Raw genomic sequence first — 288,358 nt, 5'->3', positions numbered from 1 at the left:
TTCCTCTTGCTGATGACAATTGAGCTAGTAAAAGGGGGAAAAAATGTTGTAACCGTTTCCACATTTTAAGGCAAGTTTGGACTCTAGCAATGACTGTGCACTGCGTCAGGTGCAGCATTTTGCAACTTTCTCATATTTCTTCACAAGTTCTTTCACCCTTGAAGAAAGATACTTGATGACAAAAGCTGACTGCCATTTAGAAGTCACAAATCTCAGAGGGAAACTTCTTTCCAGCTAATACTAAATGCATGGATTTAATGTCTGTAGTTTTTATCACTGCAGTGCAGAATTGCACATGCCCTTCAGGACAGTTTTTCTCCAGGATATGGAACCCATTTTCTCACGAAGCTCACACTCATAGCTGTCTAGAACAGAACTGAGGTGCTATTTCCCTAAGCTACAACAATTATTATGTCTAAGTTGATTCTAACTCCACTGTTAATGTGATTTGTGCAGGGCCCTACAGTATTACAGTACCTTTATAACAGGGTAAATGGCTGTTTCCATGACAGCCGGAAGAGGTAGGGATAGAAAATGCCATTTGAGATAGCTCAGTAGAGCTCAATTGGTACAAGACATAAGGTCAGCTAATTTAAGGAGTAAACTCTTGTGCCACTCAGGCTGATTTTGTTAACAAAGTGGAGTTCACAAGTATCAGCATGTTATCTATTAATAGATTTTAATCAAAGTAGTTAAAAAGAGGCTCTTAATTTTACCTCAAGCAGTTCCAAAAACAGACAATTTGACCTCAGAGACTGATATATTCATCTCAATGGCTATTTGAAGTGGTTGCTCACACCTATAGTCAATTTTTCAGCATACCAAAGAGTGATGTATGAAGAAACTTATATATAAATACATCTATAACTGTTCCTTTACTTCAAACAGCTTTAACTACTGATTTTTCAGCTTTCATTTCTAACCTTATAGATTGTTATATTTATAAATGGAACACACACTGCTCTTTTCAAGATATGCCCAACAATCCATCATCGTCAAGTCACTTGATCTCATAGAACTAGAATTTCAAAAGTATTCTCAGAGTCTAAAACTATCTACAGATAAGAGCTGCAGTGTGCATGGAAATTTTCTCTATTATTCTATTAACACTAACCAGTAATCCTCTTGATTTAATGTGGTACATCCTAGAATACCTTGCATCCTCTGACTTACTTGAAGGAATAGGCATTTACTGTTTATTTCCCACAGGACAGTGAGTGAACAAAAGTCCAGATAGAGAACTTACATAAAAAGAGAAGGTATGGAGGAAAAAAATATATATATATATATATATTAAAAAAAATCCAAAATATATATCCAACAAGTTTATACAAACTACAGTAAAAATTACCAGATGAGAAAAAAAACAAAAAAAAAAAAAAAGAAAAGCTTCCTTTAAGCAAGTAGGCAAGCAGAACTTAGCATAACCAGAGAAAGGCATTATCCTCAGATATGTATAAAAAAATTAGGTGACTTAGTACTAATGACAGGCTCTCATGTGACTGACACAGTACATCTCAAACTGAAACATAGCTCAGAATCAGAATGAAAACTGCTCTCTTATCTTCCTTCAAATGATTCCCCTCCAGTGTTTCTGCTCAGGTAATAGCAGACAGGTCCCTTATGTCTAACACTTGGTCCCCTCACACAGTGAATCTTCATTTTTCTACTCTGATGACCTGGTTTCTCACAGGTCTTCTCCAGTGGGTTCTTCGGGCTCTTCTTAGAGCTGTAATGCCTCTAGTTTTCTTTTGTACAGACACTTTTTAAGAAAGGAAAGTTCAGGTTAAATGAGAGAGAGAGCGAGAGAAAAAAATTAAAATTGATATCAGTTCAGAAATCACTAGGTAAAACCTGTTTGCAAGCAGACTGGACACTTTTAGAGGTTGCAGATAGGATCTGCATGGCCCTAACCCCCTCTGGTTTGCACTGCTACCCATATTTCACTAGTGTTCAAGTTACTATCAACTATCCAGTACAAGCAAACATGCATATCTTTTATTTTGATTCAAACTTCTGAAATCCCTTGTCATAGGAAGAAAGGCAAGCATTTTGGTTAAGTACAAATCCAGAAGGCAGTAAACTCGTATTCCAGTCACATTTTTTGAGGTTATAAGTGTGTAATCTGAAAGCTACAAAGCCTTGTTTGTAGCTTAAAAATATGCTATAGCAGACACTTTTCTGGGAAAGAGGAAGAACATCACAAGTGAAATAAATATCTTTAAATCTGCTGAAATGCATATATTAGTTTGGACATGTCTTTTATTTCTTTCAGAGTGCAGCAGAAATTCATGTATATGTGTGCATGTGTATACCAATAAATAAATACTCAATATACATAGCCTATCCATATAGTAGATGCCTGTTTATAGCTTGAGCATATACCTTAAACTGGATAATCTGACTTCAGGAAAGAACACTGTGAAAACTGCTAAAATGGTAACAAACAAGATATTTCTTCACATATTTCCAAATCTTAAATTCTGTCCAAAAGAAAATAATATTATAGAAAGAATAAATATTCAGCTGTAACTGAAAAAAGTTCAGCTGTACAAATACCACTGATGTGAAACCCTTAGAATAAAGGTACCCTAACAAATCTGTCCCAGATGACAAGTGACTATTTAATTCAGCAGATTGTCCATGCTGAAGCAATACCCGTAAGCACTCACGTCTCAAACTCAGTAGTTTTGGCAGCATCAGCATCGTGTCCTTTTGAAACTCTTTCTGAGAAGTGGAAGAACACCAAGAAACATAAAATACTGCCCTGCAAGTTGAAACAGGAATGTAGATTTCCTACCTTATGTGGAGCAGAACAGGGTCTGGATTTGTGTCAACTCTGATCTCTGCCACCATGTACCCTCAGGGGCCACAACTGAATAGACTTCATTTGTGTGACAGGAAAGGACTTCATTTTGGAGACACCTTTCAAGGCTTCTCTCCAGGACAGTTATGAAAAAAAAAATAAAAATAAAATAAAGTTTTCAATTGTAATTGGCATTTTTTCTGATGTATCAGTAAATGAGTGGTATACGATTACGCCTCCCAAAGTGACTCATCCAAGTGCTGCTCCTCTTCTTCAATTTAACAATATCTCAATTTTTGTAGCCACAGTTAAAAACGCTGAGTGGGAAGTGCCCTTTTTTGAGTTTACAAGTATGAGCAGCCAAGAAAGACTTTCTGCAGGAAAAAAAAAAAATGTTTGTCAGTGTTTCTTAATCAGCAGAAAGGGAGCAGCTGTCAGCCTGCTGGAATTCAGAATTTAGATGAGCTGTGAGGCCACACTTCTGCTGCCCTGCATCTGGTTTGGAAACAAAGAACAACCTGTCTTTGGTTGCTCTCATCTTGTAAGTACAACTACTGCATAGGTAATTAAAACTCCATGATAAGGGCTTAATTTTGCATATCTTCTTTCTACTGACTCTTCCAAAGTGTAAGTCTTCTTCCCACATGTAATAATAAAAAAAAAATATTGTGCAGAAGTGAGGAAACATGAACTTATTCTAATACTGAGATGAAGTGAGATAAATTTTCTTTTTTGGTTCATTTCCTAGAGAATATGCTGTGGCTTGCAATACTTTTTTTTTTTTTTTTATGTTTTACTCTTAAAAGAGGAAAAGTGATCCTTCCCTTCCTCTTTACAATTGTTTCAAGACTCACTTTCTTTGTGAAGTACATGATTACTAATGGCAGTATTTTTAAGATGTCCTTCAAAAGAAGGGGTCTTGGAACATGTTGGTGCTATTTAATTAGAGTAGTATTAGCTTTGCTCTATCTTGTATGCACTATGAGTTCAATTGTATCGTCTATGAACTGATGAATAGAGAGTACCACAGAGATGTAACTACATGGGAGAATAAGAATTCTCCTGCTCTCTGCTCCACATTCCATCTACAATAAGATAATTCATCAGCATCTACATCCAGAGAAATCAGCGCAGACAAATGCTCTGTGACAGATACTCATATTCATGGGCAGCACAAAAATGGAAGGGACAGACTGATGTCCTCCTCTCTAGCCTGAACATCACATAAGATGAAAACAACCTGATCCTCTATAATTTCAGCCCATAAACCCATTCTGTGGACCACGGATTTTTGAAAGCTTGTAAAATCCAAAATTGCAGAAGGAAGGACATGTTAATATGACGCTGTACATAAGGTAAAGACAAAAATAATAATTAAAAAATATATATGAAAACAGTTTGTTCTTTATTTTAACACTCCTGAATGATTTTCTTCCTCTGTGGTTTTGGTGAGTGCCAAGTAAATAGACATCTTACTGTCCAGTAAAGTGCTTCTGTTAAGGAATTTGTTTATACATTTTCACACAAAAACACTTAAAGAAATGAATAAGCTTCCAAGTGACTTAGCTAACCAGTTTCCCAGTTGTGTCTTTGTTTTATTTCATTTTTAGTTTTTCACTTTTCTTTTATGCTTAACTGTCAAGTGAAAGATAAGCCTGTCATACTGCCTGAATAGCAAAAGAAATACAATTTTCGTACATTACATTGTGCTGGACTTGTGCCACTGTTAAAATTAAATTTGTCCAATACCAGTTAGCTGCAACAAACATTTTTACAGCAATAATTGGCAAAGAGAAGAGAGCTTTCTGTTTTGTTTTGTTTTGGCTGGTTTTGTTTGTTTGTTTTTTTGTTGGTTGGTGGTGTTGGGTTGGGTTTTTGTGGCTCCATTTCCCTGAAACAATGGAAAGAATTGACATTGCCTATTCGGGGTAGAAGATAGGCTGTCAAATAAAGCAAGACAAATGTGATGTCCTGACTGATTATTTCCTTAGATACTAAATCAATGAGCTTATTATCACAGCAATTACATTACTAACGTAAACAGATGCTATGTGTAGACAACTGGTTAACAATTAGGTAGGCAGTGTGCTATTTTTTTCTCTTACAAAAAAAAAAATAAATAAATAAAATAATAACCAGGAGCATGTTATATTACAAACAACATTTGATCTTTAGTTCATGTGCGTCAGTTAACTGAATACATGCTGTATAACATGATTTTACATGTACGAGAGATGTACTGTAAAGAAGTAGTAGTTTTCTTCATAATTAAAGTTAAATTTGTATTACCTTTATTACTGCCAGCATTAATTATCTTATTTATACCAAAAAATCTGTAATAAAGTTCAGGGATTCTGAAATAAATAAGCAACTCTAAAATTCTGCTCAAATCTGCCAGTTTAGTCTCAACATTTGTTATGCAGTTTATAATAAAATCAAAGAACAAAGCAATGTCCTGGACAATGGTTAAAATTATTTTCACATATCTTAACTTGAACTTACAGTTTATTCTTCTATTTCCTATATAGTATCCTCTACATTTCTAAACACTTCTTGGCTCTGGTCATTATATATGTGCTTTAGAGAAATCTGGTATGCCTAAAATAAATCCTTATAAATATAACAGCATTTGCTATATAGTAGAAGGTAGTTCCTTTTTATAAAACAATTCAAACAGCTCTTAAGCTTCTATGATCAACTGCATGTTCAGTTTATGTATGTTCAGCCAAAAGAGTAATGGGGAATCAGCATAAATTGGTATGTGAGTTCTGTAAGACAGGTCTGTTAACCAGTATTTGACCTGATAGAAGGATATTTCTACACTAAATTTAAAGGTCTTTGAATTCAAAGGAGACTAGCAAGTACTAATAATGAAGATATGGATTCAGTCCAGATATAACAGAGATCATGTCATAATACAATTTGTCAGATGTTGTTTCATCAAGTGCAAAACTTTCTATGGGATCACTGATAACTTCCTTGAGCCTTCGCCAAGGAAAGTTTTTGATCCAATGAATGCAGACAGTGAGAAACTTCAGCAATATTTTCTTCCCCAGATTGGATTAAAAACAAATGGCAAATAAAAAAATCCTGCAAGTTTTCTTTTCATCACTATTTTTGAACAGTGAAAGAAGAAGCTATATTTCTCCCTACTCTCCTATTGAAAGAATTTACATGGAAAGTCTCCTGCTCATCATCGTGTTAAAAACTTCAGCTATTTTCTAAGGCATTTTTGAAGCAGCAAGACCTTTTCTGAGCTATTTAGAAAAGCTCATTAGGAAAACTGCACTTTTTTATGTTCTCTGTGTTCTATAAATAGCTGAGTAGTAATTGAAAATGACCAAAGAAGAAATAATTTCCCAAAGGTCCAGATTAAGTACACTATGATTTTGAACAGCAAAGAATGAGACAAAAGTTCCTACTCCAAGTTTTAGCCACAGGACATTCCCCTCTGTGAGCATTTCAAGAGTTTATTTTCATGAGATATTACAATGTGCTAAACTGTTTGGAAGCAGATCACTTAAGATATTTGGATTCTGCAAATCCATTATATATGGATGTATGTACCAACAATATCAAAGTGCGTGTTGCTGGTCTGGTGCCTGATCTGTACCACTGGAAGGAGAAATAGCTGTCACTACTGCAGCACTGAAAAAAAAATGGGTACAGGATTAACCTCTTAGCAGCAACACACTTGGAAACTCATTCACAGGCAGTGTATGAGCTTTAGCCTTGTCACTTAAATGCCAAAATATATTTCCCCTGAAAAATATTCAAAACCATTTTTCCTTTGTGAGGACTTATTTCCATTACAGATTTCAGTCCCAGGTGTTTATTTTCCTATGTGTATTTTGTGGATAAAAGTTGGCATTTTTTATTCAGGAATATTCAAACCATTTTTGTTAAAGTTTAAAAAATCTTCCTGTAAAAATACATAGGGATCAAGTAGAAAAGTATTTCTGTTGCTATTCTTTTTAATATGCATTCGTTTTAATAATTGTACATAGCAGCATCTTTATAGTAAAAGCCTTAGAACAAAATCTTTTCTAAAAACACCATTTTTACACCTTGTAGGAAAATATACCATATTTTACAGACAACAGACACAGATGATTATTTTTTTCTTTAAGAAATGGCAGTAGTTATTTATTTCTTCTAGAAGTGAGTAATAAATAAGATAAAGGTTTTTAGTTCTGTGGGTTTAATTTCTTTTAAAATCATGTATTATTACATTGGAAGTAATAAATCAAATGGTTTGCTATCTCACCCACTATCCAAGCAGTTCTATTGATCAGTGATGAATGAGTCCCCAAATTGCCTACTGTGTGCTCTATTCATGCACACTGGAATGCTTGTTTTAGCTACGCTTATTGTGGAACTGGAAAAAAAAAAAAAAAAGACAACAAACCTGCAGGTGTGGGAAAATTAAGAAGCTTTGCCAAAGAAGGTCAGAACCTTGGATGTGCTGAACTCCTCCAAAATACTCTTATAGATAGACATAAGGTGCGAGACATCTGCCTTTCATTTTCTCGCTGTATCTTAACTCATACAATTGTGAATCAAAAACTAGAGGTCTTTTTAAAGTTAGATCACATACTGAAGAACAAAAGGAAATCTTAAATCTGGCTCAGGCATTAATGGTAAACATTTAAAATTGGAATATTCTTTCATTTCTTTCATTTCATCATACATATGCTACTCAATAATGTATTTATAAAAATAAGTAGAACTCCATTTCCGCAAGGCTATTTTTCTACTTAGTTCTCTCAAACTCTTCCAAATGGTTTTAGCTCATCACCACTCATGGCATTATAACTTCTGTGCAGCACTGAATGCTCTTTTTGTTCAGGGATGACATACCAGGTCTTGTAAATGAATCAAGCTGAGCAATGTTTCAATCACACATTTGCTTAAGTATATGCAAAGCAGACAAATGGCAGAGAAGCTGATTTTGAAGAAACACAGCTTCAAGAGAGCTAAAGTGCTTTTCACTTTGACATACAGGTAAATTCAATTTAAACTTTTAAAAGAAGAAAATGAAATAAAAATTTTAAAAAAAAAGCAGTGATTGCTCATCACTTTGAAAACTTAGCTGTTATTAAATTCTTAAAAAGGATTTTAGGACATAGATGCCAAGCTCTTCTCTCTCATAAGTCTTTTGCTTTACTCTGTTATTTACAGGGATGGGGGGGGGGGGGGGGGGGGGGGAGGTGACAATAAAGGAAAAGAGATCCTAGCTTTCATTTAGATGGCATTTGCATTTCTAAAATTTTCGAAATGACACAGTGTTCAGAAACTAATTTCAGTAATCCAAGTGTAACACAAGTCTGTTTTGATATTACAAGAATAGTAACAAAAATAATTTTAACATCACACATCATGTTTAACAAAATACGGAATGGAAGTCAGAATCCCCTGAGCTTTACATTTGCCACTGCACTTGTAACCTTTTCTAATGAAAATCTCTCCCACTCTCCTTGAAGCTTCAGGGCAGATTTTGATTCCTGTGTTTGCCTTCCACCCTTGCTCTAGTGGAAAACGTAGTCAAATAATCAGTAGGTGCTCATGGAGCCACAACCACAAAAAATGAAAGCCACTTAAAAAGAGAGTCATAATACAGTTTTTCCTAGTGTATTTGAGAATCTAGGTAATAAATAAAGTCCTAATTCAGAGAACAGTGTTTTATGTCTTTCAAAGTTTGGGCCTAGATTACCAACAAAGCCTTGGTGCACTTCCTACAACAACCAAAAGATGTTCACAGTCAACCTATTGACCATCTGATGTTAATCAATCCTAAAAGCAGGACTGACAACACAGATTTTTTTCTAGAATGGTTATTATTATGATTCTTGCTTTACATGACTTGCATTGGGTCACTGGTTTGGGTTAAATTGTTCTGGTAAATATCTAAGATTCTTAAATACATAGGTACGACATTCTACAGACAAGGTATTTTGGGCAACTACTTTCTACTGCTTTCTGAAGGAGACATTGAATCATAATTGGCTAAAATTCTTATATTTTTATGTTGTTGAGAAAATAATTCCATTATGCAACCTTTAACAGTTAAGTTTAATCATGCACAGATGCAGCAATTACTAAAACAAGGAGCAGAATTAATTCCAGATAGTCATTATGCTAGATCTTTGAAGGCTACAGAGGAAATGAGTGTAGTCTCTAATAAAGTGTTTACAAGCCAATTATGAATTTTGTGCATTTCTAGACTGGAAAGAATGGCTACTATACTAAGCCATTCAAACCAGCTAAACAGTATTATGAGTACATAAAAATAACATGAAATTGAAGTTTTCACCGCAGTACTGTATATTAGTGTTTTATATTTAACATAATAAAGTTGTACATATTTTGCTGTGTTTAGCAGGAAGAATTTTTTTGCCACTCACTGATGTATTATTTATTGATTGATCAGAAGAAGAGATACCTGAAACCGAGGCTTTCTTAAATTATCCATCTTTGCTACCACGGAGTGAGCAAAGAACAAATGATATTGCCCTATCTCAAATCAGCATATAGGACAATTCACTGGTAATTCTAAGAGATCTGTAGAAATGATCTTAAATTAAAATCTTTGCTCAATGTTCAGAGCACTCTGGAGAGGATTAACTGAAATTTGAAGCAGTGAATGCCAGTCACAATGCAATGTGCAGTCTACATTTCCTACCCATTTCCTTCAGAGAATGCTGAAACACAGAATATTAAATGCAACAAAAAAGTCATTACTAAAATGATTCTAGATTTCCATAGCATTTTTCTCCAGTTAGTACTAGTGAACCTCTGGACAAGTAAAAAGACCAGTAAGTAGCCTTGCTTACAATACCAATGAATTTGTTTTGCAGTTTCAGACAATTTTGATCTGCACATTGTGATTGATATTCATACTTTCACACAATTTTATGAAGATGACACAATAAAAGGTGCCAACCTGAGACAAAATTGTTGCCACTTTGCCAGCCTAGCAAACTTGTTCTGTGTTAATCTCATATCTTGAGTCAAAAGGAACAAATAAATATAAGGAGTTCTTATGTTATGTTCTTCAAGTACACTTAAACAATACACAATGGATTGCAAATTTCAATTACTAACAAATGCACAGGCTGGACTCACACATTTTATAACCCTCAAAACCCCTTAAAAAATAGATAAGTACTAAACAATTTCCTTAGCCTTAATACCCTTTATTGCCTTGATTCTTTCTCCTCTTCTTTTTAAAGCCAAAATCAAAATGTTTTGTTCTGCTGATCTTATTTTCATTGCAATTTACTTTCAAGCTGATTTTGAAAGCTGTTTTAAAGTTCTAACGTTAGTGAAAAGCAGCTACTGCACAATAAAATCCTTGGGAAGAAATGTGATTTATGCAGATGAGTTTGTTAACAAAATTTACACATAAATGAGAACATTTTTTTCCATTGCAGTTGCTATTACAAAGAAACATTGGGAAGTAAATTATCTGTAGAAGAGTACAAGATAAAAAATGTATTAAAAGCTGTAAGAATGAAATTGAAATGTCAAACATAGTTACTTATAAAAAACAGGTGATAGGCTCCTTGTAAGCTACCTATTAAAAAGAGTAATCAAAGTGAACAAAAATGACTTCAGTTCTCCTACTAAACTTTGGTCTCAAATTCTCCACAGTTTTATTGCCTGTTTGCAGGGTTTCATTCACTTTTAGGAAGTTGGTGCTTCCAGAAAGTTAAGGCTATATATGATACGACTCTTTATTACCCACATCCATAACACACAAACTCTGCTACAGGTTTTAGCAAAACCCAAATAAATTCTTCTCAGCACTAAGATTTTATGCATGCCATAACTGGGAACCCAGAACTGGAGGAAGAAATGCTTATTGACCAAGGCACTCCTGGACACAGGATGCTTCTTCCTCAGGACCCCCCTCCTATGAAACCAGACTGTTTCCCCCCACCCCATCCCACCAGCCCTGATAGCCTTCTGGTGGGGTGGTGACGCCTCCCACCCAGTCCCTGAAGCCTTGGGACAATGGGGTCGGGAGCGTAAAGCGTAGCGCTGTGACCAAAGCCTCCTGGCTGGCAGGCCTTTTCAAGCCGATGGGAAGCAGGCCACTTGAGCTGGACATGGCTGGCTTGTCAGTTCCTGACAACAAACTGTGTTTGGTACGTGGTGCATTCATGGGCAGTGTCATGCTTTTTTCCGGAGCTGTGCTGTCTTTCCCTAGGCCAGCTTCTGAGTGTTGTAACAGGGCAACTGTGTGGGGAAATCCACCCAAGCAGAAAGGGCCCCCCCGTCCAGTGATTTCTCACATTTAATTACTTGATTTTCCTTTCCTGCAGTCAGGAAGAAAATGGAATTACATCACACACCATGTAGCCTCAGAAAAGGACCGACTGTTTCTAATAGAGCCACTGGTGACAGGCACAATACATGCGCTCCTTGTTTCACATAGGATATTAGATCTTCCAAACAAGTCTGAGTGCTCCTGGTCGGAAGATCTTCAATAGGAAACAAAGGGGACCAGGTTTCTCCTGTGTCATTCCCAGCAACTCAAAAAAAAAGGAAATCTTCATTTAGGCACACTTCATCCTTTGTTATTCTTTTCAGGCATCTTCCAAGATTCAACAAATGGTTCTGAGACTACTGCTTTACCACATGGGATTTGTGAACTTTTACTTTAATCTGCCCATCAAAAATCAGTTAAATGCCTACCTCTACAATTTCACGAAACCACAGATATGCCCAGTTGTAAATTCATAGTCACTAAGAAGTATGTAGTGGGTCTGTGATACCTAGTTCTACAGCTGTACAGTAATGACAGTTTATTAAATTAGGTACGTTTCCCATAGGCAGACAGATTATGTTAAGTATCTTGTACAGATGCTCTAGTACTGTTGATATTATTGTAAGAAAAATGTAAAAATGACCGTGTTTGATCAGACCAATGGCACATCTTGCTCAGTGCTGAATGTCTAATGGCTGTGCATGGAGGACAGCCAGGGAGAGGTAATATCCTTCCAGAATACAGTATACATGTTGTAAAATACATAGTAGTGCTGCCCCTGAATACCTTCTCCACAGGCAGGGATTTGTCACCCAATGACTTTGTGAACCGGAGTATTTAATAGCCTTGGATGGACATTTCTCTTATCCTATCTGCCTTGGCATTACTGGCATGCTCAGGCCCTGTTGCAGCTGTTACATAAAATGCCTAAAAATGCTTTCTTCAAGATCTCCCTATCTCAGAGAAGATGCATGCCTGAGAATCACCTGGACACACCTTCCTTCCCAGAAGATATTCACTGTCATTATTGTGAAAACTGAAGTTCAATGCTTGTGCTTCTAAACATGTTTTTGAGGTCTGAGAAGGGATTTCTTCCAAATGCAGAAAAAATGAATACATACTAGTATAACAAGACTTTCCTCAGGTGAGAGGTCTGAAGGGAAAGATGAGAGGAGTGGCTGAGGCCCCTTGGTTTGTCCAGCCCAGACCAGTGGAGGCTGAGGGGAGGCCTCATCCTGGCCTGCAGCTTCCTCGCAAGGGGAGGGGAGGGGCAGGCACTGAGCTCTGCTCTCTGGGGACAGCGACAGAACCCGAGGGAGTGGCATGGAACTGGGGACAGGGGAGGGTCAGGCTGGGTGTTAGGAAAAGGGTCTGCACCCAGAGGGTGGTTGGGCACTGGGACAGGCTCCCCAGGGCAGTGGTCAAGGCACTGAGCCTGCCAGAGCCCAAGAAGCGTTTGGACAAGGCTCTCAGACACGTGGTCTGATTTTGGGGTGGTCCTGTGTGGAGTCAGCAGTTGGACTCAGTGATCCTTGTGAGTCCCTTCCAACTTGGGATATTCTATGATTCTATGAATTGCATCAGATGAGAATTGTTCATTCATGACATATGTGGACAGGAGGCCACAGAGCAACACTACATCAAAAAGCAGGACCAGAATGTAGTCACAATCAACAGCAGGGTACGCAGCAACACTTGGGGCAAGCAGACTTCAGACAGAGACCATAATCAAGATAGGATATAAAGAAGAGCAGATGGTATCAGCTGGTGATACATATGAAATAGAAATAACTGAACTACTGCTTCCCAGATGATCATGCAGGTGATTTTATCACAGAAACGCTTATTGCTCTTAATAATATTAACATATAAATACTATATTATTCCAGTTATTTGTTTCACATAAAAATAGGCCTCTAGGACTGACAATGTCTAAGGTATATGCGCTGTCTTCCTGCACTAAGAGACAGAGAAGTCTCTAAGGTTTTACTGACAACTTTTGGATTCAATATTAATGAACATCGCAGTAGGAGTCCATATGGCTGGTAAGGCCTGAGTTGGAATTCATAGGACATCAGTCAGTGTACTGGAGGAGTCAGTTCTTATATATATTTTAAAATAGAGTTTGTTTTAATGGTATATTAAGCCACTGATGTCACTAATGAAAGAGAAAGGAGAGATGTGCCTGATCAGATCAAATAAGCTTTTTTAATGTTTTTAAATTATTTGTTTGGTTGTAGACTTACATTACCTAACAAAAGAAAAGTATATTTGATTGTTATACATTCTAATTACTGCTTTTATCTCTTCTCTTCTAACTAAAAAATAATAGACAAAATAAGTCAAAAGTAGGGGTTTATCTTTCACACCTGTGTTTTGTTATATTTTTTAATGTTTTAATTCTGACCTGGAATGAAACAAGGAATTTTCCCATGTCAAAACCAGTGACTACTTTCATCACTGCAATAAAATCTCCATTTTATAAAAAAAAAAAAAATCCAAATTTTCAAAATAATAGTGCTCTCTAGAAGAACAGAATGCAGTGAAAAAAGCATATTAAAAGAGGTTCTGAGGTTTTAAAGGCATTTCTGAAAAAGTAGGCTTAACACAAAATGCACATTTGCCAAAACCAGCTGTTTTGCCTGGGGGAAAAAGAAATGAAGTAAGAAAAGAAAGAAAGAAAATAAATTTGTTTTCTGATATTTGTTTTCTGGCAATATTATCAGTCAGGAAAAGTGATTCTGACAGATAAAACATACAGCGCTGAACCCAGAAGACAGAAATGACTGTATTTCAATTTGAACCTCTACTTGAGGCTACCTACAATACAGTATTTTTAGGTCCATATACCAAAAACAAAAACAAAACAAAAGAAACAAGCAAAAATTAAAAAAACAAAACAAAACAAAACAAAACTGATTAGAGTTACTGATTAACTGAGCTGGAGAACTGCTTGTTAAAGCACTATCACTCTCCTGGCAGCTAAGAAGTTGACCAGTAGGTATCTATGTCACAAAACTGTGCCACAGCCATGCTGTGTCTAAAACTATAACACAGGTAAAGAACCTGGCTGAATATTACGTAAAAGTATTAAGTCCAAGCCATGTGTTTAACAGTATTAGTATACAACTTCTTCTGGTACAGATGGATGTTCAAATGAATTGTGCAGTGGCTTGATAACCCATAGTTTTTAAGCAGTTTAGAAGATGACACTTCACTACATCTTAAAGAAGGGGAAGTCTGTTGAATACAGTGAGCAAACCCTGTAAAAAAGAATAATGCTGACAAGCAAAAGTGATGAAAACACATTAATTACTGTGGAGAAAGGCTGGAGGTGGTGACTTTCCATAGAGTGGTGGAGGAAACACTAAATATCGTGTTCTCCCACAAGGGAGAATGACAGAATGAGCTGGAGAGTTGCTAGATGTGAGAATTCATTAAAACTTGTTTTAGCTGCTCTCCCTACAAGTCTGTGCAACTAGGATACAATTGTGTTTATCCTGTGAATGGGTTGTCTCAATAAACTCAAAACCAGTTACTGGTGTCTCTTGAAAAGCCATGATTTTGACAACTCCTTCAGCTCGCACTTTACCAAACAACCTCCAGTCATCATATTAAACATTAGATACAAGGCTAAGTTCATTCCTTAAGTGCATTTACTATGTTTAATTTGAATTGACTTTTGTAACAGTGGTCCATAGGGTAATGTGTTGAAATACCATTAATCTCCAAAAGCTGTACTAAAGAATCCAGTGTTGAGATAGTCACATAACTGGCAGCAACACCAGAGCTTCTGAAATATAGAAATACTTGGCTTTACATATGAAAAACTCACAGTATGACCCTAAACACCCATGAACTATTTTAACATGCATATTGCTATTGGATGGTTTAGGCAACTTTCTCAGCTCCCCTCAAGTAAATGTTATTGTCACAGTAATGCATGGCTTCAAAACAACATCAAAGGGCACAGTTTTTCCTGGCATTTAATGTAAAGCTGAAATTGATATGTTTGAAATGCCAGGAGTAAACGTAGATACTGGGCTTAACAAGTAATGAAGACCACACATCCCAAACTAACAAAGGTAGCATCAACTCAGTGCTTGAACTAGACACAAACTCAAACTCATGTTTCCTGGCTACTTGCTTTAGCCTTTAGACAACACTGTTTTCCCATGATCACAGAAGAACTCTGACTGTATTTTTATTCAGTATTCACATATAAAGACCATTTGTTAAGTGCGCATTTCAACACACAGTGAAATGGGTGAGTTCAACATGACTGAAGTCTTAAAGCTGGTTTAACACGTATCAAGTGGGTACATTAAAAAGGAAACTTCAAAATTGAGGGATTGTTTTAAGTAATTTAAAACTAACTCTAAGCCAACTTTGTTGCTAAAAAGCTGCAGAGGATTAAAATAAAAATAACACATTCTTAGCCAGTTTGCATTTCCTGTTCAAAGAGCTTGTTCATCTTTAATCTTAACTCTTTATCTCCAAAATCTTGAATGGGGAAAAAGGACAGAGACTATACCAGAATCCTTTGCTCTATCAACAAATACATGGGAATTAGAAAATAACCCTCTGCTCATTTGCCAATAGCCTTTGCAAGTCACCTAATTAGATGATTAAGTCATTAAAGGGATATGCACATCTGAAAAGCCCCTAGTCAGCCTCTGAAATCAGAGGAGATAAAGACAAGACTCTTATTTCTTTTTCTCTTACACTGAAAAGGTAATTAATCCATTTAACTCTGCCTAGCAGTGCTTTTCTATAGTAAAAAGGAGAGACTGAATCAGGATAGCTTTTCAGAAACACTCTTTGAAACACCAGACTGACAAATGCCTCTTTCTTTTGCATGCCACATGAAGAGGTTAGGCTTAGCTGCCAGTGTTCAAAATTATTTAGACCAGATCAGCAGCAGTGTGTGTAATGCTGTCTTTGGTATTTGGGATAGTGCTACCTGCTAATTTGAATTGTTGTAGCTCAGTGTAAAGTCACTCCAGATCAGCATTTAATACTGGTAAATTCTGGAGAGAAAATTGTTTAGCAGCGTTCAACTCCTTCACAAAATCAGTCTTGGGTGTCATGTGCAACATAGGGGATGGCTTCCAAATAGGAACAACAATGAATAGTGATTTTATGGCCTCTACTGTTAAACTGGAAGTGTTGTGTTAGAAATGACAGACAAATACATATGTTGCCCTGGCAAATAAAGAAAGCTACACATTTCAAGCTGCCAACTGCACTGTGTATAGACCAGTGCTCCCATATTCAGAATTGCTAAGATCTCCCTTTGTGTGAGGTTAGAGGTTTAATTTCTGTTAATACTTTCTGATATTTGCAATATAACAAAACAATAAAAAATGAAAGCTAAATGGCACTGCTAGATCTGCAAATAACCTTATCCAAAAATAACCTTATCCATTAAGCTGTTGTAGTGTGTCTTTGGAAGATACCCTACACTTGCAAGAGCTCAGCCTCATCACTTCTTCATCATGAGAGGGTTTGAACACAGGTGCGAGTGGACAGAGGTCTTGCACATGGCTTTGCAAATCACCTTTCCAGAATGAAAATTGGTGAATGAGGTAAGTTAAAAATTTAATATTTCTATGAGCTTAAAGTGAGACACCTTTTCTCCAGTTTCACCACTCTCAAATTTTCCCCAGGTCTGACTACAGAATAAACAGCATAAGGCAATGTCAAACATGGAAAGCATCTTTTTATTATTAACCGCCATTGTCATTCTAAAATCTGACATCTACATCAAAACAATTCGTATTTTTAAGCCATGTTTGGAGTAAAATCTGAAGTGGTTTCATGCAGTTTTTTAACTTACAGTGCTGTAAGTTAAATTAGAATATTATATGATATCTGTAACAATTTCTGTGAGAGAGTTCAGCATTGATCTATGATGTGGTATGCTACTGTGTATAACTCTGGTAGTGATTCAGTACTTTATCAAGCAAAACAAAAGACAGAGGAATCATTTTGAATGGTTTAGTACACATTTTAATGCACATTTTAGTAATATGTTCTGAATGAATTTTCCAGTGAAGTGTGACACAAAAGTCCTTATGTATGGACAGACAATACTTTCCAAGTTTTGTGACTAGAATATGATGGTGTGCCTGCATATAGGCACACTCTCTTAGGAGGGAAGATGCAGAAAAATGAATCAATAGATCCTTAAAAATCCATGAATTGTCGAAGAAGTCCAAATATTTCATTTAAGAGTCAATTGGCACCTTGATATCAAATAGATATACTGCCATGAGGCATGCCTTTAGGCAAAATGGTTATCAGTCATCCTCAGTTGACGGCAATTTAATAATAATATCAACATGAATTATTAATTTCTAACAACACTACAAATACATTGAAAATTTCTTGTCATCCATTGCCTAGAAGGCAATAAATGAAACTTCCCTCAAATAAGCAGAAATATATCTAAGACATTTTTTCTCTGAAAAATGCAAATGGATTAAACAGCATCAACTTAGCAAATGTTCTTTATTTTGTTCATTCTTTAATAGTTATTGTGTTCACTTAAATCCCTAAGAGAACCGACAATAGCTTAGGTTTTTTTTTTTCTTTGTGCTTTATAGCCTTTATGTTTAGTATCCTTAATTATGTTTAATAAATAAATAAACCCTATTTAATTGTCACCTTATGATTAGGCAACAGATTTTTTTTTCATTTCGCACTAATTGATGGGACTCACTGTACTTTAAAATCATTTCTTATTTTAAGTACAAAAAAAAAAAAAAAAAGAAGTGGTCAAGTGGCAAAGAAATATTTGTCTTGAAAATCTCCTAGAGTAATAACTTTACAGTTTCTTTAAAAAAAAAAATCTACAGGAATGGCCAGATCATGAATAAATCATAGAATCATAGAATCATAGAATATCCCAAGTTGAAAGGGACCCATAAGGATCATCAAGTCCAACTCCTGGCACTGCACAGGTCTGCCCAAAAGTTTAGACCATGTGACTAAGTGCACAGTCCAATCTCTTCTTGAATTCAGACAGGCTTGGTGCAGTGACTACTTCACTGGGGAGCGTGTTCCAGTGTGCGACCACCCTCTCGGTGAAGAACCTCTTCCTGATGTCCAGCCTAAACTTCCCCTGCCTCAGCTTCACACCATTCACACGGGTCCTACCACTGGTGATAAAGGAGAATAGGTCACCTGCCTCTCCACTCCCCCTCGCGAGGAAGTTGTAGACTGCGATGAGGTCCCCCTTCAGCCTCCTCTTCTCCAGGCTGAACAGGCCAAGTGACCTCAGCTGCTCCTCATATGTCTTCCCCTCTAGGCCCTTCACCATCTTCATCACCCTCCTCTGGATAATCTCCAACAGTTTAATGTCCTTTTTGTACTGTGGTGCCCAGAACTGCACGCAGTACTCGAGGTGAGGCCGCACCAGCACAGAGTAGAGCGGGACAATCACTTCCCTCGACTGACTAGCAATGCCGTGTTTGATGCACCCCAGGATACGGTTGGCCCTCCTGGCTGCCAGGGCACACTGCTGGCTCATATTCAACTTGCTGTCAACCATAACCCCCAGATCCCTCACTGTGGGGCTGCTCTCCAGCGTCTCATTGCCCAGTCTGTACGTATAGCCAGGGTTGCCCCGTCCCAGGTGCAAGACCCAGCACTTGCTTTTGTTAAGCTTCATGTGGTTGGTGATCGCCCAGCTCTCCAATCTGTCCAGATCTCTCCGCAAGGCCTTTCCACCCTCATCCAAGTCCACAACTCCTCCAAGTTTGGTGTCATCAGCAAATTTGCTCAGAACACCTTCTAGTCCTACATCCAAATCATTTATAAAAACATTGAAGAGGACTGGCCCTAAAATGGAGCCTTGAGGGACCCCACTCAAAAGGCACTGCATGTTATTTGAATGGTAAGAGCTTTAGTAGGCAAACACTAATCTATAGGTAAGTTCATTACAATATGAGAAATCAGAAGAAATAACATCAGTTATTTTTTGAGCTACCTGAACAATTCTTTTGAATCCTAATCTAATATATCAGAAATCATATTTCATCACCAGAGAAGAATAAAACAAACTATTTCAGATCTTAGAATATCCTACCTTTGTAGGGAAGGGGAGCAAAGCCAAAAAAAAAATAAAAATTTAAGGCTACAAACTTAGTCATTCATTGCTAAACGAAATGTAAGAATATGTAATAGAATGAAAGAAAATAACATAATTTAAACACAGAAAAAGTTTTAGTGACTGTTGTTGCAAACTAGTTACATAAAGAGAGACTATTGCTGTCAGTGATTAACAGTTAGGAATTTGGTCAATATTAGAAAAACAAGACCTGCAGGGCAGAAGAATTCTGAAAGCTAATTCACGAGTGAGGACTTCAGTAAGTATCTAACATATCTGTATAAAAGAGACAAAATATTTAGGACTCAAATAGAGACTTAATAACAGATAGTGCATGTATACATTCCATGCAAGGAATAAATGTAAGAGAGTTAACATCAAAATTCTCTGTCATCATTTCTTTTCTTTCTTTCTTTCTTTCTTTCTTTCTTTCTTTTTTTCTTTCTTTCCTTCTTTTCCTTCTTTCTTTCTTTCTTTCTTTCTTTTTCTTTCTCTTTCTTTCTTTCTTTTTCTTTCTTTCTTTCTTTTCTTTCTTTCTTTCTTTCTCTCTCTCTTTCTCTTTCTTTCTCTCTTTCTTTCTCTCTTTCTCTCTTTCTCCCTTTCTTTCTCCCTTTCTTTCTCCCTTTCTTTCTCTTTCTTTCCTTCCTTCGTTCCTTTCTTCCTTCCTTCCTTTTTTTTTTTTTTGCCAGCTGCTTCATTCATACCTCTTATACACTGAGGGCTCCCCCTACTCACAAATTGCCCATAATGCAGTCCAGTAGAGAAAAGACTATATGCAGGAGCTGAAAGAGGATTTGTCAGTCAATCTTAGGTATATAATATTTGTTGTATAAAGTTCTTTTTCCACTGGGAAAAAAAAAAAAGAAAAAAAAAAAACTGACAAAACTGTAACCTTGCTGGCTGGCACATAGAGCAAGTTTGATGCAAATGAGCTTTAAGAATCACAGACAGAGCTGAGCAGCACAGCTTAACAACATTTTCCAATCCAAAAATTATTGGTTGCATTTTGTTCCCACATGAACTTTTCCATACTCAGTACTAGACAATCTCAGGGTCATGATGTGCAGAAGCTTAAGGTGTTAGTACACTACTGGTCTGTTTCTTCCCCAGCAAAAAAGAAAAATCAGCAAAAGGGCAAAGCTGACCAAGTAAGAAGCTTGGCTGCTTAGCATCAGCCCACCACCACTGGTGGTGTAAACCCTGAGATTTCCTGATGATGCAGCTGAGGTGCAAACACATGTTCCAGGTTTGTAGAGGGGGCAGTAACCTTCCAGATGGAGAAATCAGCTAAGGACTCGAAATTGCTGCCTGCAAATTCATTACAGCTCTTCTTTTAACGCTGTAACAGAAACCCTCAGGTTAACAAAATAGTCTTGAGAAGAAGAAATTGTTGGACTGCACAGCATCCTACTAAAAAGCACATCTGCTGATTTTCATTATTTCACCACTTTGAAGTCAACTGGATGATTCTTACAAAAGGTTAAAAGCACAAATGTGGGACTTGCTACAGAAAAGTTAAGTATTTATTTTAGGTATTTATGCACTATGAAACAGAGTTACCATTACCTGCTTTCCAAGATATCATTACGTTCTTTAGATTGCACAGGATATAATAATGACAATTAAGGAAAAAAAGAAAAAAAAAAAAAGAAGAAAAAAAAAAGGTTGTTTCTAACCTAGGATTTATCCCGTTAAATTCAACCTTGTTTTGCTCTTCAGCCAAAGTGATAACTTGAAGAGAAATGACCAGAGCTTTTTAAAGCACAATAATGCCATCTCAAACAATCCTCTATCAGACCTTGGCATGCCCCCTATCCTGTATTCTCTCCTGAATTCAGCAGGAGACTTCCAGTATGACAACTGATCTACTAGACTTCCTACTGAACAAGCCAGAGTTTTATATTGGATAAGCCACTTTAAAGGTAGCTGTGAGGAGCCTGCCAGCCATGAGCTGCATGCAGATGAAAGTGAATAATGCAACATGCAGCATGCAGCAATATTCTGCCAGTACTGATTCCATCTTCACAACAAATACTCATCATGCGCACATAGACGGCAACTGAATCAATTATAATCTTTCAAGAAGCATAAAACAAAGACCTATGTTTTCAAAGCAAATGTCACCAAAACAGCTAAAAAGACAAAAGCCAGATAAAAAATATGAATAGAAAAGATCTCTTGATTATTCTTCTCATTGTAAACTGCATGGTGAGAGGTTTTTTTTCCTACTGTTTGAAGGGTCACAATAAAAAGTCTGAAGTGAAAAAACATGTTTAAGTTTTCGTCTTTGAAAGGATTTACTCTTGGTGAGAAAAAAAAAGAGCTGATAATATTTTAACATATAGGGATCAAACTAGCAGTGCCACTCACTATCAAAAGTAAAACACATTTGAAGCATGCCATTTTCAAACTTTTTTGCCCTAAAGAATAACAAGCTTTCTAGTGAATCTTCAGAAAGTAACTACCAACAAAAACAAAGAAATATCAGATGACTTGTACCTTCCTAGTGGGGAAAAACAATACACTAATCCACATTTACTCATTTTTCCATTTTTCTGAAAGACAAGTTACTTTGACATATAACGGCAGTACATTTCTACCACTTAAATGCATTTGATAATTGAGACAGAATACGTACAAAGTATGTTTAATCTACACTCTCAGGAGAAGCAGTCATAGATACAGAATGCACAATCAAACATCCAAGATCTGCCAAATGAAAACAGTGAGTTGAGTGACTTAACATACATGGTGAGTCCCACAATCTTATTGTCATGTTGTATATTAAGTGGTGTTACAAATTGCTTATATTAAAAAATAATAATAATAAAAATGTGCATGTTATCTTCAAGATTACACTCTTACTTACCTAGTTAGATTAAGACAAGCAAGCAGACATATATGCCAAAACACACAAATAATGAACTCAGGTCAAGCCTTCTACTCATACCCTGCTCCCAAAGCAGTTTTTTCCACTATCAATAGCACCCCCTTTGGCTTGTGGAAAGAATTAAGTAGGTACTCCTTCAGAAGGAACCAAGACCACATCCAGGTTAGTGGTTATCTGAAGGTCTTGTGCCCCACAGTGGTCATGTCCAACTTAGACCAGAAGTTTCTCTTAGTTTTTGAGAAAATGTAGAGTAGTCACATTTAAAAACCATTAGTTGCCAATTTTGCTCTGTCCGGAAGTGCACAGAAATAATCAAGCTGATATTTGAATGTACTATTTATAGGCTGTTAATCAGTTAGTAAACTGCTCTGCAATTATAATCAAAGTAAAAGCACAGTTTAGTTATTATCATAATCATGTATTAAGTTTATTAATGAAAGAGTTAAAGTATGAGTGCACTTTTCACAGTTTAGAGCAAAGCTAGCAAAGTCAATTTTTACCACTACACTTAGATATTGGTGTAAATATTGCATTGCTGGAAGAAAGAAAGAAACAGATACACACACCCCTACAAACAAATAAATAAATAAATAAGCAAGTCACCAAATGTCTGAACTTTTTTCCAGCTCTCCTTTGAGAAGACAATTATAAAGATGTCCAGATATGTCTAAAAAAAAATCATATAGTAAATTAAATGAGATATATTTGTTTTTCAGTTCTAATGAAATTTCTGGAGTCCAGCAAGCAGCATATGGCTATGCTGGACTGTTGCAACCTGAAAAATAAAAAGTCAATCACAAAGACTAGAACAGACACACATTTTGAAAAAAAACACTCATTATACATTTTTCCTCTGAACTGATATAATGAAGATCAGTTCAGAGGAAAAATGTATAATGAATATATTATACTATATTTGCCTACACCTTAACAAATGCCACAGAAATCTATAAATTACTATGAATTCATGATGAAAGAAGTAGAGGGAGATGAGTGAATTTAGCTGCTGCTGTTCACAACTGAGAAGAACAGCAGCCTTTCCCCCTGTTCAGTGCCTCTCTGGAATGGAAAAATCTGTCTCTAATTTTCCATTTACCTTGAGTGGTAGATTAGAAAACATTCCCAAGTGGAATTGTAAATCTTTGACCGCACTCCTTAAGAAAGCTAAACTAAGATTTTCTGTTTTTTTTTTAAATATGAGTTACCCAAGTTTATAGTGCAGAGAATTGATTTTGTCACATTCAAGTATGTGCTAATTAAAGGCTAATCTGAGGTATTTACAGATGGTGCAATAGGAATTAGCAAATTTCAAAATAATGATGACCCTGAGTTCCTAAATGAATCAAATTCTCAGCTTCATGAAATTATTTTATAGGCTATAGCTTGCTAGCACTGCCAAAGGCTGCTTCTTTTCTCAAAGGCATCACAAGCTCTCACATACTTGCTTTCCAGCAGAAAATTATAAGATTTGCTTGCACATAAGGAAGTGTCACTGTGCAATTTCCTTTTACTATAATTTGAAATCCCACAAATATAATTTCTCATCATACTCTGGGGAATATAACAATTTTGGCAAAGTCTAAAGAAAAGGTAGAGCTGAAAAAAAAATATATATATATATTAAAAAAAAAAGAGAACATAGTTCTGCAAAGCAGTTTTCTGTGTTTTCTCCTAAAAAGGCAGTAACTATAAGCAGACCAGTTTGAGATATTTGTTTTTAATGAAACAGAGTTATACAAATAAATACCCTGAGTACATTTTGTGTCTGAATATTTACTTGCCATTCTTCCCAAAGCCACAGATTTAATTTTAGAATCATACTCCCTAAGACATTAAAATTTCTTTTATTGTCTACTGTATTATAAGATTTCTGTAGTCATTCTAAAGCTCGCATTATCAATATGCAAAGAATTCTAATTCATAAACAGTTTTAGGTTATATTCACAAACTTACAAGGAAGCCTGTTCTCTATTTTTAAATGTGTGTCCTGAAAGACCAAGTTCAGTGTTTCAACAACACTTTACAAGCAAGCAAAAGTTAGTCATTCTAAATGAATTCCAAATAATTACTCAACATCCAGCTATTTATTCTAGGATAGGATGCTATGCCTCACTCTTTTTAGTGAGTATATCACAATAGTGACTACAATGATCAGAACTCACCTGGGCAAGAGGGCTACTCTGATTTGGTTATCTGCCAGAAACTACATTTTCATCAGATCTGAAAAGAGAGAAAAGAAATCCTGAAATACAACCAAGGATCATACTGGAGGATGGGGTGTTCATTTTGGATTTCTTGTTCTTTTTAAAAGACAAGGAAGATCATGTAGAAAAGTTTAAAGTTATTTGTGGATTAATACACATTGGGTATCTTATGTCTTCTGACTTCATAAGAATCACACACTTTAGAAAATGCTTGCACAGTTCTTACTGGTTAAGGCACAAATATGCTGTTGTCTGCTATTTTAGCATCCAAGCTTCTGAATGTCTTTTCTTAGAAGTCTCAGAAGACAGAAAAAAAAAAACAAAACATTTTGCATTTTTCCCCAATGTATACTACATACCACACAGAACAATGTGTTATGTGTCCAGTTGGTGGAGTGGGTGGACGTTAGGGTGTTCCCTCCTGTCCTGGTCCCTTCAGCAGTTAAAATGGAAACACACTGCAACTCCATTCCTACCTGCATGTGGATTTCCTCCTAAAAGGATCCAGACATGCAAGAAAACTGTTGCAAGGTTATGTCTCAATCCAAAGAAATGTACCAAAGCAAACAAACAAACAAACAAAAAACAAAAAAAAAAAAACACTTCACAGAACAGACTTCTCCAATACTATAATTGCAAGTGTCAGGTAATTCCTAGCTTGCTCACTTTAGGATTCTCTGAATCCATGCCTATTTTGAATACATTCCTAAAGTGAGAATGTTATTGGTTATATATTTATCTTTCCATTGCAATGCTGTTGGTGGCATAACAAACAATTAAATTCCCAGGTATATCTGCTGACTGTTGCTTAAAATAGGAGATGAAGTGGACTTTTGGCAAGTAGGCTGGGTAACCATTCTTGCCATTGTGAGACTTTTCAGGAAGTACATGTTTTTTTGTAGTTGCTTTTCATCATTGCTTATTACACATACAGTGCAAGAAAAGCACTAGGTAGATTTCAAACTATGCTATCCAGAATTATTCAAGTAATATTCCTCCAATGATGGAGAAGCCTTCATCGTTGGAGAAAGAGTGAATTGCTAATGACTCATATCAGCGTTACTGGTTCTTTAAGTCATGGTTCCGCTAAGTCTTCTGATTTGCTTTGTTGCATTTGCTACAAGGAATACTAGTTCATATTATGTCAGGATTGTCTTTGCTCAAGTTTGCACAGAAGTTTTAGTTGTTTTGTAACACTTAAGACTTTACTTACAATAAAAAATCTTTCCAGTACAACCCAAAACTTTGTAAAAATGTGCTTCAAAGCTGTAGTATGTCAGAACACAAACCACCATAAACCCATATGTGAGAAACCAACAATAATGACAAAGATCTTCACAGAAATATGATGCCAATATTTTTCTTGATGCAAAAACATCATAGCCTCCATATCACAGAATTATATTCCATTTCTGCTACTCCTGCTTTACATCTTTGTATGGGACAGTTAGTCAATGGCAGAGAAACAATTAAAATGAGGAATAGTCAAACATTCAGGAAATGGATGGTATCTAATGCTGCACAGTGAAGAACGACTGATCTTAGTTCAGTAGTTCCTAAGTCTTTGGACCTAATGGGGACTCTTGTATTGTTGAAGGTAGAGTATTCAAAGTTTAAACTTTGGCTTCCTTTTTGTGCCCTTTCTAGTTTTTCTACATTCCTTTTCAGGTGAAAACAGGGCACAAGGCACACTGCCTATATTATTTAAGACAAATTTGTCCCCACTGCACTTTGATCAACACAGTAATATTCTCTGCTTTTTTTTTTTTTTTTTTTCCTGAAAATTATGAGATCCTGTGTTGGTAGTGTTTTTCTGTTTGTTTGTTTGTTTGTTTGTTTTTGTGTTGGGGTGTTTGTCTTTGTTTTGTTTGTTTGTTTTTATGTGCATGAGCACATTTTATTTCAGGATGACAAAGCTTGTTTCACCTTGCCCATAAGTGCATTTTACAGAATACTGCAAAGCAGGAGACTGGGGACTGGGGTAGGGTGATATATGTTTCAGGATGGGCAGCTGTTTCATCTCCATGAAGAAGCCTGCTCTGAAGGGAGTAACTCTGCCTTCATTCTCTTGGCAATATAGAGAGGAAAACAGTGCCCATGCACAAATCACACCTCACTTGGAGGCCATTCTTCCCTCTAAATATTTTTTCTGCAATGTAATGTTTTTGACAATGGTCAAACTCTCTCCTTACCCACTCCAATGAAAATGTGGACCAACTCCACTGTTTACTTATGGGATGTTGTGGTTTTACATGATGCAGTCAGTTTTCAAAATTGCAAGATAAAATATTCAGAGCTTCCTTTTCATGTCTCCTTCCTTTGCAACACGTTCCCTTTAGCAGTAGGCAGAATACAGAAGGATAGCAGATCATATACAAGAGCCAGGTGATCCCCTGGCTGATAAGGGGTTTGTGTTGTCATTGCAGCCACCAGTGAATGGCTGAATGTCTGGCATTTCAGAAAGAAACCTGACTCTTATTTTCTCTCCTTGCATTTGAAGAAACTTCACAGTACCTGACAGGTCTTAAAACTGTGCATATCTACTGCCATGTAAGAAGCTTGCCTTTAATTTGGATAGATACAGTAGATAAATATTACCTCAGTAAGGTTTACTAAAAGTCTTTCTTAAATCAACAGCTATGCCGTGTAGTTAGAACTATATGCATGCAGAGCAATTTTAGGCTTTTTGACATCTTCACAAAGCCAGTTGTGAATACCCATTTTCAGACTTTGAGAATGATTACATGATATCTTGGCAGGCCAAGATGACAGTATGCAGCTGGTAAGCTGTTTCTAGCTGTCATAATAGGTAGTGTTTGAAAAGGAAAAAACAAAGGCTTGCTTTAATGAGGCCTACAGCAGCAGCAAACTGAAGCTATAAACACATTTGCTGCTATTTTGAAATTTTCAGTGAACTTTTTCTCTTACTTTACATTCCTTTTTTAAACACATTTTGCTGTCTGCCTTTTTAGCTGCAGCCACTGCTGTGTGCCGTCTTGTGTAAAACTTGATGGGAGAGATTTAAGGGTTATTTTTTGTTTGTTTGTTTTTGGGGTGTTCTTTTTTATCTTTATCCCATGTCTCCTTTGAATTTTTCCTTGAAGAAAGAAACTGTTTCCTCTAAATACAACCATTTGGTTGAGTGTAAAAGTGTTAATTGGGGCATTTATTTACTCTGCCGAATTAAATTCCACAGCAATTCTACACAGAGCTTCTGCAAATCCAGTATTTTTTCTTCTGAAAGCCTATGCAGGTGGCGTCAGTACTGGATATTCTGTTTACAAATCATTAATGAAGTGATTGTGGCTTTTTTCATTTGCTCACACTTTTGAACTGCTCAGAGCGACACATTCCTAAATAGGGAACACAAGAGTAGAGAGAAGCACACAATAGTCTTATTATGGGGGCCACACAAACACTGGTAGTGCTGAGGGTTTATATTAACCCCATCAATTAAAGATGTACGGAAAGAGTTCAGCTAGTAGGGGACTGGGAAAAAACGGTACACAGCAATGAGTTGCTAGGCATGCTAATCTGGACTCTGAAATTTTCGCTTAGTGCTATATCTGAGCTTTCTTCCTGCACAATAAAAGGTCTCTTTCAAAGCTGAGAGTCCTTAGCAGTGCAACCATTGGAAGTCACTGCATTCTCTGAATGAAATAAATGCCTTGCTTTAATTTCTATAAGGCGTGTGTAAATTTCCTTCAGTACTAAACCATTAAGGAAAAATGCATATATTAGGCTATACTGTATCCCTATTGTGCTCTAAACATCAACTCATGCTACTGATATGGAGTTTAAAAGCTTAAATAAAGTGTGGAGCTCCTGCTGGGCAAACAAGCTGAACTGTCCCAATGAAGTAACCTTTTTGTTAAGAATTCTCATTTGAATAAACAGCATGGTAGAACTGCTGAATGCAGATGGCTTAAGTGTTCAGGTTCTCTGGAAGAAAAAAATAGGTCTTAGTAGTTTTACTGTTTTATGAACAGAATCATATTTTATAAAGGACACACTCCCCAGTTTCTTACAGATTGTACAGTAGACATATAAAGAGCTAGAATTAACTGCCTCCTACAGAAGACTTAATCAAGGCAAAATAAATTTTACAGATTTTATTCTGTATTTCTCCTCTTGTATGCTTGTCTATGCAAACACATATGCACATGTACAGGCACATTAAAAGACATGGCTCTAAAAGCTAAAGTCTCCAAGGAGTAAATGAAAGATCTGTGCTTAGGGTTTGCATTATTTTTGTGTTCTGTACTCATTCTGTGATACTTCTTGAATTGAACGCAATACCATGAGCCTATCAAAAGCTATGGAAGATTTCGCATACCACATAGTCTGTCTTAGAATAGAGATTTGCTTCAACTTTTATTGCATTTCCTACAATTTGCTAGGTTGATATTTTTCTTCCTGTCAGTAGCATGCTAGTCCTGTTTCCCTCCTTCATTTCTGAAAGTGAGCAGGTGGTGGTAAACTCCACTGATCATGGAAAGAGCTTATAGTGCCACCTCAGATGGAATATAACAACTGAGAGATTCAAACATTAATTTGGAATACAGTTTAATGACATGCCATTGTGCAAGTTAAATTGAAAGTTGACTGTGCTCAGCTGTCCAATAGATATCACATTCTCTTCACCTTTTATAAGAGGTGAATAAGCTATTAATTGTTGTGTGAAGCATCAGCCAGCTTGTTCTACAGGCTTTTTCACCCTATGCTGTAAGAACTGCAAACATTTTAATTGTAACTGTTGGATACCTATTTTTCTTTAAGAGATTTGTCTCTGATCTGAGAAATTCCAAACAGAAGCTTGTGCAAGACAATGTTAAATATGTTGAGGGGATTCTTTAGCTCCATAAAGTGAGTAAATGTGAATGACTAGGGGTAGGGATGGGGGGGGCGAAAGGAAACAGTAAAAACATTTGTCAAAAAACTACCTTTGAAAGGGTCTGCTGAATACAAACAATGTATGTGCTAATTAACAGCAACAAAAAAAAGATGGCATATTTTCAAAAATTGTGGAGAACAGAAGGAATATTGTCAACAGGCAGTTAGGTAACCTGTTTACATCTATATCAGGAAATAATTTCTAATAATCATATAATTAACATCGCCTGTAAAACCAGACAACTGCTTGTTGGAAAAGAAGTATGAGAATTGTGCACCAAAACTCTTAAGATAGAACTTTTGTCTAGCCATTACATTGGTGTCTCGTCCCATAAAGCTGTGATAAATTTCTACTATGTTGTAAATAACATTAGTATTTATTGATGATTTTTCTTCTGATTTCATAAAACTTTAAATAGTTCTGTAAGTGTATGAACTATATATGAACTAATTAATTTCTCTCATTTTCCTGCAAAAATAAAAATAAATGCATAAACACTGATTGCAATGTAAATACAGTGAAGAAGAGAAGTTATGTTTCTGGCCACATGGGATACTCTGTGAACAGGGAAAGACCTCTGAGGCAAGAACAAAAAACTTCTGTCAGAAAAATAATCTTGATTTTTCTCATGACAATGTCTGTTTTCCTTCCCAATCTTTTTTATGGTGGATGCCTGGTGATCTTTTCCAGCTGAAGGCCACTATTGAAGGCCTCTGTGCACAGAGGGTAGAATAATGAATTCGTAACAGTCACCTCTACAAGTATATTTTCTAGTGAGTACACAAATTATATCTTTTTTTTTTTTAAATTTTAAAACATTCCTATTGTAAACCTGGAAGGATAAATGAATTCTATATAGGATTTTGTTGGGTCTTGTCATATTTCTACTTAGAAATAGCAAATGTAACAGGTTATTTATGGAGTTTTATTTTTATATAGATGTTAATGTACCTTACTTTGCAGCTTCTCTCAAGTTCATAATGTAAAAAAAAAAATCTAAAAATTGAAAAATGAGGAAAAATGAAAGATATCAAAATTGCTTAATTGAAGGTAGCTATCATTAAGTAGTCAGAACCCCACTGCAGCTTAAGTGGAAACTTGATGATTATCACAGCTAAAACGGTTATAGTTCAAATAAATGAGTTTAGCATCATCAAGAAGAAAAGTATTAATTCAAGATAATTAAATGGATCATATTACTGGATGACAGACATTTTTTAAAATAAAACTACATTGTCATGGAGTATTTTAAAGATAAGTTTCAGGGAAAACTCTTGGCTTTTTCTTTTAGTTTCATTTTTTTCATCTCAAGGTCAGTTTCCTAACTTTTTAAAATTATTGTTCTATTATGAATATTGGAAGAGCAAAAAACTTCAAATTAATAGTACAAATGCTTTTCTAAGCTAAGTATTTCAAATCTCCAGCGATTCCCCAGTAACAATCCATGGTACTTTAGACTTTTTTAGACTTTTCCTAGTCTATTTCAGTCAGAGTTACCCTGATTTACATCCAAATTTAGTCTCTGTACAAGAAAAGTACAGGAACAAACAACAAATCAAGAACTGAATAAACCTCACAGTGATGCTAGTCCAGTTTACTGAAAAAAATCTTTCTAGATGCTCTCCTGCCTGTCCTTCCTCTCCTGAACTGAAGGCAGCCCCACACTCCTTCAATACCCAACCTACGTTCATACTGGGAAAGCATGCTGTAATTTTTCTGTAATACTTCATATGAAAATCTGTGTTCTCCTGCCCCTCAGTATTTTAGTTTAACCTTTCAGTTAAACAGAACAGATCTTAATCCTCCTGTCTCTTCACCCGTGCCTAGAAGGGGAGTGGTGTTCTCTTCTCCCCCAAGATAGAGCAAACATTTTTCAAAATTTCTGCTCAGTTTGCAATTGCTTTAAAAGACACCAGTGATAACAGTCTACATAAGGACTGAAGTGTTCAGACCATTAAGTATTGTGGAACAGAATGTAGACTGTTGAGATTTCAAGTAATTCAAATAAAATTGAAAAATGGTTTAACTAAGGTCAAAATTTCTGATACTAAGCCTAACTGGACAAAGACTAGCTATTTAGTCTATCATTCATTTTTATACTCTTTGGTTTAATAAGCTTGTGAGAAGGAAGCAGAGTTTGATATTAAGAATCAAACTAGTGGTGCTCCCATATTTCTTGCCCTAAGAGATGCTTTGATTTGACTGAGCCAGCCAGAAGGTCCTACACCACAAGTCCTGGAGCTTTAAAATGCTAAACCTCTTCTTTCATGTGAGAATTATGTTTCTGCTGTCATCTTTTCTTCTATATATCATTTTCCTACTCCTCTTTCTGATTTTTTTCTTTTTCTTTTTTTTTTTTTTTTCCTTTTTGCTTTCTAAGTACATCCACACTACCAGAAAGACTCTGAAGTAAGTGTTCTGGCCATGCAAACAGAGAAGGAGGCTTTCAGATGTCAGTGTCTCAGGGAACGAGATATAAAATGCCACTGAAGAGACAGTCATCTTTTGGAAAATCTCCCATACTTATATATAACATTCATATATATAACATTCTAATGGAGATTAGGCGGAAACAGAGAGTGTTTCGCTACTGGAAGGAGGGCCAGGTGTCATGGAAAGAATACAGGGATGCTGTTCGTGTTTGTAGGCAGAAAATTCGTGTGGCCAAAGCACACCTAGAGTTGAAGCTGGCTGTGTCTGTGAGAGAAAATAAAAAGGGCTTTTTCAGATATGTGAATGGAAAAAGGAGAACTAAAGAATACATAGGGCCGCTCCTTGATAGGGAAGGTCTCCTCACAGACAATGACATAGGCAAAGCAGAGACGCTTAACGCCTTCTTTGCCTCTGTCTTCAATGCCGATGATGGGCTTCGGGACCCAGGGTGCCCTGAGCTGGAGGACCGGGACGGTGGGGATGACAAACTCCCAACCGACCCTGAACGTGTGCGGGATTTGCTACTCCACCTGGATCCCTACAAGTCCATGGGTCCGGATGGGATTCATCCCCGGGTGCTGAAAGAGCTGGCGGACGTCATCGCGGAACCTCTCTCAATTATTTTTCAACGATCCTGGGAATTTGGAGAGGTCCCGGTAAACTGGAAGCTGGCAAATGTTGTGCCGATTTACAAGAAGGGTCAGAAAGAAGACCCTAGCAATTACAGGCCTGTCAGTCTCACGTCAGTGCCTGGTAAAATCATGGAGAAGATGGTTCTCGAACTTATTGAGGCGCACCTGGGGGACAAAGCAGTCATTGGTCCCAGCCAGCATGGGTTTGTGAAGGGTAGGTCCTGCCTAACTAACCTGATTTCCTTTTATGATAAGATCACCCGTATGATGGACCAAGGGAAACCAGCTGATGTGATTTTTTTGGACTTCAGCAAGGCTTTTGACACAGTTTCCCATAGGATCCTACTGGACAAAATGTCCACCATACAGCTAAATAAAAACATCATACGATGGGTGAGCAATTGGCTAACGGGCAGGGCCCAAAGGGTTATGGTAAATGGGGCTGCGTCAGGCTGGCGGGCGGTCACCAGTGGGGTCCCTCAAGGCTCCATTTTAGGGCCGGTACTTTTCAATATTTTTATAAACGATCTGGATGTAGGAATAGAAGGCATTTTGAGCAAGTTTGCTGATGACACCAAACTTGGAGGAGTTGTGGACTCGAATGAGGGTGGAAAGGCCTTGCAGAGGGATCTGGATCGGTTGGAGAGCTGGGCGATCATCAACCGCATGAAGTTCAATAAGAGCAAGTGCCGGGTCCTGCACCTGGGACGGGGAAACCCTGGCTGCACGTACAGACTGGGCGATGAGACGCTGGAGAGCAGCCTAGAAGAGAGGGATCTGGGGGTTGTGGTAGACAGCAAGTTGAATATGAGCCAGCAGTGTGCCCTGGCGGCCAGGAGGGCCAACCGTGTCCTGGGGTGCATCAAGCACGGCATCGCTAGTAGGTCAAGGGAGGTGATTGTCCCCCTCTACTCTGCGCTGGTGCGGCCTCACCTCGAGTACTGTGTGCAGTTCTGGGCACCACAGTATAAAAAGGACATGAAACTGTTGGAGAGTGTACAGAGGAGGGCTACGAAGATGGTGAAAGGCCTGGAGGGGAAGACGTACGAGGAACGGCTGAGGTCACTGGGCCTGTTCAGCCTGGAGAAGAGGAGGCTGAGGGGAGACCTCATCACAGTCTACAACTTCCTCGTAAGGGGGTGTCGAGAGGCAGGAGACCTTTTCTCCATTAACACCAGTGACAGGACCCGCGGGAACGGGCTTAAGCTGAGGCAGGGGAAATTTAGGCTCGACATCAGGAGGGGGTTCTTCACAGAGAGGGTGGTTGCACACTGGAACAGGCTCCCCAGGGAAGTGGTCACTGCACCGAGCCTGTCTGAATTTAAGAAGAGATTGGACTGTGCACTTAGTCACATGGTCTGAACTTTTGGGTAGACCTGTGCGGTATCAAGAGTTGGACTTGATGATCCTTAAGGGTCCCTTCCAACTCAGGATATTCTATGATTCTATGATTCTATGATTCTATATACAGCCAGACAACTGTGTGACAGAAGTACTCGTAGGAAGGGCAAACACTTCTTCTGTCTAGTAAGAATTATTCATTGCTTATTGTATGTGTATAGAGGGATATTAATTCCTTGGTGTTGTGCACATGTATATATTTTTAACCATTCAAATATGCTTCACATTTCCAATTCTTTCCCTGTTGTTCTCTCAATTATGGGTGCTATGCCTTTCCATCAGGCTCTTCACTGATACACAATGCTAGAACATTTGATCTAAAATGAACAATATGCAAACAAGACTAAATTTATACAACTTCTTCAATGATAATAAAATTTACATAGCCCATTGGTATAGAGGCAAACTGTATTATTCAGCCTTTAAGCAGAGCAGAACCAGGGAAAAGCTGCGTATTATTAAAATGCTATTATTATTAAAGAGAAAGGAAAAAGATATAATCCTTACTAACATGCAAAAAAAAATGAAAAACTTTCCAGCAATGCCTTATCACTTACTAATTACTACAAATCAAACCATTCTGCAGTATAGGCTCACTTATAGACTTCCATGCCAGTTTAACCTGGAATAAATATAGGAAATGACAGCAAAATAATTATTAATCAATCTCGTCTGACAAGTGGTCAGAACCATTATGAGCAGTCAGATATCAAAGGGATAAATGAATCACTTCGCAAATCTGGCACTTTTGCAATTATATCTAATGAAGTCTCTCTAGAAAAAACACCCTCTTCTTTCAATCCAGAAAGAGTTTTAGCAGGAGAAAGAGCAGAAAATCTGCTTCACAACTGTGAAGACATTTTGCCGTATGATTTGCATTAGAATGTAGATACAAATCTTTAAAGCAGGCAAAACTTGGGTTCTATTACAGATTGAAAACTCTTATCTGTTCTTAAGCTTGTGCACAATTTGGGGAGATTCATATGACAAAGAAAGAGGATATATACCTTTCACCTATGAATGAAATGAAACACCTCCTGCAACACTGAAGTTAGCCCATAAGCAGGAAAACAGAGAACTTTTTGATAAATTAAAGACAGTTTGGAGATAAACAGGAAAATATGCAGAGACAAGAAAGACTTGTGGCTAGTAAGAAAACTTTTGGTGTTATGAAAAAATTCAGTTCAAAATGGTAAGTTAAAACTTCTTTGTTTAGATTTCAAATTCATAAAGTAATATCCAAATCACTGTTTTACTGAAAAAAAAATAATTCATTATTTTCAGTTGTGTTTAAGTCATTATTAAAACGTGTTGCGGCATAAAAGTGTAGATTTGTTTCCAACACAACAGAGAAATGTCTCAGAGATTTCAGAAGTAACTCTCCTTTCTCTGCTATCACAATGTGGGGCAGGAGCTTCATTGAACTTTCCCTTACGGTGAAGAGAGGAAAAGTAAACAAGTACAGAGGCAAGGAAAAAGTTCAGGAATGTGACAGTGACACTGAAAATGACAATTCATCTGGATACATACATTTGTCTGGAAAAAAAACATCTAGCAAAAAATTGCATTAATAATAAAATTATGTCAAGGACTTCTAAGGCAGAAGAACAATTAATTAGGTAAATAACATGCACCAAATCCTAACTTAACATTAATAAGAAATTGATTTTTTCTTTTAATAATCATGTTAATTCATGTTTTCTGATGAAGAAGAAATTCAAGAGGCCCTCAGAATTATTCATCAATGAGAAAACAGAAGACGTGTGAAGTTGGCAAAAAACCATTTCATGAAGTATTAAAGTGTAGCCGTTCTCCTAACCAACCTGGCAGAAAGCCCCATTACTTGATATACTTGCAGCTCAGCTTTCACAAAATTCCCAGACCTGATCTGAGAAGCAAAGCCATTAGACTTTCTGATGTGCCTCTCTGCCAGCATAAGGATTTACCTTTAAAAATTACTCATACATTTGGCCTTGCAACTTCTCAACTAAAAGTGAGGTGACCTGTAATATATAGTTTGTTCTGGCTGATGTTTTTTTACCTGATATGAAATTAAGGAGTTCACTTTCCAACATCTCTTTCATATTTCTGAAAACTCTATTGCTCGCTACCAAGCATCCCATAACTGTGTTTCTAACAAAGATTACACTGATCTTTCTGTCCAGCTACATGTCCTGCAGGGTTGTTCTGTGGTCTTCCGATCAGTAAAAATGTAATAACATTTTCACATAGTCAATATTTAATTCTGTAAATGCAACTGGTAGTTGTAATCTAGGTTATTAACCATACAGTGATTTATGATGGAGGGCAGAGAGTGGAGGGGTGCAGAGCACTAGGAAGGTCCTCTGGTGACAATAAAAATGTTATAAATTTCATAGCTCTGCCTGAGAAATGTATTTATATCCTATATTAAGAATAGCTTTTTATAAATTTTAATGATCCATGTTATTAATGGTGCTGTCATCATTACTGCCTGTGCAAGACTGCAGTCTTTTTTTTCCCCTCTTATACTTTTCCATCAGCTGAAGGTCTTATATTTTTAAAAAGCTCTTATTAGCAGTTTGCCAAAAAATCTTTAGGAGTTATAAGTCTATCTTTGTTTCATTGGACTGCAAAGACTGCAAGGAGTAGTCTGCATAAATTTTTATGGTCAAGGCAAAAGTTGGGCTAATTGGACAGAAAACAATTGCTTCCCTATCATGTTTACAAAGCCTAAGTCAATACATAGGAATAAAACTAGCACCATATCAAAAAGGAATTTATACATTAAAGTTGTTCTTAAATAGTGTAACATACAGCTTTGGGAAGCTAGAAGATAGACAGTTATATATCAAAGATCCAATATAAATATGTATGGTGCCATGGACTCCATATACAGTGAAAGAGTCAGCAGTCATGTTTACAAACAACAACAACAACAACAAACAAACAAAAACCACGTATTTTTATTTAGTTTACATTATTTTTAGGAAACCCTGTCACATTTGGCCTAGTTTGCCAAGGGAAGATAGTCTTTGCCACTCTGCTATTCGAACAACTTTCCTGTTTATCTGATGTTCACAAAAGAATATTAGAAATGCAAAAAGCAGTTTTGAAACTGATCAAAAGACAAAAGGAAGAGAAAACTGAAGGAGCACCATTTCAGCTCTGAGCATTCCTCACTAGTCACCTTTAAAAGCAGAAGCAAAATCCTGCAGCAGACACCTGTTTTATTTCTCTCAGGGATGGATACAGTTTTTTTAAGACTGTCAGAAGTCAGATGATAGCCAGTATCCCTCCCACTGGAGGAAAACAGCACAATAGAAATGGTACACAGGCATCTGATCTGTGGGCAAGGATGGAAGGGATGATGTTCTGGAAGATGTGTTCAGTAGGGAAGAAACACATTCGTACGGGATTGTGTATCAATGTCATGTATGCCCCCTTACTTACAAGCACAGGCATTTTTATCATAAAGATGTAAAAATAAACCAGGCATATAGGCTATCAGGCACTCTGATGCTTAGGTGATGGCAGCTGCACAGTTCAACTAGACATATTAAAGAAGATACATGAGTTGAAGCAAGGTCCCATGGAATCATATGCCTGCTATTTAGTTTTAAAATATTCAGCAAAATAAAACAATAATAAACACTATCACTTCTCAAGAAGGAAATTTAAAGATCTTATAAATCTCTAGGTAAATGTTATTTGCCCGCTATTTTATGGGTATTAATATCAATCATGATATTTTCAAGTATTAATATCGATCTTGCAAGTGAGACATTATTTTTCACAATTATTCTTCTTTGAAAAGGACTAATTTTCATTTTTGTGTCCTTTATTTTGGTTTCATGTCAATACAGAAAATGTGATTTTTCACTTTGTCTTTTATCTATTTATCTTATTTCTGGGATATAAAATATGAATATTTATATTGTTAGTTAGTAAAGAAAACATTACATTTCAAATAGCGCACGTCACATTTCCAGCTCAACTTGAACTTTTTTTTCACCTTTGTACATATGAGCTATAATTTCCATATATTCCTTTCTTACTGTATTTCTGTCTTATGTTGGCTTCAAGTCTTAGATGCTCAAAGTCTATCTTGAGATGTGCCCTGATCAGAAAATGTAAGTGGCATCAACACAAATTCAAAGGATGAGTAAAAAGTGGACATTTAGACAAAGTGATTTCAATGAAGAGAGAAAATAAATTATTGAATTTAAAGACCAGAATGGTAAAGCATCACTAGACTGATGCAAACAAAGTCCCATTATCCAGAATCCTAGGAGAGTATTAGAGTATTTGGCTTATTCCAAATTTGCTTTCATAAGAGAGGAATTTTCTGTTCCATTCCTAATCTGAGGAAAAACATCCTCTCTAGTGCTAAAAGAAAATTCCATCTTCCTGCAGCCTGGTTCTCTTCCCTTCTTAAGCAAACTATGCCATACTACATTCTTCTAAGCTCATAAGCAAATTATTTAAAATAAAAAATGCATTTTCATTCACCTGAAACTCCTCTTAATGAAATCAGCTATTAAGCCAAAAGAACAAAAAGGGTAATTAATTTTTAATATAGACTTCTCTAGGATTTTTTTTTTGTAGCAAATAGAACCTGGTCAATACTTAACATAACTCTTATCTCAGTTTTCAATAATCATTTTATAGCAATATAGTAGAAAAGTTGAACAGTATTTTGGGGACATTGAATAACACTGATAGTTAAGGACTGCTCAGCTTTTAGTATCTGTCTCAGGAAAATGAAGTAAGAGAGAGACACTAAGTCATTAAAGAATAAGACTATTGGAATACTATTCTAAATTAAACATTTTATTAAAAGTTTCCCTAAAACTCCATTACTGGGAAATTCATTGGTTCATAAGCAAAGCAAACAGAATTTGGCATCCGTCTGGCCTAAGAGGGAGAAAAAAAAAAAAAAAAGAAAAAAAAAATAAAAAAAAAGGTTTTGTTCATCATGATAAACTGCTTTTTTAACATAACAATATGTAATTTAAGAATCCTATGTAGTTTTTTTTTTTTTTTGATTCATGAATGAAAAAAAACTTTTATTCAAGGTGATTACAAAGTATTCTATTGATTTAAGTACTAGGTATTTACTTTAACTTTCCTTTAAATGACTACAAAACATGAGATTTCCCCTCAGCTAACAGCATGATTTAAAAATGTAAATGTACAGTTCCAGGACATTTGTACTTGCTCATAGAGGCTACTATCTTATTTTATGCGGGAAGCAGGCAGGGAACCAATATCATAGAGGAAAAAGTGATGTGCTAGTGGCATTTATCCTGAGATCAGAAAGCAAAGCAAGGAAGGAGCAATGATACAACAAAGCAAACATCTTGGCGGCAACAGTTTGTTCCACTTGATTTCTTGTATTTTAGTTAACTTAAAATATTACAGAAAATGTGATACTGATTGGTATACATTTGTATACTGGGGGAGGGGGAGTCAGATAGAAAGGTGGTTTTTCAGTAGTAACATCCAGTGAAAATATCCTAGAGAAAAAGCATGAAAATGTAGGGGGAAAAAAAAAAAAAAATGAAGCAAACATCATTGTAATTCCAGAAGCCCTCTTTGAAAGTTTCCAGCAGCATTTTACAAAATAAACCTAGATGCACTCGTCGCCTCATGAAGAGGCAGAAGGCTTCCTACTCAATAGATAGAGAAAGTTAAGAAGCAAAAACTGTCATCAGCAAAAGCTGGCTTGTTTACTGGGAACCTGGTGAAAGTGCATAGTGGGAAGAAGCATCAATGAGAGTGGGACATGAGCTCATTTAAGAAGGAGTTTTCTGGAAAATAGGTGACGCTGCTACTCAAAACCTTCTACTCCCAGCCAGCCCTTACTCACAAAGTGTAACTGTCGGAGGAGGTAGGTGCCACCCTCTCATGTAACAGCCTTTTGGTTACAATAGCAGTTCCAAAACACACAGGTCCACTGTAAACTGTGTTTCTAGGTGACCACTGCATTCCTTATCAAATCTGAATTTAAAAGGCTCTAACTGACTTGATACAGAGCCACACTGTGCTCTTGTAGTTGGCTAGTGACCAAAGATCCACATTTGAAGATCCTCTAGGAGAGAGTTCATGCAGGCAGTACCAAACTTCCAGTATATGGGAGGATTGAAATCTGCCCCTTCCCTCTCCCAGGGTGTTATTGTAACCACCAGGTGTCCTGGTTCCAGTTAGGACAGAGTTAATTTTCCTCCTAGTAGCTGGTAGGGTGCTGTGTTTTGGATTAGGATGAGAAGAGCGCTGATAACATGCTGATGTTTTAATTGTTGCAGAGCAGCGTTTACACCAGGCCAAGGACTTTTCGGCTTCTTGCTCTGTCCTGCCAGCGAGCAGGCTGGGGGTGCAGCAGGAGCTGGGAGGGGACAGACCCAGGACAGCTGACCCAAACTGGCCAAAGGGGTATTCCATACCATTTGACGTCATGCTAAACAATATATCGGGGTGGCTGGCCGGGGTGGGGGAGCTGGCTGCTCAGGGATAGTCTGGGCATCAGTCAGCGGGTGGTGAGCAATTGCATTGTGCATCATTTGTTTCATATACATTATTATTACTAATACTATTATCATTATCACTATTATTATTATTATTGTTGTTATTATATTCCTGTCTTAATAAACTGTCTTTATCTCAACTCACAGGCTTCACTTTCCCGTTTCTCTCCCCCATCCCAGAGAGGGAGGGGGGAGGGTGAGCGAACGGCTGTGTGGTGTTTAGTTGCCAGCCGGGTTAAACCACAACACCAGGTCATACCATATTCCTGGACACGGTATGGTATAGGGTTTCTCTGTATTCCGTATCCTATCGATTCTTCTTTTCCCAAAGAACATAAGATTTTCTGCCTCTTCTACTGATTCCAGAAAAATACTTTTTATTTCCTTACTTATTTATGTTTCTGTTCTACTACAGAACCTGAAACAGTGAGGAATAAGACTTCTTTTCTACTCTTGCAGCAGAATGCTGTCTAGCAGGTATTTTGGAGGCATTAAGGCAAAATGATTGATTTAAATCAGAAGTCTCAGTGAATTATTGCCATAGCTCTCACCCTTGCAGCCCTCCATGTCCTATCCTTCCCTGCCCTCCAGTATATTTTAAACTCTCTACCCTTCAGTCTTCTTTTCTTACTTTTTTTCTTCTTATTCCTCCTACTATTTCCCAGCACAGTAACTATCCTAACAGAAGTGGAAACAACAGGCTCTTCACATTTGTCAAATGACTCTATCTGCTTTGTCATTCTAGATAACAACTATTTGCAAATAATATGCCTATTTTTTGTTAAGAGAGCAGTTACCCTATTTGGGGTACTGCCACAAACAAAATCATTATCATCAACTTTTTGAAAGAATTGTATAGATATATATTTAAATATGTCCATGTACATACATATATTTTCAAGTCCCAAAGTCCCTTTCTATATTTATGTGAAAGAAAACCTGGGGTGACTTCCAGAAACTGCACAAGAAATAGATGAAGAAAGCCAGATCCCACACTGGCCAGTGAAAAAGAGCAGCCAAAAATCCTCATTCTCCCATTAGAATGATGGAGAAGTTTCAAGACAAACTAAAACTAGAATCATATACTCTTAGAATGACAGAATATCCAAGTTGGAAGGGACCCACAAGGATCATCGAGTTCAACTCCTGGGTTCCCAGAGGACCACCCAAAACCAAAAATAAATAAATAAAAATCAGCTCATGTGTCTGAGAGTGTTGTCCAAACACTTTTGGAACTCTGGCAGGCTCGGTGCCATAACCACTTCCCTGGTGAGCCTGTGTCAGTGCCCGACCACTCTCTGGGTGAAAAACCTTTTCCTGATATCCTGCCTGAACCTCCCCTGTCACAGCTTCAAGCCGTTACCTCGGGTCCTATCACTAGTCACCAGAGAGAAGAGATCAGTGCCTATCCCTCCGTTCCTCCCGTGATGAAGTTGTAGCCTGCAATGAGGTCTCCCTTCAGTCTCCTCTTCTCCAGGCTGAACAAACCAAGGGACTTCAGCTGCTCCTTATATGTCTCCCCCTTTACCATCTTTGTTGCCTTCCTTTGGACCCTCTGTAACAGTTTTATATCTTTCTTATACTGTGGTGCCCAGAACTATACATAGTACTCGAGGTGAGGCCACACCAGTGCAGAGTGGGACGATCACTTCCCTCAACTGACTGGAGATGCTGTGCTTAATGAACCCCAGGATACGGTTGGCCCTCCTGTCTGCTAAGGCACACTGCTGGCTCGTGTTCAGTTTGCTGTCAATCAGAACCCTCAGATCCTTTTCTGCAGAACTGCTCTCCAGCATCTCATCACCCAGTCTGTACATATAACCAGGGTTGCCCCTTCCCAGGTTCAGAATCTGGTACTTGCTATTGTTAAACTTCATATTGGTGATTACCCAGCTCTCTAATTTGTCCAGATCTCTCTGCAAGGCCTCGCTGCCCTCAACAGAGTCAACAGCTCCACCCAATTTGATATCATCCACAAACTTGTTCAAAAAACCTTCAAGTCCTTCATCCAAATTGTTTATGAAAACATTGAAGAGGACTGGTCCTAAAATGGAGTCCTGGGGAACCCCACTAATGACAGGTCACCAGCCTGATGTAGGCCTCTGGGTCTGACCCATCAGCCAATTTTTCACCCATTTTACTATGCTTTTATCTAACTATCTTCTGGTCATTTTGTCCAGAAGGATACTATGAGAGACAGTATCGAAAGCTTTACTGAAATCCAGAAAGATTACATTGACTGGCTTCTTTTTGTCAACTAGCTGGGTGATCTTGTAAAAGGAAATTAAATTTTTTAGACATGACCTTCCCCTAGTGAACCCATGTTGGCTCTGACCAATGACTGCACTGTCCTTTAGGTGTTTTTCAATAACCCCCAGCATAATCTTCTCCATAATTTTACCAGGTACTGAAGTAATACTGACAGGCCTGTAATTGCCAGGATATTCTTTTTAGCCCTTCTTGAAAACTGCGACCACATTTTCCAGCTTCCAGTCAGCTGGGACCCTTCTGGATTCCCAAGACCATTGAAAAATAATTGAGAAAGGTCCCACGATGACATCAGCCAGATCAGTCAATTACACTGAACTACTTACTCATACATGCTAAGGGCTGGAGTGAATAAGTACTTTTTATTGTTAATTTAATGGTTTGGAGGTTTTGTTTTCCTTTAAATAAGTAACTTGAAAGAATAGTGAAAATGACAAATAAGAGAAAGAACTGACTGTATTAAAGAAAGAAGAGAAAAAGTCAGCCTGACCACAAAAACCTTGTGGTCCAGAAGGACCCAATAGAATCCTGTGACACATCTCCCTTTCACTTTGGTGGAAACACTAGTAATATTACAAGCAACAAGAAAAGGAAACGTTTCTAAAACAACCAGTGGAAAAACAAGCACATCTTCTGTGTGTTCCACCTACAGTCATCTATCTCCTTCTCTGCATTCCTTACTGAAATCCTTTTAAGTTCCAATTCTGCAAATACATGTTTAACATTATACACCTACTGAGATCCTCTGGACTCTCAAATACTACATTTTCAGAGAAATTAAATTACTCATAGTAAAAGCAAGATCAGGACTTGCAACTACAAACTCTTCAAAGCAGAAATCTCTTTAATAGCATCCCAGCCCTTAAAAATTTGTACTGACTTGTAGAGCAAGAGTAGGATAACTCCCTTGAATTTCATTCCTACTTCGTACTTTGTCCTAAGATGTATTTTATATATAAAATAGCAATGACCAAAAAAAAAAAAAAAAAGAAAAAACAGACATTTTTGGAGTGCTTAGCATGTCTTCTCTAAATACCACTCTGTCAAGCTTCCGAGTGCATCATTTAAGACAAACTGACTATTTATGTACTGCTTCACACCCATGTCATGCCCAAGCAGTAGAGTTTGGAGACAGAATGACTGCTGTAGAGATGTGACAGGCAACCCTTCCTTCTAAAGCGACAGACCCAGAACAAATCAAAAAGTAATAGAGCACAATGACTAGTGTCATTTCATTTCTCTTGAATGTTCATCCAGAATTAAACAGTTACTGTATAGTTTTGTGTAGGAATTGATCAACACGTTGGCAATCCTGCAGTTCATCATTCAGTTGAGTATGCTACAGTTCAAGTGAAAAGTATCCCAGGAATTCCTGCATTAATTTTAATGGAAGAGCAGGAAAATGCAAAATACCCCCATTAAAAGTCAAAATGTCTGTTAAATCTGAGGTTCTTAATTATAACACAGTTTATTACATCTACAAATGAGAACTATAAGAGAATGTTTTTTTGTTATTTCAACATTTCCTATTCCATCTAGTGTGTTTTTTTTTCTTTTAAATATTACTTTACTTATCAAATTTGGAGATTTACAAGATACCTAATTGTGTGTTAAATTATATAAAAAATATTGACTAGTCAATACACCAGTTTCATACCTGGCAGTGACCTCATTTAAGTCAAGTCAAACACTGAAAACACACAAGATTACCAGGGCAGGTGTGCGTGAATTATCTATTGATTCTTAACTTTTTTTAGTGAAGAGACCTCATTGTGACTTATTTCAAAAAAAGAATGAACACAGCCTTGTTATAATCATAAAACAAGAACCTTCAATCTTTAAATAACCTCAGTTTTTCAGGAAACATAACAGATGTGCAAAAACAGATCTTAAAAACTGAGTTGTTTTTTTTCTTGATTAATTTTTCTCTTTATGACATAAATATACTATTGTCTTATCATTCAAAAGATATATGTTGTCTTTTTAAAGTCTAATCAACTTTCTTTTATTATTATATAGAGAACCTAAAGCTTAAAACAACACGCTTATTCTTGTATATAGAAAAAGAACTGGGCTTTGATTCTGCAAATCTGTAGGTAGTGCTACTGTGGAGGAATAAAATCACTAAAGGTAAAATCACCTAAAGGTGCACAAGTCCATGGGATCTGATGAGATACATCTACAGATATGAGGAAACTGGCAAATGTAGTTGCTAAGCAATCGTATTTGAGAAGTTGTGGCAGTCTGGTGAAGTTAACACTGACTGGAAGAGGGGAAATATAACCCCAATTTATAAGAAGAGAAAAAAGGAAGACCAGGGGAACTACAGGCCAGTCAGTCTCATCTCTGTGCCTGGCAAGATCATGGAGTAGATCCTTCTGGAAACTATGCTTAGGCTTATGGAAAATAAGGAGGTGATTGGTGACAGCCAACATGGTAAATCTGTTCTTCACTAAGGGCAGATCATGCCTGACAAATCTGGTGGCCTTCTCTGACGGGGTTACAGCATTGGTGGGTAGGGGAAGAGCATCATCTACCTTAACTTGTGCAAAGCATTTGACACTGTCCCCACTGATATCCTTGTCTCTAAATTGGAGAGACATGGATTTAATGAATGGATGACACAGTGGATAACAAATTGGCTAGATGGTCACACTTAAACAGTTGCAGTCAATGGCTCAGTGTCTAAGTGGAGATCATTAACGAGTGGTGATCTTCAGGGGTCAGTATTGAGACCAGCACTGTTTAACATCTTTGTCAGTGATATGGACAGTGAGATTGAGAGCACCTTCATCAAGTTTGCTGAAGACAACAAACTGTGTTGCGGTTGACAAGCTGGAAGGAAAAGATGCAATCCTGAGGGACCTGGACAAGCTTGAGAGGTGGACCCATGAGAACCTCATGAAGTTCAACAAGGCCACGTGCAAGGTTCTGCACCTGGGTTGGGTTAATCCCAAACACAAATAAAGGCTGGGTAGAGAATGGATTGAGAGCAGCCCTGAGGAGAATGACCTGGGGGGGTTGGTTGATGAGAAGCTCAATGTAAGCCAGCAATGTGTACTTGAAGCCCAGAAACGCAACTATATCCTGGGTTGCATCAAAAGAAGCGTGGCCAACAGTTCAAGGGAGGTGATTCTCCCTCTCTACTCTGCTCTCATGAGACCCCACCTGGAGTATTGTGTTCAGCTCTGGGGTGCCCAGCACAAGAAAGACATGGAAGTATTATCCAGAGGAAAGCCACAAAGATGATCATAGAGCTGGTGTACCTCTCCTATGAATACAGGCTGAGAGACCTGGGGTTGCTCATCTCGAAGAAAAGAAGGCTCCAGGGAGACCTTATAGTGGCCTTCCAGTACCCAAATGGGCCTAGAGGAAAGCTGGGGAGGGACCCTTTTTCAGAGAGTATAGGGGTAGAACAAAGAGTAATAGTTTTAAACTTAAAAAAAAATAAATAAATAAATAAGTAGAATTAGACTAGCTATAAGGAAGAAATTCTTTATTCAGAGGTAGGTGAGGCACTGGACCAGGTTGCCCAGAGAAGCTGTGGATGCCCCATCCCTGGAAGTGTTTAAGGCCAGGTTGAATGGGCCTTTGAACAACCTGGTCTAGTGGCTGGTGTCCCTGTCCATGGCAGGAAGATTGGAATTAGATAATCTTTAAGGTCCCTTCCAACCCATTTAGACTCAAGTGAAACTTGCATTGACCTTAAACTTTGCAGTAAGTAAATATGGAATCTGATTCAGCTCTCACAGCAGAGTAAGGTGGGATATATTCTTTAAAGTCAAGGGATTTGTGTGATTGGAATCTAACATAAAGGAGAAAAGAATCTGTAATGCAGAGTCTAAAATGAAATGCTTCATAAATTTCTGAGAATGGGCTCCAAGATGTATTCTTTTGACTATACTGAATACATAAAACAATAAACACATATACATATTGCTACATCATTCATCCAAATGTCAGCATCCTTACAGTGTTGTAGAAAAGCTTGGGGTTTCGTGGGACCATTGCAGGTTTACTTTCTGCTCTTCCTAGAAAGGCTCACCCAAACATGACCTCTGGAAACATACATTTGCATAGACGGTACAAAGCTCATGCACTCATCAGCTTATCCTCACTAAGCATCCTTCAGCTTCTCAAGATTCCTACACAGAAGTTTGAGCAAATATAATGCTTACAGAGCAATTATTCACATTTCATTTCAGACAAAAATGACAGTCTTGTGGGAGCAGAAGTTAGAAGGCACTCATACCTGGTCAAAGTAAGAAAGGTATGTGCACGGAGCACACAGAGAGAAGCATTGATCTGGGACTCCTGGCTCAGAGTTTGTTCATGGGTTAAGGGCTCAGACTGCAAGGCAAGATCAGGCTGTAAGCTAGCATTTTTATGTAGCAAGTGCCAAATAAAACTGCTTTTTGAAAGGGATACTGTTATTTTTTTTCACCTTCTTGTTGTCATTGTTGTTGAAAACAGACATTTTTAAGCCTCATTTGTGGGCAAACTATCCCTAGTTATATAGATCATATCTATTGCAAAATGAGTCAGACATAGACACATCAGCTTTGTTGATATGATTTTGCTATAAAATAGTTTCAGATCTCAGAGGCAGGTCTACAGTCAGAGTCAGTCAGTTCATGGGTAGAAGGACAGAGTTTCCTTCCCCAGGCGCAGAATGATGTGATAGTGGGATTTGGCAGTCCTTACCTGAATCACTACTAAACCAGTCTGCCAAGATACTTTTCAGGAAAGTTTCTCAGTATGCAGTATACATCATAGAACTTGTCTGGTTTTTACTTTTTTTGGTTATGGTTTTTATTTTTTTTTCTGTGATTTTTTTTTTTTTTACATGAACAGAAACATTCACCCTCATGTCCTGTACAAGTTTTCCATTGTCATGGATGTATTTTTTCTACCCAGTTTATATATATCCACAAGCAGTCATCTTGGAAGTGCTTAGCATCCATGGTTCCACTCTTTTAGACACGTATAGTGTGGATACCTCTCCTGTACTAACAGCCAGCACGTGTGCAGATCATGTCTTCACTTCTTTTGTCAGCCTCCCATAAGTGCAGTTACACACAGCCCCTCTGGAAAAGATTCATTGCATTCATTGCAGAACAGGTTTGCAACGCTATCCATGAGTTTTGTTTACACATAAGGAGGCACGCTCTTTACACAAACAGCAGAACTGTGAAGGATAATCAGCTCTGCCATATTAAGAGATTCCGAACTTATCTTGAAAGCCAAACTTATTTTTCTAGCTTGATATCTCAGTGTATGTTTTTTACAATGGAGCTTCTCCTGTAGAGTAACAACTCCTATTGCCATGGGAACCCAACAGCTTTTGAAAACCTTGTGCTAGATTGGCTACAACAGGGAAGCTATTGACTGCAAAAGCAGCTCTGCTTCAGAGCAAAGAATATGAATAAAATGTAGCAGTGATTTTTTTTTTTTCATTCTTTGTGCCTCTCTTTTAGACTTTACTTGTTTCTGCAACTGTTCTGTTACAGTAGTTGCAGGAATGCCTGAATGACAACTAGCGTATGAGCAGCAGGAAGACAAGTCATTATTTATGAACCCTGGGTTTATACCTGTCATTAGTAGAGTCCCTGGGTGATTATGTGAATGTTTTATAATATCCACAAAATGAGTGAGCCATTTATTATTATTATTTGCATGTATAATCAAACCAATAGTGAATACAACCAGGTAACATTTAAATAATAGGTCCTGCCTATTAAATAAGAAACAATGAGAATAATCAATATACTTGTTAGAAGATGCTGTCTAGACAATTATGGTATTTGCTCCCTGGCAGAGCAAGTCTAAGGGAAGCAAGTTTAAGGGAAGAGCAAATTTAAGGGAAAATAAATAAGTAAATAAATAAATAAGGTTTGGAAACTGCTGTCTTTTATGTTCTTTATAGGTGTGTCTAAAGCTTAGGGAATAATTTACCAGATCTCTGGCACTGCAAGTGCAATTCTTTACTTGCTTTTCCAGTACCACATCAACAATATAGTTCATCAAAGTATATGAGTAAACAAAGAAGCATATAACCTACCATCATTGCTAGGTTATATGACAGAAATCATCTTTATTGATTGGAAAGACCTGGCTAAAAAAGAAAGCTAAAAAAGGGTGACATTTCGAAGATAGGTTTAAACCAAGCTAACATCTCTGAAAAACACCAGAGCCTGACTCTGACACTCATACTAAATTCTTATTCTTATATAACATCTTAGCCACTTCTGACAAGAATTTAACAGAAGAATATAAAAACTGGTGTACTAGGTGGGACCACAGGGACAAATTGTATCCCATCTCCCATGAGGACAAGAAACAGATGCCTAAGTACAATAGAATGGCAACTGCACAGTGGTAATTCCCTCAAATACTCAGTGGTAATAATACTCAGTGGTAATAATACACAGTGTTAATTCCCTCAAATCCTAGCTTTGAACAGTTTGCTATGTAAGATCCTTCTGAGCCAGAGATAGTACCCCCGTACTTAGCAAACTTAATGGATTTATTTTTCATTTTCATTCTATTTTTCATTCTTTTTAGTTCACTCATCTATTTGCTTCTTGAATTCTTGTAAATATTTTATGACTAATAACATCCTCAGGTTCCTTGGATTAAATATATGTTGTGAAAATAACATGGACATTTGCATTTATTTTTATATATATATATATATATATATATTAAGTGGTCCCAAGCCATTTTAAACCAACTGCCCCTAGATCTAGTATTGGAAGAAAAATCAAACACCCAAAACTTATTCACCTACTTCAGGGTTTCATAGATGTCTGTTATATCCTCCTTCAGAGCTCCTTTTCTCTTTGCTGAAGATTCCTACCAAATAAAGATGCTCTGTTTGAAGAACCACTTAATGAATTTGATCAGCCTTGTCCTTTTCTCAACTTTTTTCCATATTATAATTTCTTATTTTTTTTATTATTTTTTTCTTAATGAAGAGGGGTGACACACATTGTTCACAGTGTTCAAGATGTAGGGCAGTACAGTATTTACAAAATGGTGTAATAATGTTTTGTGTTTTACCTTGTGCTCTCTTTCTGATAAGTCCCAACATTCGATAAGGACTCATTGCACTACTGAGCACTGAGCAGACATTTCACAGAGCTATGTCTTAAGTCCAAAATTTCCTGGAGTGGTAGTGATTAGCTCACAGCTGACTATTTACCAGTGTATTTACCATTAGGAATTTACATACCCATAAAACTTCCCTGAGAACGGAGCAAGGGTGATAACGTTATCACAAACCATTCTTTCTACATCACTTAGATTTTCCTGATGGTTTCTAGAGTATACCCACATTTATTTCATTCGTTCATATCATAAGCTTATCTTCAGAAATCTGCTCCATTTATCCCTAATGCATTTTGGAACTGTCTTTGGTTTGTAGGGGTGGGAGAGCTGTGTAGCTCATTATCACGGTTTTGACTGGAATAGAGTTAATTTCCTTTGTAGAGGCTCACACAATGCTGTGTTTTGGATTTTTGATGAACATAGTGGTGATAAGACTTGGTATGCCTCAAACAGGTGAGAGGGCCAGACTAAAATGCCAAGGAATACTTGGATACCCCTCTTAGTTCCTTTCCTCACCTCATCTGAACTAGGATCTTGATAATTTTTCTCTTGAAGGGAGTCTGTCTGGTGTCATCAGAACTAAGCAACATGCAAGTCTGTGGTAAGGACTTCCAAGAAGAGACCAGGAAGACAGACTTTTCAGGACCAGGAGGCTGGAGATGAAATTTAGAACTGAGAGATCCTTTCTAAAAGCACCAACCCCAAGATGCAAGATGCACATTATTTATCAACCCACATTATCAGGAACATCCTAATCCCGTTAGCTGTTGTCCATCATTTACCCTTTCATTCTTTACTTGCAGTGTCTGTAAACAAAGAAGAGACACTTCCAGCTCATCTCAAGACAATGCCACAGAAGTCCAGAACCACCCAGAAGCCAAACCTGCAACACCGCTATTCCCAAGTATCAAAGCTAGGCTGGAGAAGTGAACTGTGAGCATTTTTCCAATTATGTCCATGTACAGCCAGAAAGATACTAAGCAACCTGCGACTGTGTTAATAATGCCACCCTGTCAAGGCTATCATTGAGAAAGTCAGCAAAAAGGGCCCAACTGGTCCAGCTCCCTCATGCAGTGATGTTTATGGCATGGACAGAGACATTTTTAATGTCAGCCAAGTGCCAAGTTTGCTTCTGTGTCTTGGCCAGCTTCCTGAAAGACAATTTCTCAGACAAAACTTCTGACCTTGAGAAGCCAAGCTTACAACAAGAACACTAGATTGAACACCTAATTCTTCAAGGACAGTCAACTTTGCAATATCTGGGAGACATAGAGATTCCACAATCTTATACATCACAGGGATAGTTGTGGAGCCTAAGAATCCCTGATGCTATTTAAATTTTATATGTTTTTTGTTTGTTTTATTTTTGTTTGTTTGTTTTTGTTTTGTTTTTAAAATTCTTTTGCTGCTGATGGCATTTCTTCCAGTACAGATGCACATATGCAGTCAGGTCAGCATCTGTTTATACTGGGAAAGGAGAACCGTATATCTGAGTAGTCACCTCAAGACACCCTGTAGCGTAGATTACAGTGTGAATGAGAGGTACAGGTGAACATGCATTAGAAATGTTGACTGAGCCTCAGATAAGTGATTACCTATCTGCAATGACTAAGCAAATTTGAATTGTTTGGCAATATTAGTCATGGTGACCAGTGCTGGAGCAGGAACTTCAGTGGTGTAAGTACTTCGTATATGAGTGTAACTTTGGAAGAGGAGGGCAATGATGTAGAAGGACTGTTTCTTCCAGCAGCTTTTTGCTTCTCATGATGTGTGGCTGCAGTCCACATCTGCTTCAGCCAGCTGCATACAACTTTCCAAGCAAGAGTGTCCTAGGACCTCTTCATCGTACTTCTACTTTGCTGCTGTTGAGGCAGCCAAGTGATGTCCAAGAAGGTATGCATTCTTTTCTGGATCTAGAGAAGTGCAGTGAAAAGCATAATCTGAGCTTAATCCAACCTAAATCTCTATTTCCATGTCTGTCAGGAGATCTCATCTTTAAAATGGGTACTAAAAGACTTAAAATTATTCTGATCATGTCTCTGCTCCATAAAAACAAACAAACAAACAAACCATTCCCCACATGCATTTAAACAAGATGAGCTTTTCAGGTAGTGGGTAAAACCATGGCCTCCTGGAAATCAACAGTTGTCTTAATAAGCATTATAAGATTTCATCTCTGTAGTGTTCTGACAAGTGGAAAACAAACTCACTGAAATTCAGACTTTAAAAAACAGTTAGGGAAGTAGTAGCAGCCTACTGAAAGGAGAATAGTCTTCTCCATTGTCAAAAGGAGGGTTTTTAACCATTTTTGCATTAGTCCAGAAAGGTCTTCATGAAAAGAAATGAACTTAACTTTGAGTGAGAATGAAATATCCCTTAATCTTATTTAGTCTTATAGAAACTTCTACAATCATATCTTACATCAGACATTATAAAATTGTACACCATGGAGCAGAAGCACTCATCAGGAAACATCCCATGGTTTATGGAGAGGTGGTTCACCACCTACTGCTTCTTCTGCTTTAGAGCTGGTGAGGTGGATTTCAAGAAGCTGAGAAATAATGGGATGTTTTTCTTAATGTAAGAAAACTGTGAAAGAAATCTCTGAAAATTCTACAAAGGAGAAGTCTGTAAAACTAATTCTTGAGCAGCTAAAGTGATTTATAAAATAGTCTAAGAATACTTATAGAAAAAAATATATATTTTTTTAAAATGTAATACCTGTAAATGGCTTATTTCATTGCAGTAATGTCAAGGAGTCCTTTATATGACTTCATTACCACATAGTCAAGCTTTAAGAATAAATAAAACCTTACCCCATGCTACAATGTAGATATTATTATTTTTTTTTAATTTAATTCATACATTAAAAACATTTTGGCTGTCTTTTTGTCCTTTTCAATAAACAAACAATGCTTTTCTTTTTTAGACAAAAAAATGATTTGTATAAGTTATAAAAGTTATTTGTGTGCAATAATACATAAAGTTTGAAAATACATTATTTTGCCATATCCCTTAATAGTATATAAATGTAAAAATAATTATAAAATCACTATCTTCAGATCTCCTCTTTTTTCAGTTCAAAAAAAAAAAAAAAACTTTTTTTTAGTCACGATACAGAATGGTTTCTTTAGGGATCTAGGATTTTTTTTTTTTTTTAAATAAAATGTTTAGCACTAAATGTCACTTAATATTACATATTCAACAAACATTTATTGTTGTAGTGAAAATTGCAATTCTTTATATATTTTCTTTAATTATATCAACACATGTTATGTAGGTGTGCAGTTATTTGGTTCATTTTTAAACATGGGTATCTCTATTGCAGTACTTCTTTGTGCATAGACTGTACATGCTATTTCTTCCACACGTTTGCTCATTAATCATGGTGACAGCCAATACTTTTCTCACTGACATGAAGTATTCAATTTTTAAAAAAATTTGTTACAGTATCACAGATTTCTAGGTTGGAAGAGACCTCAAGATCATCGAGTCCAACCTCCGACCTAACACTAAGTACTCCACTAAACCATATCGCTAAGCTCTATCACAGTATCACAGATTTCTAGGTTGGAAGAGACCTCAAGATCATCGAGTCCAACCTCCGACCTAACACTAAGTACTCCACTAAACCATATCCCTAAGCTCTACATCTAAACGTCTTTTAAAGACCTCCAGGGATGGTGACTCCACCACCTCCCTGGGCAGCCTATTCCAATGCTTAATAACCCTTTCGGTAAAGAAGTACTTCCTAACATCCAACCTAAAACTCCCCTGTCGCAACTTTAGCCCATTCCCCCTCGTCCTGTTACCAGGCACGTAGGAGAATAGACCAACCCCCACCTCTTTACAGCCTCCTTTAAGGTAACTGTAGAGAGCGATAAGGTCGCCCCTGAGCCTCCTCTTCTCCAGGCTGAACAAGCCCAGCTCCCTCAGCCGCTCCTCGTAAGACTTGTACTCCAGACCCCTCACCAGCTTGGTCGCCCTTCTCTGGACTCGCTCGAGCACGTCCATGTCCTTCCTGTAGCGAGGGGCCCAAAACTGAACACAGTACTCGAGGTGCGGCCTCACCAGAGCCGAGTACAGGGGCACAATCACTTCCCTAGACCTGCTGGCCACACTGCTTCTTATGCAGGCCAGGATGCTGTTGGCCTTTTTGGCCACCTGGGCACACTGCTGGCTCATATTCAGCCGACTATCAACCAATACTCCCAGGTCCCTCTCGGCCAGGCAGCTTTCCAGCCACTCATCTCCCAGCCTGTAGCTCTGCTTGGGGTTGTTGCGCCCCAGGTGCAGGACCCGGCACTTGGCCTTGTTGAACTTCATGCAGTTGACCTCAGCCCATCGCTCCAGCCTATCCAGATCCTCCTGCAGAGCCTTCCTGCCCTCGAGCAGATCGACACACGCACTTAGCTTGGTGTCATCTGCAAACTTACTGAGGGTGCACTGGACGCCCTCATCCAGATCATTGATAAAGATATTAAAGAGGACCGGCCCCAGTACCGAGCCCTGGGGGACACCACTAGTGACCGGCCTCCAACCAGATTTGACTCCATTCACCACAACTCTCTGGGCCCGGCTATCCAGCCAGTTTCTAACCCAGCGAAGCGTATGCCAGTCCAAGCCCCGAGCAGCCAGTTTCTTGAGGAGAATGTTGTGGGGAACTGTGTCAAAAGCCTTACTGAGGTCAAGGTAAACCACATCCACAGCCTTTCCCTCATCCACCAAGCGCGTCACTTGGTCATAGAAGGAGATCAGGTTCGTCAAGCAGGACCTGCCTTTCATAAACCCATGCTGACTGGGCCTGATCGCCTGCTTGCCCTGCAAGTGCCGCATGATGACCCTCAAGATAATCTGCTCCATGAGCTTTCCTGGCGCTGAGGTCAAACTGACAGGCCTATAGTTCCCCGGGTCTGCCCTGCGGCCCTTCTTATAGATGGGCGTCACATTGGCTAGCCGCCAGTTGACTGGGACCTCCCCCGATAGCCAGGACTGCCGATAAATGATGGTAAGCGGCTCGGCCAGCTCCTCCGCCAGTTCTTTCAGTACCCTCGGGTGCATCCCATCCGGCCCCATCGACTTGCGCACATCCAAGCTCCGTAGCAGGTCGCCAACCATTTCCTCATGGATAGCGAAGGCCACGTCCTGTTCCCCATCCCCTTCCACCAGCTCAAGGCACTGGGTATCCAGAGAACAACCGGTATTGCCGCTAAAGACTGAGGCAAAGGCGGCATTAAGCACCTCAGCCTTTTCCTCATCCTTAGTAACTAGGTTTCCCCTCGCATCCAGTAAAGGATGGAGATTCTCCTTAGTCCTCCGTTTCGCGTTGATATATTTGTAAAAGGATTTTTTGTTGTCTTTAACGGCAGTAGCCAGGTTGAGCTCCAGATGAGCTTTGGCCTTTCTAATTTTCTCCCTGCACAGCCTCGCTACATCCTTGTAGTCCTCCTCAGTGGCCCGCCCTTTTTTCCAAAGATTATAAACCCTCTTTTTTCTGCTAAGCACAAGCCACAACTCTCTGTTGAGCCAGGCCGGTCTTCTTCCACGCCGGCTCGTCTTTGGACACGTGGGGACGGACCGCTCCTGTGCCATCACGATTTCCTTCTTGAGGAGCGCCCAGCCTTCCTGGACTCCTCTGCCCTTCAGAACCGCCTCCCAAGGGACTCGGCCAACCAGCGTCCTGAGCAGCTCAAAGTCAGCCCTCCGGAAGTCCAATACAGCAGTTTTACTGGTCCCCTTCCTGGCCTCGCCAAGAATAGAGAACTCTACCATTTCGTGGTCACTCCGCCCAAGACAGTTTCCGACCACCACATCTCCCACCAGTCCTTCTCTGTTTGTGAAGAGAAGGTCTAGCGGGGCACCACCCCTGGTAGGTTCGCTGACCAGCTGCGTCAGGAAGCTATCTCCCACGCTCTCCAGAAACCTCCTAGACTGCTTTCTCTGTGCCGTGTTGTGTTTCCAGGATATGTCCGGAAAGTTGAAGTCCCCCACGAGGACAAGCGCCGACGATTTTGCAACTTCTGTCAGTTGCCTATAAAACTCCTCATCTGTCTCCTCATCCTGGTTCGGCGGCCTATAACAGACCCCGACCAGGAAGTTAGCCTTGCCGGCCTTCCCGCAGATCCTAACCCACAGGGATTCAACCTTATCATTCCCAGCCTGGAGTTCCACAACATCAACATCAAAAGATTCTCTAATGTAGAGAGCCACGCCACCACCCCCTCTGTGCTGCCTGTCCCTCCTGAAGAGCCGATAGCCAGGCATTGCAGCACTCCAGTCGTGGGAGCGGTCCCACCACGTCTCTGTGATGGCAACCAAGTCGTAGCCTGCCTGCTGCACAATGGCTTCCAGCTCCTCCTGTTTGTTACCCATGCTGCGTGCATTAGTGTAGATGCACTTCAGCTGGGCCATCGCCTTCTTCCCCGGCCTAGTCATTGTTTCCCCCGGCACAGCTCCAACAAGCCTTGTTTGAGCCCTGTCCCCCTTCTTACCTAGTTTAAAGCACTCTCTATGAGTCCCGCCAGCTCCTGGCCTAGGATCCGTTTTCCCCTTGGAGATAGGGACCCGTCTGGGGCCATCAGGCCGGGTGCCGAGTAAAGCTCCCCATGGTGAAAAAACCCAAAATTTTTGTGCTGGCACCAGCCTCTGAGCCACCTATTAACCACGCGAGCTTTCCATGTCCTCTCCGTGCCTCTCCCTTCCCCCGTAGGGATGGACGAAAACACCACCTGCACTCCCGCTCCCTCCACCAATCGTCCCAGCCCCCTATAGTCCTGTTTGATAGCCTTGAGGCTTCTCTTTTCAACATCGTCACTGCCAGCCTGGACTATCAAAAGCGGGTAATAGTCAGAGGGGCGAACCAGGTTTGGAAGCTTCCTGGTAATGTCTCTGACCCTGGCCCCAGGGAGGCAGCAGACTTCCCTACGTGTGGGGTCAGGCCGACAAATAGGGCCCTCTGTTCCCCTGAGGAGGGAGTCGCCCACAACAATCACCCTTCTTTCTTTCTTGGTGGAGGCAGTCCTGAGGCGTGGAGTCAACTTCCTCACCTCAGGCATCCTCCTGGGTAGGCTTCCTACCTCATCCTCACCCGCCGGTCTCTCCAGCTCCAGGGCCTCAAACCTATTGTTCAAGGGCACCTGGGAAGGCGGCACCGGAAGGGGAGGGCATCTCCTGCGAGGTCGAGCAGGGACCTGTCTCCATTCCTCCTCAACTCGCAGGTCCCCTCCCTCTGCCCGATGCCGACAGGGTTTTTTAATTTTTCTTATTTTTTTTTTTGTATTACAAAAGCTTGTGTCGAGGGCTGACTCTCAATAGATCGCAGCGAGGGAGCTGCTCTGCTACGTACGAAACCCCGACCCAGAATCAGGTCGTCTACGAATGATTTAGCACCGGGTGCCCCACGAACGTGCGGTACGCGGCGGGGGGAGGAGGCGGCGCCGCGTCCGGCCGCGCTCCGGCTCCCGACCATGAGCGGCGCTCCGCACCGGCTGCGGCAGCGGCCGGCTATCGCGAGCCCACCGAGGTGCCTCGGCGCTGCGGTATCGCTCCGTTTAGGTGGGATTCTGACTTAGAAGCGTTCAGTCATAAGCCCACAGATGGTAGCCTCGCTCCAGTGGCTCCTCAGCCAAGCACATACACCAAATGTCTGAACCTGCGGTTCCTCTCATACTGAGCAGGATTACTAGCGCAACAACACATCATCAGTAGGGTAAAACTAACCTGTCTCACGACGGTCTAAACGTCTCTACATCTAAACGTCTTTTAAAGACCTCCAGGGATGGTGACTCCACCACCTCCCTGGGCAGCCCATTCCAATGCTTAATAACCCTTTCGGTAAAGAAGTACTTCCTAACATCCAACCTAAAACTCCCCTGTCGCAACTTTCGCCCATTCCCCCTCGTCCTGTCACCAGGCACGTAGGAGAACAGACCAACCCCCACCTCTTTACAGCCTCCTTTAAGGTAACTGTAGAGAGCGATAAGGTCGCCCCTGAGCCTCCTCTTCTCCAGGCTGAACAAGCCCAGCTCCCTCAGCCGCTCCTCGTAAGACTTGTTCTCCAGACCCCTCACCAGCTTGGTCGCCCTTCTCTGGACTCGCTCGAGCACGTCCATGTCCTTCCTGTAGCGAGGGGCCTGTTATACAGCTTAATATTGTCATTTATGATATGTGCAAAATAGAAAGAAACTTCACTGAAAAACTAATATGACAAATATTGATACCAATGGTAAACATTTTTCCTCTCACGACAAGTGAAGACCTCTTTGAAAAGTACTAAGGTGTTAAATGAAAAGACTACAGACTTTTTTAAATGTCTCATGGTACTCAGTTTAAGTGATTCTACTCATATATAATCTCCAAATCCTTTAAATGACAGTAGATATCTTAAAGAGTATGAAGAAGTACAAGTTCAGTTCTGAACAAGATAATATATTCACATAGAAAATGAAGAATTAATTTAATCAAATGTGCTATGTCTTACCAAAAAAAAAAAATAATAATTTGCAATCAAAGGATCAGTTGACATCTAATGAAAGGGGCGAGGCTGTAAACTGTGATCTAGTAAAGACATGCCATCCTTGTGGAACAGGATTGAAAATCATCTCTGAAGGCAGAGAAAATTCAGAGCACCCCAGCTGTACAGCAGGAAACAATCATACAGGATAAACTCTCAGATTAATCCAGTTTAAATTTCACTTTGACAGGATCCTTCATATTAAATGTGTTATGTAGTAGTGTTACATAAGAGGAATGATAAAACATTTGGAGGTAGTGACCTCCTCCAGGGACCTGAAGTGGATAAGAGGAAAAATATATATATATATATGAAAAAAAAACAGTTCAGTGAGTTTAAAACAGCAAAAGTAAACTGTCAAAGGAAGCCTCATGGTCAAACTGGAAAAAATCCTAGCTCCTGTATGGAAAGCAGAGAAAGCAAAAGTAGTGTCTTTTCTATTTCAGTCAAACTCTTTTCACACATATATATTTGACCACTTCAGAATTCAGAAAGAATTTTGCTTTCCCAGACTTTTTCTGTGCTAGTGAGACTAGTCAGAATAGTCAAAATAGATTTCCTTGGACACTATAACTAAATTCAAAATGTCATCATCTTTCCAGCTTGTATTTATTTTACAGATATCTTGATGTGTTTCTCTATGAGGACTATTAGAGATGCCTGGGAAATTTACAATCACTTTGCTTTGTACTCCTTTGTCTCTCTGTCTCACCAATAAATTTGCCCTGTTGGAGAAAAGATTACTTTAATGCATTATGACCAAACATGTGCATTGTTAAACAAGTAAAGAATACCACAATACATAGACAGCCTCAGAAAAATGACACACTGGCTTTAGTGACACACTGGCTTAATCATTATCAATTTCTTTTATTTAAGACTAGAGCAACTTATTTGCCTTTTGTGGATAACATGTTGGTTTTTTTGTTTGTTTTTTTCAAAGATTTATACATGTACAGTGAATTTCAATAAAACGCTTGAGAGAGACACAGGTTTCATGTATGTAAAAAAACATGTTATTTAAGTTGCTGAAAGACTTGGAGCAGAATTTTGTCCTTGAATATATAGGTCGCCACTGTTTACTTTAATGGGAGGTACATGCCATATTCCAGTGATCAACCTTGGCATTTGAAGAGAACTCCAGCTAGGAAACCAAATGCTTTTTTTTCTTAGATATACTGCAGTTATTATTGCTGGAAAGATGTAGACAACAGCAAACCATAGAATTAGAAGCTCCTTCAATTTTGTTTTTTTTAGAAGCATAGCTGTTCTATGGCAGGCTTGAAGAAGTCTTCTTAATTCTTCCTAGTGTCAGTCATGTATCAAACTGTCACAGCACCAACTCTTGCACCAAAACCTATCTAAATATCCTGTCTTCTTTTTTCATTCAGGATGATACATTGGCTTTCAGAACCCACCCTTACATTTCTGGGCAACATAGATGCACCATATTGCTCAAATATGAAAAAATAAAAATAAAAAATGAGGCATAAAGTTTATGAAAGTGTCTGAAGTGTAGTTCTGGCTTAATACTGTTTTGTGGTTGGTTTTGGTATAGTTTTGTTTTGTTTTTGTTCTTTGTTGGGGGGGGGTGTTATTTGGTTGTTTTGTTTTGTTTTTAGTGAAAGTCCAAGGTATCTTTCTATTGCTCTAGCCTGGTTGTTTTGCCATACAGGTTCTGGTTGCATTCTTCTCTCTTTATTTCATACTGGTTTAAAATGCCTGAAACCAAAGATTTTTGTTTGTTTGTTTATATCAAATTCCACAGTCCATCAAGTTAATATATTAATTTGTCATAGGTCACAGAATATGAATAGTTATGTAGGAGAGTACTAGCAATTCATTTTTGAAGGAGAAAGATTTAATTCCCTAGAGATGATATAGCAGGTGTTTTGCAAGTGAAGGAATACTATCACTTAAATCCTCAAATACTTTCGTCCATTGTTTTCAAAAGTAGAACATGCATTAGCCCATATTAATTCAACCTCTCTGTGACCCACAGCAACATATCACTGTCCTTAATCTTTATAAATGACTTTTGCACTCTTCACCATCAAAAACTTTCTTTTTGCTGATCAATACAAAATGTATTTGAAAAGAGCATTATCTGCCTTTGAAAAGGCCTTCTGGACAATCAATGGTCTTCAGAAGCAGATGCTGATCAAGCAAGCATAGGCAACGTTGTAGAAAGCTAGTAAATATTGATCTCAATTCAGAAAAGGAAATTGCCTTGTAGTTGCAGTGTCTGACTTCATTTAGGCTATAAGTTTACTAAACATCTGATTGGCTGGTGTGGCAAACACGATGGTGCATCATCACTGATTAGTGAGCTTGTATGAATAATATGCCTTAAAATTTTTATTTGGTCACAGCATGGCACTTAAACTAGAGTTAACCCAAACTCAAAGAATTTTCATTTAACTTGTAAAAAAAACACAAGTAATACTCACTGTCCACATGGTTTCACAGTAGACTGAGGCAAGTGAAAACAAAAGCTCTGGCACTGGCATTTTTTATGAATTTGGACTCCCTAATAAAAAGGAAAAAAAAATCTATTTAATCATTTATATACACCAGGCAACATCCCGAACTTAATTGGTTTGACAAAGTTACAGACTCTATTCATTTCTCTGTTTACCAAGATTTTATTGGTAGAACCTGTTATTTCTGATAGCAGAAACAGCATTTTACACTAGGCTTAGATCCAGCCAGTACAACTCCTCTAGTATGGATAGAAGGAAAGATGCAAAGAAACCTCAGCAGATAATCCAAACTTCCATGTAATGCATTATAATAAAACATGAATTATTCTAGATTTATGATGTTGTTTATGACAGAAATCTTGTTTGGTACTTCCAAATTATGAGTCACATAATTAGCTGTCAGAAAACTGCACTGACCATCATTCTGTAAAAGATATTTTAGCTTACAGTACCATATAAATCACCAAATGTCTATGGTCATATCCTGTGTCACCGAAGTCAATAGGACTAAATTGATATTCACCGGCCTGTCTGATCATTCCTTCAGACTGCTGTAGGAAAGGTTGTTCCTCACAAATGTAGGGCAAAAATACACTCATTTTAGGTCAAAGATTCAGAACTATCTACACTGCTAGAATTGCCTCAATCAGTCCCTTTCCTCTCCCCCCATCCCCACTCCCACTCCCCACCCCCTTCCATTAGTCTACTCACTCTAGAATAAAAACAAATCCCAAAATGTCAGCAGTCCCAGGATGGACCACTTACCTTTAAGCCAGCAAAATGCTAGGCAAAGTGTAAGAGGAGAATACCAGAACACAATAAGCATTTTGTTCCAAAGAGCTATTCTTCATCGTGGTTCCTTATGAGAAGAGTGGGATTGGACTGATACAGTCAGTCTGAACAAGACAGACACTTATAATTTTACTCCACAGAATAGGGATGAGAAAGTCTACAGCCATTCCTTTAGCTCACTCAAAGGCTAGGGAAATGTACTGGCCATCAGCTCTGTGCAAATCATCTTCATCAAAACAGAACAATTGGACTTTTCACAAAATGTGTTTTCTACTTAACAGGAAAAGACTACCTCCTCTGTCAGAGAAAATTTTAAAACTATCTTACTGATTTGTTGTTACAGATTTACAGACTTGTAAATAATTGCAAAAGACCTTCATTTGGACTCCCAAACTAACAAGGATATACCTTACTACATGGATAAAATTAAGATTTAAAATGTTTTTACAACGTGAGAAAGTTTTGAGTAAAATTCAATGCATTAAGAAGGACTTAGACCTCACATTTTAGACCTGAGCTGAAAAATACTAATAATTAAAAAATAAATAAAAATACAAATACAAAAAAAAAAAAAACAAGTTCTGAAACATTTTAAAGCCAAATTTTCTAGACTTAGCCTCTAATTTTGCAGACACAAATACAGTAATTGTGCATAAAATGCTCATGTACCATAAAGTTCTTACAGTGTGGTATTTGGGCTATATCAGGAGGTGAATCAGGGAGCTGCTGTGTGGTTTTACAGCCACTATATACTTTGAAGGGTGGGAAGAGTAGCTGGGGCTGTCTGGATTGTAGCTGAACAATGGATCTGAAATAGGGCTGTTTCTAGAATCTATGTGGAGAATAAAATATGACAGAACAATATTTCTTGCTGACAGTTTGTGGGCAGTTGAAGAGTGCTGGGTTTGGGTTGACAAGACATGTTATAAATGGTGCATAGTTTTGTGTGACTGTATTTCGCAGCAAGAGGTGAAGGCTTTGTCTTATTTTGGGAATGCACTGTAGTGTGATGACTGTGTTTGCAGAATGGTGGTCTGATGCCAACCACTATGCGAAGACTTGCTTGTGAAACTTCACATACGTGACACCATCACAACATTGACAATCACTTCTTAGCATTATTAGCATTGTTCTGCAATAATACTCTGAATCCCCGTTGGAATGTACGGCACACTGTCGACTGTTCTTGTATTGACCAAACACATAATGAAACAGAGTTCCTTACCAAGGGGGAATGGCTCTTGCTGTATCTCTGCTGCTGACTCAGTATTAAAAGTACATTAGCAGAGTTCCATGTAACTACACTTCCTAACTATACGCTAACACACATGGCTTAATGTATGTCTTCTTTGGCGCTGTTACTCATAATTTACACAAAACATGTGAAGGAGGCCCAACAGAGGGCTCTTAAATTATTTTAGAATATTAATCAGTTCCTACACACAACAGCTTTTATGCTGTTTTAAAGTAGGTTACAAAAGCAGAAGCAAGCAAGCAAGCTGCAAGTACAAACCTTGGTCAGGGTAACATCCCTCGGTCCCATACTGTTATCAACACCTAGCAAAGGCAATTCTAAGGGAATTACATGGTTGCTAATCATCAACTCCACGACTACATGAATCCTTAAAATTAATCAAAAACAGAATAATTCCTGTTGTGTATCACCTACTTTTTTTTTTTTTACTTTTTTATTTTATTTTTCCCTAGGAGAACCCATCTTTCAAATTAAGGAGCATTTCAGAGAACCTTCTGCTACTCAGGTCATTGGGCATCTCCACCACACCCTAGGCCCTGCCTGTGCTGGGGTGGAGGCATTGGGCCAGGATGGTGACTTCTTGGTCCTCTGAAAGTCAAAAGAATGAGTAACATCACTGGAAACAACTCTATAGGAACAACTAAGAAGAATACCATATCAAATCCTTGTATTGGGGTAGCATTTAAATGAGGAAAAAAAAAAAAATGTCATGATAGTGTAATGAAAACCTCCCAGACAAAAACAGTTGTTTACAATGAAAGGTCATTATTGTTTTATACAATGTAATATGCTGATTTTAAGGACATCATCATATCTACGAGCTCCTAATTAGTAGTACTGTTTCTTTGGACCTGAACATGATAAAAAGTGAAGCTCAGCACAGTAATTTTTTGCTTTAACCTGAGCAATGAGAGCCTGATCCCCTGATATACCCAACAAAATCCTCTTGGCTTTTGCAGCTTGGTGAATATAGCCAAATCTGCATTCAACGTGTTTTCCACATTTCCATCATTGTGCAGAATGAAGCCATGCAAAGCCCCAGGGACATGTGTTTAGCTGCCATTCTGCAGCACTTGTAGCATTTTAACTTGAAGCCTCTGGGAAAAAGCCACATACATATTACTATGGCTTTGGAGTTTAAATTGTTAGTTGATGTGTCCTGTTTATCAAATTTAGTTTGTGCCTGAAAAATAGACCTGGCCCTGCAAGCAGTGAGAGGTTTGGGTTATTTGTTTGTTTGTTTTAAATAAAAGCCTAAAGAAATGGCATTCACAAATAACTAATCAAGTATTTGTCCCTTGTCTGCCTCTGAGTTATTTTATACTTAAATTGACTCATTGCTGACATTGTAAGTTTTGCAAGGTGCTGTTCTCACCTATTTGACCTTCTTTATGAAATATGCTTATGTGAGTAAAAAGGAGACAGGCTGTCCCATTCTTCATTCAGTGGGGTTTGTTTTTGGTGTGGTTAGTCAGTGTAAAAAAAAAAAAAAAAGAGAAAACCTAAAAAACAATCTCATGTAAATCTCAGTATACATAATGAAACAGAAGCAGCATTTTGAAAGCAGTAAATCATTTCATTTCTCTTCAGCTGTTAACAAGGAAATATACTTATATATATATATACCTTATATATTTTTTCTTTGATATATTTTTGCAGGTAAGAGCATTTCTGTAGATTAGGACATTTGTGTTGTTGATTTCCATTAGTATATACTAATCGGCCATCCATTTATTGCATGAGTTGTAAATGAAACAATATCTGAGTTGCAGTGCGAAGACAGTCAATATTACTTTTTAAGCCTAAAGAAAGGCCTTCACAAGTGAAAGGATTAACTTTTTCAGTTTGTTTGGAACACCTCTTCTTAAAAAAAAAAAAAAATTATTGTTTTGAATGAGCTTATGTTGGCCAGCTAGTCTATTACCCAGGGAACAAATGTTTCCTTGTGAGCATGAGACAACTTGCAACTCTTATTACGGTATTTCGAATAATGGGAAGTAATGGTAAAATTGCTGCAATAAACTCAAACAAAATCGTAATAAGCAAGTCTGTTACACCACGTGCATTCCCCACATTGTTCCTTTACTGGTGCCAAAAGCATGTCACTCAGGTAATTTGTGTTAGACCTTTAACAAGACTTAGAAGCAATTATTATGAAACACTGACACAACAGTTCTCACCAACAATTGAAGTTTGACATCTTGTGAGAAAAGTCTCATGTTTATGTCATTGGAGAGGTGATCCCTGTATGACCTCCTTTTTCACTGCTGTGAATGATAAACTATCGTTCTCCAGTGGTACCTCACTACAGCTGAAGGCCCAAACATACTGTATTTGTAAAGGAAATTTTCATCTGGTTCTCCGAATCAAATAAAGCTGGAAACTCCTGTGGTTCCTTTGACTGATCTGGTTTTAGCTTTATGGTATGCTCCAACTGAATAGAGAGCTAAATGCCTAACAGATCTCCGCATTGTCTACTTTGTAAAGGTCTGTAGAAAAAAACAGATACATATGCAGAGTTACTTTCTGATTGAAAATAGCTTCATATTTGCTTGCAAAATGAAATAACCCGCATGTGGGGGGGAGAGAGAGAGAGGGAGAGAGGGAGAATGTTAGTATCTATTGCAATACATTCCCTTACCTTGTTTCAGAGTAGAGCTTGGAGGAATAATTTATTGCTTCCAGTCCTTTCAGCATCTGTAAGCACCCAAATCATCTACTTGTAATCCACATTTCAGAGACAAATGGAAGATGATGTAGTAGGCAGGACTGCACACTCACACTGCAAGAATTACTCCAAACCAGCTTGAGTTGATCAGAAATGCCATGGAGCACCAAAGAAAAAAGAATCTTCAGGCAGTGAATTTAAAGCTCCCTTTTCTTGAACATGGAAGCCATACAGAAGCCGTATCCATTTCCTGCTGTATGACTTGGCTCCATGACTTGGCTCCATGCTCATCTCACCCTGTGCCCAATTGGAACTTCATGAGAAATACTCTTCCATCTACTACAACATCACATATTGGCCAAACTGCAAGTCTTCCTAAAAGAAGATCACTTGGTATTGTTAAGCATATGCAAAATGGAAGAGTGTACTTTTTTGCTTAATTATTCTAATAAATATAAATAAATAAATAAATAAACAAACAGTAAGACATGCTAAGGGTTACAAAGTGGCCCACAAGGCATCAGATTAAAATACCTTTCTTTTCATTTGTGTACTCTGACTCTTCATTTGCATTGCTTGCATAATATCAGAAAAAACCTAGCCCTCAAAACTATTTTTGCTTCAATTAGTATATTATGCAGCTGATAATCTACCTTGGGTGTTACTTCACTTGTACTTTCACAACAATATCAATATAACCCATGTTAAGTGGTTTTAATGACTACCTCCTAATCAGATTTTAATGCCATCTCCTAACCAGAGAAGCCAGAGCTTTTACAGTTATATTCTCTCCCCACTTTCATTTAACTACAGATATGCAAAGCTTTGCTAATTTTAGCTGAGGTAAAAGGAAAAGTTTCAGTGTGAATGAAGGATATCTAACAAACTGCAAAGTAATTGTGTATGCCTGTTGCATTGGTATGTTTCCCAGACACAGACGAAAAAGTATCTGAGAGACAGCAAATTGGTGTGAAATACTACAAAGTACATTTTACACAAACACACCCTGTGGTACTTCAGTAACAGTCTGGCACTTTAGTGACACAAGGAAAACAAACAAACAAACAAACAAAAACTTGTGTCAGGAATTTGAATACATGGTCCTGTGATAATCTAAGATATTTAAAATGATGAAATTTGAGCAATGAATTACTTGTTGACTATGTAGCCTTCTGCTACCTTGGGCTCTTGGCTCTCTTACTACTATAGCTTATCCTCTCAAAGATCTTTAACAGAGGTCCTTCTTCAGTCTCTGAATAAAGTTGCAAAGCTTCAAACATAGCTGTTGGGATATCCCCAGTAATAACGGAGCACAGTTCCATTATTTTTTCACTGAATATGACTGAACATAACAATTCTTCTAGAAACTAGGAAGATAAAGCTCTACAAGTATATACAGGCATGACCTCTACATTATTGCTTGTGCTCCATGATGAATCTTTGACCAGTACACTTCCATGTATCTGCTCTCTCTCCCTTACTATTCTTTATTTTATTTACTGCCATTGAAACAGATTAGATGTCTCAAGGATATGAGTGATTTCACTCATTACTACAAAACAAATGTAGGTTTGTGTGAATCACCATCATTAACAGAAATGACAGTGCTCCTAATTGCAAATAATGAATCAACAAGTGTTGCTCTTCTGTAACAAATCTACAAACTGCTCACAGCGGAGCACCAGACAGCCCTGGAGAATTCACCATTTCCTATGCTATAATGGGGACTTTGCCACAAAATTTGGTGAGTTTAATCCAGTTAGTGAGTTTAATCCAGTTGTTTTTACATACTTATTCATGTCCCTAGTAAGACTACCCAAAAATGGCACAACTCACCAGATCTATTTGCATTCTTATCCAATGGACTGCAGTGTTTCGAAAAACAGCTGCCTTCTGCCTCCAGGTACCTCTCCAGAAGTAACATATCTAATAACATCTATTATAGCCATGCTGCCCTATGGACAGATAAAGCACCTTTGTCCTACAGGGATATTAAAAGTCAGAGCTTTTATTACTAACTGAACTTCAAACTAAACAAACCAACTTAATAGTCAACAAGAACAGAGAAGAGTGAAAGAAAAATCCTAACTTCGAAGTAACAGAAATGGCTTGGCACAAAAAAACAACACAACTGAAAGTATACTCACAGTTTAGGCTTCTGTGCCATTTGCAATTGCCTCCTTGATCCTTGGTACTTCATCACATCCGTAAAATTGATCATAGAGTAGTATCGCACCTGAAATGCAATAAATAAATAAATAATCCCTCCCTAAGGTTACAAGTCATAACTGCAGACTTTCAGCCTCAGGGTTAAGGCAAGAATTGTATTCTTCTTGTGCAGCACCTGAAACAGGTGCTGGACATGGCAGAACTTCTGACATTTAGGAGTTAATATAGCTAGTGTGTTTGTGTATGCACTAATTATGGATCACAGCATGCACTAGGATGCTAAGAAAGTTCAAAGAGAATATTAGATCCCTGACTCCAGCAGATGCACAGCTCTGGGGTATAAGAAAAAAAAAAGTGTAAGCAAATCACACAAGCTTCCTGAGCAGCTAGAAACAAACCTGGAATCCTGCAGGCTATTGTTGGATTTGTAAAATTGACAATAGCCTCTGCAACTTATAATTTAGTCTTGTTTTTCCTTACTATTAAGATTATTGTTTCGGCTTACTGAGCTCATGAAAATGTAAAAAGTAGAGAATGGAGGGATTCTCTGCCAGTACTTATGCTATAAAATATTAACCTGTTGACACCTCACATTAAAAATGGATTCATTGTTACATAGACCATAATAGTTCTACCATCTTTATATAAGCATCATACACTATTCTAACTAAAATGCTTTGAAACTGCTCCTTCAATCTGTACAACTAAGTTCAGTTTATACAATATTTAGAATACAGTTAACATTTTATATGTACAGCTTTTGTTGTTTGAAGACCACCAGATCAGGCCATAAATTTGGTTGTCTTACAGCTGTTTGGGCAGAGCAGCACAAGGTAGTTAAGGTTAAAAATACATAGTAAAGAACTCTCTAATGCAAACCATAGACTTTGAGGCCAAAAACAATTACTATGTTCCATCACCCAGCTCATCTTAAAAGAACTTCACATGGTCAGTAACAGGGCAGAGTGCTTCATTCCACTTCTGCGGTGGCATAGAGCTCATTTGGAAGGGCATCCATTATCAGTCAAGCAAAACTGACCTGCAAGCCTGCCTTTCATCTTGTTTTCACTGTATGCAGCGCAATATCTTGGAGTAACACATATTCCAAAAAGGACATCCACTTCTGAGCTGAAGACACCATGAGAAGGAAAAGACAATTTTACCCCAGTAATCTGTTTCAAGAGCTTCTCAGGCCTACTGTAAAAATGTGTGCTTGATGTCTCAGATGACTCTGCCTTGTCTCGGCCTCCAGACATTGGTTCTAATTATGCTGCTCTCTACTAGATTAAAGCGCCTTCAGTACCCCATATTCTCTCTCCTGACATTACTTTTACAGTGAGATAAAATCACCTCTGACATTCTTAATATGATAAACAGAATTATCTTTATGTTTCTTGCAGTAAAATGCCTTCTTCTGGGCCTCAAATAATTGCTGTAGGTCTTTGCTGCAATTTTAGGTAACCTTTAAAATGTGGATATTAAAACTAAGTGCATGTATATAACTACATATTTGTTAATTACTTCCCTGTTCTCATTTCCAAGGAGCATGGTCTCTTTTTTTTTTTTTTTTTTGCCTCAGCTTCACCATTCAAACACTACATTGTCAGGATCAATTGATTCTCAAGATGCAACTCTCCCTACTGTAGCTACACACAGTGCTCCTTGGTGCTTAATTCTGTGGTGTTTCTTCTTATGAATGCATCTTTTTCTCTAATGCATCTGGACTTGACCATCTAGCCCCCAGCACTGTTAATATCTCTGTCAATCCCCCAAGATTTTGTCAAATACAGTTCTGTACATATCTCCAAATTAACTTCTTGAATATTATTAGACCTGAAATCTTTTCTAGATACAACCTACTCGACAACAATCCTCCACTGACATTTTTTGAATTTTGAAATCTATTAAGTTATACCTATATAACACAAAGCTGGGAGGAGAAATGCCAAAACATGACACATACATACAATAAAGTGCAGTATCAAGCAGAAATCTGGTTATTGTACAGGTGTCCTGTTATGTTTCCTGGTCATCCCTTCCATGTAGAATAAATACTCTATTGCTTAGCACAGATATGTTCTTAGTTTATCTATGTAGCACTTCATTGATGCTACCTCTCAAGTGGGTGTTGCTAGCAACTCTCACAGCATCAAAAAATGATTAAGACCAGACAGGATCTCTGGAGATCACCTAGTTCAATCCCCTACACAAGGCAGGGTCAAGTACAACAGGCTGTTCAGGATACTGACCAGTTGCATTTTAAATAACTCCAAGGACAGAGACTCTGTGGCCACTCTGGGCAACCTGTTCCGGAGAACAATCTTAAAGCATTTTTTTCCTTATGTTTAAGTAGAATTTCCTGCATTTCATTTTATGCCTATTGCCTCTCAAATTTTTATCAGAAACCACTTAGAAGAGTCTGGCTCCATTTTCTTTACTCCATTCTATCACACTGCAGTAAGATTTGCCCCTGAGCCTTCCTTTCTCCTGCTTAAGTGATCCCAACTCTCTCAGCCTCTCCTTGTGGTGCCATTCAGGGAGACTTCGACAGGCTGGAAGGTTGGGTCAACAGGAACCTCATGAAGTTCAACAAGGGCAAGTGTAGGGTCCTGCACCTACAGAGGAATAACCCGAAGCACCAGTAAAGTGGGGGGGGGGGGGGGGGGGGGGGGGGGGGCAGACTGAGAGAACTGGGCCTGTTTAGCCTAGAAAAGAGAAGACTGAGGGGAGACCTCACTAATGTATTATAAATATCTGAGGGAAGGGTGTCGAGAGGATGGAGCCCGTCTTTTCAGTTGTGCCCAGTGATAGGACAAGAGGCAACGGGCACAAACTGAAGCATAGGAGGTTCTGGTTGAATACGAGGGGGCAATTCTTTACTGTGAGGGTGACAGAGCACTGGAACAGGTTTCCCAGAGAGGTTGTGGAGCCTTCTTCTCTGGAAATATTCAAAATCTGCCTGAATGCCATCTTGTGCAACGTGCTCTAGGTGGTCCTGCTTGGCAGGAGGGTTGGACTAGATGATCTTCAGAGGTTCCTTCCAAACTCAGCCATTCCGTGATTCTGAAAAGATACTGTCCCTTCAGCATCTTTGTGGCCTTTTACTGGCTTTGCCCCAGCTTGTCCATGTCTCTCTTGTACTGAGCAACCCAGATCTGGGCACACAACTCCAGAGAAAATCTCACCATGGCTGTGCAGAAATGAAGAATCACCACCCTCAACCCACTGGCGAAACTCTTTCAGATGCATCTTGAGTGCTGCTGGCCACTTTTGCTACAAGAGCATTTTTCTGGCTCATGTTTCATTTGGTGTTCACAACAATCTCCCTAGCCTTGTCTGTAAAGCTGCTTTCCAGTTAGTGAGGCCCCAGCCTGTATGGCATGGGTGCCTGGGGTTTCTTCATTTCCAGTGGCAGGACTTAATCCCCTTTACTCAGATTTAGAAGACTCTTGTTGGTCTAGTTCTATAATTTCTCTAGATCCCTCTTAATGAGAGTGCAGCCAACTGGTGCATCAATCACTCCTCATATGCAAACCTGCTGAGTACACTCTGTCCCATCATGAAAGTCACTAATGAAGATGTTAAAACATACCAGCTGTACTACCAACCCATGAAGTACAGCAATAGCAACTGACCTTCAGCTGGACTTCACGCCCTGGCCACAGTCCTTTAAGATCAGACTGCTCTCCATCCACTTCATTGTCCTTTCATCTAGCGGTGACTCATTAGGTTGTCAATAAGAAATTAATATGGGAACAGTGTTGAAAGTATTACTGAAGCCAAGATGACAGTCACCGCTCTCCCCTCACCCAAAACTGTCATCTCATCATAGAAGACTATCAGGCTGGCCAAGCATGGTTTCCCATTCTTAAACCCATCCTGACTACTTCCAACCACCTCTTGTCCTTCACATGTCCAAAAACATATTCCAGGATTCTTTGCTGCATCATATTGCACACAATCAGTGAGGCTGACTGGTCTGTAGTTCTCTGGATCCCCTTTCTTGCTTTTCTTGAAGATAGGGAAAACATTTGCATTCTCTGAGCCATCAGAAAACACTTCCAGCCACAATGACCTGTCAGAGATAGTCAAAAGTGGCCTCACAATGACATCAGACAGCTCCCTTGGCATTTGTGGGTGCCATAGAGGTTCAATTTATTTAAATGCTCCCTAATTTGATCCTCCTCTACCAAGGACAGAGTTTTATTTCTCCAGACTTCCACAGTGAAGCGAGACAGTTTCTAGCATGACTGGACTAATCTTCCCTGAATTTGTTCACTTTTTTTTTTTTTTAATTCTCTGGTTATAGAATCAATAGTATATTTTTTGTGTATGGGGTTTAAATCTGAGGGTTGCTTCCTCTTCAACCTTCTCCAAACTACTTACAATTTTAATACCTACTCTACTCCTTTTTTTTTTTTTTGCTATCTCTTTATCTCTTTTCAAAGTTGAAGGGAATATTGAATCTTTACTCACACACCAGTTGTTCCATTCCTTTGACTGTACTTGTTACCCTTTGCTGTTACTAAGACCAAAAACATGTCAAAATTCAAAGGAAGACATGTATGAACAAGATGCGCATCCTGACTTGTATTATGTAATCAGAGTGAAAGAGAATATCACATTTTTCAGCATGAACACAAGTTGCTCCCACTTTTTCCAATTGTTTCTTCTGTCTTTTTGTCCTTATTTATTCATTTTGCAAAGAAATTAATCCATTTGACTGTATCCCCCCAAATCCTGGTACATGTGTACAGCTGCCGGGAGAAGAGCATTGTTTTCTTTTTGCAAGTCCACCCCAAAGTGTAGCGTCTGGCTCTAATTCACTATTCTCCCATGAAGGCCATGGGGAGGATTACGTTTCTTTCTTGCCTATTCCCTCTTCTCTAGCTAACGTCTGCTGCTGTCACACACTGCTGATAGCAGCAGAGCGAGATGGGTAAACCAGATCAAAGAGAAATGTCAGCTCCAATTTTTGTCCATAGCACTGTAAAGTAACAAGGAGTTGAACAGAGTCATGCCATTTTTCAGCATTTACATTTCATAGCTGGCACTTCACCATGCATCTTGGTATTAATAGCTTCATAATAAGTAAAAGCCAAATTCCTTACCCTCCATAACCCCATCAAGTTCAAGAGGTCTGAAAAGAGGTAGCACAAGGCTGAATTGGGCTCTGTGATTCACAACTGACATCCTGGCGAAGCAGTCTGCAGCAGCACACATAGGAGAAATTTCCTTTCCACTACAGATTGCTATTGCAATTCTTGATTCAGCCTTTGTGCAGATTTATTCTGGAAGTCAAATAGGTATTTATTCTATGGAACAAATGCAGCATATGCAGTAGAGATTTTCAGTTTAGATAACTGAATATAATCAGAGAAGAGAGTTTTGCCTTTTTTAACAGACAAATCTGCATTCAGCAATAGAAAGGCTGTCTTAGCTGCAAAATACTTTGTTAAAAGCAGAACCTATCACTACTGCATTAAAAACGTTAGTTGGTATTCACATGGTGGATAAGTTCAAAAGGATCAGTAAAGGAAAATGAAAACAACCTCAGCACCTACAGTATTTAAGAGCACTGGAATTCAACCTATGGAATTTATTCTTCAGAGGCCTGTATAGAGCTTTTATCATGAGTCTGAGTGAGAAATCGTGTGACACGCTGGCTCAGTTCTGTTTCTTTTCAGCTATTCTGCAAACCTGTTGGATGATATCTTTTGCCATTTCCTTCCATTTACGTATGTAAAGTTTCTTTTTTTTCTTCTTGTAAAAACATACAATCTAATCAATTACTTTTCCCTAAGACACAAATTGCAGAGTGCCTTTGGATTTTCTTAACTGTTTTTCATGAATGTATTCATTTATATTTTTTAATAAAATTGTCACACACATTTCTGTATTTTTGACTTGTGTGCCTCTTTGTGATTTTAAATGGCACTTCAGTTGCTAAAGGTCGAGTGCCATTGCTCTAAGGGGCATATTTTCATTTTGGTGCACGAAAAGTTATGCACATCAATCTTTAATCAAGATGAAAAATCCTCTTAATGCTTTCTACTCACAAGCTCAGTGCATAGCAAAAGAAACTTAAAGTTGTGAGTTTCAAAAATTTATTTTGATGTTTTCATCTGGCAAGTCATTAATAATTTCATGACTCATTCTGAATGATTCTATTCTTTTAAAACTAATGCCACTGTTAACATTTGTGGCTCCTAGAGAAAAGCTTGTGCTGTCTTGTCAAAAAACAGTTATAAGAGGCGACTACTTTTAATAAATAAGATTATAATGTACTTTATGGCAGCTTCTGATGAAAACTTACATATGAAAATATGCAGATGGGGAACAATTCTAATTTCCAGGAAAATACAACAACACATGAAATTCTGGAACGTAATAAAACACATGCATTTGAAAGCAGCATTTCTTCCATGTAAAAAGAAAGAAAGGAGGAAAAAAGCACAACTCAAGATGAAAGGTATATATTCTTATGAAGAACATCACATAGAGCTGTCATAGGTAGCATGTACATGCAGAAACCCCAATCCATAATGCAGCAGAGTACTGTCGATGCAAACGGACATACCAAAGTCCATTCTTTTTACTTGTTTGGCCTCATGCTCATATCTATGAATGGATCCAGTTTCTTAACTAGCTATGAATAGAACATTTTCTGTAATGGATTCATAATCAAGAACAAAATTAGCATTTGAAATTCCAGTGGTGTTGCTTAGTTTAAAAAAAAAAATCAAAGAAATTGAGCACATATTGATAGTTTTATTTAAATGCCTAATTTGATATCTGTTCTTTACATGAATGATCACAGAAAATATATTTAAAATTTGCTTTGTAGTCCGTGAAAATATGACAGATTGAAATACGTTTTTTCAAGTATTCCTGAGAAGTTTCTGAAAAAAGAAAGAAAAATAAGGGAAAAATTGTGTTGAAGCACATTCCACTCTGAGGAAAGTAGGGGGAAAAATTATTGGAACAATTCACCTGGGTTTTTGTCTGATCAGTTTCTTTATGATTCCATTTTTAGTAGGAAAATAATACAGCTAATAAAGCAAAAATTTTGCCAGACCTTTTAAAACATCAGAGTAAAATCCTCCTGGTTTTGATCATGAAAACTGTTTTATTTTTTGGAATTCATTTCAACAGGCATTCTGGTAAAACTGAAGATGGTAGAAATTTGCAGAGATGATTCTACCATCATTGTCTACCTACAAAAAGCTAATTTCCATCAGGTTTGCTGAATTTGTAATTTTATTCTAGAATAAAGTTACTAACCACTATGAGGAGAAATTGACTTTTTTTTTTTCCTCTACACAGGCAGAGGGGAATGATACTCATCATAAAATTCACTTACTTCAGAGAATAAATTGCACTTTATATCATTGCAAAAATTAAAGTTAGCACAGTGCAAAAAAATCTTTTTTAGACTGGAAATATTTATGGAAGTTACTACAATATTCCCTCATAAGAGTATCAATTTTTTTAAACATGTTCAATTGAGGAAGTCTTGCTTACATGATGTTTGTTTTTTGTTAAAACATTCTTCCTATATATTTGATATATCATTGAATAAAAGTATTGAATTCATTTTCTCCCCTGATGCTTTTGCACTTCTGTGGGAACAAAATGATTTTTTCAAGTGCCTCACAGAGCTTCCGTTGGCTTTAGTTTCCTCTGAACGTTGCCAACTCAGGCTGCGCAGATTTGGATCCTTCTTTTGTACCTGTTATTTTGAGGCTTAACCCTAATTTCAGTGTTACAAAATTCAGAGCTATAAATAATCAGTTCATTCTTTAACTGCAGAGGAGCTCTGTTAATCCTTTAAGAGCAACATCTTTACAAGCCTGAACATGTTTTCAATACCTTATTTCCTGTTGTTGAGCTGTGATATCAAACACACAAAACATGCAAGCAAGAACAAGTGATAAATACCAGTTTGCTATAACTCTCCCTCTCTCTCTCTGTTGGGAAATGCATGAGTCCTGACTGGATGTACATGTGCTTTCCCATGTGAGATTCCTCTCTCTAACAGTAACCAATGCACGTTTGTCACTGTCACTGAACTGGCTAATCCAGACAGTATAGAAGACTATGCATCACAAAACAATGGGACTAATTTGAGTGACAATCACTTAAATGGAGCAGTCTCTTAAGTGGCATGCTGAAGCACCGAGTTCACAAGTGAAGCATACTACTGCTTAAAAATAAGTGAATAGTGATAATAATTCACACCACAAAGGAAATTGTAATAATAATGACACATCATTCATAGGTTTTCCCATACAAGGAAAAATAGTACTAGCTGGAATTATGATTCTAGGGAAAAGCCTCATCAACAGTTCTTTCACATTCTTTACTATATATATATTTTTTCCTATCTCTATACAGCTCACACACTGCATTTCTCCCTTGATTACATTTTCTTGGAGCAGAAACTAGTTTGGCATTCTCATCCAGGGTAAAGACCTCTTCCTGCGGCCAACAGAAACGATTCTGCCGATTTGGCATGCTGTATTCTTGGGGGGAGATTCACAGGATGAATACAAGCTTGCTCCCTTTTCTGAGATCTCACTTACAGCTTTGAGTTTAAGATTGCAGCTTACACTGTCAAAATGCATGCTGATTTGATCCCCTCTTACAGGGCTGGATTCATGGAGAAGCTGGGCTCTGTTGTGGTGATACAGGCCTATTCAATGTGGGGTCTGACCTGCGGAGACACTCAGCCCTGCAGGCTTCAATGGAGCTCTTGCACCCCCTGCAGCCCGAAAGCTAACAGCTCATTCGAAAGGATGGAGAAAGAAAATACAGTAAAAATAAAAAATAAAAAAAAAAGTAAAAATAATAAAAAAAACCAACAATACAAAGAAGGAGGAAAAAAAAAGCGCTCTTTAATGGCATTTCATTAAATGATTTCCGTCATCCAGATCAAGTATCATAACCTCATAATGTCGTTCTAAATTAACTACCTGATTGAAGGACACTCCTTGGCACCAGCTGAACTTCTCCCACGAGAAGCTCTGTGCTGTGGCTGTGTCCCCCGGGGAACACTGCCCTGGGACCCCCAGTGGCCCCGTGGGGTGGCTCAGGAGCACCCCACTCCTCTTCGTGCCCCCACACACGGTGGAGACTCCCCATCTACAATCCCTTCTCTCTGCAGTGCTGGAGTTCGCCAACAAGTCTGTGCTGACAAAAGCTGGGCAATATATATGCAGATTTATTAAATATTATATATATATATATATGCACATATATGCAACAACCTTTTTCTAAGCCAATATTAAAAACAAACACACATTTGTCTGCCTAATGCACAGCCTGTGCGGAGAAGAGAGAGAGAAAAAAAAAAAAACAGCACAAAGAGCCCGGATCCTTCAACAGACATCTTAACACAGCAAGTCACACAAAGGACAGCGGGATTGGTAAAAGCAACTCCTCCCAGCAGATATAAAGGCTTGAAGTATCTTGTCTGCAAGTGTGGTGGCTTTGCAAAGAAACTACCAAACCTGGTTCAGCCCAAACTTTTCATAAGCTGATGGTCATTCATTGAGATGTCTCATACAGGCAGACTACTCTGGCCATTGACACTTCACTTTCATTAGATACCAGTAAAGAAGTTTGCGACAGGAACTAAAGTTAACTAGAAAAAACGAACAGAGTCACCAGTTTTATTTCAATTCCAAATCAGCAGCCTCTCCCCAGGCGTTCTAAAGCCATTGCATGTATGTAAGAACTTTTTTGAACCATTTGGTAATCTCAGTTACACAACATAAATCTCATTTAACCCAGTTAGATACAGCCAAGTTACTAGATACTGTCATAGATTAAACTAAAGAGAGAATATTAAAATGGAGACAAAAGGAAGACCTCCAGGTGGAAAGTTCATTGTGAGAGCTGGGTGCCATTTATTATGAAAATTATATTAACTAATACTCACATATAGTATTGTCTTCCTGTTTGCTCTGGGCACCTCCTGTTTCTTACCTGAACAGTAAAGTCTTCCTATCTTTTGCATTATATGTTTGTCTCCCGCAGTCAGGGTTTCAGTTCAGACCAAAATCCTAACGTTACATAGCCAATTAACAAAACGTGCCTCTCTCTTGCAAGCTCAGAGCAAATCATTACTGTGGAATGACTAGCTTAATGATGACATAGGGAGACTGTGCCATCATCTGTAGAACTACCAGAACACATCTCCTTGTGAGGTAGCCATAGATGAGATCCACCATGTTACCCAAACCGAATTTGAGTGCTGTTGAACAACAAAAAACAGATGGCAGAAAATATCAGAGTAGTTCATCTTTTTACAGTCACAGAGATTAGATTTCACGCAATGATATGTGAAGTTTTCTCTATAGCTAAATGGTCCTGTGTGCTGGGGCTTTAGTGAAAACAATAAATACCATCAAACATTTCATTAAAATAACTCCGGGAGTGAAAACTACCATCTCTTACCCTCAGCTTACTGGTACAAAAAAAATGTATGAAGGATTCCTTCCCCTGAGTAGACCTCCTCAATATAACATTTCTTAATTAACACCTTAATTAGCACTAAGAGGGTATGGCCTGTAGTTTATTGGATCTATTTAACTCTCCAAGCAGCTGCATTGCTTTTAATCAGCAGCAATGTTTCTCAGAAAACAAAAACAACACTCCTGTTCTGAATATGCTGCAATATATTTAATCTTTTATTTCCCAGTCCAGCTTTGGAATCCTGCATAGAGACCTGCTTTACATCTAGGTTTTTTCTTTTCCATAAATAACGGGAGTTTATGCTTGTTATGACTGACCATAAGAAATTAATCTCAGCTATGAAGGCCTGGGAAAGTGAAAAGACTTGCCTAAGTTTCAGTGTCTATCCAGAGGATATAACCACTTAGGCCAATGTTCATATAGTGACAAGATCTTTACATGCCCAAATGAAGACAAGCTCTCCTCAGTGACCTGATTAAAACATGACTAAGTGGTACGTAAACTAATAGTGTAAAACAGCTTTTAATTTTTTGGTTATCTCCAAATCTAAAGGAAGACACAAAAACAATGTTTTATTGTTGACTATATAATCTGTTTTGCATTACAATAATAGCTGACCACCACAAAGAGCTGGGTGTTAGTGCTCTCAGCCAAGTGACTCCTACTCTGCTCTTGCAGAAGCAGTATTTGCCTCCTTGCTGCTAGCTATGAGAAGATATGCTAGTTCTTAAATTACAAATGAAGTAAGATGCTGTTGGCAGGGTGGCCATTTTTAGCAGAACAAATTACAACCTAGGACTGAAACAGCCCTTCTGAAATCAAGCAATTTCAATGGGAACAGAAGTGAACTGTATTCCTACTGACAGTCCAGTGTAACAGTAGTCCCTAATTTTCCCAACCACTAGAGCAGTAAGCATGTGCCTTGGTAATTGTCTATTCTTGTGGTCAAAAATCCCACAAACTCAGCACAAGATACACATACGACAGTATGCAAGAGGACAGAAAGAAGAGGAAACTGAGAAGTGCTGAAAACAGTAAGAGGCTAAAAACACTAAATGAATTTTAAAAATGTTCAACATACTATCTTTATCTGTGGTTTTCACAGACAAAAGAGCTCGTACTGCACTGATAATAAATCTCTGACAATAAAGGCTGAAGTGTTAAAATCTATCCAATCATTTTTGGAAAAAAAAGAAAAAGTTTAATTTATATTTTATACTGCATTTCAATATCATTCTTGTTTCACTTTGGTTTATGCCATTTTCATTCAGCTAGAAACTGTCCTGACCAAATCAGAGTAAATGACAGAAACCAGGTAACGTTTTATAAGGTTGGGTTACTAATCCCGTAGGAGTCTTACTTCAGCTGCCGTGCTGAGAAATTACCTCTCAATAGACCCACATCAGAAATACTGAAAATGTGATAGAAAACACCAAGTAAGAGGGCAGAAAAGAACATTTGAAAGGAACGTGTAATGCTAGGATTTCTGGAACTTTAATAGCTTTCCACCTCAATTTTGGCCATCGTGAACTCAAGCTAAGAGAAAAATATATATCTTTTTAATGAGTTTTACAACATGCAAGTTGCTTTATAACATATTACATAATGATGTAAGTGCCATAAAGAAGGCTGTGTGGTGCTCTGTAAAACGTATTAGATCATCAATATTTCTGGTTTCGTACTGAGGAATTAGAAATAATGATGAAGATTAGGGTTACAAGAATTAAAAAAATCCTTTGAATTGAACCATTCAGCTGTCCCCAGGGATATACTAAGGAATTTGTAGGCTGAGAAAATAGGTGAGTTTATAGGTTCTCCTTAGGTGAAAGAAGTCATGTTAACATCATAAGTTTTATACAAACTTTCCATATGCTGTAGTACCCTCTCTGCTTACCCCCAGCTTTCTTTCCCTTGCGCCCTTATTGTGTAGCCCAGTTGGAAACAGATTTATTAAAAATGATCCATCAACTTTTACACAGAAGGAGGTCAAACATCTTTCAGTAGCATGATTCAAAACAGGAATATCAATTTAATCCTCCTGCAAATGACAGGCTGGGAGAGTGCCTCAGCAAGCATAAAGACCAAGGAGAAGAGCAATCCTTTAGCTTAAGTCCATGTTTCCTCAGAGACACCGATGCTCCTTCCCATAGTCCACCTCTGTAAATGTTCTGTATTTCTGGAGAGGAATGAAGAGACCTTGAGACTTCCAAAATTTTTTTATTTTTTTTTCTTGTTCAGACATGTACTTTTGATTTTTGAAACATCTGTAAGACTACTATGTATGTTAGGCAATTAGCAAGCTAGAAATTAAATCTTGACTTGATGTGGCTAGGAATGGGACTTGTAGATGTTTTTATCTGTTTGATTAGAGTTCAGTATTTAGCTCCTTCTGAAAGGCCAACTTAGCACCTGACTACTAATACAATTAGTAGGTGACCAAATGCAATTTCAAATCTGGCAATGAGCAAGCTAAACCATGCTGGCTGTCAATAAGACAGATTTCTATGTTGTTCTATGGTTCTTTTCTTTTTTCTTTTCTTTCTTTTCTTTTCTTTTCTTTTCTTTTCTTTTCTTTTCTTTTCTTTTCTTTTCTTTTCTTTTCTTTTCTTTTCTTTTCTTTTCTTTTCTTTTCTTTTCTTTTCTTTTCTTTTCTTTTCTTTTCTTTTCTTTTCTTTTCTTTTCTTTTCTTCTCTTCTCTTCTCTTCTCTTCTCTTCTCTTCTCTTCTCTTCTCTTCTCTTCTCTTCTCTTCTCTTCTCTTCTCTTCTCTTCTCTTCTCTTCTCTTCTCTTCTCTTCTCTTTTCTCTTTTCTCTTCTCTTCTCTTCTCTTCTCTTCTCTTCTCTTCTCTTCTCTTCTCTTCTCTTCTCTTCTCTTTTCTCTTCTCTTCTCTTCTCTTCTCTTCTCTTCTCTTCTCCTTTCCTTTCCTTTCCTTTCCTTTCCTTTCCTTTCCTTTCCTTTCCTTTCCTTTCCTTTCCTTTCCTTTCCTTTCCTTTCCTTTCCTTTCCTTTCCTTTCCTTTCCTTTCCTTTCCTTTCCTTTCCTTTCCTTTCCTTTCCTTTCCTTTCCTTTCCTTTCCTTTCCTTTCCTTTCCTTTCCTTTCCTTTCCTTTCCTTTCCTTTCCTTTCCTTTCCTTTCCTTTCCTTTCCTTTCCTTTCCTTTTTATAGAACTTAGGTTATAATGGTACTGTCCAAAACCAAGGCTCAGTAATTCTAGAAGGATTAGAAGTGAAAAGAGGGATGAATTAGCTTGCTAAATGCAATGATTTTCCTCATATAAAACTCAATGTGTACTGACCACCAATTACCACTGTCAGCACACAAAATAAAATGTCTGTATCTCTCAAGAACCAATTGTCAAGAGCCATTGTACAACTTTATTAGAAACATTGCTTGCTTTTATAGTAAGATGCAGTATCTTCCATAAAGATATATGTTTGCTATGATATAGTGAACAGCAGCTTATGAAACCATGTGAGGTATTACGTAGCCTAGTGAAATTATGATTCAGTCTCTACTGTTGTTTTCATTTAAAAGATGTATGATTTCCAAATTCCCAACAATTAGTTTTGTTTAGAGTTAGAATGCAAATCAACATTAAATTCTTGAAAGTTTCTTAAAGCTCTCAGTGTCTATAAATGACCAAGTAACTTGATCAAGCCTAGTAAGTTTTCCTGTTTTCATAAGGGGCAAAAGTGTCTTTTTGCCATATTTGAAGCACTTTACATGTGAGTCTCTAATTTTTGTGATGAAAGATGTAAAGAAACTGCAGTAGGTAGAGAATTCTGACTGATGCTGCAGACTAGGCATATAAAATCATCAAGTTAAAGACCTGAAAACTAGAGAAAAAAAAATAAACATTAACTTAGGAATCACAGAAATAAATCTCTTTGCTTTCAGCAGGGAGTGCAGTCTCCAGGCTGGTATTAAGCTCAGGAAGATAAGGCTGCTAGGGATATATTCCTCATACATAAAAATTAAAGTAGAAAGGTACTAAAAGGGCTCTTTAATGTGTAGTGTGATTATAAACTTTGCACTTGACCTCACTATTTTTTTCTTCCATTTGTATTTTGCTAAATATAATGCAATATACTATAGTAGATTTTATTTTCTCATTTAAGGAGAGTGAAAAATGGTATCATATACAGTTTATTAAAGGAGTGAAAACCAATCAGATCACTAGACACTGTCAGTGATTCTCCAAAAAGATGATGTTCCATACCAATCTCACTGTTCCTCAAATCTCAACATAGAGAAAATACGAATAGGCTCTGGAATAATGCTAATGTTCAGGTACTAAACGTGATGCTAACTTCATTAACATTATCTTAGACTTGCTGATTTTGTTTCCTAATTAAAATTAAAATTGATATTCCCTAGCATAGTTTTTTTTTGCTACCAAGTCACTGATAAGAAATGTACGTCAAGAGCAATGCATTATTAAATTTGGCTGGCATGTCATTTCTCAACTGATGGTTGTAACCACTTTCATGGATATATTCTTGACCACTAAAATCACCCAGGTATTGAAGGCGTTGTGTTTACCATAGACCTACACTGAAGCTATTGTCAAATCAAGAGACTGCAACACGTTGAGAAAATTTTTTGAGCGAGCTGGGAAATTCTTGTTCCTAAGTTTATCCATAAGATGATATTAAATCAGTCAAGTCTTCCCTTCCATTTTTCACTGACTTTCAGAAATGCCTCAATATACCCATATGTGTCAGGATTTCATTTTTAAATATACCATACCAACTATTTAGTAGTAGGAAGAGACAGAGATTATTTAGGGTGAGCTTTCTCTGACTCCACTGGCTATGCTGGCTGGACTAGTGTGGGAGCTTCAAACACCTGCAGCACACCTAGACATCTTCACATGGATTTTCCTTCCTACACTTAAGAACCTCAACCCAGACTTGAATTGCACTAGAGGATTCCCAGAATAAACTCAATGGGCTAAAAATATTTGCTTATTTTCATAGTATGGAAACTACTGAAAAGACTCTGAGAAGAAAATTCACCAGATGATATTCATAAAACTCAGATATGATCCATGGAACAGCTCCATTTAGGGACTTTCCCCTTAATAGACTCTCATTGGACATATTGCATTAAAAAAGGTTAGTAGATGAAGGAGAGCCAGGAGATAAGATGTGACTCTGAGATTAGTGAATCCTGCAAGTTAAATGGTCTCTGCTGTAGACCAGTCACTTCCCAGGTTAACAATTTCTAACGTTACTAAAGCAAGTGCTGAAAGAGAAGAACATTTTCTTCTGATAATATATCCTCTACCAAAAGAGAAAAGAAACACAAAGCAGAAAATTCTGAAAACAACAAATTTCCAGTTATAACTTTAATAGCTAATCAATTAAGTAGAAAATGAAAAAGATTTTCTTTTTTAGAAAATTGTTTCACCCTTTTTGAGGAGATATCAGGCTGCTACATTTGGATGGTTTCCATCTCAGTAGAAGGAGAACCAAACTTCTTGGAGACAGGCTGACTAGACTAATTAGGAGGGCATCCAAAATTCAATGTATGTACTTGGTGTTTTAAAAGGACCATTTCACAAAGCTGAAAATAATTACAAGACATACCAGGACAGAGAAAGAAATCAAACAGAAAAATGTAAATGGCAATTTGGAACTGTTTAAGTATGTTTTACTAGATGTCTTAAAAGCCACAATCTCATAACTGACAGTATAGGCTACACAGATTTAAAAAAAAAAAAAACAGCTTGGTTTAGTGGAGAAGTAAAGGTAGCTATGAAGGAGGAGAAGTAGAGTGCAATGGTTATAAGCTAAAAAAATAATACAAATACAAATTTGCAAACACAAATACAAATACAAATACAAAAATAATGTAGAAAAAAGATAAAAGTAAAAAGGAGGAGAAGTAGAGTGCAATGGTTATAAACTAGGAACTGCACAAAACTGAGAGATGAAAAAGAATAAAAGGACAAGCTAAGGACAAGACAGAAGAGCTTGTCTGTAAATATTTTAGGAATAAAGAGTATCCCAGTAAAGGAACAGAGCCATCGTCAGATGGTAATGGGAGGTGTGTAAATATTACTACAGCAATGCTTTATATTGTGAGAAGAAACAGGATGAAGTATTAGTCATCTCATGATCATGATCATGACATATTTTTCATCCCCATAGTAATGAAAGAGACTACTAAGAGGTCTCTAAAGTTGAGCATTTTGAAATTGGTAGATCTAAATAATTTGCTTCCAAGAAATTGAAAGCATTAACTTTCTGTATTATTGCTGTTGCTTTTCAGTAATTCTTAAAATACTGAGAAATTTCCTGAAGGCTGGATGAAAGCCAATGAGGTACTGATATTTTAAAAAGGGAAAATGGGATGACGTCAGTAACTGCAGGCATGCTGTTATCATAACAACGCTGGAAAAAGATGATGGGATGGCTGATAAGAGACCTGATGTATAAAGAATCAAAAGAGTAAAATAACTGCTTTCAGTCAATACGGGTGTACCAGAAATAGATCTTATCAAGCTAACTTAATATATTTTTAATAAGATTACAAATTTGGTTGCTCAAGATAATCAAGCTGATATAGAGTACTGAGATTTCAGTGAGGCATTCCACTTATTACCACACAACACTTTGATTAAGAAATGAGAGCAATACAAAATCAACATGTAATATAATAAATGGATTAAAAACTGGCTAACAAGTAAGTCTCAAAAAGTAGTTCTAAGCAGAAATTATCATCAAATGGCTGTGCTTCTAAATGGGTTCTGAAAAAAAATAGTTTTACACTTTATTCTATTTATGTTTTTATCCAAGATACAGAAGACAACTTTAAATAGTTATTGATAAAGTTTGCAGATGGCACAAAGGCTTCAGGTACAGAACATGATAAAGAAGGCAAGTCACTGAGTCACTGCTGCAGATCTATCTAGATTGCTTGGCAAGCCAGGGTCATTTTAATGTAGCCAGTTGTAAAAACCTACGTGTACTCACAAAGAGTGAAGGGCATATTTACAGGATGGGGGACTGTACTGTATAAAATCAGAGATGATGAAAAGGACTCCTCGGGTGAAGGCAAGGTCAATGGGAGATAATCAGCTGAACAAGAGTTCCCAGTATGATGCTGTACTAAGACGAACAGAAATTTGATAACAGCTCTTTGATCTACCAGACAAAAGTATAATAAGATCAAATGGATAGAAGTTAAACCTTTAAAATTCAGAAGAAGAAGAAAAAAAAAAAAACACAATTTCAGTAGTGAATATATATGTATATGTATATAGAAAGTATATATATATATGTATATAGGAATGACTTGCTAAGGACTAATTCTGTAATATATGAGGTTTTAAAGCTCTGTTAGGTGTCTTGATTCTTCTTATTTTTTATTTATTTATTTATTTTTAATGAGAAAAAGCCAAAAGGTGGTTATTCAGGTGTGGTTTGTCACAGAAAAGACCAGACTAAAACATCTCACTGGGCCTTTCTGTTCTTACTATATCTGAACTCTACATACACTTGTCTAATGAATTTATTCATGCTCTTAATAATGATGAGGATAGTATTATTCAAGTCTGATTTACCTGTTTGAGAAGGATTTTGTGCTTGTTGTGTAACTGCAATTAACATTCTGAATAACCACACCAGTTAATCAAAAATATTGTAATTTCAAATCTATGTGGTGATTTGAAGTCAGTGCTGCTTCAGGTAGTATCATTCTAGCAGTTCATTGAAATATAAATTGAAAATAGACAAATATTGGAATTTATCAAAAATTATATGTACTTTTTATTCTAAAAGATTGGCAGTAGGACTGTGGGACTTGGTTGGCTTCTTTATCTATTTCCTGGGTTTATGTCTTTGCCCAAGTACTTGAAAAACTGTGTAGGACTCAAGCACAAGCCCCACAGTACAGTATTTGTCTATTTTAAATTGCTTTGCTCAGCTTGCAGCACACAAGCCTGTGCTCTTTGACAGCAGGAGACAACTCACTATCTTCCCCTTTAGCCAGGTGATTCTGAAGAGGTATGACCATGAGCAATTTTTCCCAAAAATAATCAGATCTTTCCACTCTCTCCCCAAGAGTAAGTGAGTCCCTGTTCCCGCTTAAACCTGGTCATTTACATTGCCAGCCCTATGTAAAAGACAGCAGCTCAAAACTTTTTAACAGGGCTTCATCTAAAAATTTTAATCAAGATCCAAATTAAGCTTTTCAAATAATGAATAATGTTTAAATCAGCCACAAGTACTTTAAGTGTTATTAAAACTCATGACCTATTTCTCTTATTAAAAACAAGAGGCTGAAAGCATTTCAAAGTCGTACTTAAGCCTCCTGCTGACATTGCTATACTGAAATATGATGGGGGCTTTATTATGTTACTTGGCTGTGTGTTAAGGGACATTACTGACGTTCTCCATAGTATATAAAATTGAGGAAACAACTAAAATATGTTTTGGTTACCACTCAGACTTGCAAAGAGAAAGTATTAAAAATGAATAATTTAAAAAGTAAAGTATTTTCTTAATGGAAACAAAATTAAAGTGTGCTAAGTCTGCTATTTCAGACTGCTATCTCAATACAGAGTGAGGGAAAATTAATTATATTTCTGATATCTGGAATAACTTTAAATAGGAAAAAAAAATCTAGAAGGAAAGAAGATATCCTGAAATGTCAGTTAGAAATCAGATGTGACGTAAACGCCAAACAACATTGGGGGGATCTAACGATACCATGCCTTCCTCTAATACAAATGAAAGGTAATCTACAATTATGGGCTCTAATTATTTAATAAAATGTTTATTTGTGTTTCTTACTCTCTGGTTGAAATTCAATCCCCTGCACTCACATGAAGCCAGAGTAATTGGGGTCTGTGCAATGGCTACGTAAAGGGACTGGTGAGGTAAAATTCATCCTTCCCAATCTGAGGCTCATGACTATTCCGTATTGCTCCAGTTCCCAAGTCAGCTGTTCTCATCTGTGCCTTTGCAATGCTTGGTTGGGAATGGCAGTTGCAATCTTTCCATGAAATTTATAAGGCTTGGCGATGGTTTTGGTGCCCTGTGAATGCAATTTATAACTTCTTTTGCCCTTCTAACCAGACAAAAAGATACTCTGTAATCCACAAGGCAGTTCAAAAATAATAAAAATGGAACACAATCTCCTGATAGTCCCACCTTAGGTGGCACAGATGTAGAAATGGCTTGGAACATCTCAGATTTCCAGTTTTTGGGCATAGGAGCAGAGATATTTTATATCCACTCACAAATGGAAGGGAGAAGAGAAATCTAAACCACGCCCCACAAAAAGCATCACAGTTATTTTTAATGTGAATTCCTTATATGTGAAAGATACAGTTAGTATTCTAGTATGTATATGTGTAAGTAAGTGTGTGTTTTTTATAAACATCTGTGAGAAAGAGAAACGGAAATGAAAAAAGGAAAGGGAAAGGGAAAGGGAAAGGGAAAGGGAAAGGGAAAGGGAAAGGGAAAGGGAAAGGGAAAGGGAAAGGGAAAGGGAAAGGGAAAGGGAAAGGGAAAGGGAAAGGGAAAGGGAAAGGGAAAGGGAAAGGGAAAGGGAAAGGGAAAGGGAAAGGGAAAGGAGCTTTGGAGATGGGCTGAATGATGAAACTGACAGTTTCCGAATGTCACAGCTTTTCCACTGGTGAAGCATTCACATTCTGAAGTTATCGGAGATTTGAATGGAAATCACACATTTTCACAAATAAAATTTTGATCCATTTTGCTGTAAAATGTGAAAGAGTCAAGGCAACATTTGGGGAGCTTCAGTAAAAGGATCGGCCTAAGGATTCAATCCTAGGCGGTCAAGTCCACAAGTTACAGGACTTTCTTGTTATCTTGCAAAACTGAGACTCCCAGGCCAGATATTATTTACAGAGACACTGAGCATTTCCTCCGTACAACAACAAATGAACAATGCTATAAAACTGAACAATATCTTGTTTCAGCCTATCTTGAAGAGTTCTAAACATGCACTATCAGTGTTCTTGCAAATCTCTGATAATGATCTATAAATTTATATTCTGCAATAAATAAAATACTTCTGTGAGCCAATCAGAATAAAACATTCAATTAACCCATTTCTTTTAAAGGACACTTAAAATTAAATCTCTTAACATGGATTTCCAAATCTTCAAAAAATCCTTCTCTTTTATTAGAAAAAGTGAAGGAAAAAAAAAAAAAAGTAACAATACTTTGAATGAAGACTTTGAGCAGGCCCTTCTTAGAGAAAGTTGTTTCTTACTGAAAGGCTTGGTGAGTGTCTAATTACTTCCTTTAGAGCCACTTTGAATTGAACCATAAGATTCCAATGTGTATTGAATTTAAATTCTACTTATGGGCTCTGCTTCCTTTGATTCTGCATTTCTAGCAAGGGGAGCTCCTTACACCACATTAATCATAATATGTGGAAGCGCTTCTGTGTTTGCTTCTGCAGTGCACTAAGTTGTCCCTGAAGATAAAAAAAATCCCCCTTGGAAGAAAAATCTCATTCTAAATGAAGATTTAAATTGAAATTATTGGAGAAGTTAAGAGGAAGAGATATGCCCAGTAAAATTAGAACAAGCATTTAAATGGAAGAGGGTATCTTTAATTATTTTCTTCCTTGGCATTGCAGAAAATCCCATGATATGATAACTAAGGATACTTTGGGGGGTTAAGAGCCCAACAGCAGAAAAGCTAATGGGATTTTTTTTTTTTTTTCAGTGAGAGGTTAAAGTGATGGTACTGTAAGTAGGCTGTCAAACTATCTCAGCTCACCATCTGCTACATATTAATTTAAAATAGAGAGATAGGTGAAGTGGGTGTTACTCTTCAGGAGCTATAAAAATGTGTAACTTTCTCAATTAGTATTCACTTCAAATGAAGAATAAAATCCCAGAAATCTCAGACCACAAGCTAGGCAGTATTATGTTTAAATGGTAATAATATATCTATAATATGCAGCTAGAGCTGCAGAGTATTGCCAGGAACAGAGTCCAAAAGGCTATGCTAAGCCATTTACCATTAACCTCCTGAGATTTCTTTGTTTTGGATAGGTAAGCAAAATGTAAAAGAATAGATGTGTGTTTCCAAAAGGCATATTATGTACATATAGAGAGAGATAGATGGAAATAAATGCTGCACTTTTAATAAATGTTGTGGGAATCTTTTCTCTAAAAGCATTAAGTCCCAGTTTCACCAAAACTCAAACCAAGAAAATGATAAAGCTACTTAAGAAAAACAATCACTACTTTCTCCCATTCCTATGTAAATCATTTGTTATTTGAAGAAAAATAGAGTACTATTATTTTTTGTGTGTAGGGAGACCAGCAGCTACTCATAAAAGAAGTGGGAACAGTATTATCTTTCTCACTGTAATGGCAACATGGAGCCCTACCACATCTCTTGGACAGATGTGGGACTTCCTGCCTCTAGGTTAATTCCCTACTTCTCTGAATCAGGCTGAAAATCCTGCTCTTGATCTCTAAGGAAACACAGCTCAAACACTGATATAAGCACACTGTGTGGAAATATGGACTGTATACAGTTTATAACTGTTGAAGATACCTGTTAAAACACGTAGACCTTCTTTGGTAATTAAAAAGTTGGTATGATATACAATGTAATCTGTCCCTTTAAATTCATAGATCTTATTTTCCCCGTGTCTCTTCAGCACTTACTGTAGCATGAAATATTGGTTAACAGTTAGCTGTGCTTTAGTGAAAATGCTGATGAGCCTTCAGATACCCGTGGCAGACCTGGCCTTGTTTTGTGACCTGTTATTTGAAAGAATGCTTTATCCCAAGTTGGAAGCACCTTTCTTTTCCTCCTTCACTTATTGTCCGATGGTATGGGATTTTCCACAACAATGGTCATTTCTGTCCCACAACTAGACATTTCCCTAGACTTCCTCTCACTTCCCCTTTGAAGGAGGAGCCCTAACTTCTAGAAAAAGCAGAGTTGTGCTCCCACTTTCTTTACGTTAAGAGCCATCATCCACTGAATATCTGCTGTACAAAAACAAGGTGGTAATGGCATGTCAACAATTGGAGAACACCAGACAAGGCTGTAACATGGTCTAGAGCAGGGACTGTCCTGTTACAGCCCTTCTGCAGATATCAGCTGTAGCAGTGTGATCCATCTCAGAGGCAAGTCCCTTTATAATGCACGGCTATCTCCTGCTAAACGTCCAGAGCAAAGGTGGTGTGCTCAGCTGTAATTTAAAGGACTGCGACGTGAAGGAAGGGTTATGATGTTTAACTTATAGGCCATCCAAATGTTAGAGACCCAAGCAAGTTCCTATTAGCAATAACTCAAGTCGGGCCAGGAGATTTGACATTCAAAACTGATGAGCACAAATCCCTCGAGCCTGCTCTGACCCAGCCACGCTCAGACCACTTGGTAACCCGAGTGACCCGGGAGTCAAACCGTGATAACCCTCTTCAATTTAAAGAGCTGCTTCTCCCCATCTGTCTGAGCTCTGACTCTGCACAATAAATTTCCCAAAGAGCATAAAGAGCCATCTAGTGTATATCAAATCAATATCATTGTGGCTTGCAGCGATATCTGAGGCTACAGTTCACAAAATAAACTAGGCCAGGGGCTGGATTTCTGCCCTTGGCAATCAATCAGACTCACTGGGTCATAGATTTTAGTGTAAATTAACACAGCAGAAACAATCATGCTCCCCAGATGATGATATAATACAGTATTTGCTTTTCTTTTTTTCCCCATTTCATTGCTCATGCTCAGCGGCCAAGCTGTACTGAACAAGAATAATAAAAAGCAATGATTAGAAAGGTGGTGGTAATCATAAAGCAGAACATTAATATTCTCCTGACAAATATATATAAAATGCACATAAAATATATAAACAATATTAAAGGAAAGAAGGAGAGGGGAAATGGCATTAAGTCACTGATGTTTTGGATACGTTATTTTTGCTAAAGAATTTTAGAAGTGACCTCATAAATCCTTGCAAGTGGTTATCATTGTCTTTACCAGATTTGAATGCAAAGATGTTAAATACTCCATTATTGTCTTCATATACCACATCCCCTACACTGTGTGGAGCACACTATCAACACCTTTCTCCACTTGTTATTCAGGCTTTCCCAATGTGTACCTGAGCGTTGCCAGCACTTCTCCCCAGAGGAGTTTTGATTTTTTTTCCTTTGGTATGTCATTGCTGTAGTTAAAGAGGCACCTAGCATAACAAGACACCCACCTTTACGCAAATCTCATCTTTTACAATTTTATCTGAATTTGCTCTTTGTGAAAGACTTCTGGGAATTATTGTAATCTCTAATTATTCAATTGATGTAAAACAGTTTATTGTATTTTCTGTCAGAACCTCTGGAAGAAATGTCAATATTTTCAGCATCAGCAGGACATTTTTTGAATTATAAACACCCATAATGTAATGTTATTTTATCTCATGCATCTTCTCAAAATATTTTACAGAAAGGAAATGTGATACATATAAAGGAGACTAAGAAGGGTTCTTTAATTTTTGCAAAGCCAGATGGATATTTAATTAATGTAACAGAAGTTTTCTGATAAGCAGCCATTTTATTCTTTAAGTATTCAGACCTTTACATTACTGTTCAGATAATGTAACTCCTGTCAGAATGTATTTATTTGCAAAATATCTAATTAAATTATACAAACAATATTTAGTTTAGATAAAATAAAATACTAATCTGTGTACAAAGTCTACATGGTATGGATTAGAACTGTGTGAGAATAATAACTACCATGCAGGAGTGGTTTCTGTTGAATAGTCAGAATAATAAGATTTATCAAATAACAGTTATAAGCAGGAATTCATTTATTAGATTAAAGTTATCCACTATTTTCTGCCAGGGGCATAAAGAAACAGAGGCTTCAAAGGTAGCTCTCTTCTGAGATGATTGAAAGCAAACTACGCCTCCTTTCGTGACAAATTTACTCTTCTGTTCTCTGACTAAACAAAGGAGCTGGATTAAGAGGTTGGGGAAGGGGAGCATCCCTTGTGTTCTCTGGTGTGTCCAACTCAGTAAAGCTCCTAAACAGTTGCTACAAAGCCAAGACACAGGATAAAACTGAGGGATCTGCCACCACAGAAATGTGGCAGATACCCCCTCCCCTGTGCAGCGGGGATGCCGGCTTGGCTAGCCAAATGCAGTCATTTCGAGGCTAGCTGCACAGTGTCCTTCCATGGTCATTGTAAAGGAACTCCCTTTCACATCATCTCAGTTCATTTTATTCAATGGGTACAACAGAATGTCATTTTGCAGAAAGAATTATCAAAATTTACAATATTTGTGGCAGGTAACCGAGTATTTTGCGTAAGGTAAAGCAACTTCCTCCACCACCACCACTAGCCCTCCACCCCCACCCCCTTACCTCTCCCCAAAAAAAGAAACAAAAAAAAAAATAAATCACCTGTCCATTAGGCTGAAGAAGCAGATTCCCCCTCTTCGTGATATTCCACACAGGAATAACTGAGTTACAAACTCTTGCAAATTATTATTTTTGGTCTTAGCTTTAGATTCCTAAGGAAAATTCTGTTTGTGTGCCACTGTATCAGCTGATATGTTCTGGGATGTGTAGCAGCTGCTAGGTTGCCTGTTCTTCTGAAAGCTGATACAAGGCAAGATTACCTTGAGGTAGCAACCATTCTCTGCATTTGTTTACCATAGTTTTACCTTTAGCTTAAGTCATAACTTTTTAAAATTTCTTTTTAATGTCTTGAATGTAGCAGTTAACTCTGTTGGTTCTATGTGGAAGTTTCTGTTACATATAGAAAGCTGATCTTTACCTCTCCTAAATAAATAAATAAATAAATAAAATATGTAAGTAATTATACCTAGAAAATTTTAGCTTAAAAGATTCTTAGAGCTCCACGCTCCATCTCAGAAGGGAGAACATAGAAAATGTATTAGCAAATTTAATTTGTCCCTTTGTGCATCTGTATTATGCTACAGACCTTTACTACATAGTGATAGGGCATTTTTTTCATCAGACTGCTTCATTCAGAGCACAGGTTGGATGCACACAGGAGCAGAACTAAGACCTCCCAGGGTACCATAAATGTCACCTCATTCAACGTGCTCCTTCTGGAGATTGCCACATAAGCATCATTCCTCTGTCCTATTTTCAATCCCTTTAAAATAATACTTTTGTTGCTTCCATGCCTTTTGCTGCATTTTACATACATAAAGCTAGTCTTCATTTAACGATATCTACTTGAAACAGCTCTGCATCTTTGGAGTGATACAGTGATAGTAATCACTAAATAGGAAGCAAATGGTGATATCTGTCAATACGCCACGCACAGTAGGCCATATGAGAGATCTGCATTACATCACTCATGGACTTTCCAGGGCTGTAATGTCCTTTCAGTGAACCTGAACTGAATGTTGAGCTTGTAAGGAAAACTGAAACCCAGGGAGTTACTTGTGGTTTAGGATTTTTTGCACAGCTTCAATATACACATACTGGGAGTCATTGCAATAGGCCAAAGACGGGTTTCAGCCACTTGTGAGGTAGTAATGTTAATAGGTAAAAAAAATGTTTCCTAACATAAAAATGCTTCATTTCTCCATTTTAGTGTTTGATGGGAAGGGCAGGGTGAGAGAGAGGGGGGTGTTTGTTTGTTTTGTTTTGAATGAACACAATACATTTCTACCAGGCATCTGTAAGACTCTTTGCAGTTCTTCAGTCAAAGAAAGTAGGCAAGTATTGCTGTAATTATACATATTGTTCTACAGATGTGTGAATATATGATCTGTGTATTTTTTTTTCTGTATGCCTGTATATAAAAATAATGAAATAATCACCGGGCTAGAAGAAAGAGAGGAAAATGACAAATAAATCCTACAGTCCAATGGTCAGGGTACTCCCCTGAGATGTGGGAGAATCCAGTCACTGTCCCTGCTGAGATGAATGCTAATTACACGCTGGAAGTAGAGCACTTCCAGCAGGAGAGAATAAGAGGTACCTACTCACTAGCCCAAGGATTAAGTCACCTTGTGGGAGATTTGTGTTCAGAAACAGTTGGGATTTGAACCTAATTCACGCAAAAGGTGAGCGCTCCATTCACTTGGCATCTCCATGGATGTTAAAGGGAAACCCTGCTCCTGGCCATTGGATAAGTTTTGACCTTCCAAGTGAGATGGGCAGGAGCACACCTTGCTTTTTAAGCTTGAGAGGTGTTGTGCATAAGACTAGCATTGCAGCTCAGTTCTAGCAAGACAGTGACAGCCCTTTCTATGAAATTCCTAGGTCTTGGGAATTTTCCTGTTAGAAATAGGCACATAAAGAAATACAGATACCTTCAACATTAAGGAAGGTGGTGGTGGGATAACACAGAGGAGGGAAGACGAGAATAGGAATCTGAGTGTTATAGTTGAGTCTCTTAAAGAAGTAGATGGTGTTTTCCATATTCCCCCCATGAAACTCTGGTAACATAGTGTCATTTTTTCCCTTTCATTTCCAGTGTACAATTCTGTTGTCTGGCACTGTCTTCTCATCCATTTTCCTTGCAACAAGCATGCCATGCCAGATTTTGGAAGTCAGTTGCTTTAAGGGACATTTTTATGGTGTTCCCTTTGTGACAATGCTACCCTGAAAGTCCTCCTGGTGTAAGGTGAGTCTGAGGTTTCAGTACACCTAAGAATCTGTCTTTGCTTTTTTTGGGAAAGTCAAATGTACACTGTGAGGGGTCCCACCATCATGAATCAGATGACAAGCTGGGGAAAAGAATGTATTGAGAAGCAATTATTCTTTCTCCCACAGAGATGAACAGTGGCTGCCATGTGTTGAGGTACTTTTTTTTCACTCTGAGTTCAGAAAACTTTATATTTTCTAAACTGTTTCTGTACTCTGTGGTCCATAAGCAATTGTTTAGATCTCTCCAAGCCCTTCCTACCCAACTTCCAAATACAGCTGAAGAGAAATTCCATCTAATGAAACACCTTGATAAATATGTTCAAATGGCAATCTTAAATACAATATGGCATTCAACTTATTTTCTTAGACTTTGGCATGCAGAGGAAAACCTCATAAACCCAGACTGAAGATCTGAATGTGAAATACAATTGAAGTCCATATATTTCTACCATACTACCCAGATATCTTTCCTCTGGGGATTTATTTTTAATTTCACTTCAGCATTTGAAATATTCAATTTATTAATGGAAAATAGATTGTTCAAATTATATCTTTAGTTTCCTTATAATCAGAATACAACTTAAATTAGAAGTGAAAACAGTTGCCATGCTGGTTAAAACATCAGGTAGTTCTTTAAATATTGAGAGAAACCTGGTCTTATCAGATTTTACTCCTACTTTATAAAATTTAGTTCTACTGAGATAATTCAGATAATCCTTGGGAAGAAAAACAAATGTTGTGTTCCTTACAAGTTCCAAATTTCCACTAATTTGCTTGGGACTGAGGTAATGAAAGCAATGCCAAACTGGGTTAATTTGGGGGTTGGCCCCAATAGCTAATTTGACAAACAGCACTGAAATTTAACTGGTATTTTTTCTATGTAAGCTATTTTTGTTTGGTGGCCATAACAGTTATTAGCATGGCTTATTTCCTTCATGTTACTGCTTTTCATAAAGTTAACTAGTAGAAATGGTGCCAAAAAAAAAATCAGTTAATGATTTAAAGTAATAAAATGATACTGTATTAAAATGGCAACAATCCTGCCCTTACAAAAGTGACTGGTGCAAAACTAGACTAGCTGGTTACAAACTGTATGGCAAAATATAAAGCAACAAAAAGAAAGGCATATTTGCCTATTGTTTTACTGAATGTCATAAACGACCACTAAAATTCTGGAAAGTAATGCTCTGCTTGTTTTTCTAAGTAAAATTAAAAAGCAGCTTAACTTAAATGGTTTACCATGAGAAAATCATTTCTAATTATTTTAAGTAATATTTAGATCAATTCATAGTAATCTTATTATCTTTCATGTTTATGTCAGTATTAGATTACTTTCATGTTTGTTTAAGCTCTTTTGCTTTTTAGAATGTCTGTTTCAAAGGCAAATTGAGCATAGTTAAAATAATCAATGTCCTTTGTGGTTTCAGCATATGCAAATAACAACAACAGTTGAAAGGAATCTAGTGCTTTCTTATACATACTATTAAGCTTTTACTGAAGAAAAACAGAATTATCTAGCTAATTATATCATTCATTATTACTACCTGCATATTAGTCTGTAACTTGCAGTCTATTAAAGAAAATATAATGAAAGAGATGCTGGGAGAAAGCACAGCAGCTGGACAGACTCAGTGCCAGCATTGCTCAAAAATGTTCTTTATTTGCTCATGGCAAAGAGAAGGAGGGAATAACTCTAGTGCCGCAAGGCCTGGATTTCACCTGGGAAGATATGCATTCACATTCGTACTCTGTCACATCCTTTCTGTGTGATCATTTCACTGTTTCTGAGGTCTGTCCTGGAGAAAAACAGTGCGGAGCTACTTCCTTCCTTCTCTCCTTTGCCTACAGCTGGACTGTGAGGAGCTCAGGGCAGGCGTTGTATTTGTGATGTGCTGGTGCAGCGCAGTCTGGCAGGGCCCTCGTCGTGGCTGCAGCCGCTCTCCCAAGCTGCGCGGTGAGTGATGATACCAATCCAACAGACCGTCTGTACATGAAAGCACTCATTAGCTTCACTAAGATTTCCACAGGAGCCATAATTGCAGCGGTGAAGTGCTGACAATTTCTCAGCATGGGTCACCTTCTGAAATGTTTAATGGGAGTGAAAAATACCTGAACTAATTGCTAGTGTCTTATTCTTGGTTGTTTTCTCTTCACTTCCTCCTTGCGTGCATTGTGCCTGACTGACATGAAAGGAAAGTGAATGTTTTGCTGGGACTCTGTCAGGACATACAGGGCTCCATTACAACAGAAGAAGCAATGGGTATAAAGGGGCAGCAGTGCTCAGCAGGGCTCTCCATACTCCCAGCCTCCAGATCATTCAACACAGAGAGAGGTTCCCAGGGTATGCTGTGGTTCCCTATGATTTATGCATCTCGGATTTTTTCAGGCAGAAGAAACCAAAGCATGGCAGGAGAGGGAAGAGTTACATGTCCAAAGCAAAGCTGAGCTTTCCCCAGATCCAGGAATTCAAAAAACACTATTGGGTCTACTGGCTGTAGTCTAATATTTTTAAAAGGCGTGCTTGCAGATTTTTGCTGCTTCACCAACTCAAATGGAAGCTATGTATGTCCATTAAAAGACACCACAACATAATAATATCACTCGGCTGCACACTGAGAGCATCTGTGAGATAACGCTGATTTAAAAAAAAAAAAAAATGATCTCCTTGATTTTAAAATTATTTTGTTTATTGATTTTTGCAAGGAGAATACCCATAAATTACTCTCTCCAAAAGAGGTAGTGGTAGATAGTGTTGGCTTTTCTTAGAACCCATCTTTCTAAACTGTCTTAAAATGAGCTGTTTTCACATAAATCAGTCAGACACTACGTTGATAAAAACATAAAGCCTTCTTCAATATCCGCAGGTCAGATTTGCTAAAAAACAAACAAACAAACAAACAAACAAACAACAACAACAAAAAGTTATGTTCTTCTCATTAATAAAATCCACCCATAATGTTCAGATATGGCAAATTTAACTGGTTATGTTCAATGGCAATACTGGTGTAGCATTGTTTAGTCAGACTAATGAATTTTATTTTAGCAAGTTTATCTCTCACAGTTGTAAATTCTGGGCACTAGTTCAGAACTGAAGATATTCCAGTAGCTGGAAGTAAGCACAATGGTTTCAGTATGTTTCAGAGAAGATAACTTTTGGGTTTGTATCCCATTTGCATAATTTTAATGAGCCCTTCAGTAAATTGATTTATAGAGTTCAATATTTTTAGAACTACATTTCACCTTGGAAGCTACGAGTAGGAGCCTGTTTCACTGGAACAGGCTGCCAAGGAGGTTGTGGAGTCTCCTTCTCTGGAGATATGCAAGACCCATGTGGACGCTTACCTGGACAACCTGCTCTAGGGAACCTGCTCTGGCAGGAGGGTTGGACCCGATGATCTCTTAAGATCCCTTCCAACCCCTACAATTCTGTGATTCTGTGAGTCATCTAACAGATCATTAGTCTTCTGTTTCTGATTCTTTTTCTGCTTAAGGGAACTTCTGGTTCTTTACCTTCAGGTTGACAAGTGAGTGTGATACTTCTGATCAAAATGTAAGAACTGTACAAAAACTTCATTTTTAAAAGGGGTGTTTGTTATTTTGTGCAAGAAGAACATTTGGTAACTAGCTGTGTTTAGCAAGAATGTCCAGATTTTGATGAAAATCATACTTTTCCAATATTCTTGTGTATTCAAAGCCATACCTATTCAGGCCATACACCACTGCGAAAGAAAAAAAAAAAAAAAAAAGGATGTGATGGAGATCTGGAAGGATTTCCTCCTTCTCACAGAATTTGAAATGGACAAGTCTGTTTCCTTAATATCTCCCCCTTGTGAATATCTCAGTCAGTTTGCAGGAGCAATGGTTGTGGAGCTGCTAACTTGTCTCTAAAGAAGTAGTCCTTTGTCTCAATGATAGCTTCTCTATTTTAATTGTAATCAGAATAAAGTCTACTCAGTGCTGTCATTTTTACTGTGTAGGATATTAAATCAGTCAATAAAGCTAGAAGCAGCATCTCAAATTGTTTTCCTAAGGGGAAACTGAAGGTTTGGGTAACAGTGTTGAGGTAGCCAAGATTTTCTGCCCCAGGAGGTCTTTGAATACAACTTTCCACCTTAAAACAAAGACATTCACTGTTTCTTATAAAATGACCACAAGTGAAACATTTAATGGTGATGATGTTTAAATAGTTCATTTGTAGTTCATTTTGACATCAACAAAAATGCCCATTTTCTGCCCAGTTTTCTGATTCATGTGGACTCAGGTAAATCTCACTTGAACACAAGAAAATCTGTTTGCACTTTCAATTCACAATCCTGTTTTTAAAACAAAAAGAGAAATTGTACAGACCTATTTGCATTCCAGAGATAGGTTCTAAAAATAAATAAATAAATAAATAAATAAATAAACTTGTAGTATCACAGAATGTACAGGCCTCCAAATATTATCTTTATTCTAATAACAAGTATTATTTAACTTAGATTTCAAGGCATACCACAAGGAAATTACTAAGCAAGGAACAAATAAAATAGATATTCTGCAATCTGATTGTTCTATATGATAAAAAGAGGTGTTCTTTAAAAAGGTGCAAAGTTAGCAAGCCTAAATAGTCAAAAGTCTCTAATCTAGCCTAAAAACTACAGACTGCAGCAGTGCATTTGAGTAACTGAGCTTTGCTGGGACAAGGAATTTATTTCATGTCCCAAGGAATACCAACCAGCAGTAAGATTCCTTAAAAAAATATATATTAACAGAAGAACAAAAGTTTTAAGTGTTGCCAGTTTGTGGCATAATTTGAAATACTGGTCATCCTTTTCAAAGAGTATATGACTGGAGTCAGACTTTTTCCTCAGACTCTTATCTGCAAGTAACAAAACAAACAAACAAAAGTTTCACACATCACAAGTATTTATTATTCTCCATAAGTTTTATTTTGTTTTATTTATTTATTTTAAATTCAGTTTCCTGAATTCTGCATGCTTGTATTTGGCAATGAGGGAAGAGAAAGAGTTCTATAAAAGGTTGTTTGAAAAATAGAAGACCAAGAAGGTAGTAATTAGTTAACATATGATTTAATCAGCCTTCATTCCAAAAAAAAAAAAGACTAATTATCTTGTAATAAAAGAATAAGGGAACGCTCGATTTCTTTGAAACACAAATTTTAAACTGGTGCAAGGATATAATTTACTGCATTTAAAATTAACTTGTGGGATTAATTATTGCAGTACATTTTTGTCCTAAATACCTCATTTATGCATCTAATTATTATATATAAAAGCATACATAGCCACAAAAGCATTATTTTCTAGATAATATTTTCTAGTGTTGCATGAACAAGCACAAAACTAGGAGGGTTAGTGATCTTTGTGTTTAGTAAGCTGCTGGCCCCACTGATCTCAGAGAGTATGAATTATTCTGTTGTGACAGAATTTGAGAGTTTTAGGTATCTTTTGTTGAAACAAACACTAGTCTTTTAAAATAGCTAATCAAGTTCTCAGCTGTATTCCTGCCTTCCTCAGCACCTTCAATACTCCAAGAAAAAAGATTAGCACCTCCAGCAGTGCTTCAGATCACAAATATGTTGACTTGTTCTGTAAAGGTACTTGTTTTTCTCCACTGCAGTGGGTCTAGCTTGCTAGCTTAGGAGGTTTGACTAGAGGACGTCTCAAGGTTCCTTTTTAACCTGACTTATCCTATGAATTATTCTATGATCTTTACTCAACTAAGAATCCAGAGGGTTTGTCCACATTAATGGTTTAGCTCAACTCCTGAATTTCATGTCCCATTTTTTTCCCCTGTTCCTGTATTCTAATTGGGACAGGAGACCCGGATGAAACTAAACTGATGCAACTGTATGCAACAAAAGATGCACTCTGGGAATGCATTTTACAGTACATAATGTAATATTACAGTAGCAAAAGGTCATTCACTCCTCTGGACCACACCAGAGCTAGTCCAAAGTGAAAAACACTGGGAATGTGTACAGTGGGGATACTGGTGCCGAACACCAACTGCTATGCTCTTCAGACCCACTCCTTTTGGTCTGTGTTGCTTGTTGATGTACGCATAGCAAGAGCTGGCTATGTTAAGACCACATGCTCAGTCTATGAAAGACCCGCAATATACAGACTAAGCATTGTTACAATATCATCTTAAATTGAATATCCAATGAGCTGATTTACTTCACTAGCATTTTAGAACTTCCTGTCTGTTTACACACAGAACTGTGCAAGCACCAAACTGCTCACTTCTTTAACAGAGTTCATACAAGACCACAGAAATAACTTGAAACAATTTTACTGCAGGTTATATAGCTTTCAAAAGATTAGTTTTCCTTTTTTATTTCTTTCTTTTGGAAATGTTACACAGGATCTGTACAACTATGTATAAATATTGTAAGTATCAAATTTGCTTAACCTTCTAAACCAGCCATTTTTTATTCACAGCATACCTATAATTATTGCAAAAAATAAAAAATAAAAATAAAATAAATCAAATACTGACAGCATTTGAAAAAAATCCTCATATTGCCAGCAAGACTGATTGCTACTTCTGATGAATCTCCTACTTTTAGAAATGGCCTGATCCACAAAAATAATTACTAAAAATCAAACACAGTAAACATGAGATCACATGCATTCAAGCTTCATCTGTAAAGGTCCATGCTTAGTGTTGCTTTTGAAAAAGAAGCAATAGTGCTGAACATCTTACTATTTCACCTCTAAAGTTACTGGAGCATGTCACAGTAAGAGCAATCAGTATTGGTTAATAGGCCAGATCTGTGTTATTAGTATTCTTTACAACCTTGACATACTTCATTTTATGTACAGATTGCCTATGAAAACTTGGGCTTATATCTTGTCTAGACAATGCCTTACATGGCCATTCAAATTAATAATGTGCCAGAATTATCCTATGTTTAATGCAGCTGTGCTCTGTATTGACTCTGAAAATTAAATTTACTTCATGGTACCTATTGACAGCTGGGTCTCAAGCATATTTAATGGATTTGAATGGAGTTTGGACTATAGCTTATGCCTCCAAGCAAAATGTTGATAGCTAATAATTTTCATTAAAAGTGAGAGTGTTTATCTATAAACATTGCATTTCTCAGTATATGAAGTCAGTGTAAAAAGAAGTTTAAGATCACCTTTCAGTCAGTTCACTCAAAACACTCAAAAGGAAATGAAGAGAAGAGAAAAGTAACCCGTTTGCTATCTTTAACTGCAATTCTTTGCCTTATTAACAATGCATTTGCAAATATGTAGTGAAGGAATCCTATTCATGTTGAGAAAAATATCTTTAGTTCCAAGAAGGCAGAGTCAATACCTCGAATTGCACCTGAACATAATGAAAAACCTCATACATAATATATTTATTGACAGTCCTGGAAACTGAACTTCTTTATTTATTGACAGCCTACATACAGTATAGACACTACAAGTTTCTTTCACTGCTGAGCCAACATGCTTCTTACTTGGCCAGAAGAAACTACTTTATCTGAAGGCAATACAATGCATTCACTATATCCACTAGTTCTTTGGGTTATTTGTGAAATGTCCAACCAAGCTGTCAGCCAGTACTAATTCTTCTGATTTCTTTTCTGCCCCAGAATATGTTCTTGAGAGATGCCTAACAGAAACAAATTTTGTTCGCTGCTAATATGAGACTGACTTCTGCCACTAAATCTACAGGTAAACAGTTACACCTCTAATTACCAGGAAAGCTAAAAGCCTCTTACGTAAATAGCCAAACAGCTTCCTTTTATAATTGATATCCAGACCAATTCTTCTGGTTCTAGCAGCCATCTGGTAAGTAGCTAAAACAGTCATTTTGCCATCTTTTTGGTGCTCTGTCTCCCCACCACCCATCAACTGAGAATTTGTTGCCAAATGTCCTTTCACTTACAGTGAAAATGTCACTGTATAAGGCATAAAGGCTGCATGGCATTTTTTATTCCTGGTCTCCAATTCTTAAGTCTTTGAAATTTGTACTTTGAGGGTAAAAAAGTGAACAGTTCTGCCTTTAATCACAAGAGGATTGAAAAAACATGCATTTTTAACTTTCAAGCAATAATAAACTTTACTGGACATTCTATGACAAAGACAATTATTAAAACTAAAAAGTTGAAATATAAGAGGGTAGACCTCCACAATGTCAGGCTACAGGTCTGCAGTACATTTTGCACAAGACTTTTTCCTAAGCTTAGAAGACAGATTGAGAAGGATTGTGCTGGGCTTTAGGAAATCAAAGCAGGTCTGCAATTCAGATGCAAGTGCCACATGCTCTAGCAGGCTTTGTGAAGTCCATTAGCAGATGCCCTGGCAGTTTACCTTATATGCAGCAAAATTGTTTCAATTTAATACCTTCCAAAATGTGTTCTGTGCAGTACAAACCACTGGGGAAAAAATAATAATCTGTTTTTGCTTGTTCCTTCTCTTTTTGCTACAGATTCTTAACATGTTCTATACAGAAGTTTATGATAACATTAAGAAGTCCAAGTGTATAAATTATGGATGCAATGTGCAACAGAGATGTTATACATACACATACGCATATATATACATAGGTAAATGCACATGTACCTGAATTAGCAGAATAATACCTAACTCAGAGCCGAGAGAAATAAAACAGGGAAATGCATTACATGTAGTAAACAAACATAACACCTAGTTCAATTTACTAGCAACCATCAGAAACAACTGCAGTCTCAATATCACAGAAAGGTTGAAATGATTACTTATTTATTTATTTTAAGATAGTATTTTGATGTGGAAAAATGATTAAAAGATTAATCACAGTTGCAAGGTAGAAAGTATATAAAGATTAAGGATGGACAGTAACATACAGGCCAACATGTTGCTGAAGTGCAATGAAAAAGAAAGCACAAATGCATGACGATACCAGTTGGTACTTCTTCCACAGAAGGAAAAATACAGTGTGATGTTCCATGGTCACAGATGAGATGTACTGTGAAGCAAATATATGAAAGCTTTGCAGAAAACCTGAATTTTCACATTTTCTTCTTTTGGATGGCTCATCTTATAGTTCAAGCATCTTAGGGCCTATTGATGCCCTTAATTGATTTTTATTTATTTATTTATTTATTTTTAAGAGAAATTCCTAGCTGATACTTCCTCTTGGACTTTGTGTTGAACTCATTCCTGAGGAAAAGAAAGGGTTTGTATCCTCACAGAAGAAAATTAATTTGTGCATCATGAGTATCTTACAGATACTCCAATATTTGGGAAATCTAGTTAGATATAAAAACCTTTTAAGACGAAATCCAGTGACTCCAGACCCACTTTCTGATGACACTAGCTGACTGCAATTGTCTTTTCTTCTACAACATTTTTCTGCCAGAAACTGCAAGAATAGTGTGCCTACCTCTGACAACAGAGCTTAGATACATCTTTTATCCTCTCTGACTTATTTTGATTGCTGGCAGGCCTGCTACACATTTTGCCTATCCAACAGTCTACACAAGACCCCTAGCTTTATCCATAATTCCAAAGAGGATAGTCCCATACCTCTTTTGTAGTGAGAAACATTATTTGTATCCTGAAACTTGTTTTGTTTTGTTTTCCTATAATAAACAAATCAGGAAACTATGCTGATTAATCTTACCAGAAAAGGAGCAACTTTCAACACATGAAGACAAAAGTGAATGTCTTTCAATACCGAAGTTGAAACACCATTTGGACAATGTATTCTCATTTTGATAAAATGTTAGTATTACGACTGATGCTTCTTGGTGCCAAAAGTTTCTCTTCCTGTGACTCTAGGCAAGCAAAAGAACAAAGACTGTTTCACTAACACTGTCAGAACTGTCCAAATTGTTCAGTTACGTTTTTTCATTCTTAAGATGAAACCCATGAAACTCAGCTAGTTTTCACAAACACAAAAGAAAGTCACCATTTTTTTCTTTTTATGCACTTAGTTTTAGAAATGCATCAGACCTTTCAAAACAACTCGCTCAAATCTTTGCCTAAACTAATGATGGACAAAGTACATCATGTAAAAGTGAAAATGTGTCCCAAAATAGTAGTTCAGTAGCAGATTTCCCCTCTCCCAAATGACAGTAGTTTTTTACTCCTTTCCTTTCTCATTCTTTCCCTTCTCTCTCCTTTCTTTTATTTCCATGGGAAATGAAAAGGTTCATTGTCTTTTGGAGCTTACCTTGTGATGGAGTGGTAAAGCAGGGATAGAATCTACAGATTCCAAACATTTTAAATGACAGGAATAGGGAGTCACATTTCAAGTCATAGAGGTAAGCTTGGTTTCTAAATTTTACATGGCAGCCATACTGTGTCAGAATGTGACTTGAAATTTCTATGACACATATACTTTTAAAGGAGAGACAACTAAGACATTCCTTTTATGCTATTTTGCTCTTCCATAGCTACAGAAAACAATTGTTATAAACTTTTAATTAATTTCTATAATACAGATCCTGATAACATCCTCTCATGGGCCATTTTTAATTTTGAAATAAAAGGAACTAAATAAAATAATTTCCTAATAGCTGTAATAGATTCTGGTTTGCTAGAATACATAATCTAATGAAATGCTGTCAGCACTGAAAATTTTACTAATTGTGAGGAGGCTTTTCTTCACACTCTATACTCCTAACACACCAGCTTCTCAGACAAACCAGCGTCTACATAATAAAGTAGTTGAGAGAACTGGTGCAAGCTATGGAGTATAAGCTGAGTGACAGACAACGCATCCTTATCTCCTCTTTGGATGCTGTAATCATTGCTTGTTCATCACCAGATCCCCACTGCATAGCTACATTTTCTATTTGAACCTTGAATGTAAAAGAAACTTATTCCATTCCTTCTCTACCTCACTTTTTCACAGGTTATCTCCTTTTCTGTTTGTATCCTATATTTGTTTAGAAGTACGATAAATACTTGCATAGTTTGTATTCCTATGTACAACTTCAGGAAAACCCTGAACCTCCATTGTTGCTTCAAAACTAGCATTGTTCTGGAGCAAAGTCTTTTCCAAAGATCTTATTCCAAGTCTTTTCCACAAAGTTCCAGAACTTGGCTTCAGTGAAAGTCTTCTAGAGTAGAAGACTGTTTATGTGTCACTTCACTACCAGACATGGGCAAAGAAGTATGAAATAATGATTTCTTTACAATTGTAATCATAAGAACAGAAAATAGACAAGTTGGAAACACTAACAGCAATTTTTCAGTATTCTGTTTATGTGTTTATGACTACTTAAAATAAAACAGCCAAGATATCATTAAAATATGGAAAAAAAATAAATACATAAATTGTATGCATATATGATGTTGGACATTTCAATATTTTGGGAAGGACTTCAAAGGAAGCTGATGCTATATGTAGCAACACTCCTGTAAAACAGTGACTAAGACATGTGTTGGTAGCTTGGAGTTTTTAATGAAGTTTTAATATCCCTTTAAATCCTCCTAAAAAAATAAGTATATTGTTTATAATTTTACCTGCATTACTTCCAATCTCCAGATGGATTTCATTTGCATAAGAGTTCCCAGGAGGGCTTTGCTACAAAGAAGCCTTGCTGAACAAATTACAGAACTAATCATTTCTTTAAACAGACATTTGAAAATAAAATAAAAGATCTATACAGTATGTCAGATGTGAAAGGTTAGCCACTGTGCACAATAACAAAATAATTTAATTTTAAATAAATGACTTTGCTTTAATTAATTAGGAGGTGAACTGAGCCTCAGCTCCCAACATAGTTAAGAGAGAATACTCATGCTTATGCCAAAAAGATGATTTAAAAGAGCTGAAAACTGCTTTCCCTTCACTAACTAGTGCTAGCATAAACTTTCTGCAAGCAGGAGAAGCTTTTATAGTCAACTCTCAAGGCTGCTTTTTATTACTACAGGTTAGGAAAGTGGCTCTAAAGACCATAAAATGGACACTTGTGTGCTTTACTTGACCTTTAGATATGGTTCCCCATCAGGAAGGAGAGCCTTCAAAGGTAGCAAGGTGATATAATCAACAGGATTGTATCTATAAATACTGACAAGCTTTAGAATGAAGTTCAACAACACATTTGAGATTCCCTTTTTATAATCTGTGTCAGGTACTCAGTGCATGTAATAATCTTCTCCTTTGACATTCATAACATGAAAAAAAATACTCTTCGAGATGTGATCTACTTTCCAAAACAAATAAAATTTAAGCTAATGTAATTGTAGTTTATGTATAAAGTCTATAAAAGTTAGTGGAGATATGCTCTTAAATGACTCCAGAGGATACGTTATTAAAGATATAACAGAATATTTTCAGAAACTGTTAACTCTACAAAAAAGTGTTGTTTTTTTTTTCTTTTATTATTGTCCTGTTAGATTATTGTGAATTTGTTGATTGATGCCAAACTTAAAAATAACAGTCCTCTGACTTCCACTAACTTCTTCTCTACATGACCACAGTGAATATCTCTTATTAGATCAAAACTGAGTTTGCTCACCACAGAAAAGGCATATAATGTGGTCATGATTTTTAAAATGTTAAAAATTTACATTTCAAAAATTAGAAAACAAGGGGGGAAAATATTTCTTTAAATAATAATATATTCTGTCTGTGCCTCCAACCTTATTTAATGAATTTTTAACCATCCATTTACACAGTTCATGGTGATGACTGGCTGAGCTGAAGACATGCAAGACATGGGTCACCAACAGTACCTGTAGCAGCCAGCAAGAGTATGAGTTTTAAACCCTAGTATTTAAATTACTACATTGGAACAAAATAACTTATAAAAATCCCCATGAGACATCTATCTTGATTATTTTCCACCATGAAATTTTTGGGGAATTATTATCATGACTATCATGTGGAACTGCAGATGGGTTCCTTTGTGAATGATGAAACCTCTAGGGTAGACCCTGTGAGCTGTTCAGAGAGGCAGAATTATCCATGTGCATAATTATCTGAGGGACAGATAATTATCTGATAGTAGTTTCTTTTAGTCTGAAGTTTTAAAACATTCATAAATGAATGGTAACGGTGTATTCCTTTTAGTGGAGTATTATTGCAATTGGTCTAATATATGTTTTTTATCTTTTATCTCCTGAGGCCTGAGGGAAGGAGGGAGGGAGGAAGGAGAGGGCAGAAAAACAGTAAACCGGTGACTGCTCTTATCTTTGACATGCTGTGAATAGACAGGATATTAGACTAATACCCACAAAATCATAGATAAATGATTATCTTGTCTTGATTACTACTGCCCTTTAACAGGATCCTCTTTTTAGCCAAAGACATTAGTTCTAATTTATTTGACACAAATTTCAAGGCCTTCTGCCAAGAGGAGAGCAAAAGCTTCATGAAAATGTTCTTAGCATAAATTCAGGACATCACTTGTAAAATGAGTCAATAAAAAGAAAGGTTTTCTACTGAAACCAGAAGATCTCCCATCTTAAAGCAGCTCTGGTTTCTATATTTTTCCATATATTTGTAATAAAGACTTAACTCACCTTTGATGTGAACTTCCCAGAAAAAGCTGAGGCTTAGAGATTGTCTATATTATAAGCACTTAATCATAAATTACAGGAGAGCACACTTCATACCTTCACTTGATTTATATCCTTACAAAATAACCTTTAGGAACAAGAAGTCTTTCATTATTTTACCGTTGTGTTTTGGTGCTAATTAATTTTGAGGAAAAGTCAACACTTTATTTTAGCTGCCAGGGAAATTATTTGCTTTGCTGTTGGAAAATGCATCATTGTGTTATGAAACACACTAGCTATTGGCTATATTCCTAACAGTCCGGGATGTTGGTGAATAATGTCAATGTTACTTTGCTATGCGTATTTTAAGAAACATTTCTTTTAAATTTTTGGATTCATTTCTGTTGAGTGACATGTGCTAGCATTCTCACACAGGTTTCATTTGGAGCAATTAATTTGGCTTGAGTTTTGGTTGGTTGTTTTTAACAATTACCTTACTGGTACCTCTAATGGAGAGTATGTTAGAATGCATTAAAAAGTATATTCTGTTCTTATTACCAAAGGCTGCTGGGTCAGGACAAAAGTGCATGCAGGGGGTTCTCCAGTCCAGTGGTAGCTTTGCCATTATTGCATTTACAGTTCCATTCTTTGTATTCTCTTGGCTTTTTTTTTTTTTTCCTGTCATTTCTAAGCTACTTTGTGCATAATGAAACTATTGCTCAATAAAAGGATGCTGTATTTTCTCTATTTCTGCAGTGGCTTGTTTGAGCCCTGGAACCTGTAGTTCTTGTATCCAACCTGCACTGCATTTCATTTTAGAATTATGGAATTATTTGTGTTGGAAGAGACACTCAGCTACTTCAGCCTCCTGCTCCATGCAGTGCTAACTTCAAGGTCAGATCATGCTGATCAGGGTCTTGTCCAGCTGAGTTTAGCTTTCTCAGTCTCTAGTTTTAGAAAATCAAAAATGGGAATTTGACCAAAAGTACAGCTTAAATACTTGGCTAGTTCAATATGACTAGTTCATTATAGAGTGACTTCTGCACCCATACAGTTTTGAGTAGGACCAAATCAATAAGGAGAACCACTTTAATTACTATTTAAGTATCTCACAAACACTTGAAACTTTCTAATGGTCTAAAAGGAAAAGAGTGAACATTATTAGTTTAGTGAATAGTTTCGAGTAGACTGCTTGTCATTTTGTAGGCCTTCATTCAAGGGAAGCACACATGCATATTGCCACCAAAACAATCTTTCTCCAGAAATAATAAAACGTATTTCTAGCCTTGATTCTGAAAATATTCAGATGTCTGAATACATTCAGGAATTGGGAGCAGTTCCACTGAAATAATCCAGTGGCTAAAGTTCTTCTGAAATGAAAAATGGACTAGCTTTAACTATAAAATTTCTTTTCTTTTTTTCATGGAAGGCAGGAGTGATCTGATTAGAAAATAACAGACATGAAAGATTAATTCTGATTTTCTAAGCTCTATGTCATTTTCTTTACATAGATGATGACTCTTTCTTCAGGCTTTTGATAGGAGAACAGATTTAGGTACCCAAAGACTTGGTATCACTTTTGGATAGAACCAAATCATCACTTGCTTACTCACAGAAATTCCTGTTCACCTATTTGGAAGCTCTCTGTGCTAAAGAACTAACTGAAAATTCATTTTGAGGAAAAACAAACAAACAAACAAAAAAACACTTTAATATTTAACTTGAGTATTTGAGTTAAATAGTTAAATTATAATAATAGTTTAATATAAAAATATAAAATAATATAAAATAATATTTTAACTTTATTTTTATTTTAAATATAATATTTTATAAACTATGAATCATATTTATTTATAAATATTTATAAATAATATATATTTAATTAAACATAAATATAATAGTTAAATATGAGTAAGAAAGGCAATTTACTAAAAATGTTAACAATAACATCTTAACATTGAGATTTGTCATAGTTAATGGCTGGAGTTTTCTAAGACAATTGTTTAAAAACCTTATGCAATAGGAAGCAAGTGGGTTTGGAATAATATTATTTATTTGGATTAAATACCACATGAGTTAAATTTGCCTGAAGTAAAATTACACTGAATAGAAAATAGGAGCTGAACTGATTGACTTCAATAATTCTAAAGGTTGAACAATTAAACCTAAACTGAAGAATACAGAGGAAACATTCATCCGGTTCTTTGTTAGAAAGTCTTTTTAGAAATATGCCAGAATGATCACAAAAAGAGGTGCAATTAAGCAATCGGCCTTTTCATAGTTATATCTGTAATAACTGCCAACGATGAAGTGTCTTATTGTGAATTATACTTCATGTAATTTAAGAAAAAACAAATGTAATTGTAAGTAAAGCTTATGGCATCATACTTCATGTTTACACAGGTGTGATATTATGACTTATCAGACTGAAAGCTTTCTTTAACATAAGAACAGCATAAAAATATCTTGCAACTTTGCCAAAAGTAATTGGATGGTTAACAAACAAGTGTATTCACCTGTTCAGAAACAGCTCTGCATTGTCTGCGTGTAACGTCTGCACACCATTTAAATCAAACTGCCTTAAGCATGGAGTTAGAGTTAAGAGTTACCTGAACTCATCTGGCTGGTCAGTTTTTTGTTATTGTCCTATCCATTGCCACTAGGTCCCAAACAAACACATGGCCCATGCAGCCTATGGTGGGAGCTGCCAGCTGGCCCTGTCTCCTTTTGTCAGTGTTTCTGGACATGAAGAAGGGACTGGTGCTGACCAGGTCCCAGCCAGCAGCTGAGCCGCCTCTGGCCTCACCAGATACCAGATTGGCCTCAGCCAACGCTATTTGGGATCTCCTGGCTGGGCCAGGCAGAAAGGGACTATTGCACTGCTGGGCAGAAGGGCAGCCAAGAGGTGACAGCAGCTCAGGAGGGCTTCTAAGCACTTCTAGCTCTAGTTTGTGCTCATCTGTCTGGGCTCAAACAGGTAAGAAGTTATTTCAGGGTGAGTACTTGGCCTCTATGCAACCACTCAGATCCCATTTCCCACGAGCAAACCGCACCCACTTAGTACTTTGTATTCCCTCCTTCCGCACATGGCATTGCTTGTTCATGGTACTGCTGATTTAAAGAAACTCTCACTGGCAGGCTTCCATCTTGTAATTGTGTGTGCCACCTCCACTCCATTAGTCATCACTGAATTCCCTGGGCAGCAACATCGGTGGAAAAGCGTTTGTGTATTTTTTCTGCCTCTGGGCCATGCTATGGAGCAGTTTTGAGCTTCCATTCTCATCTACAGTGGAAGAGCCTGGAGATATAAAAGGACATCTAGAAATATGACCTTTACCTATATATATTAGCAGCAAGGGAGCAGAGGACTATACTTTTGGAGTCAGTATTTAAGAGAACCTCATTCACCAGCCAATGCTGAAGAAACATGGCTTGTTTTTTATTCTCATTGACACACACCATCCTTTTTAAAGGTAAAGCACAGTAATGGTGACAATTGAACTTGCATTGGGAAATTGTTATTTTTGCAGGACGCTGGCCTTGTGATTGTTGGCAATCAGTCAAGTGCACCATAAAGATAAGATATCCTAACACAAGACATGTCCCTCTTCTCATTTCCAGGAATGCAATATGAAGCTTGATACTTGTAATATTTCCAGAAATAAATAAATAAATAAAAAAGAAAAAGAAAAGGGGGGGGGGGGTGGGGGCAGACACTGTAAAATATTAAATTAAGCAATCTGACATTACATGTCCTTGACTTCAGTGAAAAGTCATACCTGATCTATGGCACTAAACGTGTAAACTTAAAGCCAGATTCTCACCTACTATACATTAGAGAGTAGATCATTGACCATCCATACAGATTTACTGTTGATATCACGTTAGACTTGTGTCCATATTTAAAAATTTGTTATCAGCCTTTTGTTTTATTTTTTGTTTTTAAATGCAGGAAAGAATGGAGCTGACTTATGTGGAGAAAGAGTTGAAAACCAATCCAGTACTTCATTACTTGTCTCTGAAGCTCTTTTCTTCCATCTTTTTTTTTGTTTTTGTTCATATCGAAAGTATCATATTATCATTATGCAAATATTTATGAAGGTAAATAAATCCTGTGTACAAATACACACGTACACACATAAGTATTTGTAGCCTTCTGGTCGATCATCTCCCTGCCCTCTTTGCTGACTGACCACCACTGCACCCACCTTAGATTAATTCCAAGAGGTGCAAGCATAATGAGGAACAATGAAACATTTGGAAGCAGTAGGTTGTGTATTTAAGGGGACTCATTTTGTTTGTGGAACTGGACAACTGAACTGGTCGTGGAAAACTGTGAAGGGTTGTCTAGAGTGCTTAGCACTTTTCATTATAAAATCTTTCTCTATCAATATTTTATCTGAGAGTCCAAATTGCAGATTAAGAGCCAAATGGTTTACAAACATAGTATAACACTACGGTTTTTGCCACAAAATTTTACAAAGCAGATTTAAGTTACATTCCCCTTTCCAATGCAGAACTGACAGTTAAAACCTCAGGATAAAAAAACATTTCTGTTTTGATCTCCTCTGGACTGCCTTTGTGACAAACACATAGTATGTTCTTAGTGCTGGCCAAGAAATAAAGGAGATGAAATACATGACATTGCTTCCCTTTTAATATGTTTATTCTTCACTGTAAATATTTGCACGTTAAGGGCCTATTAAATCTGATAATAATCTCTCACCCCCTCCTGAAAACTCCTGGAACACCAACCTGTTATCACTGAAGATTTGAATCTACCATGCTGTAAGGGTAGCATTAACTCCTAATATTGAAGTGAGACAAGAAAGGGATCTAAGATTTCATTAGTTCAGCCCATTTTTTCCATGTTAAAGGAATTAAGGGTTAAAGGAATTCAGGGAAACTTAGTGGGGCCCTGAATCTAACATAAGGTCCGTATTCTTAAACGTGGAGAGTCTCTCTTGGTGGGAAAAGGAGGTGAGAAACTGGAAACTACCTACAAAAATGTTAATAAAAATGTGGAAAGAAATAATTTGTTGTGCATGTGTTGTTGTATGTTCTTTTAAAATATTTTAAGAACAACTAATTGGCCAGTTAAATTAATATGGGTATACAGAGCCAAAAAATTCCAGGCATGTGAAAATAAGTGGCTTAAGTACATCAGGCTGAAGTGAAGAAAGAGCAACTTGCTGCACACCATGAACTATGCAAACGCTAACAGTAACACAGAGTATGTATAAAGGGAACATGAATAAAGGATCATAAACAGTAATTTTAAAAAATGTATAGTCTACAGTGTTTTGTTTCAAGATTACATTAATTGAATGTGAAATGTTAGTTGAAGGGAAAAAAGTGATAGATTAAGATTCACAAATCCTAAAGATAAGCGAGTTAAGGAATAGTGGCATAACTGTAAAATAAATTTGACCCAAGAGCATGCAGATAATCATAAGCTCTTTTATCTTCTGTACCTTTGGGTTTAGTGCTTTGTTTTTTATTTTACTGCTTGAAAAATAGATTTTAAAGATTTACATATTTGCTACAGAATAATATCTTAAACATGTCTGGATAAAATTATGACTTAGAGGAATTCAGCCATGATAGGCCTTGTATTGAAAAACCTGCCATAACAAATTTTAATTCATAATTGTTATTGAATAGCAAAGACAGATTTAATTATCTCCATTATTGACCTGTTCTAAGCAAGTACTTTATGTTATAAATCCACACATTATTGCCAAAGAGCACACTGAATGCATAAATTCTCTGCCAGTTCTCTCAGTAGGTTCTTTATGCCATAGGAAAACTTCTAAAGGAATAAAATATGTCCAGCTTCCTCCAGCCCACCTAGCTATAATGAAGACACAGATTCATCAGGCTTGTAGGCCTACAACAAAATAAAATTATTATTTGGAGATTCACTAGAGTTAAATAAGTCAAAAACTGAAGCCTAATTAAAATTTTGATTGTGAAAAAGTGTTTTTCATTGGTTGTTGGACTGGACATCAATTACACAGAAATCCTTCAGCAGCTCTGCCATTTAAACCCATCTGTTTCACAGTCATCTAAAGGAATGATGACACTGTGTGAAAACAGGTAAAATGTGTGATTCCTTTTCTTTGCTGGAGAAAAGAAAAGGGGATATAATAGCAACGTTGACCTTGGTACAGGACATTTTCTGGGGAATTGATGACCGCCGTGGACCATCAACTCTCCCAGCTAGTCATTAATCCCCAGGAAATGCCCTGTGTCTGCCTTGTTATTGCTTAATTCAATTATTTGTGGTTGTGGCATTTATTCTGTGAATATTTTATTGCTCAATCTGCTCTGTGTCTTACCTCTGCACCTCTTAAAGTCCATCTCACTGGTACAGACTGGCTCAGCTCAAGAGCACCTCGCATTTACCAGAACAGACTGCAGTTTACACATTTCTATGTGGCTGCTATTTCATTAAGATATGATAGCTTGAATGGAGTAACAAAATTATTTTTCTATCTATCTTAGCAATTTCATAAATTGCAATTACCAATGGAGATGGAATAAGATTTTACTAAGCATATACATTGTATATATACAAGAACCGTAACGAAAAAGATTTATCCAGCTTCTTGAAATATTATCATTATACTGAGAGATTTTTTAGGTATATCAGAATAGTAGGATGCTATGAGAAAGGTAGGAAGTAGGATGGTGTGATTATTTTTTGTTAGTCTGTATTTCTCCTGCCTTGTATTTCTGTTGTTCTTATTTGCTATTCTGAGGATGTAACGTGAAGTGTTTGACAATCAGCCTTGTTGTTTCCCTTTCAGTACTGAGCCTCGATATTTATTACTTCCCTTACTTCTGGCAACAGGACTGTTCTGTGGAAAACTAGAAAGATAAGATAACTGGATTTTAAAAATCTACAGGGGAAAAAAAAAAAAAGGCTAATGTTAACCCCTGCAAACCAGTTCACTAAACAGCCATACAAATAGTTGTACAGGCAGGGAGGGACTTTGGAGGGACTTGTCTGGAGCCACTAAGGAGCGATGAGGGCCAGGCTGGGAATAAGAACGGCTTAGCCAGTCTGCCATGGGAAGAAATGCTCCTCTAATTAGTCTGAGAGTTTTATTCTCTTCTACATTGAAGGCCTCCACAGTACTTTGACTGTTTCAAGGAACCATTGAATAAGTTTAAATAAATATGTTTATGTTACTACTAACATGGAAGAAAGAGAACATTGCTGAAGCAGCTGAAAAACATAGGTATAAAAATGGAAATTACTAGAGAACATCTGATCATTCAATCACAACAAATGTACAGAAGTCCATGGGACCAAGAAGTTGAAGGAATCAGCAAATGTCATTGTGAAGCCACCGTGCCATCTTTGAGAGCTCAATGGTGATTGAGGAAGGTTAATAAGAATTTGAATATGAAAACTAGAACAACGCTAACAAGAACTTCTAGAAGTTCAACAGGAGTGAATGCAAAGCCTTGCGCCTGGTACAGAATAACCCCCACACACCAGTGTAGGATGGGAGCCAATTGTCTGGTAAATAGCTCTGCAGAAAAGGATCTGGAGGTCACAGTGGGCAGCAAATTGAACATAAATCAGCAGTACAGAAGCAAAGATGCAGCACAGAAGACCAGGTACATCCTGGGCTGTATTAGAAAGAGTGCAGCCAGCAGAATCAGAGAAGTGATCCTTCCCCATTATTTGATGTTTGTTAAGACTGCAACTAGAGTACTTTGCTGAGTTCTGGTCTCCCCAGTACAATAAAAATGTTAACTTACTGGAACCAGTCTGGTGGACTGCTAGAGCGTGGGACAGATTAGGAGAGGCTGAGAGAATTGTGTCTGCCCAGCCTGAAGAAGAGTATATAAAAGGGAGACTTTAGTGTAATCTGTAGCTATGTCAATCAGATGATACACAGAAAAGAGCAAAATTTCCTCAGAGGTACACCATGACAGTCCACAGGCCACAGACACAAGGTGATTAGATATAAGGAAAAAATATTTTATTCTTAGGGGGGTAAAATACTGGAACAGGATGCCAGGAGAAGCTGTGGAGTATCCATCCTTGTAGGTGTTCAAGACTCAACAGAATATGGTCCTGAGCAACCTATACCAAATTAGACCTGCTCTGAGCAGGCAGATGGATTAGGTAACCTCTGGAGGTCTGGAGGAAATTATTCTATGATTCTATACCTATATTTGAAATAACGAGGACAACATTTCAAGCACAGGTGCCCAAATTATATGGATATAACTAATAATACTTGGTCTACTATTTCTCTTTCCCTTAGTTCTCTAAAAGGCCATCCTCAGTGAGCAAAACCAGAATTATAACATGTCCATCTAGTTTTTTCTTATCAACAGTTAGAAGTTCATGCTAACATGGTTTAATAGCTTAAAGACAGATACTCTTTTGGAGCTACTAATTAAACATATTGCCTATAGTCGATTGGCATACTGGCATACCACATGCTGTAAGATGGAAAATGAGACTTCAGAATCATAAGATTAAAAACAAGATTTTTAGAAATGTGATGAGAATTGCTTTTGCTTTCTTCTTGATAACGTTATTGTTACATAAGAAAATGTGAGGGTTATTTGCTAGGAGGTAAGATTGCTTTGTATCACAATTGAATAGTATTAGAGCACCTAATTCCCTTGAGACCTTTTGAAAAGGTGCTTAGCCTCTTTTTTTTTTTTTCCTATTTTTTTTCCTGTATTCTATAGTTTTCTTGCTACAGGCAATGAAAATGATGGTCTCTACCCTTCCCACGCAAGGTTACATATTCAGAATCATCAATGAACTAGTTGCTACTCCCATCACAAATTTTCTAAACCCTTCATAGGTTTATAGATACAATCCCTATCCTTCTCATAACTTGATGATAGGTCCAAGGATGATTATCTGGCCCATTCCTTTTGATGAAATTAGAAAAATCTACACCACAGAGATATGTGACTGTGCTCATTCCTCTGAAATGTCAGTTTTCCCGTTAACTGTTCATAATCTTCATTCTGCTCATTTCATTTCAGTTTTACATTAATGTCACTGAAGAGGCCATGAATGTGAAGTATAGGATTGGAACTTAGAAAATATATACTCTGGTCCAGCTCTGTAACTGATTTGTCTGTGACTTCTTGCAACTCACAACACATTACTTGTTTGTCTAACCTGAAAAAAAAAAAAAATAGAAAAAAAATTTTTTTGCTCATCCACTTTTAAGCTATACATGATCTACTGGTGATTTTTTTCAAGTTTTTGAAATGTTTTTATTGTTTATAGACAACACGAAAAAGGATATACATGTGAAGATGCTATTGTCACAACCAGTCTGTGACTTTGCCACTCAAAATATTCAAAAATAAGTATAAAAGGCACGTGTAAGTCAAGATGAAGTTTTAGACACAAACATACACGACTGCCTATACACACACAAACGAAATAGTTCCTAGATTCTTAAATGCTGCACTCCTTTGATAGCATAACCATAGTTAATGTTGTGTCAGGCTTTCCACTATAAACCCTCTCTTTTATAACTAAGCAATAAAATTTTACCCCAGGCATGAAGTACCAGGTCTCAGCACAGCGGCTGACATTTTTATATGTATACATTTTCACACACTTAAAAAAAAAAAAAAAAAAAAAACAGTTTAGCTGCTTTAATACATACAGGTATAATGAGTATAAAAAAGTATAGAATTTTTCAGTTGAACATATATAATACACACACACATGCATGTTTACGCATATATAGCTCAAAACAGTTTCTCCTTGTAATTGAAAGGATAATGGAGAAACATAATAAAGACCCTTCAACTAGAAAACATGCATTCATGACTTATATCTAAAGAAATAATTGTATATGACCAGATATTTGATTGAAAGTCACTTCGTTCAAGGAAACACATGAGCCCTACCACATGGCTCTGCCTCCCACGCCACCAGCAGTCCCCTCACCCCCAACATGATACACTTCATTAAACACAGAAGTGCTTTGTTGCATTAGGGGCTTTAAGGGAAGTGGAAAGGTAGGCTCCTTGCACTTCCTATGAGAAATGAACATTGACTTCCTCTGAAGAAAATGTAAATGGATTTGCTTAATTGGACTTGGGGCACTGGAGCAATTAATAATAGATTGTGTCATAGTAAGGGCTTTGTTTATATTTAAAGCAATAAATTACAAGTATTAAGTTTATATTTATTCCAAGTTAAACTCATTTGTAATTGACATGTTACTTAGCCCAAGGCTTTTAAGATCTTTTAGTATAATTAAATTAATAGAGAGTTATAGATCACTGCATGATAAACAAACAGCACAGACTTTAATATGACAGATATACAGAGAACAGGCCATGTAAGTAGATCATTATTATCGGTTTTACCTTCAGCAAAAATACAACTGAAACTGCAGCAAAAGATTCAGTGCAAACAACGGTAAACACAAGGATGGTTTGTAATAAATCTTTTCCTTTCTTAACTTGATGGTTAACAAACACATTTACCTGTGGAAGGGAATTAGTCAGCAAAGGAAACTTCTGAAAACTGCATTGCTATCCCACCATTCCATCATCATTTTATTTCTCTTGCCCTCACACAAAATAATTGGGATTACATTTTCAAAGAGTTCACACCACACAAGAAGTCACTAAAACTTAGGACACTTGATTTAGGTAGGAATGTCTTCCTTAACCTGCACATCCAGAGCAAAGTTTTGCACATAACAATGTGTACATTTAAAAGCCTTTTCTACACATAACAGCTGATTTCTGTTTTTACATGCCTACAGAGGTTGCTTAAAAATGTGTTGAATTCATACAGCACAAATGTTGGATGTGCTGCTTTTGACTTTTTTGAATATCCCTCATTCTGAAATAAAACTCAGATGCTGTTTGTCTTTAGTAGTTTCCTGTCCTCCTCAAAGTGTACTCCATCTCAGGCCTGGCATATTTCTCAGCTGCTGCCACAAGGAGGGCTAGAATAGGAGCATGGCCAACTACTGTGCATAAGTAAAAGAAAATAGGAATACTGAGATCACACACAATCACAATTTTAAGTGAAAACACTTAATGGGTAAACATCACAATGTTAGCTATGCAGAATATTCATTAAGAGGTTTGCGGGGACAAAATGCACAAGACCATTAAACCAAGAATATTATGAAGGAACACGTGTGCATGACTAGTGAGGAAGAGTTGTAGTTTGGAGGAAGGGAACTTCCAGCGGGACTCCAGCAAGGCAGTGTGCCACCATGGTCTCCGTAGGGGTACTCATGCCATGCGCAGCACATCACTGATCATTCAAGCTAAATGTCCTGTGGGTGGGTCAACAGGCAGCCCTCAAATGCGTACTAACCACTCAATCTGAATCACAGAATTACTGGGTGGGAAAGGATCTCCAAGGCGTCTTCTGGTTCATCAGCACTCTGCATGATAAAGTTGAGTATATAATTCCCAACAGACCCTCAGACCCTCACTGAAACAGTTATGTTAGACTTTCTCTAATAACATCCACAGAGATCAATGATGAAGATCCCACAGGTTTGTTGGCAACTTATTTCAACATCTAATAATCTTTTTTTTTTTTCTTTTTTTTATATCTAACCAAAATTACTTGCTAAATAGAGTCTGTTTCTTCCTGCTTTGTTCACTGAGAATAAGGAGAACATACAATTCTGTTTCTCTTCCAACAGCCTGTTAAGGCTGCTATGACACAAAAGATCTCCCTATCCTTCTATTTTGTGAAAATACACAGAACAGCAGATTGTTCAGCCCGTCCACACAGGAGCTGCTTTTCAGATCTCTTGACTACTCTCTTTCTCTCTTGTGGATTTCTCTCTAACGTCACCCTCACCTCCACTGAAGTGCCCACAGAAGCACACAGTGCTGGTCCTGATCTCTTACAAATGCAAAGAAAAGCAGAAAGCTATCATATAATCATAGTATCATAGAATATCCTGAGTTGGAAGGGACCCATAAGGAACATCAAGTCCAACTCGTTGCACCACACAGGTCTAGCAAAAAATTCAGACCATGTGACTAAGTGCACAGACCAAACTGACCATATACCATATGTTTATTCACTTTACCCCTTTTTAATCTTCTCAGGACTGTGCTTAACCTTTTACCAGTGGCATGACCTTACTGACTCATGTTCCACTTGTGATCTACCTTTAAATCCCAATCTCCTGGCCTGTTGTTCAGCCAGTTTTTCCAGATCCTGAATTTGTGCAGGTAATCAGGCCTGCCTGTGCTGTGTTGCTTGTGCCTGTTGAACTGCATTTTGGTTTGCTTCAGACTCTTGTCTTAATCTGTCAAGATCCTTTTGAATTGGAATCGTGTCCATCAATACAGTGCCTTCTACTCCAGCATAGATATATTTTGAGGCAGATACTTAGGAAACTATTTGTCACCATCTTTTGTAGATCAAATGGAGACAAAGAAGTAAGATTTGTCAGTGTTTGCATAAATCATTCCCTCTGCTCCTTGGTAAAGCAAAGAATTCACCCATTGTCCCGAAGATGTCTTCCTTTCTAAGAGTTAACACTGAATGTTGTTTTCTCTTCTTGTTCTTTATGAGCCTTTCTCGTTTCCAGCTTGTCGTACTTTTTCTAACTGAAAGCTATCTTATTCCACATTGAGAAAAAAAAAAATTGATTACCAAACTTATTCTTATGTACATATATATATATTGACTTACATATATACTAATATAAATTATTTTGTTGTCCTGTTTTGCTATTCTAAACTCCCCTTTGGACAGCTAGTACCATACTAGTACCATGTGAATAGTTCTTTATTTGATTTTTCTACTGTGGAGCACAGTTTAATTATGCTGCGGTCTATTATTCACTGTGTAAGTACATCATTTTGTGAATTAATCCCAGAACTGAGAAAGTCCTTGTCTTTTTTGGTTCTTTCTGTTCCAAGTAGTGATCATTCAAGGAATGGAAAACTACCTTTCTGTGTTATTTCTCTTTCCAATCAGTTAATCAATTCCTAAGAAGAGAAATCACATATTATTACTTTTACAACAGCCTCAGTTCTAGATCTTTGCACTATGCCTTTTTTTTTTTTTTGTCGTTGTTGTCGTTGTTGTTGCTGGGTTTTGTGGGTTTTGTTTTTCATTATTATTATTAGTTAATAGCTGGCTAATGATACATTTATGCTCATACAAATCTTTTGTGTAGTCTTCTCTGGTCATATTTTTTAACCCAGACCCACTGAAATTTTATCAGTATTACATAATATATATGTTACATAGATAACATATATTACATTATAGACATCTGTGATTTAAAATTCAATTCCTATTACATTTAGAACTAGGTATTATAGTACCTTATTGATTTTTGCCATTGATATTTGTCATTGACAATAGTATAATAAGGTGTTCCATCCTCAGACATTATGGTATTCTGAGTTTAAAATTTTTAATATTACAAAACAGATCTTTTATTTGAGAATGTTTGATCAAAAATTCATAGTAGTGACAGACTGTGAATGCAGAGACTATTTTAAATATATAATCATATTTCAACCACTTTATTTTGGGGTAAAAATGGAAAAAGACTAAAAGATCAGAATATCAGTAACTTGCTCTGTAAGAAATGCAAAACAAGCAGGTAAAATCCCTACATTCTCTGTGACTAGGCAGTAACAGAATAGAATTAGCTTTGCCTTTTTTTTTTTTAAGTGTCTTTGCTATCATAGTTTTCTCTTACAAGACTAACATTACTGAAAGTGAATGTCTGAATATTCTTTTTTCTTTGTTTACACAGCTTTACTTGCAAAGGTGAGAAAAAAAGAAAAAAAAAAGAAAAAAAAAGGAAAAAAAAAAAGAAACAAAAAAGGGGACTTGGAAGTAAAGAGAGTTATCCTGGTAGATTTGTCAGCTCCACTCATCATGTTGAACATCCATGTGCACTTTTAATTTTCTTATGCATGGTAGCTTTCCTGCACATGAGGTCTCTAAATATTACCAGCTCAGAGAATAAGTACCCCCTTCTGGGATACACTTACGACATTCCGTCATAGATTGTTGTCACATGCAATAATTTCATATAATGAAATTCAAAAAGAAATTACAGATGAAATTAATTACTTCACTTGTGCCACAGACACAAGTGTAAATTAAATAACTTCTGAACAAAAAAGAAACCTATCTTTTTAAAAAGAAAATCCAATAATAACAAATTGCACTTGTCATACTCAGAAGTAAAGATGATTTTTCCGCACACTCAGTCCTGAAGTTTTTTAATTGCTTTACCTACTATGCTTAAGTCACTTACATCACTGAAATGTACTCCAGGCAATCCTTTAGTTTCAGATCAAGAGAGCTGATACAGTTATCAGCTGATATGAGCTTCAGTCTAGAATTTTCTTCCATCATCACCTCTTTAAGAGACAACAAGTACTGAAAATACTAACTTCCTAGTATTTAATTTGTCCAAAAACTACTGTATTTTGGTTGTTTGACTAGCTAACCATTCCTGTATCTTTTAGGCAGCTAAATAATTATCTTAGATAAACCTCACTGGTGTCTTTCCTTGATATAGGTTTAAAAGCAACCCGTGGCTAATTTGGTACCTAAATATGCATTTAATGTTTGATTTTGGTATCTCAAGTTTGAAAACTGTAATCTAAATGACTTTGCCATCTTCATCTTATGATAATTGTTACCTTTCAGTCTTACTAGAAATAAAATAGGAAGAAAAAAAAAAGAAAAAAGCTATCTCAATATTGCTATATGATAAGTACTGGCATATCTTGACTCTCTAACTGTGACTGGTAACTATGTGTAAAATCAGTATTATAACTTAAATTAGTTTCAGGGGAAATCCTGATCCCTTTGAAGATAATGAGAGTTTTGCCCTTTTTATTTCTTGTGGATAACAACAGCTCATTCTGACTCTCCGAAATGGAGACGTAGACAGAGTTATGTTTTTCAAAAATTTGTCAAGAGCACATGCTCTATCTCCATTCTCAAGATCATCTTGTCTAAAGCCAGGTTCTGACATCAGCCATCATACAGGCCATGAATTAAATTTTTCAAAATGTCATTAATAGCATCAGAAATGTCTTCTCTTTACTGCATTGGACTAACCTAAGAAATACCAGATAACTTGATTTAGGAACCTGTAACTTAAAGAGGTAATCATCATTCTCAGCTCAGCTCGATTGTCATGAAATTGTCTATAAAATTTTGATAGAAACAAAGCCAGGGAAAATGTTTCAGCTGTGATGTTATACATCACTGTCTTCAGGTGGAAATATTTGCATTCATGAAAAATCCCATGAACAACATTACAGGAAAATAGTAGTCTACAAAAGTCAAGTAATAAGTGCTTATTCTTACACTGAAATTGCTATATCGAATTTTCTATTAATATTTTCTCACTAATGTTTTTAATGAAAAGATATTTTTAAAAGCAAGCAGAGAACAAACAAGATGATTTTTCAAAGTGTTGCCAGTATGCTTCTGACTCCATCTTGCAGCAATTTAGTTTTCTAAATAATTTCAGTTGATGTACTCTTTAGAGCAAAACCCTGCAGAGAACAATGGGGTTGATTGTTTTGTTGACTGCAATTGTTTTATGTGTGGGTTTTTTCTCAAACCTCAGTGCTGGGCAGGGAAAGGAGTGGTTCAGAGAATCCCTTCTAATGAATGGGTAACATGACTGTAAACCACAGGTATTAGACCTTTTCAGCATGGAGCTTTAGTGACTCAAAATGTTAAAAAAAGTGACAGAAGAAAAACTGCGAACACATCCTCAAAGCTCAATGAATTCATTGTCTCAAATTAGGCAATTTGTGGCCAACCTCAGTTTGGATTTCTAACATTTTAGAAAATGGCACCCATTTTGCTATACACAAATAACTATACAAACTAATATTAAATGTACTTTGATGTTTTGCAGAAGATTTAACTTGCTGTGGGGCACAGAATCACAGGATATATGATGATGATTGTAGTATATGTAGAATTTTACCCATCACTTCCAGTAGCAAAAAATTAATCGATACAACAATAAAAGTTAATTAACATAAGGAGGAACACATTGCAATAAAAGTGTTGCATTAACTCTTAAATGCATCCACTTCCATTCAAAGCCGTGCTCAAACTATCTCTTTTTGCATGATTTTCTTGAAGCATCTCCTTACTGGTGTAACAACTCTTCACATGGTATAGCATTTAATGAAATTCATACAGTTCAACATGATCATGTTTATCCAAATATAGTGCCAAATATACAAATTATATTTTCAAATATAGTTAGAAATAAGGTATCTTCTCTAGTCAGTTATTACCACCCCTAAAACAAACAAACAAACAGAAAAACTACAGAACTTTATAGTCACTGCTGCTGACTGAAAACGTCACCTGGGATGTTACCTTTTTGGAACTCTGTTCACAGTTTAGAACTAGTTAGTTTTTAGTCTGAAATCTTGTTTCTTTGGCAAGCATGTATATTTCATACTGCTAGAGTATGAAAATCTTACATTAAAATATTTGGGACAATTGTCCCATCCTACGCATGGGTGTGGAAGCAAGTTCACATTTCCACATTACGATTCACCTTCCTTTCAGACCTTGAAAACCTCATGAGACCAGCAATCCCTAAAAATGCCATGTCTTATTAGCAGACCTGTATGTGCAAAATTACTTTTCTTTTTTGTTCATTAAATTCAGAAATATTGAAATGAAGTTTCACTTCAAAAATCAAGGTAATTTATTTTGCAAATGTTGAAACAAAATCTGGGGCTTTAAGGGTTTTTTTTTTCGTTTTTTTTTTTTTTTCCTTTCTTTCTTTCTTTCCTCTAAAGCTGTAATTTTCATCAAATAAACAATGAACCCAAAGAAACCTTTCTCAGTATCTAACATCTAACATCTGTGTCAATCACAGAAAACCCTCTTATGGTTCTTTGCATGGAAGCAAGCATACTCTATCCCCTTCCTAGCTTCAGTGATTAATGAAGTGACTAAAACGTTCAAACATCTTAAGGAATTTGGACACCTAATCTCCAGTTATTTTAAGTCAACTGATATGTACACAAGGGAGCTTTCAGTTCCCTACATGGTCATAACTTACACATGATCCTTTCCATGTTTTTCTTGATTTCCTTTCCCTGTGAAAACAGAAAGACTAATACCTGGAGAAAACAGCAGGATTTATAGTGCACTGTTTGAAAGGCTGCAGCACTACAAGTGTTTCTTTTCTGCTTTTCCCTGTTACTGGCTAATAATCGATCACTGGCAGTTTCTGACCCAGTCTCTCTTTGCCTGGATGCTGTTCTTCTGCCGATTCCCTGGGATTCTGATGTGCACTGCAAAATGTCTGTGGATGGGCTTACAGCCCATCTAAATAAGTACCCTAATTTTCTTACTGCAAAGTGCACAGTCATTAATTTTTGCAGATCTGAGCTTTGTTTTTCATCTTCTGCATTCTCTTGTTGTTCGCAGTATGTCAGTGGTGATTTCTGCACCCAGGCTCACAGGATTAGGATCGCCATTCTCTCCAGCGGAACTGTTTCCCCCATTCCAGAATGACCATGTCACTGGTTAGCTCCATTCAGTAGAAGTCCACGTGTACCTGTGGACCTCATGGATTTGCTTCAGCAACACAGGAAGGTCTCTGTTGCATTTTTAAAGCATGTATACAAAATGTACTAAGGCTTCTCTTTGCCTCTGTTGATGAATACTTGGCAGGATGACCACTGAAAGCTTTGTATATCATTTCACCTTTTGTGACATATAGGACTTTTACGTCCACTGCGTGTTCACTTCTGAGTGGCTTATATACAGGGATATGATCCTAATTCTAAGCTTCCTCCTTTTTTCTTCCACTTTTCCCTTCCTTCTCTTCCCCTTTACCTCACATCTCCACACAGTCATACCAAATCTTGCCTTACACGATTAATATATCATTACCTTATAATTATTTCCCTTTGAAATTATTATGTCTTTAATTCTTACAGCCTGTACTTTAGAATAAAATAATGTTCTAACTCGTGAGTCTTTAAACAAAAGGGATATCAGTGCTCTGTAGAAGCAGAAATAGAAACTCCACATCCTAAATCTTAATTACAGATTTTATTTATATAACTAAGTATTATTTCAGCATTCCTCTATTTGTTCAGAATCACTTTATACAGGTTTTCACAGCAAATTAATTTGTATAACACAGGAGGATTTTGCTAGAGTTGTGACTAGACTAATGTCATTTTGGATAATCTTCATGTCTAAAACATCAATATTTCCCTGAGCAGCAGAAGCAGCAGGAAAAAGAGAAACCTCTCTCCCCTGTGGCTTATGGAGTTCTTTTCACTGGTAATATTATGCATTGCAAATAATTTATTTGGTGAAATTAGCCCTTTCTGTTCAAGAGATCAGAAGAGATCACTTTCATGTCTATGGTCTTGTGTTTAGGATGCTGTTCCATAAGTGAAGGTTTGGTTAAAAAGGTGCAAATAGAGGGAAAAATGAGAAGTGCACAATTTGGCAAAGCATTTCACAAAGAATATACTGTAAACAGATGTTACGGTCTGGATCAGTTACATATCAAGTAGTTTATAGAATGATGGTCCATACCAAGAACTCATTTTATGGGTTAAGGTACACATTTTGTTTATTAATGAGATAACCTTACCTTGACCAATTAATTCCACTTTCAGCTGAATTAAATAACTGGAGCCGAAGGGAACATTACCAACATTTCTAAACCACTAAGCTATACTTTGACTGGGTTCTGGTGAAATCTTTCAGCTTTCTTTTTTATCAGTTGTTGGTATCTGGTTGGAGTGTCTATCTTTCATGACCTATCCTGCTTTGAGCACAAGTTTGGATTATAGTCCTTGTAAGGTTCGCCCAGCATGAATTATACTATGATATTATGATCTTGTAATAGTATAATATTCTATAATAGCTAATGTATAATATAATATTTTTATAAAGATTAAATATATCATAGTTTCTATTCTGTATTCATGTTTTTTTCTTACTGTTGTTCACAGAATCTGCAGCATTCATGAAAAATAGCTATGAAAATAAGCCTCTAATCAGCAGACTTCATTCATTCCCTATACAAAGGTTCTTATCCATGCTAAGAATGTGTTAGAGGCCTGCAAGAACATTTTAAAATAAAGAATTATATCAATCCCGAAGCTTTTAAAAGAAATGTCTGGTAATTGCTTCAGGATTTAAATAGCTTGTTAGGATATCAAGATTTTTGAAGACTGTGGAAATAACCTTCTGCACCGAAACACTACAATATCGTTTATTTTTAAATGAATATAATTGAGGTCCCCATGAGAAGAGCTCTGTCTACTAGGGACTTCTCAATCCCTCTGAGATTGGTGGCTAAGGAAGACGTTTACTGAAAATTAAGTCCAAATCATCAAGATCCTTTCAGAAGTTGTTTCAACATCGGCCTCTCATTCCTATCTATTACTGATTATTTGGTTTAAGCAATTTTTGTCTTTGAGAGAGAATACTGATATTGCAGTTTTATTCAGAAAGTTCCAAAGCACTGAAGTCCTTTTCAAGGCCACAAAGCTAGATTTTTTTTTTCCCAATCTAAAAAGCTATTCATATTTTCCTTCTTTTCCTTTTCTCTTCTGGCCCATCTCCTCTGCAGTAGCTCCAGTGACTGGGCTGAAGTTAGAAGAATTTAACTAACAGAGTTCAACAAGTTTATGGTGTTAACAACAGGAAACCACTGCACTAATCTGCAGATTGCCTGCCTTTGCATACAGGGCTATTCATGAATTTGGGCTGCTGTTTTCCTTCATTTCAGAACTTCCATTGTTTTATATGGGAGCTTGGAGGCTGGTTTAATTAAAGTGATCTGAATAGAAGTACAGTATGCCAGATGTACGTTATAGAGTGGGTTATGTAATGGTAAGCCATCAGGAAATATATGGGAACAGTTTGTGATAACTCATTGTTAACTAAATATAAATCCTAATTTATTTCACTGTCTTAAACTTACAACTTTTTTTTTTTTTTAACTAGCACAAATGAACTTTCTTTATATTTTTACTTTTTCCTTTTTTACTACATATTTCCCATGAGGGAAGTCTGCTTCAAATTAGTTCATTATGATGAACAGGTACTATTCAGTGTGAATAAGGACTGTAGCATTTAGGCTAGATCCACAAAAGGACTAAGACAGGGTTTGGTGCTGCCATTGCTTCTCTCTACAATGAAGGTATCATAAAACATGATTCAGCTGCCATCTAATTGGCATAAAGACAGAAAGTACTTTGTTTCAAAATTTAAATTCCCAAGGTATTCAAAGGATATAGGTTTGCTCCAAAATATCCACTTTTCATTATGTTGAGCTGTTCAATTCTATTATCTCATGATTCACCAGTCAAGTATCATCCTCTTAATTTATTTATGTGGACTGATTTATTAAGCATTTTCAACATCCTCTTGACAGCAGAGGCAAGGATAGTGACGTTATCATTCTTACTTCTTTTTATCTTATACTTTCTTTGCTGAAGAGTGTCCTAAAACCATAGTTTTGTTCTCACTTTCCCTTTCTGAAATGGGTCTCTGCATTCAGGGGGATCTTCATCCCTTCATGAGATGCCTCTACATCCCAAAGACAAAAAGCTCTTTATGCAAATTTGGCTCAGGACATACAGTACCAGCTTTCACTGGGTTAAAAGGTAGAATGAAGGTATATGTTCTTCAACTACCTGTATACTACTGTATAAGCATCTTTGACCCATCATGTCAGTTACTATGTGAGTCATGGGTGCAGGTGCATGTTTCACATATGATTATTTTTTTTTTGACAGCCTGTGAGAAACTCATTTAATAGTCAAACGTTTTAAAGTTTGGGACAATGTTAATTCCTAAACTATGATACCTTTTACATTTGCTTTTAGATCATTTGCTCCACTTCACTAGCAAAGAGGTTTTAAATGTTGAAGTAACTCTTTTTAAGCCACACTTCATATGAAAACTGAAATATTCCTGACAATAAACATGCTCCTACATATTCATTCAGTGTTTTTCTTGTTTTTCACCTAATTGACAGTTTCACCAGATAGATATATTCGAAGCTGACTGGGCAGGAGGTATAGTGCAGACAAATCCCACTGTTTGCTAATTAATTTCTCTCTTAAGATCACTAAAGGAAAAATCAATGGTCATCTAACATGTGTTCTTTATAACCTGCCAGTAGTTTTACATAATTTGTTGAAAGATTATCTAAACACTATTTGAAAAGAGGTAAAAGTATTTCCTATTAAAAAGTCATTTTCATTACAAGCAGAATAGTAAATATTACAAATATTTCTCTAAGAGTGGTGTTTTCTTTCAGAAGAATTTTCACTTCAAAGCAAATGCATAGTCTAGAATCCTGTAAATAGCTCCCTAATTTTAGCCTGCCTTTCAAGGAGTTTCTGCATCAAACAGAACCTCAGACTTGCCTGGGTGAGTGGAAATGAAACACAACTCCTCCAGCTTCACCACCAAATTTACCCCATGATTCCGTTTGTTGTAGTGGGATAAACTGGAACAAACTGGAATAATAATTCAGCATGGCACATCTAAGTTGTCTCTCTAAATCCACAACATGACTGAACGTGACTCAAAGTATGATCCAAAGGGTATGTTTGGGCAGTGATTTTCAAGTTTCAGATGTCTCTCTACATCATCACCCACACATCTGGTGCTGCTTACTGCAAGAGATTTTGATGAATGATTTTAAATATTTTTCACTAGCTTTGGAAAAACAGCCAGGGCTTCTGAAATTAGGCTTAAGAGTTTGCTTTTATTTACATACAGTCTTTTAATACTATGTATGTCCAAATTCCTTAGGAACCTAAATATATCTTTATGTCTTTTTTCTTTTATCTGCATATTTTCAATTTTAAGGGGTGGGATGTCTCCATGCCATTATAACAGATACAATGTATGTTGTTTTAAAGTCTTCAAGGAAGCATGGCTGTTCTTCTTGCTTCCTCACAGGCACTTAGCAAAAAGGGAGCAAGTGAAGAATTTGATATTCACAAAACTATAAACATGCTGTTTTAGATAAAGACTGTTTCAGTCATGACTCAAGGCAACTTAAAGGTGGGTTGCAACAGCTCTGCCAAAACAGGCCACCACAAGTTATAGCAGCCAAATTCTAAGGGTGTTGACAAACAGGGAATGAAGATCAAGTCTTGCCTGCTCTTCTTGTAGCTTTTCATGCCTGGTACTTAGCACATACACAGGAGGTTGCAGAATAGGAACCTGATAATGTTTATGAGACAGGAAAGGAACATTGTCTTCTGGCTACATGATTACTATTATTTTGAATATGGTGTTCATGCACAGTAACACATTGAAAATAAATCAGAGATTATTATTGCTCCATGCAACAGGACACATGGATAGTTCTCAGTATGTGTTATTTTGGTGTATTAGGGACCTTCAGCTACTCAGGTAATGACTGAAGACAGCAGCTGACTCACACTTGCCAGACTCATTCAAATCTTCCCTTAAATATTCTGTCATTTCAAATTAATCCTGGATTTCATCTTGTCTGGCCAGAAAGTAAAAAGAATCGATGTATGGAGAGTGGGAGTCACCTTCTAGGTCCTGGAAGTGATGTGCAAGTGTCTTACACTCGTATGACCACACAAGATTCTTGTATTGAGAACCAGAAAAAGGCAGCCACTTCCACAATTAAATTCTTTACAAGGTGGGAACTGTACTAAGCCTTTCCTCTGCAAACAGCAAGAGAAAGCACACTCCCCAAACTGCTGAAAACTGACTGGAAGAACAGTCATTAGAGATTATGGAGACCTATACTCTAATGTGCAATCTCTCTGTTTTAGACAACAGACACGAATCTGCAACCTGACGGTGTACTGTAGGCACTGGCCACTCTGGCAATGTTCTCTGTCACGTGCATCAGTATTTCAACATTCACAGGGACCATGAGGAAAGCCATAATATCCACAGCCTTCTAAACTGGATCCCTCAACTGGAATGACAGAAACTAGACCCTGAAACCTCACTTTCCAGATATTCATTGAAGTACCCTCTGCAGAAGACCTAAAATCTTGGCTATGGTACTCACCTGGTAATGAATAGTCAAGTCTGTGCTCCTATCATCCCAGCCTACCAGGGGCACAGGGGCCTGCTTTGGTATTTTGGTATTTTTTGGCATCTTTTGTATAGTCAATTACCTGGCAGAACAGTTCTTTGAGCAAGGTCAGATCCACAGATGCATCCTGAAGATTTCAATTTGATTCCTGCAGAAGTCTGGTTTCCCAGTCCAGACCAGGCTTCAATGAATCCAAACACATTCAGTGTCAGAGATTAAAATCTCACCAGTTCCTCCAAGCTCTGTAGTGGCTGGGGTAAATTACTGTAGCCTAAGTAGCACACAAAACGTCTGAGGACTACAGAGAGATACCCAATGACATTTGAGAGTTGGAGTTTGAAGCTCTCTGATTCTAATATCTGTGAAAGGACTCTGTGATTATTATCCTCCTTTGCTGAAATCCATGGATAAAAAAGCTATCTAAAATGTAATGATAAATATTAATGAATAATACCAAATGTAAATTGAAGCTATGAAAAGGCAACCAGGACATACCGTTAAGTTAGCAAATGAAAAAGGAATATACATAGCCAAAAGCATAATGTTACTAGCACTGTTAGAGGACTAGTATATATGCTATTTTGTAATTAATGAGCTTGGTATTCAAGATACCACAAGTTTTTGGAGCAAGTTACACCCACAGTATTATTTTTAATTGGAGAAAAAAGAAGGAAAAAGGCAGTGGTTGTACCCCCAGTACCGTCCACTGTATGATGTGATTGCACTTTCTCATGTCTCACCTACAGCCTCGATATTTGGTCCTCACAGAGGGACAGCAGCCTTAGAGGTACCTCATGGGTATGATTGCTGTTAGGTGCATACATCTGCCACAGGCATGCTTTGGGTTCCTAAGAAAACTCGGGAAGATCACAGGCTTATCATACATGTCATCATTTGATTTTGACAGGCACACCACTCCTCTTATAATTAGGAGTTTTGAATATTAATTTCTCAAATTCCCACATCATCAAGAGGATGAAATTTAATCTCCTGCTATGTCGCAGTGGACTGCATCTGGGATTTGATATGTTAGGAGAATGCTGGACCTTGTGTATTTATAGGCAGAAGGAAATGGCAACATTTCAGTGTAACACTGTACTATGCTTGCCCCTCAGGGGAGGTTTTATATAAAGAGTGTTTCAGTAGCGGAGGGTCATTTTTGAAACTGACAGGGCATTGCTTTCTTTAAGGTCACAGCATCTAGCAAGACCCCATAGATAGCAGTGAGTCAGCCTCTGATGCTCAGAAACAAAAGATCGCTGGAACAAGTCTAGTGACTAGCAGCTGGGGGCAGAAGAAAGGCAACGAACTAGCAGGATACCCAGCCAGGTGAAAACCTGTTGCCTGAGACTATCAGACTCCCGACTGTCTGCTGTGAAACTGAGGACTGCAGATTTAAGTAGGAGCAAAAACGAGGGAAAGGCTACAAGCTAAAGGGAGACATTTCTCAGTTCCATAACAGGGAACTGCTGTCCCAATGAAAAGAAAATACTGAAAAAACAGAGCTCTTATTAACAACTCTTATTAACAACCTCTAATAAGGTGAACTTTTTGTAATTTAACAGGAAAAAAAAAATATTCAATTTCATGAACTTTCTGGAGGAAAGCCAGTGTGGGTATTTAACCTGTACTTTGTCAACTCTCCCTACAGAAATTATCTTTCTTCTTTGGGGAGTGAACACTCCGCGGTAGTAAATGACCATACTATCTTTTTCCACAGTCCCATATGTGAAATAGCTACATTGTTGCCCATGATTAATGAGATAAGTTCAAATAAAGGTTATGTATTTAACTAAACCTCAGCAGCAGAGTTATGAGACACACATTTAATATTTTTTTCATCAGAAGCTACATGCTGTTCTAATTTGCTGATTGCCAAATTATGTCATCCAGCTACAGACCTTTTTTTTTTGTTGATATTCAGGACTACAGAGATGTCTTATTTTAAATAGCAAGATAGAGAGAAACTATGTAATATAAAGGAAAAACAATGATCTAAACTACAAAATATGGTTATCAGACATTGCCAATAAATCCCCCTGTTAACTGAATAAATATGATCTAAGGCTACTCGTATCATTCTTATACTTAAGACCACAGTTAAATTAATAAACCTCCTACTGGTATAGATTTACTGCATAAACAGGCAGTAGGCTAGAGAGGTTATACAATCTTCACCTTTTTGCTCTATTTGGGAGAACAGTGCATGGGAAGAAACTGTTTCTACTTTTTCTTCTCATTTACTCTCCTTTTTTTTCTCTCTCACACCAATAGAAAGAGATAACCCAGTCATTCCAATTTTTTGAAAGGCTTGTCAACTCATGTCATTTGTTCAGACATCTTGCTACCAGCTGTAGAATGGATACAATTAAAATATGAGGGAAGTGATAAAACTTTCCCTAAAGAGACTGGAGTGCAGTACAAAGGAATCAGCTGAGGGTTTTATGATAATATTTTTTGGCTTATGCCTGCACTGCAGTCTGCAGAGCTGCACAGAGTTACTAGAGCAAGATTTATATGAAGCTATTGAGCTATGGTAGTACCAAGCCTTGTGGGGGCAAGGTGATCTCAACTCTCTCTCACTCTACACACTGTCCATAACTATATGGAATGTTTCTGGCAGGGCTTCAGTAGGATTTTCAAAAAGTTGGAAAAAGGTTGATGATCCTTTTTCTCACCTATTTATGTTTCCCTTTGCTTCTGAAGAAAGGGTGGATTGCAGAGTCCATGGATTTCTACAGCATAACATCAGGCAAGCCATAAATGAAAACAGTATGAACTACAGTCAATAAATGGACAATTATAAATTTTGTATATTTGTGTGCATGTGTTTTTTGCACTGCACATCAATGTGAGCTAAGTATGTTTTGTTTTGTTGTGGTCACAGTCTGTTTAGAGCAAGAAAATTCTGCTTGTCCCATGCAATCCAGAGTCAGAGTTTGGGAATGTGGAAGAAGGATGACTGAAGAGCCTCTTAGTGTCACTGACAAAATTTAATGACAGATGAACTGTTTAGGGAGAATGGAGAAATTTGCATCTAATACAAATTTTTCAACCTTGAATCCTTAGGTTTTAAGCAAAGAATACTTAAGTTTTCATGTGTAATAAAAAGAGCTGCAAAAATCATAATAATATGTATATACATAAACACAACAATGAGAAAGTATTTTTTTCACTTTTTAGAAAATCTTTGAATTTCTGTTGTGTCTGTAAAAGTATTATGTGATGTACACAATTTCTTTGCTCTAATTCAAAAGGGATAGGACAACTGAAGTATGTTAATTAGGAACTGCATTATATTTTTCCTTCTGCTCTCTCCTTTTTCATTTGAATGAATTTTCAGACTCCAAAGCCTTATGGAAAGGGAACTCTTTTAGACAGGCAACTGAAAATGATCTTGGAAGAAACAAAGCCGCTTGAAAATACTCTATAAGGTCAGCACAGAAAGCACAGAAAGTATGGTCCTGAAAGACTAAATCAGAAGCTTATTGTTTGTTCTTTTTCTCTGATTTCTAATTTTCTCTTGACAAAACTGAAAACAATGAAATACTGAGCACTTTTCAAAATGTGTTTTCTTTTTTCATATCTTTGCAACAATTGGTGGAGGGACATTTGGCACTTAACAAATCTGACTATACAGCACAGATATTTTAAAACTCAGAAGCCTGAACGATAAAAATCAGAATAACTGCTTTGAAATACTGTGTTGTGCACTGTTTTGTAATCTGTATGTAGTTTGCTAAGCAAGATATTGTGCTTTTTTGTTATTATTTTTCTTTAATAACTGTCTTTCCTGTGCAGTAAAGTTGCATAACAAACCTTTGCTTCATCACAGGTCAATATGTCTAAACCCAAATCTCAAATGTAGTTGAGCAACTGCAACTATTTGCAATATTGTCATAGAAACTTCATGGAATAACAACCTGAAGACAAATGTAATAGAATTTTAAAAGATGTCATGCAATGCAATGCTATAAATATCCTATCATTCCTCAGAATATTGATATTTAAAAAGGCATACGTAGTCTTCTGAACAAATACAAAATATTTTGTAAACCCATAAACATCATATTAAGTTGTCCCATGCTAGAAATATCCAGCTCATATTTTCCCCAAAGCAGGAAAATTAACGACTCAGCCAAAGGCAAAGAGTGAGATGTACAATTGTTTGTTCATATTTCAAATACAAAAACTTCAACAGATAGAAACATTAAGAATACAATTCCATATATATGTATATAAAACCTTAAATGTCAATTTAATTATTAGACATTGTCAGTTCTCAAATACTTTGTCTAGCTTATTTTGTCAGTCCCTACTCACTACTCTTTGAGTATGGAAACAGAAGAAAAACATAGTCATTACACAGGAGCTTAATTTGACAACAGTACTATTCCCGCACATAAAATTATTAGAATTCATATAAAACACTGGAGTTATTACAAAAACACAGGGCTATGGATTAACTCAGGGCTTGTGTGAAAACAATCGTGCACTAATATGTAATTTCTAAAGAAAGAGGAAGCTAAATTAGATTTTTTTTTCCAGAGAAAATCCTTCACACACACACAAAATAGCAAGACTTGAAAAAATGTCATATTATCTGTTGGAGTAATGAAATTCATTAAGTTTCAAACAACTTCCCCATAAATTTAAATAATCATTGTTCATACTCCTATCTATTTCAAGTGTATTAACACAGGTAGCACCATGAAGAACTATCCCATGTGATTGCTTGAGTAAATATGGGTGAAGCACACTGTGGGTGTGATATTTAATTTTATACAACAAAATGTTGTAATATTATGTTATTCTTGTGATGAATGAAAGAGAAAAAGAGCAAAAAATCCAAGATTAATCTCACTTCACAACTTCATCTGAGTGTAAATAAAAACATGAGTGTAGCTAAGGAATTCTGTGTTTGGTGTTACAGATCAGAAAGAACTTGCTATGACCCATACATTAATTTAGTCTTTTAAATGTCTCTATAATTTTAATAAAAATTACAGATTTCTCTTGTTATACACAGACACATTTTAAGAGATAAAATATTGAAGCAATTTCACTTGAAACTTGATTGAGACATTTGAAAGAGAAGGAAGGAGCTTTAAACCACTAGGTTGGATTGATGTAAATTGATTTGTGCAAGGTTATTTGTTTAGGTAATAGAAGTAATAGAAGGAAAGCCCTGGGTCTCACAGAAGTGATGCTCTGAGACGTCCCATCCTGTCATCATGCTCAAAGCAGGTTCACAACAGGGCATACTCCATTTAGGCAGGGAAAATTCAATTAGGATCATTCTGTGGACTTAAGGATCCCAGTGGGGATCAGGGTGGGCAATATTCAGATTTCATTGTCTCACAACAATATATGCCAATGAAAGACTTTTTTTTGCTCTGCCTTGTGCTCCCCCTTGTGTTTTCCCAAACACTGTTAATACGATTTTGGTATCAGAAAAAAAAAAAAAAAAACTGTTTATGGTATATTTTATTAATTAAAATAATTTTAAATGACTATAATTAACAACTATCAGCAGTGGAAAAAAGAAAAAAAAAAGAAAGAAAAGGCCCGCCAAAACTATGGAAAGCTCTAATTTTAGCACTGCATAATGACTAGAATTAAAAAAAAAAATCCACATATACATAAATCAAAAATAATTAAGGAAGAAGCGTCATTAACAAAATGAAACAATTAAATACTTTAACAAAGTATGTATGTCAGCACAGGTCTGAAAGTCATAGCAATATCTTAGGAAAGCTGGGAAACACTTTAAGAAGACTATGATTTTAAATATGCAAGTACGAGAACTGACAACCCTAAAATTCCAAAATCATGAGTCAGACATCCAAAATTATGAGACTGGCTAAATAACTGATTAAAGGTGATACTGTTTTTGATCTGTCCTTGTGACTTTTAATGTCTTCATACCCCTCATGTCACTGTTACAGAAATGTCAGTTGTCCAAAACATAAATAAGCTGGTCCTGGTCCACAGGGCAAGAGCTGTTGTAGCCCAATAATCCAGTTCATCTGCTTTTCCCCAGTATCAGAATGTGATAAATCAGTCATTACCCCTTGGTCATACTAATACCATTTTCTTATCCAGAATTCTTTTCTACCACTGAAGAACTCCTGCAGCAGTTTTCATGAATGTCTTTTCCACAGGAGCAGCAAAGGTATGTATTCAGAGCATCCTTCCTTGAGGTAAAACCCAAATTCATGTGAATCCTATTAGCTCTGTGGTAAAATTCTATGGAGACTTATAAGACGCTGTACTGAACATAACAGATGAAAATTAAAAACACAAAGACAGAGAAGAAAAAGCTTGAAGGACAAATTCCAAGGCATAAAATTAATAAATTCTATTTTAAACACATCAGGAGCAGGAAACTTGCCAAAGCAGATGTAGGGCCAATAAGTACAAAGGTATAGAAGAAACATTCAGAAAAGATAAAGTTACAGTAGGAAAGCTCAACAAATGTTTTTCATCTGTGGTCCCTATGGAGAAGTATGGAAAGTATTCTCCCAAATATCCCTTTTTCTATGCAAGACTTATCAGATAGTCTTTGTTATACTGAACTGCTGGAAGAAAATGGAACAAAAAGACAAGATTTAAAGTAACTCTGTGTTCTAGGAACTCAGATCTCATCTCTTCACTGACCTATAGGACTACTTTAAAAGAACAAGGATGATCACATAAGAATAAGGAAATCTGGACAGTATAATCTATCTGGATTTCCAAATGGTCTAAAAGTTGCTAAAGAAATGAAACAGCTATTGGGCAATGTGAAGGTCCTAATCCATGTAAGTAGTAGGTTAAAAATAGATAACGTAGGATAGGAGAAAATGAAAATTTTCACAGTGAAGAGAGGTAACCAGTATAGGTCTACAAGAATAAGTGTCAGGATTTGTCCTTAGAGACCCTGTCTCTAAAGAAAAAAAAGAGAGATATTATGAGACTGAGTGACAACAGTGTAAAAATGTAAGTGGCATATGAAATTCAAGCTATATAAATGTAATGTGATAGACAAAAAGTGAGAACCTCTAAGAAGGTTTCACTTGGATCTGGGGATTAAAACAGTTCCATGGAAACTTCAGCTCAATAATGATACAAACAGAAATTTGGATATTATAATTTTTTAGGGATCAAACAAAGAACAAAACAGAGAACATCAGTATGGCATTGTACAAATCTTTAGCATACACAGATCTTGAGTAGGACTCCAATATTCCAGTGCTCCCAAAAAGGAACCAGTAAAATATCACAGGTACAAGTGAAATCAAATCTATGGAAGGGATTCTCTATGTGGAACAACTGGAAAGTAGTGGAACAGTAGAAAGTAGAAAAACAGTAGAAAAAGATAAGTGGCTGCAGGCTTGAAAAAGAGACAGCTAAAAATCTGTATGCTAGACACTTATGAAATTCTGGGTAGCATGGAGAACAAAGTCTGTGAATCAATTGTTCATTGGCTTTTCCAGAGCAAGAAATTGGAGATATCATGGATAGTAAACTCAAAACAAACAGAAAGGCCATTTCTTCAGGCAATGTTTAAATAAACTGTGGAGTTCCACACAGCATGTTCTTGATGCTAAAGGCTTATATGTGTTCAAAAAGCTGCTGAACAAAATCATTGGAAGATATATCTATCAAAGGCTATTACATGGAGAAGCATCACCTCTAGATCCAACAGTTCCTGAGTCACAGATTTCTGGACGCTGGGCAGGTATGGTTGTTTTGTCCATAATTTTTTCCTGAGTATTTGGCATTGACCAAAGTTCAAGACAGGATGCTGGCGTAAGCAAGCATTTTTTCTGGCAAAGATTCACCTTCATCTGTTTAAAACATCTGTCACGGAGAATTCAAGAGATCCATTAAGTTCCAGTCATTGCTTACCTTCAGTATTAAATACTGGTTCATACCTATAACTTGAGCTTGTCAGAAGACTGGATGCTCTCTAAGCATTTTTCCTAAAAATAATTTATCATCAGATAGGTCTCAGAAATAGACTCCCACATCAAAACAGAAGAGGTGTGGACTTACTGGGCTGAGGGATGAAAGGCAGCCAGGAAAGCTTTCATCTCAGCCTCTGCATCTGTGCAGTATGCACTGCTGCATCACATCATAAGGTCATGGCTCTGCAGGCCTGTCAATCAGGCAGGCCAGTGTCTGACCTTACCACACACCTCAAGCATGTAGATATGCATTCTACCCAATGGCGGAAACTCTTTATTTTGCCTTTCCCCCAGCCCACATCTGCCTCCTCAGTTCTGAATTCATAGAACTCATAGAATCATAGAATATCCTGAGTTGGAAGGGACCCACAAGGATCATCAAGTCCAACTCTTGGCTCCACACAGGATCACCCTCAAATCAGACCATACATCTGAGAGTGTTTTCCAAACACTTCCTGAACTCCAGTAGGCTTGGTGCCATGACCTCTTCCCTGAGGAGCCTGTCCCAATCGTTTCTCTTGGCTCTCCAGCCAACTGCAGAAGCAACTAACCACGTACTCAGTACTCTTCCTATTTCTATATGCCTCCAGCTATGTTCCTAAACCCCATCTGCCATTTAACATGGAAAATCTGTAGAAGAGACAGCAGGAGAATGTGCTGTCCTGTGATAGGACCACAGATGTTTGTATTGCATACCCAATACCTGAATTCTGTATTCCTGTGTCAGATAGGTCTACAGAGCCATTAATGGCAGCGAGCAGTGCTTTGATATATGATTCATCATCAACACTAACCCTCTGTCCCCAGACATGCTTTAAGATACAACACAACACATATAAAAGTAAGGCAAAATAAAGCATAAGAAAAATATATCTATGCTTTCTTCATAGCTGTGGTTTGCCAGTTTATCATTCAGTTATAAATAAGAACAAATATGAAGAATAATCTCTAATACCTCATCTACCTTGTCATTACCATATCCCATTATTTTTCAAAATGTCATTTAGTAGCTATGGCTTTACCTTAAGCCATTACATTTGTTTAAGACCATTGATCTACCCTTTGGGAGGACTTCCAAAACACACCAAGATACATTATTCTCTATAATTTAAATGCTTTCAAGCTACATTTTAAGAAGGCACCTTAAGTTCTCTGATAGGAGTCTGCACTTGTGATAAAGGTAGGAGCCTTTACTATATAGGTTTCATTCCTGGATGTTGGGTCAATAAGTGAAGAGAACAGAGATAAAGCAGGCAGATAACATTTTGTTTCTGTCAGTATATTGGACCAGCTGGCTGCATAGCAGACTTTGACAAATAAAGAAAACACTCTTTGTCCATTGCATTTTAATTATGTGGGAACTAAGAACTGGTCAATATCTTCAGCCTGAAGCTTTCCATTCCTCCACCCATACTTGCTTATTTCACAGGATGCTACTTACATGTTTTCTTGTCCTTTGCTTTCATTTTAGAATTTCATTCTAATTTTATTATATACATATCTTGCTTTAGCAGTCCCAGCTTTTGCACTGAGTGACTATTGTACTGAAGGATCTTACTTCTGTTACTTAGAACACAGCTAACTGCCCATCTTTGTTTTCCTTTGAAATATCTGGTGTTTGAATCTCAGATCAGTAAGACTATCAGAGCTAGAAGTGAAGATTATCACAATATCCTAGGCTTACTCTCTATCAGTTGAAGACATATAGATCCAAAAACACAAATAGAAATACAATTGCATCTAATTCTTTGCAAGGAAAATTGTATGAATATGTAGATATACGTACGTGCAGTTAAAATGTACCAATAGTAGTGTGTGCATAATAATAATTCCATGTCCTGTATAGGCATTTGGAATAGTTTTTCCTTTGGCCATGCAAAAATTGGTTAGCTTTGGAAGTTACACAGTTGTGAATTTTGTGTGCACAGTGGTGCGTCGTCCTGATTGCATGGACAAATATTTGCATCTGCTGAAAAGAGCAGGAATTTGTGTGACAGCACAATGTGGAGCTTCAAAAGGGTGGATAACTGAAAATAAGAAGTCACAGACAGAGTCAATGTAAATAATTAGAAATGTGGTCATTCCAGTAGGAAGTCAGTAGGAAGAATGAATGAGATGACTGCAATTATTTAAATCAGAGCAAAAATGAATAAAATGGAACGAAATAATGAATAGTTTAAAAGGGACATACAGGGCACCTCTGTGCATCTTTTTTCAAAATGTAAGACCAAGGAGATATTAATTTTTCAACTGAAGATATTTTTAAGTATGACAAATTTGAAGATGAGAAATGGTATTATAATTCCATGGAACATTATTAACTGATGAAATGCACCCATATGTCAGAAGCTTCACAGCATACAAAACCATTTATATGAATGAGGGAACAATGACAAAATGATTTAAACACACACACACAATATCCCAATTTCTAAGTTGTTATTCTTAGAGTGGGTGTTTCTCTTTTGATCATTTTAAATTGTTCGTACAATGATAAATCAATCCTGCATTTCTGCATATTATTTTGAAAATAATAATAATAATAATCTGGAGCTCAGCATGCTAGGTGGCGTAAGAAATCAAGTAGGTAGACCTGTTTTCTGATCAGTTGTGGCATTCGGAACTCAGGAAAATGGTCTTGAGAGTTACCTGTAGCTTTTTTCAGTTTGACCCATGATATCTAGGAGGAACCCTTGTTTCTATGTCTTTACCCTAGGAACACAATTATGTTTATGTAACCCCAGTTCTTTTGTTTATATGTCTATGGTTAAGATTTCTCACTTTCATAAGACCTGATTCCAACATATCCCTGTCAGTGATGCAGGAGATAAAAGTGCAAAGGGGGTAAAAAAATGGAGAAAACAGACTGCCTACAACATGGGCAGTATCACCTCTTGAGTACAATATGAGGAGATGGGGTTATATTTTGGTTTACTTTTTTTTTTTTTTGTGGGACCAACTGGTGCTTTTTTTTCCCCTCTCTATTAATGGCTTTGATAGGAGAAAAGAAGGTGTGGGGTTCACCCCTTTCTGGAGAATTAGAAATTAGCCAAGGCTCTAGAAAAGATAAAGCAGTATGCACAGCTCCATCTAGTTGTATTTGTCTAGTATAGGAACATATCTGAAATATATATCTAATTCCATGACTGCTTTTTAATGTACAGGACCAAGTATGTATTTTCAATGTCCTAAGTGATCCCTCCCACACCTATGGCTCTCAAGCCCATGTGTGGGCTTGAACAATTGATCCGAATTCAATGGCCACGAGAGATAGACTTGAAACAAAACATCTTCAAAATAAATAATGAACTCAGATGAATGAAACTCCTCAGTTCTCTGAAGGTAAGTTTATTTGACAATACTATTAGAACAGTATTAGAAATACACAGTTCTATCCAAGCAATTGATGAGGAAAAATAACTGACCCCCTGGTGTGTTGTCCTGAGCATTTTCTGTTTTGAAGTTGTTTTGCAGCTATGCTTAGTGGTAGTAGCATAGCAAACAGGAGAAGATCAGTGTTCATGATACACTATTTTTTTTTACTTTATGTCAGACAAACTAAAAATTAACATCTCTTCTTTGGGACAGAAAAAAAAAAAAAAAGACTAGGTAGAAAGACTGGGCGTGGCACAAACCAATAGCATAACTCAATAGACAGTCAGTATGTTTCATCTTGTTAGAAAATTATGCCTCTGTGATTGCCCTGCCTGTTTGTACACCTGGCAAACAATTGTCCCTCCCTCTACAGTAAGTTTTGAACCAATTGGCCAACCATTGGACAATTTTAGTCAAATTCAACTCAGAAGTTAATTCCTCAAGGAATAAATTCCTCCAAATTTCATGAAAACAGACAGACAATGCAAAGACAAAAACCTAAATTAGTATCATCACCAAAGGAAAAAGTGCACTGTGAGCTGAAATGTTTTGTTTGAGAACATGGAATGTATTTCAGATAGAACTGAAGGAAAGTAGGATATAAAAGCATTATAAGTCAAAAAAAAAAAAAAAAAGTTTATCTTGAAAGTCATTTTGTATACGAATTTGAATATTGTCAATAATATAAGGTACATGATGTTTCTCACCTAGGTCAGATTTTCATTCTAGATACTTTCTACAGTGAAAATTGCAAATTTGCAACATTTTTGCAATAAGACATTTTTTCATATCCTATACATACCAGTAATGTTAATTTTCTTAATTACATATACAGGTATATAGAGAATTAAGGCATGATGTAGGCAGCAGGATCTCTGGGTGCATTTTCTTTGATGAATAAATAATTCATTATTTGCTTAATAAATTATATTTTGTTACCATTTTTTCTCAAGCACCTAAAAATAAAATAAATAAATAAATAAATAAGGCCTCCCCTGACATTTTTTTCTTGTATGTTACCTAACAGCGCTCTTTTGAGTTTCAGAAGTATTTTTGCCTAAATTTTGCAACTGGAGAAAGTGGGGTACATGCAGATTTAGAAATATATTTTGCCTCCCTGGTAAATGCATAGTCTGTCTGCTGCAAGTTTCTGTGCTTTTTCAGACACGGTGAATAAAAGGAAGAGTAAAGGGAAGGATGCCCAAAATATGAGCATTTGCTTTTTTCCAGGAATGGATTTGTCCAGCCAGATTTTATGTATGTAACTGCTGCATTTTGTGATTGCCATTGAATCACGGCAGCACTACTACAGACGCAAATTTTACTTACAAACAATATTGACTATGTGGAAAATCTGACTAGAAGAATTATTGGCAGTGATCACCTTCACTGTGCATAGACTGGTGGTCAGGTAATCTCCAGTGCCTTGACTGTCAAGAAAGAGGTCATCTAGAGTCTACCATGACCTCCCTTATGCTCTTTATGACTTGTTTTCCTTCCTACACTAACTAGGTATTCCTGGGGGAGTGTGTAGGGAGACAGTGCAACACCAAATATTTCCTTCAAGGTCCCATATGTTGTTTACAGTCAGTAAGCAACAAGAATAAAACTTCATTGATGTCTTGTCTTTCTTTTTGGTTTGTTTAATTTGTTCCTTAGTCACTGGATTACCTTGCCTTCCTTTTACTGTCTCAGTTCCTCCTAATTTTCCTGACAGTGTTTTTAGAGAGACACCTCTGAAGATGGATTACCATCTTTCCCAATCCTTATCATTTTGAGAATCAGCAGAATTTCAAATCATAGGCATTCAAATGCCTAAATCAAGGATGAAATGTAAAAATTGTTTGTTTGTTTGTTTGTTTTTTCTCACAGCATAAACTCAGCAGAATCAAGAATAAATTTTTCAGCTGGCCTGATGCTGCCTTACTGCATGAGGCATGAAACTGGTAACAGCTTTGTAAGCACTCAGTCACAAGCCAATTGCACCAGTTCACCTGTCAGGATACAAAGAGCATGTCCACCAGACCATTCTAAATGAAAGTAGTAATTCCTAAGGAGTTACTTGAGGCTACATATCCAAAGTCAGAGTCTGGAGGTGGCTGCTCACATCCCACTCCTCGGGGAGAGGAAGACTTCTCACATCCCTCTAACTGGGGACATGATGAAGCGTTTTCAGAAGTTGTGTCATTATGCAGAATTTCAAATCCCAGGTGCCTTGTGGGATATATGTCTAAACCAAATGTGTTTGTTGGTGGTGGTGGTTGGTTGGTTTGGTTTGGTTTGGTTGGTTGGTTGTTTTTGTCACAGACCTGAATATTCTGTAAGAGGAGATATTCTGGAGTTAACTGTAACTGAAATAGAGAAAAATAAAGGAGAATCTCAAATGCCAAAAGATTTACTCAGGCCTGATAATGAACAGCACAAAGAACTTAGCTTTCGAATAACTCAGAAGAAGCCAGACAGTTAAAAAGCAGCACCTATTTAAAGTTCTTACTGAATTTCTAAACTTACTGACTCAGGATAAGTAAAACAAACAAACAAACAAAAAAACTCCACAAACATTTTTATTAGACTCAAGTACTCCTTGGGCTGGTATTTGTAAAATTGCTTCATTAGTGAATATACTTTGATCACCCATCTTTTTGCCAGAAATGCTGTTTTGGGGAATTTTCGGAAAGGATCTCAAATTAAAGATGAATATAGTAGCTCTTACTTGTGGAAGGAATTGGTCTGACAGTGTCTTCTATTAAACTGTACTATAAACAAGGCAATGGTTTGATGCCATACTGCTGCTAAATGTTTATAGTACTTCTCACATTGTGAACACCTCAAGTTCAGATCTTCCATAAACAGAAGCTCCGATAGTGTCTTGCTTAAAAAGATAATCATAGCATGCAACAAATGGCTTTATTAAACTGCATTAAAAGGCTTTTCTGAACACATTGTTTGCATTCTTCAGCCTTGCTGTGGCCGCTAGAACCTTTACATAGATGTCCTTAAATCCAATAGTAGAATAAAGTAGAAATTTTACTGCAGACCTCAACACAATGAACACAACTTGCATAGCATAAGCAGCTTACATGTTTATTAAAATTGACTAAAAATTGTCACAGAAAGCAGTTGTGGATCTTGCTATTAGAGACAGAAACGTAAAGATCTTTAGAAATATTATTATATTTCTAATATTATACGTGCATTTCAAGCTTCAGCAACACTTGCACTAATTTTAAGCAAACTATTTCAGCTACTGCCTGGAATCAGTCTCATGGCAGCAGCATGGAGTTCCATGACGGCTGATTTACTTTGCCCTGCTGAAGTGTACAGTGCAGGTATAACTTTTCTGAAATTTTGGATACATGATTAAAAACAATATTATATGCATGTGTGTGTTTATGTGCTATTATGTGTACACCATCATGGTTAAATGTCAGAAAAGTTGCACAGAGTTAGAATTTTGAATAAGAAGTCTTGCCTCAAAAGTGCATTTCCATAGAGAGAAATTATTTTTATTTTTTTGTTTCTTTGTGGTAAAGTTTTACAAGCTGCAACAACGAAAGTTCAGCACATAAGGAAATGCAAGAACACTACCAACACACAAGTGTGTTAATGTAGGGTGTAGTGTTGCTGCTACTATTTGTTTTCTATCCAATAAAAAGGTCACTTCAGAATGGTGATGCAATGCAGTAATATTATTTAAAGCGTAAAAAAAATTCACCAAGAATATGTCATAACTTGATAAATTTAGGGATATCTGAACACTGAATTGTTTGCATAGCACATTTTAAACTTCGATTTTAGAATCACTTTGGGCAGTAACTAGCTGGGAGCAATGTTACTTTGTGTGTAATTCTCGGAAAAAAAAAAATGCTGAACTCAGTCATTAATTGAGCTACAAAAAAACAGCTGCCTTGTTGTTTCTTTTAGTATTTTCATAGTAGATTTTCCAAAAGTGTTGACAGTACAGGACTGAATGGCAATATTAATATCATATTACTGTAAATTTTAACTGATACTATGGAGGACTCTTAAGTGATGGTAATTGTACAAGAAGTACTGATAGATAGTGGTTGTTTTTTTTTAAGAATATAATTAACACACAACAAAAATGTGCTGAGATTAGACCCAAATTGAAAGGGTTTGAAAGGGCAGGAAAACACAAACCAAGGATTTACACCACACTGCTGTGTAGTTTGAATATTTTGCTGTTCAGAGAAAAAAGAAAAAAAAAAAAAAACATGAGAAAACACCACACCATTCCCAATGATGTCAACCATTTACCAGGTGAACTGAAGAATACTGCATTTGGGAAAATTTGTGAGGGATAAAAACTGGACCTACCAAAATCTAGGATTAACTAATAAAAATAAATAAATGGTTTGCTGGAACAAATAACATAATGCTATATTATGGAAACCCATATATTTTCCATTCTTAGTATTTGCTGGTATTTTCTAATGCTGGTTTAATAGAATAAATACACTTCAGAACTTCTCAAAGTGCTAATGCGGAGAAAACACCATCAGCAGAAACAGCCTTTCTACTCTTCAGTATCTTTCTTTTACTTTTTCTTTTACTTTTACTTGGTGACTACTAAGATTTTAAAGAGCTGAGACATTGCTAGGCATGTTTTTAGCAGCCAGAAACAACAGCATGGAACTGAGACACTAACAGGTAAAAACAGAAAAAGAAATCATTATCATGTGATTATAGAACAAAAGCTCACATTACTGACAGGCAAATTATGCCCATGTATTTCTTCTCCTGCTTTCCTCCTGTGTTCATCAGAGCAACCACAACACTAGAAAAAAATAATAATAGTTCTCATTAACATAAGATGTCCTTGCTCCTGATAACATTTAGTCTGTCATCTTTGATCCCTATTGTGCTATGTCATTTCTCTATTTATATTAGATACTCTAATAGAATAAGTTTCTCCTTTATGTTTGCAGAATGTCCAGTAAAGTCTGGGGGAAGGGGAAAGTAAATTCTTTAAAACAAAAACATTAACATAGTTGGTATCTCCATTATTTGGTCACAAGAAAAGAAGGAAATTTTCCAAATGAGTCTTCCATCTATTATTCCTAACCATACTAGTTTCCAAATACAAAACAAAGCCCATTTATGTTTTTCTGTTAACTCTCTTTTTACTACTGCTTCAATTAATAGGCATATAGTAGTAATATAACACTGGTTACTCTGCAGCTGTGATATTGAGAGAGAAAACAGGAAAAGTAAAAATAAAAATAAAATTCTGTAAAATAAATAAATAAATAAATAAAAACTCCTTTTGATTTCTTTTACTAGAGAGAAACTTACAACTAAACAGAGAACTGATGGCTCCAAAATTGTCAGTCTCTCTGTCAACCATAGCAACTTCTCAAGCTATGGAACAATTTTCTTTGGAACACGTAAGTAAACTTTGACGTCCTTCTCTGAGTATTCTCTAAATCATTGATATCCTCCTTCATTGGACCTGACTCTGCACAGAATACCTTTTCTTTCAGAACAGTAACCTGCAGTTTTCCTAGACAATATCTTCCTTTGAAGCTGAGTTACAGGATAGAGCCATGCAAATGTCATCCCAAAATAATGTTTTCCATCCAGGGGCAAGCACAAGCATGCTGTACACAAGCTTGGAGCTTCTCAAGGTCATTTATGATCACAGGTATTACTATGTAATTATGACACCTTTCCATCTTTACTTTTTTAACACTTATTAGTTATAGTTGAATAAATGTTTATTATTCGTGCATATACTATCAGATCTTTCTTCTTTATTTAATTTTATTTGTAATCTAGCATTAGATAAAAGGATTTAAGTTATGATATTACTACTAAAGAATTTGATAGGTCAGAAGGGACACAGCTCAAAGTTTAACTTTTACATCTTTGCTTTGGTTTGTAAGCCTCACAGTTTGAAACATTTTCTTTTCCTTCCTGACAGACAAACTTGATCTGACATTTACATAACATGATTAACTTGGAACTCTTTGTTGCCATTTTTACAAGGTCACTTTTAGAGTATACCCATACTCTTCTTTAGAACAAACTGCAAGCAGGAGGATGGATATCATATAGTATCTCGAACAAATTAAAAGCATAAAAAGTATAGTTAGAAATACTATGAGAGCATTTTCACAACCAGGAGAGGAACCTTGCATGAGAGGTTCTGAGATATGTTAGTGTGTAAAGACGGAAGTTAGAGGGGAAAAAAAATGCTACACTTTTCTTTGTTTTATTTATTACAGTTTTGAATCCTCTAGTTAATAATATTCGATTTTCTTTCTCTCTCCTCCCTACACTCCCTCCTCCCTTTCATCCCCTTCAACTAGATTCAGGCTGCCTGATCAAAACAAATTACAGGACAGCCTTATAAATTAGTTACAGTAGACTAATGTCTAATGGTGACATGTCTGTTTTGCCATGGTGATGCTCATCCTCTAGAGGTAATGTCACCTAGGTTGTCAGACAAGCAACAGCATTTTCATAAATAATCCATGTGATGCTAATACAGGATGATTTGTGATGCCTTATAAAAAGTTTGGTTGGGTTTGATTGAGTTTCTCTCAAGGTACTGTATAGTTAACACTGTGACCTGATCTGACTTGGCTGACTGATTTCTGAAAAGGCTACTCTAAAATATTGGTGTGTAACATGAAGGCACTATGTCAACCAGACACAGCTATGAAGGTAATACACAGAAGACCGTAATATTTGGCATGTATCTCTGATTAGATCAAAAATTCACAAATGCATTAAAATACTTATACAGCCAAAAAAAAAAAAAAATCTGTCTGACATTTCTCAAGCATAGATTGACTAGGTGAGAAGAGAAAACAAAGGGAGTTGAATCTCTTCCCCCCAATTACCATGGCCTAATACAGTTTGCATGCTTCATCTCACATGACACTGACCTGTCATTCAACTGCAGAGACCTCTCTCACCCTTCCTGCCCAACCAGATCCTGGTTTATCTGGCCCCAGTTTTACCTTTTAAAAATGCAAACATCCAAGCTGGTATATAAACATCAGCTAAAGCTACAGAGAAAAAAAATCCATTATGGTTAATCTAATGAGGTTATATACCTTATTTGTAGAATAGCACCTCCTTTTCAACTAAAAAGGGCAAAAGTACAAATACACGACTGTAATGTAAATGAGTCCCTAACTGCAGTTTACAAATAAGAGATACTCATAATAATATTTGAAACATGTCAGGATGTCAGAATGTTCCACCAGAGATGCTGAACTGGAAACCACCACCAAACTACCCATGTTTCCATGCAATGGGTTTTAGTTCTACTGGATGATTGGCTACTTCTAGTTAAGGGCAGCCTGGACTTTTCACATGTGCTGCATTTACCTCTCTCGTTTGTTTAACAGGGCATGTTCTGCCACGTCTTGACATACATCCTGGGAAATTACATCGGCCTCACGCAGAGCTGACCAAACCTGTGAAAACAATGTTGTTCTTGTTTTGAAGAGAGTATTAACCATAAATGTGGTGTTTCTGCAGCACTTTTGAGTATGACTGAGGTGCGTTATGGTTTGACACAACAAATGTAAAGACATTCACTAGGTCTTTAAAAGCCATGACATATTTTCTTGAGGGTCAGAGTGAATGTGTGCATGTGCATGTGAAAATGGAGACGCAAACTGAGAGGAAAGAAAGAAAGAACGCAGGAAGATAGAAGACTTGAGAACAGAGAGCTCTGCTTAAGAGGAAGAACTTAGTATGGATCAGTTTTACCAAGAAATGCAAACCTCACTTGTCAGATTTCCTATATTCTCTGTTTTTCACAAAGTAGTTTATGATGCAAATAATATAGTACTCACATATAGAAATCAAAGGGCTTATTGAAAAAAAAAATAAATTAAAAAAAGGAAAGAAAAGAAAAAACTCCTCCAGCAAATATGCTCCAGCATATCGCTCACTCTCTGATCAAAGGCAAAAATATAATGCCAAAATAAGACAATAATTCAATACTGAGATCAAGCTATAGAATAACATCCAAGGATGCAAGGATCAGCACAGCTGTCTATTTAATAAGAAGAGAAAGAGAGTTTTGATATTGTTTCAATTTGATCTCTTGGGCATGCAGCTTCCCATGTTAGTAGCATACTTAAGTTCCAGTGCTTCAGTCATGTAATTGCAATTGTTCCCTTGTAGCTCTTACACTCTGCACTAAGCTGGCAGTTTTATCAACTGACAAGCATTCCTGGAGAAATGGAGACTCTCCAAACTGGAACACCTTCGGTAATGTGTTGGTGACATTTCTTCTCTGAAAACACCAGTGCTTTTTAGAGTCTATGATATTTTTCTCCCAACTGTTTCTGCAGAGCTTTGTGGAAACAAATGAAGCCATCTTGGCAAATAAAGTGGATTCCAGTTTTCAAAATTTGGGCTCCATCATGCCTCCCTTATGACATTATTAAGGTGCTCCAAGAGTGCTTACACTTCATAAGGCAATTCACAGGTGAAATCAAAGCAGTTCTTCCTCAAACCTGAAGGGTCACTGCAAATAGACAACATCCACCTCAAAATTAGACTATTAGACTGCTTGACTTCTGGTGAGTTATCCCAAAGGATGAATAAAGACACCTACACAGGCTGTTAAGCATCCTGTTCCTCCAGTCATCAGTGCGTATCTTCAGATTTCATTTAGGACATGTTTACGGCCATAGTGGGAGAGGTCCACAATATACAGGTTGCTCAGGACAGTTTTTGGCATGTCAGGAAGCTTTTCTTTCACAGAAGCACAGAACGGCTGCAGAGGAGTTTAGAGCAGCACTCCTTGGTTTAAGCAACATCTGATACTGTCCCTGCTCATTCCTCTAAAGCCATTTATTCTCAGATGACACACTGGCACAACAGAAGAACAGCTGCCAAAGTTTCTTATTTGCCCTCTGTGGTCATGCAGGCTTTAGTTCTTTTATTCGTTGGGCTGTTTCACAGCTGTAGACCTCAGTTCTTTTTAGAGGTTTTGAGATACCAGCTACAAGAGACTGACTGATTTTTCATTAACTGCACATTTGTAATAATGACTTCTCTCTCAAACTCACAATTTGGTACAGCCTGTAACTGCTTCTCCAAACATCATTCCCAGCTGGATGTTTGTGGTTTAAGACATTTCAACAAGCACACTGCTGTAGTCCTTTATTCATAAGAGGTTTATTAATGTGAAGACCTCGTGAAACTGAAATCCTAGTTTGAACTGCTTGAAGAGAAATATTATGCACTAATTAAAGGCATTTTTGAAACTAGATGTGCCCTTGTGCCCTCCCTGTTCTAGTACTGGTATCTGACCACTACAAGGAAAACAGTTGTCCAATAAATGTCCCATTCTATGATCTTTCAAATGATATCCACCTCTAGGGCAACTACAATGCAAATGTTGAATAACCTGGAAAGATCTCACGTTCCACGTACAATGTCAGACCTCTGACTGTCCCACCTCTGCCCACAGCAGAGAACCAACCCTATTTCAGCTCCTCCCCTGTGACCATAAGTCCCAGCTTTAACTATGCTGTAGGTGTGCTTTGGAGCTCCATCACAGCCCCACCTCTGTCTGGCCACAGGTGCCACTGACTCAAACCCTGACACATGGACTGACTTCCTGGCTTGACCTTGGACCTGCCTCATCACCATGGAAGATTTGGACTCTGTGCTGCCCCAGCTGCCCCCCAGCCTTCCCTCCTCCCTGGCTGGCATGGTGGAAGAGGCCTTGGCTCATGAGGTCTAGCCCTACCCACATGCACGGGGACCCCACCACCACTCCCAGCCCCTGGCCACAGGCTCCCACAGGGCGCAGACACAGAGATTTTAATTTCAATGGAACATTTTGGATCATCTACAGTAGCTGATCTTTAATAGTCACCAATGTAAGTCTTATACTATAAGCTCTTTTGATTTATTTGGAAACCCAACTAAATATCAAAGCAACAATTTAAGACTATGATGAAAATACAAAGGTGTTGTCTACACAGTCATTGTGGCATATATGCCATGAAGCTGAATCAGTAAACTCTGTCTCCCAAAAACAGAACATTAGTTAACTTCTAGAGATAGAACTGGAGCTCTAGTTAGAAAGGATTTGGGGGATGCAAATCTCAGGGTAGGCTTATTTTCCTGGCAGTAATATACCATAGCTGCTTAGGACTGGAAACTGGAAAGTAAGCAAGCACTTTTTCTACAACAGAAAAAAATACATACCAATATCTGCAACCAAACAACACAGCAACATAGGCAGCAGGGATACATCAGCGATTAACAGGCAATATCAACTGCTCTTCTCTAATCAGTGGTCATTGGTAATGGACTTTCTTCCTTATCACTCTTTTTTTTTTTTTAAAAAAAAAGAAAAGTCAGATATAAATCATGTTTTCAATGGAATTGTTCAACAGTTCTCCTGCCCTTCATTAGCACCTCTTGATGAGATGCATTTTTGCATGTCTCAGTATTAGCTCTACCCTGACAAATACATCAAGCTTCCATTTTTCCCTGACATAATTTAAATGCATGCTAAAGAGCTACTGATATCTTTAAAAAATAGCTTCAAAAAAGCCCTTCTTGACAACTAATGAAGTGTGCTAGAGAGAAGCAAAATGGGATTTTTCTGCATGGCATATGTATGATATATCCACAGATTGCCTCAGATCTTCTTTTTTCCATATCTGGATTGCTTTGGATGGGATACTGTTTTCTGATAGATACTTTTTTTCAGGCCTTTTCAGGCTGCATTGAATATAAAGGTTCAAGGCACACGAATTATCCAAGAAGTTCATGTCTTTGGAGGAAACACAGAATGTAATTAAGGAACAGTTTTCTCAGGAAGAGAATACTGTCCATGTTTCACAGGAAATTCCAATTCAGTAAATTTTATTTTAATGACCTGGTTTCATTTTTTTTATGTAAAATGACAGCTGTTCTACAAGAAGGAAAGGAAAGTAGAGACGATCCAACAAAGAGAGTTGGCTAAGACAAAACTGCTCAGTTTGGGGAAGAATATAAAGAATCATGTCTTTAGCAGATCAGTGCTTCAGGAAGCACTACAGCTAAAATTTCTGAATATTCCCATTCAATTCTGGGACTAGAGACACCCGTCCCTGCATTTTACTGATATTTAGGTGTGAAGATGAATGACTTGTTCTCTTTCTACTCTAGAAGTGAAACCCCTCTTTACCAGTAGTCCTGGATTTTCAAAACACTTTTCTAAGTGGTTCTAAGTGTCTGGCAATGCCAACTTTATGATCATTTTTTAAACTATCAAGCTACCTCGCATCTTTTTGTAAGAAATCAAATCAAAATTGAAGAGACGTACTGTATTTATTATTTACTTCCTGAGAGGAAAAGAGTTTGATAAATATAAAGAAAATAAACACTAATTTTTCTTAAATGACATTTTAACCAATCAGAATGCATCCCCTGAATATGGGTTATGACTAGGTAAAATTGCTCCAGGCTTCAGTGTTATTGTCATTTGAGAAAGCAAACAATAGAAGCCTATTTTCAGTCTGTTGTGATCCAGCAGTTGTTTCAAGGATGTAACCATATCTTCTATATTCATGAACGAAGATAACTACAGAACATTCCTAATCCTTTAGTGAAAAATATAATATTGCAGTCTCCCTCCCTGTTTTTGTTCATCCCTGCACAAACACAGCTACCCCTCAACTATTGAAAGTACAGTCTTGTTATGTTCCTTTTGCATTACAGATGCATTAGAGCTCTGCTTAGGCTTCATAATTGAGTTATAGCAGTCATCCACATATTAGATTCTACGCTGAGCTTTGGCAAGACTAAATAATAGATTGAAAAATACAATTATTGCTTACCTACAGAATTCCTTTCCTTGGAAGGTAAAGCATATATATCAGAAAAGTTTGTTTTTTTCTTTTTTTTTTTCCTTTTCCCCAGGCCTATTCAATAAATGAACGTTACACCAGGATTCTTACACAGAGTATCTTTGAAATGGGTTTTGTATTGATTTTTGTAACTACCCTGTTAGATGACGTTATCCCTTAGTGTGTCATGTTTAGATGGGTCTGCCCGAAGCAGGTCACTGAGGTGATAACTGTCATTTGGAGGGACAGAAAAGCAATCATAGCTTTTTCATTACTTACTGTTTTCCCCCTGCAAGTGTGGGATCATTTGACATATTATGGCTTCTGTGATTTAAGCTGCATTCTGAAATTAAGTGCTAGAATATCAAGCTGTGGGTTTAGAAAAATAAACTTCATGTCAGAGGAACCACATGCCCTCTAGGTCATAACTATGATCCAGAAGAAGTAAGAGTCTTCAGCAAAAAGAAAAGGAAAAGAAAAAGAAAAAGGAAAAGGAAAAGAAAAAGAAAAAGGAAAAGGAAAAGGAAAAGGAAAAGGAAAAGGAAAAGGAAAAGGAAAAGAAAAAGGAAAAGAAAAAGAAAAAGAAAAAGAAAAAGAAAAAGAAAAAGAAAAAGAAAAAGAAAAAGAAAAAGAAAAAGAAAAAGGAAAAGGAAAAGAAAAAGAAAAAGGAAAAGGAAAAGGAAAAGGAAAAGGAAAAGGAAAAGGAAAAGGAAAAGGAAAAGGAAAAGGAAAAGGAAAAGGAAAAGGAAAAGGAAAAGGAAAAGGAAAAGGAAAAGGAAAAGGAAAAGGAAAAGGAAAAGGAAAAGGAAAAGGAAAAGGAAAAGAAAAAGGAAAAGAAAAAGAAAAAGAAAAAGAAAAAGAAAAAGAAAAAGAAAAAGAAAAAGAAAAAGAAAAAGAAAAAGAAAAAGAAAAAGAAAAAGAAAAAGAAAAAGAAAAAGAAAAAGAAAAAGAAAAAGAAAAAGAAAAAGAAAAAGAAAAAGAAAAAGAAAAAGAAAAAGAAAAAGAAAAAGAAAAAGAAAAAGAAAAAGAGAAAGAAAAAGAAAAAAAGAAAGAAAAAGAAAAAGAAAAAGAAAAAGAAAAAGAAAAAGAAAAAAAAAGAAAAAGAAAAAGAAAAAGAAAAAGAAAAAGAAAAAGAAAAAGAAAAAGAAAAAGAAAAAGAAAAAGAAAAAGAAAAAGAAAAAGAAAAAGAAAAAGAAAAAGAAAAAGAAAAAGAAAAAGAAAAAGAAAAAGAAAAAGAAAAAGAAAAAGAAAAAGAAAAAGAAAAAGAAAAAGAAAAAGAAAAAGAAAAAGAAAAAGAAAAAGAAAGAAAAAGAAGAAAAAGGAAAAAATATGTTTTGTAAGAGGCAATAGGATCCAAAATCGTTAAAATAATTGCTGTGTGGACTGTGCTTCCTGTAGTAAATGAACAAAATTATAAGCGATTTATAACCCGAATCTCTTAATTTTGCAAGCTAAAACAAAAACATTGTGAGAACATCACCAGATTTTTAAATAAAACTCAACAAGCCAGTTGAACACTAGCTTACAAAAAGAAGCCAAAGAACTTGCTTTACCAGCCTTCAAAAAAACTACTGTACTTCCATACGATAGAGTCTGCAAAGCTTTTCTGTGTATGACCAGCTGTCTAGGAAAATCTAAGGTGAGTTTTAAACCAATCTAAACTCATTGTAAAACAAATCTATATTAATGCATAGACAGAAAATGCAGAATATGGTAGATATTAACTTGTTCTGATATAGAGCAAGGATACTTACTATACTTAGACTGAACTTCTGTAATTTTTAAAAATTGATCAGATAAATTCAAAATCATGTTTGTACATGAATTACATGAATAAATTAATCCTCTATTCCAGATAAATTTTTATATACAATTTTTACAACATGGCATATTTTTAAAAACAAGGCACAAAACCAATTTATCCCTCCCCCAATTAATCTTGTAATTTTCAATGTAAGGAAAAAAAAAAAAAAGATTCTTCTTTTCTGATCAAAAACACATTTAATTCACAAGTCAGATCATATACATTACATGAAACATTTTTACTATTCTCAGCCTATACTTGTCTGAAAACTCCTCCTACTACAAAACTTTATTACAGAAATGTTTATATATTATATGGTCACTGGGTAGACTGCACAAACAATCCTGGAAGCAAGGACTAGAAGGCAGTGCTGCAAAATATCCCACATATATGCCAACTTGCAGAATTTGCTCTGATGTATTTTCTCACTCTTTAAACCTGTGAGCATTGAAGGTTTTGACATACTGAGAAACAGTTTCGGCCCAAGGCAAGGATTGTAGTCTGGTGTAGTCTGGTACCCTCTAGGAGCAGAATGTCTTGACCTAAACAACTTTAGGCTGAAGAATCTAGGCCACACACAAGTTGTGTGAAGGTTTTAACCATGAAGTTATGCTCTTCTACTATGTTTCAAAAAGTAAGTGTAATCTATTTCTCCAGAAGAAAAAACAAAACTTATAATTCTCTTATGATTCCAGAGTAGATGAGGTCCCTAGACTCTGGAGAGAGAAACACATATGCTTATGCTCAAGCTTGTCTGTCTAGGCTAGTTCTTAGTAGCTATTACATTAGTAGCCAATTTGAATCTTGTGCTGAAATATTTAAATCGCCCTACTATCCATGGGAACCACAAATCACTAACTAAAATGTTAAATACTACCAGACAGGGATAAAATCTTCAACAGGTCAAGAGCAAGATTAGTAAATCACACCACCATCCCTCCACCCTTTCACTTTCCCCAAAGTAAGCTAAAAAACTAACATAGCAACAAATTATTTTTTTAAAAAAGTAGATAATTATCACATTCATCAGTACTGAAGTGGATATGGATATTTTCTTCCTAAACTCAAAAGTTCAAAAACTGAAAGCCATAAAGCATTCAGTTAGTCTTCATCTATTTTAAAATGTCCCACGATAGATTTTCTATCTAGCAGCTAAAAATAAATGTTTTAATAGGTGTTATTTTACGTGTAGGTTTTGTAAGTGATGTTTCTATAACATTCCTATCTCATCTAGTTAGAAAAAAACTTACCATAAATAAAATCAAAGATTTTCCAAATATGTTCAAAGTATTCTGCTTACTTGGTGCTAATTAAACATGACTGGACAGTTGAAAATGGCCATAAAATATAAGGTGATCAAGTTACATATTTATTTTTTGTTGGATACTTGACTGTTTAAATAACTACAGTATATAAAATCAAAATAATGGATGCTTCCTGAATTGAAAAGTGACAATTTCACAGATCTCATAATCAAACATATTGAGAAAGAAATTTGTGGAATTAATAGTGAATGCTACCAGTCAATGTATTCAGTAATTCATAAGAACATAAAACTGATGAAGTTTATAGATGACACAGAGATTGGTGGACTCAAAAATAATGGTGAGAACAGGTCTCTTATTCATAGAACTCCAGATCACATGGCACTGTGGGTATACTCAAGTAATGTGCATTTTAATATATATTTGATACAGTCAGTATTCAGCCAGAGGCATGTTTTGAGAAAGTGCAAACCCAGGTTTCCGATGGAATGCTAGTCACAATCTTATTAATTATGAATTTTTTTCATTCATATGACAGCTTAAAATTTAACTATTTATGATTTAAAAGAATTTTTGAATTTCTTTTTAATATTTACCAAAAAAAATCACCAACAAATATTCAAAAACAGTTGTTTTCATTTAGTGTTTTTATTATTATTATTATTTTATTTGGTATTGATATGCCAAGTCTTATGTTTTCTGGTTGTCATAAAATTCAAACTGCTGGTACACATTTTTTCCTTGGAAACAAATAAAATCATTTTAACATTGATTAGTGCACTCATTCTCCAAGATTCTAGAGGAGTTCTGATAATCTAAGCTTTTTCAAATTATTTAAATAAACCCTACTAGAAATATCCAATGTTAACTATCAGGAATTAATAAAAGATGCATACTATTCTTTTCAACATTAATATGCTTCCTACAAAGGGGAAGTAATAGAGTATTGTGAAGGAAACTTTATTGTTCCTACAGAAAGCTATAACTGTGGGTTAACTGTCAAGGAAGTATGACAATACTATCCCTTTCTCACTGACATTATATTGTGAAAACACAGAATATTAAATCAGGATACTATCAGTTATTCTTCCTTACTTAAATTCAAGCTACAAAAGGTAGTGAAAATTGAGTGAAATTGACATTTTTGAACTTCTCAAATCTCTTTCATAATAAAATGAGTCACTCTTTAATTTTATTGTTATTATTATTATTATTATTATTATTATTATTATTATTATTATTATTCACACTTTCCTTTCTACCTTACTGGGTCATAGACTTGCCAAATGACTTTACATTGTATCATCTTACATATGCATTATTGCCTATCATGTCAACTTTCAGAGATATAATTCCAAAAATGTATTAAGGTTATTTAAAATCCATGCATATAATTCCAATATAGAAACACTATAAGAATCCATTGTAAAAAAATCCATTCAACCACAATGTATTTATAACTTCTCACAGACTATTAATATGCATCATCCCAACAAAGATTCTCATTGTTCCAAACTGAAAGTGGAAGAACTGAGTGAAGCTGGGAGGATTCTTGATCCACAGGCTTCTGTTATTCATTCTTAAGCTAGCATGGCTTATTTTTCGTGGATATACTTATTTACTTTGTCTTCTTTCAGGAATGTAAAAGGAGTTTAAAGTAGCTTTAGCTGGGCTCCGAGATTGGGTTAATAAGATTATAACAAATCTTTTCAATTCTTCAGTCATCTTGCCTTAGGTTTGACTATGTGGTCTGAGGAAGCCTTTGAGCCTCTCCTGGAACAACTTTCACATTTCTCAATACGCAAACTTCTTTTTTAACTGCAAGCTTCATTAACAGAAGCCAACATTTAGACGGCCATTGTGTATTCACCATAAAATTATTGCAGCTACTTTGCAAGTCTATTCTTCAGCATGACATATACTGACCAGATGACCCCATTATCTCTAACTGGGTCAAGAAAGAGGCCAGACAGGAAGCATCAGCACAATGTGCTCACGTATTTCTAGATGTTCCATAAGCTGAAATGGTACTACTTCTGGGAGCCTTGGGCAAAGGTTAAGCCATGCAGTTCTTCTTCCTCACATCCACACAATGTCTGGCTTACTACCTAATTTGACATATTGCCAACCATGTCCCATGCTTTTCCCACTCCCTGTCAGAAAATTCTATAATTTTTAACAAAGCATCTGCCCTTTTTAAACATAAACAGATCGTTAAAAAAATGAAATATTTCAAGGAAATTAAGTACCTTTACATCATGTTCACCTGACACTGCCGAAGAGCCAAAACTACCCAATAACCCATAAAGAAAAAAAATATTATAGAGGCCTCTTCAATTTCTAAAGAATACCTCTCTATAATACAGAGACATGTAATTTCTATAAGGTCTTCTGTAAGATATTTATTTTATTCTCTCTACACTTTTATTGACAAGACTTTCGACAAAGGGTTCTGGTTTAATGCATGACTTTTTGTAATTAAAATGTTACACTTTATAAAAAAAAAGTAAATAAATAGATTTTCTATAAATAAATGGCATTTGATGCACTTAATAGAAAGGCAAGAAATTAAATTGCCAGGAAGTCAGTACCAGCCATTCCAAACATTGATTTACACATCTGTTCTTAGCCTATGTTAGTTTTGTCAATAGTTGTGATCCATAATACCAATTTCTAAACACTATAACTGTTTGTAAACACAAGACACCTTTTTTTTTTTTTTTAATGGCCTAAGTGGAGGGAAGGATCTGGGGAACTTCAGATCATGAAGTACAGTAGTAAAACTGTAAAAACTGTAAAATAACAAAAACAGACACAAAAACATATAATTCAGCAAGGAAGAAATAAACCGGAATTCACAGAGAAGGTCTGTGCTTACAGTTTATTTATGATCTCTGTAGGACTGAAGGAGAATATTAATGAGCACGATCTGTTTGACATAATATATTTGGACTTTTAAAAAGTTATCTGCCACATCCCTTGTGATAGGCTACAAAATAGATTACAATTCCAAGAGAAAAGACAAACACCTATTTGTATAACATGAAACAAAGAGGTAGGATAAATAGTGACTCTGTAGAGGTAGGTCAACAACAAAGTCTTGTAGGAACCTGTAGTAGCATCTGCAGTGTTCAAAATATGGTGATGTTACTAAGTTATTCAAGGAAATTCCTAGTTAGCCAGTAAATGTTAACTGCTATTAAGAGGAAAATAGAGAATCAAATAGAACATATTAAAATTTCATTATCCTCTGACTACAGGTGCAGTTCTAGTCCTATAATGGGTAAAACAGCACGAGAAAAGGTACAGAGATGTGTGGCACAGTGTCTGCACGAAGAACAGTTAAAGAGAGAATAAGTTCTACCACCTGGAATAAAGATAAGAAAGAGCTATAAATAGATTTATGAGAAAGTGATATAAAACCAAAAGTGGCTCTGGGTGAATCAAAATCATGAAATGGAAGGCTAAAAAGAGGCAGTATTTTTTCACATAATGAACACAAAAAGGAAAAGCAATGACTCCCAGCTATGTTTATCGAAGAAAAATCAGAAAGATACTGCCTCTGACTCACCAAGTCCACATATTGCTGGCAGTCAGAAGGGTACACAGAGGGAATTATCACTGTATGCTTCCCTAGGCATCTGCTGCTAGTCACCAATGAAGAAAGGAAACTGGGATAAGATGGACTCTTTCATCTGATCTAGCATGGCAGAACTAATGTTTTTATTCAGGAGCCCGTGGCATTACAGAGGCAGAACAATGTCAAATAGCTGATTAGCAGTATCTTGCAACAGGGAAAAACAGATGCTCTTAAACTAAATTGCTTTATTTGGAATGCATACAGGACTGCAGCAGAAGTTCCCACAGAGATCCTGCAAACGGTCCAAACACAGTGCTTCCACCACAACTCTGTGTCCATCTTGGGAGGGGGGAAAGTCAGGATGAGGGAGGGCCGGAGGGGTTATCACATATCTTTTTGATATACCCATCCATACTCACTGTAGGAGCACCTATTTTAAAAGCAAACCAACCATACAATCCTGGTATTACTTGCTTTTTCTTCTAATTTACTGACACCAAAATCACAAGCTTTTTGAGATCAAGTCTGTCTAAAACTTTATAAATGAGAAACAGACAAATGTCAATGTCCACCTCTGTGGCTTTAGTTATGTCCTTCATTTACGGTTTTCATAATTGTAAAAATACTGCTATCCTGCAGAAAAAGCCTCTCACAATCAGATTCAATACAGATCTCCCCCTAGTTATGAAGAAGAGATTGTCAGTCAGGAAGAACTAAAAGGAGACAGAAGGACTATAATGACTTTAAAAGACTTTTAAATGTAACTTGGATCTCCAGAGCTAGCATTCTATAATCATAAGGTTTTGCTCACTGCCAGGCATCATCAGAGATCAAAAATGAAGTCTTTGGGGAGGTTGGTACTCCCATATTTTTGGTTTTCTCTTAAATGCAACTTAGCTCTGAATTTCTTTGGTATTTTTACATTATCAATATAATGTTTTATTACCATTAAATGGCATGTTCACTTTCAGGTGTAATTGACTTTTTCTTGTGTGGTAATGTAGGGTCTGGTTATAGGACTTTAGCTAAGAGCCACAGTTTGTAATTCATAGAGTACTTTGAGATTTGCAAAAAGAGTCTCATAAATCAATTTAAAGAATAATAATGGAAGGCAATGGAATTAAGTTATTAACATTACATTTACACTCACTTTCACTTCAACTGACTTTTCCTTGACATATAAATATGAAGTTCTACAGAAGAGGAAGATTTTTCGTTGCTTCAGCAAGTAACTGACTGGTATTACAAGCAAAACTAAATATTCCTTATAGAGATTGTGCTAAATAGTGAGCTCTAATCATCTATCTTCTTTGTTGCATTTAAGCATAATCAAGTGGAATAGGAAAGGAAGCGTGCTGCATGGGAGTTGTACAAGATGCACTATAATGTAAAGATTACCTCTCAGAGGTCTCCATTGTACAACATTGAACACAGTGACTGCTGAAGCTCATTATTGTCATGTTCTGTCCGGTTTTGCAATAGTCTCCACAACTCCTTAAACCAGGAATCACAAAATCATCACACGGAAAAATATCTGTGTCCAAGAGACATTACCATCTCATGGTCAGATACTGAAATGAATAAAGCTTATAAAATACTGTTTCTTCTTCTAGTATTCCAGTTCTGCTCCATTGACTAAAAAGAAAAATAGAGATTTAGGCCTGCCCCATCATTTCCTTCTGCTATTATAGCTATCATTGGCCCACAGTGGATGAAGCTGTTTTTATATGAAGAGAAGAGAGACCACAATTCTCCTTGGAACTCAGACAGGAGTAGGGAAATGAGAGGTTTATTCTTTCTCTTGCACTTATGTAAGGATTAGGGAAAACTATACCCAAAGGTGTCAGCAATGTACAAAATCCCATATTGGTTCAATTTTGAGATTCAAAACCTTCTTTTAACAAAAATAAAACTAACGCATTCTTTGCACTTCACAACAACTTATTGGGAGCGTAGATGGTCCATTTTTAAAGTTAAGAAACATGTAGCCAATGATCTTTTCATCATTAACATGAGTAAAACTTGCTGATTGCACTTCTACATGACCACTAGCTCTGGATTTTAGAGGCCTGATACTTTCCTGAATCACAGAGCTGGAATGTTGGAATAGAGGGCTACAAGCTTTACAGGAGAGACATGCAGGGAAGGAAGGGGGGCGGGCGGGTGGGTTGCCCTCTATGTTAAGAAATGGATAAATTGTGAAGAGTTCCCTCTAAGAAACAGCCAAGAGCAGGTTGAAAGACTGTGGGTAAAAATTAAGGACTGGACAAACAAAGGACACCTTGTGGTTGGAGTCTGCTACAGGTCACCCGATCAAGAGGAGCCTGTTAATGAGGCCTTCTTGCTCCAACTACAGGAAGCATCACATTCACAGGCTCTCATCTTCCTGGGGGATTTCAACCACCTGGATGTTTGCTGGGAAAGCCACTGAGGACAACTTCCTCATCCAGGTATTAGACAAACCAAACAGAAGTGTTACTGGACCTGGTGCTCACCAATGCAGAAGAGCTCATAGAAGAGGTTAAGACAGGAGAAAGCCTGGGTTGCAGCAACCATGCCCTGGTTGAGTTTGTGAGCTCGACGGATACGGGCCTGGCTAAGAGCATAGTCAGGACCCTGAACTTCAGAAGAGACAACTTCCATCTGTTCAAAGAATTAGCAGATCAGATCCCATGGGACACAATCCTTAGGGACAGAGGATCTGATCAGAGCTGGCAACTCTGAGGGTAGGAAACCAGCATGGTTGAACAAGGACCTGCTGGTCAAACAAGAAGGAAATGCACACATGGTAGAAACAGGACCATGTGCCTGAGAAGAGTACAGAAATGCTGTCCAGATGTTCAGGGATGGAATCAGGAAAGCCAAGGCTATGACAGAACTAAACTTAGTAGGGGATGCAAAGAATAACAAGAAGGGGTTCTACAGGTACATTGGCCACAAAAGAAAGACTAAGGAGAGTGCATAACCTGTGTCAAATGAAGACGGGGAATTGGTAACAACAGATGTGGAGAAGGCAGAGGTACCTAACAACTTCTTTACCTCGGTTTTCACTAGTGGCTTCCCACATCTCTTGAGTCCACGGACCTCTAGGTGGGGGCTGGGAGAGCAGAGTCCCTGCCACTGTAAGCAAAGAGCAAGTTTAAGACCACATTATGCAACTTAACAAGTACAAGTCTATTGGCCCTGATGACTTGCATCCCAGGGTCCTGAGGGAACTGGCTGATGTAGTTGCCAAACCTCTCTCCATCAAATTTGAAAAATCATGGCAGTCAGGAAAATCCCCGGTGACTGGAAAAAGGAAAACATCACTCCAATTTTTAAAAAGGCTAGAAAGGAAGACCTGGGGAACTACAGACTGGTGAATCTCACCTCTTTGCCTGGCAAGATCATGGAAAGAATCCTCCTTCAGGCAATGTTAAGGCACATGCAGGACAAGGAGGTGACCCAGAACAGCCAGCATGGCTTCACCAAGGACAAAAAATGCCTGACCGATCTGGTGGCCTTCTGTGATGGAGTGACTACATCAGTCGACAAGGCAAGACCAACTGATGTCATCTACTTGAACTTCTGTAAGGCTTATGACAAAATCCCACATGACAACCTAATCTCTAAATTGGAAAGATTTGAATGGTGGACCACCATGTGAACAAGGAATTGGCTCAATGGACACTCCCAGAGAGTAGGGGTCAATGGTTCTATGTCCACATGGAGGCTGGTGACGAGTGGTGTCCCTCAGGGGACTGTCTTAGGACTGGTGCTTTTCAATATCTTCATCAATGATGTAGACAATGGGATTGAGTGCACCCTCAGAAAGTTTGCCAATGACACCAAGCTGAAGGTGGTGTCAACAGAAGGAAGAGATGCCATTCAAAGGGACCTGGACAGGGTGGAAAAGTGGGCGTGTGTGAACTGCATGAGGTTCAACAATTCCCAGCGCGAGGTGCTGCACCTGGGTTGGGGCAATCCCAGACAGGAGTACAGACTAGGAGAAGAACTCATTGAGAGCAACCCTGAGGAGGACTTAGGGGTTCTGGTGGATGAAAGGCTCAACATGAGCAAGAAGTGCACTCCTGCAGCCCAGAAGGCCAACTGCATCCTGGGGTGTATCAAAAGAGGTGTGACCAGCAGGTCAAGGGAGGTGATTGTACCCCTCTACTCTGCCCTTAGAAGGTCCCACCTGGAGTACTGTGTCCAGGTTTGTGGCCCACAGCACAAGAAAGATGTGGACCTGTTAGAGTCCAGAGGAGGGCTATAAAGATGATCAAGGGGCTGGAGCACCTCTCCTATGAAGAAAGGCTGAGAGAGCTGGGGCTGTTCTGCCTGAAGAAGAGAAAGCTCCAGGGAGCTCCAGTGGGTCACTTACACTTTTCAGTACTTAAAGGGGTCTTATAAAAAAGATGGAGAAGGACTCTTTACTCAGGTAGATGAAGATAGGACAAGGGGAGATGGACTTAAACTACAAGAGGATAGAATTAGCCTAGACATTAGGAGGAAATTCTTCACTGTAAGGGTAGTGAGGTACTGGAACAGGTTGCCAAGAGAAGTTGTAGATGCCCCATCCCTGGAGGTGGACAAGGCCGGGCTGGATGGGGCCTTGGTCAACCTGATATAGTGGGTGGCATCCCTGCCTATGGCAGAGGGGTTGGAGTTAGATGATCTTTAAGGACCCTTCCAACCCAAGCCATTCTATGATATGATTCTATGATTCTTTAGTACAAATGGCTGTTTATCAACAAATTCTTTACCAGAAGAGCAATATTTCCTGCTTATCATGCAGTTAGCTCCGTTCTTCTCCATAAATGAAAATGATACAGTGCTTTGGTAACCAACAGAACACAGTACTATACATAAGACATCTACAACTTGATTTGTTTTGTTCAGAAATAAACTTGATATCTTTTAAGGTAAAATAATTCTGAATAACTAATAGGTTTTATACATCAGATGCAGTATGTGAATTGCTTACATGCCAAAATGGGCAAAATTTGACAACAGTTATTTGCAGTGAATAATCCAACACTTTGAACAACCAGTGTTATTATGGTTTAGGATGAACTCTTGCCACATCTTAATAATATTTTGTACTGTCTGCATGTTTTTATCGTATCAGTTAACTACTCTGGCATTCACTTCATTGAGACTGACTTTCCCTAAATTTACAAAAATACGTAGGTACCTAGAGTATCTAGTTGCTATACAACATATACACCTGCCTTTGTTTATTCATAGCCTCAGAATCAATTTTAACTTATTATCCACTTTTATGCAGTACATAATAATTGTATTTTTACTGTACCCTACTCAGTGCATTTGCTTTATTACTCATTCCTATACTGCAGTTTCTTTTCATTATATAGTAGGCATTTGAGTTATGAAAAACCACTGCTTGCTTTATTCTTTCCCTAAAGTGGATTCACAGAAATTACATAAATTGCCTTATATTATTCTTCATTATCTTTAGCAATACAGCTTCCTACTAACCCACTTCACGGATCGCTGCAAATGCAGAGGACAGGTGGAATGTCCAAAGGACAGTGAAATATCCATATTTCCATAGGTGAACATTCATTCAGTCTACTCTGTGTTCAATTCAATTTTGCTTTACTTCTGATCATACTTCAGATAAAGAGAAAAAGTGATTGTCTCTTTGAAACTGACCCTATGTGTGGAACACTATCATGTATCAAAAATATTACAGGAAGATTCTTATTGATGAGATTGTTTCACAGTATGCCTTCAGCTTAGTAGAAAACAAGACTAGTTTCAGAGGTGTTTTTTTTTTGTCTGTTTGGTTGGTTGTTTTTTTTGTTTGTTTGATTGTTTTTTGTTTGTTTGTTTGTTTTTGTTTGTTTGTTTGTTTGTTTGTTTTTCATACCAGGCAGCATTATTTCAGTAATGCATTAGGCTAGGTGTTCTACAAATAATGGTAATTGCAATTATGATGACGTTAGAAAGCTACCAATTACCAGCTTTTCTGATTATAACCACTGACCATGTTCTCCAGCTTTTTGCTCACCTGTTTTCAGGTTGTATTTATCTCACGTAAGAGTCCTTCTAATTTCCCAACCAAATTATTCTCCAAAGATCCTGTGGGTACTAGAAATGACATTACACTTATGAAAATGTGAATGGTGTAAAAATAGCAGCTAGCTCAGCAAACCGTTCTGTGAACAACTTTTTGTTTTATTTGTAGGGGATATCTGTAGACAGAAATACAGAAATAGAATGGAGACAAGCAGGGCATTAGTGACTAAATGACTCTGCCCTATAGAAATTAGATCTTAGAACTGTTCAGAATATTTTTAACAGAAATTCATGTCAGAGTTACAGAGTGACTCTCCCCTGAATAGTGAGAGCCAAGGACACTGTTATTCAATGCTCAGGAGAGGCCTATGTAAGAACCAGTCCCGTAGCATAGCTCCTTGCGTGCAGCCAGTAGATAACCGCATTTTGTACAACAGTGAACAAAGGAGAGACCAGAAACCTTTCTGCGTCTAGCATATGCTTTCTTAGCCATGGTGACAATGTGCCATGCAGCATGGTACCCAGGAGCCACTGGAGAAACTGTCCATTTGTTGTTAGACTCTTGGACCCAGACGAAGCTGCAGGAGGATGCAGCTCTGCAAGTCTCGAGCTACAGGGAGTGCCTGGAACCTCTTGCTGAGCATGGATCACATGGTTTTCTAGCCTGCAGGAGGTGTGCAGTTGTTAAGGAGCTGTGCTGCCAAGTGAAAGAGTTGCAGGCAAAGTGGCAAGATAGACCAATGGGATGAGAAAGAGATCAACTCGATGTTCTCTGAGACCAAACAGCTTCACGAGCCTGAGTCTTCAATTGTAGCAGAGAGGCAAGAAGAGCCTGTCCCCATGAAGTTGGAAAGTGGAAACCTTTCATCATGACAAAATGAGGAAACTGATGACTTCTACTAGGAGGAAGGCTTCTGCTTTACCTGAAGGCTTGCAGTTACACAATAGGTTTAGTGTCCTTATAGCTGGGAGCATTATTAAATGGAACATCTTTGGCAGCTGAGCCTGATCTACTCAGGACCACTAGGTGGAAGTGGTGAATGATACTGGCAGCAGACTCTGTGGTACTGTGGGGGACAAAAAGCCCCATCTGTTAACCAGAGCTGCCTTCTAGGGAGATGTGCTGCTTGTGGGGGCCTTGCATTCACTATGTTGTGGAGAGGCTACAAAAGATCACCTGGCCCTCTGACAAGTACCCTTGCTGTTCTTTCATGTAGGCACCAATCATAATGTTAAGGGTGACTTGGAAAGTCAAGTGTGACTACATGGCTCTGGTGGTCAAGAGCACGGAGGCCCAAGCTGTGTTCTCCTCAATCCCGCCAAGGCAAGGGGTAGTCTGCCTAGAACTGGATGGGTCCTATGACCATGGGACACCCTTCAAATGTCAACAACTGCTTGATATAGACAGGATCCACCTGACTAAGTGGGGCTAAAGTATGCTTGACAACTGGCTGGACGACCTGTGAGGAGAGCTTTAAACTAGAAATGACGGAGAAGAGATTCCTCAACAAAAAAGTGAGGTAGCTGTGGATGGAGTAGACAAGCCAAGGGCTGGATATGATGGAACTGAAAGACAGCAGTCTTCAAAACAAGGACAAAGTGAAATCAAGTGTACTCATGTAAAAAAGAAAAAGCCCGTGGAACAAATTTATGGTGAAAACTCTCAAGCCTATTCTGGGGAATAAGCACACTTGGATGCCTCTCTGAACTGCCTATACACAAATCATAGAATCATAGAATCATGGATTCATTAAGGTTGGAAAAGACCTCCAAGATCATCTGGTCCAATCATCCCCTTACTACCACTATCACACACTAAATCTCATCCCTAGGTACCACATCCAAGCTTTCCTTAAACACCCCTCTGGTTTGGGGTGGTTTGCAGTGAAAACTGCCCTCAAGTAGGTAGAGTGAAAATCTGAATCTTTGTCTCACACATCTCAGGTCAGCCTGTTAAGATACATCAGATTGTCTTGAAAGTTTTACTGTTGTTGTTTTACTTCACAACTGTGTTACTTTTCCAGCAATTGCTTCAGGGTAATAATTTTGAAACATCAAAACTTAATGCAAACTGAATCACTGTGTCAGGTCAAAGTAGATTTTGCACAAATAAGATGAGCACCACATCACTTTAGAATCTACACCATTACAGATCAGAGTTATCCCTTGTAATTTTTCCTCTTTCCTTTTTAATACTGGTACCACATCAACATTTCTTGACCTTCTTACTAATTTTTCTACTAAGGTAATTTTTCTACTGTTTTTCCTCTTTCCCTTCTGTAACAGTCATCCTACCCACTGTTCTTTATGTTTTCCTCAGTCATTTCAAGAAAATTGCCTGTGAGAGACCATCCAAAGCATTCATTCTACTTAAAGTTTAACTAAGAAAAAACTACTATTACTATCATAGTCTGACTAAAAATGCTAAAGCATATTTTGTCACTGCATATTTCATAATATGAGTGTCTTGTAATTAGGGGGCAAGGATACGTTTACAAAGCATCTTTTGGATTAAAAATACTTTCCTCATATTTTTTCACAGTAATGATGTACTGGTGAAGACTGCCCAAAACAGTGCACTGAATCATATACCTCAGACACATCAAAATATATAGAAAAGCTTCAACATTATCTACAAATGATGCCAGCACAAAAACCTTCCCACAACTGTTTTTCATTTCTGCTAGGAATGCTAAAAAAAACTGCTGTCAAACTCCATTTTATTTGATGTATGATGACAGTTTCAAGAAATATACTAATTTCTCCAAATAAATTAGATTACCAGCATATTTAATGAAAAACAAGTCTCTGCTGAAGTTCCTAAAGCCAACCTATTGAATAAAGTATCAGCATTGGCTCACATTGTTATCTGCAGCACAGTTTATGAACTGTAAGACAAGAATAAGTTAATCATATCTCTGTTGCCTCAGTAATATGAACTAATCAGGTGTTGAATGGATTGTGAAAGTGAATTTATTCTACTGAAATCACATAATATGTTTGTATGAAAAAGACTGCGAGTCTACTTTTGAAGCCAAAAACAAATTAAAGTTTTAATAACAAAATGCACTGTGGCCTCAATCCAACTTATCACGTAAAATAAATAATCACAGCATACTTTTAAATACGAACCATTACTGTTGCAATACAGTCGTCTCTAGACTAGCTGCTGCTGTTCTCTTCTCTTTTGTATGCTAATTATCTAGATCAGAAGGTGTGCATACATATATGTTTGAACTTACTAAACGCACAAACATATATAAACTAAAGTCAAATGGGATAGACTGAATTAATGCTAAAAATGGACAGTAGTGAGAAACAATTTAAAACACTCTTTTTAAGAGTATGAAGTATATTTTGGAAGCAGATCTGGTAAAATGGTATTAACACAAACGGGAAAGCGTAATGAGCCATTAGATGCACAGTGAACAGATTACAGAGTTAAAGACTAGAAGAATTTGGCAAATTTTCTAGTAGCCTAGATTCTTAAACAAGACAGTTACTTCTGTTATAATCTCCATAGTTTTCATTTTTCACTCATATTCAGTCATCTACGCAAATAGTCTCTTTTTTAAACCAATATACCTGTTTCATAATACAGCAGTGGTACTATACATTTCCTCAGCAGTTTTCATCTAGTAATATTCATTTATCTGTAGTACCTTGTGGTCACATTTAAACACTGTTATTTATCTCCAATATTACCTTCAGTATTTCACTAGTGATGTTTGCAGCTACAAAACAAGTAAATATATATGCCATTACAGGATTTAGATTTACAGGGGGGGTTCACTTCACCTGGTAGAAATAAATTGGCCTATGGCATAGATTTGTTGCAAATTCAGAAATACACTGCTTTCACTTTTTATACTTCAATTAAAAAAAAAAAAAGGAAAACACTTTAAATTGTTTCATATCAAGTCTTAATATAAAATTACAATATATTGAACCATGATTTACATTCAAAGTGGAGCTTGCAGGGATTCCTGTAAGGAAAGTCACACTGACATAACATGAGACTCATACACATGTTTTTCCCTAACCCCTTTTCATTTGCTGAGAGACAGTTGTCTCCAGGCATCTGCAGTATGGTGCCATTTTTCATTTTCACTCATTTCAGAATCCATTTACTACAGAGACATAAGCATCTATTTCCATTTTAAGTCATATCAGCTGTATTTGTCCAAGTGGGCATATATAAATTAATTTTGTATTATTACTATTAAAATACATAAGTATTCTTTTATTCAGCTATATCCATAGCCTCCTGCTTCTACTGATATCAATTTGAAAATCATCTTTGTCAACCACTGGACATAGTAGATCAATAAAATATTTAAATTCCTTCAGAAATAGGAACTGTTGCTAATTATAGTTAATAGATACTTATTACGATCAAAAAATGTCATTTCTGTAACCTTCGCCTATAAAAACAGTCTTATTATTAACTAATAAAATACAGAACAAACATATTTTTCATTGCATGTTTTCATTTCTAGGATTAATTTGATTACTCATCTGTATGCAGTGAAAAGTTTATGCAGTCTAATTTGTATTGGGAGTAACTAAGGATCACATTTTGACTTGTCTATACAACATTTATCTTGCGTGATAATGCCTCACCTTCCCAACTGAGTAACTGAAGTTTCATTGGCAGATGATTAATATAGTATCAGCAATAATACATGCATCTGTCCAAAGAACAGTAATTCTCTAAGCAACAATATGAACAAAATCTGTGTTGCAGAAATGCCATCATGATCTGACCACTTCACAGTCTTGTGAAGAAGAGCTGTTCATCTGGAAGAGAGTGGTGGACTAGCAACTACTCACCACTTGCCTGAGAACTACAACTTTTTCATCTGCCTATGAGAAGCTGTGAACTCCAGTGAAGTGCCACATGTGTGTTAAGTATACATTGATTTACACCTATTTACAAAACTAATAAAAAATTGTTTTGAGCAGAGAATGGAAGAGTATCCCTTTCTATTCCCCTAATCTGAGATTTACTTTAACAACATTTGCATATTTGTTACATATAGACTACATGGAATTTACCAAAAATCTTTATATCAAGTCCTCTGTAGCTCAGTGGTCTGACTCTCATACTAATCCTGCAGTCCCTGTTCCCAGGCAGACACTTCTGCTGTACCCTGAGCAACTCTCCTGTGATCCCCTTTGAAAGGAAATCCAGGGATGTGAATGAGAAAGGAGACACTTGACTAAGCTGTCCAGTCTGGATGGTCCACAGACAGGTGTGCAGTACATGGCATGGTTATCAGCACCACAGTGTACACATGAGCACATAGACACAGCTCTCAATTAATGTTGATGACCAAATGGAAGAAAGAAAAAGTAGATACTGTTTTGCTCTGTACACATTCCAAGATGGTTAGACACAAACTGAAACCCTACGGGTGTATTCATGTTTCTCTGTAGCCTTACTACACTTTCAGCAGACTATCTTAGCTCATATATAGTATGTAGAAACACTAGAGACTGGAAGTGGCTGGTGTCAAATAATAGTATAGTATAGTATAGTATATATAACATATATATATACTTCATTTTTATCAATCAAGCACTATGAATTCCATTAATATTTAACTTCTGTTTACTTCTAAAAAATTCACTTTCTTTGAAAAATCATGCATATGAGTAATGAAGGTGACAGGAGATGTGCAGCTTTAAACTAGATAAGAATCTGGCCCAAAAAAAAAAGTATCCAAAACTAAAAATGCCTCTTCTGATACACCATTTCCCACAGCTGTCCATAATACTTTATTTTCTACACTGTTCTGTCATTATATATATGCACAGGCATGGATACACACAAACAGCTGTGCGGATAAATTTCTGATGAGATATCATGTGCCTTTACTTTTGATCAAAAGCACTGATGGATACAGTTGATTCTGAGATATGTGCTTTCAGGAAGCATATTGGAAATAACTTTAAGATATTTTTTTTCTTTTTCTACTAATAAAGGAAAAGATTCAAGCCACATCTGTAATGCTGTGTTTCTGAACAAGGTGTGCTTGTTCTACCAAGGATATGCCAATAATTCAAGGTAATCAGCAGGGTACATTACAGAGGAAACTCTGAACCAACAAGCTGTACAAACAAAATAGCAATCAGAAGATTTAATGCATTTCTGATGTACGTTTAAGGCATTGACACTGGGCCACAGATGTACATGTGTTGTGTTTTATCTTGTTGAGATATGGCCTGTGAGAACCTATTATAGCACATCATCACCCACAACTACTGGGCCCAGCAAAGGAAAAATTCCATCACACATTACTCCTGCAGATATATTAGAGAAACAAATTGTACTTGGAATTGAAAAGTCACAGGCTTATTCTGTCTTAATAAATTCCTGCCAAAAGGCTAAGTGTAAAACCAGAAATACTTCCCAAATGTTGTTACTGTATTATCATCTTTGACATCTCAAGGGCTGCTCAGGGGATCATCTAGATATCATTTCAGAGTTCTCACAATAAATCTGCTTTTTTTAAACTGTGCTTGGTTTTATGTAGCTCTTTTGAGTTTGCTGTACTTGAAATTTAACATTCTCTTTACCAAAAGACAAAGGCTGCTTTATAACAAGAGCTCTGGCACTTTGGTGATCTGATGATACTATACACTTTTCAAAATCATAGGTACAACTTCAAATGTTACTTTAACTTTTCCAAAGAGATAGTCTAAAATCCTTTAATGCAACAATCTTTATAGATCTGATAGTGTCCTGCACTGCAACCTTTCTATTCTAAATTATGCATTATATTTTGATCATTTTTTATTCTGTTTACAATACTTACCAACACTCTCAAGTGTTTCCTATCACACACACCTTGTAACTTTTCCATATCTCATTGTAGTGTATAGCAATATAGTGAACATCTCAACAACATATATTATTTCTATCTTCGTTTATGTTTTTAATTCTCTACTTCTATTCAAATACATGAGGAGTTTAAAATATATCGGTATGACAATGACAACATTAAATAGAATGTACTAGGAAAAAGCACATATTCAAAGTTATTCCAAGAAAAGCAGTCTTTCGTGTCAACCAGCAAAAACATTTTGTCCCATTTTATTTCTGCTTCATCTAAGCAAGGGAAAAAAAAAAAAAAAAAGAAAAAAAGAAAAAAAATGCTGCTTGTTTAATTACATTGTTTCATTTTGAGTTTTTTTTTTTTTTCCTTTTTTTGACATGCCACACTTCAGACCTGCCAGATATCCTGGAATGGAACAAAGAGGTCTTTAGGCAGAACCCAGGCCTGGTGGAAAATTTAAGTAGGCAGGTACAGGGGCTAGACAGCTTGCTCCTTTGCACAGACCAGTCTGCCAATCTTATACCCAAAACCATATTCTTACAACCCCCTCTACACATAGTAAATGCCCTCAGTATCGTGCTATTAAAGCAGAAATATGGAGTGATGAAAGCCATCCCTGTGATCATCTTGGTTCCAATATAAATAAATACTCATTCTTAAAGACCCTGAAACAAATTTTCTTAGTATCCTAATCCCAGCAAGGAAGAACACTCTAGAAGAAGAAAGTGCCTCAACAAGTGCTTTTAGCTGTCCCATATGTGGGGCTAGAAGCTAGTGCTTCTAGATATACCCAGGTGGTATAATGAGAAGATGGTGACATGCTCTCTTAAGGGTGTTCCATGCTCTCATCAGGTTGTTTCACACTGAGGTTTATAAACAGTGCAACCCCAAGGTAAATATCCCCAAATGGCTTCCATTCAGGTTAGAGCTAGTAAGTTCATTAAAGAAAACAGACACATGCAGCAAGTGTGCCATGAGTAATGGTACACTAGAGAGTCCTATTGGTATAGATGCAAAGGCCTTTGAAACAGATACCACACAAGAGATCCCCCTGAAGTTCCAATGCAGATCAGTCAGATTACTGTTGGAGGAGCTGGCCGTGAGTGGTATGGGTGCCAGCCACCCTCACTCAGTGTACCAGGGAAATGGAATGACTCTGAAGCAATCATAATCATATGGGGGTAGCCAAACAGCAGAAGCAACCTCTCATCTGCCTATGCTAAATCTGTCAAGGGTCATGAAAGCAAAAGCTGTAGCTGGTGATCTGCCATGGCTGCCATCCCCTCACAAGCAATGCTACCTCACATCTTTCCCACCAGTCATTCATTTTCATCCTTGTCCATGTCCTCATATGTTCTTTTGGAGCTGAAGAATTAGAAGGCTACAGTGAGTACTCTGGGTAACCAGTATGCTTTTCCCAGAATCTTGCTTATCTGGGGGATGTCTTTCCTCCTTTTCTTTCCCACAGGTGTCATTTTTTTCTAACAGCATTAAAGTCGATATGGCTACTACTACTGAGGTTTACATGAGCTCACATGCAGTGTTTCAAAAGAGCTTCAAACCTTCCCCTTCTGACACCATGCTCAAGGTGTCAGAACATAGTGATCAAAAATTTCTGCCTTTGCTTCACTGTTTGGCAAAATCAGAAGAGCAGATTGCTGCTTGCTGTGTATAGGCTCCTCTGCACAACTTTTTTACATTAGCTATAAGCAGGTAGGCTTAGCCAACCACAGATCAAGTAGCAACTTGTCATTTCCACTGTGATGAAAGTCAACAAGTGTGGTGTGAGATATGAAAGTACACTGCAAAGAATGATGTTCTCATTTTTCTGGCATCCAAGCAAGACAAAGACGACAACTGGGTTTCACAGTTGTGCATCAGTGCCTCATAGTTTAAAACTCGTTAATGTTACCAGGCTCTGGTAAATGAATGAAAAGCAAATTGATCATTAAATGGTGTGATAAAATGTAGGAACAAGACATCCAGATACCAGGAGCTTTCTACATACTGGATGTACCAGACCTATAAGCAACAAGCCTACAGTGTACACCTGCAGACCCCACTAAATTGTTTAGATTGCACTCTTTACTGTAGGTCAGGGTTGTTAATCACCAGAACGCCCCAGGGCAGTCACATACAGCCTTATTTATGGGCAAATCAAGAAACTGAAATACTCAACCGTGCCTGATTAGCTGCACTAATATGCTACTTGTGGCTAATTTCTGAGCTGCTTAATTCGCAGGTGTTTGCCCCAGCCAATAAATCATGCTTTCTACCTCCTCTTTGCCCTCATGGACCTGCAATGCATATGTGGAGCCTGTTTAAGTGACAAGCAGGAAATAATTGATGGTGCATTAAATCACTCTAGTGTTTAGTGAACTGGCTCCCCGTTGAAACAAGCCTTGCTACGTTCCCACTCCCAGGCTCATTTCAGTTGTTATTGTAACCCAAGTCTTCTGTGCCACTGCTTGCAACCTTTCAAAGGTACAATGTGTACATTTCCTCGTTTTTATTTGTTTTACTTGTAGAGCACACTATTTGCATAAGACATCGCTATTAAATTTTCCACAACAGCTAGTCGTCAATGCAGTGAAGCAGAACAAAATTGTACTGATTGAGAAGTTGAAACGGAATATACCAGGAGCCCTAGCAGCTCCAGCCTCGCAGTTTCCCTTTAAACATTCTGAAATGAAGCTGTCAATAAATAGGGGTTCTCAGTCATGTTTTATGTTGATCATCATTAACTTGCTAGTTTTGATATTTATTTTTTTTCTGCATTAATGTTTCAAGCAAGAGAAAGTAATCTGAAAGTTGAACTCATGGAAACTCTGAACTCTTAACTCAAAGTCAAAATTGGGTAGATTCATGTTGCCTCTTGTATTTTGACGCAAAACTGTGGTTTTCTCAAGGGATGCACAGAGAAGCAGGACAATTTCAAGACTTCAACTGAAAATGCTGTCTACTGTATCCTGGAGGGCCTGAAGGGAAGGCCTCACACTTCTTCGTCCGTCTTGCAAGATTTTGTTATATCCCATATTAATATGTGGTTGCCTAAAGCAATTTTTACTGTAGTGGAATCTCTGTTTTTCAGCTTGCATTGTAACTGAGATGGGCACAGTTCTTCAGGGAATTCTGGATGAGTCTCACAAATCTTTTTTATATGGCTTATGGAGAACCTTTTGGAGCAAAGGATAAGAGCCAGAACTCGAACACTTCTTTCCATTCCAAGGAATCTGTTATCAATGTCCATGATAGAATTCTTTTGTCAGTATTTTGGGGTCTAAGTAAAATAATCTCAAAGTAAAGGATTTCAGCAAATAAGTAAAGATTCTATTTTTTGAACATTTTTACTGGCTGCTTACACCTTATTCTTAGAACAAACAAATTGAAACTAATGTGAAATGAGGTTGTCTTCTTATTAGTGTATCACACAAAAAGAATAGATGTGTCCTGCAAGCCACAGTGTTTCCGAGTTTTCTGGTTATAGCTAAAAGTGGGGATTTCTGTAGAAATATTTTCTGAAAAGTGATATTAACTTAGCAGCATGTCACAGTGTCTGAGGCACATTTACCTCAGGCTTTCTGTCTTGCTGCTGCTAAGACCAGCACTAAAATTTCAGCTTTCCAAAATCAAGGCAGCTAGATAAAAATAAAAGAAATAGCAAAAAGCATAAAATTGCTACAAGTAGTACAAAAAGTTTTCAAGGAGAATGTATTAGACTTTCATGACAAATAAGAATCACCCCTGCCATCAAAAAAAAATGTTTCTCATAGCTCCAGAGGAAACCATATTGTTAAGCAGAAAAGGTAAAGGAGACAATGGCAAATCTGGAAAAAAAAAAGAAAAAAAGAAAAGAAAAAAAATTATCCTCCTTAGTTATATCCAACTAAGGAAGTTTTAAAAATAATAAATTGTGAAAAATTAAGTTTAAAATCACAGTTAGACATATCAAAAGAATTTTAGGACTAACTTCCTAAAAGCATAAAAATAATAAGAGCATAACCAAAAACAAAACAAGAAAATGTTTTGTTTTCTTTCAAAGCAAGAACAAACATGAAGCTTGATATGTAATCTATAAACAGAAGGTCAAAGTTTAAAAAGAGAACTTAAATGCCCTGTACTAGCCATTGGTGAAGATGCAGTACTGAGTTACATGGTCTTTTAGCTTGACCTAATAAAATAATTTTATGCTCTTATCATCTGAGGTTATAAAATGAAAGTTCTGCTGTAATGGTGTTCATTCTTGCTTTTCCCTGCTTTCCTTGGATGCCAAGAACAGGATCTGTGAGCTTCTAGAGAAGCTGTAAAGTCATGTTTTCCCACAAACATGCAAAATGGTTAGGTTATGAAATGGATTATAAGACATTTTTTAATACATTTGTAAATTTTAAATCCAGAAAGAGCCAATATGTTTACCCAAAGTAATTTCCTTTGCTATACAGTTATAACATTTTTCCTAAGTTTCCTGAAATCAAAGGAATTGTTCTTTTCTATTAAGAATTTGTTTAGATTCAGAAACTAGAAACAATTTGGGATATAAGATTTTTGTTGTTGTTGTTATTTTTGTTTTTTAATTTGGCATACTTTTGCAACTTTTTTTAGTGGTAATTCAGTTATAAAAGCTATGTGTGAGATTTTGCATTTTGATTTATCTCAGGCACATTGAGAGGCTATTAAGAAAAATTTCTAACAAACAAAGGTGAGTCATAATGTTTGACCTGAAAAATTTAGGGTGAGATTTTCAAAGTTCTTCTATATTGCATTTTCGTAAACCAGCCTGCCAGCCCCAGTTTAAGGAAGCATAAATTTCAGTAAGGGGGCATGACATTTTTCACCTATTCATCAGTTTTTTGCTTTCTTTTTAATATTTAGATTGCAAAGATGGGTAGTCAAGAAAAATAAAATGCATGCATTTCAATTTCAATTAATATCATTTCAATATAACAGCATTATATTTTTGACTCAAAAAAATATATATTTTTGGAAGTTTTTAACGCCAATAAAAAAATTCCCTAAAAAGTCTTTTCATGGAAGTGAATGTTTTGGGTTTTTTTTGTTTTTTGTTTTGATTTTAGTTAAAATGGGCTTTTCACTTGCTTATGGCATTTCGTGAAAATTTCACAATCTTCTTGCTAAAGACTTTTAAAGTGTTTTCTCAGGGATTAGGTTATTAAAATTCATTATATAATCAATACCACACTTTTATGAAAAAGGTAACATTTTCTACAACATTCAGTGGATACTGGAGGTAAATAGTACTGTTGAATTGAATGACATTTGAATAAAAAAGTGCAACAAATTTAAACTTGATAATAATGTCACAAATAAATAACAGTATGACTAAAACAAAGAGAATAAATCTATACAGAGCTTCAGCTCTTCATTTAGAATCTGTTGGAAGAATTTCTAGGAATAACAAATTACCTTTGGGCCAGCTAAAGACCATGAGGAAACTGCAACTCCATTAAATGAGGACAGGGGAAAAATACATATATGCATTGCCATTATTTCTAATCTGACTTGGTATTTTGAATATATTAGGAGTTTTTATGTCAATCTAGAGTAATACTCAGTATTACTGAGTAAGAGTAATGAAAGCTTAATGCTCATTGGCTCAATTCTGAGTACTTTTTAACATCCAAGACCTTGATCACATGATAAGTTGAACACTGAAAGCAGTTCCTGAAACCTAACCTTTAAATAGATTTAGTTTTATGTTCTTTTAATTTTCACTACTTTTTAAGGCAAACTACTGAAATGTTCATTAGGATTTTCACACAAGGCTCAGCTCAGGATAACAAATTTACTTCAGTTATTTCTGTTTACATTTTTCATTTGTTTCCCCACTCATCGTGTTTAATAAAATAGATAAACCTATGCCTCATTTATGTTAACTTCATACTTAACAGACACACAACAAACTCTGAAGCAAGGGTAGTCACTGGTGATTTTCAGACCAATTCATCACACCCATATAATAGTCTGGAAATCAAGCCTGAAGTTTCTGTTCTTTCAGGAAATAAATAAATAAATAAATAAATAAATAAATAAATCATAAAGTAAAATTTACTTAGAAATATCTTTAGACTATCTTGATTTATTTATTTTTTAACCAACATATGCCCTAATTCAAACGCCAGTGAATTCAATAAAGAGATCCCTCTTAATTTCAAGGGTTATTGAAGACTCCCAGGCCTAAATTACTAAGTATTCACTTTTAATGACATTCCAATGTAAAATAAAAAAAAAAATCTAAAAAAAAAAAGTTGAAAGAATGTCCTCCAAACAAATATTTTCTAAAATAAAAAGGTTGTGTTTTACAATTGCAAACATTCTGAAAGAATATAAATTCCAAAATTGGATTCCATCTTCAAAAAAAATAAAAATAAACTAAGCACATTCAGGAGTAGAAATCAGAGTTAAGATCATCCAGAAAGCATTACTCACAAGTGTAAGCAGAAAATAAAACAAGCTCCTACTTTATGCAGTCTTAGAGAGGTTTATTAGGATAAGGGGTAACATTGGCTTGTGATCACTACTGGGTGATCTTGTGATCACTCCTAGCATTCTGGTCAAGTTCTCTGAAGTTTCACTACTATTCTGAAATAGTGGTGAGGAAAGAGTTAATATTGTTTGGGTTCTCTTAGTTATTCCTCTCCATATTGCACTGTTTTACAAAATGAAACTAAACCATGTCATTTTTATGATTTCTGATTTTTCAGAATAATTCTGAGAATACACTCTGAAGAGATCTGTGCTGGAAGCAACCAAAAGATATTTGCCATTTAAACACATAATAACAATGATTCCTGTTACTATTGAATTTGATTTTTGTTTGCTTCATTCGCCTTGAATTATTTTCCCAGAAGAATACCCACTGTATATTTCATCACATTCTGGATAAACAGCAAAGGAATAATGTATGACAATTCAAAAGAAAAAAAAAAAGAAAAAAAAGGAAAACAAAAATATATAATGTAACTTAGTAACACTATGTAATTGACATATTGCTGAAATGTAAGCATTGAAGAGGGATATGGGAACGTCAAAAAGTGCAGTTTCTGTATTTAAGAATTAAAGGTGTGCCTGCCCTTACTGTCAGAATACACTTTCAGGAGGCAGCAATGAAAGTTTATATTACAAAGGTCACTCAGAGAAGAAGAATGTCACAAAGTTAAGTACATCCAGGGAAGATCAGATAATAGGGAATATGTTTTTCAAAGCTAAAATGATAGATTGCAAGAATAGTAAAATAGAGCACATGGCAGATAGAAAGGGAAATCAAAACAAGAAAAAAAATAAAATAAAATAGAAAGGTAATACAATATAAGTGAAGCTGTAGAAATCATAAAAGAAATGCCTGGAAACAAGAGGGAAACTTATTGAATAAAATAAAATTTATTCAGAGTATTCAGATGGCAAGATTGAGAAAAATAACCAGCAGAGTGGCATCTTAGCTGATTGCAAGATGCTTGACGAATACATTTAAAAAAAAAAAATTGTCATGTGTTTTCATATAACACCATATGAATAATTTAACACCAATGCCAAGATTTATGAAACAAGTATTATCAGTGAAATGTTAATGCCTGAGACAAGAAATTGTGGGGGCTTAGGGTAACTATAAGTTCTAATTTATAAAAACTTACAGCATTAACACAAACTCGTAACACTGGGACAAAATCTTTTTGGATTACCACAATATTAACAAAGACGAAAGCTTGATGATATCTGGAAATTCTATTATAGTTATCATTTAATAAAAAATTTGCCAACCAAAATATGTATAATACTGTCAAAGCAATATTTATACCGAACAGCAAGCCTAATTATTTTTACTTAAAATTACACTTCATTTGATGAGCCCATCCTAAAGTGTTTCTTTGTGCTGAACAAGAAATTTTATGATGTCATTAAAATGTTACCGACACAATCATTATGTAATGCCCTCGGAAAACCTATAAGAAAGGGCATGTGCGAGCTGATTGATTTGCTTACTTGCATGCCTGGCCACAACATGAGTATGTCCATTTACTGTGGATGGCATTTGTTGCATCTAGACAAAAATAATAATAATAATCATCACCATGCTAGGTTTTCCTATTACACATAATATCTGGCCTTGGTCTGGACCACGAGATACCTCCAGTTACAAAAATACAAGCTTTGTGTCAGCCCACGAAAATACATCTTGCTGTGGAAATGTTGAATCCCAAATGTTTGAAGATTCTGGGGTCAACCCATCACACCTTAGAATTGTGAATGTTACTGTAACAATTGACGCTATGCAGGGAGGAACACTGGAACATTCCTGCTTTTGTGTTTTTCAGACTGCTGTATATCAGGCTTGACTACCAGTAACAGTCATCTCTATTTTTCTCTTTCTTTCTCTTTTTTTTATTTTTTTTCAGTACATTGTGGCTCACTTTGAAAAGCAGCTCTTATTTTGAAACAGCAAAGAGATGAAAACTGGTAATAAAAAATGGATAACGTATTAATATATTAGACAAACATCACAGTGCAGTATTGGCATACGACAGTAAGGGTGGGATTCAGAGTGATTATTTAGTTTCTTTGCACTGGTGTGGTATAAACATCCCCCCCAAACACACACACACAATATAATTAGTCTGCAAGGGTTTTTTTACTTCTCTGTCTATGACTAGTATTCTAATTTCAGTAGCCATGATTTATTTTCATAATAAAGGAAAATCTGCTGATTTGTTAGCCACAGATTTACTTGGCCATCTGTTCCAAAAAGTAATAGGAAACAGGAAAGGAGGTCATTTACATGGTCATCTTATCCTTCAACCTGCCCAGGGCCACCTCTGTTTTCATCATTCATGACAGACACTTGTTACAAGTCATTTGAAAACTCACATGATGAAGATCCCATAACCTCCATGGAAGAACAGTACACTTGTTACTTTAAGAGAAGCATTTATTTGTTTGTTTTAAAGCATAAAGTATATGTCTTTTGGTGAAAAGGAAAAAAAGTTTATTCCTATCATATACAAAACCAAAGCTATCATGCCCCTCTTTCTCTAAGCTAAACACAGCTTCAACCAACCTTTACTTATAGGTCATATTTTCTGTATTTCTGATCTTCCTCATTCCTCTACTAATTTGATCTACCTCTTCCTAAAAGCATAGTGTTAACAAACTGAATGTGGTATTCCAGCTGGGACCATTCCAATACTGAAAAGGGTAGAAGCATTAGGTCACAGGTCTTTCAGGCTATATTCTTGACAGCCCACAGTGGTAGCTGTCTTTTTGTAACACCATTGACATTGTTGACTCAGGATGAGGTCCTCCTTACATACACTTCTCTTGACTAGCCAGCTTGTTTTTGTGCAACTGTTTATTCTTAACTAAGCACAATGTTCTTATGATTCAGTATCTTTATCTTTTCAATTTGTCAGAATATATATATATATATATATTAATTCTAATCATGCCAAAAACACACTTCAAGCCTAAGCACATATACAAATTCCTTAAACATCGTCTCAAGTCCTTGGCCCAATTCTCAAGTGACAAACTCAAACCAGGACACATCTCCATGAAGTCTCATCCACTGTAGTCTTCCACTTTGACAATCAACCACTAATATCTAGAAACAGGTCATGGTTTCCCTTTTTTTTTTTTTTTTTTTGTGCTACTATTTTAATCTAAACCATATTTGCCGAGCTTTCATGTAATACCATAGTGCAGAGCATCTTACCAAAGGACAATGTCAATTTCTTCTCTGCTTTCTACAAGTCTTTTCACTTATCATGTATTTGTTTTGGTATTTGTTTCTCACCATTTACTGTTGGGTGTTTGTTCTTCTCTGTTATCAATCCTTTGATTATTTGGTGCATATTTTTTTCTAGGAACTAAGTTACTGTAACCAGCATATATTTCCTACTTCTTCCTCCTTTATTTGTTTGCATTTAAAGACCTGCTTTGCCATTTTCTCTTCTTCTGGAGCTTCCAAAAGGTGTCAGAGAAAATGGCTACTGCCTTGCAACTGCTTCAGTCAGATCTAGAGTGTCACGGGGTGATTTTCCTCTGGCTCTGGCTCTGGATTTACAGTACCTGCAGAACTGCTCTCTCACCTGCTCTTTCCCTACTATTGTCTGATTTTTTTGCACCCTGACTGTGATAACTGTGTGGTCATAGTCATTACTTATACTGAAGGTGGTAAGCTGCCGTACTTCCCAGTAGCCTTTGTGTTACAGCACATCCATAATTATTGAAGAGGTAAAAGAATAGCAGCAGAGTGAACTGTTGCCAAACTAGTAGACTATGTTTCTCTTTAATTGACAAGCGTGTTCTTTTACATTACTGTTTCCTATCTTTTGCCTGAAATATGTCTTACAGATAAAGGAAAGCTCTCTCCTCTATCTCTTCCCATAAGTCTGTGTTCTTCCTTTACTTCTTGATTTCTGTTACTGGGAGTTACAGATCTTGCATGATCTAATGAGATGAATGTTATAAAGTGAGAATGGGAAGCTGTGTGCTTTCACTGAACTAATCTCTACCCTGGTCTAAGGGGCTTATTTGCAGCTGAAAGTCCTGGCAGTCTAGAAGTAAATGCCTCATAAAGAATTATTTAATTTAGTTAATAATGTTTGAATCAAGTCATTCTTCATTTTCCATAAAACTAGAATAGGCTAGAAGTAATTCAATTATTTTTTACAAGTACTAATGAATAAAGTAAATGTGTAATTTCCAATAAATTACATAGTTACTTGTGGTGTGAAAAATTGTGCACTCAAAACAAGTAAAAAATGTGTCACTTTTATTTTTATAGTATGTCCTTTAGAAGAGATATTAAAGCACTGTTTACTTTATCCCATGGTACTCTATAGAAAACTGTAGATTAATTTTCCCTCAGAGAAGCCATACAGTATTTCAACCCTGAAAGAAAAAAAATGCCTCAGAGAGAATCATTCAGGTACCTTGTATAAATTCTTCGGTAATAAGAAATAGGTATTTATGCACTTCACACATAGCCTGTATCTTTTGAGGAAACATATTCTTGCCCCATTAAAGGAAAGACTTGGATTTTTTTCTGTCTGAGTCTTTTTGCCCCAGTTCTAATTAAAATGCAAACTGAGGCATAATCCTGCCCTCTCAAACAGGGTTTTTCTGTTCTGAAGCATGTGGTTAGACTTTCTTTTCTCTGGGCAATGGATAGGACAGAGGAGTCATGAAAGGAAAACAGGGAATGAAATACCACTCCTGCCATGCACTTCCTTTCTCTCCTGTTTTCCTTCCAAAGCTCAAGAGAATCTCTATGTGTTCATGGAAATGACAGAAGTATTGATTTCATATTCTCAAATATAAAAAGAGGCAACTTAAAAGAGTACAGTATTTATAAAAATGTGACTTACTGCAAGCTGTGATCCCTCTTGGCATACCTGCATGCAAGTGCTGTCTGTGAGTAATGCACCCACTGATTGTGCTGGTACACTGGGGGGAAAGAGGAAAATACAGAGATTTAGAAAATATGTATCTCAGTAACCATAAATGAAGCAAATCTACTTTAGCTTTACTGTGACCTCCAGGAAGCAGAGCATGAACTGCTTTGATTTATCACAAAACTGGAGCTTGCATCCAGAAATGTAAGTGTGAGATCATTTACTTAAAAGCTGTAGTCACCACCATAATCTTTAAGGAGCCAGATCCTTAGGCAAGGTGCTGATGTGCTAAGGCCTAGAAAGCAAGTCAGGCTTCCAGGATGCTTTACAAATATGGCAATATTGACAGGCTGTAAATTGGTTTCTTTGTGTATGCTTCCTAGCAAAACAACCCTTAAGGAAAGCATGATAATAGCACAGATCACCAAACACATTTTACTAGGCCTCTGTGCCTGAAGATGTAAGTCTTCAGAATAAAATAAACCAGCTATGCTAGTTTTGAAGACAAGGTATTCTTACTTAGTTCTGAAATAAACCACTATGTGGCACAATACAATCTCCTTCTCTGCAGGAGGCTTTGCCTACAGGACATGAAACCAGTTCCTTCATAGATAGCACTAGCCCCAGTGTAGGAGGACAGGCATTGATTCAGTGAAGTACCGGCCACTGAGACAGCCCAGAAAAAAACAGTGCCACACATTCAGATATAGACAGAAGGACATGATTTGTAAGACCTCCAAGCTCCACATGTTTCTGTGTTGTAGAGGTGAACGTAGTTTTTGCCAGAATTTCTGTAGGTGTAATGACCCTTTGGCCATAGCATTTGCACTTCTGGTAGAGAGAATTTAGATTGTGACCCTGGTCAGCTCCACTGACCATCACCTTTTTCCCCATCACCTTTTCCAAGTACATCTCATTACTGCATTCTCTGCCTTAAAGCAAAATTGCTCAGAGAACTGATAGTAAAACATTAAATAAGTGTTGAATAACTGTTCACTTCTTACAATGACTCTCCAGTATCATTCTTTCACTAATCTAAAGACACATAAATACAAAGCATGCAGTGAACCAGCTTTTACAAAGGAGGCAGGATAACTAAATAGTAAAATAATAATTATATTTAAAAAAAAATAGTTTGTTTTTCAGTAACCTGACTCAGAACAGAATCTCCAAAACTAAATAACAAATTATCAGGTTTTGCACAGTTATATACTGAGTCCATAAAATAGTGTTTCTTATTGTTAGAAATGCCTGAAGTACCTTATCTTCTGTAATATGCTAATGGCGCATGCTGATTTCCAAAACAGTAACCAGTGTAGGGTAACTGCTGGAAGATATAAAAACATTTACATAGATGAACAAAACTGTGTGTGGTAATGTATTTGTAAATCTATCTTTCAGATGTCATTTCCAGACATGAAGACATGATAATTGCTCTGTAACTAGCTCTAATTAATTAGGACCCTAAAAAGCTATAACAAATTGCCATTAACATATTTGAAAGCACTTTAGAAAGATATTTCTGGATTTTTCACTCAATATAGAAATGTGGTGATAATTCAGTTATTCATACTCCTTCTTGGATTTGTTTCCACATGCTATATCTAGAATAAACTAAGAAATTATGTTTCTTTCTTAAAAAGATCAGGGCTTTCCAAGTTTCCAGTACATATTTACTTTTTAATTTTTTTTCCAATGGGGAGAGAAACAGAGCTCCACAGCAATTTTAAATGTATTTTTGCAAAAACCTACAGCAAAGTAAATCAAAATTGAACCACCCTAAATTAAAGGGTTCACTTACATATCCTATATCCTGTGTACATAGAAAAATATTAAATACTTTGAAAGGAATTCACAAATACCAGAAACTGAACAAGGAAGAACTTGAACTAGCCAGTAAGAAATGGTGAGAAACAGGACATTCACAGTCCTGGGCAGAAGGCAGATGAGTCCTGGGTACCCAACGCAAGGATCCCAGCAATTCCCTTCTGCCAATACAGCTCTCTGACCCCTGATATGAAGTCATACACCCTCTTGTTTCCACTTTCTCCAAACCCAAGGATTTCGCATTCATGACTACTCTATGGTCCAGCTTCAACAACAAAATGGAGAATCAGTCCTTCCCGGACAGCCTCACAGAGACTTGGTGGTTATGCTGCACGTCTATGGGACATGAAAGCTGTGAGCCTGAACCCATTCAGGCTGAGCCACTTTTTGATCCAGCTCAGTCACTTGTTGTGAAAGCTCAGCCAAGACAATTAAAACATCCCTGGTCAATATACAGTAAACCTAAGCATCTAAATCATCAAACTAAAATCTACTCCTGAAAGGTGTTACTTCATTTCAAAGTGTTTTAGTGATGAGTCATCTTTTCGGTACTTTTTTTCCTAATAGCGACATATATCCAAAACAACGAGTCCCCAGGGTCTGCATTTTTAGAAGATGTTCTATAAATGTTTTCTCAGTTCCTCACATTATGTTCATAGAGCATAATATTTTAGTATGCTATTATTTTTGCTGTCTTAAAGTTACAAATACGTAAGTAGCATTTATATTGTTTTGTGCAGATGTAAACCTTGGCAGGAAAAAGCATGACCAATACAAATTGAACAGTTTTAAACATTTGTTTGACTTTTTAGAACACAGTTAACCCTAACTTACGAGTGCTTATGAAATCTGACAGTTCTGAATGGAGATACAGAGCAAAATTTCTTTTAGAATAAGGCCATTTTCTCATGGAAATTGGCTCTTTGTATTCCTGAGTTATTCCCTTTTAACTTGCCTTTTTTATGTGAAAGGTATTTTTAAAAAGTCTTTTTTTTTTCCTTTTTATGAAGTTGAAAGACTACTTTGCAAACATTCTGCTTTACAAAATCAAAACAAAACAAACAAACAAACAACAACCAAGCGTTATGAACAATGGTCAGGAAAATGGATATGACCATAATTTCAACTCATTTTTTTCACCAAAACATGGTGTAGGCACTTTATTCACTTCAGCACATATCACTTTAGCTAGGGGGAACATAGGCTGAGGACATTTTGTCCAGTGTAGCAATGTCACACTTTGTCATAATATTTAGAAAACAAGAGACGAGCATTATGTAAAAAGCTTGAAAACTATGATATCCGGTTAGAAAGCAAATCAGGAGTCCTACCCGCAGGTATGTTGTATGGAAATGGCACATGGAAGCAGTTCTCACTCTCCCTTCCCCACGTCTGCTGTATCCATCTCTCCAGGATTCCCACTTCTGCCATCTGCATGAGCTCCGAGCATCCCCCTCATGAGAAAGCTACATTTGCTGCTTTTGTACTGCTTGGTGAGAAATATTGATCAGAGCCATTAGCTGCACAAGAGTAGAAGAAACAGCAGCTCCTAATGCTTCACCTGAAACAAGAACAGTAGCTCAGTTACACTACTCAGTGCCCACCTGTGCCAGTTTGGCGAGCAGATTGTTTGGCAAGCAGATTGTTTGGTGATGCTGACTGAGGACTGCTGCCAGCAGGTCAAAGAAGGTGATCCTTCTGTTGAAGCTGCAATTAAAGTGGTGTGTACAGTTCTAGGCTCCTCTGTACAAGAGAAATGGATCAACTGGATGGGGTCCAGCAAAGAGCCACTAAGATGATTAAGGGCCTGGAGCATCTCCTTATGAGGAAAGGTTGAGAGAGCTGGGACTGTTCAGCCTGGAGAAGAGAAGGCTTGGGGTAACCTTATCAATGTATATAAATACCTGAAAGGAGGGTGTGAAGAAGACAGAGCCACACTCTTTTCAGTGGTGCACAGTGACAGGGCAAGAGGTAATGGGCACAAACTGGAACACAGAAATTCTGCCTGTGAGGATGACAGAGAATGGCCACAGGTTGCCCAGAGAGGTTTTAGAGTCTCCCTTCTTAGAAATATTCAAGTCATTTGGACCTGGTCATGGTCAAGCATCTCTAGGTGGTCCTGCTTGAGCATGGGGTTGGACCAGATGGCCTCCAGAGATCACTCCCAACCTCAACAATTCTGTGATTCTGCAAAATATGTCCTGAGTCAGAAGTAGGGAAAGGTAGCAAAAGCCAAACATTGTAGGTATGTCTCTTGGACTTAGCCAGGAGGTCATCAGTTTATAACATACATGCATACATATATATATATATGGGAAGGAAAGGGAGCGTATCCTCAATTCCCCCTCTCCTGAAGACTTTTCCCCACAAGATTATGTGCTCACTTAGCATTTGACAGAGTTCATTTTTTTTAAGTCCTTAACAAAGGGACTGTGCTCTCTGAAGACTTCCCTCCATTTCCGAAGGATGTCCCTTCTGAGTTCTTCATCTCATGAATGTCCCCCATGAATAATTTCTCCTCCTAAAGTCAGTATTCCCCCTGAAGGCTGATTCACGGCAAGAAAGTCTTCCTCAAGTGATTCCTCTTCAGTGATTGAGGTGCCATGTTTATGGGAAAAAAAAAAAAAATTAAAAATCTTTTGAGAGTCTCAGGGCATTGATATCTTGAATCTCAGCAAATTGCTATGGGGTAGAGCATTCTGGTGTTATCTGTTCATACCAGAAGGTGCAGTCTTATAGATTTTTATGTTAAGATGCAAAACAGTGGCACCTGGCGACTCCAGTTCCTTGAAGAGAAACAGTATTTTTGTATCAAGTCTGTTCCATTCCTGTATTCATCAAGTCACTTTGCTGAGCAAGAACAGATCAGTTAATTTTTTGGCCCAGCTTGCTGCATAGCCATATTAATCGGAATTTTCCATGAAGGATTTATAGGGCACAGTTAAAATTAAATATACTTGCTAACACCTCTGCAGAGGAGTTTATATTAGAAAATAGATGAGGACTAACTGGCTTCCCTTTAGAAAACAAATGTACATGTATACACTGCACATTGCAAACCAGGTAACATACACTGCTCAGGGTATGATTTAAACACAGAAAAAAAAATAAGGGAACGAAAAGATCAAGAACTTATATTTTAAAAGCTTCCAGTTGTCTTTTCCCTTTTCTGGAAAAATAATAATGCAAAATATTTTTCTACTTGTTTTCTTCCCCACAAACCAGCTACCTCTCAGCCACCGGGTGGTGAAGTTCCGCTCTAAATAAAGCATTGATGGTATGAAAGAACAGCTGAAAAAAAAAATGACAGTCAGTTCTGACTGTCAATCTACACATTTAATGAGAAACTCTGCTCGATTTAATGAATCCTGGTGCTTCAGTCTACCATCACTTTAAGTAGAACCTGCATACACAACTACGTGGTGTCAATTTGGGGCGCACATTATGGCAGTGCAATACACCTCTGAAAGAAGAACTTCATTTTCTGAACTATTAACCATATAAGCAATTGTTACTAACTTACTGTGAGAAATGTGTCTGAAAATGCATGTGTCCACATGATTGGCTTGGTGAGACAGATTGAAAATGTTTAATCAAGACCAAGTAATTCCATGTCTACAGTAGCAGCTAGATTAAAAACAATCAAAAGAAAATAAAATGCACTATCACTTCACCAACAGACATGTTGGGTGAAAGTCTAATTGGTTTCTAGTTGAAGATAAACTAACTTTGCTGTGAACTGACTAGTTGAAATCTGGGGGCAAGAGGGAGGTGTTCATCATCTTGGACTTGATCTTTGACTCCTGAGTCTGATAAAACTTGAAAAGGAGTACTGTTCTTTGGAGTTTGCATTTGGGGGGAACGGGGGCACAACACAGAAGAGAACAAAAATAAAAAAAAAACACAACTTTTTCAAAGCTGCTATATTTCCTATCAGAACTAATAAGCTGGTAATAACGCCTAGTTCAGGACTGTTCACTCATTGCAAGAATATGGGCATAAAGTCACCTCTAACAAACGCCTGAAATTTTGCTTGTGTTTATCAGCACAACCAAAACACTCAGCTTGTTTTAGGGAGCCCTCTAAAAGCCTGGCTTTGAAATTCCCCACAGAATCACTGACTTTAACAGTACCTGAGCACTGACTTGGGTGATTGCAGGCCATAAGCAAGCCCGAGCCTCTTCCCCTCCACCCACGCTCCCTTGCACAAGCCCATCCTTGCAGCCTCACAATGGGCTGCAGCCTGGTTCTTCTCTGCATGAGGCTGAGAACCGGCCAATGCAAATACAAGCTGGAGAATTTAGGTTGTGTCACGTAGCAAAAAACAGTGAGTGGAACAAATGAGTCAAGCAGCTCAGAGAGCTGGAAATCTCTAATTACCAGACCCAGTCAGAGACAAACACTGAAGCTGGGGCGGACTATTTGCACCTAGTGCCACTCAACGAGGGCGACAAGGAATTTATGAAAGGTTAAAGAACTTTCCATATGTAAAACTTCCAGTGGGAACTCACCGGCCAAGCTGCGAGGCTTTGGCAATGCTGCCACCTGCCGACTTCTTGCTCTCCGCTGTTTATGTCAAGACTGCTTTGCTTTTTTCCACGCTTACTATTTCTGCAGGCAACATAGGCTGGTTTTGTTCTCCTCACCTGACAGAATTTGCAGTTACTCATTGAGATTATAACATTTACTTGAAAAATTTCTCTTTATGTCCTTGGGTTGTTGTGGCATTTTCTTGTCTGCCGAGTACCAACTACCCTGCATACAACCACAATATCACCCGTGGGAAAGATAAACATAAATATCAGACAGCTATTACTTGCCTTTGTTAAATATAGCCTCCTCTCCTAAATGAAGCTTTCACTCGTATCACTTATATAGCTGTGGACTATGGTATATTCCTTGTCAACATGTCCCTTATTGCTTGATTATCAGACTGTTAAAAACACTTTTCTTATAAAAATACCTCTCACATAAATACAAAAAACTTCCACATCAAGCTCTGTTAACAAAACCTCTATACTAGCAATAAAATCTTAATTATAAAATTTACACAAAATTTGTATAAATGTATACAAATGCATACATGCAGGGATAAAGGATTAATAAAATGAATGAGAGAGAGAGAGAGACAGAGAGAGAGAAAGAAATATGACCTGACCATATTAAAGAAATATTTTCTCTGTGATTTGCTGCTTCTGCTTTCTGTGGACATCTAGTTCAATTTAAAAAGTGTGGGGGAAAAAAAAAAAAAAAAAACATTGCAACAGTATTCCCATTGCAGGCTTCTGATTGCTCTGTATGTTTGTGTGTAGGATGAGACTCGAGCACCAAGGGGAGAAGAGTGGAATTAAGGGACGAGCTGCTCCGGCATCTACTCTTGCTGCCCAGCTGTGCGGCAGAGCAAAAAGTCTGCTGCAGCGCTGGTGGACTTGCAGGGACATTCGAGAACTGTGCCTGGACAGCAAGAAGGACTGCAAGAACCACTTGGTCAGCACGAGGCGGGAGTGCATCATTTCCATGCTCGTACAGTCTCATTGTGAAGGAGGATCTGATGCAAAAGTCCTTCCAAAGAACTGTTTGGGTATGGCAATCTGCAGCCAAACTCTCAAAATCAATTCAGCAGCTGTGCCCTTAAGTGAATATTGCCCCTCTCCAACACACACACATTTTCAGATAGCTGTTGAAAAAATATCACAAGGGATTTGGAGGAGAGTATGCTGGCCCTTCTCCCCCAAAATCCTGATTTTGTTTAATTGTGTGTGAGAGACTGTTTGGGATGATGGCATCCTGTTTTCATTTAGCTCTCTTCTCTGCACTTTCCTACAAATACGTCTGAATTTTCATGTTCATTTGTTTCACATACCAGCATCACACTTGCTTGTGCTGCAAGTACATCTGGGCCAGAACCCAGACACAGAGTGCTTTTGTCTCACAGGAGCGGCAGGAGCCAACCCATCTGTGTATCACAGAGTCGGGAATCAACTGCTCTTTTCAGCTTGCCCCATCCCAAAACCAACCTACAGTGGTCACCCCATGGCCAAACCCTAGAGGCAGCACGTGGTAGTGGCAACAGCCTCTGACCTCAGGGTGAAACCACCAGCCCTTGCACACAGTCAGCCCAACACAAGTATGATTTTCATTTCTTTGTTCCCGGTTAAGGAATCTGCACCTGAATTTTAATTGTGAGAAAATGTGCCCAATACAGAGCAAGAGACAGAGAAAGCGTGCCCTTGGAGGAAATCCTGCCATAGTTATTTGGCCTAAATCCCTAAATATCTTACATTATGTTTAATCATTATAAGACAGATAAACTAAGGGTAATGACTGCAGCAGTGGACAAGCCCTGATGATTAGCTAAGGTAAGGTACCTAAGGGTGTGCATTTAAAAAAAAAAAACATTTGCATAACGATGTGACTGTTTAAAAATTACATAACAGTACAATAAAACTGCCAGAGAATGGCACAGTCCAGCTGCCTCAGGTTAGCTGATGTGGTCCTGAATCTCTCCACCAGCTGCTTTCTTTTCTGAACTGCTTGTCCACTTGAAATGTAAAGGCACACTTTTCCAAACTCCACCGGCTCTCACAGTTTTCACTTACATATAAAGCCTCTGGCGGGCTGCATGCTGTTTTCTCAGAGAAACATTTCATACCTGTAATATATATTAGCACCTTAAGAGTTACTGCCAAAGGAATACCAGCATTTACAGATCACCTTTATCTACTGTTATGAAGTTGTGTGCTAAATATTGCTCACAAATGTATGTGATAATGCAGATTGTGTAAAGCAGTTTTCTCTTAAAAAAAAAAAATAAATCAACGCTGCCAACCACCTGCTAAACTCTCAATACATCTTAATGGTTTAATTGAAAGGTGAGCTGGATTGTTAAAAACCAGTTACCACTAATGTGCTCTGCACTCCAGCTCCAGCACTACTATTTATGATTTTAAATCTGCATTTAAATACCAGTCATTAATTATTCATCAGTAATTAAAAGTTAGGGGAAGGTCAAATGTAACCTCCTATCCATGACTCATAGAATTGAAGATACTGAGCACTGAGCAGTCTGACCAACTCTAAACATTAGGCTTCCTGTGGTAGATTAAGAGTTATGCAAGACCAATTACAAACGGATCACCAACTAGTGGAGTTCTTTAACAAAAAACTGCAAAAACATGATGAACTGAGTAAATAAATGATTGTTTTCTAAACAAAAAGTGCTCAATTTCATCCCAGTTTCATTTTGCTAAAAAGAACTTTGCTACCATGAATTCTGAGCTGCTGCCAGGATTATTGTTACGTAGCAGTCATCATTTTGTATTGAAATTGATGTTTTTTCTAGAGAAGTTGCAGATTGGTTCAGAAACATCCTTTTACTTTTCTGAACAAATGAATGCAGCTTCTATAACATGTAAGAGGAACATCTTACAATGGATGCATGACAAACTGTCCCTGAGGAGACTTTCTTCAAGCTAAAAAGATAAAGTGGTTTCCACTTGGCAAAAATTCACTATTGTTTTAAAGAAGCAAATGGAGGGGGAAAAATGTATTTTATGTTTACTAACCATTTAGTAAAAGAAAATTCTTCTTCAGAAATAGGAAAATATACATTACAAGCTGAAAAGCAGCCCCCCCACCCCAACACCACCACCAAGAAAACCAACAGTTTTTATTGAGAGTGACATGCCTTCAGCTTATTAGCAGGGTTTACACTATTTACTCTATTTATTACTTGCAAAGACAACAAAGGGAAGAAAGTATGGAGAAGTAGCCTTTTCTCCCAGTAAAGCAAATTGTCTAAAGAACATCACTTTTCAGTAGAATGAATATGAAATAAATAGGTCCATGGAATCCATTAGCATGTAAGCAGACATTTCACATGAAATTTGTGGTGGCACATAGAGAGAAACACAGAAGAGAAGTATTTGCATTTTTTTAAATCCTGGAAAATAGAAGTATATTTTAGCTATGTCATAACCACTGTAATACTACTTTCACACAATAGTTTATAAACCAAGCTATTATTAAGTGATCTGTGAGTAGGCTGGTGTATTTTTTCCCAATGTCAATGTAACTCTTTCCTGAGGAAATGTACATTGCAAATCTAAAATATTTTGTGATTGAATGAATCACAAAGGATTCTTCAATGGCTGAGGCATACTTTTGCTTCCTCTCCTCTCACATATTTGGTATTTAATCTGTTCTTGAGCACATTAGCCTCATCTTCTCTGCCATGAAGTATCTGTGGAAGCTGAAATATGCTGACTCCTCTTATGCTTTAACTATAGCCCAATTAAGCTTCTGCTTCCGTAATATTTCCATGGGCTGGAAATTACAGGGAAGAGTAGAATGGCATTGTCCCATAGCTGTAATGAGGATAAACACAGGGTTAGGAAGAAAAATACCTTTAGCTGGTAAGAAAACTACTTTATTTTTTGCAAATTAATGTTGGATGCTATGGACATAGAATGAAACGGATATAGTGCTCTAACACACGCACAAAGATGTTTGCATGCACAATTATCACTCTGAACAACAGGAAGCATTTAAGAAGGGTGTTTGAATGACATTTATTCAAACTGAACCCTATTATCCCTGTTGAGTAGACAGATTGGACATAGGTCTATTAAAAAGAAACAGTGTTTAAAACAGTTAAAAATGCAGCACTTAATTGTTCATCTCCAATATATGTAAGGTCATACCTTATGTGTGGTATCTATGTATTGACTACGTACTGATTAAAATGAGTTTAATATATTACTTTTCTGGAAAGTAGGTACAAATGAGTCAGAAAAAAAATTGATTAGTTCTGTTTTGCAGGTATCAAATGTGGGAAAATTAGCAGTGATCAAAAATGTTCTTGTTCTGCAAAATACACTGCCTTCTTGCAGTGTTTTAAAGTTTGTTTAAATATGCAATGCAAGGAAATCCTACGTATCAACACAGATCTTGCTTCCATCTGAGGTACTGTAAGCCACTGTTGATTTCAGTGGAGGCAGGATCAGGTTCTTAGAAATGATAACAAACCAACTCTGAATTCTCTTATATTTACCAAAGATAGTTGTCAACTTTGACAGAGATGCAGAAATGGCAAGAATATCTATTCATATGCTTTAAACAGTGGCTTTTAACAGCAGGAAAAAAGATATCAAAGGGGCCAGCTTTACAAGCATATGCAAGAGTCATATTATAGATGACTTTTCTGAACAAAGGTTTGCAAGATCAGGCCAAATTAATTGTGAGGCTTTCACCAAGCTTTCAGATAGTGAGGAAAACGGGGAGAAATGGTTATTAAAATGGTATTTTTAAACTTGTTGCAGGGTACTGACGGGGTTTAAATTAAAGTACAGTTGTTCAATATCCTTGAATTAGTACCTTTTTATTAACAGACAAAGAGCACTCCATTAAACTTCTGTTTCAAATCACACTTCGTGTCACTAAACAATCAGAGCATATTTTCTCTTTCTTTTGACCTTGGCAATTAACATATAAACTTTCAAAGCACTACACTCAGACCTCTGAAAAGAAATATGATACAGAACACAATTAGTGACATAAAGATGAAGGAGACAAATAAAGGGTATCTAAATATAAAGAAATTTCCTAAAAAGTCTTCCTGAAAATGAGACAGTGTTATTAGAGATTAGACAGTTTAAAGTGAAAAGACATCTGACATTTGCATTGATGCTGTAGTAGTGTAGCTCTGACTTACAGTAGGTGTAATTAGAGCACTCACTCTGTGGAGGAAGAAAGACCTGTCACTCTTCGGCAAAGCCCCAAGCAAGGCAGAACAGCTAACAATGTCTTATCCTTAAATTACGCTTCTGTTATGAAAAAAAAAAAAAAAAAATTTAGAAAAACAAGGTTTGAGGTGGATTGTGTACTGTTAGTAACCGAACCTTTCTCTGCTTCTCTGTTAATATTATTACAGCAAGTCATTACATATTTTTTTGAAGCCCAGAGGACAGCTCAAGATTCATCTGCTTGAGTAAATGCACTGATAGGATTATTTTGGAAAAGCATGATGTAAGCAGGCTTTTTCTAATAGAATGAAACCCCTCAAGATACTCATAATTAAATTGATTAATTTGGCTTGTGAAGGTGCACTGTGTCATCTGATTTTGGAGGTAGACAAATATCCAAGAGTTAGAATATCATTGCCTTCTTGTCCTTTATTTACAGATAACGTACTGTTGGCTAACATGGGAAACATCTCAGACAAAAGCTTCTTTTCAGCTGAGCTTATTGATCAGAGTTGTAAATTTTAGTTTTCTCAAAGCCTGGACAGGAAAGAAGTTCCATGCATTGGAAATGGCTTTGAATGTTCTAAAATACATGAAATGCAAACAGTTCAGTTCCTGTTCAACCTTGAAGACATCCTCTGTAAACCCCACTGTTCATAAAAAAATCACCTCTTCTTCTAAGAGGAGTTTAGACAAAACAGATGAGGTTCTCACTCTTACATGACCAGGCACAGAGTACATGATACCCACAATGGTGCCTTCCTCTTTTCTTGCAATGCTATTGATTTTTCTGTCATCTGCCCTCAGAGATGCACTGGAACTATTTTGTCATTATGTTGCTTGCTGTGAGACACACGAAGGACAACAAAAAATCTAATGCTGCTCTCTGAAATAGTAATCGTTTTACAAATTTCAAAATGGAGATTGAGACTCCTTGCCAGAGAGTTTCGTGAAGGGTAGCTGACTTCCAGGCAATGGCCTCACACCTTTTCAGGCAAGTAATGAAGGTTTTGTTTTCTAAGGATACCTAAACATTGTCTATTTAAATGGAGCAATACCTTTCCAGGGAAGTTGAAAACAAAACTAAAAATTATTGACAGTTTCAATTTGTAAGGATCCTTTTGGCTACAGCGACAACGAAGAGAATGTTATGGGCTTCACTTGCCAAACTCAAGAAAATCCATAACTGAAATCTATGCCAGCAAATGAAATATAAGGCACATAAGCAAAAACAATACAATATAATGTAAAAATCAGAGCTACTTGGCCAGTAATCAATTTAGGACTACCAGGAAATAAAGCAAACTGGACCATCAAAGAAGAGTTTCTGAATAGCTAAACTACTTCTGTTGAGTAGGCATTGCATTAAAGTTGATCGTCATTTGAACTACTTATGAATAATTGATTCAGGAATAATTTCACCAACAAAAATCTCCAAGTTCAATTTGCTACGGTTTGTGGAACATATTTATATCCATTTATAACAATGTTAATCGACAGCAATCCAGACTTTGGAACCCTTAAAAAATTAATTGAACATCACAAACTCAAATACAGTCGATCAACATAATCTAATAGAGTGTCTTCAATAGATTACCTAAGAAAGATCAATCATAATCACAGGACCCTCAACTATTTCTATTCTCCTGTGGTTATTAAAATAGATGGGATTTGCCAGTATGTCCAGAAGATTAATGAATCAGATTTCTGGTAGATCAGAGTGGGAAACTAAATTAGGAACAGGTAGTTCTTCAGAAGAACACTGAACAGCAGTCTGTCCTCACAAGCAGTTTTTGTCAAGAGTTCCATTTGGAGTATCTTTGTTGATCACAATAACAGAAGCATGACCCCAAAATGAACCTAGATTCCTGTAAGAGAACTGTACCTACAGTTGCTCCCCAAGATGAAAAAAAAAAAAAAAAAAAAAAGCAATCTTGAAATATCATGTCATCTTAATGAAAGATTTTTAATTTTTAATTATTAATCACAGAATCACAGAATTTTAGGGGTTGGAAGGGACCTCGAAAGGTCATCGGGTCCAACCCCCCTGCCAAAGCAGGTTCCTTAGAGCAGGCTGCCCAGGTAGGCGTCCAGACAGGCCTTGAATATCTCCAGAGAAGGAGATTCCACAACCTCCCTGGGCAGCCTGCTCCAGTGCTCTGTCACCCTCACTGTGAAGAAGTTCTATCTCATGTTGGTGTGGAACTTCCTGTGCTCCATCTTGTGGCCATTACCCCTTGTCCTGTCCCCACAAACCACTGAAAAGAGGTTGGCCAAATCCCTCTGTCTCCCACACCTCAGGTATTTATACACATTGATGAGATCCCCTCTCAGTCTTCTTTTCTCCAGGCTGAACAGACCTAGGTCTCTCAGCCTTTCTTCACAGGGAAGATGCTCCAGGCCCTGTATCATCTTTGTGGCTCTCCGCTGGACTCTTTCCAGGAGATCCCTGTCTTTTTTGCACTGGGGAGCCCAGAACTGGACACAGTACTCCAGATGAGGCCTGACCAGGGCAGAGTAGAGTGGGAGGATCACCTCCCTGACCTGCTGGCCACACTCCTTTTAATGCACGCCAGGATCCCATTAGCCTTCTTGGCCACCAGGGCACACTGCTGGCTCATGGTCAACCTGTCGTCCACCAGGTCACCCAGGTCCTTCTCCTCAGAGCTCCTCTCCAGCAGTATTTATTATTAATTAATGAGATAATATATTTCCTTTTTCTTTTTGAATTGATGAGTGAATGCTACAGAAGTAGACATTTAGTGTCATATTAGTTATGGACATACAGACAGCTAAACAGAAAATGTATGTGCCCTGCAGTCCTACACTGAATGTCTACTTACATACAACAGGAGAGATGAAGCATATTTAACTCACTGCAACAACAAAAGAATGATGAGTTATAAGATCTCTGGGTTTCATGCATATTTACATGAGAGGACACTAAATGCAGAGTGTCTTTTCACTTAATACTGTCTAACTTTTTGCTGTTATCTATCTCCCTTCCCACCCCAAAGGAAATTACATTGATTTCATTATAAATACATTTTTACGTACGAGTGCATGTGCCTTGCTATGTAGGACAGCAGCACAATGAAAATAACATCGCACTTGCAAATCCAGAATAAATATGAGAAGGGTCTCTAGTAAAAGAAATGGTTACAGCACAAGCTCTGCACAACCAAAAAACATACCCTGGTGTACCTGAAGTGATGAGGTAAGGTACTACGTCTTCTTTCACTTCATAGGCACAAGAGACACAATGTTCAGTGACAGCAACACTCTTCCTCCTCATAGGCCCTTCACATGATGATCAAATTGGTGGCTGGTATGGAGCACCTCTGACATTGAGAATAAATTTTGGCTACAGAAATCTGAGTGTTACAAAAAAAAAATTCAAGAAAAGAAGTAAATCCCAAAAGAGAGCTTAATAGAAAAAATGTACTTTTATTCTACTTCTCTAGTTCTGTTCAGTTTGCCTTCCTAACCAATTTTTCAGGTTTCCTACACAGCTTTATCCAAGAAACTGATGTTACAAAACATCAGAGAAACTGTTTACAAAACAGTTGTATTTATCACACATCTTTGCTCAGAAATGAGCCTGACAGAGCAACATTGACAAATAATTTGGAAAATTACCATGCTCCAAACATCACTTTCAAGAAATCCCTCTTGGAACAGTCCAGTGAGTGCTAAAAGAATCAGCAGCAGACTATTATTCTTGCTTTCACGGAAGAGGGCTACTGGGCATGAAGGAACTGCTGCAATAAGCATACATTTTTGTGCATGTCTTCCTTTCCAGATTAGTTTGGTAATTATGTGGCTAACCCTTCACCTACCAGGGAGAGGAGAATCCCTTCAGGTTTCAGGAGTGCAACAGCTAGCAGAAGAGCTCCTGATGAGCCAGCTTCATCAAAGCCACACTGCCATAGAACCAGAATGTCAAGGACAGATGAACAAGGACAAGTAAACCTCTGCACCAACTGAAAGCATCCAGCGGTTCTTCCTAGAATCAGATTTTCATGTTTGATGGGTTCTCTTTGATACAAGAAAAGAAGCAAATCCCAGGTGAATTATATGGTGAGAATGTTACCAGGTTTCATGCCTTCACTGCCTCTTAAAATGACCTGAAGAAAGGTGCCCTATAATCTAAGAAAGTGAAAGCAAGTATTTGGAGATTCTGTAGCAGGAGACTGGACCCGCACCTTATAAACTACATAAACAAGGATCCCTAATTCTCCACTACCAGTGCAAAGAGAAGACTCAAATGTGTTGTGAAGCAAGCAGACCAGTCTTTCAACACTGAATTTTAACGGCCATAGTGAGTTGCATCTAAGTAGTGCACTTTGCATCTAAGTAGTGAGCAGAGTTAAGTGTGGTACCACATTCTCCCCTGCAATGCAATGTCAGTTCCAGTGGAGAAGTAGTCTGGTTCTTGCTTCCTTCAGCGTGCATGCAGCAGTCATCATTGGCTGGCACATAAGTAAACCACACACTTCCAAGGCTACTAAGGTTAAACCAAATTTGTGATATGAAGATAGGAAAAAAAAATTTGGAAGTTTGATCTTCAGATCCTTTTTAAGATAGATCCTCCTGAGTTCAGGCAAATAACGCTGTTTAGGACTAATACTGAAGCAGACATAAGGTTTGAGAAAATTGCCTTAAAAATGGCAATTTTATATTGTTAGCATTCTTCCTATAAGGAGATTCACCGTTTCCTTTGGTGATGCTTGAAATGAACCAGGATCTAGAACCACAACCCCCAGTAACATAGTGGCGTGAAGCTATTGTATTTATAGAAATACATTTTCTACATACATAAAGAATGCATGCCTCAGCACCTACATTTTCCCTTTCCTACTTCATACCACTTTCATTGTCAAGGTCTGGCATAAGTGTCTGGTTTGGCAGAACACTGAGAGATGTTGTCCTGAGAGACCTCTCCACTGTGCCTATAGGGACAGGGTAGCAGTGAGGTTCCCCCTTCCTAAGACACTCCAGAGAAGAATCCTGTTGGGAGAAGCAAAATCATAGCAGCTGCTCAAACGTGGTCTGAGCAGAGGGGAGAACTAGCTCACTGGAAAGCAACCACCTCCTTAAGTAGGTCTGCAGAAACAAGTGAAGGACAAGCTGGAATTTTGCAGCCCCTCTCAAGGGGTCCTTTCCTCATAAATGAGTCTCAAAAAAAAAAAAAATGGGGCTGATACAGGCTGTGGATGACAATGAGACATCTTTTTGTCATCCATTTCAAACTGTTCTTCAAAATACTTAGAAGTATATTTTTCTTCATGGTCATTCAGTATTTTTAATGTTATGACATGCTATGCAGCATACTGGTAGGAGATTCATATTCTCTGTTCAGGGATGGAAACATAGAACTGAACAACTGAAGAAGTTACAAGACTTTTATTCAGGGAGTAATGTGCATTGTCGTGGAATACCAGGAGAAGACTCGGATTATAGGTTTATCTGTCCCTTTTTATGGGTGACCTTGAAAATGCTTAGAGAAAGCTGGAGAGAAAAGCAATTACATTTTTGAAATTACACACCACTGTTCTCATTCATCTTGATAAGCACTTTTAAGGAATCCAAAAAAGGCTGGAATAATGCTTTTATAAGAGTTATAGAGACCTTGGTTCTGCAGAGTCAGTTTTAAAATAAATTTAGATGTACAAAGATGAATTTTTATTTCCTTTGTGTTGCTCAATTGGCCAGCTCTAAAAAAAAAAAAAAAAAAAAAAAAAAAAAAAAAAAACCTGCAATTCTATACTGAGGCAGTTGGCAGTTGGAAAAAAAAAAAGTGTACAGGATTTTTTCCTTGTTCTGAAAAGATATACAGCAACTTGGTTTCTGTTGTGCAGCCATCCCTAATGCATCACAAGAACCTGCATTCGTCCCTTTCTGTGTGTTTAGAAGTGTGACTGAAGTGTTGATAGGAAGCTGCATTTATAGAAACAGGATGGTATGCAAACAATAGGCACAAGATCTTAGTTATTCTTATTCCTGCTCTTTAAGCTCCCCCGTGTTCATTTAGGCATGATCTGTCTTCGTGTCTCTTTTGCTCTCGTTATTATCTTGCCTTACCAATTAGGTAAGGTACTGAATGGCCTGTTATTCAAGCCTGGGAGGGCCGAGGGTCAGAAGGAGTCATGCTTAATACTAAGCAGCTGTGAAATGCTAAAGGCTGTAAATTCATCAGGGCAGTTGGCCTGGCCCACTGCAGGGCAACGGGTGTAAGTGCTTTTCTGCTTGAATTACGCGTTGAACTGCGCTAGCTTTGAAATGCCAGCATCCACGCTGAGCTCAGAGAACGCTCTACAAGCGCAAAGCTCCAGCCTCTGCTCTAATAGCAGGAGCAATAGGGGTTATATTTGGAAGCTCTTGGCAGCAAGATAGAAAAGGAAACTTCAAACATCATTCTGCTTCTTTACTGAGGACCCCCTTAGGAGTACTACTGGGAGGAATTGTGTCGACCTGCCACCGTTAATAGTCACTCAGCAACCCAGCGCAACCACCGCTCCAGAATCAATGTGCAGCAGCTATTCAGTAGCAGTACCACATCTGATGCTTGAAAGGATGGAAAACACGATATGTGACAGCTGCTTATGAATGATAGTGATAGTGAACAAAAAGCCTAATGGGTACTGGAGTCTTCCCACCCAGCATACAGAAAAGGCGAGGAAGGGAATGATGACTTTTCCTAGCACGGCTGCACTCTTCAGCAGGCACCGTCCTGTGTGCCAGATTGGCATCTCCAACAGCTCAGCAGCAATTATTCACATGCCACCTCTGAAGCTGTGGCTTGCTGCTCTCATAACCTGCACTATATCACATACCATACTGCTGACTGTACATCAAGAGGTTTTTCATTTCTTGGACAAGAGAATAAGAGACCAACGGACAAATCAGAAAATGATAAAATCTATTTGTCTAGATTTGTGCAAGGAAAGCCAGTGTTTTCATAACCAACATGCACAAGGTTAAAATCTAAGCAAGACTAGGTTAGCTTTAGAAAGGTTTTCTGATACACCAGAAAAATGGCCAGGCTTTATGATATGATATTTTTACAACTGGCTTTGTTGGGAACGTGGTTTTATATGTCTTGGCATGCTTGAAATTTAGTATTTAGAAATATCTAAATAATTTCTAGAATTGTTGATTGCTTCCTGAAATCCCATAATCCTCAAATTTGATGTACAGCAATGCATTTTCTATGGTAGCTTTGCTTATGTCTACTATATGGCTTAGCATAACAAACTTTTAACTCCACATCTGAATAGATACTTGTTATACCTTACTTCAGTGCACTTCACGCTTCACTGTGTGTGCATAACTATGACTGGTATTTAGATAAAAATATTCACTTGTTCTGGGAGGGAATCACATATTTGTTAATTTGACTGAAACTTTTTAAAATGTGCCTCAAAACAAATGTCATAAGTTATTCATTGTGACAAGCTCCTTTAGAAAGTCTTCAGTGTAAAACAATAACATCTCTAGCATGCAGAATGGCACAACACCTGCTCAAAAGGAAAAAAGAGGACAAGAAGAAATATCATCAGGAAATAGCCTATTTATTAAAGACATTATAAAAGCAGAGGTGACTATAAAGTTGGGGTAAAAAAATGGGTTTTATCACAGGTCTAGGTCAGTCATCTGTCTATACAAGAAAATCCTACACACAATAGTCAGTAGCTCCTCTTAACCTTTTAAAAGTCCTAAGAAACTATTATTTTGTAGATGTCAAATAGAAAGACTGCATTAATATTCCCATGTGTGTTAATAATTAAGAACTATTTTTACTAGGTATTTTTTAGTTGTCTTAGCAAATGCTTTCTGATATTATGCTCAAATTTTTGTACTATGGTATAATTTCTTTTGGTTTAAAATACATAATCAGCTTTTCAAATATTTATATACCACCAAGAAACAATTTCAAGGCTATCTTTGACTGTGATTTTATCTTCATTCTAAGGAACAAAAAGGCTAAGATTTTAATCCACTGTAAGGGTTTTGCTGAATAAACCTCTTGTTTGTAAGAGCTGGATTAAGACAACACAGAGCCTACTTCACATAACTACAACACACTGAATCTTGTCAAGAAAATAAACTCTTTTGTTTATCCTTACTTATGCACAGGCCTACGAACAACTCTTATAACCAGCTAGTGATCCTGCCTACGTTATCTTGTCTGCAAACATGTTGTGAATGCTGAAATAGCTGAAAGGAACATACAGGATTAGGAAAACACACAGAAGCTGAAAACAGGTTTTAACTCAACTATGGGAGAAAAAAAATCCCCTGCACCAGGTGAAGAGCTTTACAGTCTCTCTGATCTCCCCTCATCCTCTCACATTGTCTGGAATTGCCCCACTTTGTGAGAGAAAAGCTATGATGAAAAGCTCCTTAGAATGATCCAGCTAGAAGGAATACATCTACTTTAATTTTCCTAAGAACAAATAAATCAGTATATAGACAGCTGCTTTTATATTGTGTTTTTCAAAAGGTACAGTTAGCACTGGTTAGAAAAAATTGTTAGATTTGAGCACATAAAACAGAGACCCCAAGTTCTTTGCAAATCTGAAAAATACTGCTTAAAACGAGTTTCAGCGTTTGCGTTTTAGCCCAGGATGTCCCATATATGTTACAAACTTCATCAGCTGTCCTTTTGCCATTAATGACAGTTGACAGCATCAGTTGAAGAAGTAGTGAGGTAATTGTTTAAGGACATCATCTAGCATTAGGCTGCAAAGGAACAACTGCTTAACAGCGTAAAGGAACATTACACAGCAATTTAGGACAGTTATTCTGGTTTCCTGACATACTCTTCCAATGACCCAAAATGGACTTGCACCAGAACTCTGCATTTGTTAAATTTGCAGAATTTCAAGACTGTAACTGATCCAGTAGTTCTCTTCAAAAAGATTCTCTACCAGTATCTGGGTACACCTTCTGTCACAGGACCAGCAAATTCAAGCCAACTTCTCAGGGTCTACAGGCCTCTGTTTATCAAGTGGAATGAACATAAAGCCCTTGATATTTTACTATCATAGTATTTGACTTGCATTATGAACATTAGCAGCACCTCTTCTTTTGTAATTGAGGTAGAAGACTGTAGCTGTGGCACAAAACAGTTGCTTATACCGGCATTTTAAAACCTGGATTTGTTATTGAATCTATCTGACAGAAGCAGGCTTCTCTGCCCTCTTCTAGCAGAGAAGCCTAATAACTTGTGCTGATGTTATGGACATAGAGCAGCCTCTACCCATGCTTTAGCAGTGGAAGCAACCATAGCCTGAGATCCTATAGGTTCTGTAAGAACTTACTGTTGCACACAAAGAAAGAGATGCATTTTCCAGGGTTTAGACTCAGCAAAACCCTCTCATCAAATCTGAAGTGATCCTGTTTTTTGCTACCTTGAGACTACTTTTGCCCGACTCAACATCTGCTAACAGGAGGGATTGTAAAATGATGCCCTGCCTCCTCAAGGGTAAAGACAACTTGCAAGCAAGAGGAAAAATGCCCATCTGCAGGTCACTCAAAATTATCTGGCTTGTTTGCCATTCTGAGGGGAAGAAGGAGGTTGTTGCCAGAAATGGAAAATCTGCTCAACAGGGCACATAGGTCAGTTTCAATAAACTTCATGATCCACATGAAAAGATCTCTGATTTTCTGGCTGCTGTTTTCCAGCCATCAAGCTCTTAGACCCCAACCTAACCACGCCTCTCTACAGGCTCATGACAAGCTCTGGGCCTGCAAAGCTGCAGAAGGCCACCAAGCCAGGACCTCAGTTTGTCTAAAAATATGAGGAATTATTTCTTTTTTAGAGAACACATATTACTTTTTACATGAAATTTTAAGTTGATGGTATCATTTCAGAAAAATTGGGATTATTTCAGATTTTTAATTTTTTCTAGGAAAAATGGCATCTATTCTTGACCAGTTGGACACGTGCACACATGACATTACATGATATTACACAGAGAACCAATCAGTAAATCATAACTCATGACACAGGCAAGAGAAGATAAGGTATTCCCTTCATAGAAGGAGGCCTCAACTACAACTCACAGGTAAGAGTGTCAAGTAGGTTTATGTTTCTCTGAACAAAGACTTTAAAGTTCTAGAGTACTCTAGATATAAGAAGTTGAGTCAGAAAAACAGATACAACTATTTTTCTAGCTTTATGTGGTCACATGCCTACAGTTATTGTTTCCATCTTTTTTGTTTGGTTAGGTTGTTTATGATCAGAAATATAAGCTGCAGTCCTTCACTCATAATTTGAATGCTACTACTGGCATTTCTTATGAAAACAGTCAGCTCTACTTCAAGGCTGTACCACAGGGAAGAAAATCTGGCATAGTCTATCTTTAAATCCAGTGGTACTATTCCCACTTTATGATGTGAGGTAGTTTAAGTAGCATGGGACATATCACAGATCAGAGTCCTCTGCATAACATTTTTTTCCTTTGGCAATTGGCAAAATGTCAATATTACTGCACCATTACATCCTCTAAAACGCTGCTTTTACCAGAAAGGAGTACAACAATGAAGTACATTCTATTAAAATCACTGATTGAAACTAGAAATGTTCACCTGCCACAGACTCCGCAGAACCAACAGCAGAAATAAGTTTAATAATACCAGTACCTAAGAGCATCTTAACAGCACTGTTGAACTACAAGATTTAAAAGCCTAGTCCTTTCTTTCTTAACTTTCTGTTATAGAAAAAGTGGCAAATGGGCAAAAATGCCACTGACATTCCTCTTTTCTCCTTCACGGGAGAAATCTAAGCATTCCTATAAGCAGCCTGAGAATCTGGTGCATATACAATGTCTGTCTTATACCTGTTATATTATGTGCCAACAAACAATAGAAGTGCTAAAGTGCTATCCTTTCCTTGGAGTTCATTTTATAACACATATAAAATTAAATGTTAACATTCCTAAGTACTACTGTGTTTGTACATGATTACAAGAAAAGCAATGCTTTTCCCTGCTTCAAGTTAAACACTAATGAGACCCAGCAGAGCAGCTGCATGTGGAATGATAAACAAGGACAGAAAAGCAAAGACCAATCACACAATCTCCAAAACAGACAGAACAAAACAGGAGCTAGAGAGAGAATTTAATGCTGCTAGTACTTTCTGATAATTTGGTCCATTTTTCTTCATACACAAAGAAATATTAGAGGTCCAGGAAAGTAATCTGGAAATATCATATATTTCATTCACCACATTCCTTTTGACACAAAACCTCAGGCCATAACTGAAGCACAGACTGACAGAAGTTTGGCTCTAATGAAAAAGAAAGGTTTGGAAACAGATACATAACTGTTACTCATCGCAATGGAAAAAGTATTATAGTTCCATGTAAGTACTGCACAGTGCCAAATGCACACGGTACATTTTTTGTCTCAAGGAGATCACTGCATTTTGCTTATTGCCAAATTCAATCACAAAATCAGCTAAGAAACAGATTTTTTTTTTCCGTTCAGTGTATAGAAACAATCCCAGTGGATATGATTTTGTAAAACTAAGATAAAATTCCTATATAGGTTGCTGAGTTGGAAAAGACAAGGTAAGATAGAACAGAAAGTCTACTTGCAAAGGAAAAATATTTAAGTTGCTGCCTGGACTTAAAAATCTGATTGAAGACATTAGACAAAGACGAGTCTAGTGTGTTCTTTGTGTTTTCTTTTCAGATTCAAAAGAATCCAGCTAAGTCCATGGAAGATGTGAATTACTCCAGTGACACAGTACTTCATATGTGATCCTGCACACCACTGGCTGGTTTCAAGTAAATTTGAAAGGGAGGCAGAAGTCCCAAGTATAGTCACTTTCCTACAAGCAATGTAGCTCAGAACACGTAGAACTCTGCCACTTGACATTCTTTTTGTTTGCAATAGTGCATGCAGGTCAGCTAATCTCTGCAAGTATCGCAAAAGGGGTCACAAATCTGCTCTCTCCAGGCTGTTGAGTGACTCCGAGGAACTGGTCAGGCTATGGAGTCAGTTAGGATTAGGCAAATGAGGCTAGATAACAACAACAGAAAATTCCTTTAGATTCCTTAGAACACCATTCAGAGACAAATTTGGTTTTGCATTTTTTTTTCTCATTTACAAGTAAAACAAAACAAAAGTAAACAAAGAAAAGCCACAGTGTTCTTGTTGCAAATAAGGGCAGTAAACTTGCTCTTCCTTAGGTGTTCTATAAAGCACTGCATGATCGTTGTTTAAGTGTTGCTCTTGCATTATACATTTGGAGGTATGCAGATTTGTCTGGTAACCAAACATATTTTATTATTTAATTTTATTTAAGTTTTATTTCTATTCTACAATGAAAAGGAAAACTTGCTTTCTTCTTGTCACCTGCAAACTAACAAAAAGGATAATTAAAATGATTACGTGTACAAATTGGGACATTCTAGTCAGTTAATTTGCTTTTCTACAGGAAGCGTAGCTTTCTGGATTTCCATAATGTAAAACCATTTACTCTTCTACTGAGTAGGAATTTCTAAACACAATATCCCTGTGGCATGGTTTAAGGACAACTTCCACAGTAATACATTTTTTTCCATAATATATATGAAATAAACATATGGGTATAAAACACCACCATTTCTTTCAGCAGCAGCAGTGGTAAAAGGAACAGTTAGTGAGCTCAGCAAGTGTACCTCAAGCAAGTTTTACAATTCTTTGTCAGGAGTTTTCATTGTCTGGTGAGAAACATCAGCCACTTTTCTAATAATTTATCAGTAAAGACGTAAAGAAGGGAACTCTGCTTAGTATTCATTGATGCTTCTATAATTAAAAATATAGCACAGATTTATTCATAAAATAAAGAACATATTCACTCAGTATATGTGATCATTTTTTTCCTTCAAATAGGTTCACAGGATCAGGAGTCTACACTCATAAAAAAATCTTCCACTCCTAATAAAATGGAGAAAAAATATAAACTGGGGAAGAAACACACTCACAGTTCACAAAAATGAATCTCTATATATGTTGGTTAATAATGTCTCAATTTAAAACAATATAATTCCTGAAAATGGTGTATCATTTGCTTCATTTGAGCATTATTTATATGGCTTTGTCAGTAATTACCAGAAGAAAACACGCACTTTTAAATCCTTGGTCCTAAAACTTGCATGTAGGCATCCACTACTCAAAAACTAGATTCATAGCTAACAGCAATATAAATGTTAATCTATGTCTAATCCTGTAGAGAGATGTTTTCTCTAACAGTTATGGAAATGGAAATGGTGTTAAAAATGAACATACTACATTTCATGCAGCCTACATGTATATTCTGTGCAATACATATTTGGGACATAAAAATGTAAGCATCCTAAACAGAATGCCATAATATATTAAAGATCTTATAAATCAAAATACTGGGTGCTCTTTGAGAATAGCAGAAGCAGGATCTCTGCTCCCTTGGACCACTGATTTGGGAATACATATGTTCTGATCTTTCATACAAGTATACTTATCTATTATACTTATTCTACAATATTCACTATGTCTGGATTGGCAAGTAATCCATTTGACATTGACAAAAGAGCTATGGAGAAGTCTTTTAGAGTAAAGTCCTGCATCTACTGACTTCAGGAGAGGTAGCATTTCCCCTCATCTTTCCCATTTATTACAAAACTGATTTGGTTCTATGGGAAGAGATGCAACAGATACAAATCTATTTCTATATCTGCCTTCCTATACTCATGCCCTAAATCTGGGGATATTTTTCCTTAAATGTATAACTCCTCCCCTCTTCCCAAAATCCTATTGCTCTTGTTTGCATGAGTGTACCGAAGACATATTTAGTACCTAAACTGAGGAAGGTCAATTTCAATCTAAGTGATGGGGGAAAATTAATGAAAAGTCACAGAACTTGGGGGATTGGGGAGGACAAGGAGAGGGGGGAGGGGTAATGCATTATAAAAATAACATCTTTTTGCCTAAAGGTGTATTGAACAGTTTGTTGACTTATTTATACACAATGATTTATAGATAGGGTACATAAGGACTATATTCAGTTATGAAATTTTGTGACAAACTTTCTAATACCCTGGGGAAAAAAAAAAATCTACTCTCTGAACATTTTTTCTAATGTGTCATTTATTAAAAATATTACACAAAAATATGTACCATTTTTCTAATTCAAGGATGGCTGCAGTACAAGGTTTCATGTTATCACTCAGAGAAAACGGCATATCAAACTTAGAGCAACATCGGCTCTGGTGAGGCTGCACCTTGAGTACTGTGTTCAGTTTTTGGCCCCTCGCTACAAGAAGGACATGGAGGTGCTCGAGCGAGTCCAGAGAAGGGCAACGAAGCTGGTGAGGGGTCTGGAGAACAAGTCTTATGAGGAGCGGCTGAGGGAGCTGGGGTTGTGCTGGAAAAGAGGAGGCTCAGGGGTGACCTTATCGCACTCTACAGGTACCTTAAAGGAGGCTGTAGCGAGGTGGGGGTTGGTCTATTCTCCCACGTGCCTGGTGACAGGACGAGGGGGAATGGGCTAAAGTTGTGCCAGGGGAGGTTTAGGTTGGATATTAGGAAGAACTTCTTTACTGAAAGGGTTATTAGGCATTGGAATGGGCTTCCCAGGGAAGTGGTTGAGTCACCATCCCTGGAGGTCTTTAAAAGACGTTTAGATGTAGAGCTTAGTGATATGGTTTAGTGAAGAACCTGTTAGTGTTAGGACAGAGGTTGGACTCGGTGATCTTGGAGGTCTCTTCCAACCTAGATAATTCTGTGATTCTGTGATCTGAACATCTGGATGCCCAACAGAATTCCCTTGAATCCCTTCACCTCATCTGTCTTTGCTGTCCCTTCTGAAAGAGATGAAATGCATGTATCTGAGCAGTGTCCATCTACTAGGCTCATATGTCTTGCACCAGAGTCAGAGGAGTCACGCAGTGTTCTCCCTTCCCTCTTCCAGTCCTCCTGACGTTTGTTTCTGTATGAAAAGGCACTGAAGCATTCTTCTGCAAAGTCTGAAGATGCAATCCAGACCTATAAAAGACCTTCATTTGAATATCAAATCAAAAAGACAGCCTTTCTTCACAGGAAAACTGTGGGTCAGAAAAAGTCACCATAAATGAAATGTGGTCTTCAAAAAACTCATTTTTGTGAAGAGTGCTCTTATCTGAACAGAAGTGCATTTTGCCTGTGACCTTCAATCAAAACATCTCTGTGATCTACTCCATGGCAGTGTTTCAGTAGAGTTTCATATTGTCCTGACTCAGCAGCCAGAAATGACTGACCTTTCCAAGCCAGAAATGCTGATGAAGTCTAATATCTGTGTTCCATTTGTGTGCAAATACTTCAAAGACACAAATAAATTCCACTGCTTATTTATGAAACACTTCAGAGCTGTGGCAGTGGACAGATATTAATGCACAGCTAGGGACTTATTAGTTTCTACTGAAGTTCCAATGCCAACAGTATGGAAGTATTTGTAGCAAAACTGAGATGCTCGCTGAAGTCAGAGACTTGAGAGAATGAATCTAACTCTGAACTTCAAAACCTACCAAAATGGATTTTTTTCTGTCAATCTAAAAATGTGGTTTTTATTGTTGTTTTCCTAAGCTCACTGTCTGTTCTCCAGTGTTGGAAAGCTGGGGGATGGGAACAAGGGGCAAGAACCAAAAATCAAGGAAACTTTCTCAAAAGATAGCTCATCTACCTGTTCTCATGCTGTTCAATTTCAGATTTTGAAGGTGTGAATTGCTCCAATAATCTGAGACAATTTCCTGGCTAAAGCTCAACTAGTTGCTTTAAAATGTGAAAACTATTTCCCATAATTTGCACTCTTCACTCTTGCCTTAGAACTGTTCTGTAAGCCTCAATAACTTTCTGCTTTCTTTGTCAAGGCAGCCGCTCTAAAAGGCCGCTTAAAAGGCAACCCAAACCATCTTATGACAAAGGATGGAGAAATATTATTACTTCAGCCTAAGTCAATCTATTAATTTATAACAGCACCCACAAGAAATCATCCTTGCCCATCAGGCTTCAGTACTCAGAAACAAAGCACCCAACATCTCTTTCCTACTGACACTTCTGTTCATTTTTCCTGTACATGTTGCTTGACCTTAGAGGGTGTTACATCTGAATTTAGTTAAAAGTCAGGTCCTGCATTACCTTTCAGTATCTGTGCTTTGCCTTGCACCAGCACCACACATGGAAATAAGGTGCTCCGCTTCTTGGGCTGCATGTTCATGAGTGGAAAGAGAAAGTGAGTATGTATATTAGGAACGGAGCAAAACTGGGCAGATCCAGTAAAGCTGTAGCTTCTACCTTTGCATCTGCCAGTATGTTGAATGTGACCATGAACTCTAGTAGATATTTGATGTAAGATTAAAACAAAATGGCAAAAGTCACCATTCCTTGCCAGCCATGCCACATTAACTACCAAAAATGCAAGGACATTTTTGCATAGTCCATCAGCAGTCACAGTCATAGGCTTGGTAATATTAATATAAAAGTTGAGGTGAAAACTGTGAGGGTTTGGGGAGAAAACAGGATTTCTCTGTCACAACAACAGCAGACAACTGGAGAAGACACTGGGACTGTATAGCTCCAGCTTTCCTGGTTGTTTGTGCAGTTCCTGTGCTACAAGTTTTATTCCAGAATGGAAATGCAAATACACTGTACCTACAAAAATGACCCAGATGATATCAATTCACAAATATTGTCCTCCAAAAAGTTTACTGGTACCTTATATGATTAAACTCTTGGACATCTACATTGAACATAAAACTAGTATGATCAAACTCTACCTTCCAATCCTGACCTTCTCCTTCATTACTTTTAGTTATGTTTCTAGATATTACTATTTAAAGCTTTTCTGTGATTTATAGCACATTACTCCACACTTTCTTTGGTTTCCAATGCCAGGTCCTAAATAAAGGCCAAAAAACACTTCAAACAACTTAATCCTTCCTAGAAAAGGCTGTTAGTATTCAAAGATGACATTACATCAAAAGCAAAGGTTAAACTCCAGAATGCATTCTTTGAATGAAGTAACAAAAGCTCTATTATATCCTTTGATCACTTGAGCTCACCTCAATGAGCTCAAGTTAGGAAATGTTACACCTTTTTATTAAACTGTTGAATTGTCTTTGCTGTACAAGCTAGAGACATTCTTGACAGTCTTAAAGTCATTAACACCTCTGAGGAATGCTCAGCAGAGCCTATAATACTCTCTCATGTCTATTCATGTTCCTACACCAACTCTATAGTTTCCTAACATCCCATGCACTCTTTGCACTTCGTATTTGTGTAATAAATTTATTGAAATGAGTGAAATAATAGCATATTGGCAAAATTCTCTATGACACAGATGTGCCCAGTAAAATATTTGATGGTTACAAATAAAAAAACTAGCACTAAATTAGCAAATTTATTGGGTTACCAGGACAGATTTGTAAAATAAATCACTAGTTAATTACTGTCAAAAATGAAACTTTGTGGCTTTTATTAGTATCTGGCCGGTGCATTTACCACTGCCCATTACCAACTGCTGTGCACACAGTCAACCCATCTTCCATTCACATAGCATATATTCATATTCTCATACAAATTGACCCACACAACTGATACACACTTTCTCTGTCTCTCTTTACGCCCATAGACATATCTAGTTTATAAGCATGCAAATATGGCCTATTAAAATAAGAATAAAAATCAATGCTGCATCTTTAGATTCTCTTCTTTTAAAGATTTTGTTAGACACTTATTTAGTTTTAGAAGTATAGCCAACTATAAACATACCTTCTCGTATATTTAAAAAAAAAAAAAAAAAAAAAAGGTTTATAAGAAATTTCTGGCAATCCAGACTGCTATTTAGTTTTAATATCTTCAGCAATGAACAACTGAAAGTTATTTTCTCCCAGCCTTTTTGGGTCCTTTGTTTCCTTTTATTTCTCTGGTTCTTTTGCAGAGCTCATCTCTTCATGCTTAAACAATATTTATATGAAAGCCTAGCATGCCTGCATTGGCACAGTCTTTCAGACACACACAGGACTCAGAGCTGATTCTCTTTTTCACCTCAAGTTGTGCTCTACACACATTATTTCCTACATGTCACAGAGCTTTTGAATATTTCTAATATACCTTACACTTCAGGTTCTGAGCTGTCTTCTGCTGAATAAGCACTCATGCATAAAAGCTAACTACCAGGCCATCACTACATACGTATACAAAAAAAATTCTAACATCGCAATGAATGCGATGAGACAGCTAAAATACACAGCACAAACAAAAACCAAGTATGAATGCCAGTACCTGCCAGTACCTGCACCAGCAGGGCGACCAAGCTGGTGAGGGGTCTGGAGAACAAGTCTTATGAGGAGCGGCTGAGGGAGCTGGGGTTGTTCAGCCTGGAGAAGAGGAGGCTCAGGGGCGACCTCATCGCTCTCTACAGTTACCTGAAAGGAGGCTGTAGAGAGGTGGGGGTTGGTCTATTCTCCCACGTGCCTGGTGACAGGACGAGGGGGAATGGGCTAAAGTTGCGACAGGGGAGTTTTAGGTTGGATGTTAGGAAGTACTTCTTTACCGAAAGGGTTATTAAGCATTGGAACGGGCTGCCCAGGGAGGTGGTGGAGTCACCATCCCTGGAGGTCTTTAAAAGACGTTTAGATGTAGAGCTTAGGGATATGGTTTAGTGGAGTACTTAGTGTTAGGTCGGAGGTTGGACTCGATGATCTTGAGGTCTCTTCCAACCTAGAGAAATCTGTGAATCTGTGAATCTGTGAAAGAATAAATATCTTTTAATAAAGAAATGCACATGCTATCTGTATTGTAGGCATAGCTCTACACACCAGCTAATATAATCACTAAAAATTAAGTTTATATCCTTCTTTCATACTTGACCTATGATTTTCCTAGAGAACTTCTGACTTACTCATGCTTCTATTCTTGGCCTATTTAGAGATAACTATTCAGTGGAGGCTTACAGTGAGCTTCTGGATCTTAATCCTGTTGTCTTGATTAGTCTCTCTAATGATTACACAGTTTGATTGCCTCAGAGGGAGGAGGAGAAGAATGGGGTAGAGGGATAGGAGCAGTTTGTATAGTCCCCATTAGCTTTTGATTACAGGAAAAACAAGATAGTGTCATGTTGGCTGAGTTCAGTGGGGAGGAAGGCAACGTGCCTTAGAAAAATTCTGCACAATCAAGAGATTAGTAGGATTAAATGTAACCAAACCTTTCCTAAAACAGAAGGATAAACAATATGTTTTTAAATGGTAAACACCACCTCAATTGTTGACTCATTTGTGAACCTACTAACACAGTGAGAATGCGAGTAAGAATAAAGCAGCTGCCTTTACCTGTTTCTCTGCTGAATCACATGGAATAGATTTAAGATCACTGTACCTATCTGACTTTGTTCACTGAAGATTTATGTATCTCTTCAACCTTCAACTCCATTGGGCAACAAAATGTGACTCATTTCTAAAACTACAATTTTTTCTGTACATGTGGGTAACCAGAATGAATGAGTAAAAGCTACCTCACTTGGAAAATGTTTTCATTGGCGCCTTCCACAGGCTTTGAGTGATTTAGAGCTTGTTTTTCATAAAACTTGAAAATAGATTTCATAACAATTAACCCAGAAAAAAAAAAAAAGGCAATTTCCTTTGAAAATTTATAGGATGTAAAAATGAACTCAATAGACTTTTCCTTTTTTATTTTTGATCCCTTCTTAAGTTAACAATTATTTTTTTCCTTTTCTCATTTTATGAAAATAGCTCATTATTTGCAGTGACATATGGAAAATTCCTCTACTTCAAATGTCCTCAGTTTCCAGAGAATAATTTCATCTTTTCGATAATCCTATTCTGTCTCCTGCAGAAAGAAAGCTTCGTGCTTCCCAGAAAAGCCTTTTTCAGTCCCATCAAGAACTCTATTACCAGAAAGAATATTCTCACCAGTGAAAAAACACACTAAGTACCATCCTCTCCTAAAAGCCCATCTGGGGTGATGGCTCTCACTGGAGACAGCAGCTCCTATGACTGGAAAAAAAATATGTCACTTCCTCACCAAGCACTTCAGTCTGTGCTGCTAACTTTTAAGTCATCCATCGCTGCTCATGTCAGCCTGCTCATCCCTCCAAGTCACAGTATTTAGTTGAGAGGGCTAATTATAGTGAAGTATGCAAGATACATGATCCTAAAGGCCATGAAAAGTTGTAACAATTCCCTCCTATATGTGCAGAAACACCAGAAGAGTGGAGGAGCTTTGGCCTGTCAGGTGCTATTCTTGCAACATTAAAATAAAGATGTTAAACAAGACTTTATATGGAGTTTATGTAACAGGCTTAAGACTACCTATTGTGTCAACAGAAATTGCTTGGTCAATAACTGTAAGGAGAGAGAATATCTTTTATGAGGTCAGGTGATTTAGCTATAAAATACAAAAAAAAAAAAAAAACTGAAGTCCTTCATCAAGTGAAATACTCTTGGTTTCCAAATATGAGTTAGCCCATGTAACTCCATTTCCAACCAACCTGAGGATCTAAAAATGAAGGTAGCAGCATAAGAGAACCGAAAGTCTACAGCTCATGTAGGTATATGGGCTGAAACTCAAAACAAACTCAAGCATAGCCTAGAAAAAAAAAAATTAATTTCCTTTAACTTCAGATAATTGGCCTTATTACTCCTTGGGATGAGTGTCAGATTAGCATTCCCATAAATATGAAGTAAGCAAAGTTCTTTACGTGGACCTTCCAACAATACCTAAACCAGAGAGCAGTCAGTATCATTTTTTTTCTGTTAGGAATCAGAATCCAAGCTTTACACTGCTCGTGGTAGAGCATAAAGTAAGTGGGGAAAAAAAAAAAGGGGGGGGGGGGGGAAGGGGAGTGTTGTTCACTTTCTCGGGACTAAGATTTCCAAATGCAACCCTCCCTCTGTTAGGAGTTCAGACTCATTTGGGGGAAAAAAATAATAATCTTATTTTGGAAAAATATAAGGAAGCTGAATAAAATAATCTGAAAGATCAGGTTAACATGGATATTTTAAAAAAAGTAAAGTGATGATTTCCAAATAGCCACTTCAAAGTTGGATTATTTTCCAGATCATTTGTTCAGCAACCTTAGTAATCAGTAATGGAGTTTAGGGATTCTTTTGACACATTATTCATCACAAGCAGAAACTAGAAAGTCGTAATACTAAAAAAAAAAAAAAAAAAAGTTTGCTGCCCTAGGCATGTTTTAGCTTACTGTCAGCTCAGTCTGTTCTAGTGATTCACCTGTAATAGTTCCCTTGCTGAACTTATAACTAATAACAATAAAATATTAACAGAATAGTTTTGCTTGCTGGCGACTCTAGAGATAGGAATGAAAGCTGTCGTGTTCTTTGTTTTGTTTCAAGTCTGACAGCTACTTTTGCTCCCATTAGTGCTGTATCATTTCAGTACCAAAAGTATCATTGACAGCAGTAGCACCATATCCCTCACCAGTGTAAAACTAAACAGGAGAACAGTAAGTTCTCTTCACCTTAGAGAGAATTTGTTTTCTTGTAGTGACTCTTCTTCCTCAACAAACTCAACATCCTTCAATTCTCTCCAGCTTTTCCAGTTCCTCCCTGATGTTCCCAGAAAGCATTGCAATGTTTTTCCTCCTTGAGCTGCCTCGTTTCCTGTGTTGAGCTCCCTTTCACCTCCTCCAGCTCTTTCTGCTCTCCTGCTTTCTCCAGCCCGACTCCTTATAACTGCTATAATTCACATTCTCCAGTGCAATGTTTTTGTCAAAAGCTGGCTCTCTCCCACTCTGTACATCTCTCTCCCTCTCTTTCATAGCTGGTGGATGTGAAAGGTTTGCCGGTTCTCACAAAGCTCTCCTATAAAATCATCCCAAAATATCTCATAGGCTAAATTTGAAAATTTTATATATATATATTTGATTGATATTACCATTTACCTATAATCATGCCTACGGGCCCAAGGAGAGATTGGGTTCCATCTCTACCCATAGCAATAAACAGCCCTCAATGCAGTTTGTAGTTAATCAGTTGTTTACTAATCAGACCAAAGATAAAGGAAGCAGATACTATAATTTGGAATATCACATTTCACTTGAAGCTACATAAGTTTGTTTAAAATCTTTGGCAAAGGCAGGAATGCTTTCAGGTAGTACTATGAGCTATCATTTTAGGTTTAGTGTCTATTGTTTCCAGCAACTTGCTGTATGATTCCCACCTTGTTACCACAAAGTAGCATGTGTTGTTTTTGACGTGGTCAAACAGTATGGTGTTTGAAGGCTTGTGAACTTTAAGATGTCTGGAGGGTTTGCAAGCTAGTTTGACATAACTGGGAGACTGAAGTGGGATCTGAGACAGCTTGAGGGGGACAACCACACATAAGTGGATAACACCAATATCCCTAAATTCTAAGCCAGAATATTTCTGTGAATAAAGTATATTTCAAAAATAAATAAATTCTAGATACATGGAAGCTTTTATCTACTATGATAATTTCTACACATCTAGATGCACTAAGCACTACACATGTCACAATACTCTGCTTTTGGAATTTGTCTTCTCCAGGTGTTTCCTTTTTCTATACTACAGTCCCCACGCTTTGCCCCATCGCCTGTTCTTTGCTACTGTTGTCTACCCACTCAAGTTCTTCCAGTTGGACTATGTCTGTAGACTACCAGCAGAAGCAGAGGAAGGACAGATCTACTGGGGGATCTGGGAATAAATCAGCTTTGGTTTTCATGCCAACATGTGATATGCCCTTTGCTTTAATTTCTTGGGCTGAACACCAGAGATACCTTTACTAAACCAACCTTTTGAACTTCCCCAAGAATGCTGAACGAATGACATTGGATATGACCACATTATTGTTATATATAAATTGTTAGAACTGAGCTTGGCTTTCAATGAGACCAAACACACTTTTTTCATTGAAGGCATCTCCAGCAAGACAGACCAGAAGGGTGATGTTCACTATTGTTTAAATATCTGCCAAACTGCAGTTTTAATATTAAAGGCTCATTCAGGTCATGCCAATTTTTAACATTTTTGGTATCATCCTCTATGATATTTATGCTAATTGCCAAATGCATTCAGTGAACCTAATTTCCAGCTTCAGTGAAATAACTTCTACACATCTAATTTAAAAAATAGAACACTTAATTTAAACAGAACATACATAAAGGGTTTTTTTTTTCTCTCTCTCTCTTTTGCCTTACACTGCTATTGTTAAGCCTGAATCAGATATGAAATCTAAGCTTGTTAGTGGAAAAAAATCCATTCACATTCAAAGTTTAATGTTACTCAGTTTTTCATACAATCACTGCAATAACACTCCATCTGCCTATTATGAGTGTCCTTGACAGAACATTCACAGAGCTAATCTTTCACAGAGAAAAAATAAAAATAAAAAATGAGAGTGATAGGGTATGTATATATGCTTTTATATACATATATATATAAACGTGTGTTTGTGCGCACATAGAAGCATATATACACTTAGAGTGTATCTATGGAGGAACTTTTTTTTGCTCTGGATATTTGTGACTACTCACTGAAGCCAAAAGAAGTTATAACCTGAGCAGGGAAAACAGGGTTTCTGGATTCAGTTATGTTTTTAAATTCTTACAACGACATAAATTGTTCTGAAATTCTCATAATAACAACCATTGTTGCATGCGGCTTCACTACCTGTAATAAACAAAATATTGCTGTCAAAAATAATCCTATTCAGTGTTTATGGTGAAATCATATACCCAAGCAACAAAAAGTTTCAGAAAGTTATGACTCCATTCAACTATTTACAGCTGCTGGCCTAATATACATTTTGGTACAACTTCTTTTTTAACCTCTTAATGAAATATAATACTGCAGATCACAGTCTAGCTCCTTAAAACTGCAGCTTGCATGATACCTTTGTGGTGCATTAATCTTTAAGCCCCTTGAGGCACACTGAACATCAATTACACAGCGCTGTTGCCCAGAGGTGAGATATGTGAGATGGAGCTGAAGACAGACTGCAGCAGCGGCATCTTATACACAGATCATGAACAATCCATCTTCTTCAGGGTGTGGGGGCAGAACAACTTCAGAAAGCCATCAGTGCGTAATACGGTATTTGAGTGTATTTGCGGCTAAAACTAACTTGTCGCACAAGGAAGAGCTCGCAAATCATCCTGACCTTCATGACCCCATGCAATCTGTGCTGAGGAGCACAGGCTATTAAAGAGTCTTGCAAAGTCCATACGAAAGGAGCTAAAAGAGACTTTTATAACTACCTTGAATTTCTCAGAGCAGCCAGCTTAGCAGGAGGGTGGAAGGCAAATAACGGCACCAAAATTGAGAAGAAATACTGGTTTTGCTTAAAGACAGACAAGTCCAGTCTCAGAATAAAGGGGAGACTCAGTTCAAAAAATTTGAAATGAACTCCATGCTACTGAGATTTTCTAGCAGTTCTAAATCTTAAAGAGTGAGTCTGTAGTCATTTTTCCTACAAAATAAGGCTTCTGTGGAAACTGATAACTATCAGCCTCCTCTATATGTTCTTCCAGGTGCTAAGTTTGGTCTTAAGGTGTTTACAGATTAAGATAGTAAGATTCTCATTGTCTGAAGAAGTACAAATCTAAAACATACCAAGTAGCTCTTATGAACATCAGCTTGCTTAGCTAGAAATGGTAGACAGATAGAAATGGCACCATCACCTTTAAGGTCATCCAGCGTTTCCTGTTATAAGCCTAGCTGCTTGTAATATGGATATATGTATACCCTTTACAAGCAGCTACTTGCAATTTCATCAAGGCTTGCCATGATGCTATGACATGCAACCTCTCTGAAAACTCTTCAAAGCAACCAGTTCAAGAAAACTCTAAAACACTGAATAACAAATATATTTACTTATTCAGCATTGACTGAATAAGCATAACATCGAATAAGGATGACAATATATCAAATAAGGGATGTTAGAGTATGATAGATACATTGCCTAAAGATTTTCATTGGGACATCGTGGGGCTGAAGAAAGAGAATGAGTAGCCAGGAATCAAGATTCTTGTCATGCTCCAGAACTAAGAGCTTATTATTTGCTTTTTAATGTTTACCTATTTCTATTAGTCAGAGTAACATGAAAGTAAAAGAAGTTTGCACCCATCTGAGTTCAAATATTGCACATATCTTGATACCTATTGCACAGCTAATGAACTACCAAAATCAGTACACATTACTGGATGATTTCTTTCTTCAGAAAATACTGGGTACACATCTTGTTGCAAATATATTTTTTTTTTAAGTTAGTATTTACTACCTGCTCAGTTCCTTCCATGAACAGGCTTACTCTGAACTCCTTAGCAATTTTTGTTTCATCTGACATTACTATCTTCTGTGTTTCAAGAACCTTTCCCATTTTAGAGATATCCTTTGCTGTAAATAATGCTCAATGCTAGCTGAATGTGTAAAAGCATAAATATTTCTCAAGTAATCAGATAGAAAAGCCACTACTGCAAAAGTTCATTAGCTCCTTCTGTTTGCTTGTCAAAAGTATGACTATTGCCTGTGACAGCCTAAGTCAAACAAGGAGTCTGCTCCTGCTCATAGTGATCAGTACCCTATTACAGGAGGCAGAAGTTTTGAGAAACCACAAAGAAGACCATTGATTTCTGGGTCTGCCCAAAGTTTCTCAGTAGCATAGGCAAAATTCAATTTATCACCTTTAAGATAAAAGTAACTTACTTTGTTTTCATGCATGGGATAGTAAAATTCATTTTTTTATTGCAGCAAAATAGGTGCTGCCTTCTACTTGTGCTCAGTCTCTGCTTAAAGATGGCCTCTGTTATCCCTGTTTGTCTACCATTTCTACTTTTGTCATAATTTGCAGACTATCAGTGTTTTATGTAACTAAATAAAAGCAGAAAATTTTAGGCATTTGCTTCAACTGTATAAACAAATAATTAAATGCAGTAAATGCTCACTTCTGTAAAGAACAAACATTACGTAGATTATATCTCTTCCTAGATTCAGTCTTGCCTTCTGCAGTATGTTGCTGCTGCAAAAGCTTGCTGTGCTCGTAAATTAGCTTCACACAATCACAACCTTTGTTCAAGAAGAACAAAACCTAGATTGAAGTTGGATATTTTGCAGACACATAAACAGACTTGAACCTGACAGCAGCTGTGCAGGCCTTTATGAACTTTGTGGAGTCATTGGTTTTAGTAGGGCCAGGGTCTCATTCCCTCTTTTTTATTAAATATCTGGGAGGTTTGGAAGTATCTTTCACTAATAGAGCAGCAGGGGAGATCTTGAGCTCCGTGAGATCTTTAACTTCTAGATAGCTAAAGCTAATCTAAAATAGGCTCCCTCTAAAGTTAATGGATGTAGATAGACATCTCTAGAGTGTGTTTCATCCCACCTGGTTTTGATGTATACCAATGAAGAACTGCCCTCAGGAGATGCATGCTTTTCTGTGCTGATTACAGAGAGAATACAAATGACTAGTGTGTTTAGACATCTAGCTTTCAGATAGCTAAATTTACATTAAACAAATACCACTCTCAATATATATTTACAGGTAGATATTCTATAAAGTCTTGTGATCTTATTTCCAAAATAAAAGTAAAAATGAAGAATAAACAAGTTCTGTAAAGTTCTGTATTAAAATTGTTATACAGATGCATGCAAAGAAAATAATAGGTCTCTCCCCAAACCATTAACTTTTCCTTAACATGCTAGACAATTCGTATTTCTTTGGCCAATATGAGAACAACATTTCTATGTTACATTATCTGTAGCATCACACAGCTATAATAACATTTTAGTACCTTTATATATAAGCATTTTCAAAAAGTACTTTCTGTGTGTAGATCTCAGAATGTCTTAAAAACGTTAACAAATTTAGCTTCCCTGTGAGCAAAGTAGTAGTATTGTATTTCCTATCTAACTGTTGAAACTAGATCAGCACATGTGGGATGGATTCTAATGCCTGAGAACTACAATTTTTCATTTAATATTCACCCTATGAGCACAAGTATAAAACAAAAAAAAATTTTGAAAGTTGCCTTCTGGAGGAAATGGTGTTTGGCAGCAGTGCCAAAATTACAACTGTTTCTCTTTTTATACGACCTGTGATTGGCGATTATCATATAACAAAAGATTAAAATCAGACATGCTGAGATACTTTAAAATCTTATGAAATGAAGGAATATATTTCTAACACAGTTTGGAGGAAAGCTTTCAACTTATTACTAGGTATATTCTTTTCCATCACAGTACACTATGCATAGTATGTTGAGTGTGTATGACAAGAGTAGTCTGAAAAGAGGTACTGCCATTATTTTTAAAATGTTTACTTCTTGAACACAGTGTTTGCTCTGTATTAAAATAAAAATCAAAAATACTCTTGAAATCTTTTTTTTTTAATACTATACTTGAACTCATGAGAAAATGTCATTTAATTTCAATTGTCACAAATAACTTATAGCTGCATACTATTAGGCAAGCATGTACTCTATGCATTATGCACTGTTATGAGTATAAATATATACATATATTCACAGGGATATATTCACATTGGAGACTGCTAAAATTTTCAGGGGATTTTCTTTTATTATTTTGATAATTGACAAATGTTTCCAGTAACTTTCTACTAGCATATAGACCTCACTGGAAAAAAAAAACAAACAAACAAACAAACAAAAAAAAACAAAAAAAAAACACTTCAAAGACTATTTTCTAAACTTGTGTCTTTGAGTATCACAAGTGCTATGTATTTCAAAAAAGAGATTTATTCACAATAATATTAGTTAGCCTGGAATGCTTTATTTATTGAATGAAAATATAAGATCATTCAGTCATTTAGCTGTTCAATCCTTTCGTATTCTTGATCATTAAAAGGATCACTCTCTAATTAATGAAAGTAGCCTGCTAGCCATTTTTCATGCGTATCCTTTATATATATATATACATCTATATGTACACATAAACATATACACAAACATGGAAATTACAATGTCTCTGTAGTATCTTTCAATCTGTTAATCACTGGTGAAGAGTAGAGGATGAATAACTCCATCACTATCTACTCCAACTGTCAGAACATTTGCATCCTTAGGAGCACATTAACTGTCCATTAACTGTGGAGACACAAAAGCATTACGGGGTTTGCTTCTAAAGGTACTTTGTGGTCCAGATCAAAATCCAGGGACCTCCAGAGATCAATGTTAACTGTTTGGCGCCATCTATCTTAGTAGTAGCAATTTCCCTGGCAGGCTAGCTACTACCAAAATAATACTGTTGGGTCTGTATATAGCATGGTATACCTGGTCCCGATTTCCAATAAGTACCGTGGACTAGAAGTTATTTATAGCAAATTTTGATCAGTGTGTCTGCTCCCTTGCCTTACTCTGTCCAAGATACCTCTCTCAAGGTCTTCAGTGTATTGTTCGGCTTTTTTTTTCCCAGCAAGAAGCAAATAGTTCACACAAGGCTGCTCTTTCTCTGAATGTGACATTTCTTGCCCTCCAGCTCATGAAAGGAGAATACATAACACTGGCTGAAGACTCAAGACAAAGAACACTGAACATCTGAAACATGCAAGGAGTTACAATATATGGCATTTCTCCCTCAAGTTAGCAGTCTGTTGCAGCCACAGGGCTTTTCTCACCAGATGAGCTTACCTGCTTTTGGATCTCAGTGCCAGAAATACTTTAAAAAGTATCTACTAATTATCTGATAAATGTGTTTGTTCATGTCTGAAGTGCAGCTTATCTAATTGCCAGTGCCCTTCCTATTTTCCTCCAAGGGGTGGGTTTAGTTGAGAATTCTCCCAAACAGCTTGCTTTTCATGTAAGTAATTATGTGCTTTGCTTGCTTGGAAGGGATATTAGCTCATCTGCCAACGGCAGCAAGCAATAAAAAACTATTCTCAAGGAAGATTCAAATCTAAAATAAAGCAGAAGCATAGAATTTTGGATTTGTGGCTTTAGACTTTATTAAAACTCCAACTGTGAGGCTTGCTAGAAAGTAATAGGAGATCTGTGTTACTGGAAGTGCTGTCTTAAGGGCATAAACCTGTAAGGCCAAGTTACAAACCAGCTTTGTACTTGTGAGCCAGGAGACTGAAAAGTTAATAAAAACAATCAAACAAACAAGAAAAAATTAGGTGTTATTAAGAGGGTAAACTCAGTTCCTCTTGGCAATTGCTTCTACACCTGAGCTTCCCATTACTGGCTAGGTCCTACCAATCTAACCTCCAGGCCCAGCTGTACCTTTCTTTATGTTTTGCAGATGTTTTCCTGCAAGAGGCAGGATATGATTCAGCTTCTTATTAGGTTTCTTAGCCTTGAACAAGAGGAGGAGGACCCAAGAATCCTGCTTGTAGGATATATTCTAAACATTATCTTCAATGTTTCTTTCTGAGGTTATAAGTACATACATAAAACTCCAACCCAACTAATCTTGCTCAGAAATTGAAAGTTTTATTCCAAGCCAATTTAAAAAAATCATATATCTTCCTAATCAGAAAGAAAAAATCAAATGTATAGATCCTGCATACAACAGAAATCCTGAATTCTTTAATTCATGTTTATGAAAGCAAACCCTTGCAATAAAGTAAAACTACTTCATTTCAAAAAAGTAGAAAGCATTAATCTTGATAATACTGAAATATTTGAAACAAATTGTGACAGGTATCTTTTGCATATAAAATTTTAAAATGTTAACATTTATCATTAGAATAAGCATTTTGGTGAAGGAGAATAAGCTAATGCAATACACAGATTTATAGACAGTTATATAGGTTAATTTTATGATGTCCTTCACCAAAGGCTTTTAAAGAGTCTAAAATACTGTGGACAATATATATATGCAAACAGAACCGAGTAACAGTAAAAGACAGAAAACAATGAGCAGTTTTCACGGTTTCAAGTGGTTGTAACTGAAATCCCACAGAGATGTAGGCCATAGGCTGTGTTATGTAATGTAAATGCTCCATAAAAGAGATGAGGAGACACAATTTATTGTTGCTCATGAAGGCTGACAGCTAAGCACTACAGACTAACCTCATCAGACTAAGTGACAGAATGGCAGATAAAACGCAAGACAGATTAATGTAAATAAAAGGGGCAGAAAGAACTTTCCTTATTCTCAGACACAGGGATGGTCTCTTAACTTATTGTTACCTCAAGATAAAAAGTCTTGAGGCTATACCGGGAACTTTATGAAAGTGCAAACTCAGTGGTAAAATACACTTTGTGAGCAAAAACAATATCCAGACTAGGACACTTCACCTTGGAAAAAAAAAAAAAAAGAAAAAGAGCGAAGCAAGGGAAGGGAAGGGAAGGGAAGGGAAGGGAAGGGAAGGGAAGGGAAGGGAAGGGAAGGGAAGGGAAGGGAAGGGAAGGGAAGGGAAGGGAAGGGAAGGGAAGGGAAGGGAAGGGAAGGGAAGGGAAGGGAAGGGAAGGGAAGGGAAGGGAAGGGAAGGGAAGGGAAGGGAAGGGAAGGGAAGGGAAGGGAAGGGAAGGGAAGGGAAGGGAAGGGAAGGGAAGGGAAGGGAAGGGAAGGGAAGGGAAGGGAAGGGAAGGGAAGGGAAGGAAAGGAAAGGAAAGGAAAGGAAAGGAAAGGAAAGGAAAGGAAAGGAAAGGAAAGGAAAGGAAAGGAAAGGAAAGGAAAGGAAAGGAAAGGAAAGAGGAAAGGAAAGAGGAAAGGAAAGAGGAAAGGAAAGAGGAAAGGAAAGAGGAAAGGAAAGGAAAGGAAAGGAAAGGAAAGGAAAGGAAAGGAAAGGAAAGGAAAGGAAAGGAAAGGAAAGGAAAGGAAAGGAAAGGAAAGGAAAGGAAAGGAAAGGAAAGGAAAGGAAAGGAAAGGAAAGGAAAGGAAAGGAAAGGAAAGGAAAGGAAAGGAAAGGAAAGGAAAGGAAAGGAAAGGAAAGGAAAGGAAAGGAAAGGAAAGGAAAGGAAAGGAAAGGAAAGGAAAGGAAAGAGGAAAGGAAAGAGGAAAGGAAAGGAAAGGAAAGAGGAAAGGAAAGAGGGAAGGGAAGGGAAGGGAAGGGAAGGGAAGGGAAGGGAAGGGAAGGGAAGGGAAGGGAAGGGAAGGGAAGGGAAGGGAAGGGAAGGGAAGGGAAGGGAAGGGGAGGGGAGGGGAGGGGAGGGGAGGGGAGGGGAGGGGAGGGGAGGGGAGGGGAGGGGAAAGGAAAAAGGAAAAAGGAAAAAGGAAAAAGACTGAAAGGGATATAATAGAGGCCTCTAAAATCAAAAGGGACAGAAGCTGATGAACTGAGAACAGTTGTTCACCATTTCCTAACAATACAGGAATGAGGGGCAAGAAATATGATTAGTAGATTGTATATTCAAAACAGCAACAACAACAAAAAAAGGGCAGTTCTTCAAACCACCCTTGTTAAGTTATATGGCTGTTTTCCAGACAGTATTGTGGCTGCTAAAATTTATGTGGATGCAAAAGATTGACAGAAAAAAAATCATGGAAAATAAGGTTACCATATATTGTTACAGAGCCCATCACTAGTAAAAATAGGAAGGTGGTGTGACATAATTTTTTGGATGGTGGGTTAATATACCCAATGAAAAACATCTCACACCTTCTTCTTCCACTATTGCTTATGCTTCATCTGTTGTGAACATACATTCTGTAGTTAAAACCAAAATACACGACAAGAAGGAACCAGGTTTGACTATCAAAGTTATCAAATCTACTAAAATGACATCATGTAATTTCCTGCAAAAGATGAACAACTTCTACTCTGAAATGTGCCTAATGGCTAGCCTCCACTATCCTTACAAAGTCTTACTTATCCAAAAATTAGAAAATTCATTTTCAATATTAAGTTATTTCAAGAAAATTTGTAAGCAGTTTTTATAGCTACCACTATCTCCTAAAAGCTCTTTGTCCCCTCGTTGTTGACTGTTGTTCCTTGGTCTTCCCTTCATCCTTAACATGCAAAAGAGGCAAAACAATCATGCCTCCCTCCAGCCTTCATTTTGCTGGTTTAAGAAAAAAGACGAGCTGTTTATGAAATGAAACTTTTGGACTTGATGAAACTTAGCAAACTGACATTATTTTATACACTTTTTTAAAGCTAGAAATATTTCATTTTGATAACAATGCCTTTTACAATGATTGGGTCCTTCAGCCCTTAACAGGTTATGCAGTATCCAAGTATGCAGTCTGGCTGCACTAATGCTGCTTGGGAACCTCTAAATCTTGACCACCCAAATAAAAATATCAGCAAAGCCAGTTTCATAAGTGACAAAAAGGAGATCATATTTGGTTGATTTTGTTGCTGCACTTGTTGTCTTGTCTTTGGAATTAATTATGGCACCCTGAGTAGAAACAAACAAACAAAAGAAATGTAAAGAGAAAATGGAAATACAGCAGTAAAAGAAATAACAATAAAAATATCATTACAAAAGCACTCCAAAAAGTCAAAATGGATTAGCAGCTAGTTAGGTAATATCTTGTTGAACAGCAGTTATAAGGATCTGTATAAAATGGAGTACACAAGTAGTGTACAAGGGTTGTTGAAGGCAACAGTAGTCTGAAGATCACAGTGGGGGGCATAATACAACAGATATAAAATATGTTACTGTTTGTGCAATACTGGAGATAACTTCGCTTTTCATTTCCTTTTTTTCAATGTCTTTATGTCCTGTTCAGAATGTGTGCAATAACTTCCAAGGCATGCAAAAAAATATTACGTATTAGTAAATACTAGCAGTGGGTTCAATATTCTGCATATATCTATATCCTTATGGTTTAATATTATTTTAGTAATGATAGTCTTTCATCTTGAACATCCTTCTCATCCAGCTAGATACTACCTCTTCCATCAGTATATATGAAACAGCTTCATCTCAGCAAAACACATTATAATTCACTATCGTTTCACTGAGGGAAAAATCACAAGATTGATAAAATTCACAGAAGACAAGCAATGATAGGAGATCAATGAATCATTTTTTTTATTTTTTTATCATCTCCCAGTAAGTATCCTCACACATCCAGAAAGAAAAATGGATGAAAAAGAAGTAAAACAAAAGTATGGAAGTGTCCAACACGTCTTAATAACCAAGAAGTAAATCTGTGTTTCTCAGTGGAATAGATTTATGCCAACTCTCAAATACCCTAATCTGACTATAAATTTACCCTTCCTACACTTTATCACTCTCTATATTATTTTTTTCTCTGAATAGACTACTACTAATATTGTTGGCTGCAAATCCCACCAAAGTATGAAATTCAATTAAATAAGTGTCTATTGCTATGAGTACTGCAAAGAGCTGCTATTCCTATAGGAATATATTTTCAGCAAGATAGTGCAATTTGATGTGGCTGTCTTATTTAGAAATGTGCAATTTAACCATGGAAGTCAAGTATCCCTGGTTGATTGGAAATATCTACATCTATGTCATTTTGATATGTTATCTGTATTACAGCAGCTGTCTCACAGCAATTTACCATGCAAGTGCTGTCTTGTGAGAGGGGATGCCAATACTGAAGCACAGAGGGGTGCCAGCTCACAAGGGTACAGACCTTCAGTAATACACCTGCAGAGTGTAGGAGTCCAGTCATTGTAGTAACCTAGTAGGGTCTTTTGTTTTTTTCTGTGAAAAGTGTGTGTGTGAAGATACCATTAAAAACAAAACAAAAGAAACTACTGGGAACTACTGCACTGTTACTACAAATAGCAAAGAAGATGGAGACAGGCTCTTATCAGTGGTGTTCTGTGGCAGGACAAGAAGCAATGGGCAAAAACTGAAACACAAGACATTCCATCTGAACACCAGGAAGCATTTCTGTACTGTGCAGGTGACGGAGCAATGGCACAGGTTACCCAGAAAGGTTGTGGACTTTCTCTCCTTGGAGACCTTCAAAAGCTGCCTGGTCGTGGTCCTGGGCAGCCTGCTCTGGGTGGCCCTTCTTGAGAAGGGGAGTTGGACCAAATGCACTCCAGGAGTTCCTCCCAATCTTTACCAATCTGTGATTCTGCTTCACACAATCTCACACTCCTTTCCAAGATGAGGTACGGCAAAAGCCAGATTACTTCTCTCTGAAGTGCAATAGAGAAAAGTGTAAGCAATAATACACATTAATAATTCTTTGATGCACCAGGAAACAAGTAAGAAGTACGAGGAGCCAGCAGGAAGCTCACGGAGAGGGATGTTTGAAGTTCCCTGATACTGTTATGAAACAAGCATGCTCCTGCAAAGTACTTTTTGCTTCACTGTTGGATCTGCAAAGAAACAAAGGCTCCAAATCAGCCTAAAAGGAACTGCAATGAAACCTCCCCTTCCTCTTCTTTCCTGCCCTATTCCCCTCCCTGCCTCTTTTCTCTGTTCACCGTCTTGCTCTCCTATAGAATCATAGAATCACAGAATGGCTTGGGTTGGAAGGGTCCTTAAAGATCATCTAACTCCAACGCCCCTGCCATAGGCAGGGATGCCACCCACCAGAATAGGTTGGCCAAAGCCCCATCCGGTGTGGCCTTGAACACCTCCAGGGATGGGGCACCCACAGTTTCTCTGAGCAACCTGTGCCAGTGCCTCACCACCCTTAGAGTGAAGAATTTCTTCCTTATGTCTAATCTAAATCTATCCTCTTCTAGTTTTAGACCATTCCCCCTTGTCCTATCATTATCTACCCAAGTAAAGAGTTCTTCTCCATCCTTTTTGTAAGCCTTTTTGTAAACTTAAGTATTCAAAGGCAGCAATAAGCTGTCTCCCTGGAGTCTTCTCTTCTGCTACTCCATTCAGCCAGTATTCAGTTCAGTTTCAATTACACCTTCTAGTTTGACTGGGAAACTAATAAAGTGCGCAGTAAAGCAACCATGGTTGATTTTGATATGGGACTTGAATATTTTTGCCTTTTAAAAATGATTTTGACTCTATTACTTCGGTTTATCATTTCTTGCTTTATCCTGTTTTAAAATCATTCACCTAACCATCATAAACACGGTATATAGCCACTTTATTAGAATTTCTGTTCTGATTAATTATTTGAGCCCATATTTCAATGCAAACAAAATGCATTTGTGAGAAACATATTGAAGGACAAGTGATTCCTAATTGCAGTTATTTTACTAGCACATCCTACCACAGCTACTTTGTTGTTTTCAACACAAGGAAGAAAATTGGGTCACGTGAGAATTGTCACCTCTACTTTCAGAGCAGAATTCAAAGTCTGATCCCAGTCTATTGTAGTGATTTTCAAACACTTTGATAAATTTACCAAGTATACTTATGAGCTTAAATGTAATTTCAGCTCCTTTGAAAGTTGGGACCCGAAGGCTTGATCCTGCACAATGCTGGATTACATGTGTAATATTTCCATGATCTTTTCTCTTCTGCTACCTTCAAAGTTAAGTCTTCCCTACCACTACAAAATAGACTTCCATATTCACACACACACACAAACAGACACACACAGGAAGACCTTTTTTTTTGTACTTTCTCTTTCCTTGAACCCTTCTACATATTCCTTTCCTTTAACATACTTCTGGTACTCCCTTCTAAAGGCAAGTTCAAAGACTAAGTAGTTTAGCACTGTTTGGATAAGCATGAAATTCTAGTTGCTTATCCAAATTACACAAAACCTCTAAGTCTTTTGAACTTTCCTTCAGAAGGGAGCACGCAAAATTTTATGCTTATCCAGGACACCTGGATTTTCAAACCTCAGAAGGAATTTTATGAGAACAGTATTTCTTCCATGGGGCAGTACACGTACTGGAGTGAACACAGGAATAAGAATTGAAAAGCATGGATTTATAACCCTGAATTTACTACTGTTTTTTGAGACTGACCATCATCTAGTCTTATCTTCTTTTTTTTTTTTCAATAAACTGAAACAAATAAAATAACCTTCCCATTACAAAGTAGCTCTTGAGACTTTTAATTCATATCAAATTTTATAGGCATTACTCTACAGAATGAACATAATGTGCTGTTATCTCTTAATGCATTTCAGCACCAGACCATTTTCAGTTCCAGACTTCTGACAGTGCAGAACAAAGAAAAACACTGTAAGGAATCAAAAAACTTTTTTGGTTATGGTAACAGCAGCAAAATCTATATCTAGGTTGCATACATTTGATATATTCCTTTCAGCTCATCATGTAAGTTCTGGCATCATAAAATGACATTCCAGTGTCCCTTTATGACTTTGCAGGTTGATCAACATCTTTGAGACAATGATCATGTCTTTTAGTTGGAAAATGTCCTTCTATTTCTCAGCAATATCATCAGAATGGCTGAGCGCTTCAGTTAAAGCTTTCTTTTCTATAGTTATTTCTGTTCACAAAAGTATGATTCTGAGAATGCCACTAGAGAATACTATTGCAATGCATGAATGAGAGGTCTGATTATTGCCCCACAAGAATGGAGTGATGGAGACAGAAAGGCATTTGCCCTTCTTGTGGGACTTGTGACAGGCATCTTAGCCAAGTTTCTTTCTGTGTCTCTAGTGACAATACCATCAGAAAAATTTGTTTTATACCTGTCGTTCTTATAAGAGTGCAGCAGAGACACAGTAAGATAATGAAAGCAGCATTATTAACATTAAATGTCATAACACTTGACAGCTTCATGTAAATGAGGACCTTACTGAGAAGAAAGAAAGAAAGAAAGAAAGAAAGAAAGAAAGAAAGAAAGAAAGAAAGAAAGAAAGAAAGAAAAAAAGAAAAAGAAAAAGAAAAAGTAGGAAAAGAATAAGAAAGAATGCAGCTTTTTCTTTAAAGTGAATTCAGGACTAAAATAACAGCTGATCCAGGCTGCAGTACAGGAATTCAGTGTGTCTAACACACACAAACACAAATTAGCTTCTCTCACTCCCTCTTCTTTTTCAGTCAGGAAAGGGTAATTTGCCTATTTCAACATGAATTGCTTATTTCTTAGCAAAGCCTTCTGCTATTTTACCCTTTCTTCAGCAGTTAGGAAGGGAGGGGAAAGAGAAAGGCATGAAGGAGCAGAGGGGCAGAGAGAGATGCAGGCTTGACTGAGCGACAGCACAGGAGAGGAGCAGAGGTGCCGGGTGCCCACCCTCTCTCCCCCTCTGTCAGACACACACGAACGGAGCAAGTCGGAGCATCCCTCCCCTGTTGTCACAACAGACTTAGCAGGTCCTTCTGATGAGGCTTCCAGCATTCTCATCACCTTGCCTTGTCAGAAGGTTGCTATCGTTTAGAAAGGCACACGGTATTTTGAAAGGATTAGGGGATAAAACACAGCTCAATCCTTTACAAAAGAGACACAGAGAAGGGAAGGGGAAAAGCAAAGTGTCAGGTGCTACAGAGGGACTGGACAAGAAAAATATACACAAATAAATATACCAAATTGCTGGAATTCTTGTTCCTGTGAAGCAGGGACAGAAATAAATGATATATGACAAATATTTAATGCAAGAGCAAAACAACAGGAGTGAAATGTAGATTATGACATTGTGTGAAGATAGAGGACCAGATGACACCAGCAAGGGTAAATACACTCCCACACAGAAACTCATTTTCCACATCAGGGGAAAAAAAATCACTAGTTTGGCAGTTATGTAATACTGACAGTGGATGCTTGGGCTTTACAATAATCATATTAGCTACAGATATTTACTGAAATGGCAAAAAATATTGCTCATTACTGTACTAGCAAAGCCTGCCACGTTTCTTTTACTCTTTCTTGTTTTTTTATCTTAAACTGAGTGTCAGGAAATCCGCTTAAATATTCAGGCTGTCCACACTTTTCCCCCCACAGAAAAAATGTTGTGTTGGAGGCTTGGAGATTTTTCTTCTATTCTGTTTCACAAACTGTAAATCTTCTCATGAACCTGACATGTTTTAATTGGTTGTACTGATGAATGACTGCTCACTCTCTTCTTAACAAATACCATTAACAGATTAAACACCTGTAACTTCACTGGGTATTTAGAGCAAACACTGGCAGCATTATGAATGATACATAGTCTCTTATGAAAGTTAGAATTTGGTTATGATTTGGCACTAACAGTTTCTAATATAAAATACTGAAACACACCACTCATTTAGAGAAAGTGATATTTTAAAAATTGCTTTTTTCAGCACCTCAGTATATTTCTTCTTGATTTCCATGCCAAATCAAAATCAAGAGACAAGGGTTTATAATACTCTGTTTACCAAAGAGAACATCTTACTTGTTTCCCCTTAAGTGAATGCAAGAACTGTTAATGACAATATTTATAGTCACAAAAAAAACTGATCGATCACAGCTAACCAGTTCACAGAAGCCTTCTTTTGTTATCTTCTTTGAAGATATAAAACAGATTTCATTAGTATCTTCTGCCAAGATATAGCTAATTTACTTCTCCATTGCTTTCTCCATTTCTTTCTCTTCTTTCACTGTTACAGTACTTTTGTTTAGAGATCAGTGGTTACTTAAGTGAGCCAGTATGTAAGCAATCACTTGTGTACACAGATTCTGAAATGTGATACGTAACAAAAATTTTACTATTGCAAAACTGTCCCAACAAGTTTTGCTGAAGTGTGCATACTGACCAGCCAACCCATTGACAAATGTGAGGCTTCTGCAAGTGTGGTTTCCTTGTGGCACAGGAAGAAGTCCAAGTCATTTTGAATTGCCTCCAATCACCTTAAATGCTTAAGAGACCTGATAAGCCTGCTCCATTGCTTTAAACAATTATGCTTGTTAAGAAAAAAATACAATTCAAAATAAAAAGGCTGATAGCAAAGTCACATCTTTGCTTTCTTATTCTGAATTTTAGGTTGTTCTGAATTTTTAGGTTGTCTATAAAGAACATATCGTCCATCAGCTCTAAAACATGACTTACGAATTTTAAAATGTATTGACATACTTATTACAATAAAAATTATTACAATATTTATTTTTAAATACCTCATAGCTATTTTTACATGGTAATTTATTTCTTTTCTTACCAGAATTGGTAATATTCAGAATCTTACTAGAATTGTTTGTGTGGTATTGGGTGTTAGTAACACATTTACCTCTATCACACAAAATCTCTTGCATGCTGTAAGAGATGCTGTACTCATATTTTTTTTTTAAAATGATTGGTAATGTCACTAACATGGCATCCCTCTAGATTGTATTTAAACTTCCTTGCTGATCTGGACAAGGAATAAATTCAAGTAGCTATGCCCATTCATGCCCTGGCTTAGCTGATCACTAAGTAAACGTCTCTGTTCATTTCCTGCCACCACTGGCTTTCCCCTAGCCACCCACTGGCTGGACAAAACAGATACACACTGACCCTGTAAATTAAATTCCCACTGATACCAAGAACTTTGTAGAACAAACTTGTAAATAAACGAGATGGTAATATAGGCCTAATCCTGAGTCCTACTAGCAGAAAGATTTCTTTCATTCACTGAAGATCTGAAACTTGAAGAAAAATGATATATACATAAAAATAAAGTGTTGTTCTTTTCTATTAGGATGTGCAATAAGGAAGAGATTAATTATGTATTTTTTCTTTTTTGGATAGAGTTTAGTGGTTACATTGCTGCAGCAATGTATATGTATATATATGTGTATATATATATAAAGATATGTTTAGCAAACCAGGTCAGCAATTAGATGGATGAAGAAAACAGGTGCATCAGACTAGTTTTGCAATAGAGTTTATAAGAGAAGTGCCACATAGGTGCCATACTCTCTTCAGTAGCCCATCATGCAGGAAGAAGATCCTGCAAGAAAAGAACTTAGCAATGAACTTAGTCATGCAAGAACCCTCTGCCCAAGGGCATTTCTGACTAATAGAGTACCCACTGAGGTTATTATACACTGGTTGCCCACATTTCCTTCTAATTGGAAAAAAAAAAAAAAAAAGTCTGCCCTGCCCTCATGGTTGGCTTGCTGTCTGGCCTCTCCTGAAGATGAGAGGTTCACATCAAAACTTCTAACTAAGGGTAGTAGTGTCTTATTGCCTCCTTTTATTTTCCCCGCTAGTCAATGGAGAAGGACCAAGATAATTATTCAGTGCATTTAAACAAGCACCAGGAAACACTATGGTGTGTGATGCAGCTTGAAGAAGAAGCTCTGACTAAGGGGAAGACGGAGCAAGAAGATTCTGAACCATAAATCTTGGAGATACCATGAAGGCATAGCAGAACACAAATTCCAGTTAAGCTACCAAACAAGACAAAGCCATTAGTTTGAAGAGAAATAGTATCTTTCATTTCAGATCCCACACTGGACAGCCTCCCCATTGTCACTGGGCTTCAATTATACATATATATATATATAAAGAATTATATATATATAAAGAATTAACGTTCCAAGTCAAGTAACACACTCAAGTTTTATCTTTAACTTATATTATTTTTATGTTGTTCTTTTTTTGTTTGTTTGTTTGCTTGTTTGTTTCTTTTTGTTATTTTTTTTAAGGTTTTACTTTTGGTTAATTCACAAAACAAAGAAAAAGCAATTTTTCTTAATCTTTTCTAATTTTTGCTCCTCTGCTTGTAGCTGATGAATCTTGTCTGGCAGCAAACACCATTGTAACTCCTAAAAATAGCACTGCAAAGCCAGGGATGGGCTCTACTGAAACCAGTCAATTTGTTAATTGCTTAGAGGAACTTGACTTAATGTGACAATGGCTGCCCTCAATCAAAAGTTTCAAAGGATTTTGTGTTACTAAATGGCTGTTTTGGAAAGGATATTACCTGACTCAGAAACTACAGCAGGATGTTGGCAAGCTTTAAGTTCCCTGGGAAGGACTTCAGCAGTCAAGCTTTAGCCTTTTCTACTCTCTCTCAGCATCTACTTGGCCACAACACAATCCCATTTATCCTGAAATACCAGCACCAGAGCACACCAGGACCAGACTAGACAAAAGGGGAGAAAATAGTGAGTTAACTACTGTAAGTACATGCAGCTCCTTAAATTGCTGTGGTCTGTCCTGAAAATGATTCACATCAAATATGTGGAGTGTGTGGACAGAAAGTTCAAAGTTATCTGCAATTGTATGACATACCACAGATCTGGGAATTAAAGGGAAAAGTCCGAGTATATGAATTCAAAATATATTTATGGCTATTTAAATGTTTTATTCTATTTTCATTCCACTTAAAACTGTTCTAACTACTACATTTAAAAGATGCTATTAAATCACTGTCTTAATTAAGAAAAATAACACCAGTTACCATTAAAATAATAAGGACATGATATTACGACAGAAGACTTTGCTATAATCAAATGTAAGTAAAACCTGGGCAGTAATGTGTCAGTCATTGCACTACCTTGCCACCTTCAGATTGTGTATTTTTCTCTCTGAAATTAATGACTAGCTCACTTTCCAAAAAAAAAAAAAAAGTTTTAATAAAAATAAATGAATAACAATAATTGTGCATAATTAGTAATGTTATTATCCAGATTAAGCATGTCCCACTTTTGTTTGGCTGCTTTGGAGTAAAAGGCTTACAAACCAACTGAATTTGAGGGGTTGGTTGTTGTTACTTTCTGACTGTTCTTCATTGTCATCTATTGTCAAGGGGCTAGTGATTTACAAACTGCAGTAATTCTCTGTTCAGTGGCTGCAGAAAGTTTTAGAAATAAATCTTTGCTATAAGCTGCGTATACAGAAATTTTGAGCTATTGGAGAAATTAAACCTTACACTTCAGATCATTTCTCATCACTAGTGATGTGCCAGCCATTACCACCCCTCTACCAAAAACGTTATGGTGTGCACGAAACAAACTCTTCTTCTTCTAGGGTGGAGAGTGACAGCCAGTCAGTGCATAGTACATTTCAGGATAAGACAAGGAAACTTGGTCAAAGACATCCAGATTCTACTTTTTACAAAATGAGATTTACAATGAGGTTGCAATCTTCAAGCAGAGCTGGGCAGGATCTCAGTCTATGAGGCTTTGTCCTAAAACTCATACAGAGAATTTCAAAACAAATTTGAAAAGTCTGCAGAATTAAAGGTCTATAAACTGACACACAATGGATAGCGCTTAGCATACATCAAATGTATGTCAGTAATAAGGACTGCCACTCAAGAAAGAAATTTTGCTGGACGTTGCAGGTTGTCATCTTTAAGGCTGCAGTTCTGCTGCAGACAGCTCATCTATTATGCTCCACAAGTCTTCAGTTTGTGGATATCTTAGTACAGAACTATCCAATTAATTGCTTAAAGCTGTAGTAATGTTATGCATGACAAGCAGGAAAATTGCTCTGATCAGGCAAAAGTGCAGAGTCAGACAATGCAGTTGTATTTCCTTGTGAATATACAGGACAGAAAAATCAAGACAGCTCTTCTCTTTGAGTGGATATGAAATATGTACTTGATGCTTTCATTAAAAATCAAGTTAATGGCATTTTTATATCATCACTGCCACAGAGGGCCACCAGACCTCTTTTACTGAGAGAGAAAGATCTGTCTTTCAATGGCATGCTTGGAACAACATCTCTTACTCTTTCCATTGGAACATAAACAAAAATTTTCTCTATTAAAAATACATGAACAAAAGTAAACATACTTCATCTAGGATCACTGCAAATATATTGCCATTTCTTTTTCTTCTACCACTGAGAATGCCTTCCCTTTTCCTAGGAATTCCTCCGGATATTTTGGCACAACACTCTGCACTCTGCACATGGGACCACTTCTGGAGAGCTCAAGTTCCAGTTCGGCTGCAAGAGGGGCATTAAAAATGAAGTCAGTGTGTCAGTCACAGACACATACACACACATACACGCACAAAAAAAAAAAAAAAATAAATCACCAAAGTGTCATATGTTAAGAAAAAAACTCATTTGGACATTCCATCGACCAAGACAAAAAGACACAAACAATATATCTAGTGCTATAGTTTCACAAGTGAGTGGTGTATGTTCACAAGTCAATTTGGAATGCAAAGAAAGTTAAAATAAGAATTAAATTACAGAATATAAGAGAAATATCAGTAATAACTGATGAACTTCAGTAAGCATCAGGAAGAAATAATATGCAAGTAATGAAATGTGGCTCCCTGTATTTTGGAAATCCTTTTAGGTGAAGGCCATTAACACCATGAAATCGGAAAGTAAATGACCTGAATAAGCTGAAAAGACCTAGTTAAAGCAGTAATATCCAGGAATATTGTAATATTCATTTCTCACAGTCCTTGCAAACCGATCATTTATTTATATGACACTGTATAGCTTTGCAGGATACACCACAGTCTGAAAGGTATGTTGATGTATGCCTATGCACTAAAAATGTACAGTGACATTCTAATATTTTTCTGGATCAAGGACCTATGCAATGAACATTGTATATATAAAAAAACACTACACATAATTAGTATATGAACAAGAAATATGAAGAACAACAGAAATGGGACACAACCTAACTCTGGGGTTAGTCCTGCTTTGAACAGGCAGTTAGACCATACAATTAAGAGAGATAAAAACAAGACAGGTTTTCTTTGGCAAATGTTGAAAAAAGCAGAAGAAATCCAAATTTTAAAACTACTGGTAGAAATGGTAATGGTTATAGCACTTGGACTGAGTAACAAAAGTTAAGGATGATAAACAGAAAGAATTGAAAACAGATCTCAAAAAAAAAAAAATCACCACCCTTTAGTGTACATATGCTTCGGTGGCAAATCATGTTTCTTCAGTTACTAGTTTATTATCGAGACAAAGTATTCAAAATTGTGGAGACTACACCAGGTTTTTCAAAGCAGTAATGGGAGTTAAATAGCATGTTGATCGCATCTGTGCTGTAAACATAGCATTGTTGCTCCATTCATCCTAAGAGCAATTCTAAGTGAAGTGTTGGGTTCACATTATATATTTGGCCCATATCTATAGCTGAACCCAAATAATTGAACGTTTTTCTATTGCCCTGCGTCAAACAAGCAAATATGCTCCAGGTGGACACAGGAGAGCTGTCAGAAATGCCATGTAGAGATTCGTGCGCATCTCTTGCTGAAACCCTGCATTAGGACCCAAAGCAGCTCAAAAACAGATGAGAGTCGACAGCAGGCCTGGAGTAATCCTGACCCTCTGCTGAAGTCACATTAACTACATTTGGGTTTGCAAGACAGAGGATGAGAAAGTACCAAGACAGCTAGCCTGGGGATAGGCTTCAGGTTATTAAGACAGCTACGGGGTTAGCCAGGAGGGATACAAACTTCGGTGAATTTTCCTGAGGGGAAGGGGGGAAAAATGGGAGTGAAGACCAACCGAGTAGCCTGCCTGGTAGCAACAGTTTTACGATGGCAGCCTTCAGCTAGCCAGAGGCGTCCATGAAAACTGCACAGAATCACTTCTAAAATCCATCTGTAATGTCCATTTGTTGTAAAAATTAATTCCCCAAAGAAGAGAGCAAAGCAAAAAAAATCAAACATAGCAAATTTTTCTGACATTACAAAATGAATTGCAAGTCTATACCCTTCTCAACATAGCATCTCTGTTAAAATAAGTACTTCCTTGGCAGTTCATTTCTCACGACAGCCAAATCCCCAAATATTAGTACCATGAAGCATTATTAGATATTGAGCCACTGAAGAAATACAGTAGCAAAATAAATAGCTGTGCTGTTCTAGTTCATTGAACTAGACTTCTGAAACAAAGTGTGGGTCTTTCTGATAGCTATACAGGTGTGACAAACAGTATGACCGAATAATGAAATAAAATGTTTCTTTGTTAAATACATTAAACCAGTTTATGTAGATGAATAGGTACTGCTCACTTGCTTTCCAGTAGCATTGGCTTACAAATTATTTGTGGGAGGATGCTAAATTCTCTCTTTGGTATGGATCCAGCAAAACTATTGCCAAATTGCACCTCCTGGGAAATGTGGGACTTGGCATGGGATTTGGCACAGGACTTTACAAATGTCAGCTTTCCTGTAAAAACATCAGGTCTGTTGTCATGAAAACATCAGCTATGAGTAATTTCTTTTCTTAATATTACTAGCCAATACAAATAGAGATGGGATGAGATGTCAGTCATGTGCAGCCATGCACCCAGAACTGGATTTTTGTAACAGAATTGACCAGAATAGCAATGCACAGAATTTCAGTTTTTAAAATGGATGTCCACACTTTGGATCAGTACATGTTGTTTTTAAAAGTGTATCCGTGCTGTACTTCAGAATACTTGTCATTAGGACAACTTAGGAGGGAAACGGCAAACAATATGAGCTCAGTACTGATATTCAACCGAGTTGCTGGGGTATCACTCTATTTCATTTTCTTTACAGACATTTGTCTCTGAAGAGTATGGACTTTATTTTTATTTTTTTTTAATGAATAAGCCCCAAGAGTATAATGCACTGGCAAAAATCTAGGATTTGAATGGGACAGTCATGGAAATAAATTCAATTGTCTGTGATAGTTTTTTCCAGTCTGGCAAGCGATGAACTGCACTAATGCTTTGCTGAATCAGTACCCATAAACTAAACTGCTGGCAGGTCCAAGACTTTAAGTGTTTAATTAGTACCTCATTTCTAACATAGTGCTTAATGTGTGGGAAAGTAGAGAATACCTGCTCCAAGCAAATGAAAGCAAACCATTTTTGGAAGACAACTAGTAAGCTCAAGAAGCCAGAAAACACTTTTTGTCTGAATGGACATCTTACTTGATGCAGATATTCAATAGATCTTAGTCATTTCTGTATGTATCAACCTGACAATGCATACATTTAGCCCCTTGAGTCACACATTGTGTTTGCACTGGGATCCCCTCAGAAATCTCACACTGATGGTAACAGCATTTACTTCTGAACCTTATGAAAAAACACTGCTGAAGATCCCCAAATTAAGCTCTAACCATTGCATAATCTTGTCTTAAACTCCCCTCTTTATACAAAATTAATTTAAGCCTGTATTTATATCTAGTACTTGTATAGAACAATTATTCATGAAGAAGTACACAGAGCAAATCTTAGAGGTAAAAGCTTCACTATTGGACCAGTGTCAAAGTAGGTCAATTTTTAAGAGTAACAACCTTGACAGTGTCCCTTTAATATGTTGATCTGTTTCTGTAAAGCACATTAAGAAAAGTTTAGCGTGAAAGAGGCTACAAATGTGTTTGATATGATATGGCAATAAGTGTACATTTTGAGCATACTAAAGCTGCCAAAGTACTTTTAAACTGCTTTTCTTTGCTAGCTAACGGCCCAGTTCAATGGGGAAAAAAAAAAATCCAGACTTCTGTACACTGAGAGCTGCAGAAAATCTGTTTTTCTGTGACATCTGTAACCCACTGAATGTATTTTCAAGGTGGAATCTACATCTTTCTTTGAGAGAGAATGAAAGTTTATTTACTTATCATTTGTCTGTTTGGACCACTGAGAAACTTTAAATGAGATCTGGTCTGGATGTTTTCTGGATAGTAAGGACAAAGTCACTTGCCTTGAGGATTTACAAGCTCTGAGTACTTTGTTTTCAAGAATACTGCTGAATCACCTCGCCTGCTGCACTGTGTTACGACTGACTTGCTCATGATGTCTGTTGTACATATCTGAATCTATCTACTTGAAGAGAGTTTGGTGCTGCAAGAGATAGACAGTCTGCATCACCTTTACAGGCACTGTTAAGAAAAGCCACGCTTGCCACAGGGAGTTCTTTTAAGAAGAAATCTTACCACTTCATTTGTTTTTCTGCATTGATTAAAGAAGATGTTAATTCAGGAGGCAATGCATACAGAAAATGTGTAAATAGTACAGATAGTTCAGGATACAGCTCTCTGTAAAATGGGTACCGTTTAAAAGGCAGTCTCAAATTTTATAAAGAACAATTCCTAAATAAACTTTAAATAGGAAATTCCAAGCTGCCTTTATTTTTGAAATGCTTTGCACAACCCCTGTCTAAATACTCTATTATAAATTATTACTCTTATGAAGCACTTACTGATGTTTTATGATTACATCATCATTCCCACTGTTGCCCACTATTAAAATAAGCTAGAATTACATTCAATAGATTTGTTTTATTTCTTTCCTTTTAAACAAGTTATCCTATAGCAGTCACCATTTTTGTATCATCGGCAGTAAAGGGTATAGTAATCACAGTCTCTGTTTTAGTATCTGATATTACACCAGCAGATGCAGTTGAAAAAGCAGGCAGGTTTTCAAGTACATAAGTCTTTCTTCAGGTTTGAAATAGAAGCAGCCAGACTTTAAAGCACACAGGTTATACATACATACAAACCTGTTAAGTGAACACTGTTAAATAAATTTATTTGAATAGCACTTCATTCAAACTATTTTCCAGGCATGTTTCTGGAGTTGCTTCCAAAATATTTTAGAAGTATAAACATATAAATAAAAGCACTTAAAAACATGGCAAAGAGATGTTTAAAAAAAATATAAAATTAAATCACAAAGTAATCCCTAAAGCTTAATAAAATGAAGACTGATGTTCTACAAAATGTCAAAGAATTAAAAGGTATAAAATATATATTAACACAAAAGTGTACTTTCAAGGAATATATGCATAAGTGTTAATTATTGGCAAATGACAATCAAATATTTTTATTGTGCACAAATAACAAAGTGTAAAATTTGACTTACTGTGCAATTTAATATATAAAAAGAAACAGATCAACAGGAAATACTTGACAGCCCCAAGCAAATAACTAACAAAACGTCATCTTCAGCCAAAATATCCTTATAGCAGCTTTGATTTATAGCAATTTAGTGTTTCCTTTTAAAGGTTGGGGGTAGGGGAGTCAAAGATTCTCCATTTCGCCATAAAGCTTCATCTCTTCGTATTCACTCTCAGCACACCTGGTTTGAAAGAAGGCACCACTACCTGTCAACATCGAGTGTTTAAGTTGTTGGGTTTTTTTTCCTTCCTAAAATTATAGTTATTAGCAATGGATCCCTGCATTGTTTCAATATTCAGAAACTTGCCAAATTACAGAAACTTGCCTTTATGGAAAGCTGCCTAATTGCCTGATCCTTCCTTAATATCAGACCACAGTGCATAAAAGCATTATCAGACCAGAACACTGTGCTACTGCAATTAATACAGGGAAGTAGAAAGCCAGTGTCTCATCTTTGCAACAAAAATCCTTCCGCACTGAACATCTCTGTAAAAAACTATCATAAGCAATGAGTCTTTATATATATATACATATATATTTAAGTCTTGTCCTAGAGATATCTCAGTGGCTTTTCTACAGAACAAAAAGCTCTAAAACAGAATTAAGAAGTTCCCTCAGATACTGCTGGCATGTAAAAGTCAGTCCTGAAACTGAGCATGCAGTGAAAAAAAAACTACAAGGCTACAGCAACAGTATGTTGTGTACACCTCTTCCCTACAGCTTTGTTAACATGCCGCCAAGCCAAAAATCATAAATCAGCTCTACCTCCCTGGAGAGCCTAGCTTTACATATGGCTGCATCCAAAGACTGGCGAGGTGCAGTCGGAATAGACTCAAGAGTGGGAGAAACAACTCGAATGGACAACATGTCCAACAACATACCCACCAAAGCAGAAACGTAGCTGCAATACTGACAGGCAGCCAGGGATGGAGCAGGGAGGAGGAAGCCATGGCCAAGTGTTGTGCAATTAATAATGCCAAAGAGAGGTCTGAAGTGTTTCTACCTTCTCTTTCTTTGCTAGTAACCAAATACTGGCAGAGCTGAAGATTTATGCAGACATTTACAAATGAGGTACTACGAGGCAGATGGCTTAGGACTTTGGGAGGGCTCCCAGCCTGGTGTCTGAGCAACCTTGCTGTAGGGACAATAATCTCCTTCATCCCGCACAGGAAATTTGACGTGCACAGTCTGAAGTCACAGAAGTGAGTTTTAGCACAAGACTTGAATGCAACAAGTCTTGTTGGGTGCTGAAATCACGTGAATTGGTGTAAATCAGCTGTGTACATGTGACAGCTAAGAACAAGAGAATTACATGAGTATTAATAAATGCATCTTACCCAATAGAGCCAAGTAAGTGACAATTGCTAGTACCTGAAGAACACTTTCTATCATTTCTCCGAACCACTTAGAAATAACTAAGTTATGTTAACTACCGTGTTAACTTCACCATTCATTCAGGACAAAGTTAACTCACCCATATAATTTAAATAGGGAATAAGCTTCCTACAAAGCAGTTCAGACAGACTCTACATATTTTCTACCTGCCACTCCAATCCCATACAAGATGAGAGAAATAAATGTGTTTCTTACATTATATTGTACCTTGTGAGCAAAAAACATATCACTGAGCCTGGGCAGACAAGAAAACAATCCCTCCTTCAGGGCGTCGCATTGCAGAGTTTCAAGCACTGAAGAAACAGCATAATGTAAAAAAAAAGCTCCTGAGAAGTAGAGCAATCTCAGAACCCAATACTGAGTATTTGTGCACATACAAGTACAAATAGGGAAAAAAGAAGAACAGGGTAGTTGCAGTAGCCTTTAAGAAAATTAAAAAAAAAAAAAAAAACTTGCAGTGAAAGACTGCAGCACCAAAGGAGTGGCATATTCAAGACTAAGGCACTGAAAGAAACCTTTCCCATTTATAGCCAAATTTATATGAAGACAAAATATTTAGGATTAGAGAAGATAAAAGATCAAAAGACTGAAATTATGTTTGTTTAACTGGCTTTATGAAAGGGTATTTTAAGAGGTGAGCTGCACAAACAAATTAAGTTTATGTAGTTTTGACAGATTCGACAAAGGGTAATGAAAACCACAACTACCACTGGGAAGCAACAGCAGGTAATCAGCTCCTGCAAGGGTGTGGTCAGGAGATGAGAAAAAGATCAGCTGATAAAAAGGTATTGCAAAGAGCAAAGCCTTAATATGCTTTATCTTTTGATACTTCAGATTTCAGCCTTGTCATGGTTTACTATTATTAAAACGCAGGTAACAACAAGACGCAGAAATGGAAAGTAAGCCGGAGGGTATTTTCACCTGAGACACTGGAGCTGCCAACATGTTAATTGCTGAGAACTATTTGGCCTCCAGAACTTATCTGTTCTCTTTTCAGTCCAGGAGCTAACAAGACAAATAAAAATCACTCAGGCTCCAACCAGGTGTCTGGAGGTACCAGCCTAAGTCGAGGCTGCAAATATTTGGTAACTACATCTTCTCAAATCACTGTAACTACCTGAACACCCCTCCTGTGCCATCCTCTCTCTCTGTCTCTCTCTCACACACATGTACACACTCCCCAAGTGATAATTCATTTGCCTGAAAAAAAAAAAAATCAAAATATTTTCTAAGAATAAATGAAAATCCTCCAGTTCATCTCCCCAGTTACTGGTCAGGTGTATTGCTGAAGAGATCCCAGTGTGAGCTAAATGCTATGTTAGCTAATGCACTGTTTCATACACTACACATTTAAGAATACCACTGCATTGCTCCATAATATTACAAAACTTTCTTGATAAAAGCTCACACACATTTTCAGCTGTAGATTGATTCAGTGGTGTAAGCTGTACTTATTTTCTGGTATTCAAATACACTTCCAATGACTTCCTGGCATGCCCTGTGAAGTGTTTGGAGATTAACCAAGTGCTTTTTAAAATCCATTTATATTACTGGTTAAGGAATGGATGTCTATCACATGAAAACTTACAATAACCTTGTCTACATGGAACTGTTTTGTCATTAGACTGAACTCACTCACCCAGTAATCCACCACAAAACTACCTAGATTTCTAATGTGAGTGTGTTTTTTTGTTGTTGTTGTTTTGTTTTGTTTCTTCCTGCTTTTTTAGCAAATAAAGTCACCACACATATCCAGTGGGTGCTGGAGGTAGTACAGTCATGTAGCACAAACATGGAGAGCATTCAGCCAAGAAAGGAAAAAATGGAGGGAATGGTACCCTTTCCCTTTCAGTGGCTGCAGATTGGATGACACAAATAAGTGAGCATACCTAAACAAGTAGGGTAATTAGTGCAAAACATAATGTACTTTCCATCAGCTAATGAATGTATCTGAATAATAAATATCACAATACTGTGAGAAAATATACTACTACTTTTCATTTTGTGTATAAATGTAGGTGTATAAACCCCCATGTATATATTAGATTTGTAAAATGCTTATATAGACAGTATATATAATGTTTTTATTTATACCATATAGTAAATGTTTTATTTGAATGGAAATAAATATATCAAAAAACTTATATATGTGTGTGTATAGATATAGATATATTTACATATGTAAAGGCTCATTTCCCTGAGGATGCATGAAAAAAAATCATGATTTTGGAAAACAGAACATATTTTTGGCAGTATACGTAATTTTCATAAAGAACTGTACTATGACTAAAAGTTTCCCTGAAGACAAGTGACAGTCAAGTGAACAGAAGTTGTACAGTTCCAAGCAATAACTCCAACATACCACTACAGCAGCAATAAAACAAGCTGTCAACTCCCTTTCTAAATTTGCTTCATCATCTTGCTGGGTAAGCATATATCCAGTTGCTGGCAGAGAACTAATTCGCACATCTACAGAAAGACATTGGAACTACTGAAGAGGTTTAAGGAAATGGCAGATACTTGGAGCCATTAGAAAAACTGAGACTGGGCTAGCTGAACTAAACAGATTTTATATTTTTTTATTGGAAAGGTAGAAGTTGTGTGTCAAGAAACAGCTTAGAGACAGAGCTGAATGTAGTAGAGGGTAAACATCAAACTGACTGGGCAAAATAACCAACATGAGAAAGAAAAGGTGTGAGTAAATGGCTTGATAAGGAACGTGATGAGAAAGATGAGAACTATCGATCCAGTGAAGAGAATGGCAGAGTTATTAAAAAGGAAGGAGAAGCACAAGGTTAATTGTTTAAAGACACCAGGAATGGTTATAGGAAGATGTCTGAGGTCTTAAGCATCAAGCTCTAACTGGAGAAATGAGGTGCAGGAGAATAAACCTTGCATGAGAAGCCTAGGAACTGGAGACTGGGATCTGGTTATCAAGAGAATACTTGTACCTAAATCAGGATTCTCCGTCACAAAAAATGCATAGATTTGCAGTACAACTTTTGCTGACACAAAGGCCCCAGCTTGGTCTGATATAAATTAGAAGGATATAGCACAAATATAAAAGAATATGTGACTACAAAGCTATTATATAATATGCAAGAGGGACAGAATTTGTGGCCTATTAATGTTTAGGATATTCTGAGTAGTTTAACAGCACACCATCTCTTTTTCTGCTGTTGAACACAACATCATGGAAATGATGGGAGTCATGACTGGGACATATTTATGCTCCCTTCTAATTTTTCATTCATGTTTCTGTTTATTCCCTTGCTTTGCAATAAAAAAATTCTACAATCTTTCCAAGAGTTCAACATTGCAATGCTTCAGTATTGCTACAGCAAACATTTTTATAAGCAGAGATCATAGAGATGACTGCACCATTACATTCTGTGTTTTCACACAGACATTAATTATTAAAAATGCCTCAAACACTGCAGCTCTGATTACAGCTTCTGGATATTTAATTAATATTTTCAGTGGAAATAAGATAAATTATATTTATTACATTAATATCAGTAGCTGACTGATGCTTTCCAATCAGAGACTAATCCTTTAGAGCTTGAGAAAGGAGGCTAGAGATGGTGGTGGGAAAGGAAGATATAAAGATATCTCTGTTCTGCATACCCTCCACAAGACAAGATGGCAAATTTCTGGTAAGAAAAGGAGCACTCGATGTGGAAGTAAGTTAAACCTGAGATTCAGTAAAAAGTGTTTCTTTCTGTTTTGAGTGTGCTACAGGATTTAGCTGCCAGCTATACAAAATATCTTGGTGTGTTCTAAGATCTGTTTCATACTTACTTTGCACAGTATTATGAGGTTTTAGCTTTCTGCTTGGAAATAACTTACTCTTTGAAAAACTAAGTATGACAAACAATCATTTGGTATCACAATGGCTTCTGAGGTTTAATATTAATCTCGGAATTGCAGAAGAAGAAAGAAACAGGCATGAAAGAACTATTACTTGTTGGTGATATAGTTTTACTGCTTAGGAGAACTGCAATAAATCACATCAGAAGTTCTAGTTGCAGGATTTTTTTTTTCTCAGATTTTGTTTAACTCTCTTAAACAATGAGCTTGTTTGATATTTTTTCCCTATCAGATTCCCTAAACTAGAAAGACCATTAAAGAGCAAATGTTTGTGTCTTTTTTTTTTTTTTTTTTTTTTTCATTGACCATATGGTCACCTCAGAGATTTAGGAATTTTGTTTAGGCTCCATCTGTGCCAGTAAGAGTTTACTGGCAATGTCAAGAACTCCATGCTGTACAGAAGTGGACACATAGTAGACAAAAATCACCTAAATCTGAGGTGACATGGTGCCACAGACAGTTTGTGTATAGATCTGATATCAGATGCCCAAATTCTGCCCTGGGTCATACATGCAAAGACTGACATATTATGGAAAAAAAAGAAATTCATAACTTTTACAAGGTAAGCAGAGAACTTTTAATTCATACATAAATTACATCGCACTATCTGCTGAAAAGGAGAATTGGCTCTCTAACAGTCTGAAGCTTCAAAGTAGAAAATCAGAACTCATACCTTTGCAGCATCTTGAGATCTGAATCACAAAAATTGTCTTCTAAAACCAGGGCCCTGCACTACAAATGGTAGTACAGGAAGCTTTCTAAAGGAAGCCAAAAGGCTGGGTGATTACCTAAAATCATTAAACTAGAAATTTACTCTGAATGGTTGGATTTCTTCTTGAACCTGGCACTGAAGGAAGTGGTTAGGAATAATCTTTGGAAAAAACACACAGAACCTTTGTTCTAACTGATTAGGTTCGCAAATAAGAATGCATGTTTCATATAGACATATTCCTTTTGCAAAATTCTCCACTTGTTCATGCTCTTCATTACCAGGACAGAAGCTAAATACTCTCTGTGCTGTTCATGATTGTTTTCACTGATTCTGGGCTGGGCTGAAAATGAGAAGTAAAATGTAAGAAGTAAGGTTTAGCCCTTCGAGGGTTAACAAAAAGATTGGCATTAGTTTGTTCAAAGCAGTTCATAAATGGTGTGGGGGGGGAATAAAATTGAAAACATCACAGTTTTTCTCTCCCCCCTCATCCCTCATCCCCAACCCCCAGCTCCTACCCCCCACCCTGGTAACACTGGGAAAATGTGTTTTTTAAAAATTTAGTGAAAAATTAGTCAAATTACAAGTAAAGAATTTCCTTTATCAGCTACTCTTTTTAGATAACATTGTAAATTGTAAATGAAATACCCACTAAACACATTCAGTAACATTTCATAATGAAATGTATCAGGCAAGGTATTAAGGGCAAGATTTTGAAGAAAGTGACTGTAAGTTCCAAGTTCCAAAGCATTTCATAAGGGTGACCGAATGTAAGGAGCATGGTCACTAGTTTTCTTGTCACTAGTATAGTTACTAGTAGCATGGTAATAGCAATAGCAATAGTTTAGTCTCTAGTAGTACCAGAGTTACTAGCATTCATTCAAGAGTAGACTACTACTTCCCTGTATGACATACCTTGCCTGAAATACATTGTGACACTACCAAAACTAACTAGATTGATATGGTGTAAATTAGTACAGCAATTAGCCATTCCATATTATATATTTAATGAGAACTAGCTGTTTACAGATTCAACAGATCCCTTACAAAGAGATATTAAAGGGCAAAAGAAATTGAAAAAAAAAAAAAAAGTGTCAAGCTGCCTTTTCAATCTTTATGGCTCAGTTGTAACCTACAGTCCTAGCCAGAGAAAATGGGGCAGTGGTCTAGGCCAAGCCCCCTTCTCTAAATCCCTCTTGAAATACAGCAATGGAGCACAACTAGGCTCACTTCTGTCCCTAAAGCAGAAGGTCTGTATGCTTCTTGCAAAAGCATTAAGAGTGGATAGTGCCAGTGCATATGTTTATATACAATAGTTTTCTAACATTCAAAGAACAAATGCAAATGTAAAATATGCTGTGATGTTATTCTCAGAGAAAAGTACTCCTGAGTTACACAGCATATGCATTTAAAGATTATTTCAGGAGGATTATCACAGTCTCCTGCAACATCAGGCTGTAAGGTTTTGAGTTTTAGATGTGGCTGACCAGACTGACTTTTACATGATCTCCTTGTCATCACACACCACACTCAAGACTAAATAAATAAATAAATAAGTAAATAAAAAATCCACCCACAAATCAGAAGTAGGTTTTTGTCTCTCTTTTCAAATTTTCACATATATATATATATATTCATGCCATGTGCATGCTGACAGCTGAAACATCAACCACCAAGAAACAGTAAGCAAAGAAAAAGCAGAAAAGCAGTCTGCAAGTAAGTTTGGACCAGCTCTAAAACTGTGGTAATTTAAATGTACTGTCAAAATGCATAGAGATGTCCTGCTTCAAAAGACAATGAGTTAAAAAAAATAGGAACCCCTAACAACTGATGGTGCTTCTTAGTTGAAGGTTCAGATGTGGACCACTGATCTTGGCTGACTTGAGAGCTGACTGTATTGCACTTTTATATGAACCATTGACCCGCTAAAAGGTTGTTAAAGTTATTATTGTTATTATTGTTAATTTGTCTAGCCAGCTACAGTGCTGGAGAAGAGTGATAAAGCCACACCCCAGGTTGGAAAGAGCAGCCTGCAAAACTTGCATTTATTTCTATTCATGAAAGAAGGAGCATATCCCAAGAGGGAGAAGTTCTTTGTCCCCATCTTCTTTAGGAATGACAGTAAGGACATCATTATATTTTCTGATACCATAAAAGCCCTAGAAGATGTGTTTAAACAATACTACTTGTAATAGCCTATTTGTTACGTAACCTTTTCCAGTCATTTTATGACTGTATCTCCCATGCCCTTCACATGAGTCCCTAACTTCAACCATAAGAGTCCAACTGATTGTGCTTCAGTGATCAGAAACTCTCTCACCTACCCTTTTCTGGACTTTTTTATTACACAGTAGTACCAAGTGCTACTGAAAATAAATATGTGTAAGACAACTTGTATGACCTAACATGTGTCTGAATGTTTTGCATACAGCATGAGGCTGTGGTCTACACTCCTTCACTAGACAATGCTAGGTTTATCTCAGGTATCTTTCACCCCTTCCTGGAACAAATCACACTCTGTCTCCTGATTACAGAAGGAGCTTAGTGAACTTAAACTTGGCACAGGACCTTAAAAGTAGATAAGTCCCACCCATGCTCAATAGTTTTCCTACTCAAATTCTGGATCATGTTCCAGATTCAGTTTGCCAAGGCTGTTACACAGTAGGTTTCATATCCTGAGCACAGTGCTCCAGGGCTTCTATGTCAAACATCTTGAGAAGAGAAGAAAGAGGAACAGCCATACTTCTTTTATTCATACCACACATACAAATAAAGACAAGTGAAGATGATCTTATCATTTTAACAAATGAAAACAGACCTCAGCTACACTAGAGCAAATTAAGAAAACAGTCTTTCCTTTTGATGAAGCAATATACTTTAGGCAAGTTTTTGACGGCATGTTTAAAGTTCTGAGACTGTGCTTACTGATGAAAAGTTATTCAAGATCTTGGGCTCCATTGAGATAGGTGCTGGACAAACACTGCCAACTCCCTAAGTCAGAAAAGGGACCATGCAGTCTAACATGAAATGAGAATCAACTGCAATACAACTGTACATGGAAAGTGAACAGGAGTTACAGAAGTTCTTCTTTTTAAACATTCTTAAGAATGTTCAAATCATTTTCATTTTGTAAATCTGTTCTGTTTTGCCAGCTTTCACCCAAAAAAATGTCTTTTTTTTTTTTTTTTTGAATGCTATAGTTGATACATCTCTTCTTTTAGTCCTCCTCCATTTTGAAGAGTATATGCATGTACAAGTTTGTTCTTCAGGTACACTAAATGCAATTCCATAATACAATCAGTCCAAACCTATGCATCCTACTAGCATAGCTTCAGTTTTCTTTAGTAAAACGTTTCATAACCAAAACCAGATTCACTACAGTAGAGGGCCGCCTACATAACAGAAATGAGAATTTTGCAATCTTATTTTTAAAGTATTAGATAACGGCTCCTTTTTGAGGCTTAATGAGTTGATGTAGAGATGACACAAAAAAAGCTTCCTCCAAAGCTACACAGACTTTGTTCATCATGTGTGTGGGGAAGCAATGTGTTTCAGTATCCTCCCTTTCTTTAAAACAAATGTTGAAGGTTTGTTAAATTACATGAAACTTTTTTTTTTTTTCCAGCTTCTTCCTGCCTTCAGTAGAGGAAAAAATGCTAAAAGATGCTGAAAGAAAGAGAAATGTGATTTTATTTGTCTCCGCAAATAACAAAGATATGAAAGATTGTCAGGGCAGGGTTTCTTTTATTTATATACCTATCTTACTGAACGGGGTACAAGACAATGAGATAAAAGAACAAGGTGGTACTTGACTACATATATTCCTCATAAATCTGTAGAAGGGCTGCTCAAAATAGCAGGTTTTGCACTGCATGTGCTCTGATAAGCATAGCTTCTGTTCATTCTTGCTTCCCTCAGACAGCAGACAGAAAATACGTGGGGAGGACATGCCTATAGCAGAGCAGTTTCACGTCTTGTTTGCCACTACTGAATAGACTAAGCACAAAACGTGAAAAGCAACTTTGAAACAAACAGTCTGGGCTACCCACTTCTACATGCCAGAACCTCATCTGCTCTTCAAGGCAACAAGGTTCTTCTAAAGCCCTCCTTCATCTGAAAACACAACCTGAAAAATGCACTAAAAATTCAAACTGTCCTTGATGTGACTCATTTCATGTCTTGTACCCCTCCCCAGCTATGTAAATTATGGAAGTAGTTCGTAATTTCTGCTATACAAGAAGCTGTGAAGACTAGTCACTAGTAGTATTTAAATTCAGGGTTGCAAAGAATTTGAGTCTCTGCATTAAAGATCAGACTTGAATGTTATCTACTTCCCTGTACGACAAACCTTGGCTGGAACAAACAGATGCAGTGAAGTATCAGATGCACTAAAATGCTAGGACCCAGAAACATATCAATGGAAATATTCTTTGGTGCAGTCCCAAACTAGTCAATTCATAACTGGAAGACAGAGAGGGGGGAGGGGAGAGGAGGGAAGGGGACCCTCTTCTTCTCTAGTTATGTACAGTACAGACGCAAACAGATTCCACAAAGTATATCTAATTAGCTGAATAATGCTTAGAAAACTGAAAGGCTCCACCAGATGGGCTGCAGGACCCACTGCAGGCTTTGATCAACCCCTGAATAACCAGTGGTAGATTTTCTAGTTTAACCATCAGGTTTATAAAGCTTAATTTTCAGGCATGTCTAAACTAAGGTGAGCAGTATTTCTTTTTAAAATGAAAGCTTAATTTTGGTGTGGAAGGCACCTCACATTCTGTCGCCATTCACTAGGAAGTTTTAGAGGAGTCAGGAAAAGGAACCCCAGACTTTGCACTGAGAAGTACACCATTAGGAAACTGTGCTGTTACTAATACTGCAATTTAAATGGTAAGATTTGGTGTGACCAAATCTTTTCTCCTATTTCTGAGAAAAAAAAATCCTCTAATAATAGGTAAACTGTTTCTTCAGCTGAAGAGTGTTACAGGTCCCTGACTCTTTGATCCAAATATCCAGCCACTTTGTCACTCACATTTAAACAGACAAAATGAACACTCCAATATATCAACACTCCTTTTCTTCCATGAATGTTTCTACTTGTTGTTTCTATGCATTTGTTCTTAGAAAGTATTTACTGATTTGTAAACATTTTTGACAGAAATTAATTTCCACAACTATTAATTAATGTGTTAGAAAGTAATTTCTGATTAATATCAAGTGGCTTTCAGGTGTCACTGGTCATATGTAAGTATGCTGTACTAATAATTTTAAATTTACTATGCAATATACAATTAAAAAGAAATTAAAAAGAAAGATATCAATCTTGGGGCAAAATATGTTCTAATGAACTTTTGGCAATTAGTCTTAAATTAGTATTTGTTCTTGAACTGTCAGGAGAAAGACAGGTAGATGGAATTAAGTCACCCCTGGGTCCACTAGCAATTGTTATCTGTTTTCCTTTCTTCTTTATTTATTCAGAAAATTTATGCTAATAAATATATATATATTTGTAGTAAACAGACCATAAAATTTATAATTTTACCCTCTTCTAATGTACATCAAAAGTGCACAATGTAACCCAAATACATAAAAACAGATGCAGGAGTAATGAAATGCTACTAAAAGCTGTACTTCAGTGGCCTAGGTGTTAACAGGTACAGTATTGCAGTAAGGGTGTCCTTCTTAACAGAAAGATTACCGAGAACTTTTAAGCCTTACATCCAAAGTCCTGAGATCTAAGGAGAAAATAAACCAGACTAATCTTGTTTTCTATTGCTTTAATGTATCACTTTCTGCTAATTGAATTAACAACAGTAAGTTTATCTTCTCTAAGTCTGCCAGCTTTGTTTCCATTTAAAGTGATAAGGCCTCTCGGTTTTGAAAAATTCATTACCTTACAGTTTCAGACATTGAGAAAGTCTTGCAGAACTCACCACCACTGCAACACTAAAAAGCTTTAAAAACTTTGATCTTTATGAGTGACATATTGCCAAGCAAGGCTGAGAAACAACAAGCCTGGCAATCATATGCAAAGCAGAGGTTCAAGCAATGGTCACCCAAAGAAGGGTGGATAGCTGAGTGACGCACTTGTTTTCTTTAGTCACAAAACTCAAGGAAGAAATACAATTTCATAAAGATTTGGTTTTCACACAACTTTAGAAGGAATTTCTGGCAAAGCAATTCTCCTATTCTTTGGGGCTTCATTCAGGCTTTGACATCTTATTATGAATTATTACTTAATATAGCTGTGAATTTCTACTGAGGAAGCAGACTACCCATTCTCAGCACCTCAGGATGCATGCCAAAGCAAGTACGTAAGAAAACACAACTGATGGAGCACTGCCTGTGCACATCATTGTAGGTTTTTTTTTCCCACCATTGATGCTCCACCTAATTCACCTCTGGCTGGGTTACTGCAGAGGAAAAAACATAATTAAACACGCAGTCTATCATGGTAGCAGGGCTAGCTGCATCCCTCTTCCCTCCCTTATTTGTCTGAATATATCTTGCCCTCTCCAAGGATATAATTCTCCAGTCTACCCTCTTTGGATGGACTGCTGCACAGCATGTGCTTGCCTCCCTCCTCTGCCTATGCTCTGAGCTGGCTGGACACACACAGATCAGATCCAGAAGCTGGACAGGCAGCAGTAGAGTACTGGACTTCCGTTGGTAAGCCCCACTGAGAGACTGGCTCACGTCCACACGGGCAGATACCTCAGCTCCACCTCAGCGTACAGCAGTCTGTGCCTCAGCTCCTACTGTACAGCCTGTTAAGCTGATGTTGGCACGTGAAATTTCTGTTCAGAAATCTATGATCAGCACTAAATAGATCAGACAGACAGACCACCTTATTTAATAATACCTTGACATAGAAGAGTAAATTTTGTATAACAGATCTGAAAAAAAAGAGCTTACATTCAACTCCACCATAATTCAAGCCTTTCTGTTCTTGCAGTGAATAGTACAGCAAGCTTCTTTGGGTGCCTCAGATTATATCTGTACAAGAGCCTGGTTCTTCCCCAAAACGCCCCCCATCATAAATTGCTGCAGCCCTCCTGGTCATCTGGTTTCAAAGTCTAAGATCTACCCTTGGAAATCAGTCTCTGCATACCTCAGAGAAGAGCTAACAGTACACTCAGTTCTAGGTTTTAGGGGGGATAGATACCTAAAATGTGGCTCTGAGTGTCCACCTATCAATAGCATGACTGATGCTAGCAACAAGAATGGATTTCAGTAAGAACACTGTCGTGCTATATATCATAACTAACTTCATATATAAATTGCTTTTGTGAGTCAGAGCTCTTAACTGATTGGCTGCGTTCAAGTATTTCACTGCTCTGGAGGAGGCAGATCTGGTTAGCTGTCTTTAGTCACAGTTCAAACTGACAGTGAGGTGTTGTAGAACAACAAGAGAGTCACAATAAGCTCACCCAGGTAATACTGTAAGCACTTCAGCTAAACGTCAAAGAGACCATTTTGTGTCTTAAATTTAAACTGCAGTTACATATCAGTCAAATTTCACCAGATGCTGCTCCATGAAGGAGATTTTATTTCAGAGGGAAAAAAAGTCCTACAACTTGCCAATGTTTCTAATGACCTAAAGAGCGCAAAGAAAAAGATGAGATGAATTAAAAAAAAAAAAAAGAAGAAAAAAGAAAAATATGCTAGTGCATTATTGCATATGGTAAGTCCACTGTGCATTGCTGATCCTGCTCAACGTTCAAAGCCATGCACCATGTTTTGCCCATCACTGAGGCCCTAGACAGGACGACTCAGTAGGGGTGGGGTTGGTGGGGTTATCATGGAATAATCACACCCTTGGGTATTGGGTATGCAACCACATCTCAAATCTCATAACACCCCAGAGGTGTGATTACCTGCTGTCATGCTTTAATTCTTAATTAAAACAAGAGCTGCAGCTCAGATAAGATCTGTGAGAGGATTATGGTCACTCTTAGTTAGACAAGGGGGAACATGTATCTTTGGAATTAAAATTCAGGTGCTTGGGTGAACGCTGCAACGCTGAGCTGTTCTTGAATCCAGCTTGTCTAAGTTTTCCCTTTGATATGATTTAACCAGGAGGCAGCACACACAAAAAGCTGCAGTCCCCAGGAACCAAACACTGAGCAGCCCCATAAACTGCACAGAGCTGCCACCATTTGAACATTCTTGCACTTCAGTACCTTCTATATTTTGACTTAAAAAAAGACCTGTAAGCTTAAAGTGTGCTTCTAATGATGCTAAAAAGACTGATTCTTGTTACTAAACATTAATACAAGCCACAGCAGCCATAAAAACACTGGAGGAATGTCATGATGAAATGTGTACTAAAATACTCAACTAGCAAATATAAAGATGGATATACGGCCCGAGGAAAAATGAACATAAAGCACTTTTGTGATTTTTTTTAAACATAATTTTATTTTTAACAAATATTAACCCAACTTAAGGTCTCTTTTAAAGGTTACATTTGCATTTACAAAGAACTTTCAAGCAATTTAACTACAATGAATTTTAACAAGGCAGCTTCCTGTCCTCGCTCCTTAACTATTTTTAAATTTTATGAGACTCTTCTGGCAGAGTTTTGTAGCTGTTAAGATGAAAGCCTGGATGCATGCATACTTTAAAAGTGGAGGAGGAGGAAAAAGAAGAATAAAAAGAAGAAAGGAAAATAATCAATTTGGTATCAAATTTATTCCAAAGCCGAAAAGTGCATTTTTTTTCTGATTGTGAAAGAAGACATGCAGGGAGGTCAAAGGTCAAGCAAAGAGGAGACAGTATTGTGTAGGAACTGTCACGCATCACCACCTATTTTGACATGCACAGGGCCGTTTGTTGTCTGTCGAACATGCAAATTAAGTGCCTGCTGTCATAGCTAGCCGATATCTGAAAGTGGAAAATGAGACCACCTGTAACCAGTGAATGGAGTGATGGACAAGCATTCAGAGCTCGTCATTTCCAACGCCATTCACACCACCTCCGAATTGCATATGACATGTAAAAATCTTTTCTTAATATTCACAACCGGGAAGTTTGGGGAATTATGGAGGCTTCAACTGCTGCATCTAATGGGTTCTCCAAGCAGACAGCTGTGACTGTGAGCTGGCTTGATAATTAGGTGTCCAGGAAGATTTTATGCTATGAATCAGTTAAAAGGGAGAAAAGAAAAAGAAAATAATGGCAAGCAAAACTCGCTGGAATGGAAATCATATTAACCCTTGCATGCCTTCCTCAGCACTTGGCTTTACAACTCCTGTGAAGCAAGATTTGCAGAAATCAGACACATAATGATTTGTCTTCTGTCGCTGAGCAGCACTCTCTTCCTACTCAGAAAATTGCATTCCAGCCCTGTTTGATGCTTTGTTTTCCTGAAGAGATCTTAGAAGCATAAAATCTAAATATGCCATTTCCTATTCTATATGAAAGCAAAGGCAAGACTTAATTTGAATTTCTAGTTAATATGGTGCACAGAATTTTAAGAAACAGATTCATTGTACTAAAGTCATGTCCTGTCATGTGCCTGTACATATGAAAATCAAATAGTTTAGCTAGCTCTTCTGTAATCCTTTGTATGTTATTCCCCACTTTTGTATGCATATCTGTCTTTGTGCATGGGACACCATAAATACTGCACGCAGTGTAATGCCAAGAAAAAAATGGGATCTTTCTCATTTTTACTTCCACTTGATAAATATAGCTACTCTAAAATGTTTAGGATAGGAGAGTATAGATATACCAAGTAGCACAATAAGCTCACAAAGCTTGATATTTTATGCAGGGCCTAACTAACTAATGCCAGTGTTCATTCCTAAATAAAAAAATAATAATAATAATCTCTTCAGTGTGCAACTTCTGTGCTGTGTTCTGAAAGCCATTCTAGCTGGGTTTCCTCACAAACATAAACAAGACATGCATATGTACAGCAGACAGCCAGCATTCATAAGAGTTATTCAACCCGCCGAGGACGTCAGAATTCAGCCATGGAATATTACCCACAAATGTTTCCAAGAATAACCAGAGAGTTTGTGGACCCCTTCCTGCTGCACAAAGATTGCAGCCCTGCTCCAGAGTCCCAGGGCGTGAAGCCAGGTTCTCAAAACCAGAGGCAGGCGAGAGTTACTAGTACAGGCTGCTCTCAGTCATGCAATAGAAAACCCATATTTTAAAATCCGTCTTATTTTTTAAAAAGCATTATATCTTTTTTTAAAATTATTATTATTTGTGTTGTGACAAACTTTAAAAAGTGGTAGCTGTCCCACCATTCCCTATGACCAGTGTTCACTGCTTCTCTGATTTAGGTCTCTGGTGCTACTCTCTTCCCTCCTGTAGGCAGGAAGAGTTTAGAGAAGCTGAAATGGGACTCACTCACCCCTCAGATGGGGCAGGGAGGAGAAATCAGAAAAGGAAGGAACGAAGAGAACTAGTGAATAGAAACCCAAGGAAAAAAGAGCAGGAGAGATACCGGACAAAGATAGATCCTAGCTGCACAATAATCCTACCTGTTCAAAAGCCATCCCTATCCCACCTTGAATAACATGGCTACCCTGTCAATTCTTCTCTATTCTTGTCCCACTTATGTGCAAGCTTCTTGGAAGTGCTATTTCCCTTAAGTTTCCATATGCTCTATAGAAAAGAACAAGACAAGCATTTCAAGGAGTCCTGTTTCCCAGTCACATGCCAACAACCCCCTTTGATGGTTTACATCTCGAAGACTGTTGGGAAACAAAGCCGGATAGCCTGAATCTGATACCAGTTTGTACTACACTGCCAGGCACAGCTGAGAAATCTCCAAAGGCAAACCTAAACACAACCCTGAAATGCTATCACTCTGTTTCCTTGTTGCCCCAAAACACCTTAGTTTGCTGCTGGGCAGACTGAAATGGAAAAGACACAAAGCTGGCAAGCTCCTCCATCCCTCACACCCACTCCAGAGAATGAGCTTGTTTCTCTGTGCCTGAAATCAACATCCACAGGAGGCTTGAAGAAGGCAGCAGGAGGGTGGTGTCTTGCTAATCAAATTCTAATCTACACACAATAGAAAATCTAAAACACCAACAGTTAAAACCATCCAAAGGCCACATCTCCAAAGTACAGAGTGCTTGGCAACAATGTCAGATTAAGGATTTCTTCTTCAAAACACCTCACAATTACTATCCACTTGCAACACACAAACATGCCCCAGCAGTGCCTTCACAGCTGCCAGACTGTCAGTGTGACCTGGGTTGAAAATATCCCTCCTCTTTGAGCATATTCCAGCCTCTTATCTTATTGAACTCACTGTAAAATGATGAGAAGAATAAGCATAAGCCTCACTGACTGTTTTCTGATGTGTCCCTGAGCCAGCTCACTGCCTGCAACATCTGTGCTGGCACAAGCAGGGCAGCAGCACACTGCCATGCAAAAACAAAAACCTGCAGATCCAAGCAGGACTTAAACTGGCATTGTTGCTGAAGGACTCTGCTTCATAGATCTGCAATCTGGGGCACACTGTTCGTCTGCCTACTAGGGAGATAAGTTGGAGGCCAGAAAGTTGGGCTCCACTTCCCAGCGTGGCCCTACGTAGTCAGTTCACCCCCAGGAGCATGGGAATACCAGGGCCCTCATGCTCTTAATGACAGATAGTCACTAATAAAAAGTCTTATATGCATTTTACTTTTTTCTATTTTACAAATTAAAGCTTTGCTTTCTACATACAAGGTAGTAAAATATGACTATAACATTCAACATTTGCCAATGTATTCCTCAATGTGTCTTGCTCCAAGTTTCAAGTAAGAGCTAATCATTTTCAGACATGGTAAAACTGGCAGTCAGGTAACACCAGGTCAGTATATCCATTACACAAGAAGTCAGAGAGAGACCAAGGTCTGTCAGAAAGCTGTTATACAGGCAAAGAGGGAGATGTGACCATCACCTTCCTTCAAGTCAAACCAAGGAGGGACTTGTACACTGCAGTCGGGTGACAGCAGTGAGACAACCAAGTCTCATTCAGGCCAGACTTCTTAGCCAACCAACACATTTCTTAAATTTTAATTTCAGGTGAATGGCTTCAAACAGGTCACAAGTTGTCACTAAATGGTTTTCCAGTACACATCTAAGTATCAGAGGAAAGGGCGTGATTTTTTAAAGAGAATTCTAATCATTTCCGAACTATGTACTGCAATTCCAGGAACCCAAAACAATCAGATCTGAAATGTCTGCCTGCATGCTGCCACATGTTGCCACTCTTCCCATGCAATAAGCAACATGCCAAGCAGAACACCTGATCTGCATAACGGCACAGGTAATAATGGTAGAGTATTTGTGGAAAAAGGTCTTATGGACACAATTTACAATTATGTAAATCCTACTACTCACTGGGACAAGTCACAGTCCTTGGAGCAGATCCAGAAAAAATAGTACATGGGGTGAAGTGTTATATAGCCCAACCTTGTCTGACTTAGGCATGCCCAGGTCAGCATAAGCCACCAAATACTCATCACTTCTGAAAACTTATCTGCTACTTGCATTTCTTCAGTAAGTATTTTACCACCTAATCTGGGGCTTGTGTTTCTGCACATTCCTTCTTGTGGAGGCTTTATTTGGTTTTCTTAACTTATTTCATGTGCCTGACTTGAACAGTCATCTGGCTGGCATGAAGACAATCCATGGGCCCAGAAGTTCCTTTATTCTAGAAAGATTTGCAATATAGGTCGGGCAGACAAATACAGCCCTTCACTTTTTATGATGCTTCTACAGAAAGGTACTTATTCTGTCAAAAATATCTGTCACTGAGGAGCAGCAGGACTGAAAAAGACACAGTAGATGACAAACTGAACTTAGGGAACTCTAGGTTCAACCTTAAATGAAATGAGACAATTTATCTTTCTATACAAACAGAATTTACCGAAATACAAGACATGTTTACCACTCAAACACAAGTCCCACTTAACCCTAATACTAATAGCTAAGTGTGACTTAAAGTGGTGTAGATACTTTGAATTGTCTCTTTTCTAAAGGCAAATTTTCATCCTAATTAAAAAAAATAAAATAATAAAAACTCTCAAGAGATCTCCAGTAAAATTTCCAGGCTACATTACCTATTATACATTATATTATCTTTAATATGCATTTACACCACTATCTGTATTAAGGAAAGTTACTTTAAGCTTGCTTTGGTACACACAATAATTAAAATACGCAGTTACTCTTAATATTTAGAGCATCACCAGAAAATTTTATTCCTACATTAATTTTTCTGCTTATATTATTCATTTTCCAAATAAATATACTGAAGCTTTCTGTAAAAATTTTCTAATGGTTTGTGCTGTAAGAAGGAAAAAGAAAAGGACAAATATGCTTTTCTACTCACATTCCAGATAAACTTAACTTCTCACATCATTTTTAATTGATGGTTTTATAAGTATTTCTTCATGTGACTTTATCTATCTCTTTTAGAAATACTCTCACTACAATCTACATATTTCTGATACATACAAAAGCAAATGAGAAGAAAACAGCGTGACTATAAAATACACTATCAGAGGAAGTAAATAGCAATAAGCTAAATAGCAGCAACAAAAAAGTGAGCACCATGCATTGTGATGAAGTCCTCAAACTGGAGTTTTATGATGGCAGCTTAAAGTTTCTTACATGCCCTTGTGTTGCAGCCCTGAATGAGCCAGGGACAGCTGCACCAATTCTCCACAATTAGTCAAGGTCAGACAGTGGAAAGGGAGGACATTCACTATTTGTCAAGAGAACAATGGCAGGAGGCTCAGCCTTTCTCAGCGAGGAATGACTGTTCACTGCATTCATTCAATCAGTGGTGAAATTATGCCTGGCTTTTTTTTTTTTTTTTTTTTTGTATAGTAGAGAGGGGCAACCTTTCTAGACAATCGAAGTGTAAGAACTAACAAGGCAAAGCAACAGCACAAAAACAAGCTTGTTTTAAGTACTGAAAGCATATGTTCTTGACACAAATTAATGTTTTGACACTTGCAGAGATGAAGGCAGTAATTTCCACAAGCTTCAAGTAAAAATACTAAACCCACTTAAACCTGTTATTTTATTATCGATCACTGGAGTTGCAGATTTAAAGAAATGGTGTTTTGTTTTAGTTTTTGTTTTATAGACATGTTTTTCATAAACCTGCAAAAATATTCAGAAAGAAAAGAGTTACATTTTGGGCAAAGACTTTCCCTTAATGTAAGTAACCAACTAAAGGTGGAAAACTTGAAAAACAACCAAAATAGCTGTCATTAGCAGGAGGGAAAACAAGAAAAGTTAAACATTTTTATTAACAATGAAATTTTATTTTAGTGTGTAATTCTTTGCACATGGGGCTGCCTTTCGAGTTTCTTTATGGTACTGCACAAATACAGAAGAGCCAAAATGTAGTTATAAATAATGGATATGAAGTAGTAGTTTTGATATAAAACTCTCATGGTACTGCACTGGAATAAACAGCTTTACTTGTGTAAATCCTGTCACTTGCATGAACAAGTGCAGGGTGCAGAATCTGCTTAAACTGTTACATGGAGACTATACTGAGACCACCTTTTTTAAAACTGCGATGTGAATTTAGATATATTAAAAATTATCCATATTCATTGTAAACAGTATTTAAGCAAGTTCATTGTAGTACTGAATGCTAATATGCTTTTAAATGTTTTGTCATATTTGCATTCTTCAAAGGCAAACAATTTTTAGATACTTACGGCAGGAATTCTTACAATTAAGGAGTTTGAAAGCATTACTGTGAGTTTGTGTAATTAAAAACATCAAAGGGCAAATACTGTTTTTCTGGACACCACCTGAAAAAAATAGATTGCATTAGCTCTAGAAGGAATTTCTCCTTCAGGTAGTTTTTGCAGCTACTAAGGCTGCACAAGCCACACCTGTACTTGCACACTACCATAAAAGAGGAAAAGATGGAAATCCATGAACCATTGTAGTATCAACTTCTGCGGATTACTTCTACTATGACCCCAGCCATACTTACCTCTTTTGTTGTTGCTCCCCTGCAGACACATCAGGATGTTTGAAAACATTAAAAAAAAAAAAAAAAAAAAAGCTCACCATCTGTTTGGTGTTTTTTCCTCCAAAAAATCTTTCCCCCCTGTGACCCGAAAATGCATCAACCCTGCAGTTAAGGATCCATCTGCCTCAGCTGAAAAACTGATTCTAGAAAGATTCTGTAACAGAAGGAAATGGGAGAGACTTTACCTTTACTTAACTTCACAGCCCAAATATTCTACATTCGTGATAAGGCTTTACTGAATTACATCTGAAAAAAATGGGTATTTTAATACATTTACTTTAGAACATCCCTTTTCACCTGAAGCAATTCCAAGAAATCCTTTAAACTAGTATGAATTGAATTCTTCATATATCTAATAAAGACTATGAATAGACTGCATGAACTGTGGCTGTTAATTGAGACAAGAAACAAGTGTACTACCTTCTAATTCTGAATCTTTAACAGCACTTTGTTATTGCATTGTTTACAAAGCAAGGCATCCTTGACTGGTTTCTTTATCATATTTCCTAGGTCAACTGAATGAATTAGAACAAGAGAATGTCAGAGTATAAAGTACCTTTTCATGCCATTTGGATAGATTCAGGCAAAATTACCTCTTTTCCAGCCTTGTGGATCTGCAGGAAGTTAATGCTTTTTTCTTCATGTTTAGCAGCCCCTTCCAGTCTGTCTTTCTGTAGAAAGAAGCCCTGCAAGGTAAATGAAATCTGCAAATGGGAGTAAACATTCAGGACATCTTTAAGCTGCTTGTCATACACCTTCTGTATTGATAAGTACGGTTACTGCTTCCTGTGATGAGACTTTAAACTTTAATTTTGTTCGTTTTAATCTTCCTCTCCCCCAACCTAAAGCAAAAGCTTTGCACCATCCTCCCCACATTAGCTGCTATCTATTTGCTAGAAGGTGAAAACAGCCCCCCATGTTTGAAAACAGTGCTGATCAACAGGAAATATCTGTCTCTTCTAACACTGAAAAAAAAAAAAAAAAAGGAAATGTATTAGAATAAGAAAGACACCATTTCTTAAGCTATTCCAGTCTTTTCACTAAATCTATCATAAATCAAACCAACCAAAAAAAAAAACAGTTTGGGAATTATTGGATCTGAGAAAAAACTTATTCAAATGAATTCTTCTAGCTAAAGGCAACTGTTATTTAACTGCATATTTTGAATTTTTCAGACTGAAAAACTAGATATTCCTATTTCATACTGACTTTTCATATATTTGGAAGGCTGAATTTTGAAACGTCAGAGCACATTAGGAGATAATATTTTGTGGCAATATTGAGAGTTGTGTTTTTTTTTTTTTTTCACAAATGTGTCTACTGCCATATCTGGTATCAGTACCTGACTGGCTTGCAAATTTTTGCACACAGCTCAAAAAAGGAAAAGTATTTCTTGAAGCTTTTATCGAGTATAAACTATGCAAGTCATAGCACTTTACATAAAAGTTTTACCCACAGGGAAAAAGAAAAGAATAATGAAACTGATATTAATGTTGAATATCTAATAACTTACAAGCTATTTTTACAACCTTCATTTAAAGTCACCATGTCATCTTTTCTCTAAACACCATTAAATCTAACTAGAAATGCCTCAAATTAGAGTAAAATTCTTCCTGAACACTGAGGGCTGCAGAATGTTCCCAATATATCTATTCAAATATACATGTTGCCTATAAAAAGTAAATAAATCTTTTTATGTGATTGCAAAACATGTCTAAAATGTTTTAATTCATCAGCATAGTTTTATGATAGATGTGTATTCTCTTTAAAACTAGGTCTAAGACTGATGGATGTACAGTTTACCCACACAGTAATAAGAATATACAGTAGCTTCAGGTAGTTTATAAAACAGAAGTCACTGATGGTGAATAAAGTGCTATAAACGACATTCAGCACAGTATCCAACCTGCCATTTGGATAGTACATTTATGGATTTGACAGTGAGTGTCTTTTCTTATGGAGGTTAATAGAGTCACAACTTATGTATTGGCAAAGTTGAACTAATCTATACAGACTGTCAGGAGAAGGCCAGGTGGAAGGGTAACTTAGAAAATATTGAAATAACTTTCTGCCTACAATAACAAGAAGGCAAGTTAGGAAGAACTAGGATTCTGAGTATTCCAGTTCCCTCCTGACATTGCTCAGTGTGTACTAACTTCTGTCCCCATCAACCCTGAGAGCCTGAAACACAGAAAAGTCACAGAATCATAGAATGGTTTGGGTTGGAAGGGACCTTAAATATCATCTAATTCCAACCCACCTGCTATGGGAAGGGACACCTTCCACCAGACAAGGTTGCTCAAAGTCATCTGTAAAGACCTGGGTATATAGCAAATTATTTATGAATGGAAATGTATACCACAAACACACTGTTAAATCTTAATGTACATCTCTATGAACCCAAAATGTCACTGACTGCTGAATTTGTTCATTCTAAATACTATGCTGTACTGAAAACCTATGAAATTAAGCTGTTTGAAAGAGAGCAAACTGATCAGGTACCAAGACTTGATGGACAGACCAAATAAACCACCTTTATTTAAACCTATTAAACTATTTCTAGTTTAACAATATTCAGTACTAAGGGGAAGCACTAAGGCAGGCAAAATGCAATTCCCACAGAATTTATATCACAAAACAAATTATTATGAGAAGAATTAGCATTCTTTAAAGAGAGGGGGAAAAAAAAAAAAAAGGAAGCTGAACCAAAATTGTAACAAAAATCTTTTTTCTGGCTTTCTAAAATCAACGGAATCACAACCACAAGTGTGGTAGAATCCTGAAATTCGATTCTAAACTCTCTCTGAAATTTGTTATGAAACAAGGTCAGAAATTCTACTGTAGAACCAAATAAAAATAGGAATCAAGGTTAGAAATTCTACTGTAGACCCAAATAAAAAATAGAATTATACTATAGATCCGAACATAAACTCTTCTTTTCAAATTACAAAATTGTGAGCATGTATCACTGTACACTAGCAATAATTTCTGTTACTATTAATTTTTGCTGCTATAAATCCTATAAATTGATATACTACTATAAATTGCAGAAATGCAATTTGAATAATTTCACACATATCTGTTTGTTGCCTGGAATAGTTGCAGGAAGAAAAGAACATAAGAGTAAGAACATTTATCAAAGCATCTAATTTAAAATCAGGATTAAAAAAAAAAATTTAGAATGTGCATTTATTAGCTATTACCTCCAATATCTGCTAAAACCAATGACTAAGATAAGACCTCAAGTTCTTGGTATTCAATAAAGGGCCTTGACTTTCAGAGGACAAGTGCTCACTGCTTTCTGAATCATTAAGTAGAAAATTAAGGGCTGTGCTCCTCCATCCTGGCAGAAGCATACCATATGATTTAGGTGATGAGTCACTGAGCTGGAATTTCGATGATCAAATATTCACAATGAGATCCTTGAGAATGAGCTACAGACCAAGACCAAGAATTATTCACAGAAGTTATCGGGTGAACAGTTTTAAATAATGAGCACATATGAGAGTCTTTGCTTATACAATTTGTGAAGGAAAAAAACCCAACACATATAAATTGTGGAATAAATTACTAATTTTAAAATATGCATCTGGCTCCAAAACATATTTACTACATTACAGTGAACTAAAAGCCTGTAGACTGACTGCCCTTTGTATTTTCTAAGCATAAAGTTTTCACAACAGCCATGCACTGCAAGAATACATGTCTGAGTTGAAGTGATGGTGAGAGTTGTTGTGGAAAACATAATGTATTGCTTCTTTGATCAAAGGTCAAACCTAGAATAGTAATGCAAACACAAAGTGGCTGGGCATAGGTGAGAAATCTTTCATAAATCCAGCAGAAGTGAAAGCTGTCAGTAGTTTCTTTTTATGAGCTTGTCTGATGACAGTGGCCTGAGGTACCAATTAAAGGGAGTTACTTTATGACATTATTAGTGCAAAGTGTGTTCAAAGGTGAGCCTATTTGTCATGCCTGATTAGCACCAAGTATGGGAAAAAAAATTAAAATGGCAACAAACCAAGCAAAATCTGTTTTTAAAAAGATCCAGTCAAATTCATTTGACTTTCATTTGCTCAACTACAAATTCTATTTCCTTCAATTTTTTTTGCATTTTTTTTAATTAATGATTCTGAACAGAATTTTTTACCATCCCACTGGTGCCATAAGACCTATTAATACTCTAGTGGAGATAATTTTATTGAGAATTTGGGTGGGAGGTTTTGATTTACTGGACTGTCTAATCATGCTGTTATTCTACCCTTTGCTTCTCTCATTCTAAGCTATTTGACCAACACTCCACAAGCCCATGACTTAAAAAATTGAGCATGTAATGCAAAACTTTCAGCAATTATACAAATTAATAATGAGGCTTGGTATGAATATTTTCAGCAAAACTTGAAACCCCCCTGAAAAACTCCAAGACTTTTGCAAACTCTTCTTGAGAGAGGGTCTAGAAAAACATTTTTCATCACAAAGTCAGGAAACTGGATGAAACTTTGAGAGCAGACCTCCTGTAAGGACAACCTTTTCCTAGCGTAAACTTCAGTAGGGCTTTCCCATTTTCCCTCTTCCTCAAGTAAAGAAAGGAGGTTTTGTTAATCACTCCCCATAATTCCTGATTTCAAAATCTGAGATTGATCAGAGGCAGTCAATAGGTTTCCATTTTATTAACTATCAATAAAGCCACCTTCTCTTCCTAGCGTGGAACCAAAGCAAAGCATTACAACCAAATGCAACCATACTTCAGACAGCTCAAGAGGAAAGGGCAGTTCTATTGATTTAAATGTTGACAGTTTTTTTTTAAGTACAACCTATGAAAAGTTGCATTAAAACATCATAATTTGCCTAAAAGTCATCTTACAATGCTATCTAGAATTTAAACTATGAAACTGACTCTTCTTGCCATCTTTTTGGCTTGACAAAAGCCAAAAAACCCACCCCCAAAAAACAGCACCAAACCTGTCTGGCCATTTCCCTCCATCCACAACATGAAAACAAACCTTTTGTGCCATTATGAATCCTAACCATGAGTCTAACTACAGAATTCACTAAGGTGAGCGGCATTTCCTAGACAGTAGCATTTTACCTGAATAAACATGCTTGAATCTAGTCCAACATTAACAGTGGTTGCATCCAATTCATGTTAAGTAATCAGGAAGGATGTGTACATACAGAATGCATGTCTCAGGTACTGAGAATCTAGTCTCAATAGGTATGCAACACAGAGTCCCCTACAGATTTGCAGATGGAATACATAACACATGCAAACAGAACATCCAGAATGTTTTCTACTGAGTCCTTAGCTAACTGGCTGAGATCATCTATACAGAGGAAACTCAACACACTAAGATAAGCTCTACAGCAATGTCTCAACTGCCTGTCCACCACAAACACTGAAAAGGCCGCTTAAAATTTGTACACCCTTCTAAAAATGGAAATGTTACTGCTGTCATTAAAATTAATAAAAAAGCTAAAGGTATAAATCTGTAATCAGTTTGGCTGCCCTAAACTGTTTTAATATGTTGGGATGCCAGTGTAAGACAAGAGAATTCCATTCAAATCAATTAAAAATAAATCAGACGCTAAATAAACAAAAGTACAGTGGACAATGAGAAATGTTTTTCCTCCTTTGACAGAGAAGAACAAGTCTTATTTCAGATTTTAAAAGTCTAACCACATCTCTTAGCAGTGTACCTGTGCAACTTGGTAGGAGCTTTTCCAGGGCTTTTAGTAGTCATTAAATGAGTAAACCTACAGTAATTCTTGCTCTTTCCTTACCCTCTCCTTGCCATGAGCAAGGATAGTTGCAAAAGCTTGATAGTTACAAAAGTGACCTCACGCTCTGTCCCTCATTTCTGTTCTTAGTTCCTTTTTTATGTCTCTTCTTTACTTATCATTTGTTCAGTAGTATCCAGGTGTCCTCCAAATTTCCAATGTAGAAGTTACCAACAATCTCACATATTAAAACCATTAAACGTAAAAGAAGTACTGAGGAAAATACAGTTTTCAGCTTCACCACATTAATTACAAATGACTTATGGCTCCAGTGTGGGTGTGAGTCTTGGAGCACTTATTAACATGGGAAAATAAAATACTGAGAAAAACTTTGAGGCCAGGTAGAGACAACGTACAGGCAAGAAAAAAATTACAAAGGAATTTCTGGGAGTACCAGTGCTGTACAAGCATGGGTAGTGGAACTTGCCATTTAGTTAGGTCAGAGAATGAAAACAAGATTATGAAAACCAGATAATTACAACATCTTGTAGAAAGCTATTCCTTCTAATGGAAAGGCCAACCAAAAGGAGATGAAGTAGTGGGGGGTAATCACACCTAAGCACCATGTAGGAACTAATAGCAATGGTAAAAAATTTATTCTTTCCTAAAAAGATTGAGGTAAATTGAGTCAAAACAGACAAAAGATTTACAGAGCCAGAGAGAAAGAGGTGATAGCAGCAGCAGCAAAGTAATTTCTCATTTTCCCTCAAAGGCTTACTTTTATTATTTACGGGAGATTGACTATTGACCAGCTACTTCAGAGAAAATTAAACTAAGGAAATGAATTTTGCATTCTTGCCTGAAACTGTGGAGTCTGTTGCCATTCTCGCAGGAGGAAGACAAGCTAGGATCCGTCTCTGTCTCTTTTGGGCTCTTCTCTTAACACCTGAGAGTTCTGTTGTCCCTTTACACCATTTTACCCATCACCAACAAGTCAGTGCCCTAACATCAGCACTTTTCTCCACTGACTCAAAAATAGTAGTTATGGTAAAAATATATGAGTATGTGGCACTAGCACCAGACTGTTATCCTTTAGAAATCATGTTTTCACATTTGTATAGTAAAAAAGTTCTCCAGTGGAGATGTTTATTAAGTATTAAACAAGTTCTGAAGACTGCGAAAAGCAGATTGAGACTGCAGCTCTTCTCATAAGAATGCCAGAGTAATTAATCCAAAAAAATAAATCATCAGAGCTTCAAGGGGCTCAATGAAATCCAAGAGAGCTGAGCCACACTAACTGTTCAAAGAATGTGACCAGCTTAGGGACTATGTAATAGTTAATGCTAAATATACTAAATACAGTAGTAGTCTTCTACTACTCTGTCTAGAAGATACTCTGAATATTTGTTGTTCTATGCTGAATTCAGGTATGAAAATGAGTATTGTCTTCCAGGCCCAACTGCCCATGGAGCTGGAAAAGATTTTTCTCCTCCTTCACTGCCTTAGTGGAGGTCAGGACAGGTTAGAAGCATCAGAGACCACCTACCATCAGAGACAGAGGTCTCTGATTTTGAGCAGTGTGAAAGAACACGAGACGAGGCAAATGCTGAGCATCTTCTCCCACATCTCTGTAATTCTTCTCGTACACATCATACCAAGCATTAAAGGTGTGCTGAGAAGGAATTATCACCATTATCATCTGGATCACAGGACTACCCAATACACAGTAACATAGAATCACAGAATTATTAAGGTTGGAAAAGACCTCCAAGATCATCTGGTCCAACCATCCCCTTAATACCAATGTCACCCACTAAACCATGTCCCTAAGCACCACGTCCAGCCTTTCTTTGAACACCCCCAGGGACGGTGACGCCACCACCTCCCTGGGCAACCCGTTCCAATGCCTGACTGCTCTTTCTGAAAAGAAATGTCTCCTAATTTCCAACCTAAACCTTCCCTGGCACAACCATTCCCTCTTGTCCTACCACTAGTTATCTGTGAGAAGAGGTGAACCCTCAGCTCCCCACAGCTTCCTTTCAGGCAGTTGTAGAGAGCAATAAGGTCCCCCCTGAGCCTCCTCTTCTCTAGACAACAACCCCAGTTCCCTTAGCCACTCCTCACAGGACTTGAGTCCCAGGCCCTTCACCAGATTCACAGCCCTTCTCTGGACACATTCCAGGGCCTCGATGTCCTTCTTGTAGTGAGGGGCCCAAAGCTGAACACAGTACTCAAGGTGCGGCCTCACCAGAGCAGAGTACAGGGGGATGATCACCTCCCTGGTCCTGCTGGCTATGCTATTCCTGATACAAGCCAGGATGCCGTTGGCCTGCTTGGCCACCTGGGCACACTGCAGGCTCATGTTCAGGTGAGCGCTGAGCAACACACCAAGATCCTTTTCTTCTGCACAGTGCATGGGGTTGTTGTGGCCAAAGCGCAGGACCCAGCACTTAGCCATGTTGAACCTCATCTTATTGGCCTCTGCCCATCGACTCATCCAGTCCAGGTCCCTCTGCAGGGCCTTCCTACCTTCCGGCAGATCAGCATTTCCCCCCAGCTTGGTGTCTTTGGGATTATTTGAAGGGATCTTGCCTAATCACTTCCCTCGTATCACTGAGGTATTTGCAATTAATGATGTCCCAGTCACTCCTGTTACTAATCAACATGTTTTTCTAAGAATCACACTACCTGCTATAACCAATCTGTAAATCTGTTGCAAGGGATTTCTGGAGCACTTAGAGCCTTGCAAAGCACACAGAGAGGATGATGTGAAACCCCTCTGGCCCTAATTTCAATGTACCTCAATGAGACTGGAAGGTACACTCTTTTTCATTGGGTTAATGATGCTAAACAAAATAAACACCTGAATGTACTGCCTACACATTTCCCAGCACACAAAGAAAACAGATTTCCAGCTCAGTAATGTTGCCTGTACCTCAAGACCTATGCACGTTGCCAATCACAAACAGAGAGCAAGGACTAATGCAGAATTATACTGCACACTTAAAAAAAAGTTAAACTTCTGCTGAAGCAATAATTGATATTCCTCTTTTTATACATTCTCTTTAAACAAATCCAATATACCAACATTACTTAACTACAAAAAAATTCACTGCCCTAAGAAGTCCTGCTATTCACATCAGAAGTAACTTCCAGACAGCTAGTTCTCCACCCATGATCTTTTCTTTTGTTTCAGAACTTCAAAATGCTGAAGGTACTCTGCTTATTTATCTTAACATGCTAAATTCAGGTGGTTGAGAAATACCTAAGATAAAACTCCTTACTCCTATCATGATTTTATTTTTTTTTTAAAGTTACCTTCCAAAACTTATTCCAGCAAAGCCTGCTGGCATTACAACACAGAAATGAACAAACATTTCATTCTGGGCTTTCCGATGTTACATTCTTTTCTTTCAGTTGTTTTCAGTTCTACAAGACCTGCCTCTTTCATATCAGTTACAAAAATATCCAGATAAATTCCAAAATGCTGTTACTTAGTGCCCTTTAATAATCACTGAGAAATCTTCTAGGACTTTTTTTTTGCAAGTCTTTCTGTTTTCTGAGTTTAGATTTACCATTTTCAAATCTCAAAGTACATCTTCATGGAGAATCATCAGACATAAAACATAAAGAGTAAAATATTACGTAGTAGTTTCACTATTTTATAATCTAAGAGGAAGGCTTCTGAACCTATTCTAATCTTACACGATTATCTAGCGTGTACCAATTTGAACAGGAAGCCCTTAATGTCCTTCTGCAATGCTGATAGTCAAGGTGACAAAAGTCTTGCCTACTTTATTGTGCTGCAGTTGACCCTAGTCAATGTATTTATGACTTCTTTTGAAGTGTAATTCAAATTTAAGTGTTCCCATTATATTGCAAACTCTGTTTGGTATACTAAGTGATATAAGTCTGTAACTCCCAGATAGGGTGACATATTTAGAACAAGAATTCTTAACGCTAAGGACATGAGATATACTCTTAAACCTAGCTAAATCAATTAGAAACAACTTCCATATCTTAAAAAATCTAACCAGCAATCTCATCTCACATAGTATGATGAAGGCCCAGCATCACTAGGAGAAACAAAAATTATTATATAATACAACATTATTCTGCCTTCTTTCCTTTTCAGCCCAGGATTCTAGAGGAAAACACAGAAGTATCCTAAATTGCCATTGCTTCATATATCACTTTGCTCTTTAAAAATGAGAACACAGTAATATTTTAACAAACAAAATGGTTAAGTATTTCCAGGTATATTCAGAGAATAACTCATTGTTTGATCAAAGACATTTTTACACAGTTGCACAATGAAAACTATCTGTATGTATGTAAACCGAAAATAGTGAATGCAGCACAATGGAAGAGCCATTTAACCTGTGAATTGCAAGGTTATTTTTGTAGCTGTGTCCTGTCTAACCAGTGCAGCAGATGATTTATGGTCTCCAGCAGAGCTTCATCATCATTGTTCTCACCTTTATTTCCATCATAGTTAATTAAAGGGAAGGTCATTGTCACCTTATGTTTTAAACCTTCTTAACATAATATATCACCCTGGGTATGCTTTAATAAGGGGACCTGTGAAGGAATGCTGTTATAAGAAGAAAAAAAAAAAAAAGAAAAAAAAAACTTTACAGCATAATCCATCCTGTTTACAATTACGCCTTAAATTTACACATAATGAAAGTTAATAAGCAGACAAAATGAAGGCTACATCTTGATACTCATTCAAATCTTGATTAATTGGCTGCACAATCTAATGAAATAAACAGTACTATATGCTTTTCCTGGCTTCAGGCGTAGGTACAAGAGTGAGTTTCAAAAGTAAAGATCTTCCCCTGAAATAATTTTTGCATACAAAACACTGTGCCAGTAAAAAGAAGAAGAAAAAAGCAAAGTACGTATTTTAAATATTACCAGAGAAACCTCTTCTGATGTTATGTGTACAAAATAAACCACCTTTAAGTTGAAGACTGGCTCAGACAGATTACAAAATATTCAGACAATGAAGACAATGGTTCTTAATACAGTTTCAGTAGGTGTTAGCATTTTTAAACCCCCTAAGGGAAAAATTCAAACTGACATATAATTACCTACTAAAGTGAACCAACTCTCTAAAACACACACACATCTAAGAGAAAAATTGTTTAAATATATATTTAAATACTTACTCCAGAAGATCTCCAAAACTCTTCTATGCTTAATCTGTTTTAAACAGTTTTCAAACTATTATGCTGTTTAAATGATGGGCCAAAATATGAGCTAAACATATATGGAAAATGGAGTTCTCAGTAGCTGTGTTTCACAGAATCAATATTCTCATTAGCCACAGACAGTTATAGGAGTCCAGAATGCTGAGCACTTTTATGGCTTTGCAAGCTCATTTCCATGCTGGAAGACAAAGCTGATTTTTATTACAGTATTATTGGACCGTAGTATAAGCCCTAAAAGAGGCAATGTACAAAAGTATGGTCCTTGTCATTTGTATGCATAGTACCTGCTGTCCTCCCGTTGTAAATACAGCAGCCTTCAACTTGCCTAAATGGTGTCAAGCTTTCGGCTGAGCCAGCTGGCCTCTGCAGGTAAATCATGGACCACAGAACCAGTCTTTTTACTGGCAGCTAAAAAATTGGATTCATGGATGAAAGTCCTGTCCATCAGTTTAGATGTTACCACTAATTTTGTCTTCCTGTACACACCAAAGCTTCCCCATCTGTGGAGAAAATAACTGGTCTATAATAGGACCAGAAATGCCGATTCAGCACCTGCTTGTCCTGGTTGCTACTGCTGCTTCCAGTGGGGAAGTATGCACCTCCGACATATTATTACACTTCTAGATGGTAGCTTCAAGATCTGTCTTGTGCCTCTGTGGTTTGAGAAGTCAGCATACAATTCCATTATTTTCCAGGAAGGGAAATTTTTATCAACACCTTCCAATGATTGTGCTGGAAACATCTGCAGAAGAGTGGCTAATAACCTGCCCCCTGGACAGCTTGCTCTTGACCCCAGCTATGCTTTTAAAAGTAACATATACCTGTCCAGACAACAGAAGTATGACATTATTACTCTCTGGAGACAATATAAATACATTATCTCCTTATTTGTCTTGATTTGTTTCCTGACAACAGTAATGAAAGCCCTAAAGCTGAGATCCAAGCCTGTGAGCACTTCCACGAAGAGTCACAGACTGGGTAATGGCAGCATAAAAAAAGGTTGCCGTACAATCATGACCATACTGAAAAACTCTGGCACCTGAAGACAAACATATTAGGATACTCATGCAACAACAAAACTCATTCATGCATGTGCAATATGTTGCTATGTAATTAGAAGAACTGTGAATTAAGTAACTCCATACACTATTCAGAAGTAGACCGTTCTAAATACAGTGATGTAAAACTTACACATCAACAAATAATTTCGATTAATAAGATAAATAATATACTACAATAATGTTGATCTTTTCAACACATCCTGTGCTTTTATCTAGCCAACACTCCAGGAGCTCCAGACTCAGTATTATGTTATACAGCAGCAAAAGAACAAATCGGAGAGGTGGATGAGGATGAGTCCAGCTTCCTAATAACCTAACTGGCTTATTCTGCTGTGTAGTTCTCAATCATAATCATTAGAGCAGTTCATTTTGCTTCAGGACTAAAGTATGTAATAGAGCAAAGCCTAAAACCAATGTCACTGCTTTAAACATCCAACTAGATAAATCCAATAAAAATTATACTCATTAGACAAAATAGAACAGATCTTAAAAAGAAAAAAAAAAATAAAAGGAAAAAAGTACTGTGGAAGCCATACAAGAGGCAGAGCACTTCAGTTTTGACTAGTGACCTGAAGACAATAGAGATCTAACTTAAAGAACCACCTAAGCATTGACCAGTGCAAGATAAACTAAGGGGAGCAAATAGGGAAGGATGTTTGCCAGTAGCTTTTCTGAAAGAAAGTCCCTCCTCATCAATGCCATTTCTTTTAGTCAACATTTTACTTTGGTAATGCTGAAACAAAAGTGTTTCTTCTACATTTTTCGATAGGCAAATGTTATTTGCCAAATTTTATCTTAATTTATTAAGAATCATAAGCTGTCTGAAAAAACTTTATATATTAAATTAGCCAGTAATTTGAATTTTGCACACCTGAAATAAAAATGCAAAGAGAGTGACAATCATATATGGCATCTTCTGCCTTAGAATAACCATGGAATCAAATAAGACAGCTTTCTGCCTCTTCCTTTTTCTACCCTTTCCCCCTTTTCTGTCTATCCACAGGATGCTGTCACATTTTGCATGACCCTGTCACTCTTCTACCGTCTTCAAGAACCAGTTGAGCTTGCCAAGTCATCCAAAAACTCAACAGACAAAATAAGGTCAATAATTTCCTGCATAGGGAGTGGAACCATGTGAAGTTCAGTAAGTGCAAGACCCATCATAATGGAACAGGACAGAAGAAAAGGATGCTGAGAGGACAGAGTATAACCACCTGAAAATACAGAGGCAGTCCTTGCCATATGTACATCTCTTCACACACATTCTTAAAAGGAATCATGGCCAAAAAGCTTAATCTACCCGATGTTTTAGCTCACATTCCTGGCCTTCCAATTGCGTTCAGTTCTCCTATGTTATTGCACAAAAAGAGATATTTAGTTAAAGCACATCCTCTGTATAATCAGTGTATTGCTTCAGCTTCTCCTGAGATGTGAGGAGATGTCTTTTAAGGCCTTAATATCATAAAAACAGAATATCCCAAGCGGGAAGGGATCCATAAGGATCATCGAGTCCAACTCCTGAATCCACACAGGACCACCCAAAAACCAAGCCATGTGCCTGAGAATGTTGTCCAAGCACTTCTGTCCAAATGGTTCTGATGTAACCCCCATTTACTATAAGACTTTGAGCCTGACCCATCAGCCAATTGTTCACCCATCATGTTATGTATTTGTCTAGCTGTATGCTGGACATTTTATCCAGAAGCATACTGTAAGAAAACTTTTCTGAAATCCAAAAAGTTGACGTATTCTGGTTTCCCTTGGTCAACTAGATGGGTAACCTTGTCAATAAAGGAAATTAAGTTAGTTAAGCAAGACTTTGCCCTCCTGAATCCAGCTGGTTATGACCAATCACTGCAGTTTTCAATAACATTTCTCATTTAAGACTATTATTATCAGTCTCAAATATTCAGGTGTTGTGAGTCGAACAAGAAAAATCATGACCTGAATGCCTTTAAAAAATATACCTCTATTACACATTTGGCAAGTCCTCTGACCTCGCGTTATGGAAGGTGTGTGCAAATAACTGCATCAACTCTGCCTGACATACAAACATAAACCTGGCTCCTGCCTCAGAAAGTTCTGCTCATTAACAAGTAGTACAGAACTTACAACATCTTATCAAATCTAAGGACTAGTTAACTAATTACTAATTGTATGAAGCTTCTCTGCTCTTCATACACCCATCAAAGATCTATTATTAATATAATTTCATAGTTCCTACATGGCTTTGCACCCCTTTGCTGACAGCAGTGCACTCACTCCTTAGTTTTCAGGGGTTCCCCTTTCTCCTCTTTCCCTCCCCAGGCTTGGCTTGGCATTAATGGATTAATGGAAAGGATGACCTCTACTTGCTTTTCACAGTGACCTTCACTATGTATTCTCTTCCACACACACACACACACACACACACAAAAAAAAAGACAAAAAAAACAAAACAGGGAACAGGAGTTGTCAGGCAATCAGATTAAGTGTTTTTACGGGCATGGAGGCTGGCACTTCCCTCCTCTGACGGTGCCTGCAGCAGAAGCCAAAATCAAAGTTATTCAATATGTCAGCTCTGACAGACTTCCTGCAAGGGAAGAGAGATAATATGCTAGCAAGCACAGAGCCTCTGCCTCAGAAGGATGGGGCAGTTCTGCACAGCCACACAAATCAGTGTCTTCACCTTTTTGAACTTTGCAGAGATGGATTTGTTGTGATGTAAAAAAGTCTCCTCTGCAAACAGCTTTGAAAAAGGTTCTCAAGGTTCACTGTCTGCACACCTAACAGAATTTTAGTACCCCCACGAATCTGCAAAAACTGATTGACCCTGACACTGATTATCTAGTAATAGCTCCTGCCTATCTTCATGATCACTTGTGTGGTGTCTTAACGTGAGATTATGAAAATAAGACAGTTGCCTGCAAAGAGAGACCACAGGATCTCCCTCCTAAAGCAAATGTCCTGTACTCAGGTAAGTGATCCCCTTAAGTAGTATCACCTCTCTCTTGGTACCTGTCAATAAGCCCGCCTCTGTTAGGAAGCTCTTCTTAGACAGGAACAAGCAATCCACAGAGTGCAGCTATGTAGTGACCTGAGCCTTCAGAGCTGCTGTGGGACAGGTAACAGGAAGTTTTCTTAGGCTGTCTTTGACATGCAAAGGTATGAACCAAGCCTCCTTTTTCTCCTCCACAAATTAGAGAACCACTAAATATTAAGTACTTCAAGGAAGAAGTTTTGTTTGGGTGGTTATCATCAGCAAGAAAGGGATGAAAAAACATATTGCAAGAGAAGGTAAGTCCTAATATGCCTTAATTTATAGTGGAGGAGAGCGTGAGTGTTTTGGCCTGAGGGACTTGGAGTCTCTACTTGACACTGGTATTTAAAGTGACAGATGATTACCCAGAAATGGAAATACAGTGACATTAAAATATTCCCCAAGACATGTATCATTTGATACCCTAGCTACTCTGAAAAAAAAAAATAGAAAAGAAAATAATAATAATTCAGACTGGCTTGAGAGGTAGCACATGCAGCCTGAAGTGTGCTTAAAAAAATATGGAAAAAATAGTGAAATGACTCTATGTCTATATCTAAGACCAAGATCTGGTCTTCAAGGCTAAAAAAGACATACAAAGGTTGGGTAGAAATCAGTAAAAGGATTCACATGGGAACCATTGTGAATGGACTCTACTTACTCAGATGCCCACTTTTTCCCGATATGAAAGATCTCATGATCAATACCATCCCATCTATCAGTCTACAGAGACAGAATCTAGTGTTATATGTAGCAGTACATTCTCTATTAATACCCAAAAAAGCACACTCACAACTCACTGATAACATTCATAGGTTGTAAACAAAGGTTTGCACCCCTAAATATCAGTGATCTTCTTCCTCTACCCATCCTTGAAACAACCCTTTTTCCTATTCCCTCCCAAGGAAATTCATACAGTTCAAAAGCAAAGCCAGAGAGTTCTTCAACAGACCAAATATCATCTATCAAAGCCCCCACTTCTTCTAGATCTCTATGGTTTAAAATATAACAATAGTGCCACCTACTAATAGTCTGAGGCTGTTTTTACATGACTTTTTAAATTTCCCTATTGTTATGTTTCAGAATCCTAGCTGGTCTCATGGTTGTCTGCCAGTTCGACATGCCCTTCTCCAATGTGAATGATTTATTGGCGACAAAAAGTTAAAATTTGTGAAACAAGTTCAGTTTTCACCATTACACAGTGGAGTTAGAGAATAGCTAATGATAAAAATATATATATTTCAAGCACTGTTTACTATTTATATCTTTATAAATCATGTATAGCATCCTGCTGTATTCATATTTTTACAGCATAAATTACGTAGGTGACACGTTCTGACAGTCATACAAAATCTGATTCCATGACACATTTCCACTTTCTGCTTTTGGTATTAAAAAAAAAAAAAAAAGTTAATGTCATTCTGCTTCATATTTATAGTTCCTATAGAGCGACATGGAGGAATTTCAGAGTAGGTTAGTCACATTGATATGCATTTGTTTTCTTACATAAGTGAGACTGCTTATACATAAAATCTGTAATTTTACTGTAATCCACATCTCAGCAAGGCAGAGCTTTCTATACTAATTTGTGTAAAAATCCTGTACACTAAGAAAGGTCTATAAATATTCTCCTTGGGATTTCTAAATACACCTGCCTCTTTCCAAACAATTCAAAATTCTCTAGTGATTCTGAGGAGAAAACACACAAAACACATAATGGAATATTTCTATTCCCCTCAAAGCGATCAGCATTATGACATAAGGTGGTGAGAGCAGGACTAGGTACTTTTTAACTGGATGAAATTCAAAAACCAAGACTAATCAGTTAACACTTTCCTCTGACTTAGCCTACAAAACATTAAAAAAATAAAAATAAAATAAGTGCCTGGATGACAGAACTCCAAACACAAGTCAGACCTTCATTTTTCTTCAATCAGAGAAGCACCAAAATACACTATTAGCTGTCTCGGATATACTAGAAAATATACAATATTACTTATGTGTCCAGTCTCTCTTGTAAAACATGTAGCAGCAAATACAGACACTCAGTTAAAAAAAAAAAAAAAAAACAAACAATCAATCAATCAAACAAACAAACAAAAAACGCATTGGTTTTTATTACATTTATTAAGGCAAGCAACACACCCTGTAGACTTCTTCAAATTATGGCAAGAAGCTATGGAGAAAGTGATGATGTTGTTGTCTGGCAAATCAGAACAGCTTTCTTGTTCCTAGCACAGAATTGAGAAGTGTTTCAGGGTCCAACAGAGAGTTAGCAAAACAAAAGACAGAACTCAAAAAATCACGCCCTTACTACACTTGTTTAGCACCAATGGTGATAGGTCAAAATTTCAGTTATGATGCAACTTCTCTAGACATCTTAAAAAGGAAACATGCCAAGCAGGTGGCGGGGCTCAGGAGGACTTGGTTGTTTGGTCTTGCTTTTTGGTCATTATTTTTTATTTAATGGGCTTAGGCTTGTTTTGTCTTCACTTAGTTTTAAGAGAATGTTTGAATACTAGTTTTTGGAGGGTTTTCCTCCCACCTGCAGTCTTTAACATCTTCCAAATTTAAGCATAATACATGATACTCCCTCCCTCTCTGGAATGCAATTCCTATTTCTTTTGCATTGAGAAAATAAGGGTTCAGAAGTCCATGCTAAAAGGGTTTTAGGACTGATTGTCCTAAACAGGAAAGAACAGAGGAACCCAGGATCTAAGCCTGTAAACCTGTAAAGGATCTGTAACACAAAGTAAAAATGAAAAAGATAAAATGCCAACCCTCCCTCTACTGGAGGTTATGGAATCATTTACTCCTTTTCAGACAAAGACTTCTTAAATAGCTGTATGAAGAATACGGATTGAATACGAAGCAGAGATATACTAAACCTTACTGATATTTGAATTATGAATAACCTGTCTTCTGCAAGTTCGATTAGGCACTCCCAAGTTAAATACCATTAACATAATTAGATAATTTGCAAGGCAACCATATAAAACTGAGTTTATCAGAGACAAGTTTTGAACATTTTTTGATTACTCACTTTAATGCTACATTACTTACAACTAAAATGCAAGACTGACAAAAACAAAATGATGGGAGCTGAATTTGCTTTTTAAATTGAAGATCACACAGAGACACTGTGAGTCCAAAGGCTTCATACCATACCCAGGAAAATAAGGTCTTTGCAAAATTTTAACAACCAAAGCTGCTGGGTGTGACTTAATTCAGGTTTTAATAGGGCTGAAGGATGTATAAGCCTCATAGCTTCAGTCTTGAGACTATATACGTAGGAAGACAAACTAGCAAATGTCCTAGACTCTAGAAGGCAAAACGTAATGCTTAACAAACATTGCCTACTTTTTATTAAACAAAACATTTATTTTCTCATTAAATGTGTGATATTTTATGCATCTCTCTCATTTTATTCATCCAAAAACTATTCTAATGGTCCAAGGAAGCTTGCAAAGGCACAAGCAAACATGAAATCTACTTCAGTGATGGGAGGCCAAAAGATAAAAGCTCTTATAAATCTCACTACCCAGCTTTACTGTGTAGTTTTTTAAATAGGCCTTTACAATGAACTCTATTTTGCAATGAACTTTTAATCTTTCAACAAGTTATTTCTGCAATTCCATAACAGGACATAGTATGTCAGCCCTTTTAGCCTGTTTTTCAGATAATATGCTAGAGCAATGTTACCCATGTCACTTGGTCACAGTGTTTATTAGAAGACAATCCCTATGAAGAAAGTAAGTACGTTGGAAGAAATGCATTAACTAAATGCAAAGGAAACTAGTAATGACTATGCAACATGTTAATCTGAAAGTACTATCAATATCTCATGTTAATTCTGTCTCAAAGGAGCACCTTCTTGTATGACTACCATATGCTTTTATCCTTTAAAGATGTCTGCCCTCTCTAGTGCCTATTAGAAGGATTTCTCCCAGGCGTTCTGATCATGTTTCAAACCACTTATACTCTTGGACAGCCAAGGGACTGCATTTGCCCTATCAGAAACCTAATGCTGAATACTCAATACTTCAATGTGTCAAATTTATGTACTAGCATGAATTAAAAAGCACCAGGCAGTGAACTAGTAAAACTTCAAGGAAAACACACAGTACTATTCTAATCTTATATGAGTATCTCTGACAAGTTGCCATCTTTTCATCAGAAACGTTACGTTCATCAGAACGTTACGTGTCACCAAATCCAAACCATAGTACATTGGCTCCATAAATATTTTTGTTATGTTTAAATAAGTCTTGGCTAAAAGTTATAAACATATATTTCAATTCTCTTGGCTTAGAAAATAGAATTTGATTTTTTTTTTAAACTTGAAATCTGCTAGGAATTTGTCTTCTAATTCTAGGTGGAAGATGACCCCCACAAAACAATAAAATTTCCTCAGTGAGAACTGTCATAGAATCTTTGAGACACAAAACTTAGCCTGAGTAGTATGTAAGTACACAGATTCCAGTTACTCCACCTATTGCTGTTTTACAGGAACATCTCATGATTACAAGTTGTACATTTCATGTATTGTGCTTCCTATAATTTTGCTTTCTTTTACATTGAGCACTGCTTCGTTGCGCAGCCCACCCCTGGTCCAATCACAAAGGAAAAGTTGTACAAAGTTTTCTTCCAACCTTTACTGTTCAACTGCTTAACTCTTGTCCCTATCCATCCTGGCCTGAGATGTGACTCCAGGAATACACGAGGCACAAACAGCCTCTCCCTGACTCCACTTGGAGGGCATGAAATCTGGCCACTCAATACTCTGGCCACAGAGTTTTGTCTTCAAGGCCAGGATTTCACACAATGTGTCCATAGCTGAATGACACACACAAAAGAACTTCAAAAGTGCCATGCTCTTAAGATAGATGTCACGGCTGACAGTTATGGTATGGAGCTGTCAGCTGGAGCAACAATACATTCACTGCTTAAATATTCTGCTCTCCCTCCACCCTAGGGCTGGTGCCGCCTAACTTTTGAATAACTCCAGGCCAGGATTTGGTGCTTAGGGAACAATTCATGAAAACCTGCATCTTCAGATAATTCATCCCTTACCGTAGATCACCTCTTCAAGTTTTGTGAGCTCTAGGCTAAAATTACAAGTTTGGAGCATGCTTTGTCAAGCTTGTGCTGATCAAGGGAACTGACAGCATAATTGCTTTATCAAGATGAGTATCTATTTGATGTTCTTTTAAGATTCTGCCCAGCTGGACTGCTAAGCAGAAATTTATGAGGTTTTAGAACAGATGTAACCAGGCTTAGAGCTATGGGGATCCTTTTCTTCCTCCAGATGTACATGTACTCATGTACAAGAGTTTTAGATTTAGTTTCATCTCTCTCTTCTGCCCTCTCTCTCACACACACAAACACGAGTTTCTTGTGCTGCTAATGCCAGGGACATTTTAATTAACCCACAAAATGCCTAAAATAATATACTATGTTTACGGGATCAGGGGAATTTAAAAATTAATAATACTTTAAAATGCTTTCAGCCTCAGTATACTTTGTTTCAGGCCACAATTGTCCATTAAAGTTGCTAGCAAGTTGCCAAATCTTTGTATCTGCCTGCATGCAGAATGCATGGAAAGAAAGTAGTACTGGAGATATTTTAAGACTAAATACAGAGTATTCAAACAAGTATTAGGTAACGTATTGATCTAAAAGGTCAAGTATATTTCACTGTATGGCAATACTATGAAGTTTAGAAGAGCAATTTATTAACCAAAAATGTGTGAACCTCAATACTATACTTTTAATAAAGATATTTGAATATTTTTCTCTATGTAATGATTGCAGTCAGCCCAGATTCAGAGGCAGTTAAACTCACATTGTCATTAATTTTTTATAACTGAATTTAAAATACTTTACCAAGAGAATCCCTGGGAGGAACATTTAAAATAATTGCATGCTTACATTAGTTAGCAGCAATTCAGAACGATCACTCTCAAGTACAGGCACTGAAAGAACTTCCATGAAGTTAGGATGAAAGCTCAGAGTCTATCACATGCACAACATTCACGGAAGTTTAATGAAATTAAAGGAAATTATTTAAAGTGATATAAATAATCCAACATTATATGTATTTATCTTCTGTAAGATTCTTTTGTGGAGATACAGAAGAAAGATGATCACAGCTGGAAGATCTATAGGAGGATAGGTTTGATGATTGAGCTTTGATTATGTCTTGCGTTTCAGAGATAAAGGACAAGTCCTTTACTAACCTGTTTACAGTCCAGCAACTAAGGGATGAAAACTACATAAAGAAACCACCCAGTGCAAGATTCAGAGAGATTCTGTTAGCTTATCAAGGTAGACTTCCAGCTAACAAAATACAAATATATTCTGTGATAATACTAAATACTAAACACTAAAAATACCAATAAAATAAATACAAAACATTATTTTAGATTATTATTGTCTCATTTAAAGTAATTTATTAAAAGAATTTTGATTCAAATATTGACACTTTAATTCTTAAATTCTTACACCCTTTTGCTATGATTTTTCCCAAAAATAAGAGGTAGCTGACTGTGGACAGTGAAGGGCATTTGTTGAAGCTTTTTATACATTATGGGCTAGAGTTCTTTCTAAAGATTTTAGCGCAAGAAATGTATCAGTGAGTTCAGGTGTTGCTAAATTCTGAGCAATGATGAGCTGAGGAAGAGTCATTTGGGTTATTCTAGGCCTAAGGCCAAATCCTGGCTACAGTTTTAATTCTGATTCAGTACTCTGCTTCTTGAAAGATACTCTCAAGAGATTTTGGCTACATCCAAACTGAAACCAGGAAAGGGTCTCTTCCAATTTAGGAGGCAATTGTAAGAAAAGAAGCTGGGGTACAATCAGATTCAAATCACAAAGTAATCACCAGGCTCCATCTCCACACAATTCAAAGGAGACTTGTTCCCTGTGTTTTGTCTGTTTTTTGTGTTTTTTTTTTGTTTGCTTGCTTGCTTTTTATTTTTTTTTCTTTAAAGAACAGCAACAACTACTTTACCTTTTCATCTCTTTCTCTTCCTTGCTGCAGTTTCGTCTTTAGCTCGTATAAACGCTTCCTTCCCTGCCTTCTTACTCATTTCTTACCGAGCATTATGCCACGGCAGGTTCCCCAGTCTTCCAGAGATGCTTCTGCTCAATACTTGCAAATCTTTTTAGATGACAAAAGAAGACAAACAAAAAAACCACACATGAGAAACAGAATTCCTATGTGTATACTCCTATACTGGAATTCCTTGAACTGCCATGAATAAGAGTAGATCTTCATCCAAGTGTTGAAACTCAAAGACAATTCTAATACAAAAATTTACAATGTAAATTGTAAATAATTAATTGTAATAATTACTCCCCCATCTCACCAACATAAGATCTTGCACCAGTTTTGAAAAGAAGGCAAATAGGATGTTAAAAAAAATAGTTTAATAAAATCCTGGACTTGTGTGTGGAGGTTTTCCGTTTGAACTCCTTTCTTTCTTAATATTCTATTAAATAAATTGTGAAATCATTATATGATCTGAAATAAAAAGCCACTGGTTCAATTCTGCCTAATTTTTAAACACATTATTGCAGTGAATTTAGTAGAAATGTATGATGCTTAACTCTGGGCAGAATATGGTCCATTGTAAATGACTACTGTTTCTCTCATGGTAATTTAATTCTGATAAAACATAAAAGTGTTTTGTGCATCTATATTCAAACACAAGTTAAAATGCATATTTGACAATGCAGCTTTGTTTATGGACTGTTGTGCCAAGCTCTAATTTATTTTTGGTGTGAAAACATTTACGCATGTAAGGAAAACATTGATTAATTTGTCTGACAATTTAACTCTGATTTCAGAATTAGCTGGAATCAATTCTCCTCATCTGCCATATGATTTAAATTTCCATTAATATACATTTTAGTAGAAAAGCTAAATATAGAGATCTTATTCACACATTGTTTTCTCTCCTGCATCAGTATAAATCAAAACCAAAAAAAAAGATTAGATGGCAATACAAAAAAAGGTAGGATCTCTGTAAGACCCCATGTTGCAGCTATAAATGGAAAAATATATGAACGTGTTCAATGG

General features: G+C 37.1%; 1 protein-coding gene across 9 annotated transcripts; it reads right to left on the bottom strand.

Moving 5' to 3' along the window:
- Window positions 1-58,890: 58,890 nt before the first annotated feature.
- On the bottom strand, window positions 58,891-287,632 carry LOC310894185 (uncharacterized protein). 9 transcript variants are annotated; one of them, XR_014579652.1, is made up of 13 exons: window positions 287,288-287,632; window positions 265,858-265,950; window positions 265,450-265,510; window positions 265,226-265,244; window positions 264,942-265,037; window positions 239,211-239,364; window positions 199,942-200,121; window positions 188,336-188,565; window positions 185,151-185,229; window positions 67,387-67,475; window positions 65,213-65,268; window positions 60,492-60,571; window positions 58,891-59,763 (listed from the first exon to the last, which is right to left on the bottom strand). XR_014579652.1 is itself a non-coding variant. In XM_083824033.1 (13 exons), the coding sequence occupies exons 8-12, from the start codon at window positions 188,439-188,441 to the stop codon at window positions 65,262-65,264; spliced, it is 348 nt and encodes a 115-aa protein (XP_083680159.1). In that variant the 5' UTR covers window positions 188,442-188,565; window positions 199,942-200,121; window positions 239,211-239,364; window positions 264,942-265,037; window positions 265,226-265,244; window positions 265,450-265,510; window positions 265,858-265,950; window positions 287,288-287,632; the 3' UTR covers window positions 62,992-65,060; window positions 65,213-65,261. The 9 variants fall into 9 exon arrangements, 2 of the variants coding, with proteins under 2 accessions (XP_083680159.1, XP_083680160.1); XR_014579654.1 differs by lacking the exon at window positions 239,211-239,364 and adding an exon at window positions 186,438-186,504 and having other exon boundaries at window positions 65,213-65,421; XM_083824033.1 differs by lacking the exons at window positions 58,891-59,763; window positions 60,492-60,571 and adding exons at window positions 62,992-65,060; window positions 186,438-186,504.
- Window positions 287,633-288,358: the final 726 nt, after the last annotated feature.

This window comes from Anser anser, assembly GCF_964211835.1.
Source record: "Anser anser genome assembly, chromosome: 2".
In the NCBI taxonomy this organism is placed as follows: Eukaryota; Metazoa; Chordata; class Aves; order Anseriformes; family Anatidae; genus Anser; species Anser anser.
This window is presented reverse-complemented; position numbering and strand designations above follow the sequence as displayed.

What these genes read in the sequence shown, in the direction of transcription:
- LOC310894185 (XM_083824033.1), bottom strand. Translation starts at nt 188,441, where the DNA reads ATGCAGATGGCAGAAGTGGGAATCCTGGAGAGATGGATACAGCAGACG. An exon ending in AGCATATTACAGAAGATAAG is followed by an intron (nt 185,230 to 186,437) that starts GTACTTCAGGCA and finishes CTTTCCCCCCAG; the next exon opens with TGTACCAGCACAATCAGTGG. An exon ending in AAGAGGGATCACAGCTTGCA is followed by an intron (nt 67,476 to 185,150) that starts GTAAGTCACATT and finishes ATTGCATTTCAG; the next exon opens with GTGCGATACTACTCTATGAT.